Source organism: Melanotaenia boesemani, chromosome 9 (genome assembly GCF_017639745.1).
Source record: "Melanotaenia boesemani isolate fMelBoe1 chromosome 9, fMelBoe1.pri, whole genome shotgun sequence".
In the NCBI taxonomy this organism is placed as follows: Eukaryota; Metazoa; Chordata; class Actinopteri; order Atheriniformes; family Melanotaeniidae; genus Melanotaenia; species Melanotaenia boesemani.
The window spans coordinates 5,336,065-5,548,320 of record NC_055690.1 but is presented as its reverse complement, the minus strand read 5'-3'; the positions used below and the strand labels follow the sequence as shown (position 1 = coordinate 5,548,320).

Genomic DNA, 212,256 nt, shown 5'->3' with positions numbered 1-212,256 from the left:
AAATTCTGTTTTCAGAGGGTCTTTAATCTGTAGAAAACTGAATTGCAGAAACTGAAGGGGGACCAGGGCAAAACACTACTCCTAAACCCCTTCCACTTTTCCTCCTTTCCTGTCTGATGTCACTCACATAACCCCCAAGCCCAGGAAAGACCTCCAGATAAGGGAAGAGGCTTGTCTCCATCACTGTGTGAAGCTGCAGGGGTGAGCTCTGCAGGAAGCAAGCAGAGGACCTCAATGTGCTCGCGAGGAGCAATCTTTCCTTTAAAAACTGAAACTTAGATAAGCATTCACCAGTCTCCAACATGGCTACCAGATCATCTAGGAGACCAGCTTGAGCCATAGCCCGGTGAACATCAACAACCCACATTCCAACTCCTCTAACCTGCCACTTTGTTGTAAGCGATGTGGCAGTTTGAAGACTTTTCTAATGTTTACTTGTCCAACATTTTTGGAAGAAGAGAAGACACATGGCTGGCTGTAGGAATGACCATCTGCATCAGCTTTTATTCCAGATGAATGGTTTACAAGAGGTGGGTTCCCATGACCAGTAGCCCTTTGACCACTAAAAAAGTCTGCCATCACTAAGTAAATCTTCCTCCTCACCTCATGAGCACCTTGATACCTTTTAGTTGCAACTAGCTTAAAACGCCTGCTCACCCAGAACAAAACCTGTGAATCTGCCACTGTTCTTTTGATGAGAAAGTTCTTCAAATCCAAGAGTAGCCGCTCCACCTCGACTTGTGTGGCCTTTATTTTAGAGGCAGGGCTCTTTCTGTTCTCACCCAGATTGTCATCATCACCCGAGAGCAGATTAGCAAGCTCAGCCTCCAAGAGGCCAGTCCTGGAGAGGGTGAGATAGGAGACTGCATGAGTAACGATAGAGGAGCCATGTTTTAGCTCCAGGTTATCCAAGAGAGCAGAAATTGATAAATGGATGCCATCGGGGAGAGACCACCCAGTCACATCTGAATCTGACAACAAGAAAATAGATCATTAATTAGGCTTTGTAACATCATAACAAGAGAAATCTAACAATTTTGAAATCTTCATATCTTGTATGATAATGTAAACAAATTCAAGCAAATTCTGTGCAGCCACACAGGGAAAGAATGGGTTTACTCAATGCTGTGACATTGGAAGATAAAAATAGCCAAACTACCATTGGATTGGTTTTAATCACAACAATGAACATTGTTACCTCCACCAAAGCTGAAGTAATTTATTCTGCGGTGCTGGTTCATCTGTCTGTTAGCAACATAGCTCAGAAAGTTATGGAGCGATTTTCAGGACATTTTCAAGAAATCTCATAAATCAATTAAGGAACAAGTGATTAGATTTTAGGTTTGATTTGGATCACCGCGTGGATCCAGGAAATTTTAAAGAATTCTTTACTATGGGGTGAGAGAGATAATTTTGCCATTAGAGCTTTTAACTAAAAAAAATCCCACAATTATTGGCAAAAAAAAAAAAGAAAACTTAGAAAAAGGGTTTAGTGGAGGTCTGTGTTGTCTGTCTGCTTCTAGTGGGTTCTAAAATCATCCTTTAAGAAGATGTAATTTTAGTATGGTCGTACCAGAGTGCCACAGTGAGGTGTGTGCATGCAGGAGTCGAGCATAGAGAGGCAGACAACAGGAAGTCAATGCCTGCTTCACCAGTGCCTGTTGTCCCGATGTCACCTTCCTCCCTGAACCTCTCAGCAGTGGCGCCAACATCTTCACACACTGTTTCCTTTCCACTGATCCCAGCTGTGCACAGACAGATCCTGTTTTCTGTCCACTGCCTTGTGGATAATGTAGTTTGATGGCTTGCAGGAGACGTGCTCGGTTGGAAGAAATCGTGAGGATGAGTTTGACACCTGGAGGCAGAGAGGAGGGAAGGCTCCTTATTATCTGCTCATTGCAGCTGTTTTCAAGTTGATCCAAGCCATCAAGGATTAGAATGAGAGGCTGTTTGGAGGAAGGGAGGAGGGTAAGGAGTGATGCAAGATGCTCTTCAAGTTCAGACAGACTAGTGTCAGAGTTAGGTCTTCTAAGATCTTGGTATGGTTTGGTACTGAGCTCATTGCTACAGTAAGAGACTTGCTCTTTGGTGCTGCCTTCATGATGACAATCCAGAATAGATGTTGGGCTGCAGTTGGATATAAGCTCACTGTGGCTGGTAATGCAACTGGGACTGTCTGGGTCACTGCTAATGATGAAGCTGGGATTCTGCTTCATGGAAGACTGATAGTCGTATCTGCAAGCAATCTGAGAACACAGACTGGACAGCAGGTGCTTTGGAGATTTGTTGATTGACAGATTGCAAAAATAACTGATCAGGACAGGATGGCTGTCTGTTACCCAGGACTTTATCTGTGGAGAGGGACAGAGGATGTGTGTGTTACTGACAACACATGTTACAGATACCTGCAGCTTTGTCCTATATGGCCCTTCTAATGGTTAAATAGCAGCTTGCAAAAATATTTACCTTGGTGTTTTTACTAATCATTTCAATTACAGCCTGTAATTTAAATAGACATATTTGGATTTTATATAAAAAGAGACAATAAAATTATAAAAAAAAAACATAAAAAATTAGATAAATGTGTCCCCTGCATATGCATTTAACCCTTTTGCATTTATATATATATATATATATATATATATATATATATATATATATATATATATAATGGACGAATGTTGTTAAAAGCCACCTTGATATTTTTGCTCATTCTAAAATCATCATGTTAAAAATATTAAAATGGGTCATTTTTTTAACTAGTATAACCGTTGTTCATAGAAAAAATAATCACTTTAAGTAGATTTGCAACTACAACTTCTGCAGTAATCAATTAATCTCAAACTGCACAGATTAATTGGTTAGAATGTATAAAATGAGAAATTATTGGAAATTAAATTGCTGCTGTTACATCATTTCCATTTGTCCATAAACGTGTCCTTCAGTTTTTTAAAAAACCTTTATTATTTATAACTGCTTAAATGAACACTGAAGATTTTAGTCATTTTTAAGTGGACTGCAGTTATTTTATTTGAAAGACAAAGTAAAACTGAGAAGTAATGTGTGTGATTAGTTGTAGTTTTACAAAAAACATGAAAAAGACTGTTTCACATTAAGTCCATCCACCTGCTGAATACAGTGTGCTATCAACACGGTCTTCCCTGTGCATGGCCCCCCTGTCACCACTAGGGGGTACTGTTGGTCTCTCTGCTCCACGTAGGCTCTGATCTACAACCAGAGAGTAAAAATTAGTCTCCACTACAGCAGAAATTCTTGGTTTCAAGTGTCATCAAAGCTTTACAATACAGACATAATAAATAAGAAAATATTAATGGCTTTGAACTGGTAGGAAAAAAAGGCAATGATGAAGATAAATCTGTAAAATATCACCTGTTGAGCGGCCACAAGCTGTGCTTTATCAGTGCATTACAGAAACATCCTTAAATAGATCCTAAGCACTTAAAAATCAGACATTCTCATGCTGTTTATTGGAGAAGAAATAACTATCCTGACCTTTTCTTCCTCAGGCTGAATGATCTGGTAAAACTGAGAAAAGGTGTCGCACAGCTGCTTCTGCTCAGCCCATTCCCGGGATAAAGCATCACCGATGAGGCTGTCTCCTCTGGGCTCTGAGATATTCCCACTGTTAGTCAACATCACCAGGTCTGAAAGCACCTGCTGGCACAGAGAGTCAGCATAGCCCCGCCTTCTGATTGCAGTGTAACCATGACGAGGATCGCACTCAGTCGTCGTGGTGTAGAGCAGAAGTTGGCAGGAAGTGACAGGACCAGGGAGGAAGCTGGAACACAGCTCTGATAATAAATCTCCATGGGTGGGTGCATTTCTCAGACTGATATGATCTGATGTTTCGACCTGAAAATGCACAAATAAGGAAAACAAATGTTAAAAATATAAATTTAAAAGTTCATAATCATCTTTCATTGACTCACATCTACCTTTTTTAAATAACATGACCATCTAAAGTAGTTTAAAGAGGTGCTTTGTGTGATTTTAAACTAATCTGATTCAGATTCTGCTTTTGCTTTCGTAGATGTAAACTAAGACAGAACGGCTCATATTGCTTTTACCTCTGACTGAGGCTGCAGTTGTAAATACACCCATCTTTTTTCTTTATCTTTGTTTGCATTAAGGACCTTATGGACATAGACCACGCAGCGACCTTCAATGTCCTGAATGGGACAGTTGCCCAGTGCAAATCGTAGATCTGCATCCAGGGCTGGAGACAAAAAGCAAAGAATGGGTTAAATTACACTTCAGCCAAAGGGTTTCCAGCATCTGACCAGGAGAGCGTCTGGACACCTTAGGAGGTTCTCCAGGTGTCCAACTGTAAGAACACTACAGTGAATACCCAAACTAAAACAGAAGGGTCATAAATCCTTTCTGCCTATGGGAACAAGACACCAATTACCAATGACACAACAGAGTAAACAAAAACATCTAGACCAAACGTTTGACTCCGTTTTACAATAAAGGCATTCCCAGTGTTACTACCAGTGAACTGGAAATCTACAGTTCTCTAGGTTTCTCTTGAAAATGAGGCAGTTTATGGTGTTAAAAGAACAGAGAGGGTCCAAAACAGAGTTACCTGTCCAGCTGCAACACTTACACTCATTCACAGCACAAGCAAAATGTTTTCAGTGCAGACAGCATTGTTTACAGTGGTTAAGTCTGGACTCACCCTGACCTCCAGGCCCAGCAAGTGTCTGCAGTGCTCTCTAAACTTGGGGAACACACTCTCTCTGAGAGCTCTACGCTCGATCGCACTGTCTATACAGAACATAAACACAAACAGAATACACCTCCAGAAAATAACTCCTAGGGCATGTTCAATGACATAGACTAACAAGCAAAACACTAGTGGATACTTCAGCATCCTGAATGGCTAACATACTGTACCTTCTGGGTTGGAGCACAGATAGATTTCCACACAGGATGAGCTGCAGTTGGAACGTGGAGGCAAACAGTCTCCTCCTTCAGGGTGCATGACTAATCAACAGCTATTGTCAAATTAAAAAGAAATATAGAATGAAAACTTTTAGCAGGAACATATTTAGTGACCCAGATAGTTAACAACCTCTCGTCTTGTGCTGCTTTTCTAATCCGTCCACTCAGGAAACTCTGGCTCCAGGTGTTTATACAGTATGTTATGATTATGCCCACTTCCAGTTACGGGAACATCTATACAACACACATGCATGCACACGTTTATCAATCGCATACATTTTCAGCTGCATATATAATATTCTAACAAGACAGACGCATTAAAAATGCACAACATCAACACAAAAAATGTCAGACAGAGCTTTTTCATATTTTTTTTATTATTCTCATTATTGTCACCATGGCAACAGTCTGTGAAGAGAGGCCAGATTTTCCATCATTAACAACATTAGCTGTGCTGTTCCAAACTCACGCATGAAAAAATACGGAATTATATAAAACATAAAAACCAAAATACCAAATAATTAAACGTGTAGCCGATCAAAGAGACTGCTGAAAAAGGGGAAACAGTCATGTTCAGAGTGACAATTAAAAAAATAAATAACTAAAAAAAAGTCAGAAATGTTATAATTAATGGACTGATGCATCATGGAGGGAAGTTCAGTGAATGCTGCTCCAAAACAATAAACTTCAAGAACAAGTTTGAAAACCATTATAAATAAGATCTCAGAGAGATCAAGAAGAGGCTACTGTTCGACTCGCCTTCATCACACTGTTAAAAGTCAATGCTGGATTCGGCACTAAAAGAGCAGAGGTGAGCGTCTACGACTGTGACTAGTTCCTGCATGCTTAACTTTGTTCAACGTGGACGCGACACAAAATGTTAAGATTTTGCTTCTCTTTTTTTCTCTGCTGTGCATAAAGGAAACCAATTAATCTGAACCCAGATTAGGACTCCTCTTCTAAAAAGAAGCCTAAAGCTGTGCCCCAATTCTTTAGCACATACTAATACAATACAGTCACTACTTTGTTTTCTCTTTTATACTTGGGGTTGTTTCTGCAGTCAGAATACAGATGTACTAACAGGATGCTGATATATTTAAGGCACTGTTTGAAACACACATTTCTGGAGCTACTGAAAACAGTCACTTTGAAATGTTGTGAGCTGTGATTAGTTTCTCGGCTGCACTGTCCAACTTTTGAGTCCAACACCTCAACACTCAAAAACAAAGCAGAATGACTATTTATACTCGCAGTTAGAAGCGTGTTGAATTTTTTTATTTACTCAGTAAGAACGGCCTGAAATCAAAACATGTAAGAGTGAAGAATTGGGACATCTTTAAAAATGAAGACAGATTAAATTAAAGGTCCTCTCGTAAATGATGCATGTCTTCATTCAAAGCATCCTTCTTTGTATTTTTCTTAAAGTCTTTTATAAATTAAGGAAAAAACCAAAATGATGCTGTCCAGCTTTTTGAAAGAGTGAACATTTTTTCTTAAGTATCAGTCACACTGAAAATAAGACCATCCATAGAGTTAAAATGAAAAACGATGAGTCATTGAAGCTACAATGACTCATCAGTCTTCTCCAACCAAGCTGATACCAGGTGAGGGTAGTGCTACTTTCCAGGGAAGATATAAATAAATAAAAGTGCTACGCTGCCCTTTAGGCAAGGAGATGTAAAGGCTTGAAGTGTACATGAGGGGGAAATTTATTTACTTAAAGTAGAAAACAACAGATTTGTTCAGTTTGCATGTCATATTTAGTTTCATCCACTGAGCTTGACTTAAATGTTTTGTTTGCTGAATTGTAAGACACGGAAAAGAAAAGGAAAGGTTAACTTGTGTTGTCTTTCTCTCTCTCTCTCTCTCTCTCTCTCACACACACACACACACACACACACGTAGTGATGTGGTGCTTTGCAGAAAACAGAAAAGTAACAGCTGCAAATGTGATGCATGTCAAGTAAACATGAATGAACGTTATAGTTGAACTAAGCATTGTTATGATTGAACAAAATTAACAAAAGAGGAGAAACAATCTTTCAGGAGCAACTCTTCATTTTGTGCTTCTGGCCCCAAATTATTAATGTCTACAACATTTCAAATGAAAGCTTGCTTTATCACTCACTTCTTCAGATGGCGATCCAAACACAAATTGCACAGAATGAGAAAAGATGAACCACTGTGTGTGTAATATATTGTAACTATATGTGTGGATAATATAGCCACTGATTCACACCGACTGCCCATGGACAGAACAAACAATAAAGACAGAGAGACATAAAGGAGGGATGGGAGAAAGGTGAAAACAAGAGCAGAGGGAAGGATCCAGCCTCCTTTGGCTCTAGCTTTTCTTCCATCCTTCCATCCCCTTCTCTCCTTTCATCTCTCCTTCCTGCTGTATATCAGTTTAGTTCTTGTTCCCTGTTAGCTCTATTCAAGGACTCCAATTCCCCACAGCAAAGCAAGTCATTTCCAAACAGTTTCCCCACTCCAGTCTGGCGTACAGCCATAATAGACCCACAACCTGATTGCAACATGCTTCTACTCTGTTTTGTTTGTGTTTATTTTTGCTACTATTATTTGTCCACTCACAATAGCATCACAACATTTTGTGAAGGGAGATTTTCTCTGGTTAAAATGCCCAAAGCTTGCCTGGTAAATGTGAACCACAGTCGGTGTTTGCAAGCTGAGGAGCCCACATGTGAGCTTGCATTTTTGACTTATCTGAGAAGCCTTTCACTGTATTTTGTCAGTTTGGGGATCCACTTTCCTTCTGCCTACTGAATAACTGTTGAAAAGTGGGAGACTAAAGTGAGACGTAGCAGTAGAGATGAGCTGTCTTATGTTGTATTAAGCTTAACAAGACAAAAGAAAACTTGCCAAATCCATCACTAAATGTTCTTCACAGTCCCCCTCTCAAAACATTCTTCCTCATCTTCACCATGCTCTGGTTTGCTGCCAATGAGGTGAAGTTTTAAGGCCAGAGTGGAAGGGCAGGGTGAAGAGGGAGGTGGGGACGGCTATTGCTGCACTTCATTAGGAAGCTAATACAGAGATTAATTAATTAGATGTTCCACCATTATCCCATCTCTCTGCTCTGATATTGTAATGAAGGCACTGGCTTCCGTAGAGACTCGTGGATTTGTGGCTGGCAGTATTACCTTCTGTACTAATAATGATGAGTGGAATAAAGAAAGGGCTAAAGGAAGTACCGCTTCCTTGTACTTATTGCTTTTCCATGCCCTCCTTGGCTCATTATTATTCACAATTCATCTGTCTTTTTCATCTTGCTTTTGCTGTGTTCATTTTCACCTCTTCTTAACCAGCAGATAGATGTTTGAAGTGTCCCCTATAATAATAATAATAATAATAATAATAATAATAATAATAATAATAATAATAATAATCTCTCCGTCTCTGCAGGAGACGTTCTCCTGTGGATTTAGGACTGCTAAACTGCCACCACAAAACTGTCGAGAGCTCTATGGACAGAAGTTTCCCACCCAGACAGATCTGACAGTTACTAGACAAATATTCTACTTCTTGGTCCTGCTCTATAATCTGCTCACTAGCATTGTAACAACACAAACTACAATATATCCCATTGTTTTGGAATCTGACCTTGGGGTGATACCTTGTATGTCTCTTTTTATGTTTCCCTGGTCCAGCACATCTGATTTAAATGACTGAGTCATTCAAAAGACTTCAGACGAGTACGATGACAAGTTGAAAAACAGAGTCTTGCGTTTGAATCAGGTGTGTCGTAACACAGAAACATGCAGAGTAGGACGCTCCCAGGGCCAAGACAGAAAAACCCTGGTATAGTGTTTACATGTTGCAGTGCTCATGAGCTTCAACAAGTTACTATTAGTATCCTGCCATGAGTTCAACTAGAATCTGTTTATTTGACGTAGATTACAATAGGCTATGAGATGCAAATTATTTCCCATCTTGATTATATACAAAAACTGTTGCCACTTTCCTGCCTCATTTGGATGAAAAGCAACTGTGCAACTACCATTAGTCCAAAGTCAATAAAATCAATAACAAATTCACAAAGGTTTAAAATAATTGTTTTTAAGCTACATTTAGCTCACTGGCTTTGGTATTCTATTTTCCTGTTCAATCCTAACTGTGTTTTCTTATTAGTGGCTTCTTTCTTCTGATTGCTTTAAACTATTTACCACATACTCCCATCAACTATGTCAGATGTGAACCTTTTCTATCAAGATTTTTTAAAGAAAAGACAGAAAAAATATTTTATTTACCCTCTTTAGATTTTTTGTTGGTACAAATTATTACAACTCAACTCTTTGGGATGACGTTATTGAATTAAACATGATTGTTGTGAGTGTTTATGCTGTGACTATCTGTCTCCCTTCACAAAAGGGCTTAATGATGACAGCCCTGGTTTGCCAAATTCATCCAATATTTTTACATTTTATAAATAACCCTTCTGTTTTTGTGAGAACAGGTGACGTTGTGCTGACTTGGCAAAAGAAAAAAGGCAGCAGTACAGGCACAGTGAGGAGAAGTGTCTCACCGACAGTGAGGGATCGTGGGAAGTGTAAGTGGCCCAACGTTCATTCTCCAGCTCCTCCATCACCTACAGCATGCAGAGGGAAAGTGGGTGTTTTATACTCATATTCCAAAAAGAAACACACACAGAATATAAATCATGTGCAAGAGGATTTCTACTCACCAAGCACTTCACACCTGTCTGAATAAAATAAGTCTGTGACAGTATGTGTTTTTTCCATCTCTCACAGACATCACAGACCTGGTTCATGGCGCTCTTAAGTCAGGTATCCACAGCAACCCCCACTTGCTGCAGAAGGTCCAAGCGAGCTTCAGCTTTCAACTTCATTGTCTTTGGAGAGAGAGAAGGGGTCGGGATTGGTAAAGGACCCATCACTGACCAACAATCTTTTTTTCATATCAGTCTTTCTGCTTGTTTATTTAACAGTTTGGATCTTATTTTTTACACAGACAGGATACGTCTCAGATAACAGAATGGGTTCATGCATGAAGGAAAACCTGATTTAAATGGACCGGTCAACCAAAGCAAACATGAGCATAATATGCATCTAAATATAATTTATTTTAGGAATTTCACCTACAGAGGCACCCCTAATTGAATGCTATAAGTTGAATTTATATCCCAAAATGTGATAAATCTATGTCATATAGTTTCCTTTATAAAAAATCATTCAGACTGATCTCTGGATTGTACTGTGATTTCTTAATGAGGCGATGTAATGAAGCAATAACTACCAGTCCGGTGAAAGAGGCTCTGTCCAGAAACCGAACCTACACAATGTCTCTCACTTTCACTTCCTTTATGAGCAGGAGATAAGAGCTCTGTAAACATCAGACCTCATGACTTCACTTAGTACAAATGAGGTCATACAAAGAAAAACCTCCCTAATTATTCTTTATGTCAAATCACAGATTACATTTTTTAATGATTACACATTGACAAACACTAAGCAAAAACATTGTATATAAGAATTGTTTTTCAATAAATCTAACAGCAGAGGGTGCAAAACATCCCAAGCCTGATAAGAAGAACAGTGAAGCGGCAACAAAGGCTGAAAATAAGCTCAGTGAGGCAGAAAAGCAGAGTACATGTGGTGAGACTTGAATGAAAAATAAAAAAAAAGAAGAATAACAGACGATGTGCTGGCCTCAGTCAGTGTGTAATGAGTTGCATCTGTCAGTTTCAAAGCATAAATGATAGACAAGCTGGCAAAAGAAAACGCTAAGTGATGTGGAAGGAAGAAAAGCGTGAAATAACAGAAAGATAGCTTAGAATCTGAATCATATGTTGTAATGTACCTGAATGCTAAACTCAGAGATCATTACACTGCTATAATGTATGCATCCTGTCATATTAAGGCATATAAACAAATGTTAATCTGTAAACACGTTTAAACCTCTGCAAAATAAACAAAACAAAATGTATATTGTTGACTTGCTCCTGATCCTTGTGAGTTTTACATTTGTTGCAACAATGCTGCTGCCTTGTGTGTATCCATATGTTTTAAGGCTGAGCAGACTTTATATCACTTAAACAGAGGACTAATTTCCAAGGCTACAGATACACTGATGTTACAGTCAGAAAACTAGTTGACATTTCTACAATGTCAAACAAATGATGTCCAAAAACCTGGATACACATCTTCAGTGACAGGCCATTTTATGTTAACAGCTCACATACATAAAACTATATTTACAAACTCGTTGACTAAAATTTTGTTGAAACAGAATAATTTATCTGTCCGTTCTATAGGTCGTCACATGCGTAATAGCACTGCAGCCTATTTCTGTGTTTTCAATTCACTCAACTTTGTATGTTTTTACCCAGAGAAAAAAAACAAAGAGGGAGCCCATCTGAACACATAACAGCATGAAAGCTTCACACAGAAGAGTTTAAATGCAGATGAAACAACAGTAAATGTTGACAATGTGAGTCACAGACTCACAGATCATTTCTTTGGTGTCTTCTATCTTCAGTTCCAGATCTAGTCTGCCCTGCTCAGTGGGGGGTAAGCCATGACTTTCACACTCTTCCAATGACTGAAAGCAACACACAGACACACATACAGCTTGATTAGAAATGGAGAGTGTCTGAGTATTGAACTAAATTTGACTTGTTTATTCTTACTCTCTTGCAGTGGCTCTCTGGCCACTCTGGTTGCCCATTTCCTGGCCTCCTTATTCAGACTGTGCTCCTCCGTCGTCCCTGACTCTGATTCCAGCTGACGACTCTAATACAAACAACCATACGCAAGCACACGCACACAAAAACAGGCAGGCATTGGTAAGAACACACAAGCCTCCACACAGCCAAACACACATAAGTACAAATGTCAGTGTTAACAGCTCAAGGTGTGTGATATGCTGAAGCTGTTAATTAAGCTCAAGAAAGTGTGAAAGTGATTGTTTTCTTCTCACATGATGAATACAGCATGTGTTGCAAGGCTCAGTTATCTTCTCAGAACAAAATAACTGCTATTAAAGACACATGTGCAAGAGCATGAGTGTGTGAGAGTGTGTGTATATCTGTGTCTGCTACAAAGAGGGAGAGCAGAATGCACAGGTTTTTATATGCACTTTTTTAACACAAAATACGCAAGCCTGTTAACAAATCCACATGGCCTTCTAATAAAACATTCATAATTAATTATATCCATGTGGTAATTTTTCTTTAGAGATGGTTGTAATCTGCCTCTAAGCTTAAACACTTTCAGACAAAATCACCAACATGACTTTTCAAACTCCTACAGAACTTGCATTCCACTAGACTCCACAAGTTAAAACAGCTCAGCATATTTCAGTACGTATATTTTACCCCTTTGCACTTTTTTCTGTAGTTAGAGTTGGCCAGGTTTTTACTGGGCAAAGATGATGTTGTATAATTCTGTATGTGAACTAAAAGATTAATTAAACTACAGACAGCTGGGACCTTGTTTGCCCACTGTTAATCGTGCTGTCTCAAAGAATAGTAATTAGGTTTTTCAGAAAGAAATATACGGTATTATATCTTATATTCATGTGATCCATAATGTTGGAACTTTATCCACATGGAATTGCTTCTTCACACAGTTTGTTACTAGATTGTTATCTATTATTAAATTTGCTAACTTTAGTGAGAGAAATCAAGGTTAAACGCTCAAGGCTGAGATTCAAACTTCTTTCAGCCTCAAAAAATATAACCACTGACAAGTAACACTGTTCATTATGGTTAGGATACAATACTACATTGAAAACCTGTATCCTGGCACTTCAACTACTTTCATACATGTATTGAAGTTCTAGAGATATTCTGGAGTGAGAGCATAAATGTAAGCTAAGAAAATACAACAATTTTCACATCCTTATCATTTTCTAACTTCTGTTTACTGTAGATTATCTTGCACGTGCTCCCTAACACTTCCAGCTAGGAGTAATTGTATCAACAACTGTGCAAAAGGTTGGACCAAATCATGCAGACTATTTTAGAAATCTCCTGTTCCCATATGTATTGTTATTTAGCTAAACATTTCTGCAGACCAGTCCCACTCTGTTCATAATAAAACCTTGTCACTGCAGTAGCATCCTTCCCCAGTAGGACACCAATGGGACCCAGAGAACTGCTAAGGAAGTAGTCAAAAGCCCCAACAAAGGATCTGATGTGTTAACCCAGCCTCCAAACTCTCCTGATATCGATTTTAGGGCATCTATTGGAAGCAAGCCCAATCCACAAGGACTCCATCCCACGACCCACATGGCCCAAAGGATCAAGACGTCCTGTACCAGACACCCCAGGACACCCTGAAATGTTTGCACCCTAATTGGTCAGAGCTTTTTTAGAAGTATGAGAAGGACTTTCTCCATATTAGGCATACTGTCATAATGTTATGGCTAATCTGTATACTATACTGCCATCTGTATATGTTGTATACCAAATACCAATCTGCAGGGGACAAGAGCTGAGCAAATGAATACCCTCATGCAAGTTTAAATGAGCCCTAAGATGTCTGCTGCACAATTTTAAGACGTCTGCGTGTGGATTTCACTTGGGCTCATTTTTCTGACTGCCAGAAAGTATATGCACAAAACAAAGAGCTTACTTCTTGTTCTGCAGAAGCTCCCTGAAAAGAGTTCTTTCTAGTCTTAAATCCAATTTTTCTTTTCTTTTGTTTTTTTGTCCAGATACTTTGATCAAATTAAGGACATAAGGTAACCTACAAGCATTTGAATGTAATGAAAATTAATGCTGGCACAAAAAATACACAAGTCTTCTCTTTGAATGTCATGCAGCTGATTTAAAGTCCTCATTCTCACATCAGCTCCCTCCTAAAACATGGTGGTAAGTCTCTAAGAGCCTGTTAAATGACTTGGATTATAAATATGTTTATGTCAAATATCCAGTGTAATTCTTTTTTAAATGGTCACAAAAGTTAATGAGAAACTAACTTCAGTAGCAGGCAAAATTCTAGGTACCGGTAGTCATCCTATGGTGCAATGTAAAAGACGCCACAGTGAACTCTAAATGATGGATCATGCTGTACTATAATTACAACATCAAAAGTCATAATAACTGCCATTTGAGTATATAGGAGAACAAAGTACCCACACAACCTGCATTACAGCATAAAGCAGAGCAATTTAACTAAACATGGTTATTAAACTTTGAAAGTGTACAAACAGAAAAAGTGATCCACTTTATTAACCAATGAAATGCAAGGCTGACCCTGACATGTCATTTTTCTTCATTATTTCCAAGAACTTGGGTAGTTTTTGTTCAGCTTAGCTGATGGTTTAGTGGCTGGATCAAAACATCTTCTAAATACATGGATCTAACTATACATTTAGTCATCTCTCTTGTCTCCTCTTTTGGACTCAGCAAGTACTCCTTGTGCATTTAAGTCTGCACAAGAGCCCTGCACATGATATTATGACACGTACTGTGACATAATGCACATAGCTCTCTGATAACTGAAGTTCTTTGTAATAACTTGGACTATAATTAACTAGATAAGGAGAATCTATACAGAAACTAAAACTTACATGGGTACGATCCTGACCACCATTTGTTATGATGAACAACATCTTCCTTAAGTCAGACTGGAAAACCATGTTTAAAAGTAAAGATTTTTAGAGCACAAGGATGTGTCAAAAGTTGTTAGTAAGCTAAAACATAATTTGTCCTGTAATAATAAAATAACCCAGGGTGTTATCAGAGAGAGCAAAAAGTTGTTTGCATATGTCATGTGCTCAATCTGCCTTAACTTGTTGTGATAGCTAGTCCACTGTCTGTTTAAGAAGAGGGATGGACCCACACTTCTAGATAACACAAATGGGACGTAAATATTTTTATTTTAGTTGAGTCTAGTTACTGTCTGACTGTTAATTAGAATTTAATCTAGGAAAAGAAAACACTGCCTTGTACATCAATGTATGCTTAGGCAGGGGACATCATTTACTGTATGCTCTAACACTGTTCTGTGCTATCAGTAACCAGCAATTTCAGCAATTAATAAGCTTCTCCTTTCAGGAAAATCTATCAAGGTGTCATGATCACAGATAGTGAGTTTTAAGGCAACATTGCTTTTATCAACAGAGCAACCCTAAAGACTATGTACTCATCTTAGTTTGATTCACTCTGATCATGCAGCAAAAACAAACAAGAAAGCTAAATTTGTAGATGAAAACCTGAAGGAAAATTTTAAGTTGAGGTTCCTTTACAGTTCACTTTCAAGTAAATGTTATCAGGCCAGACAAAGTATCAGGACATGGATGGAGTAAATGAGCTATGGTTTGTGTCGGAAATGAAGATGGGATGCTAACAACAGTTAAAACTACCTGTGCCAGGGTCATTCTCATGGCACTGACGGGCGATGGTTCAATGTCCACCAGCTGCTGCACCGAACTCAGAGTCTGCCGTGCACACATACAGACGGGTAGGAGGCATCCACACACCCAAGAGCAGCAGTGCAAACACATACACATACAGGGATGGGTTAATGGGGGAAAAGTGTTAGCATAAGATTGAACAGGAACAAGAAGACACAAGAAAAGGTGTAGAACATTTATATACAGAAAAATGTTGAGTAGCAGCAAAGGGAAAAAGACCAGAGAGGGAAGAGAAGCTGAGAAGAGAGACGTAGATAGAAAGTAGAAGAAAGAACAATATGACTCAGACACAGGAGAAAAGGAAAGCTTTCATACGGAGGAATTAGGAACTGTGTCCTCTAAGAGACATTGCTTTCTAAGTCTGAAATGGTCTCCTGAGGAGTGAGACGGCACACATCCAACTGTTCTACTGTGATCACACACACTCTCATCATTTGACAATAATCTTAAATATTTCTAGCATCCAGCAGCTAGTTGAATTTAAAAGATTTTAGTTGAGCTTTTGTGAAAGATAAAAGATTCAAACACTAGAAAGATAAGTTCCCAGTGGACACACATTGCTTGGCACTGGCAATCAAAATTAGAGCACAGGGCTGATTCATGCCTCTGTTATGTGGTCTCCAGACACTAGTTAAGTGGACTATTCCATCTTGAATTTCTAACATGAAGAAATCTCCAAAAGCAGGATATAAAAGACCCAAAGATTTCTCTAGAGAGTAAGAATGATCAAAGCTTTGGCTCAGTTTGGAAAACCTCTCAGCCCCCAATGTTTTCATGTGTTTTTTTAAATTCATTAAGAATAAAGTGAGAATTCTTTTTCAGGAATTCAGCACACTGATATTTGCTAAGGACGTTGTCCACACATGTAAACTACAATATGGGAGAGAAAGAATATAAGGAGGGAACATCCAACATGTAGTAGAGTAGGAATGCTGGTTCATACCTACATGTGTCTCAGTGTGTGAGTGTCTGTCTGTCATAAGGACAGAAACAGCGTCTGGCACTGAGCAGGTTCATATGCAAACAATCTGTGGACCTTTAACAAAGTAAAACACTGCTGCATGGGTATAGATGTTAATACGGCATAGCTGTGTGGAGCTATCCGAGTCTTACCGTGTCACATTCGCTGGGCTGGAACTGGAAGTCGTGTGCTTTGTGAAACACAGGATTCTCCTGCAAAAACAACTGCTGATTGAACTCTTGTATTATCTGAGAGATAAAACAGAACGTAGATAGTTAATCCTGTTCATTTGATTAGAAATTTGCTGCTTTAAAAACTCTATTTTAACCTCTGTGAATCCATGCTGACTGCATCAGCCACTAACCATGAAGGAACAAACTGCATCATTTTTTACAAACACATTTCAGATCTACAAAGGGTGAGTGTTGAATGTTTTTTTTATTCATACACCGATTTTGGATTTGATTGTGACATGCGAATTTAGGTAAAAGAACTTGTTAAGTTAAGTGAGGAGGATGGTCGAGGCAAAAATGAAAACTAAAATGAGTAGGACTTCTGCACTGTAGCCCTTGAATATTTTAAAGGATTGCATTGGAGAATGCAAATATCTGTCAAAATCACTTTGTACTAATTATTATTGTTGTTACTTTTCTTTTTCTGTCTGTACATAAATTGTTTTCCACTGATTACTGATATTGCAAATACTTAAAAATACAATTAGTATTGATACCAAAACAACAGTCATCCCTGCAGACAGGTAAAGAGCCGCCTCCTGGAAGACGTCTTTCAATAAGTCAGATTTCAGCATATTAAAATTGTTTGTGAGGGGATGAAGTCAAAATTTGGGGCAAAATCTATGTTTTAGAAAATGCATGTGAGCAAAAGACTTGCAGGCAAGCATAAGAAAGCAGTCCCACAGAGCACAGTACACTGAGACCTATGCAAGCTTGTTTATACATTTAAACGGAAGTAGTCTGGTGATGCACATAGAAATACAACAAATATATACCGTATTTAGAAAAATGTTAAAATATAGTTCCCTTAGACATAATGACTCAAAGACCTCAAATGAGCAGTTGGCAGTCCTACACCACATTCGACTCACCCTGGTGGATTTGTCCAAGAGGAACTGGTAGGTGTTGTGCGTCGCTTGGGAGGCCTCTAGCTCAGTGCGACACAGCTCTACCAGATAGTCTTTCACATGCTCATAGATTCTCCCATCTGAGGCCTGAGGACAGACAACGAGAAGAAACATGGGTTCCCAGTGAGAAAAGATCAACTCAGTCAACTTCCATGGCCATTTGTGGTAACATTCATTTATTTAGGGCCATAACAGCACTTATTTCTTCCCTGTTTCCTCCCTGTCCGTTTTATGAGGCTCTAGGAGCATGTCACCTTCATCAGGTTATAAAATAGAACTCATTCAATTTTTTGAATGAATGTTCTAAACATACTTTCAAGTGTCCAAGTTAAAAACAGTATTTTTTTTATTCTGCTAATACAATGATAAGACTCCCAGAAAAATCAGTAAAATGTATACAACAGTATCCCTGTGTCACCGAGAGACTATAGCTGGTAAGCAGAGTATTTATCAAACAGATACTGTACATCCAGCTGCATTCATTGCTGCGGGCTGTTGAGTTGTTCACCCTTGTTTTCAGGGTCTAATGCAGGACATATACAGCTTCATGTTTTGTGTTGACATTGTTTACTGAAAATTTATATTACTTCGGTTCTGCTGGTGTTTTCTATGACAAAAACAGTGCACGCTCCCAACAACTACTCCTGCCAGTTGACCAACCAGAAGCAGCATGCAGAGTTTCTAGCAGAGGCTGATCTGAGAGGATCAATATAAATAAATAAAGGGGTATGTGAAAAATGCTGGACTGAATCCTGGACTTGTGGACTCATATTAAATTACCCTGAAATGAGCATATTAGAACCCCTTTAAGAAAAATGTGCAAACAAGAGCACCGTTTATATGACACTGCCTGCTTTTACCTCCACTTTGGAAAACGTAATCCATAGAGTGACGTCCGCATGTGGTTCCACAGTAGTACTGACTTCTTCTACATAGAAGGTGCTCAGCGGGACTTTGTAGGAGTTTCCAGCTTTGTTTGCCTAAAAAAATGATAAAATCAAAAATATTTTCATTTAAAAATGTCTAAAGAAATATAGATTTTTGTGACTTTCCAAGCATAACTGTCCAATGAAGCACAACTCGTTATGCTGTACAATAGATTTTATAGCAAAACACATGCAAGACATCACCGTTGGGACCTGTTAACTTTGTACTGATCAACATTTTTTACATTGTTGCATATCTAGCAGGTGGTAGCTCAAAATTTCACCCCATGTTTAAAAAAGAAAAGAAAAGAAAAGAAAAGAAAGAAACTAACTATATCTATTAATGCACTGCTGGTTGGAAGGAAGCATTTAGTACTGACTTTGTAGAGCAGCTTCAGGGCTTCCAGCAGGTATTTAACTCCAGGGTTGTGAGTTGATAAAAGGCCGTTCTTCAGCATGAAGGCCAGGGCACTTTTGAAGACCATGATGTGTTTAATAAGAATGGAAGCTGACAGAGACGACCACCATTATCCTTAAAAGAAAAAAGAAGTAATTCATTATCTGGTTGCAATAGCAATCATAAAGACGGAATTTAATTGTAAGATTCGGAAAAAGAAAAATAAATAAAAAAATAAATAAATATATATATATATATATCTATATATAAATATAGATATATATATATACAGAGAGAGAGAGAGAGAGAGAGAGAGAGAGAGAGAGAGAGAGAGAGAGAGAGAGAGAGAGATTTCTAAACAACACATTTGATTTTGGAAGAGTCAATAAACATATTTTTTTTAAAAAGCACAAAAAAAAACAGAAAAAATCGATAGTAAGGTGACGTGGTATAATAAATAATGTGTTGGGAGTGTGTGCGCTTCGGTCCTTTTAGGGGATTTCTGTGTAGCATCATTTCTTCAGTCTATTCTTTGGTTTTCAGTTTAGGCTCTCCTCAAGTTCAGGTTTAGTTTTCTTTATGTTATTACAGCTTACTACTGACATAAATATCAAACAATATCATATCAAATAGATTGTAATATAACATTTAAAACTTGTACAAATAGTTATACAACTAAAAAAACTATTAGTTTTATAAATCAACAGAAATAAATGTGTTTGCCCATGAGAGTGAAAAGAGGCAGAATTACCGGTGAATACAAGCTGCAGTGGTGTAAAAGGAGGCTGCGGAAATAAAAGTTAATGACAGTGTGAGATTACACCTGCTTTTTGTTTATCTGTAGTCTCTGAATTTAAAGGGGTAGTGCACCCAAAAATGGGTGTTTTTGAGCTGTAAACACAGTATTACTTAACTGTGATGAAAACTATAAAATTTGTATTTTTTGTTCATTTAAAAAACGGGATTTTGTGGGTAAAAAATGGCTCATAACGCCCTCTACAGGGTAAAACCAGGTGATGTTTTTCGTGACACAGAGAGGTATGTACTTCACGAGAAACTTTTACGACAGACTGTACAAAAGGTACATTTATTTAAAGTAATTTACTTAATGTTTCCAGGGTCTTCTCGCTGATATCTGCTAAAATAATCGCCAGAGGCAAAACTACACTCATGACATTAGAGTCTTCTTGCAGAAGGGGACAAGTCAGCAGAACCAGGAGGATCTCCGGAGATTTCAATGCAGTTCTTGAGTCAATAAGCAACTCAACCAGGGGATTTATATTCACCTGCATGGACAGAAGTTGTGTAAGATCACACAGCAGTTTTTCTACATGTCTGAAATGTATCAAATAAATGTGGTCAAATCTCAGTCAAATTAAATGTGTATGATTTTAGACATAATGTCTCCTTAACTGATTGTTTGATCCATGGGATTGCCAGCAACTGGTCAAAAGCTTGGCTCGCAGCCTCAAGGTCCACCATTAAGGCTCCAGCTTCCAGTGGAGATCCACTGATTTTAAATTCAAAATGTTTAAACAAAAGGACTGAGTGGCTGTACATTTAATTCTGAAACTTAATTCACAAACACATACACAAGAGAAAAAGAACACTTGACTTACTTGGCTTTTGTGAAACTTGCAACAAGACTTGAACTCGTCAAAAACATTGATTTTATTTCTCTGTCAGACAAAGAGGGAAAATTAATGATTAAGCCTTATAAACATTACGGGCAAGGGGAAATATATTAATCAAACTTAAATAGTAAATAAATGCAATTATAAAAGATAAATAACTCCATAAAAATAAAAAACTCCAGAATTATGGCAATTACCTTTTTGCCTCCACGCTGCTGTGCTTCATTTTTAACCATTTTTGCAGTTTGGGTTCATCAAGACGCCCAGTGATCTGTCCACAAGCCCAGTTCTTAAGAGACAGAGGAAGTTAGGCAGTAGTCAAAAGGTTTTTTCCTCTTCAATATTTGTGGAAACTATTTGTTTTTAATCATTTTTACACTACCTATGAAGGTGAAGAGTAAATGAAGTTTGTATTCCATCCAGCTGATATTTTTAAGTCTGCATAAGCCCAGAATAGTACAATTAGAAATTAAATTTAAATCTCCTGGTATTAAAATGAGCCTATACGGGATCCAGAAATTTATGACATTTAAATTTTCTGAGAAATTGTACAAGAGTAAAACTACCAATTCTAATTCAAGCAAAAGTCCCATCTGATGACACATGGGAGGTCATCAGACATGCATATCAAACAATATCATATCTGGGACTGCTCTCAATGCCAGCTGTCCTAGAGCACAGCAGCTACAGCCCATCCTGTGTAACATAGTGTTCAACACAGCAACACAACCATATGTTTCAATAATATTTGCCTCTGGCATTCCAGAAATTTTTCCACGATCAGGAAAGATGTGGGTTGTGTCCGAATGTCCACCCTACTCCCTACAAAGTGTCCTATATGGGGGTCACGCCATCTTGTAGGGGTGTCCGAATGTCCAGAGAGAAAAAAGTAGTGCACTCAGAATTACCCACAATGCATCTTGAAAAGTAGTGAGCATTGATGGTCACAAGACGGGTCAATATAGACCACAATGCACTGCGGGCAGTAGCTCAACATGGTGCGAAATGACCTTTAAATGTAAGTATTTTATTAATCATATTCAATGTTTGAGTGGTGTTAATGCATTGTTGAAATAGAAAAAAAAACTTGTGTTACCCACAACTTTGGATTGGAATGACATCTTGACGTGTGTTGTAGTTGCTGTAGTGACGGCTGGTAGTCATGTGATCTGCAGCGAGGAAAAAATAGGCTGTTTTCGTATCAAATCACCAACACTATGTAGTGTGCTATATAGTGCAGTCCTACGTAGTCAACGAGGGGTTAGGGAGTAGGGTGGACATTTGGACACAGCCTTGGTCTCTCTGTCCACTTCATGCTTTATCTAGAATAGTTCCTAGAATAAACATCACTGAGGCAGAACAGCAGATTAAAGACTCCATATAAATTTTTTAGCCAAGCATCCCCAGGACCATCACATACATACCACTATCAGAGGTCCATGGGAGCTGAACCAGGGTGGGGGACAGACTGCCGTGTGGTTGTCCAGTTCCTATTTGACCTTTGTCCCCACTGCTAAAAGCCCACAGGAAGCAGGATTAATACTATATCTAATAAGACAAAATGGCTTTATCTTAACAGAGGTTCACCAAGTTACTAAAATATTATTTTTAATAAATAAACCTAAAATTAAACAAATTGTAGTTTTTACCTGCCACATGCAATCTGGGATGCAGACCCATCCAGACCGCCAACCAGTCTGGGTCTCACTTCATTGGTGGAGGACTTGTGACCGAGCTGACCAAGGCTTCCATCTCCAAAAGTGAAAACTTTCTCATCCTAGAAATCACAGAATCCAATAATGGATGATCTCTTTGATTAATTATCTTTACATTCAGAATTTTGGTGTCAGAAGATTGTCATCACCTTTGTTAACACAGCAGTGTGTGACTCTCCACAGCTTATACAGGAGACACCCAGAGGTCTGAGAGCAGGTACCATACAGATGTTGAACCTGCCTGATATAAAACCAAAAGATGGACAACAGGATTGTTTTTCTAAATAAGGATACTTACAGTGAGTAAAAGTGGCTGATGTGAAGAATAAGTCACTGCCAGTATGTTCCACCTTTAGGTTGGAAAGACTAAGGGCCTGATTTACTAAAACCCCTGATGAAGTGCACAAAATTGTCTGCTCACACAAATAGACTGCACATGTTGTTTGTTTATGATTGACTGAGATTGTTGGCGCAGTTGATTACAGGCACAAACAGCAGTATTCAAATGAGGATTTAGCGTGCATTATGCTTTTGCCACAGAAAGCTTAGAAGCAGAGCAGGAAGGTCACAATCCTAAAAGGAAATTCGACCTGATGGAGACATATATTAGAGGACGAGGCAAATGAGAATATTGCTGAACTCCAGCAGAGAAATCAATAGTCTGCCTATAGCATTCCAAAAATTTTTACACAATCAGAAAAGATGTGGTCTCTCTATCGCCTTTAAGGCATCTATGCCTCCTCCTTGCAACAATAACTGCAGCCATTTCTGTGTAAAGTTGTGCCAGTTAATACCTGTCTTTAATACGTGATAAATAAAGACACAAAATCAGCCAATGCAATCAGTTTCATGTTTGGGAAATCACATTGCGTGTGCTACGTTGATCTATTTGCATCTGTTCCTCCAAATATTTTGCTCTTTCTGGCAGAGATGCCCAAATTACATATTCATCAAGTGTGAAAGCGGTAAATGGATTGTTGTTGCGTACCTCTCATACCCCTAAAGTGGGTCGTAACAGTTGTGCACATTATTTTGTCCATTTGTCAAGCTTGGTTTGTCCAGTTAGTACATCAACTCCAACATGTTTTAGCATGTGCTAATATGCTATCAAGTTTGAACATACTTTTACACACACAAATCTTTAGTAAATCAGGCCCTTAAGAGTATATTTAAAAAAAAATAACGCTACCTCTTTCATCCACCCTGTTGAGCCCCAGTTGGCCTGACTTATTGGCTCCACAGCAATACACCAGGCTGGAGAGTGTGAGGAACAGAGTATGGCTCCCTCCAGCTGATATCTGGGTCACTGCTACTCCAGACAGGGCACACACCAGGACAGGCTTGTGTTGCTTTGACACCTCCTTGCCTAGACCCAGCTGACCATGAGTGTTTGAACCCCATGAGAAGACATCTCCTCCTGGAAAGTGGTAAGACACAAAGAAAATAAATGAAAAGGGATAAAAGTTGTTATTGAGACATTTACAGAAATCATTCACAACTATAATATAGGTGATTTCACTAGAACATGGTTAGTCAAGCAGCCTTGAAACATTTCAAGTCATGAGAATGAACTTGCCTCCTTTCCATATACACACAAAACTGTCATCAGTGTGCTTGTTGTCTTTACCATTAGTCAACGCCAGGGAATGGAAGTTTCCACAAGCTACCTGAATTATTTGTATGGACAATGGTATAGGGACCCGGCTGTATGTTGGAGAGACAATGATTTATTATAAATACTTTAAAAATAGTTTGTTTGTATGTTGGTATACTCCATAGACTGAAGTCTTGCCTTGGTCTGTAACTGTTATGCTGTGGTCTCGGGTATGCTCCCAGTTGTCCATCATCTCCTGCACCCCAGGAAAACACGTGTCCAGATGCAGACATCTCTCTCTCATTGAGGCTTAATATTTCCTAAATGATGGAATAACTTTCAAAAGGACTACCGGTACGCTGATCACACATATGGATGATATTATATACTAATCAGATATAACAAAAACGGCAGTAGCTATATTTATTTTTATGACAGTAAAGTGAAATATTATACACAGCATTACTATTGTGTTTACTTAATATTTGTACGTTTAACTAGGTTTCTGTAATTTAAAACGAAATTAAAACGGACCACTTATTCGCCCGAAATCGCGGATCGCCCAATTTTTCCACCTGCACTTGAACTCATCACAAGTCCAAGCCTATTTCTGCTTAACTTTCGTTGCCTGAACTATTGACTATGAAATATTTTGCCTATCTAAAGTAAATAAATATTTTATAAACACAACTCACCAAAGATTTTTGCATCACTGTTTTTTCGTCCAATTTGTCCCTGTGAGTTATGTCCAGATGATAAAACGCCCCCCTCTCCATTCAGGAATAAAGTGTGCTGCTCTCCACAGCAGATGTTGGAAATAATTCCAGGGACTGTCCAGCTTACTGGACTAAGGGCTGCCTGTGGACCAAACTGCCCACTGGAGCTGTCTCCCCAACAGTACAGCTGCATGTCTTCTAGACTGAATGACCGTCTCTGACTCGGCAGTGTTGTTTTCAGCGGATGGTGCCTTCAAGGACTGCCGGATATATCACATTCATTTTGTGTCGGAACTGCTGTGAATACCTTGCTATTCAATTAAGTTTGTTAGACTGTTATAAATTGATATTTGTCATGTCTTTGGTTTAAACAAACTAACGTATAGCTAAATCGACATTTTAAATATAGCTAAAACCAGTGCCAGTCTTTACAATAGGCGACTTGGGCAGTCATTCTATGAAACGGGTGCCATTTTCACTTAGTAATTAAAAAAAATTAATCAAGAGCAAAAATTATTTTAAGAAATCCACAATGTAAAAGATAGGTTAAACCTCCAAAAAGACCAATTTTCCCACCTCAGATATAAAATATTTTAATATTACCTGTAATATTAATATCACCTATATTTAATCAGACTAGGGAGTCATTCTTTTACCACCCCGTCACGGACAATATGCACATAATGACCACTAATATATTAAATAATTTCTAAAAATCTTGTGTTTTCCTACTAGTAAAGTGTCCTTTATTAGATACTAATATTTTAGAACACATTTCAAGTTTAAAACAACTTCACAGGTGTATGCTTCTAAAATACCACCCCCTCACAATGAAAAATTTGACAGGGTTGTAAATTTCAACATAAAATGGCTGCCAGTTCACTGCATGGTAAGCTAGCTGACTCAGTATATCTGATTTCAATCTGAAATATCATTTTATTTCCATTAACAGTGTTTTTTTTTCTTTAAATAAATAAATAAATATTTCCTGATCTATTTTGCATGTCGGGGTGGTAACATTAAGCTTGACGGACTCCATCCAACCTATAAAAACATCAACTGAACAATATAAAATAGCTTGCTTTTGAACCAAGCAATAAGCTTCACTTGTAAAATGTGAAGCCTATGCAGAAGCGCAAAAAAATTGCAGTTCACCCCTCACCTGGTAGGGTCTGGCTCCAAAACAGAGCAAATCCCCAAGACTCCCATGTAAAAAAGGCCAACTTCACAGCAGAAAAAAACATGTTTAAAGCCTGGTACAAAAATCCATTTTAGGATTAATTAAGTTTACCTTCATGACAACTGTGAGGGGGGTGATTTTTTTCTTTGGATGTTATTTAATCTTGAAATTCGGCATAATTAGGGGCATGTCATTTTAATTGACAGGTATCGTATATCCGCGGAAAGAAGGTAGAGTGCAGCACAACTGCAGTTTTTAGCTGGCTACAGCGTGTCTTAGCTTTAGCCCGCCTACCTCTGTTAGCTGGTTAGCTACTGTTGCTCAGGGTTAGCTCGGTTAGCTCTTAGATACAGGCAGTTCAAAGTTTGATGGTTGTCAATCATCCACCCCCACCTTCACAGTCCCCCTCCCAGCTGAATCTCTTTGCCCATTTTTTGGTTTTTCCGGGACTAACGCATGCGTGATGCTACCAAAATGGCGACGGTGGGAACGCCCAACGAGCTTCACTTTTACTCTTCAGAAACCTACAAGTGACTCCGTCCATTCCGTGACTCCCCCCTTCACTACATAGGGCTGCACTATAAAGCACACTACATAGTGCACTCATTCTTTCGGTGATTCAGACATGAAGCTTCCTGAAGCATGAAGCTGGTGACTACCAGCCGTCACCACGGCAACAGCAAACGTGCGTCCTTGCGCCATGTTGAGCCTCTGTCCGCAATGCATTGTGGTCTATACTGACCCATCCAGTGACCATTGATGCTCACTACTTTTCAAGGTGCATTGTGGGTAATTTTGAGTGCACTACTTTTTTCTCTCAGAACATTCGAACATCCCTGCAAAATGGCGTGACCCCTATTGAGGGCACTATGTAGTAGTGTGCCTCTAGAGAGAGAGTGGCGCCATCTCCGTTCACTGCAATGGTTCAGTTTTTTCACAGCAATGGCGGCGTATGGAGCCCCTCAAAAGTTCCCGGAAGTTAGCAAAAGCTAAGCGACGGTCAACGTATTTCAATGGAGCAGATTGTCGGAGGGTTTAGATTTTCTTCTTTTTTGTAATTACAAAGCTGAAAAATTACCTGCGAAACTTGCCTACTTTCACAAACAGATGCTTCTTTCATGGTCAATGATTTACAAACATAATTTTTCCCCACATAGATACTACATATGGAACAACAAAGACATCTTGTTTAGAAACAAATGTTTATTCTATCCTTCCTGGTTTTCCCACAACATTCTCTTAGTCCATCAACTGTTTAACTCTGATGGATCTTTAATGACTTATGAAGAATTCACCCAAAAATATAGCATCTTACTTCCTATTAAAGAGTTTAATATTATCAGAAATGCAATCCCCAATGGAGTAATCATGCTATTTAATTCTATAGCGGGTCAAAGTCAAACCTTGTTACCGATTGATCTGAACAGACTTGAAATTGGACCAATATGTTTTTCTTCTACTCGTGACAGCAATCGCCGCATACGCTCATTGTTTCAGAGGGATGTTGTATCAGTTCCATATGTGGTAGCTTATTGGAACTCCTTTGTTGACAACCTTGATTGGGAAAAAATCTGGAACCTACCTGCCAAATACTTAATCAACAATAAAACTAAGGAAGTATCTTACAAAATAATTCACAGGTTTTACCCCTCAAAAGTTTATTTACAACGATTCAAAAAAGACATTGATGTTATGTGTTCACTCTGTGAAATTTACCCTGAGGATGTATTTCATTTGTTTTGGTCATGCCCCTTATCTACTAAATTCTGGGAAGATGTCTGTACCTTTATATCTACTCATATCGAGCCTCTCTTTTCACTTTGTTTTGAGCATATATTGTTTGGCTTCACTGACTTTCCAGCCGAAAAAAGTCAACACTTCTATATCATTAATCTTATTATCTATTTAGCCAAATGGCATATCCATAAATGTCGTTACACTAATCAGAAACCATTATTTCTCGTGTTTAATAATGAAGCCAAGCAATATATTATAACTATTAAAAATTCAACAAATATGAAAGCCATTAAGACCCTTAACATATGTGCTCTCTTTAATGTATTTCTGTAACTGTGTGACTCTAAATTAAAGCCTCTGAATGTATGTAACCCCCTGGCGGCTGTCGTTACTACAGTGTTCCTTGTACACTTTTATATGCTTCAATACTTCAATAAAAATTAAAAAAAAAAAAAAAGAGCAGATTGTCGGAGCTACACTTCTTCAAGGTAAGATGTTTTAATAGTCATATTTCCATATCAGTTGTGCATCGAAATCAACTTGACAGGAGTAAATAAATATGTTGACGGATTGTCACCGTCTAGATTAATATATTTAGAGATTATAAACCGATAAAAGTTTATGCTAGCACACTGATAGCAAAAGATTTTTTTTTTTTTTTTTTAATTTATTTATTTATTTTTTTTTCAAAGTTTTTATTGACAAAGTTCAAAGGAACAATACAAAAATAACGAATATGTCAATAAAAAATGACAGATGTACATCTCGAATATTACCAAAGATACAAATACAAGACATGAAAATAAATTAAAATAAAGTAAACAAAGAACACTTAGAGATCTGCTAATGTTTCAGATTAAAATGGTTAACTAATTGAATAGTTTTAGTTAGTTTATTGTTTTTCTTTTTTAAGTTTTCAATGTTATTCCAATATGCATTAAGGTCTGTTATCTTGAAATTGGAGAAGGAGGGTATGTTTTTCTGCCAAATCATTTTGTGCAAGTAATATTTTGCTAAAATAATTATTAAATTAATAATGTATTTTTCATTAGCTAAAAAATTAGAGTTAGTTACTATTAGAAGTTTTTCGAGTTTGCTCAGAGATATGTCTTTTCTAATCTTTTGGGAAATGTATCTTTGTAAGTGGAACCAGAAAAAAGTTACATGAAAACAATCAACAAATACATGTTCAATGGTTTCTCCCTCACACCCACAGAATGAACAAGTGTTGCTTACAGTAGGAACAAAAGAAGAAATATTTGCTTTTGAAGGGTAGTACCTGTGCACAATTTTGAATAGTACATCTTTGATTTTGTTTGTAATCACATATTGATGAGGTAACTGGAAGATTAAGTTCCATAATCTTTTGTCCAGGCCAGTCTGATAGCAACAGATGCCACAGGCTGATGAATGTAAATTCTGTTCGTCAATATAAATTGATCCAACGCCGTTGATAGCGAGGTTAATGTGTAGGGAGAGCAATTGTAGTTACATTTTTATTTCATTTTAATGTATTTATAAGGCTGTGGAATAATGGACAAAGATATGAAAATGAATACACAGTATTAGATAGCACAATACTCTTAGTATATATGTTTACAATCTTTGCAACTATAAAACCTAACCTGTTAAATGTAACAAACATGTTAACCTTAAGAACTTAACAAAATATACAAATACAAAATAAGTGGCTGATTGTACTTGAATGCATTTGCTGCACTAGACAGCACTCAGTGTGCAGGATGAGAGCAGAGAAGCAGAGAGATGCTTAAGGGAAGTATATCACTCTTCCCTCGTGCAGCATTGTCCTGAAGAACTTTCAGCTGTTCTGGGGTTGCCTGACGTTAACTGGGATACTGTTCTTCTTCACCTTCCTGGTTTGGCCACTTTTAAGTGTTGTTTCCTGTCTTTTTTTTCTACATTCTGCAACCTCAACCATATAAATCTCTCTGTGATGTGTTCTCGGTGTTTAATTTAAAAATATTAAACTTCCCAATGATATGGTCTTTGAAAATGTGTAAATGCATTGTTTTAATATGATTACCTCACATATTTTTTTGTTTTTACAGTCCCTGATGGTGGTCAAATGTATCCTGCTGACTTTGGCCATCCATATTTTCCTTCTGTCCCTGTCTTTGGGGAAGCCATACATACGCACGCCTTTCTCTGAGCGATTGGAGCATCCCCATGCAGCACAGCATACCATGGTGAAGACTGTATTCAAGGATAGCAGAGAAAAGAAATGGCTAGACATGCTGATCTAGTCGAGTTTTATGCTATTGTAAAGGAATTCTTTTAGGTATTAAATGCATTTGGAAAACAAAGGGTGTTTGTCTGATTTATTATGTATATGTAGGGAGTAAGTCTTGGGATAGTTAACAAATAGTGATAGAAAGCCATGTATTTTCCATGAATTGAATTCAAAATTTTATTTATTTGCCATGGATTTTCTGTAAGAACACATTATATTGTGAGTCCAGACTTGTGTAGTTATCAGTCTGCCTCAGTCAAAATAAGTCTTAAGACTTAAAAGCAATTCACACAAGTAGATACTAATAAGTAAGAATAGATAACCCATTTATTTGAAATGAATTGGGATCTAAATTTTATTTATTGGATATAGATTTCCTGTAAGAACCGTTATCATTATGCTGTGAGCCTAGATTTATTGTGTAGTCACTTGGTAAATCATTGTCGTCACCTGTTGGCATGCCTCAGTCAAGTCTGAAAGATAAAGTTAAAAAAACAGAAAATATTACGATTTACATTGCTGTTGATGTCATACAGGTTTAGTAAACTTAACATGATTCATATCAATGAACACAACTATAAAAATATTGCAAAGCCTTCATTGATCATTATTTACCGATTATCGTAGTTTTCTTATTATTTTGTATTGGCCGCCAAGCACTTCCTGGAACTTTTGGAGGCTACATGGACCACGTGATCGGCAAGCGTTTTGAGCTTCCGGTGGCGCCACTCTCTCTCTAGAGGCACACTAACGGCACCTAAAGCACAGAAACAAACCACGCCCCAGTTTGCTGCTGGCTACCACCGAATCACTTTCACCTGGGAGTTGCGTTTAGGTACAGGCGGAAATGTCGGAGTTAATGTGTATTTACTACAATATCCATCCATCCGTTTATTATTTATTTACTTAGTAAACATAATTCTAGATAGAACGTAGTTACACAGGATAAAGAATGTAATTTATTTTCTCATGTTGAAAAATAGAGGTAAGTAATTACTAAAACCAGAACAAAACAAATTAAATTGGTTGGATTGTGAAATCTCTAATTATTAAACAGAAGCGGGTATACTTCACCTCATCATAGGATGAAGAGGATCCTCTTATTTCCCCTTCTTAATCAAGAACATTCAAAGTCTTCTTATCTTCTTCACTTATCATGGCCGTGGCCCTGACCGCGACCGTGTCCATGTCCAAGTCCAGGTCTGTGTCCATGTCCAGGTCCATGTCCATCCTTGGACTCTTCTTTGCCTTCAGACTTGTGCTTGCCGTGCCCCTAAAATGGTCAAAATAAAACACTGGATGAATCATGTTGTGATAATGTTGTGTTTACGTCAACTCACTGATCAGATGTGAATTTAGGAACTAGCTTTAAGCCGTTGTGCCACAGATGAAAATAGATGAAAAGTTCATTTGTCAGATTTTGCTGCAATTAATCAAAAAAATTTTGGCATCAGTTTTCCAGATGAAAACCAGCTGTTTTTCAGTGACTCCAAAGCACCTACCTTCTCATTATCTTTCTTCTTCTGTGCATCCTCCGTCTCATTTGTACTCAAAGCTGGAAATGAAAGAAAAGAGATAAAAAGCCTGAAACATCTGAATGGATTATGCTCCTTTAGACTAGAGTGCAAGTTGAGCAAACTACTGTTTGTTTACACATTTGTGTTTTTGGTTTTCCTGACGTACGACAAATCAACAACAAAAATAATTTTCTAATTTGCAGAAAACCAACTAAGAGACAATTAAAAATTACTTGATGGCTGATTCGAATCCATTATGATCCCAACCGTGCTGGATTTGATTGTTTGCTTCTCTACCTGTCAAAAACAGTTTGACTGCACCTAAAGTACAGGAACAGACCACACCCCAGTTTGCTGCTGGCTAGAACTGAATCACTTTCACCTGGGAGTGGTGTTTAATTACAGGCAGAAATGTCAGAGTTAATGTGTGTTTACCATGTGATCCATCCACCCATTTATTTTTTAACATAATTCTAGATAGATTGAAGTAATATACAGGATAGAGAGGATGTCTTTATTTTCTCATGTTAAATGATAGAGGTGCTTATAGAATCTCCTGTTCCACCACATCCCAAAGATGCTCTATTGGATTGAGATATGGAGACTGTGGAATCCATTGGAGTCCAGTTAACTCATTGTCATGTTCAAGAAAGCAGGTGGAGATGAACTGAGCTTTGTGACATGGAGCATTATCCTGCTGGAAGTAGCATCAGAAGATGCTACACTGTGGTCATAAAGGGATGGACATGGTCAGCAACAATACTCAGACTGTGGTGTTTAAGTGATGCTCAGCTGGTACAGAAGGGGCCCATAATGTGCCAAGAAAATATTCCCCACACCATTACACCACCAGCAGCAGCCTTAACCAGTAATACAAAGCAGGAACGGTCAATGAATTCTTTTTGTTGTCAAATTCTAGATTTACCATCTAAATCTTGCAGCTGAAATTGAGACTCACACACCACGTGAATCTTCTATTGTCCAATTTTGGTGACTGTGTGAATTGTAGCTTCAGTTTCCTGTTCTCAGCTCTCAGGAGTGTCTCTTGGTGTGGTCTCCGGCTGATGTAGCCCATCTGCTTCAAGGTTCATTGTGTTGTGTGTTTAGAGAGGGTATTCTACTGTAAGATTGGATCGGCTGAAAGTCGGACACAAGCGCAGGCTGGTTGAGAGAAGGATTTTAATGGAGCTCTAACAGACCAAAGGTGTGACAAGACCATACAAAGTTCTGCAGTGTGCTGCGGGTTTAAGTAGGCCGGAGGACAGGTGTGACTTGTTAGGTTGATGAGGATAGAGGCAGGTGAAGTCCGATGAGCTGGAACAGATGAGTCCTGGGAGATGAAGTCCTAGAACCGGTGATCAGAATTCTGGTGAAGCAGAGCGTACTGGTGCAGGAGGAGCAGGCATGACATCTACATACCTTGTTGCAATGCTTATATGAGTTACTGCTGCCTTACTATCATCTCCAGCCAGGTTGCTTATTCTCTTCTGACCTCTGACATCCACAAGGCATTTTGGTCCATACAAGAGCTGCTTACTGGATATTTTCTTTTGCAGACCATTCTCTATAAACCCTAGAGATGGTTGTGTGTGGAAATCCCAGTAGATCAGCAGTTTCTGAAATACTTGGACCGGCCTGTCTTGTGCCAAAAACCATGGCACATTCAAAGTCACTTAAATTCTCTTTTTTTTCCCCCCATTGTGACTAACTGTTTTATGTTAACAAGGAATTGTACAGGTGGGCTTAATATGTGGTGTAGTACCTGGAAAACTGCACATATGCACTTAAAGTACTCATCTTGATAATTTAACTTAGCTTAGCTAAAATGTCTAAAAATTGTTTTCATTTGTGTATGTATGTGTGTGTGTGTGTGCGTGCGTGCGTGTGTGTGTATGTGTGTGTGTAGTTACTCTACAAGACTTTCAGTGCCATAGCCAGGGATTTCTATTTCAATCAGAACTAACATTACAGTGTAAGTAGTCACATCTGGGTCTTTAGTCTGTGAAAACAAAAGGTTGCTAAAGCGTAACACCTTTGGATTTTCAGCATCATTTGTCATGGTCTGCACTTGCCAGTGCGGCTTTCGCCTTTCTCCTTATTTGGAGGAAAGGTGGCTTCTCCAATCAGGACCACACAGCTGAGGTGCATCAGGCTTGTTAGAAGCTGGTATAAAGACTCCAGGATCTTAAAGTGGTAACTGGCTCTAAGCAGATCTAAGTCTTCTGGTGTTTTCTTGTGCTCTAACCGACCTTTATTCTCTTCCAAGCCCCCGGTTCTGGATAAATCCTTGGATTCATGAATCCTGTCTGCCCGCTCTCCGCTCTTCCTACCAGCCTGCTCCTTGCCTCGCTTGTCACCGGATTACACCTGGCACCAATATCACTTTGTAAATAAAGACTCACAGAACACCAACCTTGTCTTCTCCTTCTTGGGTCCAGCTCCAGACCTTGACATCATTCCTCATAGACTTTTTTTTTTATTATTGTAGAGTTTCTATTAAACATTTCACAAAGCTGTGCTGTTGTTATAAGATGTGATAAGTGGCTAGCAGCTATCAAGCAGAGATGTCACAAGTCCTTATTTTGCAAGTCCAAGTCAAGTCTCAAGTCTTATGGCTCAAGTCCAAGTCAAATCACAAGTCACTTTTAGTTGTATTGAGTAATCTGCTATGCGACGCTTGCAGTCTTGTCTGCTTAGAAGACTGCATTATATCTAAGATATCAAGCTGTACTGACCTTTTATCTGCCAGCATTTAGGGACGGCACTGATTTCTAGCTTAAACTGACAAATGCTGACAAGCGTTGAATGTCAACCAAACACCAACTGGACCAATAGAGAAATTTGAAATACTAATACTGCAGTTCATAGCAGTTTCTCCTGAACGTAGAGAGGAGGACCAATATGCTGCACTTCAGTTCAGGATCACCAACTATCCTGCAGGTTTTAGATGATTCCCTGCAGCAAAACACCTGAAGTATGTTCCAGAAAGCAAGCTATATCAGCACTCTTGAGTATGCTAACCCTGAGTTGAGGGAAGCTCTGGGTTTTCTGTTCCAGAAAGTGAGGTAAGTCTTATCACAAATCTGTTACCATGGTAACTGACTCCATCATATAAACCTCCTTGCTGGCAGGTTCACCAAAAAGAACCATCTTCTACATGTCTTCTCACAGCTGTCAAACATGGGTTGTCCATACCAATGCTATTCCAGAGATTTTAGAAGATGAATAAATACCAGGGCTGTCAAATGATAAAAATATATATATATAATAATAATCAGATTAATCACAGCTTAAAAGTTAATCATGACTGGTCACCATTTGTGACTACTGTACCAACAGAAAGATCATAATTCAGAATTCATGCAGCATCATCTCACCAACCGTCTCCATGGTGATAATTTCTGTAATAAAACCAGCAGATGTGACGGCTGAAGTTAAACAGGCAACATTGATGAAGAAACTCAGATAAAACTGATGACATGGATAAAAACATATTTTTCCTTTTATCATTGAAGTCTAAGTGTTTGTGCTGCAGTGATAGAAGTCCTACAGCAGCATCACCCAAAGTAAACACCTGTTGATAAAATAGATCATTGGCTCATTGTCCTCTTCCTCCTCCTAACCCAGAGTGTCTTTTTAGACCCAGAGCTAGCTGAACCTCCTTTCTGGAACAGGCTTCTGATCCAAATGATTCAAGTTCCGCTCAACCTTCTTATGATCCATTAGGTAAGAGATCCTGGAAAAATGGTTTGAGCAAGCAACATTTTGAAAATACACAATTCAAAAGTCCAAACCCTTTTTTTTTCAGACTTACCCGCAAAGCTACGCCTACAAAGCACACTTCCGGAGGGTTCACGAGCGCTGGGCAGCATCAGCTCGCATCGATTCCTATCAAGTTGAAATAGGGCCACCATAGCATCACTTTGCAGCACTTCCTGTTGCTTCAGTTGGCGCCACCACTCAAATGCCGCACCGATGCACACTCTGCTCTTGTACACTCACAACAATTGTTAATTCACCCTGGAACTTTATTTCTTGCATTTTTTTTCAATTTTCTTTTCTTTTTTTTCTTTATGTTGTGATTTAAGTTATTTTATGTCATTTAATACACTTGTTATTGCTTCTTGCAAGGCTTTTAATGTTTTATATAAAGCACTTTGAATTGTCTTGTACATGAAATGTGCTATACAAATAAACTTGTCTAGTCTTACCTTGCTACTCTCTCCTCTCTTTTTTTCTGTATTTTTTTAAAGACACAAATGCTTTGTTTTTGTGTATGTACCTGCATTTTGTCACTTTCATCCTACTAGTTCTGAATAATTGGATCTTTTGCAACCAAGATTTTCTATTTTCCTTTTAGTATTTTCAATTTGACCCATGAAACATGTTAACATTTCTAAATCAGTTATCTATTTATTGTTTTTCTAAAGAAGTTTGATTTTTATTTTATCTCTTCAACAAAACTGCATCTGCAGGAAACTCCTGTGGATGTTCTATCAGTCTGTGGTGGCTAGTACGCTTTTTTATGCTGTTGTCTACTGGGGGGGTAACATGACAAAAAGGTGTGCTACCAGGCTGGAAAAACTCATCAGGCGGGTGGGCTCTGTGGTTGGCATGAAGCTGGACTCCCTGGTGACAGTGGCAGAGAGGAGAACACTAAAAAAACTACTGGCTATTGTGAATGATGCCAGTCACCCTCTGCACACTGTCATCAGTGCACAGAGAAGCCTGACCAGTAACAGGCTGCTCCTCCCCAAGAGTAGGACCAACCGGCTCAGAGACTCCTTTGTCCCCCGAGCCATCAAACTGTACAACTCTGCATTAGGCAGGAGGGGGAGAAGGAGGGGGGAGAAGGAGGTGTGCAGTCCGCCTGATACAACACATGCACAATAACCCATACAAACAATTGCAATAACTTATATGTGCAATAAGTGAACTGGTAATCTGTACCACCTCTACTGTGTGTAATGCTTGTTTATATTATTTTATTTAATTTATCTTTTTTTTATTGCATTCTATTTTATACTTTTCTCGCACCTTATTGCCTCTATTTTACTTTATACCTGTACATATTATATCTTAGTGCTTATCCTGCTTTACTGTTGGTGTTGTATTGCTGCTGGTACCCAAATTTTCCTGAGGACTCTCCAAAGGGATTAATAAAGTATTTTCTATCTACCTATCTAAATTATTGCCTATTTATGTTTTCTGTTTTTACATTTATATAACATGTAAAGTATTTCAGGATCAAACTGATATTTTCTGTTAAAATTCTTAAAATAGAATTGAGCTTAAAAATATGAGACACTTCCATCTAGTGGTGAGATCAGACAGGAGCACTCTGACAGAGAAAACCCATTTAGATATTTTTATTGTCACACTTAGTTCCAAAAATCAGGTTTGGGTACAAAGTCTCAGCCTTGTTTCCATGGCACCAGTTAGTAGAAAGGAAGAAAATTAGCTGATTATACGTTCTTTTAAATCGATAGACAAGATTAGAGTGAAAAACAGGGCAGCTGGATCCATCAGTTCTGAAATGACAAAAAAGGACAATAATGTTACTGCAGAAGGATATATAATATATTTAAGAACATCCAAAGTGCCATGGCAGCCATCTTTAATGTATGGCTCATTCTAGCAGTAATATAAGCATGCAAACGTCAGTGTTTTCTTTTTTTTTTTTTTTTTTTTTTTTTTTTAGAAATGTTAAAAAGTTTATCTAGAGACCATGATTAACTAAAATAAAATAAAGTATGAGCAACAGTTCGACTGCAGAGAACTCTGCTAGAAAGAATGTGTTACACATAAATTAGCATGCACATTGTGCTAAATATAATTTGAACATGTACATACTCTGTTTTTTGTTAGGTTGTTTTTTGTTTTTTTCATTTTTAAAAACAATATAAGAAAGTTTAATCAGGGACTGAAGTCAACATGTTCTCTTAAACAGAGGTTTTATAGCTAAACCTCTTTCTATGACTCTACTGTCTGGCCGGTTACACTTTGTTTCCCTCTCTGGGCTGGTTTAGTTGTCGTTACTTGCATGAACAGCCATTCAATTATAGAAATATTTGCAACAGTTTGACTGTAGAGAACTCTGCTGGAGGGTACATGTTACACATGAATCAGCATGCAGATTGTGTTATAAAAAATATGAACCCGCGCATACATACACAGCTGGGTGTGGTGTGTGAATGACAAAGGCATTGCTGGTAACGCCTGTTGTGGAGTCTTTGTACACAAATCAGGAGATAATAAAGCTGTCCACCTTTAAACTGTGAAGGGTCTGGTATGTTACCTGTTTAGCTGCATTTTATTTTGTCTTCTACTGACTACAGAACTGAACATGAAAGCAATCAAAAATGTGGTGATTAAAATTTTACTCTTGATGTTTCCTCTACTGAAACCAGAATGGAACAAATTAAATTGGTTGGATTGTGAAATCTCTAATTATTAAACAGAAGTGGGTATACTTCACCTCATCAGAGGAGGAAGAGGATCCTCTTATTTCCCCTTCCTATTCGTTCAAAGTCTTCTTATCTTCTTCACTTATTATGGCCATGGCCCTGACCGCGACCGTGGCCCTGTCCATGTCCAGGTCCATCCTTGGATTTTTCTTTGCCTTCTGGCTTGTGCTTGCTGTACCCCTAAAATGGTCAAAATAAAACACTGGATGAATCATGTTGTCATAATGTTGTGTTTACGTCAACTCACTGATCAGATGTGAACTGGATTAAGCTTTAAAAAATTGTGTCACAGATGAAAACAGATGAAAAGTTCATTTGTCAGATTTTGCTGCAATTAATCAAAAAAACTGGCATCAGTTTTCCAGATGAAAACCAGCTGTTTTCCAGTGACTCCAAAGCGCCTACCTTCTCATTATCTTTCTTCTTCTGTGCATCCTCCGTCTCATTTTTACTCAAAGCTGGAAATGAAAGAAAAATAAGAAACAAAAAGCCTGAAACATCTGAATGGATTATGCTTCTTTAGAGTGCAAGTTGGACAAACTACTGCTTGTTCACACATTTTTGTTTTTGGTTTTCCTGACGTACGACAAATCAACAAGAAAAAACACTATCCGACATCCGACAAATTCACAGCATAACTGCAGCGCAAAACAGAATTATAGGAAAGGACTCAGATTTCTAAAAGAGTGAGTCCCATGCCTGTTTCCTTTTATAAATCAGAATCAACTCTAATGGCAGTAGGGGTTGTCGCAGCAATAGTGGTCTGGTCCAGACCATGGTCCGGACCACTGTAATGAGTGGTCCCTGCCACTAGGGGGCGATAACATCCATGGTCCGGACCACTGTAATGAGTGGTCCCTGCCAATAGGGGGTACTACATCAGTGGTCCGGACCACTGTGATGAGTGGTCCCTGCCACTAGGGGGTACTACATCAGTGGTCCGGACCACTGTGATGAGTGGTCCCTGCCACTAGGGGGCGATAACATCCATGGTCCGGACCACTGTAATGAGTGGTCCTTGTCACTATGGGGCGACTAGATGAGTGGTCCTTACTGTGGTCCTTAGTCTCATCACCACAGATGTACTCAATAGATTTTGATTCAGTGGAATATTTCCTATGCCTTAACCACACCTGGATTACTCAGCTTTTTAAAAAAGAATGACCATATATTTCTTTTTAGATGGTACCATTTGCATTCTTTAATATACTTATGGAACTAATTGGCTTTAATTTAGGCCTATTATTTATTATGATTTTATTTTGTTTTAGTCATAGCAGTTTAGTCACCTGTTGTTTTTAATGGATAAACTACGTGTTCTTTCTGCCAGTTGTGGGTGATGAAATGAAGGTGTGCAGGCACATTACTCACTGTATGTTATAAATGGACCTAAACTAAATCAATGCTCTCTGCCATGGATCACCACTATGGTGGTATGTTTACAATGCTGTTTATTAGTCACCTGACATTTTTGTGAATAATATTTATTTAAAGAATAACTTAAACATCATTCTATTAATTCCTACAACTGCACAACACTTCAGCATTTCCTCCTGGAGCTATTATTATTGTCATGCTGCTACTTATCTTGTAAATAGAGTTTACTAGTTTGGTTTAACAGTTTATGTCCTCCCTACATGTCACCACCACCCTGACTCCTACCTGCATTATAAAATGTAGTGAATTTTAAAGGTTTCCAACCATTTCCTGGGGGTACTGAAAATTACTCACAGCCCTAACATACACTGATCTGACTCTACACCGAGAATTTGCCCTAAAAAGCAGACACATACACCATAACAGTTTTTACACAAAACGTTCTTTAATATATTTATGCATCCAGCGCTGTTCCGAGGATTTTTTCTGCCTGGTACCTGGTTATCCCCTCAAATGTCATGAGGATGTCGATTGTGACCTGTTTATTTTTGAGAAAAAGATTTTAAAGATTGAGGTACCTTGATAAATACTTAAAGATGCAAACATAAAAATGGTACCAATATATGTTGTGATTAGAGAAAGATTAAATACATTTGTACTAAAAAAAAACTACTAAACCTTACTAAAAAAAGGCCTACCTCTGGAACCATGACATCAATGATGTAATCCATAATCCTCAGATCATTGTAGTCCAACTTTAACGTGGTTTTGATTCTGTCAATTAGCTCTTCCATCTACAAGATAAAGACAAAAGCTCTTTGGTACATACTGCACCAGTTACAGTCTTCACACTGGTCTGGAAAAATTACCACCTACATTATAATTTCATACTTACATGTTTTTCGCTAAAAGCTGATGGCCTGCCATTCAGAATTTGCTTTAGTGCGAGGTTCTGCCCAGGATTCTCCCACAAAAACATTCTCTGAGACTTTCTCTTCCCACTGTCCAACAGGTCTTTCAGAGTCTGTACATTAAGAAAAAGATGTTTGAAACTGCAGCCTAATTTACCATATGTCCAAACTGACCTGCCCTGTCATAGGCTGCTGCAAAATAAAGTGAGGGCTCTAGGGTGCTTCTTAAATCTCTTGACCTCAATATTATTCAGCAATATACAAAGAAGATCTCAAATATTTCAGTTTTTCTAGGGGGAGAAGGGGGAAAAGCTTTTTGTGAATGAGAATATAGTGTCTGATCTTTAACTCCCATCATTCAAACTTATTATTACTGTTAAAGGGGAAATACGCTGTACCAGAAGCAAGGATATGTAAACTTGACCAGGGCCATTTGAGTTGTTTCTGTTTTCACTATATGTAAAAGAGTAAAGATAATAAGATGATAATAAATGGGTTCATCAGACCAATAACCATGCATCATTTTTTTCCTACCATCATTCAGAGTCTCTGTAAATGACCTGCCAGGGTATGTTAACTTATGAGTGCAACTGTAAAAACTAAATGCATAAATGTTACAGACCTTGATTCGCTCCTCTGAGATCAGGCCTTGGACTCCATCTTTGTGCAGGCAGTTCAGAGTACTGCAAAGTGATATATGTAAAAAAAAAAAAAAAAACAGAATATAAGCCCAATGGTAAAAGGTCTGTACTTACATACATATACATATACACATAAAGTACGTCCCATTCACCTATTCACACAAACATTCACGCACTGATGGTGGAAGCTGCCACGCAAGGTGCTCAACCACGACCCATCAGGAGCAATTGAGGGTTCGGTGTCTGGCTCAGGGACACCTCGACATGGACTCTCCGGGCCGAGATCGAGCCGGTGACCCTTGGGTTACAGGACAACCCCTCTCACCACTGAGCCATGCTGCCCCCCTAATATCTGAAGATAGAGTTACAGGTCGACCTTCAAATTGAAAAAATATTTACATGCAAATTATAGATTTGTTCCCACCTTGAACATATGTAAGGCTCATCCAGGTCACAGCCACATGTAAAAATGTCAGCAGGTGCTGATAGGTCACACGTGGCACATTCAACATGAAGCCAGCCATTACGTGACTCACACTTTATCCAGTTTTCTTTGTCTATGTGTGGATACAACCTCCTAAAATATAGACAAAAGTGAATGACACACTAGGATCGCCTTTGTTGTCGTGTCTGGACACTCACAAGGCTGATGTTCAAGTTACAAATGCATTCCTACAAACAAAGTATTATTCATGCTATCAAAGTATTCTTTTTATTTGCAATTAGAATAAACTTTGAACTAATCATGAGCATGTTGTTTTCAAGCTGGGGAAATCCAGCCTCACCAAGATCGCATACTCCCCTTTAATAATAGTGCACTGAGCAATTTTTCAAACAATACTTCTTCTATTTGTTCTGTATATTCCGTAGTGTAACTGTAGTGGAAAACATCACAATAACAAAAAAAGTGACAACTTACATACATTTATAAGCGTGTTGAAACTTATACATTCAAAATGGTTTTTGCAAGACAAATTATAAATGTATGGTAATTTTCTTCCTTTCTATCCTATATTATGTTACCCCAACATGAAATGACAAGTAACGACATATCTAAAACTTTAAAAAAGGTAGAGCTGCTACTGTATAGCTTACTTTTTCTGTCACTTTCCGCTGGAGTCATAGAAAATGCAGCCATGAATGACCTCCGCCATGCAATTTTCACGCACTTTTTGTCCCTGTTTGAAAATGGAAAAATACTTTGTCACAGTTATATAATCCACAACATATTTCTATTAACTGGCCCGCCCTAAATTCAGGTGAATCCTACTTGTAAGCAAAACGTAGTTGCTTTTAATAGGTAAATTAGTAACTGAAGTAAAGTATTTTTTATTTGTTTAACCTTGGGAACCACATCAGCCATCAGGGAGGTTGTGTGATACACTCTGAGCTGGCCCAGTTGTATCTGGTTCAGGGCTTCAGTCTTCATTTGCAGTCCCCTGATGTATAGGTCTGCTGCCTGGCAACAACAATGTTTTTTTTATTTTTTTATTGGAGGACTGTCTATGTCATTCCAAATTAATTTGCAATAACATGTCTATCAAATTAGCAATACTTACTGTGCAGACAAACACGCCACAGTTAACACTGTCCTCCTGCCTCCACTGGTTTGGGAAGGTCACCGTCCATTCTTTGAGTTTCCATATTTTCTCAAATGCTAGACTTGAAATAGAAACAATTGCAAATGATGAAATGATGATATACCATTAGAATCTATCTGTTTGCATTTGCAATCTGTGGCATAAATTGGAATAATAAAAACAACTTTACATTCAAGATTTGTTTTATACATGCAACATACCTGTCACATGTTTCTTGTCCAGCAGAGTGAAACCTGTAAAAAAAAAAAAAAAAAAAAAAAGGAAAACATGCACATAAGTTATTGTAGTGTACATTATACAAGTTTGTGACAGTTTTTATGAAGTTTCTCTGCAGCACATAGCTGACTGTGGGTGTGTTTGGGAATTTGTTTTTTTCATAATGAACATATGGACTTTATGTGTAACAACTTATTTATAGCTATTTAACCATCAATTAGTAATGATAATATGAAATTTTTACCATGAAATCTCAAGTGTGCCAGAAAGTTATGCTTCCGCTGTATCACTGCTGTGCAACTGGGACAGTGCCAGTGGCTGCGATTTTGGAGTTTGAGGCTGCAGTGGCATGGTATGCAAAACTTTTCTATTGGGAAAATTGATACAAATGAAAACACTTAACAGACAAGTTGACAAAGTGGAAAACAACAGATATGAAAACGTATTTTGTATGGGTTGAGATGCTGTTGAATCCATTGCTCTCGCTTAAGAGCCTGACATACATGAATATAAATATGTACCCACAATAAAAATGCAAGTATGCTACAGCACAGAAGAATGGAAGCCATTAGGGATCATTGTTTACAGTCAGGCCACATTAACCTTGGAATGTTGCTGTCTTGAATTTGAATGGGGGCCCTGTTGTGTGTTTAGCACTTTTCATTACCATTACCATTGAAAGTAATCACCAGTACAACGTTTTTCTTTCTATTCAGTCATTCGGTCAATACAAATATCCTAACAAAGATAATGTACAGAGCAATGAGATAAAAAGCAAATTTCCATTTAAAATACATGGATTTCATTTTATCTTTTACAAAAAATTACAACCTATGCACAAAATGATGCTACTTGAATTACTGTTAAATATTGTCTGAATACACAAATACTACTATAAACAGATTTTTGTAAAGACACTAAAACTTGTAAGACTGTGTTACTTTAACTTGTACGTACCCTGTACAAAAGAGGTCAAGAACACATCGGGGTGTCGAGTAAAAAACTAAACCCCTTGTATAAATTTGAAATTTTTTTTTTCATTTATACTAATGGTAAGGCAAATACTACGGAAGCTTGGAGCTGTCACCCAAATAAAAAATAGATCGGACCTTATCACGTTATAACGTGATATGTTTATTGTAAAAACGTAAAACGTATCACGTTATAACGTGATACTTTATTGTAATAACGTGAAACGTATCACGTAATAACGTGATATGTTTATTGTAAAAACGTGAAACGTATCACGTTATTACGTGATAAGATTATTATAAGAACATAGCCTGTACTGTATGCAGATGTTGTTACGACCTATATTGGAGCAAAATACAGTTTATGGAAAATATATTCATCAAGCATAAACTTTTCAATTGAGAGGCTGGTGCAGACCTGGTTTATTTTGTCAATTCAGACTGAATTGCCACAGAGCAGGCATCCCCAACTTGGGACCTCTTGAGCCAGTGTCCTGCAGGCTTTCAGTATGTCCATACTGCAGCACACCTGACTAAAATAATGGGTCGTTAAGAGGCTGGTGCAAACCCGGTTTATTATTTCCAGAGAAATGCCTAATTTACTACATGGGATTAAGTTTTACTTCATTGGAGAGATTTGATGAAGCTTGGAGGACACTTGTTGATGTTGCACCCTTTAAGTAGACAGGACCACGTCTTTGCGTCGGCAACTTATTTCTCCCAGTCCCAGAGGTGCATATAGCCTTTATAATTTTCATTTTTATTGTCAGGAGACAACATATTATTAACTGAAAGCAGCGCACACACTCTATTGCCACTCAGACACATTAACACACCGTCTCACTGCGTGCAGGCAGGTGCCGCACCTTGTTGCTTAGAACGGTCTTGTGTACAATAATAAACCAGGTCTGCACCAGCCTCTTAACGACTCATTATTTTAGTCAGGTGTGCTGCAGTATGGACATACTGAAAACCTGCAGGACACTGGCTCAAGAGGTCCCAAGTTGGGGAAGCCTGCTCTGTGGCAATTCAGACACACAGGCACGCACCGTGTCACTGTGCGCAGGCAGGTGACCTACGTGTTTCTCATAACTGTCCCACATTTCTGTACAACAATAAACCAGAGTAGAACAATTAATCATTGTCAAAAAGAACTGAAAAGTTTCTGCTTGATGAGTATATTTTCCATAAAATGTATTTTGCTCCAATATAGGTCGTAACAACATCTGCATACAGTACAGGCTATGTTCTTATAATAAACTTATCACGTTATAACGTGATACGTTTCACGTTTTTACAATAAAATATCACGTTATAACGTGATACGTTTCACGTTATTACAATAAAGTATCACGTTATAACGTGATAGGTTTCACGTTTTTACAATAAACTTATCACGGTATAACGTGATACGTTTCACGTTATTACACGTTTCACGTTTTTACAATAAACATATCACGTTATAACGTGATAAGGTCCGATTTATTTTTTATTTGGGTGACAGCTCCACGCTTCCGTAAAATACAGACAGCTAATACCAGCAAAACTTTTTAAAAAAAGAAGCTTATTGCCTGACCCGACTTACCAATGCCTTCCACGCTAAAAAATACAGAGTATTTAAAATGAACGAGTTTCATACGATCTCGAGTCGCCATTGTTGTTATTTGGCAGTAGGGGCAGTCCCTGTCCTCGTTGGCGTACAAATCTTCCAACCTTCGGAAAACTGTATCTAGAAAAAAAGCACAGGTGTCAGTCTCCTATCTTAAAAATTTGCCAAAGTACAGAACATGAAAAAAGGGAGTTACTTACCATTAGCCATTGCTTCCTCTACTATGTTGACTCCAAAGTATCACCAAATGCTCGCACCGGAGAATGTCAGCCTACAACTGAACGTAGTACCATTTCCTTGTCCTTTTCATCCCTTGGCACAGAGCACTCAGGGACCACTGATCTAGTCGCCCCCTAGTGGCAGGGACCACTCATCACAGTGGGCCGGACCACTGATGTGGTACCCCCTGGTGGCAGGGACCACTCATTACAGTGGTCCGGACCATCCACTTGTGGCAGGGACCACTCATTACAGTGGCCCAGTGCAGGGACAATTTATTTATAGACCGCTTCTCATGACACTCAAAGACACGTTACGATAAAATACAAGAATGATAGTGTAAAACATCTAAAATCGCCATAATCAAATGTGAAAAGAGTAAATCAATTTAAACGATGAAAGTACAGCAGTGTTTCACAGAAACCACTGATTTAAATTTTTTCTCTTTATTAATACTGCTGATATATATAATCTATCATCTGGGAAGTACACTATACAAATTATGACGTCCCATCTTGTTTGAATTCATGCTTGTGTTGTTCTTCTTCTCAAATGTAAGTCGCTTTGGATAAAAGCGTCTGCTAAATGACTGTAGAATAGAATAGAATAGAACAAATGTATGCACCGGATAAGCCAATCCAACCATAAACTAGGTCAACAAAAGTATTGCGGGGGGGGGGCATACCAAAGGGGTTCAGTAAATAAAGATAAATTATTAGTGGACAATTAAATAAAAAGTATAGCGACATAGCTGTTATCAAACCATAGTAAAAAGCCAACATCAAATCAGGACTTTTCTGGAGGAATTTTTTTTTTTTTTAAAAAAAAGCAACACAAATTTATGTGTATACTTGTTTGACATTTTACTTAGGCATGAATAATATATGATAAACGCATTTTTAAAACAAGCATAGGAAGGTCATGTTTTAACCACAAAATGTATTACGTTTTGTTTTGTAATTAGTTTTTTAAAAACTAATTTAATGTTCTTTTGTACAGTGTCCTTGGGTGTTTTGAAAGGCTCTTTTATATAAAATGTATTATTATTATTATTATTATGTTATAACGTAATAAGTTTCACGTTTTTACAATAAAACTATCAATTATAACGCGATAAGGTCTCATTTTGTTTTATTTGGGTAAGAGCTCCACGTTTCTGTCATTTCTCTAGTTTCCCAATAAAATAATAATATTGACACCAGAGAAATTTAATTTTAGGTTCATAAGTAGACATAATGTCAAAAGCCTAAAGGATTGAATTTCTTTAGTAACCCACAAATTGTTTGACTGTTTGACAGAGGGCAGGACAAAAAAAAAAAAAAAAAAAAAAAAAAAAGCTCTAAGGAGTCTACGGCAACCTTACAGAAAGAGCATGGGTTCACCTTAAATTATTTAAAATGTCTGAAACAGAATAATGTTTTTTTTTTTTTTTTCATCATTTTAAAATGTGTTTCCTTGACTTTGGGTCTTACAGGGCATTCTCTAAAATTAGACTAGGTTTTATCACTGAAAAAAGTTTAGAATCTGCTGTTTGTCTTAGATTTAAACTATGTAGTAATCAATTTCAAAAAATGAAGTCCTCCTACTGCAATTTTTGTTAAACTTGGTTTCAGAAGAGAATATTGAAAAGCATTGTGTAAGACTATAAGCAGGGGTACAGGAATGGTTTGCAAACCTTAATGATGTCTATTTTAGGAAAATAAAAATAAATTTAGTGGAAAAATGTTGAGAAAAATATTTCCATTTATGTCCTGAAAGTCTATTACAAAGACAATGCCTTTTTCATATCAATTCTGTTTAAATATTGGCTTCCTAATAATGGTTATCACTCTATTATTCCATAAAGTGGAAGCATGGGGAGAGAGGTTGTGTGAAAATTTGTAAAAAAAAAAAAAAAAAAAACTTTAATGATCCCTACCAATGACTCAAAATCTAATGCTCTAATACTTCATTTTTCATATTTTACCAAAGGTTTTTTTTTATTTATGATTAATTTAGTTCTTCCATAACAAATGTAAAAAAAAAAGAAAGAAAAATAATAAAACTAGCTCTCTTATATTGGTATCTGAAATGTATAGTATGTAGCTATCACTGATTTAAATGGCTCCCAGTGGCAGGGACCACTCATTGCAGTGGTCCGGACCACTGATGTAGTACCCCCTAGTGGCAGGGACCACTCATGACAGTGGTCCGGACCACTGATGTAGTACCCCCTGGTGGCAGGGACCACTCATTACAGTGGTCCGGACCATGGTCTGGACCAGACCACTATTTTCGCAACAACCCCCTCTCCCATTTTTAAGATTTAATCCAATCCGATAACCAAAATTTGTTCAGATTACTTTTGAACAACTGGTCCCTTACGACAGAATTGAGCTTAAAAATATGAGACACTGCCATCTAGTGGTGAGATCAAACAGGAACACTCTGACAAAAAGCAAAAATTACTACTGGCACACCTATTAGAGGGCTTTCATGCAGAGATTGATACTATAACCACTCACTGAAATTATTTTATTTACAGTATTTCTCAGCTTGAATGGAGGTCAATGACTGCTGTGTCACCACTGGTCCCTTTTTGAACATAGCAAGGTGAGTTTTCCCAGGGTGTCAACAAGCTTACCATCTAGTCAGAATGTTGACGTTATCAACACTGACTCCAATTCAGCTTCGATCCTGTAAAACTCCAGCACAAACATAAGGTCTTTCTGAGTTGCGACGGGACTCATTAAAGCTAATATTTTAAAATAAATTTCTACTGTCTGTGTCATGATTAGATATATTTGGGTGATTATCATAGCCTTATAAATGAAGTTCCAACATGTTTTGTGACATTTAATAAAGGACACCACACCAAGACAAGCTGTTGTTCCTCTGACCAATGCCTGAAGATTACATTAGTGCATTACTTTCATTAAAATGTGTATCGTCCTCTAACAATCTACATCCCTACAAGCTGGTTTGATCACAAGTACAGTTCAGTTATTTTTTAACCATTGATGATGAAACATACTCAAAAGTTATTATTTAAAAAAAAGGATAATCCTGTATTTCATGATGCTGGAGTCAAATTATTTCTAACAGCTCAACCGACAGACAGGTCACAAGCTAGCCTACAGTACATGGTAAATTGTGAATGAACTCTACTTATACAGCGTTTTTCTAGTCATATGTTGACCAGTCAAAGCACTTTTACACTACATGTCACATTCACACACACACACTCATACAGCATTTAAGTTGTTATATACTAAGTATTCAAGCTTTGGCCTATCACATTCCTACATTCATACCCCAACAGACACACCAGGAGGAAATGTTGTTCAGTGTCTTGACAAAGGATGGTTTCTGGTTTCCAGCCTGGTTTTTCCACCGCCACCAGACATTTCCCGGAACTAAACCTATTTCCCTCTGTTGTTAAACTGCTTTCAAATCTTCATCAACATTCTGGTTTCTATGAGGTTCCTGCCATCCTCCCTTTATCCTCAACAGTTACAGTCTCAGTTAAAGTTATCCCTCTTGTCCAACTCATCTTCTCTTCACCTCCGTTTCATTTTACTAGTTATTTCCTGTTGATCTTTACAGGGTTGTTAAATGTAGACACTTTAATATCTTTAGATTAATTGACTGTGCTGAAACTGTTTCATTCATTTTCTGTTTGTCAGAATTTCCATGAACTTTTCAGCTTTTTTTTTAACTCCTTGATGTGGCAAATTTACAACAAATTGCTTTAGAGGCCTGTACTAGGAATCTGGAGCTTCTCTTATCAAAGTAACTTCAGGGTTAACCCTGGGTTTTCTGTCCTACAACGCTGGTTCACTTCTTACTGGGATATATTGCCATGGTAACTTAAGCTGAAAGACCGGCTCCAGAGGAGGTATTGTTCTGGGTAAGAGATCAAGACGTTTAAAAGCCCTCCCCCCCGCGACCAATCAGATCGCTTGGAAAATGGCCTGCTATTTTTTAGAATGACCTGTCCAAGCTGGTGTGCAGATCCTGAAAGGAGTGCATAGGAGAGAGCTTTAGAGATAGATGCATGTTTTAATATCCCAGATGACATCCTATACAAAGGCACAGATTTTCATCGGATGGACTCCACTACATTTGTCAACCGACTGAGCCATATGTTGAAAATGTAACGCATCGCTGTGGGTTTCATCCAATATCAAATACATTCACTTGATTTCATCCATACAACAGACAGTGTAAAGAAATAAAGTCCTGCCACTGACCGCTTTGAAGCATGTTTTTCTACTTGTTCTTGTTCCCAAGTCTGTTTAGCCAGGGCTCAAATTACACCAAAGCTTTTTGGGGAGCCTTGTTTTTGGTTGTGAACCATGACTGCAAGTCACATGCACATGCATATATATTAGGACAGGGGTGGCCAACGTCGGTCCTCAAGAGCCACGATCCTGCAGGTTTTCCGTGCATCCCTGCACCAACACACCTGACTCAAATGAAATGGATCCAACAGCCTATAAGGATTTGCACGATGACTCATTAGTTTAAGTCAGGTATGTCGGTGCAGGGATGCATGGAAAAACTGCAGGATTGTGGCTCTCGAGGACCGACGTTGGCCACCCCTGTATTAGTGCATGGTCAAAAATATGATTAAGGCAAAAAAATAAAAAAAAAAATCTGAAAAGTTTTTTTTAACAACCACAAAAGAAGCATATCCAGTGGTCACTGTATGGACATCACAGCACACAACAAACAATGCTGTTGTCCACGGTGCTGATAGAAAACAGAACGGATCACATCCGTTGTTTGGGAGATTTAATTAATTAAATTTAATAATGAATAAACACACAATGGCTGATAAATTAATATTATTGTTTTAAAGAAACATCAGAAACCTTTGTAGAAAATTAACTGTAACCTGAAAGTTAGGGGAGCTCCTCTGCTCTCCCATAATTCCAACCCTGCATTCAGCTGTGCTAGGGTTCATTCTGAAATAATGATGTTAATAGTCACCATAAAATAATGCTCACATGGCAGAACTGCAGAACCATGAATCTATGGAATGCACAACTACTCGTGTCGTCACGGTGAGGAACTAATATTCCAACACAAAATGCGCTCACACTGGGATGCTGAGCCTCAAAAGAACTGAATGGAAAATAAAAAGGAATATAAAGGAATGAAGGAACTGCAGATGCTCTGCCTGAAACGTCTGCGCCACAGTGCAGCGTGCTGGCCAGATGCAGAGTGGTCAGATGCTACAAACTCCACCCCTTTCACGTGAGCGTGCGCTGATCAACACGGAAAACCTGGGTTGAATTACCGAGTTGATAAGCAGCTTCATCGTGCTGCTTATCAGGACAGGAACGTCTAGGAAAGTCAGCCCGAGAAAGAAATCCCAGATATGTCCACTTCCAAGTAAAGGCCTCTGAACTTTTATTATTATTTTGTTTGTCTATAATTTAATTTTCTTCATTTTTTGTTGTTATTTTATTTATAAATTAATTTTACTTCATTTATTTAATTGATTTATTAAATTTATTTGCTTCTAATTGATTATTGTTATGGGTTCTTGTTATTAATTAATTTTATATTTAATTGTATCTTATTTTATTACAGTCCTCATCTTTTTGTTATTTTTTGTGCTTTTTTAGTTTTTATATATCTGTAAAAAATGAAGGTTTTAAGGGTTTATTTTTATAAGAAAGTTTCCCTTCTTTCCTTTGATATTGAATTTCCATCCCTGTTTTCCTGATGTTTGCAGAAAGTCTGAGACAACAGATGTTTTTCAGGTGTCCATCACATCAGAACTGAGGATGAATGAAAGAAGCTCTGCCAATTAAAAGATGATTTAATCTTTAAAACTCTCATCCATATGGTTGAATGGTCCTTCGTCCCAGAATACCTGTCAGGCTGGAAATTATCGTGTGGAATGATGGTGATTACTACAGTCAAATATAGATAAAAACTATTTGTTTTCTAGATTAGAACCATTACAACATGTGAACATGTTTATTTCAATGTTCACGTAGACCTCTCAAAGCTGCAGTTCAGTGTCTCCCTCTGCTGGTGAGAGCTGAAATTGATCCATCATGTATATACATTACAGGGTGCTTTACAAAAGATATTATGATGATGATGATGATGATGATGATGATGATGATGAAGAAGATAAGGATAATGTTGTGTTTAAATATTTTACTGATGTAATTCAGATTTTTTAATTTTATGTTATGTCAATTTAACAATAGTGATAAAAATTGTTATATTAATTTGTCATCTAATTATTTCTATTTCTATTTTAAAAATATTAATTTTCATTGTATTTTTATTTAATCAACTCATTAAAATATTTTATATGCTTTCCTTTCACATAATGCCTTTATAATAAAGATATTAATGCTGTACAAATATGTCATTCTTCTTTAAGGGGCAAAAATATCAGAATTGATTAAAAAGTGTCTAAACTTGACGTATCATTTAAGATTTAAATATAAGATTAGTGTCAGCTACAACTTTTATACTGAATTTTTACACTTGACACACAGCACTGCAAACAGTCAAACTCCTCCACTTTGGTACCTGGCTTCAGACATGGTCGGTTTCATGGAGGCTAATCCCTGGCTTCGTGTGCATGAAAGGGTGGTTTGCTAAAATACTTTACTGCAATCCAGCGTCATGGGGACGGCCCTTTAATAACACTTGGTTTCTATAAGGTAAAGATAATACACCTAAACCATCGGTACTTTTTTCATGCAAGTGGGTTTTAATCCTTCAAAACAAAATTAAATGTCAGTTGTAAACGTCTTCCAGTGAAGAAACATCTTCCAGAGTCTAATATTCATATCAGGAATATATACCAAATAACGTGCTGGAAAAACTCCTGTAGACTCCAGGAAAGTTCTAAGCGACGTCTGCTACAGACCCTGGTTTTGGCGGTTGTTGGATCGCCCAAGTTTAGTTTCAGGAGAAGATCTAGAGATCTGGAGAGCCTCTCCTCCATCCTGCAGAGACTGTGAGAGAAGAGGAGGGTAAAGGTATGGATACATATGGATTCAGACTTAGAGAAGGATGGTAAAGACTGGGGAGGGTCACAGGGGTGCAGGTATGTGTGGTGTGCTGGAGAGTAGTGCATGGAACAGACCACTGCAGGTTGTGGAGCTGTGGACAAGGTCTCCGTAAGATGGGCTCTTCTCTCCATGACCTCTCCCTGCTCAGCCACATCCCTCTGGATGGTCCCCTCCTGGAAAAATGAACATGTATTTTGTTATTCTGACTGGGGGATGGGCTACTTGAATAGACTTACAGGCTTTCCGTTTCTTTTAATTATGCAAAAAGCAATGAACCACATTGAAGAAAAGGTCAAACGCAAGCAAAGTGGATACTCAACACAATTTTTAAAGATATTTATTTACTATAATTTTAATACTTCTGGTCAACATTTGAATCTTTGAAATATTTTGCACCTGTATGGAAGTTGTTCTTGGTGGCTGGACATTAAATGTGCTGATCATTTAAAAATGTAAAGCAATTTTATTTTGCTGTTCAATACTTTGCTTCTTTGCATCATAACTTCAGTTACTGCTGGTGAGAATGGTAATTCCTACCCCAGGTCTGTTTCAGACAAGTCATGTATGTCTCATTTTGTTTAAAGTTTTAAAATTTACTTTATTCAATATCATTATGATCTCCCAGACGTTTGCTTCAAAAGTTTTTGTTGAACTGACCTCGATTAATTTTAGTTAAATACCCCTGGCCTAAACCGACCTCCAACCCTAACCTCTACTAGAACTGGTTGATGTCTGAACCTAACCTTCTCCTAAACTCAATTTACACCTTTAACCAAACACTTTACAGATTACATTAATTTTGGTTGATGTTAGGTTGATGTTAATACCAGTAGATATCACTCAATATATGGCCGCGGATATATGGAAGAAAATTCCTTGACATTACCATCATTCCAGAGGAATGAAAAGAATGCTTCATATCAAATTAAATATTGATCCTTCTGTGCTCTGCAGATTGATGATTTAAGTATGGCCTGGAAATATTTTGATAGATAGGCAATGTTGTGTTTGTTTGATTCTTCTAGTATGCCACCGCAACAACAAAAAGTAAAAATACATTCGATATGCAGATTTAGTGCTTTGATGAATGGGGTTCAACACAAATATCAAATGAAACTTTTAAACAGTATTTTACAAATGAACAAATAGAAATTTTAACTTTGTCAACATCAGGGTCCAATTTCAGCTGAAAGTTTAAAAACCTTTGCATATTACCAAGCTCTAATTCCTTAATCTTTCTTCTGGTCCTAACCATAGAATAAGCAAAGTAGGGAAGAAGGCAAAGGATAAATGCCAAATAAAGAGTATACAGTACGTGATGTTCATGTTGGCTTGACTTTAACACACAAAAACACTAATACCTTGCTCACACAAAGGAATCTGTTTGTCCCTTTTTCATACCTCAATAATGTCAAGACAATTGTTGATAGTTATCTGAATGTGCTCCAACAGTTTCTGCCTGAGGGAAGCTGGCAGGTCATCGGTTCTTGTGCGACGAGGGGAAAGGTGGGAGTACATCCCCTGGAGGATGGTTGTCACACTGCCAAAAACCACAGCATACATCAGTGCTGCATGTAAAAAGAGGGAGAGGAGAAAAGAGTAAGGGATGATGGTGAAGCAGGAAATGGAGAATGAAAAATAACATCAGTAAAATGTCTGAAAATATTTCAACTGACAATAAATGGTCAAGACAGTTATCTAAATAGTAAACTGTTTTTGATGCTATTGTTTTCCTGGGGGCATTAGAAATATGAGCAGGTGCTTTGTGCTAGTTTTCATTACGTTTCAGCCCGCAAGAGATAGCATGTGTGTGCCAGCATGTGTATGTGAGGTGTGTTTGTGACTGCTATTGCCCTCAGGCAGCTGTGGGCATTTAGCATTTAGCTAAACCAGAGCAGTAGGTATCCACAGGGAGAACCCAGCTACAGGAACCTCTCCCCATCCTCAAAAAACAAGCTAACATACTATAACTATTGAGTTTAAATTGGATCAAGACATTCTGTAAATATTTGCTCATTATATTACATGATAATGAAACTAGGGAAACAAATAAACCTGCCAAGTAAGACGAGATGATTTAGTAGTACTCTATATGTTGATGAGATTTTACAACATGACTACTCATACTAATGTCTCAGTATGAAATGAGCTTCAATGTAAGATACAATAAGCTGGTAATTTCCAAAATGTGTGTGTCATTACATGCATCATATATTATTGTGTATTTGATGTACCTCCTAATACCATGATGCAAATACAGAAGATCTTTTCTGCGTCAGTGTTTGGTGACACATTGCCGAAGCCCACTCTGGTAAGACTGGTGAGGGTGAAGTAGAGTGATGTGATGTAGACGCTGTGGATGGGGGGACCACCGCTGGGCGCATTTACAGCTCCCACTGCATGGTACGGCATATTTATATCATTCCCCAGCCTGCGAAGCCATCCTGTTTATAGGAAGATGTGAATATGAATATAAAGGGATAAAGGCATGTTTAGACAGCAAGTAGCACAGTAAGTAAAACAGAGTAACTAATTTACTTACAGTCTCTACAAATGTATATCACAGTCATAATGTAGATAAAGACTAACTCCGCAGAATTATTTTCTAAGTTTGGAAACCTTGTTTAGCACTCCTATATGCTAGATCTAGAACAACAGATTCAACACAAGAAGGAAAGCAGATGCTTGGAAGTCAGAGCTCATCCCTGGTCAATACAATGTGGAGACATGCAGCTGATCCCATGGGAGTCTCTTGCAGACACTGATAAATGGTAATTGGATGGAAACACCTCAAGGCTGCTTGACTTCAACACTAACTTTAAAATCAGAAACAAATAATTAGGATACAGCACATTAATCCTGTCTCATCTACTGACCCACTCTCTTATGACACTGTAAGACTGTAGTTGGTAAGAGAAATCTGCATTGCTCTCATGACCCATGGCAATGTAGGCCTGCAACCTGTTATGAGTATGCAAGAGTCAATTAATTACAAGCATTGCAGCTCATCAATACTAACCAGGAAATCAGCACAGAGGGCCTCATTACATGACTGACCTAGAGTCTGAGGGTGAAGCCGTGAGAGTCCGTCATTAATTATGAGAAGAGTCAAGCAATTTAAACCTCACTTGTCTCATAATTTCCTTTTAATACTAAAAGGCTCAACAAGGACAATAAAGACATCTCATTAACCTGCTATACACCGGGAAAGATGCACAGCATGTAAATCTCATTTAAGTTTTGCATTAATTGCAGATTCAAAATTTTATATAACAATACTTTAATGTACCATGTTCTGATGTAAATCACCAGATTCATACTGACAGAAACACAAATACTAAGGCAGTTAAAATCATATTAACAATAGTTTCTGCTGATTTGATGTTTTAACATCAAAGAAATGTGTAAACATTTATGGATTTAGGGAAACAACTGGGATAATTTTCTCACCACGCACCAACATCCCAGTTCATCTCCATCTGGCCAATAACATACCAGATGCAAGACATCCAGTGGGCCACAACAAGAAACACGGACATGAGCAGGATCAGGACCCCTGAGGTATACTGAGTGTAGCGGTCCATCTTCTGCCCAAGCTTCAGCAAACGAAGCAGACGCACAGCTTTAATCATCTGGACAAGTTTCACCTGAGGAAATATAAAAGCAAACGGAGGATTTGAATTATTTTACCAATCACAATTAGAACCTACCTAACCCTTTAAGATGCTGCTTATGCATTTGGTAAAGCATTTTTAAGTGATGATTAATTTTATTAAAAAGTTGTTTAAATAAACCTACCTGAGGCATCTTTACTACTTTATTTGTGTATGTGAAACATTTTTCTCCTGCTTTTTTCTAAGAGTGATTCTCACTTAGTGTGTGATCTTTACCAAACTGATTTAATAGACCATGTTGGAAATGGCACTCAGTTCCGTTAAGGCGGTAGGGAGGTTACAACATTCAGCCGGTCGAGTCCACTTTCACATGAACCTTTTAAATTATGTTTACCTGTTCCCAGAGGTGGTGCTACGCGGCTTTTCTATTTTTTATGTCAGTGCGTCTGCTAAAGTTGTCGTGGCAAGTGAGCTTGTTAGATGAACACAAGTGAACATTAATGCATCCATAAGAAGATCTTTTTTTTTTTTAGACAGTTTTTGAAAATATGAACAGTGAAACAACTGCACCTGCTGTGATTACTTTATACTGGTGAAAAAGACCATGCACTCCAAAACAATAAGAATAATCATATGTAATGATATCTTTTGTACAAATTCAAGTGTTACAGCAATACAATATTTACATGGTATACTAGTCAAATTATGACTAAACACAAATGGTACAGAATGTAGATTCACTTGATCTTAATGTAATTCTTTATACTTTTTGTTAGAGCATATGTTCGTTTACTCCTAAAACAATATTATGCCTTCTCCCACATTACAGGCTTTTCACATGCTCTGAAGTTCTGTCATTAGAACTTGAAAAATGCTTGTTAACATTCCTACAGTAAGATCTATGAAAATTTACTGATGAAGGACACTTGAATACGGAAATATCACTTAGAGCAATCAGGCTCTTAATCACACGAGTGTTTGTTTTGTTGAATTTCTAACTTCCAGTCCTCGCCATCAGCATATTTCTCTGCACTCCAGATAAATGGTGAAGTTCCCTCCCCTTTTATTACAGTTGTGAGAAAGACATCTTGTCTGCTCCAGCTTTTCAAGCATTATACAACAACACCACCTGGACAGGGACTTTCAAAGGTTTTTGCCATAGTTTATACAAAATATTTCTTGAAAGTCATTGCATGAATTATAAAAAGCACAGACTGCTTTTGCTACTTACGTCAAGGGTAAACGTAAGCAGGTCGAAAGGCAGTGATGTGATCAGGTCAACTGTGAACCACGTCTTCAGGTAACAGATGCATATCTGTCGACCATCAGCGATCACCTGCCCTGACTTGTCGATGAAAGCTGTGCGAAAACTGAAAATGATGTCTAGCAGCAAACAAACAGGAGAGGCGATGATTTGGTTATTGTAAAAGATGCTAATCATACAGACTCAGTTATTAATATCTATGTCAAAACTGTTTCTAAACAGAACAAACCTGTGATGAACAGTGACTCTACAACAATGCCCCACGCAGATATGCTGTAGGTCATGTTATCAGTGAAGCATATGTCATAGGGCACTCTCACAGTAACATAGAAGATGGCGACCAGAATGCGCCAGTCCAAGCTTGCTCTGATTGTACTGTGGTTAGAAAAGATAAATTTGGACCTCTTGGAATCTGAACCATTGTGCTCTGGTAGAGCAGGTGGGTCCTCAACCACAATCTAAACAAGAAAGCAGAAAACACCAGTCATGCTATTTATTCTTTAACTCAAAAAGCTTTGATAATAATAACACTGTGACTGACAGTGTGATTTTCTTTCTGGTACTATAATTTAGACCATAGACAATCATTCTTTGTAACTTTGTATTTTCTCTCTGTCACTTAAAATCTTAAATAACTAACCTAAATTAACCTTTTATTTTTTGTTTCCCACATCTCCCAGTATTAGAGTGTAGCAGGTAACAGGAAGCCTATATGATGCCTAAACTTCAAATAAAGTGTCCAAAATCACAACATAAAATAATTTGTTCTATTGTTACACCTGTTAGATTATAAAATTATTCATTTTACACACTGTGCTACATTCAATTTTAAATAAAAGATACAGTGTGTGTAATATCTGACTTGCAAAACTAGCAATACATAGTAATTTGAGAATGCACATTTACATTAATCGTGTCATTATCAGATGAATATTAATGGAAACTTGAGCCAACAAAAAGTCACACGTCCACAACATAAAAAAGAATATTACATTTTCATATATCATTTGTAAAGCTTGGGGCATCTGGGATATTGCTTAACTGATCAAAGACAAAACATTGTTATAGTACATTACAAACTGCACGATTGCAACGTGGCTGAGCTAAATGAAATACATTATTGTCACAATGTCACTTTATGAATGAATATGAATACTTTATTTTATTTCGGTTTAAAACAAAAAATAAGTTTATAAAATTACATTTTCTCAAAAGAATTAATCAGACAGCAACCGAAAAAGGAATAGGCTGAAGCCCCAGGGCTTATTTTTGCCTATCCTGTACTATCATAGAAATAATTCACAATAAGACATCAAAAATAAAAAACAACAACAATCTAATTCAATCAATTTCATTGTAACCTTTGATAATTTTTTATTTTAAAGTCTTCTTGAAAACTAACATAGAGTTACACATCTTAATGTCATCGTTTAATCCATTCCATAATTTTGCACCCAAAACTGACACACATCTGTACTTAAGATTAGTTCTAGCTTTATATGTTTCAAACATTAACAACCCCCTTAAGTTATAAATCCCCAGCCTTAGCTTAAACATTTTTTGAATACAGTCAGGAATTGTCTTTTTTACCACTCGAAACATTATTTCTAATGTTTTTAGATATACAATGTCCAAAAATTTTATTGTTTTTGATTTAATAAAAAGCTGATTTGTAGAATGATGGTATCCAACCTCATTTATTATCCTAATAGCCCTTTTCTGCAATTTAATTATTGGATCTAAGTTCGTTTTATATACATTTCCCCAAATTTCAGCACAATACGTCATATAAGGCATCACAAGTGAACAGTATAGCAAATGGAGGCAAGTTTTATTCAATAAATCTCTTGTTTTGTAAAGAATAGCAATAGACTTAGATAATTTCTGCTTTACATATTTTATGTGGGGCTTCCAACAAACTGTATCATCTATTATTATACCCAAAAACTTAGTTTCATATACTCTTTCAATTGCCACATTGTTTAAATTTAGTTTTATTTCAATATTAATCCTTTTACCACCAAACAACATAAATTTGGTTTTACTTTCATTTAATGATAGCTTATTTAAAGCAAACCAGTTATTTAACTTGGTCAATTCTATTTCTACAGTTTTCAACAACTCCTTAATGTTTCCTCCAGAACAAAACAAATTGGTATCATCAGCGAACATAACATATCTTAGTCTATCGCTTACAAATATCATTTACATAGAGTATAAATAATTTTGGTCCCAATACTGATCCTCGTGGTACTCCACAAATTACGTGTTTAAGATGAGATTTAATATCATTAATATTCACATACTGAAGCCTATTACTTAAGTAACTTCTTAACCAAAGTTGTGCTGTACCTCTTATACCACACCGTTCACATTTCTGTAGAAGTAAAGAGTGATCAATTGTATCAAAAGCTTTACGTAAATCAATAAACACACCTACTCCAAACTGCTTATTATCCAAGGCTGTTGCAATATTTTCCACAAATTCCATCACCGCTAATGATGTTGAACGCTGTCTCCTGAACCCATACTGATGGTCATTCAATAAATCATATTTTTCAATAAAGGAATCTAATCTCTTTACAAACAATTTTTCAAGAATTTTAGAAAATTGAGGCAGCAAAGAAACTGGTCTATAATTTGACACCAATTGCTTATCTCCATTTTTATAGATTGGGATCACTTTTGCTATTTTCATCTTATCTGGAAAGATACCTGTTTGAAAAGATCTGTTACAAATATATGTTAATGGCTCAAGGACACAAAAAATAACCTCTTTTATAAGTGACATATTAAGCTCATTACAATCAGTAGATGTTTTACTCTTAAATTCTTTTACTACTTCTAAAATGTCACTTTCACAGACTCCCCCAAGAAACATTGTATTACAACTATTGAAAGTTAATTTAAAGGTTTCATTTATTCCACCAATTTGGGGAATCTCTTTTGCTAAATTAGGACCTACATTAACAAAGTAATTGTTGAACTCATTCACCAAGTTTTCTTTATCACCATTGTCACCTTTTACAATGCTTGTTGGTAAGCACCTATCATTACGATTTTTGATAACCTTATTCAATACACTCCAAGTAGCCTTTATGTTCATTTTATATTTTTGAAGCAATTGTTCAAAATACATCTTCTTTTGACATCGCATTATAGATGTCAATCTATTTTTATATTTTTTATAATTATCCTCCTTTTCCTGTGTTCGATGCTTTAAAAACTCCCTATATAGCTTGTTTTTCTTTTTACAAGCCTTCTCCAATCCCTTTGTTATCCAAGGTTTTCTCCTCTTTTTAGAATTTTGAATAAACTTCTTCACTGGACAGTATCTGTCATAAATTGTCAGAAACGTATCCAAAAATGCATTGTAAGCATCATTAGGATCTTCTACATAAACTTCCTGCCAATCATGATTTGCCAATCCCATTTTAAGAGCTGCAATTGCTTCTGGTGTCTTCACTCTACTTGAATAATAAGTCTGAGTTTTCTCTGGAAAACTAAGCTTATTGCTCCTTTCAAGAACTGCAAAAACAGGCAAATGATCACTTATATCTGTCCCCAACAATCCACTTTTTATCTTCCCTTTAGTTATATTAGCAAAAATATTATCAATCAGAGTAGCACTGTCCTTAGTTATCCTGCTAGGCTTTAAGATCAGTGGATAGAAACCAAAACTGAACATAGTATCAATAAATTCTGCAGTTTTCTTGTGCTCATTTGACTTTAACAGGTCAATGTTAAAGTCACCACAAACAAAAATCACCTTGTCTCTCTGTTTTTCAAGTATTTCCAAAATCTTTGTATTAAAATAATCAATGCAGGATCCTGGTGTGCGATAAATGCAGCTTATTATTATATTTTTGTCTCTCTCCACTTGAATTTCAATGGTCAAACATTCCATCAGATTATCAATTACAGCTGTCATATTATTGATAACTTTGCACTTAAAACCCGAAACTACAAATATAGCAACACCCCCTCCCCTTTTGTTCACTCTATTTTGAGAGTACATCTCATATCCCTCTAGTTCATCCTCCAGCTCTTTATCGTTTCTCAACCATGTTTCTGTAATTGCTACAACAGTAAACCTTTCTTGGAACTGATTAAGATAATCTTTAATTTTAGCAAAATTACTAATAAGACTTCTACTATTGAAGTGGATCAATGAAAAACCCTTCTTTATAGTATTTAATTCTTCCTCAGAATAATATTCACAGGTCAAATTAACCCTCTGATATAAGTGAATGTCAGGATCAATACCATTTTCTAGGTCATAAAATCTGTGATCTTGAAAATCAAAGGATTCTAACTTTGCATGTTCACACATTCTCATGCTCAATTATTATTTCCCACATGTATCACACTTATCATATCCTACTAAGAAACAAAAAAGAAGGACATTTCTCTTCAAATTCCTAGGTTTTTCATTTATATCTATCAAGGTCCTTGATATCTCTGACAGCAATGACTTTGGCCTGTTCTGGCGTACCATTGAGTCGTATGAATACCTTACAGTTCCTTGTCCAGGTGTCTTGAATGTGCTTTTCTTTCTTCAAGAGTCTTGCCTGCCGTGCAATTTCAGTGTTTCTCTTTGTGAGATGCTCATTTACATATACACCTGTTCCCTTCAGTTTCTTTGCAAACTTGAGCACCTCAATCTTTTGTTTTCTGTTCACCAATTTGATTATGATGGTTGGTCTCTTGCTCTGTTTTTGTGGGATAGTGTGACAAGCAACTATATTATTACTATCCAAGGGGATGTCTTTGTCATTGAAGAATTTAACGATTTGCTGTTCAAGTAAAAGTTTTTCACCTCTTGGTGCATCCTCCCCCTCCTTGTCACCTGCTGTGATTCTTGCATAAGAGTAGTGTTTTGTCTCCAGGCCAGATATCACCAGGTCATCCATTCTAGTATACTGTTCCAGATCTTCTACTCTTCTCTCCAGCTCTTCAATCTTCTGGTCTTTTTCTTTTATCACAACCTTCAGTTGTCTGATTTCATCAATTAAATCCAGTAAGCCCACCTGTTGTTTTACCACTTTGCTCAACTCTTCTGACATGAAGTTAAGGGACTTTTTAACTTCTTCCATATCTTCTGCTAACTTCTTAGTTGCCATGTTTCTTTTTTTTTTTTTTATCAATAGAAATTTGTAGCAAAAGTTCAGTTCCTTATACAGGCCTTTAAGGTTCCAAGTAATCCAGAGATGTTGTCTGCAGAGCACGTCATAAAAAAAACGCTCACAACTTCAAAAATATAAAAAAATAACCCTGCAAAATGGATCAAAACTTCTTTGTGTAGTTAGAAAACTTAACTAGTCTCTCGGATGTTAAGTTATTTCCATGATATTCAACAGATTGTTTGGGCTTGTTAGAGCTCAACAGCACAGAGCTTCTAACCAGCAGCCATCTTGAAAAGCTTTTTGAAAACCCTTTATTAAGGGTTATTTGGAGAAGTCTCATATTTAAAAAGTTCCAGGAATAAATCGGTAATTAATTAATCTATACATTTATTGAGGTAAGATGCATTTATATGGCGTAAGTCTTATGAGTAGGTTGCCATGGCAAAAATACATTTAAAATACTATGTGACTTAAACGTAAATTTCGGTCTTCAGCTAGCCGCCTGTAATAAAAATAAATAAATTAAAAATGAAAGTAAATGAGGAAATTAAGTTTTATCTGGCAACAGTCATACTACGCTTTACAGAAATCCCAGCGACTCTGAAATAATAAATGTCACTGAGGTAGCAGGCTGAAAAAAAACGGTATTTAACGGTAAAGTGGGCAGTAGACATACCTCTACCGTTTCCAATGGTCTAGAACAACGACGCCGGGAAACTGACAAAAACCTTCTGTTGTTATTTCCTTCCATCACCTACTGTAAAGTAAATTTACAGCACCTTACTGATTTTACACGTTGTTTGCTGTAGTCTTCCGAAGTCAACTTAACTCTTCTAGGGGAAACGTTGGAACGCAGCAAAACTTCGTATGTCAACGAGAACGCGTTACCAGTCACTCTTATTTAAAAAATAATAATAATAAAAAAAAAGCTCAATGGCATTTTAATACATTAGTATTATTGAATAATTCAGCAGTCCAAAAGTATTCCGGCTATCTCATATTTTTCGCTCATTTGTTGTTTGTGTGAGTTTTATGTACTCCAAGAATCCTATATTTAGGGGTATACATTTTAAGTCCATGGGGTGTATTTTTCAATTTGATCAAATACTGTCTAAAACTATTACCAACTTTATAATGGATGATATTTCTTTTTAATTTAATACAAAAAGGTAACAGCTTTCATAATTTATTTAACAGAAATGCAAATTATAAATTGGATATTGCAGTTTTTCTGCTGTCCGAATTCTTAAATGTAAAGTTTGTTCTTAAAACTTTATGGAATACATATTTTTACATATTATTTCAGCATTAATTGCTAAAAAAAAATTAAAACGCGATAAAGCTATTTTCCAATCTATTTAAAACATTAATATACATTATATTATTCACGCTGTGTGTCCGAGAAATCATTGTCAGCTGTGTTCCCAACTGATATAATCCCTATAAACCAGCAAAGTACAGGAACAGACCACACCCCAGTTTGCTGCTGGCTAGAACTGAATCACTTTCACCTGGGAGTGGTGTTTAATTACAGGCAGAAATGTCGGAGTTAATGTGTGTTTACCATGTGATCAATCCATGCATTTATTTTTTAACATAATTCTAGATAGACTGAAGTAATATACAGGATAGAGAGGATGTCTTTATTTTCTCATGTTAAATGATAGAGGTGCTTATAGAATCTCCTGTTCCACCACATCCCAAAGATGCTCTATTGGATTGAGATATGGAGACTGTGGAATCCATTGGAGTCCAGTGAACTCATTGTCATGTTCAAGAAAGCAGGTGGAGATGAACTGAGCTTTGTGACATGGAGCATTATCCTGCTGGAAGTAGCATCAGAAGATGCTACACTGTGGTCATAAAGGGATGGACATGGTCAGCAACAATACTCAGACTGTGGTGTTTAAGTGATGCTCAGCTGGTACAGAAGGGGCCCATAATGTGCCAAGAAAATATTCCCCACACCATTACACCACCAGCAGCAGCCTTAACCAGTAATACAAAGCAGGAACGGTCCATGAATTCTTTTTGTTGTCAAATTCTAAATTTACCATCTAAATCTTGCAGCTGAAATGGAGACTCACCAGGTAAAGTTGTTTCAGCTTCTATTGCCCTGTTTTGATGAGTCTGTGTGAATTGTAGCTTCAATTCCCTGTTCTCAGCTCATTCTCTTCTGACCTCTGACAACAACAAGGCATTTTGGTCCAGACAAGAGCTGCTTACTGGACATTTTCTTTTTCAGACCATTCCCTATAACCCTAGAGATGGTTGTGTATGGAAATTCTAATAGATCAGCAGTTTCTGAAATACTTGGACCGGCCCGTCTTGTACCAGCAACCATAGCACATTCAAAGTCACTTAAATCCCTTTTCTTTCCCATTCTGATGCTTGCTTTGAACCTCAGTAAGTCATCTTCATCATGCCTAAATGCGTTGAGCTGCAGCCATGTGACTGGCTGATTAGCTATTTTATGTTAAGAAGCAACCGAACAGGTGGACCTAATATGTGAAAAAGTACCTAAAAAGCTGCACAGTTGTATTTAAAATAGTCCTCTGGATAATTTAATCTAGCCTAGCTAAAATATCTAAAAACTGTTTTCATTTGTGTTTTGTGTGTGTGTGTGTGTGGTGTGTGTGTGTGTGTGTGTGTGTGTGTGTGTGTGTGTGTGTGTGTGTGTGTGTGTGTGTGTGTATTTTACATATTATATCATGAACAACACTCGCTTTTAATGCTATAGCAGGGATTTCTATTTGAATCAGCACAGCACCACTTACATTATAGTTTAAGTATGAGGTCGGCCTGTGTAGAATATTGGAGTAATACTGACCGTTTCCTGTGGAATCAGTGGAATGTTTGGCCATACATAATTCAGTTTCTTCTTATTACCTCCACCACATAGCTGCCAAGACAGAGGTTATGTTTACAGTGGTGTTGGTTTGTCTGTCTCTCTGTTAACAACTTAATTCAAAATGTTATGAATGGATTTTGATTCATTTTTTTAAAAATCTCCAAAACAAATTAAAGCCCCTTTTCCACTGACGACTGTGGGTCGGGACGCATTTTTTTTCCATGTTTTCACATGCAAAAACTGGGAAGAGTACCCAAATATCTGACCCATCCTAAATTGTTAGGACCCTTCTGTTGGATGACTTCCATTCTCCTCCTTTGTTTCTAAGTTGTGTTTTGGTTTTACTTTAAAGAAAGCACTGCGAAGGCGTCATGCTATTACGCAGCAGAGGCATCTATCACTACCCGCCTGATACTCCGTCTATCAAGTTAGGCTATGGTTGGCTGTGGAAACGCAACAAGACTACAGTTTACAAACCATATCTGCACCATAACCATCCCAACCCGCATCCATTGTTGGAAACAAGGCTACAAGGGCGGGGTAGAGTTCAAACATCAGGGAGCATCTTTGTCACATCCGAGTCTTTCGTCTGTGAAAGCAAACGGTTGCTAAAGTGTAACACCTTTGGAATTTCAGCATTAAAAATCAGATTTTTCTTTAATTTTTGTAGTTTCCTTTAAATATTCCAAAAAGCTGTGTTGTTGAAAACAGGCTAGCGGCTATCAAGCATGTCAGTGCTCACGGTACACCGTGGAATCCTTTGAAATATTCAACAATTTGTTTAGATCATTTTGTGAGGGGTCAGTAAAACATTAATTATGATAATACTGTTTAAATTTTTTTGTTTTTTTTGTATAGATGCAAAAAATACCATGAAAAGGCTGGTTACAGTAACAGTAACAAAGGTCTGTTGGCGGTTTTTGTGAAGTTGGCAGTGTTTCTTGTTAGCCACTTCTTCACAATAGTGAATCATTGTGTTTATTCTCAAGTCCAGCCATAGAACCACCCTGCTAATCTTTCCCATCATGCATCTCACATCATGCATGTGCAGCGATCATGCTCAGGTTTGTGTGTAAGCATGATGCACAAAAAATTGAAATGGGGGAAATAAATTAAAAGAATTAGCAGACAAACTGCCCCTCTTTGTTATTTGGAAAGTTTTAGAGAAAATGAAAATCTTCCTTTATAGAGAATTTTTTTGGTGATGTTTAAGAATAAAGTCATTGATTGAAGGCTATTCACAGCCACAGGAATTGTAATGGCTGTCCAGCTGTTTGGCATATTATTATAAATGGCTGTAGCTATGGCAACATCCTATTTGTCTGAATCATGGAAAAAGCATAAAGCAGCAGCATTAGGTACATTTTGCCATGCCTTTTTAAAAAACAAATGTTTTGGTTTTTTATCTACATTTCTGTCACTTTTATCCAAGTAGTTCTGAATAACTTTGTGTTTTGCGACCAAAATTTTCCATTTTCTTTTTAGATTTTCTTTTCAATTTAACCTATAAACTTTTTCTCTAAACCAATGCTCCATTCAGTTTTTTACTTAAGATAGATTTTTATTTTAACAAAATTAATGCTTGTTCTTCATGTTTTCAGTCTGTTTTTACATGTATATAACATGTACAGTTGTTCATTATCAAACTAACATTTTCTGTTAAAATTCTTAAGACAGAATTGAGCTTCAAAATATGAGACACTGCCATCTAGTGGTGAGATCAGACAGGAACACTCTGACAGAGAAAACCCATTTAGATAATTTTATTGTCACATTTAGTTCAAGTTTATGTACAAAGTCTCAGCCTTGTTTCCATGGCACCAGTTGATAGACAGAAAGAATCAGTCCTGAAATGACAAAAAAGGACAATAATGTTACTGCAGAAAAGAAAATTAATTTAAGAACATCCAAAGTGCCATGGCAGCCATCTTTAGTGTGTGAATCCCTGCAGTAACATAAGCACTCTAACATCAGTGTTTTTTGTTTGTTTGGAAAGCGGGTAACAACTTTGTTTGAAAGTTTAGTCAAGAACTGAAGTCATTGTGTTCTCTTAAACAGAGCTTTTATGAGGAAACATCTTTCTAAGACTCTCCTGTCTAACAGGTTACACCTTGTTTCCCTCTATTGGATGTGTTTTGTTGTTGTTGTTACTTGCATGAACAGCCATTTAATTATATTAACAGTTTGACTACAGAGAACTCTTTGGGAGAGTACCTGTTTACATAAATCAGCATGCAGATTGTGCTAGAAATAAAATGAACACACACACACTGCTGGGTGTGGTGTGTTAGAGCTGAATGAAAGAGGTAATACTGGTAAGACCTGTTGTGGAGTCTCCGTGCACAAAACAGTGGATAATAAAGCTGTCCACCTTTAAACTGTGAAGGGTCTGGTATGTTACCTGTTCAGCTGCATTTTATTTTGTCTTATGACTACAGAACTGAACATGAAAGCAATCAAAAATGGAGCGGTGGTTAAAATTTTACTCGTGATGTTCCCTCTACTAAAAAATGGACCAAATTAAATTTGTGTGATTGTGAAATTCTCCAATTATTAAACAGAAGTGTGTATACTGCACCTCATCAGAGGAGGAAGAGGAGGATCCTTTTTTCCCCTCTTTCTTTTCACCCTTCTTCTTCTTCTTCTTATCATGGCCATGTCCATCCTTGGACTTGTCTTTGCTGTCCGACTTGTCTTTGCTGTCCGATTTATGCTTGCTGTCAGACTTGTCTTTGTCAGACTTGTCCTTACTGTCTGACTTGTCCTTGCTGTCCGACTTGTGCTTGCTGTCCCCCTAAAAAAAAAAAGGTCAAAATAAAACACTGGGTAAATCACTTAGTGTTGTGTTTATATCTCACTGATCAGATGTGAATTTAGAGATGCATCAGCTTTAATCAGTTGTGAAACAAAGCAAAATAAAAGTTCATTAATCAGATTTAGCTGCAATTAAAAGTTCCACAGGTCCTACCTTGTCCTTATCTTTGCTCTTATCCTTATCTTTGTTCTTGCCCCAAGGCCAGCTTAGCTCATTCTTCTGTGCATCCTCCTTCTTCACGTCTTCGTCTTTATTCACAGCTGAAAATGAAAGAAAAATGAGAAACAAAAAGGCTGAAACATCTGAGTGGATTATGCTGTTTTAGATTAATGGGTACGATGAACAAATTGTAGGCTACTGTTTGTTCACACATTTGTGTTTTTGGTTTTTCTGACATTCGACAAATCCACAACAAAAAGTAACAAAAGATTAGCAGAAAACCAGCTCAGAAAAGATTTAAACTTACCTGATGACAAATCCAAATCCATAGTTGTGCTTTTCCAAACCCTACCTGATCCGACTGTGTCCTTCTTTACCTGTCGAAAACTGTTTGACGGCACCTAAAGCACAGAAACAAACCACGCCCCAGTTTGCTGCTGGCTACCACCGAATCACTTTCACCTGGGAGTTGCGTTTAGGTACAGGCGGAAATGTCGGAGTTAATGTGTGTTTACTACAATATCCATCCATCCGTTTATTATTTATTTACTTAGTTAACATAATTCTAGATAGAACGTAGTTACACAGGATAAAGAATGTAATTTATTTTCTCATGTTGAAAAATAGAGGTAAGTAATTACTAAAACCAGAACAAAACAAATTAAATTGGTTGGATTGTGAAATCTCTAATTATTAAACAGAAGCGGGTATACTTCACCTCATCATAGGATGAAGAGGATCCCCTTATTTCCCCTTCTTAATCAAGAACATTCAAAGTGTTCTTTTCTTCTTCACTTATTATGGCCTTGGCCCTGACCGCGACCGTGTCCATGTCCAGGTCCAGGTCCGTGTCCATGTCCAGGTCCATGTCCATCTTTGGACTTTTCTTTGCCTTCTGGCTTGTGCTTGCCGTGCCCCTAAAATGGTCAAAGTAAAACACTGGATGAATCATGTTGTGATAATGTTGTGTTTACGTCAACTCACTGATCAGATGTGAACTGGATTAAGCTTTAAAAAATTGTGTCACAGATGAAAATAGATGAAAAGTTCATTTGTCAGATTTTGCTGCAATTAATCAAAAAAATTTTGGCATCAGTTTTCCAGATGAAAACCAGCTGTTTTTCAGTGACTCCAAAGCACCTACCTTCTCATTATCTTTCTTCTTCTGTGCATCCTCCGTCTCATTTGTACTCAAAGCTGGAAATGAAAGAAAAATAAGAAACAAAAAGCCTGAAACATCTGAATGGATTATGCTTCTTTAGACTAGAGTGCAAGTTGAGCAAACTACTGTTTGTTCACGCATTTGTGTTTTTGGTTTTCCTGACGTACGACAAATAAACAACAAAAAATAATTTTGTAATTTGCAGAAAACCAACTAAGAGACAATTAAAAATTACTTGATGGCTGATTCGAATCCATTATGATCCCAACCGTGCTGGATTTGATTGTTTGCTTCTCTACCTGTCATAAACAGTTTGACTGCACCTAAAGTACAGGAACAGACCACACCCCAGTTTGCTGCTGGCTAGAACTGAATCACTTTCACCTGGGAGTGGTGTTTAATTACAGGCAGAAATGTCAGAGTTAATGTGTGTTTACCATGTGATCCATCCACCCATTTATTTTTTAACATAATTCTAGATAGATTGAAGTAATATACAGGATAGAGAGGATGTCTTTATTTTCTCATGTTAAATGATAGAAGTGCTTATAGAATCTCCTGTTCCACCACATCCCAAAGATGCTCTATTGGATTGAGATATGGAGACTGTGGAATCCATTGGAGTCCAGTGAACTCATTGTCATGTTCAAGAAAGCAGGTGGAGATGAACTGAGCTTTGTGACATGGAGCATTATCCTGCTGGAAGTAGCATCAGAAGATGCTACACTGTGGTCATAAAGGGATGGACATGGTCAGCAACAATACTCAGACTGTGGTGTTTAAGTGATGCTCAGCTGGTACAGAAGGGGCCCATAATGTGCCAAGAAAATATTCCCCACACCATTACACCACCACCAGCAGCCTTAACCAGTAATACGAAGCAGGAACGGTCAATGAATTCTTTTTGTTGTCAAATTCTAAATTTACCATCTCAATCTTGCAGCTGAAATTGAGACTCACCAGGTAAAGTTGTTTCAGCTTCTATTGCCCTGTTTTGATGAGTCTGTGTGAATTGTAGCTTCAATTCCCTGTTCTCAGCTCATTCTCTTCTGACCTCTGACAACAACAAGGCATTTTGGTCCAGACAAGAGCTGCTTACTGGACATTTTCTTTTTCAGACCATTCCCTATAACCCTAGAGATGGTTGTGTATGGAAATTCTAATAGATCAGCAGTTTTTGAAATACTTGGACCGGCCCGTCTTGTACCAGCAACCATAGCACATTCAAAGTCACTTAAATCCCTTTTCTTTCCCATTCTGATGCTTGCTTTGAACCTCAGTAAGTCATCTTCATCATGCCTAAATGCGTTGAGCTGCAGCCATGTGACTGGCTGATTAGCTATTTTATGTTAAGAAGCAACCGAACAGGTGGACCTAATATGTGGAAAAAGTACCTAAAAAGCTGCACAGTTGTATTTAAAATAGTCCTCTGGATAATTTAATCTAGCCTAGCTAAAATATCTAAAAACTGTTTTCATTTGTGTTTTGTGTGTGTGTGTGTGTGTGTGTGTGTGTGTGTGTGTGTGTGTGTGTGTGTGTGTGTGTGTGTGTGTGTATTTTACATATTATATCATGAACAACACTCGCTTTTAATGCTATAGCAGGGATTTCTATTTGAATCAGCACAGCACCACTTACATTATAGTTTAAGTATGAGGTCGGCCTGTGTAGAATATTGGAGTAATACTGACCGTTTCCTGTGGAATCAGTGGAATGTTTGGCCATACATAATTCAGTTTCTTCTTATTACCTCCACCACATAGCTGCCAAGGCAGAGGTTATGTTTACAGTGGTGTTGGTTTGTCTGTCTCTCTGTTAACAACTTAATTCAAAATGTTATGAATGGATTTTGATTCATTTTTTAAAAAATCTCCAAAACAAAATAAAGCCCCTTTTCCACTGACGACTGTGGGTCGGGACGCATTTTTTTTCCATGTTTTCACATGCAAAAACTGGGAAGAGTACCCAAATATCTGACCCATCCTAAATTGTTAGGACCCTTCTGTTGGATGACTTCCATTCTCCTCCTTTGTTTCTAAGTTGTGTTTTGGTTTTACTTTAAAGAAAGCACTGCGAAGGCGTCATGCTATTACGCAGCAGAGGCATCTATCACTACCCGTCTGATACTCCGTCTATCAAGTTAGGCTATGGTTGGCTGTGGAAACGCAACAAGACTACAGTTTACAAACCATATCTGCACCATAACCATCCCAACCCGCATCCATTGTTGGAAACAAGGCTACAAGGGCGGGGTAGAGTTCAAACATCAGGGAGCATCTTTGTCACATCCGAGTCTTTCGTCTGTGAAAGCAAACGGTTGCTAAAGTGTAACACCTTTGGAATTTCAGCATCAAAAATCAGATTTTTCTTTAATTTTTGTAGTTTCCTTTAAATATTCCAAAAAGCTGTGTTGTTGAAAACAGGCTAGCGGCTATCAAGCATGTCAGTGCTCACGGTACACCGTGGAATCCTTTGAAATATTCAACAATTTGTTTAGATCATTTTGTGAGGGGTCAGTAAAACATTAATTATGATAATACTGTTTAAATTTTTTTGGTTTTTTGTATAGATGCAAAAAATACCATGAAAAGGCTGGTTACAGTAACAGTAACAAAGGTCTGTTGGCGGTTTTTGTGAAGTTGGCAGTGTTTCTTGTTAGCCACTTCTTCACAATAGTGAATCACTGTGTTTATTCTCAAGTCCAGCCATAGAACCACCCTGCTAATCTTTCCCATCATGCATCTCACATCATGCATGTGCAGCGATCATGCTCAGGTTTGTGTGGAAGCATGATGCACAAAAAATTGAAATGGGGGAAATAAATTAAAAGAATTAGCAGACAAACTGCCCCTCTTTGTTATTTGGAAAGTTTTAGAGAAAATGAAAATCTTCCTTTATAGAGAATTTTTTTGGTGATGTTTAAGAATAAAGTCATTGATTGAAGGCTATTCACAGCCACAGGAATTGTAATGGCTGTCCAGCTGTTTGGCATATTATTATAAATGGCTGTAGCTATGGCAACATCCTATTTGTCTGAATCATGGAAAAAGCATAAAGCAGCAGCATTAGGTACATTTTGCCATGCCTTTTTAAAAAACAAATGTTTTGGTTTTTTATCTACATTTCTGTCACTTTTATCCAAGTAGTTCTGAATAACTTTGTGTTTTGCGACCAAAATTTTCCATTTTCTTTTTAGATTTTCTTTTCAATTTAACCTATAAACTTTTTCTCTAAACCAATGCTCCATTCAGTTTTTTACTTAAGATAGATTTTTATTTTAACAAAATTAATGCTTGTTCTTCATGTTTTCAGTCTGTTTTTACATATATATAACATGTACAGTTGTTCATTATCAAACTAACATTTTCTGTTAAAATTCTTAAGACAGAATTGAGCTTCAAAATATGAGACACTGCCATCTAGTGGTGAGATCAGACAGGAACACTCTGACAGAGAAAACCCATTTAGATCTTTTTATTGTCACATTTAGTTCAGGTTTATGTACAAAGTCTCAGCCTTGTTTCCATGGCACCAGTTGATAGACAGAAAGAATCAGTCCTGAAATGACAAAAAAGGACAATAATGTTACTGCAGAAAAGAAAATTAATTTAAGAACATCCAAAGTGCCATGGCAGCCATCTTTAGTGTGTGAATCCCTGCAGTAACATAAGCACTCTAACATCAGTGTTTTTTGTTTGTTTGGAAAGCGGGTAACAACTTTGTTTGAAAGTTTAGTCAAGAACTGAAGTCATTGTGTTCTCTTAAACAGAGCTTTTATGAGGAAACATCTTTCTAAGACTCTCCTGTCTAACAGGTTACACCTTGTTTCCCTCTATTGGATGTGTTTTGTTGTTGTTGTTACTTGCATGAACAGCCATTTAATTATATTAACAGTTTGACTACAGAGAACTCTTTGGGAGAGTACCTGTTTACATAAATCAGCATGCAGATTGTGCTAGAAATAAAATGAACACACACACACTGCTGGGTGTGGTGTGTTAGAGCTGAATGAAAGAGGTAATACTGGTAAGACCTGTTGTGGAGTCTCCGTGCACAAAACAGTGGATAATAAAGCTGTCCACCTTTAAACTGTGAAGGGTCTGGTATGTTACCTGTTCAGCTGCATTTTATTTTGTCTTATGACTACAGAACTGAACATGAAAGCAATCAAAAATGGAGCGGTGGTTAAAATTTTACTCGTGATGTTCCCTCTACTAAAAAATGGACCAAATTAAATTTGTGTGATTGTGAAATTCTCCAATTATTAAACAGAAGTGTGTATACTGCACCTCATCAGAGGAGGAAGAGGAGGATCCTTTTTTCCCCTCTTTCTTTTCACCCTTCTTCTTCTTCTTCTTATCATGGCCATGTCCATCCTTGGACTTGTCTTTGCTGTCCGACTTGTCTTTGCTGTCCGACTTTATGCTTGCTGTCAGACTTGTCTTTGTCAGACTTGTCCTTACTGTCTGACTTGTCCTTGCTGTCCGACTTGTGCTTGCTGTCCCCCTAAAAAAAAAAAGGTCAAAATAAAACACTGGGTAAATCACTTAGTGTTGTGTTTATATCTCACTGATCAGATGTGAATTTAGAGATGCATCAGCTTTAATCAGTTGTGAAACAAAGCAAAATAAAAGTTCATTAATCAGATTTAGCTGCAATTAAAAGTTCCACAGGTCCTACCTTGTCCTTATCTTTGCTCTTATCCTTATCTTTGTTCTTGCCCCAAGGCCAGCTTAGCTCATTCTTCTGTGCATCCTCCTTCTTCACGTCTTCGTCTTTATTCACAGCTGAAAATGAAAGAAAAATGAGAAACAAAAAGGCTGAAACATCTGAGTGGATTATGCTGTTTTAGATTAATGGGTACGATGAACAAATTGTAGGCTACTGTTTGTTCACACATTTGTGTTTTTGGTTTTTCTGACATTCGACAAATCCACAACAAAAAGTAACAAAAGATTAGCAGAAAACCAGCTCAGAAAAGATTTAAACTTACCTGATGACAAATCCAAATCCATAGTTGTGCTTTTCCAAACCCTACCTGATCCGACTGTGTCCTTCTTTACCTGTCGAAAACTGTTTGACGGCACCTAAAGCACAGAAACAAACCACGCCCCAGTTTGCTGCTGGCTACCACCGAATCACTTTCACCTGGGAGTTGCGTTTAGGTACAGGCGGAAATGTCGGAGTTAATGTGTGTTTACTACAATATCCATCCATCCGTTTATTATTTATTTACTTAGTAAACATAATTCTAGATAGAACGTAGTTACACAGGATAAAGAATGTAATTTATTTTCTCATGTTGAAAAATAGAAGTAATAATAAAAAGAAGGAGAGGATATAACAATAAAGCTAGTTAAAGATTTATGTTTTGCAAACATTCCTTAGAGATTTTGCTCCATATTGACATGATAGCGTCAGACAGTTGCTGCAGATTAGTGGATGGGATGTTCGGCTCTTTTCAGAGAGCTGGCTCTTTTGGCTGGACTCCCAAAGAAGAGCCGGCTCTTTTGGCTCCTAAACGGCTCTTAATTTAGCATCTTTTGTAGTCCCATAATTTACCTTAACTACTCAAAAATGAATGAATTGTGTTTTGAAAACCCTTTTGTGTTCAGCATTTTTATGAGAAGCCTTATATTTGCCTTCTTTTGTGTATTAATTGTGATACAAAACCACTTACTTTTGTTTAATATTTCAACAAAAACCTTATATTGCACAAATTAACAAAAAACAGCAAACATATCCACAAAACAGAACGAGAACCAAACTCAAGAAAGTCCCCAATGCAGGTTGGCATTCAGAAAAATAAGATGCCTAATCTTGGATGGATGATCTGGTTTCTCCTCTCTGTGAGTAGGGTTTGATGACACGATGCACTCACTTGTACTGTCCTCACAGATGTCTGCTGTCTCACTTGCAGTGTAGCGTCTGAAACCAACCCCCCCTCCCTCCCTTTGTTTTCACATAATGGTATGATCCTATATCCTCACATGTGATTGGCCGCCTGTCCATGTGGGCCAATCCAAACAAGGCAGTGAGTGGGCAGATCTGGGGCTGAGCGCTAAGAGCTAAGCACTCTCTTCTGATTCCCTACCAAGCATCAGCTCTCAGAGCCGGATCTTTCATGTATGGCACATACTGCAGATTTGTCAGCTGCACATCGTTGATGAGAATCTCCCATTCCACCACATCAAAATCATTGTCAAAAAGAAGAATAAGAAAAGAATTACAATGAGAGGTCTGCGCTGTCTTCTAACTGAGGATTGTGCTCGTTTTAGTTTTAGTTTTTTTTTCTTCCTACTGAACTAAAAACAAGTACAATCGTTAGATGACTGTAAAGGTGACAGAGTGGGACTTTGAAAGCAGTGAATGAGTTATTAGTGATTCAATATGTGGAAGTTCTAATAAGGCTGCTCATAAAAAAGGCAAACACAGCAAACAAATATTAAGATTGAAATCATGCTGTTTTATTCCCCAAAGCAAACAATTAGCTTTCTTTCATGTGACTGTAAATTTCTTGATAAATGAGCTCTTTAATTCCATTTTTTAAAAAAGAAATGCAGAAGAGATTTGCATTTTTTTTTAGCAACCCCGTTAATCTGGTGGAAAACAAAACATAGAAATGAGCTTGAATGTGAATTAATTACATTTCAATCCCCAAAGAACAACAACTGATAGTATATCACACATAACATGTCATGTAAGCCACATTTCTGTTCATTTGCATTTTAATCAGGAACTATTTGGCTCTATGGCACCGCTCATGGTTGGTAAGGTTTGGGGCCTCTCAGCAGGTCAGTTGAGGTGAGGTAAACAGTGGTGCGGGTTGTTCCATCTCCAGTCCTCCTGGGGCTCCCTATCAGGCTCTCCATGGGGCTGGGGGACCTGTGAATCCCAACCCAGTCTCTGTGGGATCCAGAGATGGACGGCTTAGACGCAGCTGAAGAACTCAGAGGATCCAGTTTTACAACAGGTTTGGAGGGAAGTGATGTGAACGGACCGGCCTGAGCGCTGCTTTGCTTGGAGCTGCTGGTTGAAAGGCCGCCACCGCCTAAGCCTGAAGCTTCCATTTTTGGCTTGTCACTTTGTTCACCATAGGGGCTTTCCTGGAATCCAATTAGAACCACCAAGATTACGGAAATGTACTCAAATTAGCTGATTAAAAAAGAATTGGAAAATAAGTTGGAAATGAAAACTTACAAATGGCTTCTCCTTGTCAGTTTTACCTCCAAATGATCCTGAACTCTGTGCAGAAAAACAAGACAAATCAACAACTTTTCCTTTAAAACAAGGGCTATCTGATATTTACATTTTATGACTAAAATACCTCTTCCTTCTTCTCCTTTTTATTCTCTTTGCTGCTATCACTGGAGCTATCAGACAAGCTCGGTGAACTGGAGCTTGAGTTCTGCACACAACGCAAACAACACTCCATCATCTGCTTTTTGTTTAATGAAAAGGTACACAAAAAATTCTTTTAGCACTTAAAATTACCTTTTTTTTGTCTTTCTTTTTTTTCTTCTTCTTGTCTTTCTTCTTCGTTTTCTTCTTCTTGTCATCATCACTGCCAGAATCTGAGTCCTTGGATGTAGTTTTAGATGTAGTGTTATTAAATTTACTGTCTTAAATAGCACTTGCAAATGAAATGTTGCACAGCACTTTACCTTTTTCTTGTCTTTCTTTTTCTTGTCCTTTTTTTTCTTTTTCTTCTTGTCATCATTGCTAGAAGAATCACTTGAGGATGAAGAGGAATCCTGGAGAAACACACATGTAGTTTCTTTTTAAATGTTTGCAGCTTTTTGACATTTTTTCACCACTAAAGAAAATGAAACGTCACCCACCTTCTTCTTCTTCTTCTTCTTCTTATCTTTCTTTTTCTTCTTTTTCTTGTCTTTCTTTTTCTACAATGAGAAGACGTACAAATCATTTGTTTGACAAACCACACTGGTACACAAGAAGGAAGAGGAGCTATCATCTGGAACTCTAAATGGAAATCAGTCAGAGAAGTGCAGCAAAAGAAAAAAACAGTAAAACACCAGACTGTTGTTACATGATCACATTTTACAAATGGTTATTTTTTACCTTCTTTTTCTTCTTCTTGTCATCCTCACTATCAGAAGAGGAGGATGAAGATGAACTTGAATCCTGTTAAGGGAAGACAAAAAGATTTATGTCAGTGCACTTTAAAACAGAAAAAAAGATAAATTTTTCAGGGTAATGTCAAACCTTATCCTTCTTCTTTTTCTTCTTCTTTTTCTTTTCATCCTCACTATCAGAAGAAGAGGAGGAACTTGAATCCTGAAGAAAGTTTTTAAAAAAGAGTTTAATAACGCATTATTAAACAAGCTCATGTCAGAGATAAAACAGACAAACCTTATCCTTCTTCTTTTTTGCCTTCTTCTTCTTCTTCTTCTTCTTCTTTTTCTTCTTCTTCTCCTTTTTCTTATCATCTTCACTATCAGAGGATGAGGAGGAGCTTGAATCCTGCAAAAGAAACCCAGCAAAAATGAAGCAGACCCTCTCCAGAAATCAAAAACTGGAACATTAAAAAAATTAGCCAGGACACCAACCTTATCTTTCTTCTTCTTTGTCTTTTTCTTCTTCTTCTTCTTCTTCTTCTTCTTCTTATCATCTTCACTATCAGAAGATGAGGAGGAGCTTGAATCCTGCAAAAGAAACCCAGCAAAAATGAAGCAGAACCTCTCCAGAGATAAAAAAAAATAAATAAACCGAAACATTAAAGAAAATGAGTCAGGACACTAACCTTTTCCTTCTTCTTCTTTGCCTTCTTCTTCTTCTTCTTCTTCTTCTTCTCTTCCTTATCATCTTCACTATCAGAAGATGAGGAGGAGCTCGAATCCTGCAAAAGGAACCCAGCAAAAATGAAGCAGACCCTCTCCAGAAATCAAAAACTAGCACATAAAAAAATCAGCCAGGACACAAACCTTATCCTTCTTCTTCATTGCCTTCTTCTTCTTTTTCTTCTTCTTCTTCTTCTTCTTTTTCTTCTTCTTCTTCTTCTTTTTTTCGTCTTCACTATCAGAGGAGGATGAAGACGAAGAAAAGCTTGAATCCTAAAAAAGAAGTCAGAGAACAAAAATTATATACAGCAAAATAACTTGAGTCTAAAATGTTTTTAAAAATTAGTCTTACTTTATCTTTCTTCTTCTTTGGTTTCTTTTTCTTCTTCTCATCTTCACTGTCTGAAGAGGAGCTGTCAGATGAAGAGGAGGAGGAGGAGCTGGAGGAATCCTGTCGGATCAAATCAGCAGAAAAATCAACATTTTCAGATGTGGACAAGCAAGTGTTTTTAATTCCATCCTCTTCACAAAAAAAACAAAACAAAACAAATATATATATATATATATATATATATATATATATATATATATATATATATATATATATATATATATATATATATATATTATTGTGCATCATAATCATGTAAGATTACACTTTTCTTCTTCTTCATCTTTTTGTTCTTCTCTTCTCCTTCACACTCATCATCACTCAGGTGACCTTCCTCAATCCCATCAGGGCATGCCTCATCTCCTCCTGCAAGATATAAACGTCATTACAACCAAATCACGGGTATTTCTTTTAACTTCTAACTGCTGTTAAATTGGTTTAAGAGTAGCATGCATACCAGTGAATGTCGAGGAGAGTTTACTCTTATCTGCTGCTTTAAGCTTTTTGGCCTGTAAGACAAAAAAAGAAAGATGATTTCCTGTGTTTGTGCATTTTTAGTATAAATAGAAGCTTTTGTCATGTGACATCTGGGTTGGATTCATTCTAAATAAAGCAACATGTAAAATATATGACTTTATAATCCTGACTGGCTAAGTAAGTAAAGCATGTTTTAGATTGTCACTGGGTGGGTTCCTCTCTCCTCTCACATATGAGCCTCCACTTACTGCCAAGGGTGAAATACATTCTTGTGCTATGTGCACATTTCTTTTTCCATTGTTTTGTTTCACACACACAGAAAATAAAGACATCGTGTTACTACATGAGTGAAGCTGTTTGGTTGTAAATGTTGCCAAACTAACAAAAAAAGGACATAAAATACCTCTCTGCTATTGTGTTTAAAGTTATTTTAAAAGCTGAAATGATTAATAAATTAACTGTGGTGGAAACTAATGAGCTTAAATACACGTTTTAAAAAATAGTAATAAAAGAACAAATTTTATAGTCCTGAATTCAGTTTTACAGCCATGACACTCTAAATGTCTTCTGAAAGATCACTGTTTGTCTTAAACAATATCCTCACCAAGTCACATTATAGTTAATTAATCTCCTTTAAACTGATGTGAACTTTTGTGAACTTGTAGCCATGGATTTGATTTTTATCTAAAATAGTAGAAATATGTCCCCAGATTTAATGAGAGTCTCTTAAATACATCCTACCTTTACATAAAAATAAAATTTAAATCTTAAAAAGTAATGCATGTCAGCTTGTCAAACTTAAAAATGTTCACAGACAATCTGTGCAAGCAGCGCTGTCATGACCAAGCAAGGGGTGTGAAAAGGTGTGTCAATGAGAGAGAAATGAGGAAGTCATGACATGTTATGATACAGGAGTTACAGGGAAGTAGGTTTCTAAAGTCATGCAAAGATGTTCAAAACAGTCCTCATTAATGAACTTGTATGAAATGAATTTATACCTTTTGTTTAATTTACTTTAAGTAAGTACTTAAGTGAGTTTTCATTAAAAATATGTGAAAACTAAAATTTAAGCACACCACAACATTTATCCCTCCTTTAATCAGGTCAGTTTGGATGCTGCTGATAAGAATCTTGTCAGGTAGAACAGGTGGAACATGTTTCACCTTGTCATCATCGCCATCTTTCTTTTCATCTCCGTCAGCACTTGGTCCTTCAATCTCACCCCCTGCAGAAGAAGATAAGAGAACACTGTGTAAGCATCGTGAGCAAGATTAACTGCACACTAATGTTTATATTGTAATGATTTATTCAGATTATTAGGCTTTTTGTACCTGCAGCTGAAAGAGCAGCGGCGCTACCAGGCTTCTTCTGCTCCTCATCCTGTGAAATAAACAATACAATCAAGCTCAGAGTATTTATGAAATCTTAATTAAACTGAAATGAAAGCCAGCAGTGAGGAAAACACAGCTTTGAAGCAATTTTCCTATGTTTGCTCAGATGGCCTCTTATCGCAAACACAGACGTTGGGCAACTTTTCTGCCTTTAGTTGGCAGAGCAGCAGCTCTCGTTTATGTTAGGTGTAGCTTTTTTCCTGCACAGTGTTCTAATCGGTTGCAGGTTGGATGCATGTATAACAATAAAATTCTGGATATTTTCCTAAGTCTTTGATTTAACGCCTTCAGGATCTAATCTGATGTCCCTGAGGTTGTTTGGAATTTGTAAGGATGAAACTGCTGAGTTCATTTATGCTTCATTTAGATGTTTTCTCTTACACTGATAAGAGCGAACAGATCCCACTGTCTTTCAGGCCTACAGCACAGAAGAACTTATTTTCTCATGGGCTGCATGCACTGCTGAGGAATTCAGTTACTTAATTTCTTTTTTCACTTCTTTTTTTTATTACAAAAAGAAATGCCTCACCTTTTTGGTATCCTTCTTCTTCTTCTTCTTTTTCTTCTTCTTCTTTGCCTTTTTCTTCTTATCTTTCTCACTGTCAGAGGATGAAGACGAGGAGCTGGAATCCTGCATCAATTTGAAGGAAAAAAAATATCTACGTGAAAAACATCCCTGAATTCAGGCCAAAAATCTTCAAAGCATTAAGCCTGCCGATCATCAACACAATGACTGATTCCACAAAACCTGCAGGCCTTAAACGTTTTGTTGCAAAAGAACAACAAATCATGCATTAATTTAGTCATACTGGTGACGTGTGTCAGGCTTGGAAAAAAAATGGTGGTGGCTACAGTCAAGATGTGACAAAACAGCCATCTTATTCTACCTTTTTCTTGTCTTTCTTTTTCTTCTTATCTTTCTTCTTCTTCTTCTTCTTCTTCTTCTTGTCATCATCACTGTCAGAAGATGATGATGATGAGGACGAGCTGGAGTCCTATACAGATAAAAAAAGTTAGTAAAACCAGTAGTTTTGACACATAATTAAAACAGAAAGTAATCCAAGTAAAGACTTCCAAATCATACCTTCTTCTTCTTCTTCTTCTTCTTTTTCTTTTTCTTCTTCTTTTTCTTTTTCTTGTCATCATCACTATCAGAGGATGAACTGTCAGATGAGGAAGAGGAATCCTGGGACAGATGAAGAAAACATTTTGTAATAAAGTTAATTCTTTGTATAAATGAACTAGTTAGTGATTTGTTGCAGCTTATTTTTCCTGTAATCTGTTCAAAAACGTCAAGATTAGACTTACTTTCTTCTTCTTCTTCTTCTTCTTCTTGTCCTTCTTTTTTTTCTTCTTCTCTTTCTTCTTGTCATCCTCCTCATCTGATGAGCTGAAACCCTGAAAGAATAAATAGGAATGAAAGATACAGAATTTAATAAACTTTTGGAGAAACATGATGTTTAAAGCTGGTGGTTAATCGAGGCGTCTCTCACCGAGCTCATCCTCAGCTCTTCTAGAGCCACAGGGTCCAGTTGGCCATCAGGACCTAAAAACATCCAACAAAATTATTTGTAACACAAACAAACCTGATTTGTCAGTTGACAGAACCTTCTGGAATAGAATTTAAATGATATTTTACACAATTTGGGTGTTTTTAATGTTGTTTAATGCAGTTCTGTTGACTATACTTACAAAAAAAAAAGATTATGAGCTCTTTAAACATCAGAAAGCATGTGGCCGGTTTTCATTTTACCTCAGTGTAAGGTTAGTACAAAAACTGGTTTCTTCTGGACAGAAGAATAAGTGAAAGGAATCATTAACGTGCATAAGACAGTTTAAGATAGAAGTGATATTCAAGCTAAAGGCTGGACGGCTATAAAATAAGCGTCTGTACATATTTAAGAAGGACAAATAAAACTGACTTCAGGCTGCATTTAAGTCATTTTGCATCTTTGGAGAAGTTAGAAAAAAATTGTTATAAGATAAAATTGAACTCCTGAAAATAACCTTTTATTTTTTAACAGATAGGGAAAACAAAGCAGTTACACATTTTAATGGAATTTTATGAAAATGCAGCAGATATCAATTTATACGAATAAGCAGCTAAGAACTGGAAGAAGGTAAACATAGCAATTCAAATGAATCATAAACAATAACTATGTAAATATAAATAAAACAGATTTGCAATACACATACACAACGCACTTTAAATACCCTCAAAACAAGTGACAAGAAGCAGTTATATATGTAGATAGAATAATTACACTTATTTACAGATATGGTCTGAGATGGTGTCAGATATTGTACACTTACCTGTCTGAGATACAACACTGTCCCAGATATATGCTTTTCCTTTATCCTTTTCCTTCTTCTTCTTCTTTTTCTTGTCATCCTACAAATAAAATTTGAATATAAATTCTTTCATAGCTGCAAATCTGTCCAAAACAGTTTGAGTGATTCTACAAACAAACATAGAAACAAATAATTCTGTTATTGAGTTTATATTGCACACAAGACCAGTTATGAATGAGCTGATGCTGAGCCATTAAATGAGTCCCAAAACAACATCTTCTTCCACCATCTTTCTTCCCTCATTTACAATCAACAGCTGCAGAGGTTGACAAATGTTTTGGGCCTTTTCTCTCCACTTCAGAGTCAGGTCATCTGTGATTGAACTTATGTGTTATATAAATTCAAATACAATCAACTAGATACATTCTTGGCAGATATAAATGAAAACTACCAATAAAGTAAAAAAAAAAGAGTGCTACCTTTTAGTTATTGATGAGTATTTTCCTACCTACGTTGCTACATATCTAAAACTAGCACGTTGTGCACAGACTGCACAGCTTACTGCATATTTACAGGCTGCATATAATCATGCACACAAATAGAAGCACTGGAATATTATGTTGGATTCATTCTAAATTAAGCAACATGTAAAATATATGACTTTATAATCCTGGTTGGCTGAATGAGTAAAGAGTGTTTCAGAGATTGTCACTGGGTGTGTTCCTCTCCTGTCTCACACTCCTCAACTGCTGCCAGGTTTAACCCATGTGAGCCTCCACCTATTGCCCAAGGTGAAATACATTCTTGTGCTCCGTGCACATTTCTTTTTTAATTGTTCTGTTTCCAGTTCAGTTTCTTGATTTTCCAGTCACACAGAAACTAAAGACATCATGTTACTACATGAGTGAAGCTGTTTGGCTGTAAATGTTGCAAAACTGAAAAACAGGACATACAATACCTCTCTGCTCTTAATAAAGTTATTTTAAAAGCTGAAATGATTAATAAATTAACCGTGGTGGAAACTGATAAACTTAATGAGCTGTAGCACATTCCTCCACTGCTATCAGGTTTAAGACATATGAGCCCCCATCCAAAGTGAACCAGGGGCAACAAATTATTTGTTGCATGCACAAGGTGAAACTGAAGGTTATCTTTGATCTTTGTTTTGGTATTTTCTCTTCAAATCATATGACTGCTGATTTGCTAGTTTTTCCTGAGTTTCCCCCTTTAGTGTTACAACATGACTGAAGCTGGTTGGCTGTAGATATTACGAAACTATAAAAAAGAGTAGACTACCATACCTCTCTGCTCTTTTGTTTAGAGTAATTTAAAAGCTAAAACCTTTAATAAATCAGCCCTGCTTACAACTGATGAGCTTACATCCTAATTTGTTATAAGGATGTATTAAAAGAGCAGATTTCATGGTCCTAAAATCAGTTTTACAGCCATAACACACTAAACGTCTTCTGAAAGATTATTGTTTGCCTTAAACATTATCCTCACCTATTCCCATTATAATTTATTACTCCCCTTTGAACTGATGTGAACTTGTGATTGTGGCCATTTTTTTCATTTTTTAGATAGAATAGGTAAAATATTTCCCCATGGTCAACATGATTAGAATGATATTAAAGATATTCTAGCTTTACACAAATAAAAATGATATCTGACAGTGATACACATCACCTTGTTAAACCTAAAAATTTTCACAATCAGTGCAAGCAGTGATGCCATGACTACAAGCCAATTACAAAGGACTGTAGCAGCAATGTGTTCACTGATAGAAATCTGATAACACTGTGTGTGTGTGTGTGTGTGTGTGTATGTTTGATTTAACAAAACACAAACCAAAAAAACTTGTTAATAAATAGTTTGTCACTGCAGTCATGTCCACTGTTTATTTAAAATACTTTAATGCATAGTTTCGAGGTCGGGGGTGCTGGTAAGGTAACTGGTAACTGTATGTGTAACTGGCCTAGGCACCCCAGTTTTCTGGGTTTAACTGTGGAGCAACAACCATTAGCAGCATTTACTATGTACAAATTATACAATAATCCAGGGCTTTCTTGCATCTCATTGCACCACACTTTGCCACCCACTAAAATGTTTGTTAGGTGCCCAAAACTAACAAGCAGTAAGGGAGTATATTGCCATGTTCAGTAGTGGACATATTCTGGTCAACAAATCAATCCCTGCTTGTATGCAGTAAGCTGTAGCTACAGCTTAACTGAGCATGTATGGTGACTGTACAGTGAGATAAGCAACACTAGCTGCTGTAAGTTGATCACAGAGGAGAAAATATATCTTTTTTTTTTTTATTTGATATTGACAGAAAAATCTAAATGCTTTCTGGTGTTATTATGGTACATCACCACGTCTGTTGATATTCATTAAATGAGCATCAGAAAGTTTAATTTGTTAAAAGTGTCAACAGCAATTAAAAAACTTTTTTTCTTTTTTTTTTTTTTTAGCTCATGCCAGTATGAAACATACCTCACTATCACTCTCACTGTCAGAGGAGCAACTGGAGGAAGAGGAAGAAGAGGAGGAAGATGATGATGATGATGAAGATGAACTGGAGTCCTGTTGAGAAAGAGGTGAGGAGGTCATTGCTTAACTTTGTATCGAACTTGAACAGCCAAACAATATTCAAGTCTCGTGAATAATGTAATAAATGAAAATTTAAATGAGTCACTGAACACAGCAGAGTGAAGCTTTCTCATATGACCTGAGATGAGGTGGTGTAGCTGCCTGAAGAAGGGTGGAGCTCCTCAAATGCTTAGCAACACACAAAGAATCTCATACACATCTATGCTATGAGTTCATACTGGAAAAGTGACCGTTGATAAGAATAATATGTAAAAAACTCCATTAACCAAACCAAGCCAACTTTATTTATAATGCGTTTAGAAACAGCAGGTTCCAAAGCGCTGTTTGCAATGCAAAGATTGTAAACATACCTGTCCCTCTTTCACCAGTAGCACCTTACTGAGATTTTTGTAACACTTACTTTCTTTTTCTTCTTTTTCTTCAGCTTCTTCTTCTTGTTTTTATTGCCGATATCCTCATCATCACTGTCGCTGTCTGGAGAGCTATCGAATGAATGCATTTCCTGCTGAAAGCGACACAAACCATTTGTCACATGTTACCATTAGAAGCATTAACTGCATTAGTAACAAATAATGATGAACCAGCTTTTTTTTTTTTTGTATTATTTTGTATATGAGGGGTGAAATTGTGAAGCATTGAAAATAAAGACAAAAATTTCCACTCAGAAGGTGGGGGTGTGTTTTCTGAATGTCACTCCTACTCACCAGTCCTCCTCCAGGTCCTGTAGGGCATCTAGGCTGACCCTTGTGTTCATCCTTCTTTTCTGGATCTGCAGGTTCTGTCACAGAACGAGGCTGCAAACCTCCGGGTGGGACTGCTGCTGCAGGGTCCGCTCCATCAGGAGCTTTTGAGTTCAGGGTGACAACATTAGAGATGCTTACTCTACATAAACCATATATAAGAATGCCAATTTTAAATTTATAGCCAAAAAAAAATCTAATTAGCAGCTAGTTTTTAGAACTATATTCCATAGTGTTCCTTATTCCTATATGGAGGACCAGTTTTTATAAAAACTCCTTTTTCTTATGGTGTTTGCATAAAACCAAATAAGAGCATTGTGTGGTTGCGCCTCATTGTTTAAGCACTTCCTGATTTGGAAAGCCAGGTTAAAACAGAAAGGAATGCAAATCAAACACAAAGTACTAAGATTATTTAATTTTTCTTGTATGTTAATTGTTGTCTTTTGGGCTATGTAATAAATCTGTAAATTATTTATTAGATTTACCAGTCCATGAAAGAACCACATTCCTTATGATGGACAGAAAAAACATATTTGATCCCAGTCGGAATTATATTAAGCATGCTTTTATCAAATTATAACCAAAAGAAAACAAGCATAATGCCAAAAAGAAAATTGCAAAGACTGCAAACCTTTGGAGAGGGTGAACTCCATTTAAGTCCAGACTAGTCCTCTGTGCAGAAGGGCCAGGTCTCCTCTGACAAACCCGCTTGCATGACAAGGTGTATTTGTGTGGAGCTTTTGGGTGGGGAAATGAAGTGGGTGTGAGTTGGATCATAGTCAAACACACTACCCTACATCTGTTTCAAAGTAAAGCCCAATCTGAAAGAACAAATAAGAAGAAATAAAAGTATAAGCTTTTTTTAATAATTATTATTAATGAATAGATTTTCTTTTAGGATTTTCAGGTCTTTTTGATGCACCGACAGTCATCCAGGGGTTAATTTTATAGGTTACTTTAACAGTTTTGGCAGCAGGAAGCTCTTATTTACATGTGACAAACTGGATGTGTTTATCTTGAGGGCTGTGCAGAGCTGTCTGTGTGTTTATGTGCAATGACTGGTGATTTCATACTTAACGAGAACCTTCTTCCGTGCCAGGGCAGGGTCAATTTCACATTATTTGTCCCGACAAAAATGAACCTTTCAGTTTGTCCCAATCATAGACTGTATATAAAAGATTGACGGAGCCTCCGTCATCTGTAGGTTTCTGAAGAGCTGAACTGTAGCTTATTGGGGACGACCAAGATAGCGGCTGACGAGTAGACGCTATTTTCAACTTTCCTCAAACTTTTAACAAAGTATAGCATCTTCGCCGGCTTTTATAGAATGCTGTAATGTCAAACAACTTGCTTTCAAAAAGTAAAAATGTTCCGACTCCTGTTGTTTCATCGAGAAAACCTACATGTGCAAAGAAAGAAAAAACTGAGAAAGAGATGGCAGACAACATCGTGGCGGTGCTAAAGTTGGCTATCGAGGAGCTAGGGTGTACAATCGATAGGCCGATCGATGAACTGAGTGTCTATTAACTTTTTGGTGGCAGAGGTTCAAGACATTAACGGTGTGTTGAAAGTCATTGGTGAGATAGTTAGTAAGGCAGAAAAGAAGATATTGAATTTGGAGAACAAAGTTCAGGAGCTTTCATGACACAAATGTAGATGGAACATGCAGTTGCGAGGGCTTCCAGAGACAGAGGGAGAAGATGTGAGAGTAATAGAAATATGTCAGAACGTGGCTCCTCAGCACAAAGACAAGTTTCTGGATGTGATCAACTCAGTCCACAGGCTTGGCAGGAAAGCTGTAAACCAAATGCACCCTCGCAATGTTATTCTGCAGGTTTCATTGAGGCATTTCCGAGACATTGTCTGGAAACTCTCCAAAAACTCGACGTATCTGAAGCAGAGGAAGAATGGTTTTAAAGGAGACCTTACTCCGGAAGATCAGGAGCTGTGGAAACGACTGTGGCCACAGATCATGAAGGCGCGTGAGTCTTTATTGACAACAAGAGATTCACTGAAAGGCACAGCTCGTATCTTCGACTTGGAGCCTATCCTGTTTTGTCTGATTCCAACAGGTTGATGCGGTCTGGTGTACAGACCAAAAGGGTGAACAGAATTCCAGTTACTTCTTCAAATTAGAAAAACAAAGACAAATAAGGAATAGTATAAACAAACTATGTATGGATGGAAAGATAATCGATAATCCCCCCAAAAAATCGTTACAATTTGTGAAAATTATTTTAACTCTGTATGTGATTCTACACTATCACTAAATGATCCACATCACTTCTTTGGTGCTTTTAGTAACGTTACTGTTATTAGTGAAGAAGACAAATCCATGTGTGATGATTCAATAACTGCGGAAGAAGTGAAACGAGTCATAAACAAACTCAAATCAAATAAATCTCCTAGTACCGATGGCCTGTCCTCTGAATTTCATAAACATTTCTCAGAGGAATTAGCTCCCTTTCTATAAAAGTTCTTTTTTTTTGGTTTTGAAACTGGACGATTGCCCCCTCCCTATACCAGGGTTTAATTACTTTAATTCCAAAACCGCATAAAGATGTTGTTGGATAATTGCCATCCCGTTACCCTGTTAAACAATGACTACAAAATTCTTGCTATATGTTTGAGTTTGGGGAAAAGTTCATGAAATCTATAAAAACTCTTCATGCATCTGGTAATAGCTCAATCAAGCTACCACATGAAACTACCAAAAGGTTTGATTTGAAAAGAGGGATATGTTCAGGGTGTCAAGTTTCTCCATATCTCTTCTTACTACCAATGCAAATTCTGGCCACCTGCATTAAAAATAGTGAGCGTACAGGCATTTCTGTTACGGGAGGGTTATTACTCTAAGCCAGCTAGCAGATGACACCACCCTTTTTCTACATGATAAAACCCAAGTGAATATTGCTATCAAAATTCTTAATGATTTTTCCAAAGCTTCTGGTCTTAAACTCAACATATCCAAATGTGAATGGTTTTCCATAAAACTGTGCAGTGAAATAGAAATTGCAGGTATCCCTTTAAAATCTAAAGTTAAATACCTGGGAGCCAGCTCTGCATTAGATGTCCCCAAAGATGTGTGCTCTACTGTAGAAAAAACCCTATTTAATTTCATTTGGAAAAGAAATGTCCATCAAATCCGCAAGACTGTAATGATTAATAAACTAAATTCTGGTGGTTTTAACGCTTTAGATTTTTTACACATTGCATTCCTCCTTTAAAATAAAATGGGTTAAAAGGTATTTGCTAAATCCAAGCTTATTATGGACATTTATCCCCCATCATATTTTTGAAGCCTTATGAGGTCTTGATCTTTTTTTAAGGTGCAAATACAGCATAAATAAAATACCCATTAAATTGTCCAAGTTTCATAGGCAAATGCTTCTTTCCTGGTCCCTAGTGTACAAGCACAACTTTATACCCCATTCTTATTACATTTGGAATGATCAGGACATCTGTTTTAAGCACAAGTCATTATATTTAAAAACATGGGTGGAAAGTGGCATATTGCTCATCAGTGAATTAATTAACAGAGATGGTCACTTACTTTACATATTGTGAATTTCTAGAAAAAATTAATTTTTCTGTTACTCCCAGAGAATATGCCATTCTTATTGATGCTATTCCCTCAGGCAGTAAACATCTTGTCTCATCTGCACCTAGAACGGCTCCACCTAATGCTCTTCTAGAACTATTTATTGGGAACTCTAAGCCCTTTCTTTAAAAAAAAAAAAACCTAACAAATATTTAAGAGAATTACTTCAAAGAGATCTGAGCTGTAAGACTGCATCTGTTTTGGTTTGGAATAATAAGAATCCTGATATAGACTGGAAGAAGATCTGGTCATTACCCAGACTATTTTTTATTACCAACAAAGTGTGAGAAGTGTCTCTGAAAATTCTCCACAGGTGTTAACCAGTTAATGTTTTTCTAGCAAGATTTAATAACAATTGTGACAACCCCAGAGCAGGCTGTATTTTGTCAGTCTCTGGGGGCTTTAACTTTTTCTTCCAGCCCTGTCTCCTGCTCTGCCTCCTCCTCTCTCCGCCTCTGTCCTCCTCTTCTCAGGTGGCCAGTCTGCTGCTCCAGTCCTCTCGCGCTACCTGGCAGGGGCGTGGCCCGCTTGGGATTAAATAGCAGGCCGTTCACACCTGCTCGGCCCCCTTGCGCACTGGCTTTTGGCTCTCGGCTTGCGCCAGGCTGCACGCCTGCAGCGCTCCGTTTCCTTTGTTTGTGCACTCATTAGTTTGTCCACTTTAGCTTTCACACACAACGCCTTCCCACAACCAACACTCCCATACACTACTGATGCTACAGATTATACACATAGGATACACTGTAAATCTCTGTTTATTTAATTTGGTCACTTTCTTTAAATAAATTATACTTTAATTGGCATCCTTTGTTGTCTCGCTTCCTTCTTGTCAAGCCCTCACGAGCCGGGCTTGACACAATGTGGAGCATGTATACTCTTTCTGTCAGCAAGCAGATGAAACTATATGTCAAATTTTTTGCGATTGCTCTCATTGTCAAATCTTTTAGAATGATGTTATTTGTACCTCAACAGAAAACTGGAGTATCATGTTAAGATGAAGCTTGAATATGTTCTATTTGGCTGCTTTAATGATCACCTTCTTTGCAAAATAAGATTTCAAATCAAATCAAATTTTATTTATATAGCACCTTTCATGCACATGGCAACACAAACTGCTGTACACAATAAAAACAAATCATGCATATTCAATACAAGATTTAAAATTATAACAAAACAAAAGGCGCACCTCATAATTGTACTCACACGCAGTCGGGCACAAACTCACATACATACAATCCAAGCTTCATGCACACTCGCCCCACCCACCCATACCCTATTTTGTACAAGGATGAACTCCCATCGTAATAACTGTCTCTGAACCTAAAATAAGTATAAAAGTAGTAATAAAATGCAAACATCTGGCTTGACGCTGCTGTGAGGAAGCGATATCTTAGGGGATCCAGTCACACTGGAAGCCAGAGCACCCATGACCACAGAGGGTGCCTCCACAGGAACCACCCAGACCAGGGCAGGCTGGGATCCACACCACAGCCACAGGGCTGCAGTGCAGGACCCCCAACCACCCAGACAAGGGCAGTCACCATGGCAACAGCCCCCAGACAGGACAGATAAAGCTACTGGTGTAAAAGTTCCCCAGGAGGAAAACACTGGAGTTAAACAGTAAAAACAAGAATATATAAACCTAAAAACAATAAGAACTGATAAGAGTGGCAAGATAAAAATGCAGATAAAGGAGTTCAGGAAAAATATAAAATAAAATAAGATGGAAAAAAGACATAAAATGAGATAAAATAAAGTAAAAGCGTTTATAAAAACTACTTGGATCAAAAATAAATAAATAAATAAACAATAAAAGAGAAAGCTGTGTAAATAGGTAGTAAAAATATAAGAATATATGATTAAATAAGCATTATTCTTAACAATAGCAAATAAAATGCATCTATAAGCTAGAATAACAAGAAAGGTCTTGAGTCTTTTTTAAAAAACATGAACAGTCTCTGCAGCCTTGAGGTTTTCTGATAGGCTGTTCCACAGTTGAGGCCTATAGTGGTGGAAAGAGGCCTCGCCATAAGTCTTTGTTCTGACTTTGGGAAAAACTAAAAGGCCAGTACCAGAAGACCTCAGTGTCCTCTGGTACCTCAGGGTTCACAATTTAAAAGCAGATCTGATAAATAAGAAGTCCCAAGATCATTAAGACATTTATAAACTACTAAAAGAACCTTAAAATCAACCCTGAAATACAGCGATTTTAAAACCTGTGTGATTTGTTCCCGCCCTCTGGTCCTCGTCAGAACACGTGCTGCTGAGCTCTGGAGTAATTGCAGGTTAGAGAGAGACTTTTTGGGAAGACCAGAGAGCATTACAGTAATCTAATCTACTAGAAATAAAAGCATGCATCAGCACCTCAGTGCTGGCAACAGAGAGAAATGGGCAGACTCTGGCGATGTGTTTTAGATGATAAAATCCTGTCTTTGAGACATTTCTAATGTGTGGAATGAAATCCAGCTCAGAGTCGAAAAGGACACCCAGATTTCTCAAACACTGAGAATGTTTAAAGTTTTGTAATTTTGACAAAATTATCTCTTTCTTTTCTTCAGGACCGATAATTAAAACTTCAGTTTTGTCCTGATTGAGCTAAAAGGAGTTCTCTGCCATCCATGAGTTAATATCTAAAATACAGTTTAAAAGGATGTTAAATGGCTCCAGGAGACACAGCGATGTAAAGCTGCATGTCATCAGCATAGCTGTGAAAATCAGTGCTGTGTCTCCTGATGACTTTCCCAAGAGGCAACATGTCCAAATTATAAAGAAGGGGGCCTAGAATTGATCCTTGGGGAACCCCACATTGGATTTTATGGATCTGTGAGAAGCATGTATCCATAGTTACATAAAACTGCCGATCTGTGAAATAGGAATAAAACCATTTAAGAACAGTACCTGAGAGGCCTAACAGACTCATTCTACTTGCTAATTTCAAATACATTGTAGTAAATTTGCTAAGCTAAAACCAAGTATGACAATTTTCCTATGTTATGTCAACATGTACATAAAGCCCTTAAAATTTTGCACCAATTCAAAAGCTGTGGAAAACAAGAATGTTTTGTGATGATGAGTTATAAGTTGTGTTGTATTGTTATTATTGTATTTGTTTCCGTAATGTAATGTAATGTAAATATACTTCTTTGAATAAAAATGTAAAATTTAAGCTCATTGGGCGGTTCCTATCATCGCCATCTTGGCAGCGTCACGTGTGTAGTCATTCCCGGAAAACCCAAAAATGGGCAAAGCGTGGGTGAAGCTGAGAGGGAAACTGTGAAGGTGGGGGTGGATGATTGACAACCATCAAACTCCGAGATGCCTGTAGCTAAGAGCTAACCGAGCTAACCTGGAGCTAACGGTAGCTAACCAACTAACAGAGGTAGGTAGGCTAAAGCCAAGGCGCGCTGTTAGCTGGCTAAAAACCGTGGTTGTGCTACATTCTCCCTTCTTGGCGCAGATTTTGGATACCTGTCAATCAAAAGGACACACCCGTAATTATGCCAAATTTCAAGATTAAATAATATCTAAACAGATGAGTTATAAAAAAATTCACTCCGCTCACATTTGTCATGAAGGTAAACTTGAGCTATTAATCCTGAAATGTTTTTGTACCAGGCTTTAAACATGTTTATTTCTGCTGTGAAGTTGGTCTTTTTAACATGGGAGTGTATGGGGATTTGCTCTGTTTTGGAGCCAGCTCCTAGTGGATGAGGGGTGAACTGCAATGTGTTGTACTTCTGCATAGGCTTCTCATTTTACCGCCGGAGGTTGCCACATCATCCCAGTTGGTCCCAATTCAGGATCTGTACGCTTGTGCAGACTACGTAGGCTACAGAATGTCCGCCGTGGTCTACCCACTTCGAAGTCCAAAGGCAAAGCTCTCGATTTACCGGTCGATCTGCACTCCCTCACCTATAGTCACACGCTGTGGGTATAGTGACTGAAAAAACGAGATTGCGAATGCAAGCAGCTGAAATGAGATTTCTCCACAGGGTGGCAGGACTCTCCCTCAGAGATAGGGTAAGAAGCTTGGTGATCCAGGAGGGGCTCAAAGTAGAGTTGCTGCTGCTCCACATCAAGAGGAGCCAGATGAGGTGGCTTGGGTTTCTTGTCAAGATGCCTCCTGGACACCTCCCTGGTAAGGTGATTCAGACACGTCCCATTGGGAAGAGATCCCAGGAAAGACCCAGGACACACTGGAGGGACTACATCTCTTGGCTGACCTGGGAACACCTCGGGATCCCCCTGTACGAGTTGACTAATGTCACCAGGAAGAGGGAAGTCTGAGTGTCCCTGCTTAGTCAGCTGCCCCATGACCTGACAGATGAATGGTAGAAAATGGATTGATGGATGGACGTTTTACTTTGCTTCTCCTTTACTTGTTTCACTAAGCACACGGTTTTTAGTGCTACCTGCCACTGAAAATACAATGTTGTTGTGTCTCTTGCAGAGAATAGCCACACAAAAAGAAGAAGAAAAAAAGAAATCTATGACATAACTTAAATACATTTACCATTTAAATATCTTAGAGACGGTCTCCTAATTGCTCAGGAAAATACAAAAAAAAAAAAAAAAAGAAAAAAAAAAGAAACTACAAGAGTACATTTTCTAAAACACAGCAGCATGTTTTATTTTCTTAGCAGTTAACGGAATAGTTTGATGGCAATTATATTATTTTTTCTTTTAATTGTCTTTTGCAGAATTATCTTAATACAGAAAAACGAAAGAAATGTATATTATTTTTAATATATTCATTTGTTTCTTCACGTTATTTCAGAACAACTAAACTTTTTCCCCCAACAGAGTGACATACAGGGTCGCTTTCTTTTCTTTTTTCATTACAGCTACCGGAAGTGCTTTTTATCGCTTCAGTAATTTCATTTATTTATTTGCTTGTTTGTTTAAATGGTACTTTGCACATTGCAATAAAATATCAAATATAATACTTAACAGATTCTTTGGACAGAAATACTGTAGATGAAAAAATAATTATTTGAAATCCAAACGCTTTATTTTTAAATGCGTACGTAAGACGGAAGTTATAATGACGCTCTCTTACCTCCGTTCTCCTGTCGTGCAAAGTAGTTATGAGAATGTCTACTTTGCTTCTCAAGTGACTTTATTCTTAATACCTTTCCTTTCGTTGTTGTTAGTTGATTTGATTACTTAGACAACCACCTAATTAACCGTGGAGAATAAACAGAGTATCGACGCTGTGGGAGGACTGGTTATCTTTAACCCACTTTTACACGTCTCACGTTTGCCTACTGTTATGGTAGCTACTTTGTTTAGGACATGCTAAGTTTGGAATATAACAAAGAGTCAGTTCTCTGTCAGGGGCTGTATCGACAGATGACCAAAAGGTAGCTGTGACCACCAGCTAAATGCGGATTTTTCCTCATTTGAATGTGACTGGATATGTCGCCTGGCTCATCATGCGTAGCCAGGCGTCGTCCCCGCCGCTGGCACTGACCGTGCTGGCTGCGTTGTGTGTCGGTTTGACACGGTGCGTTGCATCCGAGTCTCCTGGACCACAATGTGATAATGGAAAGGTACGGCTAGCGATGTGCGTGTGTCACTATTTTAAAACAAATATGCGCCATATTAAGTCTGCATATGCTTGTGTGTGTGATAGATGTCTTTAGACCGAGATTTGCCTGCAGATGCTGTTAATTGGGACTGTGCAGTACCTACCTGGCCAGAGTCTACTCAGGTAAACATGCACAGTTCAGAGCTCATTATCATCTATGTTATATGTTATCTCCAGTCACTAGCTCAGCTGATTAGGGTGTGTTCAATGCGCACTATGCCAGGAAGCCAAACAATCATAAGGAAGTCATTGTGATAAAACTCTGTAGATCTGGCACTATTCACAACGTAAATCAGTCCTAAAACTGCTTCCAGACAATAAACTCTTTATAGGTCATGCTCTATGTTGTCCAGGCTGTTCTGTCAGTGATTTAATGTTCTCCTAATTCCTGTCTACAGAAACTTCCAAGTATTGACACTGTGTATGATCCTGAGGTGAGTAAACCTTTTTACTATACTATCTTTATTGGATTTTACCCAACCTTTCACCCTCTAAACATAAAGGTTACTAGGCCATACCTTAAAACCAGAGTAAAGCAGGATAACAAGGGTGCATCCAAATTTAAAGCTCACAAACTAGAATATAATGCATGAAGTTTATCTAAAAGCTTTACCTTAGTTGTAGCAGGTGCAGTCTGTAGTTTCATGAAACACTGTTCTTGTTAAGTAGAACAAAATGAGGGTAAAATTAGCAAGTGGTCTGGATTTAACTTGTGTTTATTATTCTTTCTCTTTCTTTTCTTTTTTTTTATTTTAGCCAGTCAGGCAGATATGTATGGATGAGCCTATCTCCTATAATTACAGCATTCCCAACAGGTAAGTAGTGAGATATATGATGCACACATTTGGTGCACACGTCTTCAGCCACCACTCATTACTTTTGTTTTGCTTTCAGTCAGACTTTCCCATAATCTTCCAATCCAATTTTATTTATAAAGCACTTTAAAAACAACTACAGAAGACCAAAGTGCTGCACAGAACACTAAAAGCACAAATAATAAAATCAATCAAAACAATAAATCAAATTTTGTTAAAATACAGAAGCAAAATCCTGACCGTATAAAAAAGTCGAGGAAAAAGTGAGTTTTAATAAGAGATGTAAAATTATGCAAGGAAGAGGCCTGTCTGATATGCAGAGGCAGATGGTTAAATTATTTTAAAATTATTTTAAACTGGACTCTAAATTAAACAGGCAGCCAGTGGAGCGACGCTAAAACCGTAGAAATGTGTTCATGTTTCTGTGTGCCAGTTAAAAGACGCACAGCAGCATTTTGCACCATTTGAAGGCGGAATGAAAGACCCACTAACTCCAAAATACAAATACAATCCATTACAGTAGTCCAGTCAAGTGTTTATAAAGCCATGAATAACGGGCTTAAAATGCTGCTTTGGATTAATTAGCTTCACTTTGGCTAGCTGCCTTTAGCGAAATACGCTTGCCTTTACTTGACTGTCATGCTTAAAATCAGAATCCATTTTAACACCCAGGTTTTTTATGTTTGGCTTGTTATACTGTACTAATCTTTTAAAATCACCTTGAATTTTAGTTCTCAAGGCTTTCTAAAGGTCTTTAAACTCTTTTTTTTTTACACATTAGCTGTTTTTTTTCCACTAAATTTCAACTTAGTCCTTAAGCTGACCATGTTCAGAGGATATTCTTATTTTTCATCTTTGTTGGACTACACAACACTGACCTTTATATCATTTAGGTAAAAAAAAGCACCTGACTAAAAGAACGAACAAGTGTTTTTTTTTCTATTTAAAATTCCGTTTTAGCCGTTTTGTTGCTGGCAGCCTGCACAGTTTAAAAGTGATTCATAAAAGAAATTAAGAAATAGGATAAATCTTGTTTTCTGTTTTTCCAGCAGTATATAAAGAAATAGCACACAGTGTTACAGTGGGTTAAGTAGAATTTTTTTTTTTTTTTTTAGATTTTTAAGCACTATCTCACATATCAAAAATTGTCACTGTATTTTTGTTTGTTTTAAAGTGGAGCGTTCAGACCAGTAAAGGCAGAAAGTGGAGAGTACTTGTATTGTCCTCCTCAGCGGTGGCTGAATAACCTGCATGTAAGTCCAAACATCCTTTAATCATGCTTCTCTCTCTCTTCTGTCGCATATTATTTGTCATGGTGGCAGTTCTTGTAGTCAAACTGGAGCTGAAACATTGTTTTGTTTAATATGGGTTAAAGCTTGAGTAATACTTTAAGCTTGGTTGCCACTGAACACGGCTTCCCTTGGATATCAGGGAATTAATAAACAGTAGAGGGATTTTTACATCCAAGTCCAGCTGACAGGAAGAAGAACGCATCATCTAAGTTGTGGTTCAACACACCCTGGCTGCCTTTTTGTTATCTGACTTAACAGACTTCAACAAATTAACATTAATGAGGTGAGTCATGTTTACAAGATGAACAAAGAAAGGCTTTCCCCATGTCTCATTTTCACTAAACAATCGTTGTGGCCAAAGTTATTCACAGTAGCAAAACCAAAAACACAATACAGTTCATCCAGAAAGTATTCACAGTGCTTCACTTTTTCCACATTTTGTTGTTACGGCCTTATTCCAGAATGAAATTCCTCTTTGCACCACTTCTCAAGCTCCATCAGGTTGGATGGGAAGCGTTGGTGCACAGCCATTTTCAGATCTCTCCAGAGATGTTCAGTCAGATTCAAGTTTTGGCTCTGGCTGGCCCACTGAGGACATTCACAGAGTTGTCCTGAAGCCTCTCCTTTGATATCTTGGCTGTGTGCTTAGGGTCGTTGTCCTGCTGAAAGATGAGCCATCACCCCAGTCTGAGATCAGGAGCGCTCTGTAGCAGGTTTTCATCCAGGATGTCATTGCTGCATTCATCTTTCCCTCTATCCTGACTAGTCTCCCAGTTCCTGCTGCTGAAAAACATCCCCACATTATGATACTGCAACCACCATGCTTCACTGTAGGGATGGTATTGGCCTGGTGATGAGTGGTGCCTGGTTTCCTCCAAACATGATGCCTGGCATTCACGCCAAAGAGTTCAATCTTTGTCTCATCAGACCAGAGAACTTTGTTTCTCATGGTCTGAGAGTCTTCAAAGTGCATTTTGGCAAACTCCAGGTGGGCTGCCATGTGCTTTTTACTAAGGAATGGCTCCTGTCTGGCCACTCTACCATACAGGCCTGATTGGTGGATTGCTGCAGAGATGGTTGTCCTCTCTCCACAGAGGAATGATGTAGTTCTGACAGAGTGACCATTGGGTTATTGGTCATCTCCCTGACTAAGGCCTTTCTCCCCCGATCACTCAGTTTAGGCAGCCGGCCAGCTCTAGCCAGAGTCCTGATGGTTCCGAACGTCTTCTATTTACTGATGATGGAGGCCACTGTGCTCATGGGGACCTTCAAGGCAGCAGATTTTTTTCCTGTAACCGTCCCCAGATTTGTGCCTCAAGACAATCCTGTCTCGGAGGTCTACAGACAATTCCTTTGACTTCATGCCTGATTTGTGATCTACCATGCACTGTTAAGTGTGGGACCTTCTCTATAGACAGGTGTGTGCCTTTCCAAATCATGTCCAGTCAACTGAATTCACCACAGGTGGACTTCAATAAAGTTGTAGGAACATCTCAAGCATGATCGGTTAAAACAGGATGCACCTGAGCTCACTTTTGAACTTCATGGCAAAGGCTGTGAATACTTATGTACATGTGATTTCTTAGTGTTTTTATTTTTTAAAAAGCTAGCAGACTAATTTAACCCTCTTTTTTCCATTTACCATTTCAAATACAGTAACTGGAAAGTGGAAGAATCATACAAGAATGGTCAGAAATCATTTCAGTTATGTTTTGATTTTTAGCAGGTGAGATTACACGATGCTATTGTGTGTATGGTTAACATGATAATGATTCTGTACTGTGATTATCAACAAAGCTGGCACAGTATATTGCAACATGCCTGGAACATGAACTCTTCAAAGAAACCTGAACCTGACCTGAACCTGAATGCAACATTATTGCCCCAGCCAAAAGTCAGGAAGGAAAGCAAATATATGAATAAGTTATTTGAAGATGGCATGAATTAACATATTAATATCACTGCACAAGTAGATTGACTAGATGGCAGATATAGATAGATGACTGAAACTGTTGCAATTTTAGTAAAGATTTTTATGTCCAGTAAATCCTATAAAGACAACAAGTACAAGAGGTCATACTGGTGTCATACAGATGATTGTCAGAGAAAGCCAGAGTTTAGACGAGCTTTAATTGTTGAGATGAGGAAAAGTAAACCCTCTCACCGTCCTGAGCCAAAGCCATCCAGTTGATTTGAGTGTTGCCAAAGTCAAAAAAAAAAAGGCAAACTAAATTCCAACAAGTTACTTTCACAACTACACTATAAAACATGAGAGCAGAAAGAGGTAATGTCACATACCCAGTGTTTGTTAGTTAGAAACAGATAGAAATCTTATTACTGGATGAGGAACGAACTATACGAACTATTGGTTTTAGTTCTTTTGTACCATTTGATGAACACAAGGGACAGTTGGAGAGGATGAGGAGAATAATGGTTACCTGTGATTTCCAGCACGGAGCTGTTGTGTTGCTGCACCATCCTTGTGCACCACTCCGTGAGCGCCATCTCCTGTCTGGATTGGCTCGCTCCTGTCTGCCTGGCTACGTCAGTACGTCGCACCCACAACTCAGCAGACACATGGTAAAAAAAAAAAAAACACAGTTCTTTTTGAACTTGCTGCTTGTAAACATATTCCCACTGATCATGTTTGTGTTGTTAGCTGCAATTTTTATTGCATGATTTAATTCTACCTCTGTGATTAGTTATTTAAAAAATGCTGAGTTAAAAGGCTCTGACTCTGTGGTCACTCTGCTCAGCCTGTAGCGTTGGCATCCTGGGGTCGAACTTTAGAGATGGGCACTGTGGCCTCCTCTGACATCTGTGATTGGCTGCAGACCACACGGACCACAAGAACTGATTCTTATGATGAGGATCAGACCATGAAGTACAACCTCCTGTTGATCAGGTCAGAAGGTCTGGACCGGCTCGAGCGCTCTACAGTGAAGAAGGTTCAGAGGCTTTATTCTCGATTGTTCTGATTTTGATGATTTACATGTTGTTTGTTGCAAACAGGCAAATAAAACGAGGCAAAATGAGTTTTATAAATCTTGAAGATAAGTAACTGTGTTTGGAAATCCTTAGAAGTCTCTGAGGCAATGCTGTGAGGAGACCATCTTATCCCTGCTGAGAGGAACCGGAGAGTCAGCGCTCCACATGAAGAGGAAACACCTGACACACATAAAAAAAGGAAGTAAAAACAGGGAAAAAAGGGCAGCCATTAGAGAAACAGAAGACAAAAACAACAAAAGACACAACACATCAAATATCTTGAATTTTTCAACCAATCAGATGAACAAAACCACCTCCCACAATCACAGTAGCTCACTTGAAGTGGATTCAGTTCCAGAGAAAAGGGCTTTCTCAGATCATCCTTTTCCACGGCAAGCTCTTCAGTCAAAGATCCAGAAACAAGATCAGAACCTATCATCCTGGACCATGATTAATTTGGTCTCCAACGTCTCTAAAAGTACACTCAGTGCTGATTCAGTAGGACTCAGGGCCTCTAAGTTTGAGAAAAACAAGCTGGTGGTGCAGGCAGAAGCCCTTCAGCCCAGTGATAAAGAAACAGATGTCAGACAATCAGTCACCTCTGCAGAGACAGATGTGTTTGCAGATGGTGTGAACAGCAAACAAAACAGTTCTGCCAGGCCTGAAACTGCTGCTTCAAAAGATGAAAGTACAAATGCTGTCAAACAAAAAGATGTGGACTCTGCTAAACACAGCAAGATGCAGAGTGAAGAGGTAGTCGACGTGGAAGAAAGAGAGGTGGAGCACAAACAAAGGCACAGCACCACACACACTCACCACAAAGGTGAAAACACCGGGTTTGATTCCTCTTTTAAATCTCAGCCGGAGTCTCAACCGCAAGAAAACCCCCAGCCAGCCGAGCACAGCCACACCAACAGCCAGGACTGCGACAGCTGCAAAGCAGGAGAACGCTGCGACTGCACCAAGGTCTCGGGAGCGGAGGCCCACGCCACCGCTGTGAATAGAGGCTTGCCGAGGACTCCTAGGTCAGACGAGGCAGTGTGGGCAGCAGCAGCACTGGGCTTCCTGCTGGTTCTCCTCACACTGTCAGTTCTGCACACTCGCCTGTACCGCCACTGGAGGACCATGCCCAGTCTGTACTGGCACGACCCACGGCAGGACTACGACAGCGTCGCAGGTGGGTGGGGGGTGTGTTATCACGCTGAGGTTTTTGCTTGACCTGGGCCCTCATGTGACTGATTTTAAGTAGTTTGAGCTTGATTAGACTTTTGTTTGCATGCTTGTCTTTCAGACGTGATCCGCAGGAGGTTGCGAATTGCAAAGCGAAGGAGGAAAAGGGGCAGAAGGCAGGAATGTGTTCTCCTGCCGAGCTCCTCCAGCTCAGATGAGCATCCATAGAACAACAGCAGAAAGATCCTGGAGGTGGTCAACATGTCAGTTTGGAGGTAGCGGAAACAAGAGTGGACCAAAAGAAACTGTAGACATGTTGCAAAGGTTTTTCATTGTAGCTGAAGTGTTGATACATGATAAGGTTGAAAACACCTAAAGGGTCTGGTACAGTTTTAATTGGACTGCAGAGGAGCTATCTCATGGGTTGCATTTGGATTTTTTAGCTGTGGACCAGCTGAAAGGACTGCTGCTTTTTAATCAGTAGCTCCCAAATAATCATCAAAGAATCAATCCAAAGCACTCCACCCTTTTTATCTTTTATAGTTTTATAACATCATGTTTTTACAAGTAAAGGTTTAGAATATAAAGGTTGCTGTTGTAAGCAGCTTTGTGTGGTATTTTCTGTAACGTGAATTGACATTCAGGCATGTTTTAGACACTTTCTGTATGTCACGGGCAAAGGCGCGCAAAACGACATCAATGCAATATTGATAGAAAACTTGAAAAAGCGATTGCTATGAGGTGTTTCATATATTGTATGATGTATTATACTGTAAATATTACATGGTAGTTCATATATCGTTATGGTAATAGGCTTGGGGTTGAAGACATCTACCTGCTTCAGAGAGCCCACTCTCATCTGGATCAATCAGGCAGCACTTGGAGGATCATGTTCTTTGGTTTCTCAAGTGCTTATAATACAATTCAGCCGGTCTATTATATGGTGGTCAGCGACACTAGAGCACTACAAGGGACTGTACTCTCACCATTTCTCACTGTACACCTCAGACTTCCAGCACAACTCTGAGCTCTGTAATCTACAGAAATACTCGGACTCTGCAGGTGTGGAGGTGGGGGGTGTATCAGTGATGGACAAGAAGCTGAGTACAGAGGACTGGTCGGTCATTTTGTGAGATGGTGCAGTAACGATCTCTTGAATACAAACAAAAGAGATGATCGTTGACTGTAGGAGGAACAAGAGTAAAGAAAACACTGTTTACATCCTGGGAGAAGAGGTGGAGTAAATTATATACACAATCCTACTTCTTTTTAAAACCAATATTAGAAATTTAGCAAATTAAGTCCTAATTACATTCACTTCTGTTTGTTGTACAGAAAATTGAATTTGCTGTAAACTGAATCTGCACCTGTAAAGGTTTGACGTCTCCTTCAAGAGGCTGAAGACAATCTGATTTGTCTTTAGGGTAGAAATCTTAAATTATGTCCACGTAGAACAGACTGAAGTTGAGTGATGTATTTTTTTAACAAAATAAAAAGTTTAAAGATAATCATTGTCTTTGGTGTGGCTTCATGTCGGCATCACAGATTGACTAAAGTTCGGTTTGACTGAATCTAAAAGAGCATCTGCATGTTATTAAGAAACTCAACACAGGCAGTCCCAGGTCAATTAAATTGTTTTATTATTTTATTACAAATGTACAGCTTATGAGTTTCCATTAGGATTGACCTTTTTTGTTTTTTCTACTTTATACAGTTTTTAATGTCTTCTGTTAAAAGATAACTCTCCCATCAACCGTCTCCCAAAGCACAGAGCTGTGAAGAGGGACAGCAACAGTCCAGGCCACAGTTCACTGCTGTGGCTGACAACAGAAGTGTGTGTGTTAGTGTGTGTTTGTAAAACTCTGGCTGCATATGTAATGTCGGTACTTGTGCATGTATTGGTCCAACTGATGAGTTCAGGGTGTGTCTGATGTTGGAAAGTATGTGCTAAATTCTGGACATAATAAGTGTAGAAAGTTTGTCGAGTGACATGAGCTGATGGAAGCATTTAACATTCACACTAGAGGCACCCTATGTAGTGTTCACTAACTCTAGGAAGGACGAGGCCGTGTGCGTTTCTCGGCCCTTTGTCCTGCCATTTTGAGATGACTAGTGCTGAGCCAAAGTGCGGTTTAGACCTTTTCCCAAAAAGCCAATCCCAAATCAAACCTTGCATCTTGCACCTAATGTACTTGAACTACGACCTTTGGGAGAGTGCAGTACATAAAGCAGATCCTACTTGAACCAGCTGGTGTTTGAAAATAGTGCAACTGAGACCACGCTGTTAAATCCCCCAGATCTGTGTTCCTCCTCTTCTCTTCCTGTGGATTTCTAGTAGGATTGTTAATATGTACAGTATGACTACACAGGAGGGTAATACCACAGCATAACCATACAATACTTGAAAAAGTACATCAGGTGTCAAGATTTAAGAGCTGAATGAAGGTTTGGTGAGCAGATGTCACAGCATGGAGCCCTTTTAGGCCAAAAGATAAACATAAATATCTCACAAACAACCGTAACACATAGCTTAATATAAAATGTAGCATGAAAAATAAATGTTCATATATATGGCTCTAGTCTAAAACATGGGCATTCATGATTAAAGGAGCCGAGCTTCACGACGGACCCCCAGAAAGTGTGTGTGTGTAAGTATTTGTTGTTTCAGCAGTCTAAGATCGCTGGAACTCAGCCAGTCAAACAGGAGATGATGTGCAAAGGCATTCAATAGCAAACAATACATTGCAAAGTCTAATGGACAACAACTTTCAACTTTCCCCTACAGAGGCGTGTTCAGCCATGGTGGCTAACGGAGGGAAGAGGACCGTCGGTGATCCCAAGTGACAATCAGGAAGAAAGGGGGCGGGGGAGTGAGTCAGGGGGACAGAGCAGAGCTGAAGCCGGTCTGGTGTCGGCTCAAAGCGTGTGCAGTTTATTACTGGAACTGCATGGAGCTGTTTCAGCTCGTCCTTTAGTGTTTCTTAAACATGCAGAAGCCCTCTTAGTGCGATTTCTGAGCAGGCTGAAGCAAGGAGAGCCAAGTTAAAAAACCACAACACTGGAAGGAAAAAAAAAAAAAAAAAAGGGACCAGATCAGTGGGGAACGGGCTGAATCTAAACTAGATAATCTGTACTTACAGAAATGACCATATTTGTCCAGCACAGTAGAAGCTTAAATCACTCAGTAGGGTAAGTGCACTGTATTTTTTACCAGGTAAGGAAAAGAAAAAAAAATTGTTCCCAATGCCGTCTCTCGTTACCTCAGAGACAAAGAGCTCAAAGTGACATCTGGCCCAGATCAGGCCGTCAGAGACGGACAGCTCGTGGGCTTGATTGTGCTAGTCTTAAACAATATATGAAAAATTTAAATGAAGCACAAGATATTTTTCTACATAAAATATATAAATGAGAGGGTTTCACTTTTGATGATGCCAGATTTGGTACTTTCTACAGGTCTGCTCAAAGCGTAACAGCCACATACAGAATTTTGTCATTAACAGGGTCTCCCCATTTGCTAGCATGCATGCAAAAGATGGCTGCTGTGTAACAGAAGCACCTGTCAAGTCTATTCCTCAAAAACAAACTGAACTTAGTGTCTTTTTTTATTATTATTATCCTGCTTGGCACCACAAATGATTCTGACCCAGATTTTGAGATGATTCCACTGGCTCCGATAAATGAGGCAAGACATTTTAAGAGAAATCAAGCTCGATAAGACAGCTGAGGATACACAAAATGAGTGTTTTGATCCAGGTTCTGTCATGATGCATCACAGAGAAAATCAAAGGTCTGGATATCCACTCTCCTTTGGCAACTGTTTAAACCTCCGGGCCACAAAAAAAAAAAAAAAAAAAAAAAAAAAACTCACACTGAAAAGAAGCGCTTGAGAAATGTTGAGGACAATTTCAGCTTTTTTTTCTTAGTGTGCATGTCGTCTTATATCCCAGTAAGAGGCTGACACATTCGCCCACCTGTCTCCCTGTTCCACTAAATGAGAATCATATTTGATACAATGAAATCAACACAAACAGTTAAATCAAAATGACAGTAAAATTATCAATACAAAAAAAAGACAATAGGCATGATAAACAATAATAAATCACAATTATTCCAGTGTTAAGTGTTTTTTAAAGTCAGTAAAAAAGTATCTGTCCTCAGACGTGCAAATCAGGCTGATCTGCAAATTTGACAGGAAAATAAAAGAGAGGAAAGAGATGAAAACATGCCAGATCATGCTGTGTACCACCAACGACGAGGAGGAGGAGGGGAGGGGGTGACGGGTTGGAAGGAACCTGGAGCCCCTCTGTGAAATCTCCACCTAATAAAAGCCCATCCTGCCAGGGATGGAGAAGGCGTGGAGAAGGCATGGCCCGTCTATCCAATTCCCTCTCTTGCAGCACACACTGCCTCCCTCCCCCAGCTGGATTTGGCGCGAGGAGGAGGGGGGAGGGACGATGAGTGACAGATGACAATAAATAAAGCGTTAACATTTCAGGATCCAGTTCACTGTACATCGCCACTGTTGTAGTTCACGTATGCTGGTCACAGTTTCAGCGGTTAATTTCACACGTCTGATTCCAACAGTTTATGCGGTCGCTGCAGGATCCTTCTTTCTTCCGCTCCCACATGTGGACTTTCTCCTTTTATTGTAGTGTTTCTTTAAAACAATCAATACTTGCTTTCATTTGCGTTCTTCCCATGCATCTTCCAAGTATTTCTTTTCTTCCACCCTGTTGCTCCACCTTCCCCATCCCCCCCCCCCTCTACAGTGTGGTCATACTGTCCCTCTTTCTCCCTTTCCTGAAAACCCCTCCCATGCATCGATCCTGTCTCTCCGTATACGCGTCTGTAGGGTCACTGTTTCTTCTCACGAGTGGTGATAGTGACTAGTTGCTTAGCAGCCTTGGCAATGTCATACGCACACTGGATGACTTGCTGTGTGAGGAGCTGATAGTCCACCGGAGGGGCCCCGGGCTCCAGAGGCGCTGCCTTACGACACTCCACCTGCAGCCGAGAGGCACTGGAAGCCAACAGTCGTAGAGAGCAGTGGACTGCATCCAAAGCTGGCCTCTGCGGACAGATACAAGCAATCAAAGGTCAGCTCATGGGTTGGATGGCCAGAGAATGTGAACTGATGGAGAAAGAAAGACAGCAACCATAAAAAAACATGGGGTGAAATTAAACATTAGCAGAGCCAACTTACTTTGGGAAAGAGGGAAGCCATCTCAGTGACAGCTGAGTGGATCTTCTCAGAACAGGGAACAAAGCTGAGGAGGGAAATGATTGTAAAGGTGAAAACAATGACTGAGACAACAAGACTTTTTCCTGCAAGTATCAACAGAAACACTAAGCCTTATAAACGCAAAACTCCACAAGGAGACGATGCAGAAAGGAGTTAGACGCACGCTGGTGTTGTTTACACACACACATATATATATATATAAATTAAAGTAATATATCCACATTAAATGGATCCAACAGCTTATCAAGTTCTGCACAGTAACTCATTATTTGGAAACAGGTGTGTTGAAACTAGGAAGCATCTAAAACATGCAGGACAGCAGCCCTCAATGACGAGGGTTCCTTTCCTCTGCTTTACTGGCAGATGATGAACATTGTGTCGATTACTGCAAAAGATTAATGTGATATCAACAGAACCACAAGCATTTACTGGCACTTTTAGAAGTCGGCACCCAAAGCAGGTGGTGTAGCACAAGAGAAACCTCCAAGCTATGTTTTACTTTAAACAGTGTTTGATGTTTATTTAACATCTGCAGTGATGCAGTGATTACACCCTCTTGGGTTTTGATGCGGTAAACAGATGCATGTAGAATCTGGGGCTTTTGTCCTGCAAGTTTTGGATGTTTTTCTTCTGCAACACACCTGATTCACATTAATGGATCATAAACAGGCTTGTACAGAACTTGACAACAAACTGTTGCAGCAGAAAAACATCTCAAACTTGCAGGACCATGGCCCTGGAGGACCAGAGTTGGTGATTGCAGATGTAGAAGGAATGCATGTGATGTCATGTGAAATATTGTGGTTGACTGGGAATAAAAAACACCACCTATGTCAAAGGCTGCTAGCAATTTAACTGGCATGAAACATCTTTTTCAGTTTCCCTCTGGGATTAATAAACTGTTAAACTGTTTTCCTTGACAAAGAGTTGGAATTTTCCTTTTTAAAAACTTTTGTAAATTAAATGGAGTAAAAAGGATTGCTGCAGCTCATTGAGGCAACTGGATTCCAGGCTTTGAAGCTGGATTTGCAGTGAACATTTTACATGGGAAAACACATTTGTGACCAGGTAACTTACCACTAAGAATTAGGGTTAGATGTTAGCTTGTCAGAGAAATGTTAATGGGTGTATTCTGTCTAGGAAATATGCAACGAGGTGACAACTTTAAAAAAATTGGTCCAACTATGATCACTTTAAATTTATTACTGACATGTTGATCATTATAAGTTTACCAAACTGACAAATCAAGGAGGTAAACTGGAAAAAGTTTATAAGAAAACAAAAGAAAGAGGCAGAGTACCTCCAAAACATTTTTAACTGTTGCACAAATGTGCTCAACAAGCGGCTGAACAATAGATTCTATACTGCAGCCAAAATTTTCCTGGCATTGAAAAGAGGTGCCATTTAAATTTCATTAGAGCTGATTAGAGCTAGAAGTCCGTGGTAGGTGACAAGAATCCTTCGACGCAGATGCCGACGAGCAGCCATGATGAGGGGCATCCAGATGGAATGGTGATGTAGGTGCATTCCCTCGAAAAAGAGAAAGCTGCAAACACACACCCCTTCCTCCAGACCTTTTAATTTTCAGATGCACCATTCACACAGCACATGACATCTTGCAAAAATAATGAGACTGGGCCGTAAAAGTGTTCCAGATGTTACACACTATAAACTTATTTTTAGGGTCATCAGGGAGGAGCTGTGGAGAAGAACATCTGGACTGTTGTTCTGAAGCCTGTAACACTGATAGCGGAGTGTTAAGTGTTTGAGAACAGATTGGGAGACGGGTCTAGACAGTTCAACTCTAAGCAACAGTGGTGAGTGCAGCCATTTAGTCAGGTATAAATGAAAGTAAATCTAATGGTTTTAATTTTAAATGCTTCTGTGCTGTATTGTAAAGAATCAGGTTTCCACAGATAGAAAAACATCTGTAGTTTTGACCATTTTCATTATCTGGGGAGTCTTTGGCTTACCTTTCATGTTTGAACTCCTGAGCAGCCCTGAGCAGCTCCTGGATGTTCTTAGTCACCTGCTCAGTCTTCAGTATGACATCCTCTGTGCAGGGCAGGGTGGGATCTGGCTCTCCTGCATCTCCGCCTCCCCCTTCCTCAGAGTCACCACGACCTTCTTCTTCACTGCTGCGAGCAGTACTAAAGAAAAACACTTGGTACTATTAATAAATAAACTTTAAAAAAAACTTTCAATGTTCAGTGAAACAGCACATTTAGTCAATCTAACCTTAATGAATGGTCATATGTTTGCGTGTTGTCATAGTCGCTGTCTGTGCCGCTGCCGTGCTTCTCTGGTTTCGGGACCTAGAGAGATTAAACAGCAACAACTCAGAAAACTCTAAACCCACCTCAACATCCTACGTGACTCATGCCTGGAGAGTTTAAGTATTTAGTTAAATTTGAGTTTTCAGAAAAGGGGGAATACTTTAAGAGTTCTTGATGATCGCTCACCATATATCTGCCCATCTCTGTCGATCCAGACAGATGTTGGCTTCCATACGGTGCTGGACCCCCTGTGCCCCCCTTCCTTACCTGAGAAGACAAATGAACACAGACAGAGGGGGGGAAAAAAGGGAAAGGGAAGGAGTAGAGATGAGACCGGAGGGATATGAGGGGGGAAAGATCAGATAAAAGAAATTAAAAAAATGGGCCGAGGGAATGAAAGAACAGCATGTAGACAAAGTGAAGAAATATAAACAGCAGAGAAACGAGATGAACAAGAGCCAGATCAAAACAACAGCTCACACATCATCCCATCGTGACTACATGCCTTTCTACTTTCCTAATAATTCAGTTCTATGAAAATGATTTCATACATCACTTTGCATCTATTTAAAAAAATGTAAAAATCTCACTACCAGCATGTTTACTACTGATGATTTGCAAAACTAGAATGCACAATAAGCGTGTGAGAAAAATCCTACGCTGAGGGTGAAATGGCAAACAATGCAAAGACAGACAGGATGCTTACATCCAGAGGATGCACGGCTGCACTGCAGTGAGCGACGGACAGACAGGTGAAGAGACAGACAGAAAACAGAAAAACAGGTAAAACGTTGTGAAGAGAGATGGTGAAGTGGATACTGATCTATCATCCATGGGCGTTCCCATGATGCTGAGCGAGGCCGAGTGCAGCTGAGTTTCTGTTTGCTTGCTGTAGCTATTCGAATGTTGCTGAAGCCTAAAAAGGGTTTCCAAGCTCTCTGCAACATCGGAAACTTCATGAAAACCACTTGATTAATATTGTTCCTTATGTGGTTGGACAACAAATGTGTGCTTTCATTTTTAAATGCAACTGTGAACATGCACTTGTGAGTGTGTGTAGGTTTTCCGGATTATTAAGATGCAGAAGAGCTACCTGGGACGTGGATAAGTGTGCAGGCAACAGAGCAGATCATCAGAGGCATTGCCAGGCAGAAGATAAGGTGAAATACTTTTCTTTTTTTTATCCATCTTTCTCCTTAAGGTCACACTTGTGCACTGTATCAAGTACAGCAGTTTTGATGTCAAATCTTTTTTTTTTTGGACACGTGAGAATTTAAATGAGGATCATGCACAACTCGACCTTTGAAAGAGAAGGATTGGTTAATGAGATGCAAGAGATAAATGGGGGAGGGAAAATACAGAGATCTGGACTGGACTACCACCCATTAATTAGGTCAAAGACAGCCAATCAGGGCCCCCGACAGGAAAGTGGGAAGTGGAAAAGGGCGGGGGGGATTCTAACTTACGGTGGGTGTGCTGAAGGGCTGCAGGCGGGCGTCCAGGGCTGGGGGACCATGGGCCGTGGGGCCGGGGGCTGCCCCCGGTTCGTACATTGAGTAAGCCTGGCGTTCCCTCCGGTGGGGGTGAGAGTGAGGAGTGGTAGAGGTGGGCACGGAGAGCCCCGTTGGGTCCGCTCCTGGCCCAAACCCACCTAATCCCCCTCCACTCATTCCTCCGTGCACCATGCCCCCTGGCCAGTGGCATCCCCCTCCTCCACCAGGGCCCCCTACCCCATGGCCTGCTGACCCCCCAGCCTGCTGGCCCCCCCGTAGCGCACTGTTCTCTGTCTGCATCCGGGTGATCTATGGGAAAGCAGGAAGGGAGCAGGGAGGGATGAAAGGATGGAGGGAGGGATGAGGGGATGGAGGGAGGAAGGAACATGGGAAGGTTGTAGGGTAGGGGGGGGGGGGTATAAACTGAAAGGTCAAAGACAAGCATTCATAATCACAGGCTGAATAAAAGCCCAAACAGGGCTTCACACAGTAACTGACATCAGAACTGGTGGGGGGGTAAATACACTTCAGTAAGCAGGTATTAGGTTTTACCAAGCAGTACAGGGCTGCACTACATACCTGTATGCACACAGTAATGTGGAAAAGTCCTGAGCCACCATCATCTCATAACTGCCCTGCAAATCTAATGAAATATGTACTTTAGGTGTTTTGCTGACCCATGTCAGCATTTTCCAGCCCATTACTGCATTTCGGAGTATGAAGTGATGCAACTTCCTGTTATTTTTCAAAACCTCCAGTCTTTGTTGAACATGGCTTCTCGACAGCAAACCTTCCATGGAGACCATTTCTGATGAGGCTTTAATGAACATTAGACGAAGGTGCATCTTTTAGAACAACATACCTGAACAGTGTTGTCTACACATAAAACAGGCTCTTTTCTCAGTTGTTTCATGTGTAGACTCAACACTGGTTCATCCTTTGGGGATGGTGTCTTATTTGTTGCTTGAATGACTCACAGGTCAGTGTTAAGGGCTTAAACATGAAAATAAATTCCTCTGAAAATGCTCAGGTACCAGAACCTGACTGAAAATGACCTGGAGAACTACTTCTTAATGCAATTAACAGGAACAGGAAGCAAATGGCGGCTCAACACTTTTGCACAGTACAGGATCAATGAGGGGAAATAAAGTCTGTCTGCACTGTTACTGTTTATTACCGCCTACTTTGAACTTATTATATACTGTGTGTGTAGTGTTTGCTTGTGAAAGTGAACATTTGCTTCACCAAATCTTCTGTGCAGTGATGACAACAACGCGTGAATCATGGGTCATGAAGGTTAACAGCGTCAGCGACTGATAGAAACACTGAACTAATGAGGACGATTCAAAGGAAACCAAAAGAAGCAACAATGAACAACAAATGAGCTTTATCACAACTAAAGTAAAAACTGCTGAAATGAAAATGAGTGTTTGTAGCACTGATGCATCACATGAGAGTGGCAGGTGATTCAGCTTCCAACCGTCACCCAAATAAATCTTTCAGAGAAGCCCGGGTGGGGAAAATGACACCCTGTCGGAATTTTTTAAAAAAACAATCAACTTGCAAAAAAAATATTTATATATTCAGCTGTCGCTCCATCATGCTGCCCTTGTTCTGTCAAAGTCAACCGTTCCTTCTCTTTTAACTTCTCGCTGTCATTTTATCTTGTGTGCTATCTAATCCACCGTATTCCACTTTCTAAAAGAAAACAACTCTACTCTTCTTGCATTATTTCATCTCTTTCTCTTCTCCATACACGTCCAGCTTCTTAAAGCTGCTCATCCTCTCGCTCCTTCCCTGCTCCATCCTCCTTACCTCCTTCTGAAGCCGCCGCAGCTCCTCACTCAGGTTGTTGTTGACCTTCATCAGCTGCTGCACCTTGGCTTCTGAGGAGGCCAAGGCCTTCTTCACCTCCAGATACTCCTGCAGGGTGATGGGACCGTCTGACAAGTCTGATGAGTCCATACTCTGAGTCCGTGGGACGAAAAAGACAAGATAGGAAGTCAGAAAGAAAGAAGCGGAGACGAAGACAAGCGTGGCCAGCGTGAGGATATGGAAACTCAGACTAGAATTAATTCCTTCAGTGTTATCTATTAACCCTTAAAACCCCAAGACTTTTTTTTAGCAATATTTTATGTAAAACCCTTTCAATCACAGTCAACATACAGACACTATTTTTTTCACGACAGCCTCACTTATCAGATTATGAAGCCAAAATTATTTAAAATTAATCGATGGATGTATCGATGTATAAAGCATCATAAAGGCCAACCAAAGATACAAAACAGAAGTTATTATTAATGTTATTTTGGAGAAATAACACACAGATCAGTGATGACCAAACCTTTTCTAATCTGCGTATCATTCTCTCAAGTCCTGGAATTCAGAGAAAAAAATTTGGACATTAAGAGAAAAAAAATAAAATGAAACACAACAGAAATTATATATTTAGATGTTTCCTCTAGGCACTCTTTGCTATTTAGTTATTTATGCTACTACTATCCTTACAAACTAAGTCCAAGTCAGCTCGTTTTTGGTGCCACAGTGCTTCATAATTTGACAATAAATGTCTTCTTTGTTTTATTCCAGCCATCATTTTTGTTCTTTTCAGACAGACATAGATCTTGTTGATCTTTGGGTGCTTCTGATTGGACATTACCATCACTAAAAGCTATCTAAATAATAGAGAGTTTGATGAGAAGTGGCTTCATCCTAATTTCTGGGTCAAAATAGAGGTCTCTTGCAAACATAGTTGTGATAGCAACTTTTTTATTGTGAAAATGTGTTAATGGTGTTATCATTGTTCACTTATTGTGGTTTTATTGTATAGTCTCTGAATAAACACTTTTTTTTGCAGCCGGATTGTAAAACCCCTGGATGGGACATAAATGCCTGGAAAACTTCTGTTCATCACCTAAAGGGTGGCTATCGATCACAATTTACCCCACAGAGTCACACACTACTGTTCCTGAAAAACCGTTGACAATATTAGCGATAGAGCTCAAGTGTGTCGTCGATCTAGCAGAGTTTTAAGGGTTAAATGTGTTCACTATAAAGTATACAATGAGGATTATTTGTGCATTTTATGGGGTAAAGTGGGGATACACAGTCTGAATCACGTCCTTTTGAGCTGTGTGTAAACAAAGCTTACAGCTGTGTGAGAGAGGAGCGTTGGCTTACAGTCAGGATCACACACAAGTGGACAGTAGAGCCTTAGTTCTTAGCTCTCAGCACGCCCTCCTCCCCCACTTCCTGTGACCCTGAAGCACACACACTGCCTTTTTACCGCTCCCTACAACTTTTTTAAATCTCCCCATTTATCATTTATCCATCCCTGTAAACTTCACCTACATTCTGCACCACTCTTATTTTCTAAGCTTACAGTAATATCATATGGAAATATGGGTTTTTGAAGATTGTTGATCTCTTTTTCTGTCTCTCCTTCTCTTTTCCCTTCAATTACACAAACTCTTTGGCTGTATGAACAATGCTGCTCTGACAAAAACCCAGAATAGCTGATGATGTCACTCGGGAGCTATGTGGCAGCCCTGGCTGTGGCCGATTCCTGCAAAGCATGCTGGGAGCGGCAGTCATTTTTGGGGACATCATGGAAAAGCTGTACAAGCTGTTATAGCCACTGTTCTCATACACTCCGAAGCAAAGTGAGCTACGGAAATTTCTAATGTAGCTACATGTGTAAAGCTGTGTAGTGATATATTTAACAACATAAAAAAAGCTTTTTTTTTTTATTTAGAAGTTGCCTGCAGTAAAAGGCTGCATGTAAAGTGTGTGTTGAGCCATTTTAAATATATATATATATATACCTTTGCACGATTGCTGCGTTGTGTGTTGTTGTTGTTCTGGGTGGTCAGCTCGCTGTCTGTGTCTTCATCAGAGGCTACGCTGTCATAGTCATGCTGATCATCATCGATGCCCAGGTCCAACGGGTCTGGCGGAAGGAAACTGTGCTTAAGTCTTTACAGCAACACACCCGATTAAAATAAAATGGATCTTCAACAGCTTGTTGTCAAGTTCTGCACAAGTTCCATTCATTTGGATCAGCTGTGTTGCAGGGGCACATCAGAGTTGCTGATCCCTGCTTTACAGTTTTATTACCACTTCTCTTGGAGATTTTTAATAAAACCTTCTGTACTAAATTAACTCCTTCTTCCTTTTTACCATCTATCTGAAATATCCAATTACATATTTTTTAAAACTTTGAAATCTGTAAAAAAAAAACATGCATTCGTAATCAGCGACACTCCCTTCCTCCCTGTCTCACCAGTAGGGCTGCTGAGACCTTTTCCTTGCTGTCTCCTCTTGGCGTCGCTCAGGATGTCGATGATGAGCGTGGCAAACTCCCGGGCGTTGAAACGCGCCAGCTTCTGGCGACCCTGAGAGAAGAATGAGCAGGGACTGGTAAATATTTGAAATGCATTCACTCACCGGCCCAGCTGTCTCAAATCCAGCTCTAGGTTCTTATAGTGAGCGGAGCACAAACAGAATGCAGTCCACAGTGCCTGTGGTCGATGACCATGTGCTGCGGAAAAACACAGTCATACTCACAGCGCACGTATGCTCCAAGACTGTGCTCATGGAGACACAATCGTGTGCAAAGAAACATAAACCGTGCAATTAGACAAGCAAGCTGGAATCTGCCTGAGACAATAAAAGGACAGTTTCCAGCAGTGTTCCTCAGAATAATTACAAAGTGGTGCACAATCAGTATTATACAGCTTTGCAGGACAAAATAAAGTACAAGGCTCGATTCAGTTTGGTCAGTTTACTCTGTTCTCCACCATAAATAAATGCTGCTGTAAACTATCCAATCAGAGTGCAGGAAGCATAGAAATGTGGGTGTTGTTTGTACATTTGAGCCACACAGATTTAGAAAAAAGAAAGAAAAAGAAAGAAAGAAGCTATGAGTGGACATCTTGTATTTATCTCTCATGGGGGAAAGGGGCAGGGCTACAGAAAGATTACAGCTGAAGAACATCTCTTGCTGATTTTACGCTCATTCTCAACACCCCCTCAAACATACAGTGCCTGTTGTTTTAGATATTGCTTAACTTTTCTGCTTGTAGGTTCTCACTTCATTTTCTTACAGTTGCTACTGTCTAAAGTTCAAAATTCCACAGATGGTCTCATTACGTTTGCACAGAATTCCTCAGTTGTTTACAGGAATGTGCAGTGTGTTTACCTGGTTGCGTGTGGCTGAATATTCAGGATTGACTGGCAGGAAAGGGACCGCGCTCCGTTCTGTTACCAGAGTGCTGTGATTCTGCGTCGTCAACCACACTAGAAGCAAAAACATCAAGAAAAAAGGGACTGTAAGTGTGTGTGTTTAAGTAAGAAGGTCATCTTGGTCAGAGCATGCGCAGCCACCCACATCCAACCCAGTCCATCTACCCACACATGCATGAAAACATAAACAAAGTTCAGGAAAGGCTGTACAATAGATCCAAACCTAATGTCCAGTCCATTCAGTACAGTTTTGTGCTGTTAAACTGTGTGCAGTTGCAGTGTGTCTACATTTGTGTGTGTGGGTGTATCCTTGCTACCTACCTGTGGTGCTTCTGTCAAAAAAGCACAATGTGACTGCTACTGAACGAAAGGGAGAGAAAAAAAGGAAAGAAGCAAACGAGTTGAGGAGGAGGAGAGAGACTCAAGAATTTGAGAGGCACTTCCTCACGTCAACTCTCCTCCTCCTGCCCTCACTCCATTTGGCCTTCCTCTTCAACACTAACTTACTGTCTTCCTCAATCCCTCCTGCACGCTCTCTTTCTCTGTTGTATCACTGCTTATTTTCTTTTTCTTTGCCCTGGCTTCCAAAGTTCATGTCAATAATGTTGGGTGGAGATGTTTTATACTGTAAACGTCGCCTTCCCCTGCACACTTCCATGCAGCTATCCCAACATCACAGAGGCTCACCTGCATCGTTTTCTCTGCGATCCACCTCGTCATAGACATCCATCGCTAGCTCCTCAAACAACCGGTTGTTTAGCTGCAATCCATAAAAAAATAACACATCAAAAATCCATTTGTACTTGTTTGCATACATACACGTCATTAAGTAAATGATTTGTGTGCAAACTAAGGGAGGAAAGAAGACAGAAATGATCGAGACAGAATTTAAGATTTTACTGGGCATGATCTTTAAGTTTTGGGCTATTTAATGTATTTATTTTATAAACACTGATATGAACTGAGCACCAGATCGGAATTACAAGCATTTCATGGCCCATTATACGTGTGAGTGCATGAGTTTTTCCCCTGTTAGCATTAGCTGACAGAAATTAAATAAATCAGAGAAGACACAGAGAGAGCACAGCCCTGGGTCTTCATGAAGCTGTCTTTGCTCCTTCTGTTATCTTAGAAAGCTGCAACGACTTCATTTGTTGCATTTCAAATACACACTAATACCAAAAGCAGCACCATGTGGCCCTGAAACAATACTTTTCTTGCTGTAGAGAATATACTGTGCACATAAAGAAAAACCCCATGCAAAGTGCATCACCGTTGATCAGAAGTGTTTTGGACTGAACCCTTTATTGATGTAAGAACTGAAGTAAACACAGTTAAATCACAAACATGTAGCTCACCGCTTGGAGCTTCTTCTTGGCAGCCTTGGCCAGTTCTGAGAGGTCCAGACTTAATAAATAAAAATGAAAAAAAATAAAAAATAAAGAAGTAAAAAACAGAACATGACAGTCAAAGAAGCATTATAAACATGAGGAAAGCGACAGAGCAGGAGGGAGGGAGGTAAACATGGAAATGGCTACATGAGCAAGAGTTGAGGAAGAAGAAAGGGTGTTTTTGTCTACAAAGAGGGGAGAGGGCAGGTACATTCTGGATAAGAGGCACTGGGTGTCAGACTGAGACAGCTTGAGCTAATGATGACTGCTGGTGGGAGCTAAAAAAACACAGAAAATAACAGATTTTTGGAAGCTAAATCTCAACTCTCTCCATCTGCTCCAAACAAAGTTTGAATGCGTTGATACAAGCTATTCATCAAAACCTTGACAGACTTATCTGAAATTCAAAGTTCATTTAAATTTAGTAAAGAACACATATAAATGTAAAATTTTACAGCAGTGACTCTCCTAAGTACATACATACATTGTTCTCACCTTTTCTATGTTTTATCCAACTGGATAGCTCTATTTTTTTTCAGTAATAACAGTTCAGATAAACTGAGATATGCTGGTGCACGGGGAGGGGGATACAAGGGACTGGGCAGCAGACAGAAGGGACTCAAAGGGAGAAATGGACTTTTGGAAAAATAAAAACAGAACAAGGAAAGTAAAGATACCTCTGTGTTGGGCACTTAGGACGAGCTCTGGCTCCACCAAGCGCAGCGAAATGGAGAGAACAGAAAATGAGTGAGAAAAAGGAAGAAAGAGACAGAAAGAAGGGGAAGAAAAGCCACATCAAAACAGCTTCAATCTTAATTATCAAGAGAAACCATTCACCAGAACAGAACAGATGCCAAGTAGAGTTAGACAGCAGCTCAGAAGCAAGGTGTCGGAGTTCAGCTGCTATTTCATTAAATGTACTATTGGGATTTTCTTTCTTTTTCTAAAACTCCAACTGAGATTGGACAGCCCTAATAAAGATGTCTTTCTTATCTAGCATCTTTGTGGGAGGAGGTAGAAATGCTAGGATGACACCTTGTGGTAAGAAAACTAAACTACATCAACACAAATCCATGTTTGTGTGAGGCAGCAAAAAGAAGCAGCAGCCACAGAAGTATGGTAAGTTAGGCAGCTCTGAGTTATAGATAACAACCAAACCACACCATCCAAGCGATGACGCCACTGATCTGACACACAAAAAGAAAAAGATAACATGATCCATACCTGTCTGCCATTTGAGGAATGATATAATGACCATTTTTGTGATCTGAAGAGAAAGAACAGGGCAGAACGTTACTAAATCGCTTTGCACCTAATTTGCAATCCAACCATTACAACGGGTTACCTGGACGCCGGCCACACAGGTAGAAGGCTAGCCTGTCTGTTAGCTCATACTGACACTCAACCAGACGCTCTGCCAGCTCTATATGACCCGCTTGCCTGCAACAGACCAACACACACAATTACTCTATAGGGGTTAAAGCTAAAAAAAAAAAAAAAAAAAGGAAAATCCTGAGTCTGAACTTGTTTGTTCAGGCTTGACCGGGGGGAGGGGGGGGGGGGGGGGGGGGGGGGGGGGGGGTTTCTTCCAAGAGGCTGCATTGATCATTTTTATTCTATACTGACATAAAAAAAAATTAATTGAAAAGAAAAAGAAACCTGGATTTTTTTTCCCATCTCAACACAAAACACATTATTCAAAATCATTTCCAAGAAAGGTCTGTAGGTGGCTATGGTACCATTAATTAACTGTAAAGTTCCCTTATCATCATTTTCCAGAAAAGATTGTGTCTGAACTTTATCGTCAGTTATTCTGTTGTCGCTCTGTGAGCTGCAGAAGAAGCATGCAGAGTAGAAAAGTATGACAAAGGAAGAGTTATTACCTCCAAACATATTAAAAAGAAATTTTTTAACTTATCTTGCTTTTAATCATTTTAATGTAATTTATTATTTTATTGTGATTATGTGTTGATGCCTTTTACTATTTCTAAATATCTGTAATGCCTTTGTTTTATGTAAAGCACTTTGAATTGAAAAAATTGACCAAGGTGTCATTGCAAAGGACAGCCCACCAGTCTGTAAAGCATTGGCACTAAAATGTAGCGTAAAAGAAGGAAACGCATGGAACGTGTTTCACCACCTGCTTCATAAGCTAAAGTAAAGGTAGATGTTGGGTTAACGACGTTAATATTTAACTAATGGAACGCTTTAAATTACAAGTTACAGTGTCATTTACGATTTTGTAATCGTGTATGACTCAGATTGGGCTTACAGCCATCGTGTCGAGTTAAGGAGCATTCACTTAACGTTACGAGTCGTAAGCACGATGCCTTTTTTAGTCATCTGTGTCCAATCCCATTACTATCAGTATTATCATTATCCAGTATTATTTATGTTTCAAACAGCAGTTAAACTGCTACGCCCTTTAGCAGCAGTATGGAAGTCTAAAGCCGGATGTTTTTTCTGTGTTTCTTAATTCTCTACTTGGGTTTAAAAGACATTGTGAAAAATCTGTTTTAATGTAGTTTACAGAAAGAAGCATCCCAAGTCCAGGTAGAGGTCCTGCAGCCTTTTCAATCAGTTTTCTCTGAGAGAATTAATAAGTAGTATTTATTAATTGTTTCCAAAGCAGAAGATATTTAGTTGGAATGTGACTTCTTGGTTGCTTTACTTTTTTGTTGCTGGCATCAAAAGATAGAAAAAAAAATAATAAAACTTGACATCTGTACTTTGGATGGTAAAAAGAAAAAAAAAATTACTCTTTTTTGTATTTTCACAAACAGAACAAAAGTTGAACCAATCAGAAAAAAAGTGTTAATCAATTTACAAGCTCTGTAGAATAATTCAGTCCAGGTCAGCACATCCTAAATCTTGTGGTTTTTCAGCAGGACCCAACTTCAACAACATAAGGCTGTTGTCTCCAGCCAGTTTTTCCATCCACAGTGAGATGTATTCACAATCATACCTGGCATAGTCCATAGGTGTGCGTCCATTTATATCTGGCGCTCCAGGGTCTGCGCCATACACCACCAGAAGCTCAGCCTGCAAGATCTGGCCTGCCTTGGCTGCCACATGGAGTGGGGTGGTGCCTTTCTCCTGGACAGTCAGGAGGACAGACACACACACACACACGCGCAAATACATTCAGAACAGAAAATAAGAAGTAAACAGCATTGCTTATTGCTAGATGAAGTGAGTCAGCGAATAGATTTTTACTGACCGGGTGGAAGAAGTTGGCCTGAGCGCCGAGGGACAAGAGTCGAAGGCATGTCTCTAAACTCCCCGTCCGCACGCTTGAATGAAGTTGCTGGCAGGAAAAAAAACAAAAAAGAGAAAAAGGACAGGAAGTTAGGAGATCTAGAAAGTCGAGCAGCTCCTACGGATGCTGGAGTCCCACAGCATCAGAGATCGTTACATATCCTGCTGTGTCATCCGGAAACACTTCCTGCCAGGGGGGGTGGGGGTGGTGTGTTACAAGTAAGAGTGGACGCGTGTGTTTGTGTTGGTGCACATGCATGTGTTTATATGCATGGTGTCATGAAATAATCTTTGTGCTTGGTCATGCTGTTCATGCATAATTAGCCTAGAATCTTCAGTGTTAATAAATATCTTACTCCTCAGTGGGGTATGAAGTTATGCAATTTGGCCCGGAGGTATTTAAATATAGAACTATTATTTTCATTTTAACTGTCCCAAAATATATTCATGTTGCATGATGAAAATGGGCTTAAAGTGCAGATTCTTGGTTCTGATTTGAGTGTATTTAAGGTCGTTTTCAAATGCAGAACCTGTTTGAAGACATCAAATAACCCAAAAGTTGCTTAATGGGCAGGTATCGGTCATTAATTTATTTTCTCTATGTCAAAAAGTAAGAAAAAAAAGTCTAAAAGTTCAATCAAAGGATAACATCTGCATTTGGAAGCGGCTGCAGTGTGCAGTCGATGTATCTCTCTGCAAACGAAACAGACTGCAGTTACACTGCAATAAACCAGACAATCAACAGAGGGGATGTTAGAAGTGGTTAAAACCAATACAGTGGGAAAGGCTGGAAATGTACTAAAGAAAAAAAAGTGGTAGATGATCACAGGATTCATTGCCTGGTTAAAAAATAGAACACTTAAAAATTTCCAGCCAAGGAAAAAATACAATATTTAAAACCTGATTATTATATCACTGAAACATGTTGGAGGTTGCAGACAAACGGCCCAGATTCAGGCTAAACTGGAGTTTGATTGGCGGTCATCAATCTCTATATGTGAACGCTTAAAAGAGGTCTTTTGGAAGGCTTGCGGACACATCCCAGACTCCAGTCATATGTCTGGTATGTCTAATATTCTGGGGTGAGAAAGGATTTGGGAGGTGAGAAGCTACAGCCAATGAGAACACAAGAGACACAATCAGGAAGCAAAGAAGTAAAAAAAAACCTGCAGAAAGAAAATAAACATTTAAACAAATTTGACAGGTGAGTGTGGTAAATAAACTATTGCTTGGGTAAGGTGTAGGTGACATCACCTGTCATAGATCACATCTGCAGTGTGAACACACTCTTACTATGGATCAGAAGAAAGGTGTGTGATGCCTTGTGAACAATTTAATGATCTGATGACACTGAACCCAGTCTGAACTTTGCTTTAAGAACATTTTCCAGGAGTCAGGCATGTCATTATCCAAGTAACTTACAGAAAAGGCTTCCCTGGGCGAATTCTGAGCATTAATCACCACATGCCAGAAACCCTTCACAAGACTCAAGAATTCAAAGGCCGGATTTGACTTTTGTCAAAAACCATCTTACACAACCAGACCAGTTCTGAATTGTTCTTGGCAGATGAAACCAATATCAACTTGTAAGAAAAGGAAAAACATTACATGACTAATGATCTGAGCCACGGATATGCTGGACTTCCAAAACCTCCACATCACTAGTGAACATTAACCTAAAATGTACAGTGAATGCACCCCAGGAAAAAACGGGTAAAAGTCAAATTCTTTACAACAAATGGGACAATTACTTGATCACATTTACCGAGGAACATTTCACCTGCTGCAGACAAAAGCCAAAAATATCCTACAGAAAAAAAGAAGATAGCTGCAGTAAAGGCAGAGCAGAAAAACCCTGCTGATGCCAGCGGGCTCCAGATTTCTGACAGTCACTGCAGGATGCTCAACGAGCTACTGTGGTTGTGTGGTTACATTCCATCCCTTAGAAATCTGTACATATCAGTGAGCTCTAATTCCTGAACCTTTCCTTCAAAATGAATAAAACATACTTTTTTAGTCTCAGAGGGAAATTGCAATAATGTAAATGCCATTAAATTAAAGATGAGTTTCTGCAATTTAAACCCACTTTCATGATTACAGGCATTTCCATATCTACTGGTGAACTGTAAAAGAAACAAAAGAAAATGTGTCAGGGTCCAAATATTTCCACACCCAACTGCATTTGTGCAGAGATATCAGAATTCCAGAAGCATTCATCCTCCAGTTTTCCTGTACTGTGTCACACTGTCTAGCAGCTTATGAAAAACAGTGAGCATGCAAGCAAACCAGAAAGGCTGCTTTTCTCATTCCAGCTCTATCTGGTAATAACTCCTCTCCAAAATGAAAAGGTTTTCTGTTGTGTTCTAAAAGTGCAACTGCATTTCCATAAATGATGCACACATTTAACTCCACTGCAGTGAAATACTGAGCCCTCACCTTACTGAGATCCTTGGTAGTGACGCCATCATCATCGCGGCAGGGAAGCTTGTGCACAAATGCCAGCATCTGGTATTTGGCTCTGATGAACTCTGACTTAGTGGGACTGAACAGGAGGGAGGGAATAAGATGATTAGTAAAAATCCAGATCTCAAAATGCAAACAAAAATAACAAAAGGTTGGACAGTTTGTCATTTTAATGTCAAGAACTGTGTGCATTTGATCCTACCTGCAAGGTGAAAATCACAAAAAGCCTTCGTTCAGCCTCAAATAAAGGTTTGTAGTGAAAGGACTTATGTCATTTTTTTTACTTTATAACCACAGACCTTGCTGAATAAAGAAAATCCCTCTGGAGACAAGTGAATACCACAATGAACCAGAACTGATGACATACAACCCATTTCCTGCTTCTTTTAAAGAGGCATAATGCAAAGAACCTTTACTGCATAATGCAAATATTTATTTCAGATTTGTAGAATTTAAAAGAGCAAATATTTTTCCTGCACATTACTGTTTTCATGACCTTCTATGGAGAGCTAAGGGCTCTATGAGAGCAGAACAAGTCATTCAGAAGGTGATCAAAGACTGATAAGATAAATTCTCTTAAAGAGGAGGGAATGTGTGTATGCGTTTGTGATATTCTATGCATAGTAAGCTGGTAGGTAATATACTTACTGGACCTTGTCCTGAGGGTTTGGTTTCCTCCGACCGCTCTGCACCTGTGCAGGATCCAGGAGACTGTGTTCCCATATGGAGTTGGCCCCATTACCGGCCAAGGTCTGAACCATCTGAATCAGATCAGAGAGTTAATTTAGTGATGGATCACCATTACGAATAATAAAAAAAAAGGGGTAAATCTTATTTGCAAACCAAAATTACAGAAATAAAATGTAGAAAATATGAGCACAAACTGTGGAAATGTTGCATCCTTTATCCAAGAGCTCAGTCTTTGCTTTGTTTTCGCCCGTTTCTTCATTTCTTAACCTTACCTGCAGTAGTGTGGGAGGCCATCCACTGTGCCTCAGGTGCTTTACTATGGAGATATGGCGACCTAAGCTGCGGTGGACCGAACAGCATTCATCACAGATCAGGACCCCTCGGTTAATACTGGTCCACCCTGGGTCTGAGACAAAAGGATGGAAGTGCTTCATCACAACAGCAACAACAAAACCCCCCCAAAAAACCTGACTCTGTCATGCAAAACATTTTACTGCCTGTTAATTATAAGGCGCTATTATAAGCCTAATTAAAAAATATGCCTTTTTATTGTAAACATACAGAAATTTTTCATTCCTGCAGATTTTTTTCATAAAACTACAAAAGGGCCGCTGTGACATAAACAATAGATTGGAAGTACGGCTATAGCTGTCATTCCCAGTATGGGGAAATTAGGTGGATCCAGTTTTGGCCACCATCACTCTGCAGCATATCCAACAAACTGCTTCTTTAAATGTTTCTTTTGCAACTGGATTAAAATCAAAAAAGTACAAACCATCAGTGACGCCAATTGCAACAAGATGACCACTATGGCAGCAACAGTCAACCCTCAAATGGTTAAAAAATGAGGCAAATGTGATGGAAACATTTGTTAGTTTCATATAGCATTTATACAAGAAAATAAAGACAATTCAAAATGGTTATGGTCATCAGGTGATGACATAACAACAGGTCTACTGGACTGTGACAATTATCCTTGTGCTTTACCTGCATGACCAGAATTCATATTAAAATTAAAACATGTTTGGTTTTTTTTCTGCTTCAAATCGCAGTAGGAAATGTTAAATGACTTGTGTAAAGGTACAAGCTCGACATAAAGGCGGCTTAAATCAGCTCTGACCTTTCAGAGAGTGCTGCCTCACCAACTTCAACAAATGTCACCTGGCTTTGACTGTAGTTTGAGTTTCCTGCATCAACATTTGGCATTTGTTTTTGTTTTTCTAATTGGTGCAATACTGACAGGATTCTAGGGTGAACAATGTCTTCTTGTTTTCCCTCTCTCTCAACTTTTTCTAACTGTGACAAGCACCCAAAACTTCCTTCTAAATAGGAACAAATGAGTGTGCAAGGACAGGAAGGGAAACAACAAAGGCACGATGTCACCCAGCTGACATCGAAAGACTAGTCATAAAGTTATGTTGACCCCTTCAGGGTCCTGATGATGTGATGAGTAGTTCCCGACTAACCAGCACACTCTGCGACATCACAACAAACACTGATATGATTTATGCACAAACATACAAATATCCACTATCTGCATTAGTCACTCTCAGGCTGGGATAAAAGTGTCTCGGCTTAGGGTATTAATGGAGCTAAAATAGTCCCTCATTTGATGAAATGACAAGCTTTGATTCTTTTTTGCCTACAGAAAAATTAACAGCAAATCCAAAGTGGCTTTGGTGGGTGGTATTGCCTAGTTTAGAACAGTAGCCCGCAGGCTTTAAAGGCCAGGCTACAGCAATTTAAATCCTTAATCTGTGTAATAAATATCAAAACTCCTACAGTCTAGGCCATCTGCATGGCCTCCTGAATTAAGATGATGGCTAAACCATTAAGCTATCAGACCTGAATAAACTATTAGCATTGCTTTATTGGCCAAACTTGCAGCAACGGTTTATAAGCCTACATAAACGCAATAATGAGTATTAATGATGTATAACAAAAAAGCTCTAAAAAGCTATTAACATACATACATTTTCAGCAATATGAAAGTGCCCCCTCTTTCAATTCTACGGATTTGATTATCAAGATAGCAGAAGCTCATTTGGTCATTGCCAGGACTTAAAATTAGATAAATATACTTTAGGTGAACTACATTAACATTATTTATTTCACAAAGTCTAAGCCAAAATGCAGAAATAGCTTGTGAAAAAACAAATTCTGCTTCCACAGAATTGAGAGGGTCCAAGTGCAGTGAGTCCAAGGTAAATAATTTGCTGGTCTTGACCATTCAGGTGGATCTTAATACAATGTCAAGAATTGCAAAGATGCTGCCCATCAACCTTGGAAGGGCTATAAGGATATTGTCAAACAATGTGGAGTACATTATTTTACAGAGAAAGAAAGATTATTCACATTTAGAAAACATTGAAAACAGTTTATCTTCCCAGTAGTGGACATCCTACCAAGTTCAATCCAAGGTCGGACAATATAATGCTCAAAAAAACTGTAAAAAAAACAAAACTGAGCTATAGCTCAGGCTCTACAGGCCTTAGTTTGCTTGACAAATGTTTAAGTTCTGGAAAGTACAGTTAGAAAAAGATCCAATCCTTAACCTGTTTAGAAGAAGTCAGTAAAAAGTACCCTCCCTCTTAAACAAACATAGCAACACAGCTTATCAGCACACACCTCATAACAAATGTAAAGCACGGTGGTGGATATGTAATGATTTGGGCTTTTTTTGCAGCCACATAACCTGCCCTCCTTGCAGTGTTTTAATGGTGCATTTACACCATGATAGCCTGGAGGTATTTGGTTCGATTGGACAGGAAATGCAAAGAGTAGATGCACCTTCATTTGGTTTGGTTCACTTTCATGCTGCATTTTACTCAAGCGGACCAAATTGTAATGTCATCAGGTTACAACAACAGCTTGCTAAGTCTTTGGTGTTCAGACTTAATATGGTCTTTCACAGAAATCTACCTAGTATGAGCAGCAGGAGAGGCAGCAATTCAAGTCCAGAATTTGCTTTTTTTTTTGTTCGGACCAAAGTTTACATGCACCAAACAAACCATACTCTCTGTGCACCAGAGGTTATTTAAAGCACAACTAAGTGTGAATGTGCCCTTAGACGACTCTTCTACCAGGATAATTATACCAAACACACCAAAAAGAATAACACAATCTATGACAGAATGGCTGAAGATGAAAATAATCAAGGAGTTGCGATACCCCATTTAAAGTTCTGGTCTCAACCTGATTGAAATGCTATAGTGGGATCTACAGCGAGCGCTACATAAAAAAAAAACAAAAAAAACAAACAAGTTCCATGAACTGAAGCAACTTTGTATTAAAGAGTTTCTGCATTTGCCTTAGTTTTAACTGAACAAACAACGGCACAGTATAATATATCCTGTGTTGTTGCTGCTCATCTAACGTTATTCTAATGTAATTTTAAGACCTGGTAAGGACCAGATGGTCTATCATCTCCTGATATATTGAACCTTACAGAAGGAAACAGATTCTAAGGTTCAGCATATTCATAGTTAACTATCACACAAAAATATATCACAGATTGATTCTAATTTCACTGGAGAAATAAGGTGTCATATAATCGTTCAAATAAAGAGCATAACAGTGATATTTGAATGTCTCTCTTAGCCTAATTCACTATGCACATACAGATTTCACAAACAGAGCCTAATATTAACAGCAAGGCATTGCAATCACCACCAAACAGTTCAAAGAGCTTCCACAAGTCTCAGTTCTTTAAGCTGTATCACTGCTCAATGATAAAGGGTTTACTATCACCACGACGTGACTCATTGTTGCTATAAACTATCCACATTGCCACGGGACAACATGAAAGCCTTCCGAGACTTGGCTAAGAACTGGAGTGTTAGTCGTGCTTAGCAGCCATGCCTTCGAGTTATCCCCTTGTATGACACAAAGCTGGGTAGTAGGGAGGTGGCCTGTCACTAAAGGCTGGGTCAGCACTTTGCAGGTCGCACTGCGTGTGCATGTAGCTGTAAGGAGGGGCTACATACATACAGAACGTGACATGAGAAATGTACAGCTGGTAACAGGTACACTGACACAAACAAGACACCCACCATTATGAACAACAACTTTTTGTCTGAGGAAAACCATGTAATCACTAGTGCTAACCCAAATGCATAAGCTAATGCTTTTTTTTAATGGAACAGGATTAATTTGTACGAGATAGAGAACATTGATTATTCTGTAAGCTGTTAAGGTATTTAAGGAAAGGGGGTCAAGCTTGGGCTGGGTAATGCTTGTCAGATTATGATGAGGGAAAAGAAGTTTGAGGGGAAACAAGGCAAGACATATCAATGAGCTATGTCAGTAATCCAATAAAAATCGACTGAGAAAACAAAAGAGAGACAGAGAGATCCTAACCGCTACTAATGTTCATAATTATCTGGTGAAGGCGTTGCTAGCAAGGTTTGGAACAAAAAGTAGGGCCTTTAAGTTCACACACACACACACACACACACACACACACACACACACACACACACACACACACACACACACACAAGTATAAGAGGGAGCTGTTGTGAGGAGAGCAGCTGCTGAAAAAGATGTGCACATGAACGAAAAATGTAATTTAAACATGAAAGACATGAGGGTTTAACTCAAAATTAGAAGAGGTGTGGTATAAAAGTTATGGTATTACTTCTACCAGTCTTTCCATCAAACACAGATGTAGCTATTCTAGGTAAAACTAACCTACATATACGAGGGGTCACTGAAGTAGACAAAACCAAAAACTCTTACAAGACAGGTCAAGACAGCAGTTATTTCTTCTTAGCCTCGTGCTAATTTGGATGAATAACTTCATTTTTGAGTTCTTTAAAGTAAACTAGCGTCTATCAACTCCCATAGCTTAAGTGGCAAACATGTTTCCTGGCCGTTTTTGTTTTTTAACAAATTATGTCAGCAACAATTCATTGAAATTACAGAAGACGACTGCCAAGTGCAGTAAAAACTACTGGCCGGTAGCTGACGCGTTAGCTGAATCAGCTTGGCAATAACTTGCCGTTTACCAAAAGTTAGCTAGAGTAGCTAGCGTCATCAGCTAAGCTAGCTATGTTGGATACACAAACCCCCCAAAATCAACAGGGAAGCGCCAGCATTAACACGTTGGTTTTATAGCATAATCAAGATATTATATGTTAGTATATTCATCCCGAGTTGAAATAAGACAACTGAACACTGAGCAAAATCGCCAGCTTGCAACCAAGCTAAGCTAATGGGTAAAGAAGTCTGTCCCGGTCAAGAAAATCAAAACAAACGCCTCTCCGAGCAAAAAGGCTACATAAATCTGACACTCCTATCTTCCGCTTCACTGATTAAACGGGTCGTCTCGTCATAGTGGCTCTATCAAATACATACTCGTATCAAGCTGTTCTGTGAGTTACATTAACGTTGAGCAGCTGTTAGCTAAAGATATTTTACCGTTGTGACAACACGCCTATTTTCACTGTTTATGTTGGGCCTAACCTATGCTCTGGAGCCCTGGTCGTTTTCCTGCTCTGTGGAACCCCTGACAGGGACAGCAACTTGGGCCCTGTTAGCCCAACAAGTCGCCCTCCCGATGTATTGTTCCAGCACAATGGTCTATTTTTATTTATTCCCCCCTCCCTACCTGGCGCACTGCAGTCGGCGCAGACTTCTGTCCTTTGTAGCTTTCTTGACATCTCGAAAGTGGCTGGAATCGAGAGGTGGATGTCTGCGCCTATGTAAATATTCCGTCTTCCCCCCAAGCAACCAACCGACGTCTGCCGTCAACCGCTGCGGCCCCTGAATCCCCGGAAGCCGGGTCGTGTGGTCGGCTTTCCCGGTCAGCTGAAAGCTAAATTTCCCGTTGGTTCCAGCGGTGTCTTCGCCTACGTTCACTTGAAAACTCCGAATCTTGAGCTAAGTTATGTGAACACTGATAATCTGTGTGTATGAATCGCATATCCCAGCATTGCTACATTAAATCTGGCCCCTGCACTGCCTGCGACTCGCCGAGAGACGGCAGCTCTCTACCTGCTAGTTTGTACAGACACACACACACAAAACACACACAGCATCCTTGCAACCCACTTATTGGGGGGTATAGGGGTGTATTAAGCAGCTATACGATACTCACTGATAAAAGTTATATAATTTTTTAAACAATTTGTGCATTAATATCAGCATTTTGGTTTATATCCCATGTAATGAATATCAGTTATTGGTTTTAAGACAATATATTTGAAGTTATGTTGCAGTTGTAGTTAGTTTAATTTGTTATTTGTCTTTGGGGGGTCTGATTCACATTTTATTTCTCATATTGTAGTTATGGGTTTACAAGGCTAAATGTAATGTCGTTTTGTATTTATTTATTTTATTTTATTTTAATATTATCTTTTTTTTTTTTTTTTTTTTTTTGTAGCCATAGGTTTTGCTTAAGTGATTTCGACTAATTTATTTGTTTATTAATAATTATTTTATCTTTTTTTTTTTCTTCTTAATCACATCATTCCCGACAGCGGATTGGCTGAGTGTGCGCACATTTTATTGCGGCTTGTCAGCGCATCTTTCTCAGTCATCAACACCGGATGGGAGGAGAGGAGGAGGATAGATGTGTTCGAGTAGGAAGGAGAGAAAGAAAGAGAAAGACAAGGGGTGGGGGAACGTGGAGAAATGAAGAAATAAAGGTGCAGCTTAATCTACCGAGACAATCAAGCGAGGGGGGGTTTCTTTCTCTAACACCACAGGGTTTTGCACTTTATTCCAAGCAGAGCGACTATTAAGGGATCTTACACCGCTCCTGCACAGGTTACACGCCTTTGGGCATCATCGCCGATGAAGGATGGTAGGCACGATTATTATAGGATAAATTCACCACAAAAGTGTTCTTAGAATCCACAGTGAAGGAAGAGGGGGAGGCAAACTATGATCCGAGGATGATTTCTGCCAAGAAAACTCCGGAGAAGAGTCGTTATCCTCTCCACTATCTCGTGTGGCACAACAAACACCGTCAGCTGGAGAAGGAGCTGGCAACGAACGAGCAGGTGAGGAAAAGAGGAGCGATCAAAGATATTTCTTGTACAGATACGGGCCCGCTTCATTATGAGCGATTATGGGTGTGTGGGTCCACGCTGCTATGAATAGTGCTGGGGTGCCATCTGGAGAGGGTCTCATTCAAGAACCTTGGCAGTAATAGCTCAGTAAATTCTTATCTGTAGTCTTCGGGAGACACTTGTAGACCACATACTATTTATTTATTTATTTATATTTTGCTATCATTCATTCATTCATTACGTGTTATAAGAGGCAATCTTAGGATTGTGTGTCATCTATTACAAAAGTGTCCATATATAACCTCCACCTGCTTGTAAATGTAATATGCATAAGGAATTCTATCAGGAGTTCATTTTTATTATTATTATTATTATTTGTCACCTGGGAATTCAAAGAGGTAGCTGTATGTGTGTGTTTGTGTCAGAGTCTGTGGCTTTTTTAACGCCTGTCCATAAGCAGCATCTACTCACAACTAGGCTCTCCACCTTCACCACTAGCACCCAAACCTATTGTGAGTGGGTGAGACAATGCAGATGCTGTATCATGTGGGCGAACAGTTACCAACCACCACCATAAACACAGTAAGAGAACGAAAAGGATATTGTATTACCATTGTGCTTTCCAGAGAAAATATATGTAGTAAGCAAAAGCGTAGATTGTAAAATGAAGAGTCCATCAGCTCCTCAGGTAACCATGAGGGACTAGTTCATTTGATAAGAATTACACTATTATATGCAGGAGACAGAAGCAGGGTAAGACTGTTCAAAAACATTGAATTACTTGTTAATTCAGGCATTTTTTCTTGGTAAATCTACTGAAGCACTTTGGAAATTATATAAGAGATGTGCTGCCAGTTAGCTGCCAAGCAGACTTTAGAGCCTAGCATCATTCAGACAGGACATCACACTTCAACACATGTGAACATAAATTTACCCATTATATTTCCCAGTGATTATAAAATCCACACAGTAAAGTAAAATATTTTCTCTACCCTCAAAACATCTGCAAGTACACCAAAGGGTGTTATTGTTTTACTTTGGCTAATGGCAACCCTTGCACCTACAGTGAAGGAGTGTGACATTTACAAAGTTATTTTGTAAATGCATGACACACCTCGCTGTAAGCCTCTCAGAACAGACCAAAACCACTGATATTCAGTCAATAAAGAAAATAATATAGGTTCATAGATGGAAATTGGTCATTTTGCTTTTAGATAAGGAGGAGAAAACGCTTCATCTTTCAACCCTTGCTGGCCCAACACCTTCAGTGAAGAGATCACTCCTGAATGGTTGTTAGATTTTTCTCAAGTTTTTCCTTTTGGTGCATACGCTTGATGTTTATACAGACTAATATTTCTTCAGTCTGATTTCAATTATCCTGATATGTAAACATGCAGATCAGGTGCAGCATGTTTACATGGGCCAAATAATTAGAATGAGACTCTTTGATATGTGAAATGTGGTTTATCTTCTTAATCTGCAGAAAATATACTAAAAGATGACAAAAACAATGAAGTTTTCTCAAGTTTACTGATACAATTATGCACCTTTAATGAAAGAAGAGTGGATTGCTTCCTTTTATAAGCAGCAAGCTTCATGACACACATCCTTTTGATTTGAGTTTGGTTCACTCTGTCCTGCTTTTAGGAGCAGGATTAAACTGTGGATGAAAGTCACGTTGGTGTTAGACATTTGTCCGGAAAACTTACCAATCAGGAACTGAGAACTTTGAAAAACCTTCTTGGTTAATCCTTTTGTTTTTTTCTAAAGTCTCCAGCAAAAGAGTCGTGTTGTTTTGGAAAATCATCTTGCCATCTGAACCCCTACATGTTTAAAGCAAACTTCTTCCATGTAGAGTGAAGCCGTCGGGCCATATGTATGCATAGTTATATTTTCCTGTTTCCAACCCTCTTGAGCTGATCAATAATATTGTCTGACTGAGCCAGTTCTGACCAGTCTGATCAGCTGTTTACATCACAAACTGGTCAGTGCTGGTCAGTGTTACATTTGCCAGTTTTCTTGCTAATGTCAGGAAGCCTCTTAAACTAGAGACCATTATCCCAAATGGCTTCCATTCCACTGTGGGACACTAATGCGATAGTGTGTTTTGCTCAACCTTTTTTTTTTTTTTTTTTTCATTTGCTCTACCAGAGAAGTTTGATGGTATTGCACTAATTTCTAGGAGCAAATGTCAACAACAAGTCTAACAAACTTTCCAGTTGCATGCGATGCAAAGCTGGATGTTGCTAGGTTGCAGTTGGATGCTAAGTTTGTTGATCACACCCTTTTATTGGCTTTTTTATTCTCCTTTTAGGTGTTGATGACTACTTTCTTGATGTTAGGAAAATAATCCCCTCCATTATAAGAGAAACCTTTATTTAAATATGTGCAGTGTGTGTCAAAACAAATGCTCTGTTGCTCTGACATGGACTACAGTAAAATAGTTGGAAAAAATTCAACTCATGTTGTCTTTTCCCAAGCTCCTTTTCCTTGACCCTAATGGAAAATGTCACAGGGGGAATGGAAGATAGGAGATTTTTGCAAAGAACTGAGAAAAGATGAACACATCAACACTAAACTGGGATAGGATTTGTAGCAATAAAACTACAAATTTCAGTAAATATTCTATAAAATGTGCCTCAGTTAGGAGACAAAAAGGACTATGTGACTGGACCCAGGCTGCAGCGTAAGGGCAGCTAAGAAGTATGAGCTGATACCTGCTGGTCAGCAGCAGTTTTCTGTCTGAGAAGTTTTTGTTTAGCTAATTTTTTAGCTGATTTATGTTTGTTTTATTTTGTTTGCAGTTGAGTTGCATGGGTTATGTTTCAATTACCTTTCATAGGACAAGTTAGATTTACCTTCGTGTAAATTAGCCAAGCTGGGGTAGCATAAGTTCAGTGGGTTGATGGATCTATCAGATTTTGTCTTTGCACAAATGGGCAAGTGACAGAACTATGTTCCTCAGAAAATCTGATCTGGAGCAACAGATGTGAACCTGCTGAAAATATGTGATTCAGGGGAAACTTGCACAGTTTTTTGCTAAGATGGCAGAGTGGGGTCTGCTTGATGGATTGAGATTGATGCAACTCCAGTTCACTGAGTTTAAGGGGAGTTAGTAAATGATGAACAACAGCCACTGTTTACTGAGAAGTACAACAACACAGAAACTAGGGAGATGCTAGAAGAGTTGCAGCACACAGCCGTAGAAACGTCTTTATATATCTGAGAAAACAGCTGCAGAAAGAATACTGGCTTTTCTGTTAGCATTATGAGCAAACCTGATCCAAATTAAAAGTCAAAAGTTCTTTATTGACTTTCTTCATATTAACATTCCATTAACATAAAGAACTAAATTTGTTCCTGTAAAACCCTGGGAGAACACAGTTGATAAAAGCAAGATAAATTCAAGAAATAAAAGATACTAAAAATCCATGTGGTGATTTCCATGACATCACATCTGTTTTTAATGCAGTGCTGCCTGAACAACTGAAGGTCACATGAGTTCATTGTCTTGTGTATTTCTTCAGATTTTCTGCTTCATTTAATGGGGATCATGATATATTCAAAATCGGAACATGTACTCGGGAGCATCATTCTGATATAACACCACAATTTGTAGACATAGTTTCTAAGCAGATTGTTGAATCTCTGCCCTTTTTTTTTTATCTGAGACTCTGCCTCTCTAATGTGCTCTTTAATATAGTTCAAAATGCTTCTTTTTTTTAATAACATTTATTTTTCCAACTTTTGCTGGACCCCATCCTACCTTTTTTTATACATGTTGCTTCCACTACATTCAAGATGAGCTGATACTTTTAATAAAATAGTAAAATGTATCACTTTCAACACAATGTTTTTTATGTTCTTTTTTATGTCGGTTTAGAGGATTTTGAAAATAATCATTTGTTTTTATTTTAATATTATATAACATACCAACCTTTTTGGACTTGGTGTTGTGAATGAAAATTAAAACTGAGGTGTTTTACTGGAATAGGACCTAAAAATTGTTTACTGATTATAGAGTTCCAACAAAAAAAGCAAACGTGAAGACAGAGAATATGGCTTTTTTTCAACTTTCAGGAGTCCAGCTTCTCATTCTCTTCACATCAGCTCCAGGGTATTCTCCAGACCGTAAAACCTCGATTACCTGTTTGATGACAGAACAGACAAGCTGTGAGGACACTGGTCCAGGGAATGAAAGCCTCACTTCTTTTGCCTTTTACTGTTACACTCTCCTTGGTATTGAATGTGTGGGTATGTGCATATTTGCATAGTAGCTTACACAGTTAGTAAAACAAGCGTTGTTTTCTGTTTTTCTTTTTATTTGTTTACATATAGCTTTTGAACACTTTATTAGCTAATATCAGATTCTGAACTGATAAAATTGTCATTTAACAAACATAAGTTTCAAGACATCAAACAGTTAAGTAAACTAAGCTATGTGTTGTACTGATTAAACTGGGACAAGACTAAAAACATGATTCAGGAGCTTTTGTCAGTTTCAAACCTGTGAAACACACACACACAACTTGTGTTATGATCATGACGGTGTCAAAAAGTGTTGTGGGTCATTGTTACCTTTCATTTTTCTGCTCAGTTCAGTACACTTTCACAGAAACCAGCTTCAGGAATGATCCACAAAATTAACTACAATACAGAAAAACAAGGAAATAACAGTAAAAATATAAACTGTTCAATTTTTTTTTGTGGACCTAAAATACCTGCTTGAGTAAATCAGGTCAGCAAAATGAACTTGCTCCATCTGTCCAAGGCCTAGTTGGCCTCCCTGTTGCACATAACCAGGACGCTGTATGACATGTATTGACCCAGACTTGGATTTCCATGTTTAGATTTGAAAAAAAAAAGAAACCATAAAAATGAAGGCCACCAACCCACATTTCTAGCTGACCTACTGTGATGACATCCAGCTAGGTCGATCAAATGAGAGACAACATACAGGGCTAGTGGGGATTTTGTCAGAACAAAAAAATTGTGATGTGGTGAACTCAGTAGTTTTAATAAAAGTAAGCTGAAAGCAGTCAACACCAGCATAACGTTCTGTTTATCACCTCAACATAGTATGAAATAGTTTGTAAAAATGACTCTAAACACTGAACATTATTTAGCCATTTTCTTATGTTCTTGCTTTGCACCTGAGGACCACAACAAAACAGGAGACTGGGCAGCACAACAGAAAATACTTCAGTCTTTCATGTCACACAAGATTATTACAACAAAACTTCTATTTTATGTGAAATCTTTCTTGATTTTTTTTTAATTTTGTAGGAAAATTCCTCTTATGCCATCAAATATCACTAAGACGTGGTCACAGATTACTGTTACATGGAAATAAAATGATAAGATAATTAATTTAAAAAAATAAGTATTGAAAAGACATGGGGGTAAGTTGCATGCATCCACCTGTAACCATTCAGTCTCCCAGGTCCTTCCGACTTCTCCTTGATGAAGTCGTCGGCTTGCTCATTTTCCCTGCTGTTTGGGTTTCAAACCATGCTTGAAATGGCCAGATGAAGTTTCTCTTGCTAATTAGAAACTCTGTGCTTAATATAGAAATTGCATGGTATAATTATAATTCATCTCAAAATTAAATTAAAATGAGATTACATCAAAATGTAGCTGTGCCTCGTGGGTTCTTGCCCAACATTGTGACTTTCACAAAGCAGAATACAGAATTCCTACCTTGTGGCTTTAGTTGAGTTATCATGTTCCCGTGTAATACTAACACGAGGCTACAACTCAATTATTTCATTCCAATGCGAGAGTGATCTGTGGCCAGATTTTTGTAATACAAGGCCATGCAATAATAATTTTCCCACTGATATCACCAGAAGGGTTCAATAGAAATCTTTTTACTTCTGTTTTCTCTCTGGGTTTTTAGTTAAGCTGTATTCAGCATTGTCATGTTGTTTTTTTTTGTTTTTTGTCTGTTATCCAGAGTTGTGTTTTAAACCTCAGGGTAATGTTAGAGCCAGGGGAATGTGTAATGTCCAGGTTGAGTTCATTGGGTATTATTGGGATTGTGAGCTTATGTTATATATGATCCAATGGGTAACAGAAGGAACATTCCCTAACTTGGCATACTTAAACTAAAGTGAGATTGTAACCCACTTCTAGAGGGGCTGACAACAGAGAAAGATTTCTGCTGGGAACAGCCCTGACACAAAAACAGAGGGGGAATATAGCTGCAGAAGAGAGACACATTAGTTTCATCAATATATTATTGCAGCGTATTGTCCTTTGATAAGGCTGTGACATTACAAGAAATAATGAGATTCCTTTTCAGTTTTATTTCACTATTTGGATGCCGCAAATATCCAGTAGTGTTTCTGATTGTGTTTCATTGCAACGGTGTAAAAACTGGCTGTTGTGTCAGTTTTTAATGCATGTTGTACAAAAATTTTCTATGAAATTATATGGATTTTTCCATGATATTCCATGACAGGAAGATGCTTGTGTGTTGACATAGAAATGACCAAATAGAAAGAAGAAAAGCAAGCCGTAGTGGGATAACAGAGGGAATTACAGATCCTGAGATTAATTTTTTAGCAGGGTGCAAGTAAATACAAGAAAAGGTTTCTACTTTTGTGAAACATAAAGCTAAAATTGATTACCGTAAATGAAACAAGGAGTGGAGGCCAAACCACAGAACTGATGGGAGTGAAGATAGAATGTGGAAAAAAGAAAAGGAGGGAGGAAATAGTGGTAGACTTAGACCATAAACAGAGTCTGTCTGGTTGCACACAGACATGACAGGACAGTGTAATTGATAAAAAACAGGACCGTGTGGGGAGTGATGGTCTCTCTCTGGACAAAGGCAGGAAATGACAAAAACTTTTCTCCAGCACTGTTTCTTGTCTTTGTCTGTGTCTGACCTCAGCTCTCTCTCTCCTCCCCTCCACTCAGGGCATGGCTTGAATATGATGCCTTCAGCAAGGAGCTAATGTTAGATCAGCATTATAAAATCGTATGCTGGGCCGCTGGCTTGAGGGAACGGAGCCATAAATTTAGGCTCGTGGGTTCATTGCCTTCACCAGGCTTGAATGTGTGCACCCACCATCTGCTATCCACCTGCAGCTGCCTTCAAGCAGCTTCCTCTTTCTTCTCTTTTCACCATCCCCAGCTCACATACACCTACTGTATTAGGTTTTCCTTATCTTCCTTTTCAAGTGCCTGCCATCAGTCATTAACTCAAGCATCCATCACACTTTCCTTGTTGTAAAAAAGTCCAAACTGCAGATTTCCAAGAATATAAGCCGCCATTATTATTCAGCCATTCAGGCAGGGCTTCGTTTATTCATTTCTCTCCTCAAATATTTCTAGTTTTGGTGCAAGGTGTTGTCATTGAGTAGCCGATGATGTACTCCTGAACTTTTCAACCTCAGTATTTGGCTTTATTGTGCTGTTGTTCCAATCTTTCATCATCAACTGCTGCTCAGCGTGGATGCACATGTCCTCACATAAGCTGGGAGCAACTTTAAGCAGCACCTAAGCCCGGTAATCATCTTTTTCCACATGTGCCACAATCTGCTACATTACATGCTTATCGATGTGTTTGAGCAACATCAACATCCATTAAAATCTCATTAAGGTGGAATAATTCAAATATCTCACAATGGCAGGTTGCTTCAGCTGCAACAATATTTTTTCTGTACGGAACCATAGTGAGAAAAAGATTTAAGCCTCAAGGCGCGGTCGTTAGTCAGTCGATGTCCTCGCTCACTTGTCAATGAAAAAGCTCCCAGGAGGACATCTTGAGACCTCTGTTGCAGCTGTCTGGGAAGGTTGTCGATATGTCGTCCCAACCCTGAATTAGATGAATTGATGTGTGGTTGCCTTATTGGAGACATTTTAAACACATTTTCAAACTTTGGGGCGTCTCCAAAGTGGTAGTTTCCTTCAGAGTCTACTACATCTGTTGTGTACAGTTACATCTGTCTTTTCCTACACACACCAGTGTTTTATTAGGGATGCCTATATGCCTCATATAATCACCCTTATTTTATCTTTTTATCTGTGACAATGCATGTTGATGACTTTTGTTGTCTTGTCCTGCAAATAATTGTATTTTGTTCTACTCATTCATCTTAAAGACGGGTGTGGGGACACGGGCTTGAGTCCCTGAAACCTCATTTGCCTCAGGAAGTGTATTTCCAACAACTCTTTAATGCAGCCGTTTTGGAAAGCAGCATGATTGAACTCAGAAGTTAGAATATCCAAGTACCCAGTAGGATAAGAGAACTGTCAGAGGTTGGATTTTCCCCTGGAAAGTTGAGCAACTTCACCAACTCTACCCTCAAAATAAACATAAATTCCCTAAACATAAAAAGTGATGCACTCAATTTTAATGTTCCAGTGTAAGGAGTGGGGTAAAACACAATCCTCCTGCATCACTGATTTCTAATTTTCAACCGAACTTAAAAATCATGACTAGAAAACTGATAACCTTTTGTGTTATACTGTTTATGGTGCAAATATCAACTTAGCTGCAGCCTTTTAAATACTTGTCGCATTGTTTGCTAACTTTCAATCATCCAGATACAGCTCTTGTATTTGACATTGGCGTATATGTGCTTAAGCAATCAAGCAGCTTTCAGACTTGGTGAAAATGAAAAATGAAACCAAATCAATACTCTGACATTTCTAAATGTATGGATTTGCTGAGCTGCTTCCCCCTTGTTTTCAAGGTGAAATGCTAATTGTGTTGTTAACATCCATTTAAGCATAAGGAAGCACTGGGACTTGACAAGAAAATGCCGAATGTCCTACACAAAGATACCCCTTTGATTTCATTATTTCATTATCAGCCCAAACTTACTGCAGATGTCTGGATTTACTAGAGGTTTTTACATAATATTCATGCATTCACACACACACACACATACACACACACACACACACACACACACACACACGCACACACACACACACACACACACACACACACACACACACACAAAAGTGGGCGACAGCTGTGGTGTTTCATTCCAGTTAGCTTTATTATGTGATTAACTTTATTTATAGTAGATGTACCACCTCCCTTGTTCTAAACAACATATTCTTTGAGTCGGCTCTCTCTGGTGCTCAATCTCCTGTCAGTTTTCTGTTGTTTGATGAGGTGTATCAGCTCAGTGCTTTAAACAGGTGTCAGCACCTTTGCAGAGGCGTCAGCTTTCGCCTTTTGCTACTGTTTTGACAGGTCAATCTGCAGCCTACCCCATCTGTTTTTTATGATTCCTTTTTCATCATTCTATCTGCAGAAAAATCTGTTGAAATTGGCTCTGACAGTAAACAAAGTGCAGAGAGGAAAAAAAGATTAAATATGCTGGAATGTAGGACACTATTTTCACTAGATGATTCTGTCTTTTTTCCACTGTTTGAATTAACTGGCCTTGAACGCTTCTCTACAAGTTAAAAAGCACTGCGGCTTGTGTTAAGACGAATATCAGTTTCAGACTTTTTAAGAGGTTTTTCCTCTTCCGCGAGGTTATCATCGCCATTTGTTCTGCTAACTCTGTCATCTGTGTCGCAGGTTTTGTGTTGTCCTTATATTTTGGAAATGTTGTCACAGTGAAAATGGATCAGGATTTCATGGCACCTCAGCTTCTGTCAAAGTCTCTTCTGAAAGAGAATTGCAGAGGCAAGAATGAAGGCATGGGGAGGAAAAGTTATTTTTACAACCCAGCCTCTTATGGCCTCCCTCTCCTCTCATGCACCCCATGCACAAATGTTTTGCAGAAGCTGCCATGTGTGTATGAGCACAATTGTGTGTATGTGTGTCTGTAGTGTTTGTATAAAAGATTGATGTTGGCCTAAGTACCTGCCAAGCTGCATCAGGCCAAGCACATGCTGAGCGAGGGAGAGGAGGGATGGAACGAAGAAAAGAAGGGGAGTGAGAGAAGGAGCAGATGCCACAGATAGAGATGCCTATCAATAATGCAGCCTCCACCAGGGAGGGACGACAGGAACAAATTAAAGAGAGAGGAGTAAAGATGGAATTTAAATATAAAGGGTTGCTTTTGATTTTCATGAAAAGAATAAAGTAGAAAAGCAACAAAAGGGTTGAAAAAAAGGTTGAATAATTAAATAAATGAAATTGTTAGGATGAAAAGAAAGAAAAAAAGAGCTAAGGCAAAGTTCACACAGAAGTCTTTCAAAAGGTGCTAATATTTTATATACACACACACACACACACACACACACACACACACACACACACACACACACACACACACACACACACACACACACACACATATATATATATATATATATGAATAGTCCATGTAGTGCATCACTGTCAGACCAATCTCAGTTTGGAGAATCAAATAAGCCATGCTAACAGCTACTCTGACGGGGACAACGTTTTTAGTGTATAAAATAAGACACTTTAAGCAGTATGAGCAAACACTACACTTTGGATTTTTACATTGTGTCACTTCTGTAAATGACTTAACATAGTCCATGTCAGTACAAGGTGTTGTGACCCAGACCATATTGCAACTGCTTCTGTTATTACACAGACTTTTTGTGGCTGAGAATATTTAATAAACAGCCCAAACCCAATTTTCTCCTATTGGCCATGTAACTTGGTCCTACCCCTCCATTTTGCAGAGGTAATATGCCTCTTTTCTTTTATGGATCAAAGAGTAAAGCCATCTGCTCCTTATACTGGGGCATTTTTAATGCTAGATGACCACGACTCCTTGATCTCTAAATGAGAAGGTTCACCATACCACTGCAAACTGAAGAAAAAGAGCCAAGTTTCAGAGTTGTGGAGGATTAAGATTGGGCCAAACTAAACAAATATCTGACAGAGAAGATCACTTTTTAAAAGAAAATTATTGGGCTTATTTGTTAGATTATATATATTTTGCCACAACATACTAATTTATTTAGTGAATTTGAGGCTTTTACTTTTGCAAGAAAACCAGTCTTACTGATGGGAAACAAAAAATTCTGTATTCAGCTGAGCTAGTAACTAGGGTGCTTGCTATGCATTCTGCCTCAGCTTTCAGGAAAAAAAAAATTAAATCAGTTTCACCTGCTATAGCAAGTTGATATACTTGTAGTGAGAGGTCTGCAGCGCAAGCTGCCTCCCTGCAATAACTCATTGAGGCAGAACTCTGAGTTAATATTATTTGCAATGTCTTATCTTTATGTAGCAACTTATAATGTGCCCTGTGATCGGCCTAAGTGTTTGATTTACTTTTCATACACTAGATATAATAAACACTTCCCTTTCAGTCTAGGGTAGAGTTCATAACTCAGTTGTTTTCCAGTTTTGCGTTTATCTTGTGAAGCCACTAATTTCCCTTTTAATATAGAAGCAGAAACACTCTCCAATACACATTGCAGGCAGCTGATGCACACCCTTCATGACAAACTAAACTGACCACAAAAATACTTTTACTTTTTGCTTCCAGTCATGAGCAATAACTGGAAGCAAAAAGATGAGCAGGAATGACATAATGTCCCCACTGTTACTACAGACCCACACAAGCTAGTGTGACTGCCCTGCATGTGTTTGTCTATATGAGAGAATCATAAAAGCAGAGTGCACGGCCCATTTGTTGTAAACGACATTATTTTCTCCTGAGAGTTTATATTTTGTTAATGGGGGAGGGGAAGAGTTCTTCATTATGGTTTTACTCAAAGTGTGTGTGTGTGTGTGTGTGTGTGTGTGTGTGTGTGTGTGTGTGTGTGTGTGTGTGTGTGTCTTTTTTCAGCCAAACATTGTTCACATCTGAATGAGTAAGTATGTCAATATGTCAGCAGGTCACCCTGCAGTGCTGGGAGGATATGAGTTCTTGGTTAACTTAAGTGACTTAAGTAAATCCAGTTTACAGCAGAAACAGTACATATGCTGGATTTGTAAAGTTAACTTTGTCTATTCGATTTTTTTTTAAATGTCTCACTCACATTCCAGCAGTTCTTGTTATTTTCTATAATTGTTATCATCAACACCTTTTTTCTTTATTCACTGAATAGGGATGTAAGTATGTAGCTTTAGCACAGCAGCATACCAGCGGAAGCTAGCGGGGCCACTTAGCTCAGCTAGCTAACTTCTCCTCATAGCTTGTGCTAGCTTCTAAGTGCCCCCCAGTGCTTCTGTACTGCTGATGGACACATTTTATAACTTCATCAGAATCAGAATCAGAAATACTTTATTAATCCCTTGCAGGGAAATTCATGTTTTCAGTACAACCCATCCAAGACTAGACAAAACAACATATAACACAACAGGAACAGGCAGACTGACGGAGCAGCCGTTTCTACAGCGCTCCTTGTCTTAGATATAGGTGAAAGGTAACATTAGGGGAGTAAGATGTAGCTGGAGAGGATAAAAAAAAAAAGGCATCTCCACACTGGGCCTAAGGGCCCATTATTGAGATACAAAAAACACTCCTCAGTACATAAAGAACATAACTCAGACAATCACAACATCAGAAACACGTGGCGGGGGAGGAGAGGGGTCTCCCATCACAGCAAGTGCAGACGCAGCTGCATTCTCTGAGCGCGTCCAATCAACCCACTGGCCGGGAGTGGAGGGAGGTGGGAAGGACAGCCCAGGCAGTGAATAACGGGGAGGTGTATCTGTAGTGGTGTACTTGAGTGTGGAGCGTGTGTGTGCGTAGAAGTGAGCATATGAACTCTGTCCCAGTTCTCCCTCACAGTCTCTGCCGCCTGATGATAGTGGGCATCCTTGGGAGCTGATCCAGGTTAAAGTCCATCGTCCGTGAGGAGGGTGGGGGTAGGATGGGGGGACTGAGCATCCGTCAACAAAACATTCCAGGGAACTTTAAACCAGCCATCCAAGGCCAGTACAGGGAGCCGAATTTGATAACAGCATTTGTTTTGGTTCAGGCCAGAGCTGTTTCGTCTGCCTTGAGTCTCTCAGTGGTCCCACTGGCGACTCCAATCATCCGAATTTGTGGGTCAATTTCCATCCAGCCGAGCCGACAACTTCTCCAAGTTGGTGACCATCTTACGTACAAGCTCAGAAATCGCAACCAGTTTGCCATCCAGAACTTGCATAGCCTCCAGTTTACGATTCAGATCCTGTACCGCCACAGCCTGATTGTTCATAGCTCGACACACACCAGCACAGAAATCCGGCAGCTTGCCAGTGACTGCCGACAGTGTCCGAATTTTGCGATATGCCAGGAAACCGCCCGCTCCAAACAGCAGAAACCCAGTTATCATGAATCCGAATGTATAGATGTCTTCAGCATCCTCAACAGAAAGGATCGACAGACACATGACTTTCCACACTCCCCAGGAATCCATCACATATCCAGCCGAAAACGTTCCGCCAGGGCAAGCAGGCTCCCCTACGCCTGTTTTCCGGTTCGAATAAATTTGGTCGATTGCATTTAGGGACCAGCTGATCAAATCCATATAACTTCTGTTCTTTGTTCTTTTTACTATTATGATGTTCTTATGATGTTCTAGTCTTTTTCACCCACAAACTTGAAACTTCAAAGGAACTTCCTAATAGCCTGTTTATTTCCAAGTTAAATGAAATTAGCTAAAATTATATCAATTTATAAATCAGGTGACAAACATGCATTTTCAAATTATAGACCTATTTGATTACTATCAGTTATAAAAAAAATTGGAAGATATATTTCTTTCAAAATTAGAGGATTTTATTACAAAACATAGCCTGCTGCACAACCAGCAATATGATTTCTGAAGATACAGGGCAACGGCTCAGGCGCTAATAGATTTAGCTAAAACGATAACAACAGCAACATAAAAGATGGCATAGGCAATAGAGCATTTTAAACAAAAAAAAAAAAAAAGAAAATAAAAAAGAACTTTTGATACTGTAAACCATGAACTGCTGATAATAAAATTAGTAGGTAAGGCGAGGCGGACCAGCACACAGCTGGACAAGCAGTTATTTAAAAGGCAGAAAACAATGTGTGCAATGACAAGATCCAAAAAATCTAATATTCTCAATTTTATTTATGGGGTCCCCCAGGGGTCAGTGTTGGTGCTATTTCTGTCTGTTTTATACATAAATAATTTATGTGAATTAACAAAAATCTGAAAACCATGTTGATGACAGTCATTAATTTTGTTGTAGGGAGAACTTGCAGCTCATGGAAAGGGAACTGACGATGCTGAAAAGATGTTTTGATGAAAATGAATTGACAGAATGAAAGCAAAACAAAATTCATTGTTTTTGGTAATCATCAATCTGACTTTAACAAAAACTGATATATATATATATATCTGATATAAATAATATTGAAACAGAAATAGTAACTGAAATAAAATTTCTTGTTTTTTCTGCTTTTTTCTTCCATTTTCAGCTTTGTTTTGTTTCATTAAGTTTGAAAAATAAACTTAATAAACTAAAAAAACTAAAACTTCCACGACATAAACACAGCCCTACGGCTAGCTGAGTTAGCTGCACATTGCATCAATAGCAATAACAAATACTGAAAAGTAATGAGTGACATTTTGTAGTTACATTAAAAAGAAATATGAATACTCCAACATGTTACTTTTTAAATGTAAAGTTAACCCAAAAACCCAAGACAATAATATCTAGATAACTCAAAGGTAGCCAATATAGGTAGCCCACTAATCTTTTATGTGTGTGGTTAACCCTGATGAAATTCTTTGTAAATATCAGTTGCACAAGTAAATTTGATCTCATTTACCTATTAATCAAGTTTGTAGAGTCATAAACTTTAATTAACTTCATCAGAACCCCCATAAAATCAAAGCGTATTTCTCTGATCACTCTCCGTCCGGCCAGCATCTCATGCCACCGAACCAATGAACCACAGCAAATCACTGAGTCTACAGTTTGAGACTGATGCTGTTTGCTGATAAATCTCCCCAAAAAATTCCTCACAAACAACAAATTCCTCACAAGCTGACTCATGTTGCTCCGAAGATTTGACAGGTGTTAGGAGGTTAACGCCAGCATTGGTAACAAATCATAATAAAGTGGAGCCGAGAACGGAGAGATGGGCTGAAGGATCAATCTATACTGTCACTTTATCTTTGACATCAGCTAGTCTAAGACTAACTGTGATTGGGCCAAGAAACTCCGTAGGGAGCTGTTTATGATTTTCTAACATTGTTCAAAAAAGACTAAGGTTAGTTTCTACTCAATGAATTCAATCTGCATCCATTCCTACTAATTGCAGGTAAGTTAATTCTTTGAATAATACCCCATTCTTATTGCTATACTGCATTGTAGAGAGGTAGTACAGGTAAAAATGTGCCAAGAAGATACTCTAAATATTCTTGCTTGTTTAATCATGCTTTTTAACAAGACACTTTAGACTTTATTTACATGATTATTAACGATAAATCATGTCTAGTTAAGGAGAGGAAGCAGCAACTTAAAGCAGCTGCTGAGTGAATTGCTCTGTTGTTTTCCTGTCATCTTCAGCTGGATGTTTTCTAAACTGATTTCTGGAAGCATCCTGTGCTCTCTGACCTATCTCCTTAAAACCTTCCATTTCTCTGTAGCCTCCCAGCTGTCTTGACTTTCCTGCCTGTTTCTGTCTCCTTCCACCTAACCGTTATTGTTAGTCCTCTGTCTTATTTGCGCCTCTCTTTCACGCCATCTCTTTGGCACATTTCACTCACTCGCTCTCAGTGCTTCCACCCAGACTTAATGAAACTGAGCACAAAAAAAAGCTTATAATAACATGATGATGAAAGGTTTTACATGCATCTTAGTTTGTCTTGTTCTTTAGAACCGTAGACTCTTCCTTTTTGTGACTGAAGCTGTTGTTTACATTTATCCTGGATAAGCACAGGTGATGTGTATCCTCCTTTGAGGGAAAATTCATGTAAAACATGCACACAGCGCTAAAAGTGCCTGCATTTGCATGTTACACCTGGACTATGAACACAAACAAGCTGACTGCTGGATTATGTTGCTGGTATTGCCACAACGCTCCACCCTTCAATCCTTCCATTAATTCCCCAACCAGCACAGCTCCTGAGGGATGTCCTCATGTTGTTGTCTCCTTCTTCTAATTCTCATCCTTCTGTTCTTTCCCACTGCTATTCCCTTTGCAGTTTCTTAACCATCCATTGCAGGATTCCTTTCTGTTTGTTTTATTTTAGTTTTCACTCCACCTTTCGTAGTCTTTAATCTTGTTAGTGTTGCTGACAGTCAACAGAAATTTCTCAGCCCTTGAGACTTGTGTCAGTCTCTTCCTATTCTCTTCTGCTTGGCTTGGTTAGAAACTGAATAGAGCAAAAAGAAAAAAAAAAACTGAATAGAGAACAGTTTACCAGTGATTTGGAGATAGACATCCATGAACACACAATGACGTCATGGTATCATGTTCTCATTATTGAGTTATGCTGTACATAACTCAATCCAGAACATCTTAAAACATTTTAAGAGCATGTGAGTATCTTTTCCATGTGAACATTTGTGCCTCTGTTTTTACCCATGCGTGCTTGTGTGTATCCCATGTGGTTTTCCTCATTTCCCTTTCAAATGACAGAAACAGAAGGCTGCAGTAACTGATTGATAACTGCCGGGTCTCTGTGTTTCCAGTCAGTGTGAGGCACAGATAATATTCAGCTTCCTCTTTCTATTTTTGGTCTGTTTTTTCAAGACCCCCCCCCCCCCCCCCCCCCCCCCCCACCGACACACACACACACACACACAAACACACACTTTACTTTTATGGACCTGTTATATTAGTTCTGCATGCTTTAAATATTATCAACACCTCATAAGAAAACATATTGAAAACAGTATGTTTCCAAATGGGCTCATTTCTTCCTAGAGAGAATTAAAGTGCTGATTCTGACATATTAAACACTCACCTCAGAGTAAATCCTTAATTAGAATCCAAGCCCCCAAGTGAATGACAGGACTGGCCTTGGATCAGCTTAGGTCTGGGATAATGGTGGCCGTTAGCAGGTCTGCCTAATTGGATGGTAGATCTAAGATCAGTGTGGAAGGAAAAGCTGTTTTTGGAGGTGCACACTGCAGAGACATGAAATGAAAATAGAAAGCACCCTGATGAGTGGACACAGACGGGGGTCCTGTGCACGCAAAAGTGGCGTTAATTAACCCCTCTCCTCTGGTGTACCCTAAGGCTCAGTTCTTGGGCCTTCCCTATTCATTATATACCTCCTCAGATGACATCCAGTTCTACCTGTCCACAAAGGTGTCTGGGTGTCGTCCAGGCAGTCTCATATAAATAACTTCACCTGCTCAGCTTACTCCACCTATGCCACATCTCACATCAGCATCCATCTTTTACACCTGCTATTCTGGTCCACACCCTGGTTACATCCCACCTTTACCACTGCAACTGTCTGCTTTTTGGTTTATACGACAAGTCCCTCCATAAACTGAACTGCAACTGCTTCAAAATTCCAATTCTGAGGCCGGATTGTTTCCAGACCCCCCCTGTCCACCATTCTCCTCCTTTGTTTCTGTGTCGCGTTCTTCATTATAATTAAAGGAAGGCATCATGTTGCTATGACATCACGCTATTGTCAATCAATAAATCAGTCAATCAATAAATCAGCTGTAAACATGCTACTTTCCATGGGGTGTAATATACTCATAAAATGAATATGTATCATGGCCGTGCTTATTTTTTTAAACACTTCTGGGATGTTCTTTACGATCAATGACGTGTTGTGATGATAAATGATATTTTACGGTCTTTGCGGAGGGTGCAAATAACCATCCACTGACTCATCTGTTTTGCATGCTCGACATTGATTTGCACAACTGTAAATGAATGAATGAATCATAACAACTACAATTCATCAACTCCTCACAACAATTTTCATATTTTCATGTTATTTTACCATAGAGCCATTTCCTTTGCTACATTTACCTGGAGTGGAAATAGATCAGTTAGACTCTCATAGCCTCTCCCTCCATCTGCAGCACCATCCTTGGTCATTTGGGTCTTTTTTCTGCATTTGTGAGAACAATAATCTCAAATTCCTCCCTTCCTATTTCAGTTATCTCTATCATCCCATGTCCACAGCTTTTTGGCTCAGATTTTCTTCCATCTCTCTCTTCTTCAATCCAGACGGATTTAGAATCTCTGGACCCCCGTGGTCGGACTCCTCTCCACCTGGCTGTCACTCTGGGTCACCTTGACTGTGCCAGGGTTCTGCTGCAGCATGGCGCTGATGTTAGCAAGGAGAACCACAATGGATGGACCGGTGAGTGTGTGGGTTTTTTGTGTGGAAGAAACTTAGAATGTGGTAATCTAGAGCAGTGATTCCCAACCTGAGAATCCCAAGGGGGTCCCTCAAAGAGTACAGGAGGTCCTCAAGGCTTTGCCTGCTCAGAGACAGTGTGATTAAAATTAAGGCCATGTCCACACAGAGACAAGTACAGGCTTAAGTTTTTAATCATTTGGACATTTCGTTCACATGGAGCTGGCGTTGTGGGAGACTGAAAACACAAACTTCTGAAACCAGGTCCAAAAGTTAATAAATGAGGGTAATAAAAAATTACTTTACAAAAATATATATATAAAAAAAAACTTCTTGTGCATCCAAGTAATTCTCATCCGTGACATAGTTTAACGAGATCAGTGAGCTAGCGAGCTATGGTAGCGGAGTAATTCACGTCCATGCTGGAAACCTTCATTTTTCCTGCCTTATTTCAATAATGAAACATGTCTGTGAAATGGTTTTGATCAGGTTGGTGGGGTGGGGTCGGGGTCCATGGCTTCTTGGTAGTTGCACAAAGGTGGTCCTCAAGGAAAATAGGTTGTGAACCACTGATCTAGAGTATGCACAAGCAATGCAGACTTTGGTTGCTTGTGAGCTGGACTATCTTTTGTAATTACTTTGCTAATTATTATAAGTAATTACAATAGTGGGGCATAATTACAGTATAATTGTGGAGACAACTGGCAGTTTGTCATAACAGGGGTTAGAAATGATAACTGCATCACCTGTTAACTTTTTTTTTTTGAAGGATGAAAATGTAAGTGATATTTGTCTTTCATAGTAAAATCTATGCTGTAACTTCATAGGTAGTCCAGATTGTAGCCAGAACTTTCAATGCCATGCTGCTAAATATTTCAATATAATCAACAATATAGGCTAGATAACAACATTATATGACTAACAAATGTCCAAAGTAGAATAAATAAACAACAACAACACATTACTATTAAAAGTAATTCCTGCTGATCATGTTCCAGGCGTCTTTCTTCAGTTCAGTCCTATTGAAAGGTGATAACTTTCCAGAACCAATATGGTGGCGCTGTTGATGTATAAACTGGGGACCAATGTGGTGTCTGTATGTATGTGGCAGGAATGACTTTGTCTTGAAGCTACTTGAAGAAGCCTCTGACTGAACACACTCTGTTGTTTCCTCACTTTGTTGTGTAGAGGATATGAGGAATTGTTTATTATGATCAGCAGCTTTCATTCTTCTCTGAAAATCAGCTCCATACATCCTTTTGTCCATCAACAACATCACATTTACCATTACAGTGGTTAGAGAAATGGTTTTAATTTCCTCAGCTTTCCTCTCTGACTTGCTCCCGCCCGCCATCCTCTTCATTTCTTCTTCATCTGGAGTGGAATTTGGTGTGTTATTTTTATCCTTAATTTGATTTTGTAGAGTTCAATCAGTGTATCTTGTGTAACTCAACTCAAGAGAAGAGCTGAAACAAAGATCTAAACACAAAGCATAATTTTGTTGCTGATAAGTAATGTCTTTGTTGCCATGGATACCAAGGTTATAATAGTTTTGGATTTTTTATTAGTTTTAGTTTTTATTTTGTTTTGATTTTTTATTTTCAAATTCAGTTAGTTTTAATTCGTTTTTAGAGCAAATTTTCTAGTTTTTATTAGTTTTCATTTTTTAAAAATGCTTAGTTTTAGTTTAGGTTTTATTAGTTTTAGTGTTTTAGTTTTTGTTAGTTTTTTATAAATTAGGGTATGTAGCGACTATCTGGTCCTATCATTTTAGTAGCTCTGGGTGCAGGGCATCCTGGTCATAGCGCCCTTCATTAAAACAATATCCAGACAGAAAGGTAAGTTTGGGGTGCGTTCCCATTTATTGAACGAATGAATGACTATCTGAAGTCCAGGATGGTGGTCTACAGCGACAGAATGAATGGCCCAGAGGTTATGACAGGTATGGAGGTATAGTAGAGGCCGCGTGGAAAAGCATTGAGAAGTGGAAAAACGTTAAGGAGTAGAGAAGTGATGGAAGCGGTAAAAACCGTGTGACCTCCCGTCATCCGAGCACCCCACGCATCATCATGGTCATCTCCATGCCTATGCACTTTCCTCAACACCTGTGCCATCCCAAACATAAACAAACACCACCACAATAAACCTGAAGCAAACAATAAACAGAAATAATGGCCTTTTTGTCAGGTGCAAAATTCAAAATAATCAGAATAAGCACTGTATAATAAAAACTTAAGATTCAATTTTTAAAAAACTGTATCAGGAGAAGACAAGAATCAAACACAACAGCCCAAAAGATAGCAGCCTTAAGTAAAAAAAAATGTGTGCAATGCTGCTTCTGAGATAGTGTGCTAGGTTAAAAATCAACATAACCAACATACTAAAGACATGCATCAACATAACATGAATCCATTCAAGAAACAATTCACAGTCCTTGGCAGCCAGAAGTCTAAAGGAACTAATTTTGAACAACCTCAACAACCCAACAAACTCTAGACCAGAGGTTTAATTCATTCATTGAAACAATTAATAATTAACTACATAAAGAATTGAACTAAAGGTGCAGCAGCTTTAGTACAAATCACTGCAGCTGATTAACAGTACAGGACCTCACATGTTATACTGGACATGATAAAGCAGTGAATATTTTACACACTGAAAGTGAACGTGTTTGGTAGAACACAGAACCAGCAGCTGGTTAAGATACTGGTGTATCTCAGCTGGATGCTGATGTGCTTTTCTTTTAATTTCAGAATTAAAAGTTTAGTTTTCCAGAAAGACCAAGAGAAACTCATCCATGCATTCATCTCCAGGAGGCTGGATTACTGTAATGGTCTTTAACAGGACTTCCTAAAAAGAGCAAACAAGTGGAACAAACTGCCAGTGGAGATTAAACTTTCACCAAATGTAGACATTTTTAAATCCAGGTTAAAAACATTTCTTTTCTCATGCACCTATGCACGAAATCTGCATGTTAACTTTTTAACTCATCTTGCTTTTAATCATTTTAATGTAATTTATGATTTTATTGTGATTATGTGCTGCTGCCTTTTACTATTTCTAAATATCTGTAATGCTTTTGTTTTACGTAAAGCACTTTGAATTGTCCTGTACATGAAATGTGCTGTACAAATAAACTGCCTTCTATGCTAAATGTACATAAGCTGCTGTCCAACATTGTAAACAAAAACAAATTTAAGCCTCTCAAATTAAGTTTTTCAAGATTTTGTGTGATACTGTGTGTAGGTCTGTTTGCGTGTGCGTGTGTGTGTGTGTGTGTGTGTGTGTGTGTGTGTGTGTGTGTGACTGTGTGTGTGTGTGTGTGTGTGTGTGGGTGTGTGTGTGTGTGTGTGTGTAAAACTGACAGTGTGTCTGTGACTAACATTCCTCCCCATGCTGCTGGGCCTGGCTGAAGCTTTTCTTTCCGGGGAGGAGGGCAGAGAGGCTACCTGGTCCAGGTGCTCCTGGTCAGCCTTCTCGTGCAGCTTTTCAAATTAACTTTCAGATTCGTGGTTTTTCTCTTCCACATATTGTACCACTTGCTTCTTCTACAAGAAGAATTTAATATCAACCCCGAGGCCTTGTGTATAAAATAAATTTACAAAAAACGAAAACGAAGGACATTTTTGCTTTCATTGTAGTTCGTTTTGTAAACACACAATACAGTTTCAGTTAGTTTTCATTTTTTAAAAAACTCGTTCTTATTTTTATTTCAGTTAACGAGAATGTTTTTTTAATTTTTATTTTCGTTTTTTCATCAGATTTCATTAACTTTAATGACCTTGATGGATACTTATTGCAGCTATCCAGCCTCTGAACCAGCAGAAAAAAATTATTTGATAATAGATTGTCTAAAAAAATCTTTTATCCTTTAATAGACACAATATTTCCTACTTTTCAGCTTTTTATTTTCCTCTGAATTTATCCAAGTAAATCATTTCTTTCCTCTAAACAACGATGTTTCCTGTGTGGCTGGCTGCAACAGAAGAAGTATGATCGATCCACCCCCACACCTTCACTCACTCAAAAAGTCAAAACATTTTAAATGTTCATTTGCAAACATTTGACGCTGAATCATGCAGTGAGGATGCAGGAAGTTTTTTGTTTTTTTTTCCCCCTAATGGTTTCCTATAAAAGTCATAGTTGTGCACTACACACTGACAACTGCAGCATGACTACATTTTCCTGGGGTATTTTACATTTTCAGGGGCTTTTTAACTGGGAAAAATGAAAGGATGTCACTACAAGTCATATTTCCTACTGGTAGAATTTTGTTATCAGATTTCCTTTTTAGTTAAGTATATAACTGTTAATGTGAATTTGGTGTTGGCCTTGTAACAAAGTAAAAAGGCAAAGTTTCAACTTCCCAAATCTGAGGTTCAGTGAATGCAGCATGATTTGAACTTCACTACGATGATGAAAACGATAGAGAAACTGAACCAGGCTTGGAGTGTGATGTAACATTCGCCTGCTAATTTTAATGGCTCACTGAATGAAATTAACAATTTAATGAAGAATACTTAATTAATTAATATGGTATATGGCTATATGAATTAGATATTGTCAGAGTTAAAAGGCTTTAAATGAAGTTAAAAGTTTTTTTTTCTTTTTTTAAATGAAATTTCATTTCATTTTGTATGTTTTAAGGACACGCAGGTCTTTTAGTGCATTCACACTTTTTTCTTTTATGACTCTTGAGTTATACAAACCAAAGAAATACATCAGTGCTGCTTAAATTTCAAATCTATGCTCAATTTTTAATTTACCGGCTTGCGGAGGTCAGTTTACCTCCTATTCACTTACCTTTTCAGTGGTAAAGAAATTTTGAAGCCTTTGTATGCTATTACATAGCACAGTAAAAACCCAAGTTCCCCCAGTTGGGGGACACTGAGTTCCAAAATACCAAACTGGGCCTGACTGGCAATTTCGAAACACTTTTATCATTTGTGCTTTTTATATTTATTCTTTACAACCACATAAACTGTTATTCATACATCTTAATAAATATCACAAGTCTTACCTTTGCAATGACTATAAAAGGATTCAAAAAGCCCTTCATTTCAATATAGATATAATCTTTGAGGCATAAAAAATAAGCCCAGGGTTAAAAGGGTTAAACCTAAAGTTTTGTACTTTTTTTTCCTTTTTTTAACTTCTGTTCAGGTTTAAAATCGTAATTAATTTAATTAATCTTTCTAAGTGGTTTCACGATATAAAAATGCACTTTTGATTCCATTTAGCATGTTTAAGGTACCTTGTTAGTAGGTCTATCAGAATTATTATCAGAATTATTCTTATGTTTTTCTCTATTGTTTCATGCATATATGTGGTTACAGTTGACTCACATATTACAAAAGAGGGAAAGTTGGTCTTTAAGTGTTACGGTGTAGAACGTCTTGGAAGATTAAAAGCAAAGTGGCATTTAGATGGATGATGGGCGAGCTGCTGTAATTGGTCCATCCAGCTTTTCCTTTGGCCTGCTTCAGTTTCAGTAGTTCTCACTGTCCCTCAAATTGCTCTCTCCTATAAATTTTAGATGATCCCTGAGCATTTGTCTCTGTTTTACTGTCCATCACTCCCTCATTCTCTCTCAGTTCTTCAGGAGGCAGTGAGTACTAGAGACCCGGAGCTGGTGCGTCTCGTGCTTCGTTACCGTGACTACCAGAGGACTGCCAAGAGGCTGGCGGGCATTCCTGTCCTTCTGGAGCGACTACGCCAAGTGGGATTTCACACACACACTCACACATATACACATAAACACCCCAAAGACCACAAACAGACACAAACAAGTTCTTAAATGACATTCAGGCAAAAACTACAAATGAAAATTAAGAAGGGTTGTGCACAGCTTTCATTTGAAACATAGATGTTTGTTTGTTTTGGGATAAAATATCCCTTTTGATGGTATTTCTAACTTTGTTTACTAGTCAACAAGGGAGACGCAGTACAAGGATGTGCAGGAGATTGATGGTTAGAATCTTGCAGCAGCAGATCGTATTTAAAGCAGTGGAAAAGATGCAGGGAACTGCCTTCACACAGTCTGTCTCGCTGTTTTTCTGTTCCAGCTGGCTCTATAATATGCACACACATACACACATAATGATACACTCACATGGTAGACACAACACTCACACTTTTAAAAGCACACATGTAAGCATAACACACCACAGCATCCTTCATCAGCTGCTGCTCTCACCCACATCATTGCCCTCTCCATCTCTCTGTCCATTAATTATAATATTATACACTCATTCAAACACACACACACAAACTCTCTGCGCCAGTTCCTCCATTTTTGGATATAAACTGGAGCAGCCTGATTGCTTTCCCCCTGCTTCTTCATTTTTCTCCTAATAATCTCCACTCTCTGTCTATTCATCTTTAAGTCCATCACTTCCTATCTCCTCCTCTCTGCATCCCCCTCTTCATCAATCTTCTCTCTGTTCAGGCCCAAGACTTCTACGTGGAGATGAAATGGGAGTTTACAAGCTGGGGTGAGTCCAGCCTTTGCATCCTTAGAGTCAGTAAAGCTGCCCGGTACCAACCAGTCACAATGAGTCATGTTAACTTCTTCCTAACTGCTGCGATCAAAGACAAATCAAATGTTTCTGTGTGCACGCTGCATTAGTGTTACTTCTTACAGACACTGAACTGTACGAGTACCAAGTCAAACTGTGTCTGTGTTTATCTTTAGTTCCCCTGGTGTCTCGTATCTGCCCCAGTGACACCTACAGAGTTTGGAAGAGTGGTCAGTGTCTCCGTGTGGACACCACCCTGACGGGCTTTGAACAGATGACCTGGCAGAGAGGCAACAGGAGCTTCATATTCAGAGGACAAGGTAAAAAGTTGAGCTCTAGCCTCCCCCTTGTGTGCAGAATGTGTGCTGTGTCAATGTAACTCTACCAGTTTTAAGGTGTTTTTTTTTTCTCATGAATGACAGAAACAAAGTTATTCATGCTTAAAGCATTCATTTTTTATTCCAAAAACAGCAACAAGTATCCCTTTTGAGCACAATTGGAGCATTTCTCTGATTTTAAAGGCTTCTAATGGCAACCTCTCAGTTTTATAAGAGATTTTAAGGTTTTGTTTATTTTAAAACTCTTAATGGCTTCAGTGTTATCTATTTAATCATATCTGATTTAATCCTACCCTCGAGATCTCTTAGGTCTTCTAGAAGAGATTTTTAATTACAACATTTTTTCAACTATCTGAGCCTTATGATTGTTCGAATATTGTTAAGAGCAGTGGTTCCCAACCTAGAGGGCCTGACACCCCCAAAAGGGTCCCCAAAGAGCAGAAGGTCCACTTGGTTTTGACTTAACAGAACCTGTGTAACATCCACAGATGTAGCTACATTAAGGGAGTCCTCAGGGAAAATAGGCTGGGACCCACTGGTTTAGAGGAATCCTTTTAATATTTTAGAGTTGGAGTGGGGCCGAGCGGGATTTCTTGTTTTCATATACTTGTTTTTAAAATTTTTTCCCTCTGGATTTGTAAAGCACTTTGTATTACATTCAGTTTTGTAGAAAAATTGCTTTTAAAAAAAAGTCTGATTGATTTCTCGAACAAAGTGGGTATTTCTCAGCTGTTGGGGCTGGAGTTTACAAGTTCAATCTAACCATGACTAACAACTGGGCTGAAGAACGTATTTGACTGAAGAAGCCCCCTTACGTTTAGAAGAGACGCTTTCTTCTTTAGCTGCTGAGAATTCTGGATGAGAATGTGTAGAATTAATAACTGCATCTTACTAAACAATCCACACCTTCCGACTTTTAAACATTCAACAAGTAATGAGTTTAGACCCTAATTTTAACCTGTTAGCTGTTAGCATCTTATCTCCCTCTTTTTGCTCATTTAAGCTAACCAGCTGCTGATTGTGACAATGTGACCCCCCCAGTCAACATTAAATGGAGTGTATAAAACCCTAACATCAACTTAGGATTTAACAGCTTGTTGAACAATCTTTAGCATCATTAATTTGATGTAATCGATTTCTGCATGATGTCATCAGTCACTCACATCATTGTGGAGGAGTATTGGCCCACTCTTTACAATGCTGTTTCACTTTATTGACATAGGTTTGAGATGGAGCCAGCATTTAGCTTCTGCACCTTTCTAAAAGGAACTCCTCCTTTCTTTCTTGATTGCACAGGTCGTTGTGCCTGCTTAATAATTTCTAATATCCAACCTTTATTTTGTTTTAAACCTTTTTTCCTTCATTCTTTGACCTTTTCACATCAGTTTTTGAGTTTCTGCACCATGTCGTCCCTCTCAGTGTTTCTTTGTTCTATTGGCTGGATCTGTAATTGGTTCTTTCTCTTTGCATCAATCCTCATCTCATTAGTTTTTGTGACATTATGCATGTGTGCAGTCACAGTTTCTCCCTTACATCTCTTCTACTGTTTTTAATCATGTTTATCTCTTTCTGTCCCTCAGACTCCAGTGCAGAAGTGATGGAGGTCGACCACGACAGGCAGCTGGTGTTCTGCGAGACCTTGTGCGTCTCCTCTCTCACGGCGCTCTCACCTGGCAGAGGAAAAGGCGACGCTTGCAGCAGCTCTGCAGCAGCGTTGGGTCTTCTGGGACCGATGCAGCCCAGCGACGAGCAGGTTGCAGCCAGACTGTCTGCCCCAGTTGTGACCACTCAGCTGGACACTCGCAACATTGCCTTTGAAAGGTCAGAAGCAGAACTTATAGAGATTAGAACAAAAAAAATGTTTAATTATAGTCTCTTAAGGTTTGCTATAGGAAGTGAAAAGTATAAAGCTTCTACAATCTATGGTACATCTGCAACCCCACATCGCCTCCAACAATAACAGCCTCAGTCACACAATGGAATTCAGCCAAAGAACACGCTCTGCCTTTGTGCTCTGTTTTTTTTATTATCAGACAAAGAGATAAATGCTCTTTTGATGCTACAGTTGGATTTTTGTCAGTGTTTCACTGTTGCTTTCTCCTACACTCCAGCCCACAGCTGAGGGGAACAAGTTCAAGCATGTTCTCTGGTGGCTGTCAAAATGCATTTGACAAACAGAAGAAAAACACAAACAGAAGCAGCAGCCATTGGGAGGAAGTTGAGACAGTAAAACTCACGCAGAGCTATAAATAAATAAATTGTTTAAAAAGTAGAAAGTATAAGTCCTCCTTGCCCACTTTAGAGCAGTCATGGGTTTTGTTGTTGTCGTGTCAGTCTAACCAAAAAGAGTTGATATTTAGTGGTGCATGTGATCTTAAAGGGTAAACCTAAGCTTTATGTAAAGGATCAATTTTATCAGACTTTGACTCTTCAAAAAAGCTCAAAACTCTTGCTAGAGATGGAGAGGCACAGAGATGGTAGAGGTAAGCTGTGTGTTAGAGACTTAAGGTTACAGAAGTGGAAAAATGGAAGAGAAAAATAGGAATCATGGGCACAGGATGAGACTAATCTATGTTTTACCATCATGCTGCTCTGGCTGAAAGATCAGAAGAGGGATGACTGAGCATGGAAAAAAACTGGCCATTCAGGGGTGGAGCGGAGAAAATAGTGACTGTAAGAATGAGGATGGAAGAAGACATTTTAAAAGAATGGGAGTGGAGATAAGACACAAGGGGGGGGGGGAGAAAAAATAAATGAGACACAAGACTATAGATGTAGCCAAAATACAGCAGGGTAGTCCAAAGAGAGGAATGTTGACATTTTTGGAGTCAGGAAAAGAGGAAAAAAAAAAGAAAAATAAGCATGAGTGAATCATGGAAAGAGATCCAGAGACAGGAAGTGAATGTGAAAAGATAAAAAGAGCAAAAAAGAAGATGGAGAGGAAAACTCAGCAAAGTGGGCAGAGAGAGGTGATGGCTAGGAGGGTAATCATCTTCTTGTCAAACTTCCACCTCAGTGTCACCTCTGTGCATTTACCCTGGTCAGCACTTCTGTCCACATGCCAATAATCCATTTATGATGCTTTAGAGCCAACACTTTGTCAAGCCCCCCTGATCAGCCTCTGGAGTTAATACATCTTTATGCAGTCCAGAACAAAATCAAACAAAAAAACCTACAGTGCTGCACTTTTGTAGGTTTATGTTTAGACTGATGAGTACAAAATGAACTGAACTCTTCTTTAGTTTAAACGTTCAAGAGCAAAATGGAGGCATTTTCGACATCTGTTTGCACATAAATTACAAAGCAGCTTCTTGTGAAATTTGTTGGAGAGCTGGAGCACAAGCAAAGGAGGAATTCATTAAATTTTGGGATTACTTTCATTAAATTTTTAAGATTGGTTTGAGCAGAGGATGCACTTCTTGCATGTTCTTGTTGTGCACATGCAGCATCTTTAAAGTGACAAAGCTCAAATTTACTGCCAAAGGGAAATTATTCTCTTAGATGCCATTTGGATTATTCTGAATAAGTCTGAACAACAGGGAATGGCTGACCTACATGTTGACATTCCCATCCTCAGGACAGAATAGACAAAAATGAGACAGTATGATATAAGTAAGTAAGCAGACAGATAGTGCAGACAATGTCATTTTAATTTTTTTTATTTATTTATTTTTTGCCAATATTTCTGGGCATCATTTTTAGTTAGAAGTTCTGATGGCCAAATGATCCCTATCTCCTCTAGTAAAGAATCCCTAAAAATATACCTTCACTGGTAGCAGCCAGGACTATGGTGTACTTTTTGTGTGATTTTGAAGTGTACGTATGTCAGGAGGATTACTTGGGATTATCAGATTATGTAATGACAGTGAGATCTAATCTGAGATGTGTCAAATGTGCTGTTGCAGGAATAAAACCGGCATCCTGGGCTGGAGGAGCGAGAAGACGGAGATGGTGAATGGATATGAAGCCAAGGTAGAGCATCAGCTGCTCACGGAGCTCATTAATCTCTCACAGTGTTCAGAGAAGCCACCGCTGCCATGTCATGTCAAAATGAATGTGTCTCCAAAAGGAATCACAGCAAAAGTTATTTGAAGGTTGTTTTTGTTTTATCTTTCAAATTTAACGCTCAAGCATGGATTCATCACCCTCAGATGAGGATGATTTATGAGCAAGTAAAAGACCAGATGGCCCCCAACAAGAAAAAGACACAGGCATTACCTTGAACTTTTTTGTTTTCTTGACCTAAAAAGACTGATGCCCCAAACCATCTGCCACTAGTGGTTTAAATAAACACTTCAGTTGTACAGTAAAATACTGGTGCTGAAAAGCATGTGTTTTCTGCATCATTGAGTTCAAACAAAAACATCACGTTGTGTTGTACTTTTCTTTTGTCTTTTAGTTAAAGTCTGCAGTCTACCATAAGATCAGTATCTTCAGCCTTCAGAGTTTTTAATCAGACTGGGCTGGCTGTTCAAAAAATTTAATCCGGATAAAAGCTATCCGGATTTGGGAATCCCATTTTTCAGGACGGCGGATCATGTAATCCAGCTTACTTTCATCCCGGTTGTTTAAAGCAACATAGGATTGGATCACCCTGATCCAGAATCCTGTTTTTCAGGATCACCAAACCTGGATTTCCAGCATTTAAATCAATGTGGGCTTCTGGCTATGTGAAGAACAACAGGTAGAAGAGTCGGTGTGGGGTTACTTTAAGTACTTTTCATTTTGTGACAACACACAGGAAATCATGAACATCCACTTTTATGTATAATTTTATGACTTCTCATCAGAGCCACAACAAATATAAACCTAATCCGCTAAACTACATTGTGGATTTCTTGAGAACATCTTAAATTTTAAATAAAGCGCACTGTCCCTTTCTGTGACAACAATGTGTTAATTACGCACCAGAGTCGCATGGTGAGGAACCGGACCAACCTTAGACATTATTCTTGACTGGTTCTTTCCAGCGATGAATGACAGGAACATGGATTATTATATTTGGTTTTGTTATTGACATTTGCTTCGGCTTTTTTTTTCATGGAGATTAATATTATGTTTTATTGTTGCTGTACTATGCTGACAGGCTTAATAGGCAGCCTAATGTACTTTATCTACTTTAAAGGTTAAACAAGTCAGGTGCCACATACAAATACAAGCATATGCACTGACTAAATATACTATTATTTGTTCAAATCTGAAATTTTACCTCAGTTTCCTCCTGAAATCCTACCCTCTGTCGCAATCAGGGTAATCCTGTTTTCTTGGATCAAAGTTATCCTGATCCTACTTAGACGTTTTATCCGGATAACAACCAGAATTGAGTTACGTAATCCAATCTGATTTCGGAATCCGGCTTTCCTTTTTGAACAACCCATTTTCAAGATTTGATCCTATCTAATAACCGAAATGCGATTGGACTACATTTGAACAACCGGCCCACTGTGTTTAAAAAACTTGGAAAAAATATTTATAGTTAAAATGTGAATCTTTTAAATGTCTCCTCTCAGGTGTATGCAGCGTCTAATGTTGAGCTGATCACCAGGACCAGAACTGACCATCTGACAGATCAGAACAAGAATAAGACAAAAGGTAATTCACAAAAAATCTACATGACTGCTAAGCTGTTCCTTACATACAGCTGCATCTGCTGAATTTCTCCATCATCACTGTTGTGCCATTGCATCCTCCCCCCACCCCAGCCTCAGCATTGTACCATATCTGATGGAAGACTAACTGACAAGTAATCCCCCTCACCTGAGATCACCCCGAGGCTCCAGCTTACTGGCCGTAACGTTCACTCAATGACTCTGTCTTGTTTTCCGGTTCAGATCATAAATCAAACATGATTAGCAGGCTTCCTGCTTGGGTCATGGCCTTCAGCCAGAATCAGCCATTACACATTCCTCTGAGAGATCCACTCACTCAGGTCACAATCCTCATGTGACTTAGAAGTTTCCAGATGTTTATGCATTCTGTACTTTATAGTTTTATAGTTTGGCTGGTCCTGCAACTTATAGGTATGACTTATTTATATAATTTAACATGATTTTAAATGTTAATTGATACCGACTGACATGAACCAATGAGTAAACATTACCATCTACAGCTGTGAGAGGGCGCTCTCTGCTAGTGATAACTATGATATTTGCTGGTCCTATACCACTGAAAAAATGAGCTAAAATATTGACTTAAATACAACTGACAAAATACCGCCAAACAGAGAGTCCTATTTTTCAGATTACAAACTGCAGGTAGTAAAATACGTAGCTGAAAATGGTAATTGAGTAGCAGTTGTTCAGAAATGACACAGAGGATGAAGAATTCAATGGCTTCAGTGATGTGGAATAAGATTGGGAGCTTGGTAAACTTGCTTATTGGTAACTTGTTTGTTGGAGTTGCTGACTTGTTATGTTAACTTATAGCTTATTCAGACTCCCAGGTATGTTCTTGTTCTTTGTGTCTTTATGTGCAAAGAACAATTGACCAGGTTTTTCCCGTATTTAATGGGAACTTTGTCGGTGGCAGGGCGGGGTTGTATAAGTGGCGGTGTCTGTGTCTGTAAATGCCAAATGTGATGTGTACATTTTCAGACTTTCTCAGCACCTCAATCAGCTGTTCATTAAGGAGACTAGTCTCCTAGAAATCCTACTAGAAATCCTGCAGGAAACCCTGGTGCTACGTTAACATACCAAACACATATTCAGCCTGTTGTTCTATGTTGTTCTCATGTCCTTTTGTGCAGCTGAATAACTTGCCTTTCCAAACTAAATGTTTGTTCCTGGGCATGGATTTTGTGAAATAAATTTCTAAATAGATGCGACTTATAGTCCAGTGCGACTTATATATGTTTTTTCCCTTCATGATTCATTTTATGACTGATGTGACTTATACTCCGGAGTGACTTATAATCTGGAAAATACAGTACACACATATCCTTAGCGATGCAAACAAATAGCCAAACCAGAAACATCAAATGCGAAGACTCTTTTAAAAACCACATAACTTTGCTCAGCTCTTAGAGCTCACCCAGTCCCATCTGAACATCCAATCTGCATGCTAACAACCAGCACGTACACTTTATCCTACTTTTAATATGAATGGGCAGGAGCTGGTGGTACTCACATGCTCTTCAGAAACTCAGTGGTCCTTCTGTTGATCCTTAACATACGTCAGTATGTCATTTTGTGGTTGGAGTCAGGCTATGGTTAGAGCTCAACTGGACTTTTTCATGAGACTGATCTACATGTTACTGTATCCAAGCACATAAGGAAAAAACTACAGTATTTATTGATTGAAGTATATTTGATTCAATTACAATAGGCTATACCACTACTATTCTTCCTTTCAGCTTGTTAGTCTTGTTAGTATTCTCTACCACACAAACCCACACAACTGACAAGTTGTTGCAAATTGTTAGCATGTTGAACGGTAAGTTTAGCTTTACAGCTGTTTAAGGGATGTTGTGATTATCTTATGGTGTTTCCAACAACTAAGTCCATATCTATTGCTTTCAGTTAATTTTCAGTTTCTGGTTTTATTTCTTAAGTAACTGCAATGACTTCTCCTTTACAGTTATACCTGGTTTATATGTCATTGATGGAAAATACTGCAATAAACGATACCTTATATCCGTTTTTATGAGTTTTAGAAAATCTAATCAAGTTAATGTAGCCTGACATGTCCCTAAACATGTTATAGTGTCACAAATTTAAAGATGTGTGATAAAGAATTATGTGTTCATACAAGAAAATGGGAACATGATCACTGATGCAGTTTCTCAAGTTGTATTACTGGGAAAGATCAGTTCAAGACTGTAACTTATGAAAGGTAAAATTCTCCAGTCCATAATACATCATGTGTCAACATCAGCTGAAAGATGTATTATTACTGACTATTTTGAAATATATCTGCTCTTATTTTAAAGCATACTTTATATCTGTACTGTTGCATTTATTCTGTCTGTTAGATGATTTAAGTGGTTCACAAAAAAATTCAAATATGATTTTGAAGCGAGCCATTTTAAACTGAAATAAGACCACCAACAGTGATGAAGATAAATGAGCCTGTGCCTCTGTACATTGTGATGGATAAGCACTGACTTCAGCTGGATTTTGAGGCATGTACCAAACCTCAACAATTCAAACAAAATGGTTTGACTTTATTTGTACCTGTATGACTGTTCTAACTCATAACTGTTGTTGCTTTCTAAACAGGTGGGAAGACCCCACTGCAGAACTTTTTTGGGATTGCTGAGCAGCACATGGGGCCGAACAATGGGGTGAGGAGACAATATACAGTATGTATTCAGTTATTAATGACAACAAAACAAAACACACACCCTATTATTGGTTTTGTCTCAGTGTGTTGTCATGCATTATAACCAGACCTTTCCACTTTGGCCTTGTATCTCTGAAGGACATTGTTCCAGAATTTTGTGCAAGTTCAGGTGCAGTTTTGCACACCTAAGTTGTGTTACTTGTTTAGTCATGAACTTTAACATTTAACATGCTAACTGGGGACTGCAGCATCTGGGCTGTAGCTCTTGATTTTTGCAGTTTCTTTGGATGTTACATGATCTCACTATTTGATGACCTAGTTGAGATGCCCACTCGGGAAGACTGACAGATGTGTTGAATGTTTTCCACTTGTATATAATCCTTCTTACTTTGGAGTGATGGACTTTAAATTTCTGCCAATGTGATTGAACTTGATAGCCAGCTGCCATGGAAGGGCATAGTGCTCACCACCACACCCTCATCAGCATCATCATTTTCAGTATCACCATCCTCCCCATCATCCTCTCTTTGAAGGAACAGTCTGTGAATCCTGCTGGCTGAGTCCACCATGCCATCAGGAGAGCATCGCTGTGCTGTCACTCCAAGGCTCCAATCTCCAATCAAATTTTATGATTTTAAGTTTCTTTCACCTGGAGAGCATCTGTGACTCACAACTCTTTCCTTATCAGCTCTATGTAATCTATCTTTTTAGTTAATCCCACTTTTTCTTAACTCATTTTCCCTCTGTGTATTTCTTTTATCCCCTTTAACACCAGTCAGAAAACTTTTTTATTTCCAGCTTGATCTTCACTCTACAAATATTTGATGCAACTCCAAAGCTCTTAAATAGCTTTGTTTCACTTTGCTAACCTTAAAATTTACAATAAATAAATAAATTAAGAAAGTTATTATATGCTTAAGTAATTCTTAAACAATAAAAGCTAATTTATGGTAATGATGACTGCTGACCTAAGTTCTTCACTGAGCTGTTAAAAATGTCAGATCAATGTCGTGTAAAAAGTTTGCTCAATATGATTGTTTAGAATGATGAGGACAAAATGAGCTGATTTAGGACACAAAACAAGAGGATATATATCTTTTTTCTTTTTTTCCTTTTCACAATAATAATATAAATCCATGTTTGTGATTAGTAGTTAATATTATATCACTGGTAAAACAGTAGAAATTTGAAATAGTCATTAAAAAACAAATACGTACTTTTGGAATTATGTACCCAAACCTTACAGTAGAAATGGTTCAGGTAGGATTATTTATACCAATCTTTAATAAAATTCATTATAGTCACTCAAACGTTTGCTCTGTTAAACAGTAGAGAAGGCTCTTTTTAACATTTTAAAGTAGGCTATTGTATTATTTTGATCAGTTTTGAAGTTAAAAGGAGAAACAACAATAATCAGCAAAGACATTTCAAATTTTTTTATCTTAGAAAATCAAAGATTTGAACCAGAATTGTTGTTTAAATTTTAAACCTGATATTATTAAATATAATAGATGATAATATATTAAATATTAGACATGTAGTATGTAAGTTTCTGTAAACCAAATTAGCTACTAATGTAAGTTTCCCAAGTTTTGGCTTAAAACACCCTACATGTATAAAAATTAGCTCAAATTTGACTATTTGTGATTTTTAGTGGCTCAAACTCTTGTAAACCACTGTGGATAAATAGATTTTTCATCACTCTGCAGAAAATAGCCAGGAAATTAAGTTTAAAGAACCTCAATTCTGCCCTTTGAAGTACTGACTAAACTTTGAGGCGCTGATATTGATTAGCAGTCCTTTGGTCTTCTGCAGATATTCATTATTCATTCATTATTTACTTTCTCCAGGCTCTGGTGACCCAGATGTCGTCTCCTGCGGTGACGAACCCTGCAGCGCTGACGGCTGAAGAGTACTTCAACCCCACCTCGGCTCCGACTCTGAGAGACATCGGCCACCCTTGCCAGCTCACCACCAAGACCCAAAGGTGACACAGACCGACAGAAGCCCTGACAAGCAGCCATGTGTACAGGGAAAGAGGCGACTAAGCTCGCTGCAAAGTGTCAAAGCTGACAAAGGGTGTAGAATAATCAGAGTAAAATCGGCTCTCCGTGGCAGCCGCCTGCCACCATCCTGAGGTGAAAGACGCAGCAGTAGGGGCCAAACACACTTATTTATATACATCATAATATATGATGTTGGCTTTTATAAAGCCAGTGCAGAGTCAAGTAATTATATTCAGTGGTCTGTTTCTGCAGTCTGTCACACACCTCCAGCTACAGTAGATGACTCATTGCACATCGTCTGATGAAATCCTGCAGTGGTTCTCAGGGGTAAAAACACAAGCAAACTGTGAAAATAAGAACTCAAAGAGGACTTAGAAAAGCCTGAGATGGCTTCTGAAAATCAGACAAGATAAAAAGCCGATGCATTTAGCGAGTTTATGAGCTGAGTCTCTGTCACCCGCCTACCAAATGGTCATTAATCCAGTTTTCCTCTGACTGTTTGCTCTTTCATTTTCAGCTGTCAGTTCCATTCACCACTAAATGAAAAGTGATGGGACATGATGAGGAGAAATTCTTTGAGGCCGTAGAACTGTCTCTTAATTCTGTGTTCATTATCACACAAATTAGGATATAAGAATTGATTGGGCTGGGTTTGAACACGACTCAGCAGCTCATGGACAGGCCCTGTTAGCTGATGTAATCAATGTCTTTTTGTAGTTCTGGCCAAAACCTGTCTGATGGAGGACATAAATTTGCTTTAATCCTACTTAAGTCAGAATTGGTTGATGCTAATTAGCACACTCATAACCAAAATCTTCAGAGCATGTGTGTTTTTGTTTCCAGGTTTAAAGCCAAGTTGTGGCTGTGTGAGTCCCATCCTCTATCCCTGGCAGAACAAGTGGTGCCTATCATCGATCTCATGGCCATCTCGAACGCTCTGTTCGCTAAGCTGCGTGACTTCATCACTCTGCGGTTGCCGCCTGGCTTCCCCGTCAAGATCGGTGAGCACAGGGAGAGTAAGATGGATGGATAATAAGAGGGAGGGAGGGTAAAATGTTGTGCGGGGATGACACGGGAATAAAAATGTTAATAAACATGAGATGGAGGGAACAGAATGACTTGAGAGATGGTGTTAAAGGACAGAATAGATCAATCATTAAAATAGGAGCTGATGAAAAGTAATGCATGCTTAAGTAGCAGATGAATGACATCAAAACACAGACAGCTGACAGATGAATTCCTCTGATCCTTTATTCTCCCTCCACTTCCTGCAGAAATCCCCTTGTACCACATCCTGAACGCTAGGATTACCTTCAGCAACCTGAACGGCTGTGAGGAGGGAACCGTCCTCCGCGCTGACAACGAAATCGGGGTGGAAGGGGACGGACAGAGAGACACCCCGAGGACAGACACCCCGTCTCCAGGCAGCGACTCCTCCAGCGTCTCCAGCTCTAGCTCCACCAGTAAGCCCACACCCATAAAAGCTTCACCTTGGGTCATCTTTCTTCCATCCTCCTCAGATGATGACATTACAGATGAGAGTCAGCTGTACAACTTCACCCTCCATCCACTTTTTTTTTCTTTTGGGCAAACAGTCATTAATCTTGTGAAAATTTGCTGCAGGACTCTTCTCGTCACAAGAAGTGATGCGTGATGGAGTCATGAGCAGTTTTTATTGCTGGTTTTTATTGCTCAGATTTGTCCTCTATGTTTAAAGCTAAATCTCTATAGAGCAGAGGTATAATTCATCATGTGGCTGCTCTGAAGAGACATCTTTGGAAAAGCCCTTGATGTTAATGAATGAATGAATGAAATGAATGAAAAATACTTTATTAATCCCAAAGGGAAATTCAATAATACGCTCCACCTTGAGCTGCAGTGCTATAAATGCACTCATACTTGAGTTGTAATTATTTTGCTACAGTAAAGAGAAAATAACAACTCTTTTCTTAACCTTTTGCTCAGAAGTTCCTCCTTTATTTTTCCTTTTCCACTCTTTTCCTTTAGTCTCCTTTACTGTCAGATAACACTCCCTCCCATCTCTTGCCCTTTGCCTCCCCCCTGTGTGAAACAGTGTCATGTCGAGCTGGAGAGATTCCCCCGTGTGTGTTCGAGCCCCCGCCTGGATACACTATGCTAGGAGGCAAACAAAGAGACAGCATGAGGGAGGAGGAGGAAGACCTGCTGCAGTTCGCCATACAACAGAGTCTGCTGGAGGCCGGATCTGAATATGATCAGGTGACCTGAATGTGAAAATCATGTGAGAACGCCTTTTCAGAAATGTAATAAACAAACTGCGTTCGCTTCTTGCAGCTCTATGCTAATCGTACCCAGTGACAATAAAAGATGTACACAGTTATCATGTTTCCTCCCATTCCAGTCAAAGCAGGAGCCATAAATACCTGTGACTTCTTGCAAGTCATCTGACTGGGATTGTGTGCATATTAAACAACTTTCTAACTGAAAATAAAAGCCAGATGTTAGTGGGTGTTAGCAATTTTTCTGTTGTCTAATTGGTAAAGATCTTTAGCTGATGTTGCTACTTCAACAGAGAATCGGATTAACCAATGTTACTTCATGTCCTCCAGATTTTTATGCTACACAAGGGTAACATGAATGTATTTTTAAAGCTCCTCTGCAATTTTATATATATATCTATATATATATGTCTCAGAATCTGAGAACGTGTTTCTCAACGTGTTTACATTTCACATGACAGTTTTGTACAGAAGCCGAATGGCTGTGATTGAAAATTTCTTTAACATCATGAGATAACAACATATTAAGAAGAGTGTTCTCTTATTAACACAATAGTGTATGTTGTTGTCTAAAAGAAACAAAGCAGTTTACTCAAGAGCATTATTTTTAAAAACTATGACCAAAGAAATTAACAGAATAAAACATGGATGCCTTAACTTACAGTTAAATATTCAGGCAAATGAAGACAACTAAAAAGTAAATTATGTGCCAAGCACTTATTTTCAAGCTCACCTTGATTATCTTGTGTTCTCAAGAAAGCAAAACTCATTATCTTGTGATCACCAGATCTCTCAAGATAAGCATAAAAATGAACTTATCACATAAAACGAGCTTTGTGGTCTTGAGATAACAGAATAAATACTGCATGATTGTGAGATAACAGCATCAAAAATAAATAATTGCAGACATGGCCACTCTTGGCTTCCATAGTTTAGTTATAATGTGAAAACTATTAGCTATTTATGCAGCACATAGAAAATATTTTTGAAGAGAATGAAGAGCTCTGAGTTTTAAGCTAACGCTAGGCTAGTGGTAACTTGATTAGCTATGTCCACAGTTCATGTTAGCTAACTTTCTCCTCCACCACATCTAAACATTTAATTAAAAACAACAACTGTGTTGGTACATTGTATGTATAGTTAAAACTAAAATTTCCTATAGAACTCTAACAAAAACCAGAAGAGGGGAAAAATGACTATACTCGATGTGCCCCCCCAAAAAACACAGAACATATAATTACAGCGAACAAGATCAACTGTTTTAGATACATTAATGCTGCAAAACTGTAGAGAAATTTTTTGCCTGTTTTACTAGCTGCAATAAAATAACAGTCATGAATCTAAACAATTAGCATGCAACACAGATTCAGTGGAGAATGGGTCTCCTGGCCTGTCTCATCTGCTTGTCAAGCTCCAGAACACAGGTCTCTTTTATTTACAGTCTGCGTTCACATTCTGTGGTTCTAGCCAGGAGCAGCTTCAGTGCTCTGAGGGAAAGCTACAGACACAAAGTGCTTCTCACTGAGGTGACTTTTGACTTTTAATTACAACTGAAGCCAGCAAACGTTATAATGTTGATCACTAATAAATGCGATTGGATGAGGCTTATTTGGAAAGTTAGCAGTTAGCTTTAGTGCAGATAAGTAAATTGCATATTCTGTACATCAGTGCATATAAGTCCCTGATAATTAGTGTGGTGAGAGCGATCAGATTTACTTAATTTGAATAAGCTACATTATTTGACTAAAAAGCCCATCATAAAAAGATGAGAAGGACCAGACTCTACCATGCTCTGTGATGAGGAAATCTAAGAGCTGATTAAAGGTCTCCATTAGGTTTAACCTTTGGTTTTGGACCAATTTGTCCCAGCCTGAGAATCTATTATGTCATCCTGTGGTTTTCAGATATTGTGTATTACATGACTAAGCTAGCATGAAACCATAAAAGTGGCTGTCAACTTAGAGCAAAATCAAGCCATTAAATGAATAAAAAATGCTTTAATGTGTATTTCCTTTGTCAAGAAAAAAGACTAGGTGAAGAAAATAGTAGCAGCCTTTGAGATATTTTGTTAAACCATAAACAGAGGGACAGCAAAAGATTTAGTTTACAATATTTTAAAAAGAATTGCGTATTTTTGATAATGTTGTATAGTGTTGGCTTGTACAAATTACAGTGATACATTCAACAATAAGTCAGACAGAACCAGACATCTGCATGCGCCAAAGTACTGAAAACACATCCAGTTTCGAAATAAAAACAATCAACTGTGAAGTAAAATCAATGAGTAGAGTAAATTGCTCCTGATGTTTGCAGCTCAGCTCCATTATATTTAACACTGCCTCAGGAGAAGGGCTGTTCTCTGCTCCCAGAGAGCCTGGTCATGATAGTCCTTGGCTTTCTTCAAGACGTACAGAGATTGAGATATAAATAGGATTGTTGAGACAGGACAGAGAACATCTTCAGAGGTTTTTTATAATGTTTGTTTTTAGCTGAGGTTTATTAAGGGAAGAAAATGAAAGGAGACAGGGCAAGGATGCAGCTGAGGATGTATGCTGTACAGTCATCTTCAGCAGCTTGCTTTCACAGTGGCTTCACACTCCGCTGACAGAGGTGATGAGGATTTTAATTGCATCTGTAATATTAAAGCGGGGCAGGTGTTAAATGGTTACACTGCTGACATGACACTTATTACAGCTTCAACTGATGCACAACTCAAATTTTAACTTTTCAACTTCTAAAAAGTCATTTTGGTACTTAGCGGCTTTCACCTGGAGGTACACCCAGGATTCATATTGTTCACTTTCATAGGTCCTAATCAGGCTAACTTTCAATGTGTGTGAGTGTGTGTTGCTTTAACATAGATTAATAGGATAATGCCAACAGGGAGGGAGGATGTTGCCATTTTATAAACTCTTACTTCACGCTTTCTGACTTCATTTGCTATGTCCTCGTTTTCTCTAGGTGACCATCTGGGAGGCGCTGACCAATAGCAAGCCAGGAGCACACCCCCTGTCCTGTGACCCCAGCCGACTGGATAGGTTAGAAGCAAACTTTGTTCTTTTGTGAAATCTGGGTGTCTTGTGAATTTCAGATGAAGTTGGAAAAACTTCAGTGAGTAAAAAGGAAATTCAGTCTCTGAGCTCAAATCCTCCAACAAAGCAACATAAACCTACACGATCGCCAGCATGAAGGAGAAATATCCTGCTATACCCCCGACTCTGACTTCCTCTCAGTTCTGTTAAGTATTGTTATTCTGTCTTGCGATCCTCCATTGTATTTCCCCCCTTCTGCAGCTCTTTCCTTCCATCTTTGACTCACATCCTGTATTCCTGTCATGTCCTCCTCCACTCTATTATCTTATCCATCCTGCTATTCTTCTCTCATCTTCTAGCTACTCATGACTGCGTGTGTGTGAGTGTGTTAGTTTGTAGAATGAGTTCAGTAGAGAGTTCAGTAGAGGACGAGAGTTTCCTGCTGTCACAGTAGGTGGCTCTGCTGTTAATTTCAGCATGTTATCTTCATCTGTTTGTTGATTAGTAGCTCGATGCACAGACCATGTTCCCCTCTTTTAAACTTCTTGATTTAAACAAGGTTTTTCACTTTTTGCACTCTATTTTACACCAAAGTTATCAGATTATAGTCTTACACTTTTTTTGTCATTGTCATGCCAGCTACTAAGAAGCCATAAGCTAACGGCTATGAGGTCATTTGCAGTCAATGAGTTTAACTACAATGATGGACTGGGTTACTTGGTCAATGCGACATCCTGAGTCTTTTCTTTCTCAGCCATTTTATTTCATATTTGGGGCGGCGTGGCTCAGTGGGTAGAGTGGTCGTCTTGTTGCCTAAGGGTTGCTGGTTTGATCCTTGGCCTGTTGAGCTCATGTTGAGGTGTCCCTGAGCAAAACACGGAACCCCAAATTGCTCCTGATGGGTCGTGGTTAGTGCCTTGCATGGCAGCTTCCGCCATCAGTGTGTGAATGGGTGAATGTGATGTATAACGCAAAGCTCTTTGGGTAAAAGTGCTACATAAATACAGACCATTTACCATTCAAATTTGCTGCTGTGTTTGGGATAACTGGGCCTCAGTCACAAATATCTTCTTACGAATCTGCTTAAATTTGTTAAGTTTTTTACAAAAACCCTCTGTCAGAGGCACTGAGAAATTGTTCGTAGCTTTCCTCTATGATTGGTGAATCATTCCATAAGTTGAAAGGAGGAGTCTCGGGTAACTTGGGCATTTCTGGAGGAATATTTCTTGTGGTGGAGGGAACTGACCTGCGGTGACGCTTTAATGTACATGTGTGCAGTACAACCTGTCTTGACAGTGATTTGTTTTGATGAACTGACTAACAGAAGAAATCATAAATGCTGATTTTGTTAATACATGTGAGCACTCACATGTTGGTAGGAGTACTTCTGAGAGGCCGAAGGTTCTTAACTAAGACCAAATCCAAGATACAAACATTTTCACAAATAACACATTATTTTGTAAGTAGTACTTAAGAGCAAATTGGTTGGTAAGAACAGTAAGTGAATGAGGCCCAATGTCCTTTTGCATGACCTGTTTGCAGACAGATGGTCTCACATTTGACTCTAGAATACTTTTGTTTACGGAGGAATTCATTGTGAACTCAATGAATACAAGGTCTTCAGTCCTGTGGCTGTGAAACAAGCCAGAATTATCACCCCTTTACTGTTTGACAACTGGTATGAGGTGTTTGCTGCTAAAAACTCTGTTTAGGTTTAACCAAACATGTTGCTCTGCATTATAGTCAAACATGGTCTCATATGTCCAAAGGGTATTGTTCCTGAAGTCTTGTGATTTGTTTTGATGCAACTAAGCTGTTCTGCTATATTTTTGTTAGAACAAAAAAAGGAAAATCTCTCTCTTTAGCCCAACAGGTCATCTTCTGTCTTTGTTCTTATTGGCTTGCCATGAACTATAACACGTGACATAATAACTAAGGCGTGAGCTGTAGTTCCTGGGTTTTTCACAATCTGACAAACTTGCTGAGACACCCTCTCCTGGGTAGATTGAAAACAGCCTTGAACGTTTTCTACTTTCTCCTGCCAGTAATTTGCCATTACATGCAGTTAATATTACAGATTCATTAATATGTATGTAGAATTCTGAACTCCAATAATTACTTTCTACACTATTCTGTTGTTAAACCCACTTCTTCTTTCTCTCCCTACGCCACAGGACTCCCCAGCACAAGCCCCACCCCCCCTCCAGCCTCTGCTCCACTCCCTCCAAGAAGCAGCCGCCAGCCTGCAGCTACGACGAGCAGCTCCGCATCGCCATGGAGATCTCAGCGCGGGAGCAGGAGGAGGCGGACCGGCGGCGGCGGCGGGAGGAGGAGGAGCTGCAGTGCATCATCCAGCTGTCGCTCATGGAGAAATGAGAGCAAGCGTCCCAGCAGGCAGGGCTGCAGGAGGGAACGGGTCTGGATAGAGGTCACATGGGAGAAAAGAACAAAGCTGGCTTCTTTAAAATTTTAAGCACAATCTTTAAGTGGCTGGAATGAAAACCCAAATCATCTTAGTGTTTTGTTTTTTTTAACTATAATTGCCTCTTTCTCTCTTCTCTCACCACCCTTGCCAGACCTTTCCCATGAAGCCATATGATAACAAGGCTATCCGACCTTTATACAGCCAGGAGTTTCCTGTCTGTGGTGCCACACGGTACTCCCTCAACCAGTGCCAGTTTACAACCAACAGTACACACCTAATACAAGTTTAGTGGTTTGCCTCTGTGGATGAGTGATTTCTGACTGTTTGCAGGTGTGTGTGAGTGTTTCAAAACCAGCTCTTTGCACCAGGTCAACGGGTCTGTCCAGAAAGTGCGTTAGGCCAACTTCCTGCTTCAGCACTATAATCACACTCACTGAGCCCCTCTGCCACCCTCATGTGTGAAAGGAGCCAGCGGAGCTGAGAGCTCTCTTCATTAAAGTTGAGATGAATGTTGACAAACCATCAGACTTCCTCATTTTTTAAATGAAAGATTTTAAATAACAGACAGCTACTTTTATTTTTTATTTATTTTCTTTCTTTTAATTTGCACAAAAAAATCCAGATGTACTGTACTTAGCTTGTGGGTGGATCACATATATGACTGTTAATGGATGTTGTTGATGAGCTTGAGCACAAAGTGAAGTCAGGCTAGTTCTAGTTTTAGTGATTTATGAAGAGATTGCTGAGTGAACATGAACTGTACTGTTTGCAAGTGAGATGTTATGTTATGAAACTATTAAAGGGAAAATGCTTGTGCTCTTTAGGTAGATTGTGGAATAGAGATGTTACTGAAAGTGATTTGCATCTACTCACCTTACATGAAGGGATTCTGTGTTTTTCTGCTCAGTCACATTACATTATGTAAAAAATATTTCAGCATGGTGTGCACCTGTGTGGGGTTCATTTTTACCTGACTCAACTCCTTCCTGGTGTTTCCGAGCGCGCTCCCTGAGGGGTCGTAAACAAGTAATAGCACCTTTGTTTTGCAGCACAACTGCAGATTAAAATTGCCCCGTAAACATAATTGTAAGTAACTTAATGTTACAGCCAAACCAGGAGAATGTGAAGAATGTTTTTTTTTTTTTATTTATTTCTTTAAAAGACATGTTGAACTTTCACACTTCAATATCAGCACAAACCAAGGAGATCCACTTATATCTCTGATGTAATTCGTTGTGAAGCTTGACTGGTTGATTTAATTTGTCTTTTTACTTTTTAAAAAATGTACCAAAAAGAATAAATGCATCCAGATGTTTTCATGATAAATGCTGGAAAATGTATTCCAATGATTCAAATAAAGAAACATCTTTTGGAACAGCACTGTATTATTTATTTATTTATTTTATTCATAAGTTATTTAAAAAAAAATAATAGTTGGATCATAATGAAAGACTGGAAAAGTGAGTTGTGTTAAAAACAAGTAGCTGGAGGAACTAGTGCAGCTAATTAGGTTAAATGGCAGCAGGTCAACAATATCACTGGAAACACAAAGAGTACCCAAGAGAGGTAGAGTCTCTCATGGTGCTTTTACAGACAGTCCTTGTTTTGGTTTTGGCTCCAGCGGTTCTGGACTCTCAGAACCTGCTTTCTGGCAAACTGACCCATGTTCACACCAGTGCAAGTACAATTTCTGTTAGGTAAGGTCATTAACCTAAAGTTAGCATGAAGCTACATAGCAGTGCTAATCTAGCTACATGATAGCATTAGAGTATTTTTAAGACAATGTGGAAAAAACCATGTCAAATTTGGTTTTCAGAAACTACTTGTAAACTTAGTTAATGAAGATTTTCACATCTTGAGTAGAAAATAAACTAAAAAGATGCTGTTGCTCAATACTGACTAAACTAGACCAACACGATCCAGTTTAATCTAAACAGGAGGCTAGCAAGGCTGCTAATTGATTTAAAGTAGCCTAAGCTACGGCATGGAAATTTAATACATAATAAGTAATAATAATTTTGTGTAGGATGATATAAGAATGAAATGTGAATGAATGTGTCTAAAAAGGAAGGACACAGGTCAGGTTGAGACAGACCCTAGTCCAGGAGTCTGCAACCTTTATAGTCCAAAGAGCCATTTTGCCTTCAGCCCAGCTAAATAAAACTTGTTTAGACTTGCAAATGTTACGAGATTATTACATTTTTGAAGAACCACATTTTATTTCTATCTTTAAGTTTAAAAAAAAAAATAAAAACATAAAACTTTAGCAAAAAAGTATAGACAGACTTTCTTCTATGGGATGCAGATATTTGTGATGTAAATGTAATGATGTAAAAAAAATGTCAATAGTTTCCAACTTAATGACAAGAAAAGTAGATAAAAAAATTACTAAAAATATATTAATGTAAATATTAATAGAAAAAAATTACTGGTACTTTTAATGTCATCATGTTGTGGAAATTCAGTGCAACTATTCCATGAAAAAAATGAAAAATTGTTTTTTAAAAAATGCATTTGTTATTAGTTTTTTTTAATCCATGTATTAAGAGCCATTGTGGAAGCTCCAGAGAGCCACTTGCGGCTTCGGAGCCATAGGTTGCAGACCCCTGCCCAGCCCAGTATCAGCAGCCTTGACAGCCACCAACATGGAGGTCTTCTGGTCAGACACAAGAAGTCCAGTCACCCCCACCACCAGACAGTAAACCAGAACTGCTAGAGGGAGAAGCCATTGTACCCCCTACTACCACATCAAGCTCCACATACTGCACCCCAGTACAACCAGCTTACCTTCTATGGATCTTTTTGAACTTGTTGAAATTTTTTCCACTTGGTGATCCAGATTATTAATGTGAAGATGTTTTATTTCTCATGTTTATCTAATGTGACCAGTTATCACAGCATCATATATGAGTGAAAGTCTTAGAGAGAAGGAAACATTTCCTGAGTAAATGGGGACCCTGATAAAGTTTTGCCCATCCTCTGGCTTCCCCACGTATAAAAGTCTAGCTCTGCTTTGCCTTTGCCTGCTGATGACGTCATGAGAATAAGTACCTCTACGTTTTTGGTTCCAGTTGAGAATCGACTTTTCAGGTTGCCTTTTTCTCATGTAAATGTGCAGGCTGAGATGTCTCTGACATGACCAAAATCTATACTGACTGCCAGTGGTAAGGGTAAAAAAGAGGCATGAGTCTGTCAATGACAAAGCAAAACCACATACTGCATCTATCACAACTGCATGGCTTCAGAGTCCAGGTGCTGAACTGACCTGCCTGTGGTCCTGCACCAAATGAAAAAGCATCCCAACCATTTCTTCATTCGGGGTTGTAAATCACAGGCAGCTCTTACATAATATAAATCCCTTCACCCCACTTTAGTTTTCTTGGCCTCTCCAGTGAAGGACAAGGACAAAAGCACTTAATTTCTCATGAGACAGATGATACTGTAGTCAGTCAGCACCATAAGAGAGAGCTGAACTGTTTTTAGCAGCTACCACCTCCATCATCTTTCCCGTGACATGGATTCTAGGCGCCTCAGCCAGATCCGAGGGGGTTTTGACTGTAGTTATTTTAAGGCTTGACAAGAAAGAAATGGAGAGCTTAGAGACTTTAAACCCTTCAAACACCACCACTCAGGGTAGAAAGAGTGGGAAATGTGCAAAGAGATGTGAATCAGCAGTGTGCAGCAACCATGTTTCCCTTGCTCCACACTGAGAAGGACATCAGGATTGTGCACATGCCTAGGTGCTGGAGCATGAAGAGAATGTGTAAAAGGTCACTAACATACAATACGAAGTGTGTCTACTAAAAAGAGAAAGAAGAAAAGGAGAGGAGGAAGCAGCGTTGTTGGACGCTTATGTCGCTTCAAACTGAGTCATGGTGCATTCTGCTTTTTACAGTGGTTATACAAACAAGCCTGTTTGTATGAGATCTTACGGTTATGAAGCATATAAACCTGCAAAACAAGACATTTTATCTGTTTCATTAAAGTTACCAACAAGTTACCATCAATATCAAAAACATCTGACTGCCAAAACAAGCAGGGTAATCAGAGAAGGGTCTTGGTCAAAAAGATAATGGGCATTAGAGCAGATCCTTACAGCAAAACACCCTTTGTGGGCTCACCAAATCAGGCGAAATAAAACACCTGACCTGATGTGACAACTGTACAATCACATCATGTCACTTCAGCCAATAATGCTGAAGAAACACTGACAATAAAAACAATTACAGATAACAAAGACGTCAAATTTTGCTTCACTTTTTACATTAAATGACCACTTTAGTTGTAATAATCTGTTCATTATTTCCTAAAAAAATTAAATTTAAAAAAAAAAAAAAAAAAAAAAAAAAAAAAGATCTCATATACATGTCCACCTTTTTTTTTTTTTTTTTTTTTTACATGTCCTATTCAGCATCATGACATCAAAATGATGGTCTGGCTGTGCCCTCCTTTAAAAGATGGTCTAGATCTGCACCTGCCGTTTATCATCCCAATAGTTAAACATGTTGCCAACAGCATCATGCTGTTTTTTTGTTTTTTTTCTTACAGGAATTAGGAAACCAGTCATGGTAGAAGGAAAGATGGATGCAGAAAGATACAGAGCAATCCTGGGTGAAAACCATCTCCATCATCTCAGGAGAGGCCTGAAAATTGTTGTGCTGTTAAACCTCAAAATGAAGATGTGCACACTCTGTATTCTCTTGAAAATTCTTGTTTTGTGGGACATTTATAGTAGCAATGATTAAAAACACAATTAACCTTGATTGCCCTCAAAGATCTTGAATGTTTTAAGGTGAGGTCTCCTTGAGCTGGCAAATATCTTTCCTTTCATTTAAGCGATGTGCCTTAAATAAACTGCTAAGGCAGGGGTGCCCAAGTTTGGTCCTCGAGATCTACCATCCTGCAACTTTTAGATGCAGCCCTTCTCCAACACACCTGAATCAGATGTCATCTGCATGTCATTCAGCTCTGCAGAGGCCTGGTAACAAGCCAGTCATTTGATTCAGGTGTGTTGGAGAAGGGTTGCATCTAAAAGTTGCAGGATGGTAGATCTCGAGGACTGGACTTGGGCACCCCTGGTCTAAACACTTTTTTTGTGGTTTGGGTGGTGATGAGGAAAAATATTAATTAAATTTTGAATTATTTTTAACATTGATGTAAAAAGCAGAAGAAAATATGGATGTGCATAAAACCCTTTCCCACAATACTATTTGGGACTTAATAAAAGAAGAAACCCCTCCTGTCTACCACTGAGGTAGATTTAACTGATTAAATAATCCAGACATCACGGTCTTTAATTTATTTTTTTTTTCCACAAGGAGCTTGTGAGATTTGATGAGTTAGTGACTCTACCTGCAGCATTTTTAATTTAAAAAAAAAAAAAAAATAGTCTGGTCGAGTCTTTTAATGTCACTTTGCTTGATTGGTGTGTGAGCATGTCTCAGCAGGGGCCCCGGTGGCCTATATTTCCAGTGTTTAATTACCCACATGAAACAGTAGGTAAAATGTCAGCCTGAAATAAGCTGCGCTGAACACCGATGGAGATCTATCCCCCACGGAGCCGGGTATAACAATTTCAAAGAAATTATTGCTTCTAGTTTAAAATTACAAGCAAAAAGTATTTCTATCAAATAGGATTAGATGAGATTAAAGAGCAAGTCAGCCCAGCCAGCAGAGGGCAGTAAACTCAGGTGCACTCATCTAAAGACTTTACCTCCAGTGGAAAAGTGAGATGAAAATTTAGTATTTAGTCAGAACAAGCTTACCAAATTTATTTACTGCTGAAGCATTTAATAAAAACAAACAACAATGTCTCAGCTTTGTCCTGGTTTAATTAAAAATCTGAATAAAGACAATGTCTTTGCACTTTGAAAACACAACCACGGACACATGTCTACTGAGAACAGTGCAAAACAATTCTCCCCAGGGTAAGAAAGAGATTTCAAATAAAACAAAAACAAAAAAAACAATCATCTTAACAGTAAAGTGCATGTTCTGAGAAAAAGCCCCTCTGGTTGTAGTTTTATAAGCTCTGAACAGGCAGTGAGGGTCACACACTGAACATAGACGCTTCTTTAAAAAAGAGAAAGAGGACAAAAAAAGACAAAACGATGTGCAGAATCTGCACAGCTTCAGTCTTATTTTGCACATTCATATTATATTGATGTACAGACAAACTTGAACACATCCAGTGGTTTACATGCAAACATATTTTCACCATTCACGTCTCACACACAATACACACATTAGAGGTTTTGCAGGGGCTACAGCTGACCTGCTACACTCATACACATCATGCAGCCGCTTTCACACAGCTCCAGTCATGTCCGCTCCAGTCTATTGCACTGAGGTTACATGGTGTTGTATAGCAGAGCGACAGTTCGTTGTTTTTTCTCAGCGGAAGCTTTGCGGGCACGTCTTGACGAGTGTCCCCTGCCCTGCTGACGTGATGTGGAAACCACGCTGCTGCCATCTGGCTCATCCCTCTCACCTTTGTCTTCTTTTGGGTAACAGTGGGTGGAAGGGGAGAGGTGAGAGGAGGATGCGTCATCGCGGGGCGACCTCGTGTGCCGAGACAGCACTTTCTGCTTCTTCCAGGTGTCATCTGGGTGACACTGGGACAAAGAGAAAGATTCCTGGGAGTGTGATGATGTCCTGGTGTGTGGCCTCAGGTCCAAGTCGCTGAGGTCGCTGGCTGACAGCTCCAGACAGTCCAGTTTAGCTAATGAGGCTGATCTCTTCATGAGAGAAGGGGGCGTGAGGCCTGCCTGGCGGATACGAGCCTCCAGCTCCATGGCTCTGTGCCACCCTGTTAGCTCCATGACACTCCTCCTCTCTTGTTTTTCTGTGAGCTGCTGTCCTGCTGCCAGGCCCGAAGGGGTTTGTTCAGAACTCGGCCCTATATAAAGTCGTGGCTCTGTATCCATAGTGTCTCTTGGCCTCTGAGGCTGCCCCAGTTCTTGTGCTTGACCGTCTGTGGCCTCCAGGCTGACAGCCTCGTGAAGGAAAGCCTGCAGCTCTCGGAGCGTTTGCTGTATCCGCTCCAGCTCCTGGCTGCTGCGAGCCAGCCTGATCTGAGCTTCACAGCTGGGGCCACAGCCCTGTCTCCTGCCCTGAGGACCGGAGTCCAGCCTTTCATCTGTGTCTGACTCCTGCAATGTCACACCGTCCAGAGATATTTGATTTGAAGCAACCTGGGAGTGGGTCTGACAATCCAAGCTTTGGCTGTGTAGCTGGCCCTGTCTTTGAGATGGGGCTGAGGTATCTAGAGATGATCCTACTAAGAGACTATCTGACTCCAGTGATGATGTCACCATATGGCTATCAACAGATGTGTGCATAATGATAGGTATAGCACCAGAGACTTGGCTGGTCTGCGAGTCAGGGAAGCATGAGGGATTGAGGAGGTTGTCAGTGCCTGAGGAATCGAGTCTGTGAAGCTCCTTCTCAGTCCCTGCATGCTTTTCCTCGTCTTTGGTTTTAGCAGAAACAGCCAGGTTCTCTCCCTGAGTGATCCTTTGTTCTGCAGGGTGCAGGGGCGAACGGACAGGAGGATGTTCGGTGCTGGGGGAGTGCAACGGGGACCGCTGAGACGCCGCCATCTCCAGCTCCTGCTTCAGCCTCTCCTCGAGCTGCTGGGTGACCCTCCGCACCGAGCCCGCCGGCCAGTCGCACGGCAGCATGGAGGGAGACGGCGGATGTGAGGGTGGATTTACAGCGCCATGTGGAACTTCAGGAGACTCCGCCTCCTCCTGATGCTCCGCTTGGATGAGCTGAGGACTGTGAGGGGACAGAGGAAGTGATGAAGAGGAGGATGAGGAGGGAGTAGGAGAAGTGGCAGAGTGGGATATGGCTTCGATCTCTGTGACGATATGGCGGACTGATATTCCGTTGTCATGGTGAGCGGGATGGGCTCGGTCGGGGCTGGATTTGTCAAAGCTGTCCTCAGACTGCAGAGAAGACAAGAAGACGGATTTTATTAGTCTTATTATGATGAACTAAAATAACTTTTTAATCATTTTAGGATGAACTGATTTATTAGATTTTAAAACTAAACAGATTTATTGTTCAAGTAACTTCACAGATATGAAATGATTTTGACTTTTCTCTCGACCAGCAGGTGTCACTCATACTGCAACTCTATGTGAAAGGAAAACCTGCCACAAACTGATGTGATAATAAATACAATTGAGCCTAAACAAGAAAACGTTAACATGAAAATGAAAAAATTAAACAGGAGCTGCATCCCCCAAACATAACTTGGAGGGCAGTGGAAATGCATCATTGGTCGACTCCTGAAGTTAGATGCTTGTGGCTCCTCCAATCAGATCATTCTTAGGTTTGAAATTTGTTGCTTCTTTTAGAAAGTAAACAAAAAATAACGAAGACAGAGAGTCTTCCACAGAGTCGTGTTTTTGTAGAACACTGAGAGGTGTCTTTACCTGACTCATTTCATTCTCGTTCTCCTGTTCTTCTTCTACGTCTGCTCCTCCCCCGGCTGACTGAAGTGTCCGTTGTTGCGACTGCTCTGAAAGTGTCTGTGTTCGGCCATCTTGCGCCAGGCCCAGGAACTTTTCCCTGGCGGTGAAGAAGTCGATGCTGTCGCCGCTGTGGTTGGACGACCCGTCGGCTTCGCCGCGGCTGTCGAAGGCAGAGTCCGTCTGAGGCTCATTGGGGTTGTTGTTGTCATCGCTGGGAGCGAGGGAAGGAACCAGAGGCTGGGGGGTGACTGTCGCAGGGCTATCGCTCGCTGAATCTGAAATTGATCGATTCAGTAAGTCTGAGTCACTGGATCCCAGAGTGAGAGGCGAGACGTCCTCGGAGCCGCTTCTCTCGGGCAGATTGAGGCACAGCTCGAGTTTGCTTCTGGGCACTGAAATAGACAGATGCGTGGGAGGACCCCGGTGTGCACGCTGCAGTTCAGGTGTGGGGGGTAAAATGTGGAGGGAGGGCGGAGGGTGTGGCACGGCAACGGGCACGGTGATGGCCACGCTCGCTGAATTGTCCAGTCTTTCCTCTGGGATGACGGTAGCTGCTCGCGGTCTGGGGAGAGGAAGCAGGATGGGGTCTTCAAAGTCTGATCTGACCTCCTCCTGAACTGGTGACTCACACACACCGTTGGAGAGTGTGAGTGAGTCAGAGGTGTGTGTGTTTGATTTGGCAGAGTCTTCGGGTTCAGCACCGAGCGCCTGCAGCACAGCCACGCCCAGGAAATGATGTATAAAGGGGGAGGAGGTGGTGTTGTTGTTGTGGGAGTTAGCTCGACCCAAAGTAGGAGATGAAGATTTGCACATGGAGCCCGGGCGATCCGACAGGTCGCTGTCAGAGTGGGAGCGCCATAGCTTATTATGCCTTTGTTTGCTGCAGAGGAAAAGGAAAAAACAGGAGTGTGTTGGCCACAAAACACTTCTGAACAATATGCACATTGTACAGATGTTGGAGTGTGAGAACACACCTTGCCAGCAGAATTCCCTGATACTCCTCCAGCTGCTTCATGAAGGACGGGTTCGGCTTGGTGACGGTACGTCTTTCTTTCACGTAGTCAAAGGCCGTATCCAGATCCCAGCCGTACTCCTTCATAGCATAGGCGATCACAGTGGAAGCGGAGCGGCTCACGCCCATCTTACAGTGAACCAGACACTTAGCGCCAGCTTTCCTGAGGACAAAGAAAGATGCTGCTCCAGAAAAAAGACTTAAAGAAAGCAGAGCAGGACTTCAGGTTTTGGAGTGTGCAGACACATACTTGGCTTTGGTGATGAACTTGTAAGTGTCATTCCAGTACTCCAGCAGGTTGGTGGCCTCCTCATCATAAACTCTGATGTTGTGGTACTCGAACATTCCAGGGAAAAAGTTGTCTATTTCCCTCGTCACATTCAGGATGTAGCGCACCCTGTTTTACAGACACAGAGAGGAAGGTTGATTTAGTGGAGAGCTGCTCTGTGGACTCTGTTAAATGATGATGATTCTCTCGTTTAAACAAAGTGTTGTCTCTCTATTCATTAAAATTCAGCCACTGACTGTGTGTGTACTGAAACTGATGTCTTACCCGCTGTTCTGCAGCTCCTCTAAGTTGGAGGCGTTCCATTCAGAACCCTACAAACACAAAGTCAGTCAGTCAGTATCATTGATGTGACTATTTAACACAGTTTTCAGTGTCATATACTAAACTCTGGAAGGAAAAATCGGGTTATCTGGTTTAACTAATCCTATTTCTGTGTTTACATTGATGATTGTTTTTCTTTTAAATGTTGAATCTCTTGTTAAATAACTGGTTCAAACTTGCGTTTCTCTTTTAATGCAAGAATGAGACTTGTTGCTGCTACACTACTGTCTGCTTAGAACTAGAGATATTTTATGCATACCCCTTTCAAGGTTTTGAAGATGCATGACTCAGTTTACCACACCTGCCTTCGTTTTATAACAAACTGCAAACCTCGGACTCCCCACTGAACTTTATTTTCAGGTTGAATGGCCTTATCTGGCAACCCATTGGAATACACACTGGTACAGATTAATTTATAAAAGCTTTCATGGTCTGCTCCCTCCTTAGCTGTGTATGTCCAACAGAAGTCTGGTGGTCCTTGTGCTTTGCATTCTCAGGATATATACACATATATTAAGACCTTGTCTCCTTTAATCATTGTAAATCTATTCTAAAAGACCTGGGGATCCTGACATCGACCTGACACTGCTTTTAGGTCCTTTTTGTATTAGTTTGTTTTATTTAGTCTGGTTTTATTATAACTATAATTTTATGTGATTATCTTGTGTTTGTGGTTGTGATGCTGTTCTTGGCCAGGACTCCATCCTGGTTAAACCTGGCTAACACTGGAGACCTTCTGAGCCGTATCACAATGCTGCTTGTCGGCTCGGTCAGTTTTCCAGCTTTTCTGACTCTGAATGTGTGTGTTCGAGTACAACAGGTGGAAACACTTGACAAAAGGCTAAAATATATTTGTTAGTTTGAAAGCAACAGTAAGGAAGAATGAAGTGTGAATGTATGAATTAATAAGCTGAATATCTTCACTGTCACATCATTAAAGCACCACTAGATGCGATTGTGATGATTCATTTTAGATAAATGAACTGTAGGTGTATCAATAAGACTGATGAGAAAGTTTACATCTTATTCAGTCGGATAAAACACTGGATGTTTTAAAAAGCTCTGCTCATCTAATAATGAACAAATACATAATTATTCACGACCTGCTCTAGAGCAAGTTAAGTTTCCAATACAAGTTGCCATGGCGATTAACCTCTGAAAGAAGTGAACCAACTTCATGATACTGAAAACCAGAGTTCAACCTGAAGTTACCCGAGGATCTAATCATGCTCTGTAGTACAGGCCCCAGGCTCCCTGAATTCTTACCAGGAAGACGTGTTCAAAGATTTCCGTGGGGCTGTCCATCTGTCCCAGGATGACAATCATCTCGTTGTCTATGAACTCTTTAAACTCCCGCAGGTTACACACCATCTGCATCTCCAGCTCTGTTCGGATCTGAAAAAAGGACGAGAGCAGTTAAAGTAAAGAGAATCTGATGATGATCATGATGATGCTCTTTGTGTGTCTCACCTCCTTGCAGGTGACGTTCTCCAAGTCTTTCTGCATCATGATTTCTCTGAGACGCATCTTGATCAGCCTCTCTGTTCGTTCCCGCTCTGTGGGCCTGCATACAAAGACAACTTTAATAAAAACAAACAAACAAAACAACACCTTTAATGCTTTTTCTTTCCCTGCAAATAAAAAAAAAAAACCAGCTCGGACACAGCGAGCCATCTTCAGAGTCTCAGTAACGACCCTTGCCTTCTGTTCATTCATTCATTTTCATACTCTCAATGAGATTACTTGTTCCTCCAGAGAATTGCTACTTTGTCTGATTCTCAGAAACTGGAGAGGGAACAGAAAATCTGAGCACGGCCCGTCGGCGATCCACAACAAAGTCCTCTTGTAGAAAGTGCCTGTTGTTGTGCCTGGCTTGGTTTCTAACAACTCTGCTGGGGGACGTATTTAGCCTTTGGACGTCACACTGATGATACCAACAAGTAGCTTAATTACATCTCTGGAGAGAGGGGCTCAGATTGTCTCCAAGCTTCTCCTTTTTGTCTAAATGTTCTTGTTTAACTTCCAGTTTACTCAGCAGTCCTATGTTACATATCACTGTGGGTCAAAAGTCAGAAAAAAAGGAGAAAATATGATGACCTCAGTTGTGTAAATGCAAACTTAAAGGCACCAGCTAGAAGTGGACAAATTTAGCTTGTTTATCTCGCTGATCTCAAGAGGAAAGGTCCACAGGGTCAAGCTATAGAAAGGTTTTCCATCCTTATCAACAAATACAGGTTGTTACCAGTTACAGTACTTTAACCTCACAACAAGCTCCGACTCGCCTGTAGATGACCTTAGAGTGGGATGGCTACTTATGGAAACAGAAAGACAACAAGGACTTATGGTAAGTCACAACACAAGGGACAGAGCTAATGTGTACATGAAGAAATTTTATGTCACTTCCTGAAATTGCTGATAAAGGGCCTGAGGGAATGCCCAGTACAGGTCGTAAATCAAACATAAAAAACAAGTCAGAATGGTTTTACAGGGAAACAAGCTGACATGTCAACAAACCCTTACAGCTTTGGCAGCCACTAGGTAAAACAGTGTAAGTGCGTGTGTGCGTAATCTTGATAAGCAGGAATGAAAACGCCTCAAGCAAAGGGTTAATGAGTGATCTATTTCTGCATCTTGGCAGGCACTGAATCCAGCCAATTCTTAATCGTCAAGTTTAAAGCTGCTTTATTTCTGCCCTCTCTCTCCTCCATTCTTTCCATTCAGGGCAATCAGGTGCATAACTCTCCCCATGCCCCCATCCGCCACCTGCTTCTGTCCATTCCCGTCTTAGTCTACCTTCATAGTGTCCGTCTGGATTTCATCTTTCCAAAAGTAAATCAAGCCAGTTAAAGCCTCGGCTATTTTGGACACTGGAGGATCTCTGAAGTCTGTGTGTGCGCTCCAAATAGGTAGCGCGGCATGTGACACAAGCAGCAGGGAGGGGAATTTCCCTTGTATTCGTAAAGACATAAATCCAGAAGCCTGTGTCATTCCCTTTACTGTCTAATGCTTCCTTAGAGCTCCGCTGACAACTCATTACAAAAGCTGAGTATGTGTAAATCTAAATGTCCAGATATGTGAGTGTGCTCTTTTTAAAGTTAACCTGGAAAGTTGAGAGACAGCCCTTGACCCCAGCTCCAACCCACTGGCCTGCGATACCTTTGCTGCAGAGATAGCAACACTGCTGCACGTGAGGAAAGGTTTTGCAATGTCGTTGTGCAGACGCAGCTCATCATTTTTGACCTTGTGTGCATGCAGCTCCTGTGAAACATATTTGGCTTTCTTTGAATCCGGGATAAAAGCATTGACTCCGTTTAACGTGTCTCCGAAGTGCACATGTCAGGCGAGACGCTCATGTCGCTGCAGAAACGTAAAACTGCCTGACCTGCTGAAGGATCTCTATTAACAGGGACTGGAGCTCTGGTTAAAAGGAGCAAATTTGAGAAAGGAAATGACTAAGAATTACAGATGTCAGGATTACTTGTTTCCAGTTTATCGCGATATTAAATGCCCTGATTAATTAAATCATACCGATCCCTCAATGTCTTTACTTTCTATAAAAGATTATGTCTGAACCACATTTCAGCAGATCCGCTGAAGTTAATGTTCACCTGAAACACAATTACAATTAAATGTTATGTCATTTGTAATCTTGTCTGACTCAGACTGAGCTTACAATGGATTTTTTTTCAGCAACGTTCACTGAGCATTACATTATATGGATGGAAAAAAAAACAACAAAGAAACCAAAAAAGTCTTTTGATGGATAGTCTGGCTGTTCAAACATGACTGTGTGAGGTCAAAACCTTTTAGTTGTCAGTGTGCACTGGAAGAAACTGTATTTAAAGTCAGATATTTAGTCTTGTTTATGTATTTTTTTCACTGTTCCAGTATTATTTATGTTTCAAACAGCAGCTATTCTGCTAAATCTGGAAGTCAAAGCTAGCTAGATGTTTTTCATGCGTTTCAAAATTTTGTACTCATGTTCAGAAGAAAGGCTCAAAATCCTTTTTATAATGTAGTTTAAATAAAGAAGCCTCCCAAGTCCAGGCAGATCCTGTAGCTTTTCTATTTGTTTGCTCTGAGAGAAATCCAAAGGTAGAGTATTTATTTGAGTATTTATTTACTATCTACAGATTTAGCCGGAATGAGAGTCTTGGTTTCTTCACTGTCTTTCTATGTCATTTTGTTATGTTTGCATCAAAAGACAGAAACAACTTAACGTATAATTGTGATCATTTCTATAATAATTGTAGCAAAAGACATAACTGTGACATTCATACAAGGAATAAATGTGAAATTCATAGTTGTGTTTTTTTATCCAACACATCTGCTGATTTAAAAGCTTTTCAGAGCAGCATTTTCACTCCACAGGAATTTTACACCATACTACCGGTACAAACAGAGCTTGTGTAAATGGCTGCCTGTGTGGAGTTCAAACTGCTTTAATATTGCAGTGTGAGTGTGCGTTCTTGCGGTCATCCCTCTCCTCAACTCACAGGTCTGTGAAGAGGACGGGTGAGTTGGCACGGTGCGACTCCACATCCTGCATGGCGTTCCATTCATTAATGCAGAACTGGTTGGAGGAGACCCTGCTCTGGTAGTAGCTGACCCAGGTCAGAAACAGGCTGCCTGGGTAGTAGTTATGGCAGCGAGCCACCTCGCAGGCTTTGTGGAGCGACTGTAAGGCTGACCTGAGGAAAACACACGGTTAAATAATGAGTTAACACTAGAAGGGAGAAGGACCGAATGAGACAATACTGCAGTTAAGTGCAGATGAATAAGAGGATGTTGAGGAACAAAGGAGAACAAAATGAGGAAATGAGGAGGCAGCAGCAGCATGTGAGAGAGATTAAGAAGAGAGTGGAAAGAAGAAAGATAATGCAAAAAGAAAGCAGGGAAGATAAGAAAAACTGACAGGAGGTCAAAGTCAAAAGGGGCACTGCAATGCATACAACTTCTAACTTGATGCTTACTTCACCCAGAAGCGATTTACTGAAAGAATAAGAGGTTGCTTACCACATGGCCTGGACAGAAACCGGCTTAAAGACATGAACTCTGTTCGTGGTCGATACACTAAACCCGCTGTGGAGAGAAGAGTGACAGTTTAGAAATGTGATGCCCAGTAAACAATGCAGCTTTAAGAAAAAAAAACAAACTAGAAGTCATCGGAGCAGTCAGCATGTTGCTCTGCAGGGAGCTCTAAGAGGAAGTAGAACATAGGAGTGTCTTACCCATCTCCATCCAAGTGGATCAGAGTGTCACTCCACAGAGGTAGAACCAGCCCCACAGTACAGCAGCTACATGGAAAGATCAATAAACAAACAAACATGATGCACTGCTCTGACATAACACAGAAAAGAGATGCTCATAATCTGTGTTTACTTAAAGAAACTTTTCCCACAAAGGCCACGCTGACCCAACATTTCTGATTTCTAACTCCATGTTAGTTAATTAAAAAACAAACAAACAAAGCAGCACATTATCTCTGCGGAGTTGTTGTCATAACAGTAAAACACATGGTGGTCTACTGTTGCTGTGGCACTGACCTATCAGAAGAGACAAAGTCCATGCCGAGCACAATGCTCTCCTCCGTGTCCTGTCTGCCATTGGTGGAGACCACCACCATGTAGCGGGTTACCTGAGGGTAGGCACTCTCCAGACACACAGCCTGGGAGAAAGAAAAGAGGAAGACCATGAAATGACTCAGTAAAGCCTTCACTGGCTCTTCGAAGGAGCATCAGAACAAAACCAATCTCTATTTCAGGGTTAAGTTAGATTTTATGAGAGAAACCATATTTTTAAACACAAAACTGCCATTTGAAAACAAATGTGTCCTCATAGTTAAATCTGAATACTTACTACTCCCAATTTTTTAATATTATATGTTATTTGTGAGGGTATTACTGGAACAAGCGATGCTTTCAAACCTAAGCCAAGTTTCAGTTCTTTATACGTGTTAACAAAGAACTGAAACCAGACACTGTGGAGTATACACTCCATTGTCATTTTGTCACTCTGACCTTTGCTATTGTGTTCATACGAGCATAATTTAGGAGAATTTAGATATTCAAGTAGCACGCTACCAACCAGTCTGATGGTATCCTCAGGCCGCAGCACAGTGAACATGGTCTGAAGGTGTTTCTGAAGGTCACCTGGATGAAAAAGATTCAGACATTCAGCTTTAATTTCAGATTCTTTTGGACAATAATCTCAGTTTTAGTCAAAGGCTGACACAAAACCCATGATGAAGTATCATTTCCCCTGAGGTAAGAATTCACAATGCAGTAGAGTTGTCACAATACTAAAACCTGATACTGCTACTAAACACTATTTTTGGTTCTATAGAGGGGGATTTATTTTTAATTAAAGTCCGAACAAATCACCCAAACAATAACATAAACGTATTAATTAAAATTAAAAAGACATTAACATTGTGTTGTTTGCTCACTGTAGTGCAAAAAATACACAACTAGAAAACCTTCAACTACAAGTTAGTGTACTTATATACTTATACAGTGGTCTTTTCTTCACAACACCTGAAAACAGATCAACGACAGAACATGCTAGTTAAGATAAAGTAGATTTTATCTGGATTAAAAAAAATTTAGCTATATGTTTTTTGTCTACATTAATAGGCATTAACATCAGACTGTAAGCCAGGGCAGGGTCAGCCAGTAGCAGCTTTATATTGACTGTGGTCATGCAGCAGGAGAACATCTGCTCTGCTGCTGCAGGAAGACCGAGCCTCTTCTGAGTGCTTCTGGACGGGGGAGGGGCCTCAGTGACACGAGTAAACGTCAGTCTCCAAAAGTCTCCAATAACAGAAGAAGTCACTTGATTTTATTTTTAGTCACTCTTTTAAAAAGTTGCTGGAGAAATCTGAAAACTTGCTAATTATAGCAACAAGGTCGCTTAGCTGGCAACACTGTAAACAATGGGTCTTTCAAGTAGCTGCTGTAGGGGGAGAGGCTGCCCGCCGCAGTGCCTGTTTTAAATGGTTGAGGCAGCTGGTCCTTTTCATGAAACGGGAGACACAGTCCAGTATCGATACCTGGTCTTATTGATATTTAACTAGATACTAATTTTTTTTTTATCAACTAGTGTCTGAGAATAATTTTTTTTTAAAACACTACAATGTAGTTTCCTTCAGTTTAGCCTATAAGCTAAACTCTCAATACATCCTAGTAAAAATACTTCTTTGAAAGACAAACAAGCATCACTGAGCTTATTTGTATTGTTATGAAACAGTTTCCCTGTTTCTCATGACGTGGCCATTAAAAAGTGTGCTGTTTAGTCTTATTAAGAGGTGGAAGAGAAGTGTTTTTGCCAGCTGTGTGGGAACTGAATGTGCAAGTCTTTACCTGTGTGCTTGTTCCTGCGCTGGCTGATACGAGGTGCAGAGTTTGGTGTGGGACTGCTACCCCTCGGGAGGAAGAGGGCTGCACCTTTTACCGTGAGGAAGCTCTCGCTGATGCTGGAGGGGAAGAGAAGGGAATGTGAGACTTGAATGGAAAATTGAAGCATATGGAGCTTCTGCCAAGTTTGAACTTGGTGTAATTTCAGTAACTATTTGAGTGTACCACATTTATAATCACTTCCTTGAACATGCTGACCCCAACTTCTCAAAACAAGTGTGAGATGGTTGCCAGAATGTGGCGAGTTTTGTCACGGGGTTATGTCACAGTGTGACAATGCTCCATTTAGCCGGTCTGTGGTTTGCACGCTCCCAAAACCAGAGCTGACAGATCCATGCAGGCAAAACAAGATCCAAGCCCTGATGTGAACTCAGAACACAATGTTCTCTGCTCCTCCACACAGCTGGATTGCACTCAGACTTACTCACACTAACAGCTGCCAGTAGGGTGGGATGGGGGAGGACTGGGACACCAGGGGTCCATGAAGGAAGAGAGAGCGAGTGCCCTCCTCCACAGTGTTTGAGCAAAGATAAGAGCTGGCCGGCTCACAGCAGCCTGCATTAAGCTGGTTGTATTAAATGGGGTTCTGTGCCTTTCTGAGACACTTAATCTCATTAATTGTAACTGAGCTCACAGCATTGAGGAGAACATATAATAAACTGAGGTCAGAGGTTTCACTGGATACCAAAACAGTGTGATGTGAATGTGTGGATCACAGAACACACTGATGAAACAGGTTGGAGGACCTATACTTGTGTGGCTGCTTAATACCGCTACCATTCATAATGATGAACAAGAGGTTCCCACTTGGGACGGTGGTGGGTACATTCACGGCCTCCTGGCCTTTTTCCTCAGTAGATGCAATGATCACATCTGTGTCAGAAAACAAATGTTTTTAAAACTTTAGCAAAGCTTTTTTTTTTCATTATTATTCTCAAAATTCCATCACCCCCTTTATTGTGACGTGTATAGAATAGGAGATATGCATACACTTTTACCGATTCGGTCCCACTGACTCCCATTACAACCAGACAATCTGGATTTACTATAATCTTGATATAATCCTGACACTTTTATGAACTATGTTTTGTATGAACTCTCCAAATATCTTCTTATCAACTACTGACCTGTTAAAGACTATAATAACTTTATACCAAATATGCCACTTTACATGGCCTTTTTGGGAAAACATTGCATTTTTTGTCCTTTTCTCAATAAAAGACAGTGAGTCTAATGATATAAAGGGTATAAAAGCATTTTTTTAAAACCAAAGACAATAAATAAAGTATTTATGCCTAGGTCTGAAGTTGTTGAAAAGATGTGATGTGATAAAAATGAAAACAATACGTCTTTTTGCACCTTTATGAGAAGGACCATTTCAGGTCATATGGTGTATAAAAGTGTCCTTTTGTATTTATAGACAAAATCAGGGTTCTTATCAAATCGTAACCTTGTCAAAGTTGCAATAACCTCATGCCAAATATTTCACTTTGTGCCTCATTTTTGGAAAACAATACTTTTCTTGTGTGTGTTTTTCTAACTGAAAAAACTCTTGCATTCTTATGACAAAAGGGGCATAAAACCTTAAAATTATCTACAAATTATCCATCATAGCAATAAAAAAACCTACTGGTTTACCAACTTTGCAGGCTGGACCAAAACATAATCAAATTTATGACTATGGAGTCTTAAAGGTACAAAGATCTAGAGAAACTCCTTTTGCAACTTTAAATCATTAACAGTGGCTTTTTTTTTTGTGAATGTCTTTTAGAAGTCACATCCAGCAGTATTAGTCAAGGTTTAACCTCTCTGCAGTTTGTTTAAAGCACATGGATCAAATACATCTACTATTACATGAGAGTAGGCTGACCTGTTCTGCTAAAATAAGGTTGGTTTCATAGCCTCTGGGGTCAGAAACTAAGACCAGGAATTGACAAACATAAGGAGAAGCACACTAGGATTAATAAATGGTAAGTGATGACATCAAAGCCACACAGACTAGTTGGAGTTAGGCAAACATTTGGCTTATTCTATATACTTACTTTAAAGGTAAAAAAACTGTTTCGGATAATCTAATCTTTCATACAAATCTAAACTCAATGAACCAAACTTTAGTTCATAAAACCTTCCAAGTTCACACTGAAAGAGGTCTGGTATTGTCTGTCATTCAGGCTTCCCGTCATCCTCTTTTCTGTCTGCAACTTCATCCCTCTGCCATCTGACTGACCTTCCTGAGTTCTGCTGAGACCATAGATGCAGAGAATCAGGAGGCAACAGAGACATGGGAGCATAAACAAAACCCCGGCTTTGTGCTGAGCTCATTTCCCATAACCCACCCACCCCTGACCCAGCTGTTTCCTCTCACTCTCCCCTCCACCGTTTCCCTTTCCCCCCCCCTACATTTCTCCCAAATTCATCCTACTTTTAATTTCCGTCATTCTTTTCAATTCCTGCTGTATCATCTCCCGCTGCGCTCGCCGTACTGACTCATGTAGTGTACTTGGCACTGACCATGTATAGCTGTGTATGCCATTTGAAACAAAACCCACTGCAGTACTCCCCGGGAATCCTGCTTGGAAGGCCATGCACACACATGCATGTAAACATACATTTTTACGCCTGCACACAGATGCACCAAAAAAAGAAATATAAGCCTGACAGTTGAGGAGGTGGGAGGCTGTAAAGGACTCAAATACAGTTGCTAAATATACAGTAGTCCTTTAAAAGTCTCAGCTATTGATAGACTGTATTCATAAGAGCACAGTCAACTTACTGTATGAAGAATTTTCTCTGACAGAGCAGTGGAAGCACACTGCAAGCTTGTTAGAGAGCTACATGTGGGTATGATTATGTACAGTAAAACACGAGATGACACAGCATGATAACCCCAGAGAACCACAACAAAGCTGCAGTGATTAACCAGCTAAGTCCATCTATGGGAAACTGTTTGACCTTTGATTATTAATATTTGCTGGAGCAACTTCTGGCAAAAATATATCTGAGCTTCTGGTACACAGATTATATCTGTTGTCATAAATGGGTCAGCACCATAGGCATAACTGGAATACATGTTTAGATTGTGGGGCATTAAATCAGACATTTTCCTTTAATACTTTGTCTGATATTTCATAGAAAAAAATATCATTAAACAGAGTAATTAAAATATAAATTTTATTTTTCCGTGTTCATGCTATTTGAACTGATGCATTTGTAATACGACACCATCAGAAACTGATAACAGATTCAGCCGTTAGTAAAATGCACCCAGACGAACATCATTAGTGTGTTTAGCTTAATGCAAGGTTTGGAAAAAAGAAAGAAGATATCAAGACAGCTAATAATCTTCCCTTTAAAAACTGATTTGAGGGCAAAATCAAAACAGAAAGAAGGTGACATTTACATTTTTTATGTTTAATTAGAACCAACTCCACATGGAGTATGAGTGAGAGTTTGTGGCAGAGTGGGGGATGGGTCATCTTTTGGCTTCAAACCAACCACGACTTTGGACTGGGGGGGGGGCAGGTACTTGTTAGGGCAACAGTCACAGACACAATCATCGCTATGTAAGGACCACTCCACATAGTGGGCAGATAACTGGGTGACCCCCTCCTCCAGCATGTGTCCATATTAGTCACTCTTGGGAGGAGAGTGGGATAAATATAGGGCCTGAGTCTTCACAGGGCAGGCCCTGGTAGGGCCTTATGAGTTTTCACCCTAGAAAGATACAACCCATGGGAAGAGGGAAAGAAGACGGGGATTTAGCTGGTGTGTGTGTGTGTGTGTGTGTGTGTGTGTGCGCATGTCCAGAAGTGCACATGAGGCCCTGCTGTGTAGAAAATGTGCTGCAAGTAGAAAGCATGGAGGGAAGTCTTGTAACAACATCTCACTCGCTTTTTGGACTTGACAATGAATGAAGGCGACAAATTACAACAAAACAACACAAATTAGAAAGCAGACACCTGATGAAGCCAAACGATGAGGGCTGCTGTAGCACAAGAGGCCAGGAGTGATAAAGACAGAGGGGGCAATCTAGGTCAAACTAAACATAGACCTCCATTAACTCTCCCTGAGTCCAGTTAACCTACTGTCCAGACCCAGTCTTCTGTATGTGTGTGAGGAAGAACCACGATGACCATGATACATCAGGCATCTCCACCAGGTCACGTTTCTGCTGATTTAGAGAAGAAAATTTGGAAAATCTAAACAAAGGTTTGGGGATTATACAACCGTTGCAGCATCATGTGCACATCAGGAAAAGACTGAAGCACAAGCAGTGACCTACATCCAGCTGCCGTCACCCAGTTTTCTCAAACTTCTGTTTCATTTCTTGGTCTTCTCCGTTTTCTTTGGAAAACTTGTTAGCAACGCCAACACACACAAAGCGGAAAAGGGGATTTACCTGCATTTCCAAAATTGGTGGGATAACAATACTGCTCCAGATGCCATGTAGCCAAAGGTAACACTTAACTCCAGCAACGACCACAAGGCTTGTAATTACCCTTAGATGTACTGGTTGAACATTAAACCTTTCTGCCACATGCAGGAGTTATAAGGCTGTATGAGCATACGTATTAAATATGATCAAAACATCTCAGGATTCTCAAATCTGTTTTGTAGAAATGTGGCTGCCAGAAGAGACCATGTCATGCACTTGCAGCTTCCCATAAACCACATTTACAAATACCCCATTTCTTTAAAAAAAAAAAAAAAAAAAGGTTTACTCAATAATTGCACCACAATATCATGTGTGAAACAGCTGAACAACAGAACAATCAAGATGCTGCCCTGGATTCTCGTGAAAGCCACAGCAGAAGCCCAGCTCACATGCAAAAACCAGCTGAAGACAAAAATGCAACATAAACACTTTAAATAAGATGGGTTTCAAAGGGTAAAAAAGACAAATGCTGATTTCATCAGCTTTTAATCCAGTTGCAGTAACATCTTTATTGATTTATTTTTCTTCTTCCAACTTTGCAAAGCTTATCAGAGTCAGCTTCACATGAGTGTAGCTGGAACAGACTAGCCTTTGATCTGTCCTGAAGGGAAGACCACATGTACAAGTCAACTAAATCCCTTTTAGCATCTCACAAACAAACATGAGCACTCTGTCTTCAAGCCCGTAGACATGAATTATGGGTAAGATTCCAGTCAATGACTTCTATCAATAACCATCTCTGCATGAGTTTAATTCTGTTGTTCTGCCACAACATACAGAATATAAATATTTGCATACATAATATTTACAGGTCTAACCACTTATAATCACAAGATTTCATCAAAGGTGTCATATTTCCTTTTCACCAGTGTCATAAGCTAAATGAATAAAAATCCCCCCCAAAAAAAGAACAAATAAAAAACTACATCTTATGAAAACCAACTTAATGTCCACTTGATAGGAGCATGACGTGTAATTCTAGTCACTTGGCAGCCCTTTATCAAATATGTGCATGAACCTGTTGAACAGGTATGATGATTCACAGGAAATGTGGAGCTTTATGTCCTAATAACTAGATCAAAGGAAGCTCCAAGATGAGTAAATCCCTGCTGCATCATCAGGAAAAACATTTACCAATCACACTGCAAAAGTGCACCGGAATTAAGAGATTACTCACAATGTGGAAACGTTAAAGGTCTGTCATAAATTACATCACATTTAGAGCGTAATATGGGAAACAGACCAGCTGTGTTGACCCTGACTTTCTGTAAAACAACTCAGCTTCAGAGTGGTCTCATACCTGAATTAACCATTGGAGATGAAGGTGTTATCATGTGTCATTAGACTGTTTTGCCCCAGCCATGCTGTAACATAGTCTGACCCCGAAATCCAACTCTAACTTTCTGTAAAATGTGTTTACTTTCGCCACTTTCCATGTAACTTACAGCTGGTTGATCTGATTTCTGGACACCGCGGCGTCGTCGCTGAAGTAAGGCACCATTTTCGCCCCGCAGCAGGAGCAGAAGCTGAGCGCCGACGAGCTGTCGGAGCCGGACACCGTACCGAGGGTCATGCCGGTGGGAGGCAGGAGGAGAACCGCACAAGGAGAAGGCCGTCAGGTGCTCTCAGTCGGACGGACTACTTTGCCGTCTCCTACACGTTCATCCGGTAACACACTGAGAAAAAGGACCGTCTTCCGTAGAGTGTAGGAGTTGTGAAATATTCCGCGAAATTAGCCCACAAAACTCCTGATGTTTCCAAATCGTAACTTTGAGGAATTAAATTAAACAGCGCAGTTAAATCTTTGGCTTTACGTTCCTGCTTCCTGAATCTGGAAGTCCAAGATTTCCCCAAAAAGCGACAGAGATTCCCATGTTAGATTAATTTCAGTACCGTTTCCTCGACATTATTCATCGCTACAGCAGATAAAACTGCTTCTCCGTGTACAGTACTGACACATATGACTTCAGTCAACTCTTGCCGGAGTGAGTCGGAGGAAGGAGGAGGTGGAGACACGTGCTTTTGGGAAATGAGGAGAAGGAGGGAAGGACGACACAGACCGTAGCTCTGCAACGACGCCTGATGAAGCAAAACAGCTCGCTACAAAACCCTGGAAAGGCTGGGATGGTGTTTACTCCAGCATTTTTTGGGCTGTCTAGTTCCTCTTCTCTAGCTGAGTGTGTGCTTTTCAGCATCAGTCTGACCAGGAAATACACTGCCTGCAGTGTCCCAATACTTACAGGTTACTTCAAGGCACATGGTTGCCATCTATACAGCATTAACCTTTAAAGTAATGCCTTTAGAAATCCTAATATGTTTATGTTGCCAACAGCTGATCCAGTGTCCTGGTACAACAGACTCACTAGGGGATGTGATTATTAAGCTAACTTAATAGAGTCAATTAAACCCACATGTTTTTTTTTTTAGTTTTTTAGCCTTCAATTGTCTCCCCACCCATTTCTCTCAACACACAAACCTTGTGGTTGAGTTACATAAGATGCAAGATTAAATGAGAAACCGGATGAAATGATCCAGACTGAGCCACTGCAGCAGAGAGCCACTGCACTATCTAGCTGGAGATACACTGGAGCCAGAGAAAGTCTGGGGCAGGGGGAGCAGAGACCCTTCACTGGTTTGAAGATAGTGTGTATAAACTGAGTTTCTCCCGCTGTGGGACGGCTGCAATGTTTGGACTCATTTTTTATAGCCTATAAAACATTTTATTTCACGCAGGCGTGCCAGCATGCTCGGTCCTATGTAAGCTGACAACAATTTGAAAACACAGTAAAACTAAAACCCTCCTCATTATATTCACACCAGTGCAAGCCAAGTGTCCTACATTGTACACTAAAATGTGTAGCAGATGACCCGTGACTCTAAGCTCTGTTATGTTTAGGGAGGCTTGCTTGATGATTTCTAAGTTCTCTAGTAGAAGTCTGATGGAGAAATGGGGCGCTATGAAGAATGCTGTTATACAACACAACTTTGGCTCAGTGAGCAGGAACTTTCCAGTCCATTGTTACACATTGTTTTCTATGAGGTCGAGGTCTACGAACAAACTATGCGGCACACACTTTGAAAGGCCTCCTTAACCGCCTCTTGTTTACTGTGTTCTTCTCTGAGATGAAAACAATATGAGGTATTTCTACTTGGTCTATCTGATCTTTTGTCTTATTGCATTTTTATGATTTCCTCATGACTGTAAAACACAAAAACAGCTCAAATGTGAACTTTGCCATGTCAGTGGAGTTTAAGATTGGCCTAAGTTCATATGAGTGATTGGAAATACAACTTCTAACAATGTTCATTCAGCTTATTTTTAGATACATAAAAAGCATATGTCCAAAAACAGATTAATAGCTGAACATTATGTGTTTTAGAAACAACAAGGGTTAAAATAATAGTAATTTTGTGCATATCTTTTTCCAGATCAAGAACTGAGCGGGCAAAAAAAATGATGGAAATTAAAGAATAATCTTTTAATTTGCATTTCTTTAACAAATACCTGCAGAAGTCTAAATGAGCACATGAATCTGCATTTAAAAGAGTGTCTGCAGAGCCTAAATGGAGCTGTTGTTCCCACCTGATTGACAGGAAACATAACCCCAACCAAAGGGCTAACACTGAAAGCAAGTATAATGATGAAAATCTTTAAAAAAATGGTAATTTAATCCTCGGTGTTGTAAAAGATGTTGGTTGTTCCCAGTTAGCTCTATCTAAAATCTGGAGCAGATACAAACAAAGTGGCAGGGTTGTAAAAGTGAAACACTCGAAGCAATATGTCATGCAAATAGAAAATACACATGAAAAGAAGTCCATGTTTGACTTAAATGTAATAAATCAGCTAACAGACATGGATTTTACACCCAGAAAAGCCAAACATCCACCAAAACAACAAATGTCCAGACGGAGCCAAGATATGGGGTTGCATGCCAGGTAAACAACTTTTAATCTCTTTCAGGAAAGACATGTGAGCTCAAAGCCAGCAAACGGTGTGAGACTCAATCTTACAAAAACCTATGGAGGAAATTGAAAAAATGCTCCATGACAAAGCTCCATACTTCAAAGCTGAAATGTCAACAGCTTTATGAGTGAGTGAGAACCTGAAAGAGAGTACTGTTTTTCAATCCAGAAGCCAAAGAAAGTACAACATAGTTTGTTTGTTTTTTTTGGTTGATTCCAATTATTTTTTCCTTTTAAACTGAGCATCAGTATGGGGAAGACAGAGGATTTAAGTGACTTTGAATGTAACATGGTTGTTGATGCCAGATGGGCTGGTCTGAGTATTTTAGAAACTACTGATCCTAACCCTAAAAAGAATGGTGTAAAAAAGAGAAAATATCCAGTGAGCAGCATCTGTCTGGATGAAAATACCTTGCTGATGTCAGAGGAAAAGGGGCAGACTGGTTAGAGACGATAGAAAGGCAACAGTAAGTCAACCACATGCAACACGTCCAACCTTAAAGCAGATGGGCTACAGCAGCAGGAGACAACAGATGCCTCTTCTGCCAGCTCTGAACAGGAAACTGAGGCTACCGTTTGCACAGGTTCATCCATAGTTTGAATTTCAGGGAGCTCGTCTGACGAGCTCCCCTGTAAACACATGAGATACTAAGTGAAGTCATAAAAATAAAAAATAAAAAGGCCACTCTCAGGTGGTTCCTAATGTTCCTTAAATGAAAATAATAGCATTAATTTGTCATGTGTTTATTCATTTATAGCATTAAATTTCAGAACGAGGCAGGTGGGCCATTCTGTGGACAGCAGCACTATTTGTTTGCTGTGTGCCGTGAGCCAAAGCGACAACCTCTTAATTTGCTTACTGTGGTTGTTAAAAGAACTTTCCGTTCTTATGCGAGATGTTTCTGATTGTATCAGCTGCAAACAGTAGTAGGGTCAGAGTTTGGCGTATATAACATGAAAGCATGGGTCCATCCAGCCTTGTATCAGCAGCTCAGGCTGCTAGTGGTGTAATAGTGTGGGGGTTTATTTTCTGGCACGTTTTGGGCCCCTTAGTAAAAACTGAGCATAGTTTTAACACCACAGCCAGCCTGAGTATTGTTACTGACCATGTCCAACCCTCTATAAACACAGCGTACCATCTTCTAAAAGTGGTCCAACCTTGCTCAAGCAAAGTGTACCTAATAAACCGACCAGCGAGTGTGTATATGTATTTTGCTTAGGCATATTTTTCATAGCCACAATTTTCAGCTACTGAATAAAATTGTTCTTTTCTCATATCTGTGTTTTCCTAATTTTATTATTAAATTGTAGTCTGAATAAACAGCGTGGTGATTATATCATTTTGCTGAAGACTGAAGTTCCCAAAACATTAACCCATTCCAGGAAGTTTTCATTTTTCTTCTTCACTGGAAATTTTCAAGAAGACAAGTATGCAACAGCTGACAGTGTGTTAATGAGTTTTTTTTCTCAGCTGTACGTGCGTTGTGTTGGGTGTGTAACTGATGACATCATATATGAAACAAACACACCAACACCTGTGCTCTGAAACTCTGCTTCATGCGTCACGCAGCGGGTTGTTCAGTGAGCTCTGAGACAAACTTTAAGCTCCGACTTCGACTCACAAACAGAGAAGCTGTAGTGCTCTTGTCATGTGGTTCTGTTTAGTGTCATCAAATTTACCAGCACTCAGTGGAAACTTATTTGTCTGTGGGCTCGTAACATGAGTACATGGTTGTGGTGTTTGGCTGAGCCATGGACGAGTTGCACAATCGTCTTCCGCAACATGCCTTCCTTTTAACTTGAAGGGAATGGGAAGAAACACAAGGGTCAAGGATGCTGTGTGTGTACACTGCCTGATAAGTTGGGGAATGATGCCAGCTTTTAAACATACCCTGAGGAGAAGACGGACTATTGTTAACATACTGTTATACCATAAAAAAGCACAGCACACCTTTTACTGAGTGATCTGTAATCTGAAATTCAGTAAAACTGACTGTACTTTGGGAATAAAAAATGCATTATCCAGCTTAAAATGCAAACTATTTCTATCAGCTTCTAAATGTAATAATGAATGCACCCACTTTAATAGCTAAAAATAACAACCCAAACAAATAACAGCCATGATAATAACACCTTCGGTTCAAATTTTTGCCAGCGACGCAGTACATTCAGCTGTGATAGGAGCACTTATCCTCAAAAAAACAGGGAGGCTCTCTACAGCCAGATAAAGAAGACAAAGACGGGCCTGTTTGCTGAAGCCTCCTGCATAAAACAATAGCCGTGCTTCTGTACTTTATATAAAAATACTAAGTGACACATGATGCACTTTTAGCATGCAATGCATTCTGTTACGTGTATTTGATACACTTTGAGCTGCATTAGAGCTACTTCCTCCAATATTAGTTATCATTTTGACAGAATTAATTGCTTAATAAATTAAATTTCACTAAATTTTATACCAGTCTTCTAACAGAGAGCTTTAGTTGGTAGCTGTACATTTCTCTGATGTCAAGTCTGATTATTTAATTTGTAGTGGTACGTAATCTGCAACGAAATGAAATCCACAGAAAATCTGATGTCACATTATGTGCACACAACACCTTTCAGACAACATACTGTAACACAGTTTTTATACATGAGATATGTGATGAGATTTATATGTATGTAGGCCGATATTTTTGTTAGTGTAACCACTAACACTGTGAGGAGGGAGTGCTCCGTTTTTAAACAGCAGGTGTACTATGGGAAGACAAAGAGCTGAACAGCTAAGAGGCATGTGTCCACGAGGTGTTGGTGTTCTAAGAGCTTTCCCTTGATTTGGTGTCAGTTACCGCAACTAGCTCTTCCTGTTTCAACAGCAGACTCATTAAATTTGTGGCCTGATGAACCTGCTCTGCTTGTGTGCGCCTGTGTTGGAGCTGATGGGCGAGTCCACAACATGGATACTAAAGAGCAGAATACTTAGTAAGTCTCACTTGGAGACTGTCAGAAATTAGTTGAATGGTTAGTTGGGTGCAGTTTTATAATACAGGATATTAATTAAGATCCGATACCTCAAATAACCTGGTATTACTGAAGGCAAAGCATGGCCAACACTGTAAACAGAAACCAGCTCTAATCAAACAATGCAATGACCTGTACTGCATTCTGTAACAGGAAGTGCGGTGCAGCATGAACACAATGGCCACACAAGGTCAGAGGGAGGGTTGATAAAAAAAGGCCTTTTTCTTATAACACATACATACACACACACACACACACACACACACACACACACACACACACACACACACACACACACACACACACACACACACACACACACACACACACACACTCCTTAAACTTATGGTAGCACTATTGTTGGTACATCTGTCACTTTATGAACTGCAAACCAAACAAGTGAGACGTTAGTGGTGTAACTTACCACTGCTGACGTGGTTTAACAGTATGAATTTACCCTCCGCACCCACATGCTATGGATGACAGGTGTGAGATTAAGCAGCCTCAAAGCAAATAAACCAAGTAAGTGACCCAATGAGCGGGCTGAATTTAACTGCAAAATGTGCACCATGCTTTGCTCCAATTACAGATGTAAAATCAATCTCTTTTCTTTTGCTTGTAAGGGCAACCTTATCCATCGCCTAAAAGATGATAAATGAGTTTTAATCTGCTCTGCTTCTGACAGCTGTTAAGCGTGGGAAGAACTGCTTTTTCTGCAGCAGCTTTAACAATATCCCAAATTTGTAGGCTAGTTTCAAGATTTCAACTTACAAATGAGGATTTTGTTACTCTGTATGGAAAACAAAGTTTCTGTAACTCTGTCCTTGACGGTTAGTGTCAGCCCTGAGGCAGCAGCGTGTGGCAGAGATTCATTATTGCACTGCAGCAATGTTATACTTCAGCGGTGTGGTGCAGGGGGTAGAGGCAGCTGTTTGCGTGGTTCTGTCTGAAAGACACACACAGAGGATAAGGGAGAGAGATGCAGTGTGTGAGTCAGTGAATAGCTCACTGAATAAGTGAAAGACCAAAAAAAAAAAAAAAGAAGCTGGGACGAGACCTCTGCACTGCAGCGAAAGCTCCTCTCGATCTCAGTGGTCCTTACATGATACTGCACGCGCCATATGTGGGTGGGGCCTGCAAACTTAATTTGACCTGGGTTCTTATGTAATATGCATCAGAGGTCAGTCAGTGAGCCCCTTGGCTGCACCCTGCATGTCAGTACAGCAAATCTGACATGCTCAGCGTGGTAGCCGAGCCAAAAGTTAAAGCACTTTGGAGTATGGTGTGTAAGCTGTGTGTGTGTGTGTGTGTGTGTGTGTGTGTGTAAATGCATACACACTTATCCATGGGTATGACTTCAACAGATAATTGGGACCACATGGCCTTCTAATCACTATCGGGGTGTGTTACAGGCAGGAGTGACTTCACCCTGGTTCAATAATCAAATATGTGGCATAGCCCAAAATCCTTCCTGGCCTGCTCCACTTCAAACAGTAAACATCATGCAAAAAAGATTAAATTAAAATAATAAATAAGAAAAAAGAAATCTTGTCCTTGCTAGGTACTAAAATCTGGCAAAGACAACCTCAGAGAAACAACACGTATATTACACAACGCTGTTGTTTATAAAACATTAAGCCACAATGCAGAAACTGTAAATAAAGAAATAAATCCTCCTTTACTGATTCCAAGGGGATAAAAAGAGGTAAGTAGCAGAAAGGTGCTGCTAATCAAATGCAATTGATTAACTGATCACTAGCAGGTGGGAGTACTTCTATGAAAGCAGACATTTTGGCAGTTTGTTGCTCTAGAAACATTTGAAGTGTGTATTGACATAATGCGGGGAGGGAGGGAAATACATCAGCAGTGATTGCGGCTTGTCAAACTGGGAAGGCTTAGAAGGCCATTTTCAAACAATTTGTAGTCCATCATTTTACAATGAGAGAAGGATTACTCACAGGCAGAGATCACTGAAGACACAGGTCTGTCTTCCTAAGCAATTTCACCCCAAGGTTAGACTACAATGCTCAGAGAAACTAGGAGGAAAAAGACAACTACATCTCAGCTTACTAATGACAGTACAATTAGATGAAGACTGAACAAGTAAGGCTTGTTTAAAGGGGATCCAGGCCTGTTTTACCCAATGAGAACATGACCAACACAGCTTAGGTTTGCAAAACTGTTTCTGAGTAAAGTCAAAAACTTCTGGAACTTTTTTTTTTTTTTTTTAATTTTATTTTTTTACAAACAAGATCAAAGTGGAGCTGTTCGGCCATAATGCAAAACAACACATCTGGGAAATTTCAGGACAAACACCTCATACGAACTCTTAATCAGGGTGGTGTAAAAGATGATGATTTTGGCTCATTGGACCAGTACACCTTGCAGACATTGGGTCGATCATTAACTCCCCTGTATACCAAAGTATTCCAGAGTCAAATATTAGGCCATCTCTCTGACTGCTGAAACCTGACTGAAAATGGATCACACAACAGGAAAATAATCCCAAGAACAGAAAATATATAAAAGCAGAAGGACTGAAAAAGAAAAGAACCAAAGTGTTGCAGTGGCCTTAACAGAGCTATAAATAAATACGTGCCTGCAAAGGTGGGTCCACAAGCTATTAAATAAGGTGCACTAAGGCTTCTCACGCGGTTTCTGCCTTTTAGCATAGTTTGGTCAAAGATATAATGGCAGGATGAGATATGTAATGTGTTGTTGTTTACCTAGGGTAGTATTTATCTTATTATAATACCTGGCAAGGATCAGTTCATGTGTCGTTATTTCCTTATATGTAAAACCTTATAGCTGAACAGAGGGAGTACCTTCCTTGTCAAAAGACTATAAGTGCTGAGATCGTATACTGTACACGCCTTGGACTACTAGCTATCACATGCTTTAAGTATTTTTTTAAATAGAGACCAATGATGTCAGATTTTTTTAAAAGTATTTTTTCTATATTTTGGTTAGAACATTTTTTCCTGATAAACTTACAAACCCAGCTGAAGGTTGACACAGATGTGATGCTTTTCTGATAGGAATCTTTATCAAACTATGTTGCAGGAGGTTTATTAAAACTATTTTAAATGCATGCAGACTGTCCTGCTCCATGAATGAGTATTTGCAGAGCAGATGGAGCCCAAGCAGCTATTTTCAAATGCACTTGATTTTTCTGGGCAAGGTCTCACTGGTGTCATGCAGAGTGAAGGAGTCCAAAACATGCATGAATGTAAACTGAGAGGGATACTGGGCAACAGGTGATGATGAAAAGAAAAACATGTACAGATGAAACTCAAAAAATAAGAAGATTGCACAAAACTTAACTTATTCAACCTAAGAAGGTAAACTAATATTTTATATAGACTCATTACATGCAAAGTGAGATATTCTAAGCATTTATTTGTTATAATTTTGATGATCATGGCTTACAGTTTATGAAAACCCAAAAAATCAAAATCTCAGATAATTAGAATATTACATGAAATCAATAAATAAAAAAAGATATTGAATACAGAAAGTCTGACCAACTGATGAGTATAGTCATGCCTATGAACTCTACTTGGTGTCATGGAAGACCAGGAAGCTTCAACAGCGGCCTCCAGCTCTTCTGCACTGCTCAGTCTCATGTGTCTCAGATTTTCTATGGGGTTCAGGTCAGGTGAGTTTGCTGGCCAATCAAGTACACTAATCCCTTGGTCACTGAACCAGGTTTTTGGTTCTTTTGGCAGTGTGAACAGGTGCCAAGTCCTGCTGGAAAATAAAGTCAGCATCTCCAAAAAGCTTTTCTGCTGAAGGAAGCATGAAGTGCTCTAAAACCTCCTGGTAGATGCTGTGTTGATTCTGATCTTAATGAAGCACAGTGGACCAACAGCAGCAGATGGCATGGCTCCTCAAACCAACATAGACTGTGGAAACTTCACGCTGTACCAGTGTCCTGGATTGTTGCCTCTCCATTCTTCCTCCAGACTCTGGGACCTTGATTTAAATATGAGATGCAAAATTTGCTCTCATCAGAAAAGGGAACTTGGACCAGTGCTCACCAGACCAGTTATTTTTTTCTTTAGCTCAGGTAAGACGCTTCTGACGTGTTGTGTTCAGGAGCGGCGTGACAAGAGGAACACCACATTTTGAAGCCCATGTTTAGGAGCTGTCTGTGTGCGGTGGCTCTGGAAGCACTAACTCCAGCCTCAGTCCACTCCTTGTGAAGCTCCCACATTTTTGAATGGCCTGATGATCCTCTCCAGGCTGCTGGTTGTTCACCTTTTTCTTCCACACTTTCCCCTTCCATTCAACTTTTTATTGATGTGCTTTGATGTAGCTCTTTGAGAGCATCCAGCTTCTTTTGCAATTACTTTTTGAGGCTTTCCCTCCTTGTGGAGGGTATCAATGTTGGTTTTCTGCACAACTGTCAGGTCTGCAACCTTCCCCATGATTGTGAATTCTACTGAAAAATACTGAGAGACCATTTAAATGCTCAGGAGTCCTTTGCAGGTGTTTTGGATTAATTAGCTGATTAGAGTGTGGCACCTTTTCACACTATTCTATTACATTCTATTAAACTGAATCACACTATTTTCTGAGATTCTGATTTTTGGGTTTTCAAAAACTGTAAGCCATAATCATCATGATTATAACAAATAAATGCTTGAAATATCTCACTTTGCATATAATGAGTTTATATAATATTTTAGTTCACTTTAAGTTGAATTACTGAAATAAATTAAGTTTTGTAGAATTTACTAGTTTTTTTTAGTTTCACTGGTACAACATACAGAAACTTGCATATCTGGCTCTTTTAGAGTCTGGACCAAATGTGTTACATTTCAATGTCAAGTATCATCACAGGTGGCTCTCCTCATCAAACCAGTCCTTCAATCTCACACCTGCTGTGTAGATATCGACAGTAATGACAGAAAATTTCATGACAGAGTATGTAGATTACACATTAAAGTTTGACTTAGGCTAAAAACCCCTTTACAAAGTTCATTAAAGTTGTACAGGCTTTCATGTTCCACGCCCTCTCTAACGACAATGAGCAGACTGCAGTGATATACCATTTAGAGTGAAAGGTACAACATTTCTGTATTCAACAATAGTTGGTTTTAAAGTAAAAACAACTATTCATAAAGTTTATACTCTGAGAAGTGTGTGACTTTCTGAAGACAGCTTTTGCCCAGGAATGTCAGAGCTACCAAAGTCATCAAAACAAAAGGAAAATAAACACTAATGACGTCTGTGTCTTTCATGTAGATCCAAATACGCACGCCAAAAGCAAATCAACTCCACCACAAGCATCAGGCTGTACCATGCAAATCAACCACAGAGTATGACAACAGAGGACTGACCAAATATTTACAAAAAGTCAGCACAAAGACACTATTCGGTTCCTGCGTGAGAATTCAAAAACCCTGTTCTGAGTTTCTCGAAGTTGTTTTGGTCCAATCTTCCAATGTGAAACTTTTTATTATTGAAACACCCTGTGAAATTTGCTATATTTCAGGTTACACACAGTGTAAATTTTCTAATGAATTTCTGGTGTTTTAATAGGTTCATATTCATTTTTAACTACAAGGTGAACTGGACTTTGGAATTGGCATGACTACAAGTTTCCTTCAGAAATTAACTAGAAAAACAAAATATCAGCTGACTGACACAAGTCATCTGGTCTAATTAAGTCTGTACATACAGGAAGCTAAGGGTTGTTTTTTTCTTTTCTTTTCCTGGTCTAGACCTGGTCTAGACATAGACCGGTTACGTGTATTCATGTTGGCTCCCCTTAACAAATCAAAGTGTCGTGTTGCAGAGTAAGAAAAAGTGACAAATGCACATTAATTAATAGCAAATAAAGAACTTATAAGAAATGGTGATTAAGAGCTCTAGGGAAAGAAAAATAAAGAGCAAATGCTGATGTACAGTCTCCACCTAGTGGACGTAGTCTCTATTTACAGTTTCCAAAGACCCTGTTGAAGGGCAGCATGTAATGAAAGAGTTATTCCAGGAAACTGGAGACATAAAATGACAAAGCAGTTAGTGGTCTCACCTCCTGGACTGAGAGCGACGGTCATCCTCACCACTGCCTGACTCCTGCAGAGGAAGACATATAAATATTTATTCAGTTCTTCACATCAGCCTGGTCCCTGCAGCTAGCATTTCAGAAGAACTTGGCCATATTGACCAAAGAGATTGGAATGACTATTTCCATCACATGCTGTGTGAGACTCAATTAATCTTAAATGAAAGGATTGCTTAACTGGCTGGCAGCTACAGTAGGGTGTTAACATGAAGCTTTTCATCTGTGACTTCAGTCACAAATCAGTGAGGCTCAGAGCAGAGACCAGGAATAAGGCCAAAACAGACTGAGCGTCCCCACCACCCTGCACCCCACACCACCCTCCATCTCTCGTTCTCCAATATGCAATCATCCTCCCCCACCACTGCAACCAACACATTTTGACACACACACATACACGCATGCATGCATGCCCAGTTTTAATCCCAGCCTGTCTCTGTAATCCTTCCAAAACTCAGAACTTTCTCTTTGGCATCAATCTGTCAATCCTGACGGCCAGACAGACCAAAGTAGGCGTGCAAAACAGACACATTCACTGGGAATGGGCACGCCCAAATTCAGGATAATAACGATACCAACGGTAGTGGTGATGCATAATAATAAAGATGATAATGGGAGCTAGATGTGGTAGGTCAGATCAGGGGGAGCATCTGAGTTTTCATCTGTTCCAGTGCCTGCTGCTACCGATGAAATTAGGGCCTGGAGAGACGGCTGGCTGAATGATGCACTCTTTGCACATTAACAACCTGAATTCAAGACAGAATACTGTGACATGGGAGAAATTGGAGTCCATGCAGAGAGGCTTTCTGCACAAACACACACACCTAAGAAAATGCTTCATGTTGCAGATTTCAAAGGCATTTGTAACACCAGTATACAACGACACCTCTACAGAGCACTCATAAATAGCCGATGGGGTAGGAGATATATACTTTTTATAAGTGTTTATAAAAATATGCCATTATATTGCTGGTCACAGCTAGGTACACGGTGCTCTCCATGGGTAACATGCTGCACATGGATGTGTTGGGTGTGGTCATATAGCTAGTCAGATCAAGAGATTCAAACTGCTGCTAGGCAGATGATTACACTATACATTATCACTGTAGGAAGACTGTGCATCACAATGCAAAGTGATAATTATGTTAGATGGATTAGTGTTGGGTTAGTTGTTTAGAACTTAAAAAATGATTAAAAAGCAGCAGACAACCAAAGAAAAGGTTATCATATAAACTGAAGTGCCTGATACGTTCCACCTCAGGATCTCATGAGTGTTCATCTTTGTTCCACCAATACACTGCTTTGCTATGTTGTGTCCCTTTCCCCAGGTTTCTGCCCCGTCTTCCTTCTCAGCAGCAGACATCTCATAAGAGTACTCACATGGCTGCTTCAAATCAGAAATGGGTCTCATGACAAGCAGCTGGTAACCTCAGCATGGAATCCGTTCACTGCCTCATAGCCACAATTTTGCTGTTATTTGAGTCACAGAATTCCCTTTAAATAAAAATGCATCAGTGTATTGTTTCATTCATTTGTAACAGACTGGGCAAGGTTTTATTGGATATCCCTAAATGCAATAAAGACATGTGCTGCAGGTTTAACAATGGCCATAATGATGTAAATAATTCACTTTTGAGACTTTTGTCTGTTTTCCATACCACCAGATTCATTATGCAACCCTTCCCTGCTATACATGCCTTAGTTAGAAATGTTCTTATTCGATTTACAAAAGCTACTTGACAGCTCATGTGATTTTACATCAGACTGCCTCAGATACCTGCAGAACACTGCTGTGTATTGAACTGCATGTGGCTTAACTCTGCATGTTGCATTGATTAGAAGTCAGGATCTTCAACCATAAGATAACGTGCTTCAGATGAAAAGTCTGCCAGGCTAGCCAGCATTAGTTCCTTTAATTGTCACTTAACACTTAACATCAGAGTCAGGGGTGAAGGCATGGAGGTCTTATCTATGGCAGCCACACCACCAGCCCTGCTTCCAACTGTGTCAGGAGCTTGGGGCTAGATTGTCAAAGTGGATAACTGGACAGTCCTACAGACTCCCATAGGGTCTGACAAGCCTGCCACACTAACCTGCTTTCCAGACAGCCACTTTCCCTCACTAACCAAGCCAACTTGAAGTGGTGGTGTTATCATGAATGTAAATATGGAAGGTAGTGGTTCTTATCCCATGTTTATAATCACATAACAAATATGAACAGCAGCGTCGATACGTATATTAGGTTGAAGCTATTATTATGAACATTTATTTCTATATGCTATTTATTAAACATTCGTTTTGTTGCATATAATGCTGGAGCTAACCGGTCTGCTCTAAGACGACTTCTAGATAAGGAAGCGAGTTAGCAAACATAAGCTGTAAATGCTAACATTATATAGCTAAATAACCTAACCAAAACTTTATCATAAAAATAAATGTTTTATCTTTTTAAAAAAAGTAAGTTCTCTGCTCAAACCTGATAAAGTTGAAAGGCAAACCTCTTTCCGTCAACGAGACTGTGAGAGGTTACTTTTTGGTTACAGTATAATGCTAACAGCTAGTCAAGTTAGCCACCCATGTACATGTACCCTGAGCACTAGGAACCAGGGCTAACGGGTGGGTTTTCCTGTGATAAACTGAGCCAAAATGTCAAACGAGTTCAGATATACTTACAGACACACAGGGACTGGAGGTGGTACTCGGTGTCGGCGACCGTTGAACGGTGACCAGCGCCATGCCGGCTGCTGCTGCTCAGTCTCCGGTCACCTCGGAGAATGAAACACCGGGATACCGGACATTCTTTTAGGCAGTATGAGGAGCACCCGAGGTTATTTCTCTGGAGGCTGCTTAAGTTCCTGGCTGGTGTCAATTACTGTAGAATACCCATCCATATCCGGTCTTTAGTCTTTCAACAAAAGAAATTATAATCAGGAAAACGTTGTTTTTAACTAACAAATGAAAACTTTAGTTAAGAACTACCGTGACACTAAAATTGCTATTAATTTGAGGTTTAAACAATTAGGTTATATTCTATCATATCGAAGACTATTTAAAACTTCAGTTTATATCGTCTTCTTTAGAAGAAATAATTTTGATCTTTTATTGTATGGTAAATCTAAAGATTTCCGGTTTTTTATTGCCTAACTACAGCTAGCTTAATAAATTACAAGTCCTCGCCTGTATTACGCGCCTGCGCAATCGTAGCCAGCTGTCAAACGTGGTACTATGTTTTAAATGCTCGCACTCCATTCATTCTGGCGCCACGATCCATTGATCTATTAAAGTGAAATTAACAAAGGATCAATACTGAAAGGTGAAAAGCGACTCTGTAGCTAGAGTGCGTTTGTGTTAACATGTGTGTGTGTCTGTGTGTGTGTGTGTGTATGTGTGTATGTGTGTGTGTGTAGTCAGGTTTTAGACACGGACACAAACTAGCATAAATAATGCATGCGCTCATCTCTGTTCCTACACAGGACATGGCCAGCTGCACAAGAAGACCTGACCTCAGATCATTCCAGTCAGTCTGCTCACCTCTTCTGGGAGATGGTGGAGGAGCAGGGGTGTGAATGCAGAGGGGGAGGTGTGGATAAAGGATGATAGTGAAAGGAGAGTCACAAGAGGGTCAGGGAGAGAAAAGGAGGTGAAAGATGCATGGAGATAACAAGGCCTCATATCTTCAAGAGCGTTGAAAACCTTGTCATGAAGTGTCAAATCAAAAGAACTGCAAATACCACCCCCATCCCATTTTATGGTCACTGCCTTTTATTAAGAGAGCATAAATATTCCAGAGTTGGCTGCAGA

The 212,256-nt window shown here is 39.0% G+C and overlaps 10 protein-coding genes and 1 long non-coding RNA gene across 23 annotated transcripts; 2 read left to right on the top strand and 9 right to left on the bottom strand.

Annotated features, from left to right (window-relative positions):
• Window positions 1–43: 43 nt before the first annotated feature.
• Window positions 44–4,244, bottom strand: LOC121645466 (NACHT and WD repeat domain-containing protein 2-like). Its single transcript, XM_041993946.1, has 5 exons — window positions 4,089–4,244; window positions 3,676–3,873; window positions 3,127–3,228; window positions 1,574–2,351; window positions 44–971 (listed from the first exon to the last, which is right to left on the bottom strand). The coding sequence occupies exons 4-5, from the start codon at window positions 2,214–2,216 to the stop codon at window positions 319–321; spliced, it is 1,296 nt and encodes a 431-aa protein (XP_041849880.1). The 5' UTR covers window positions 2,217–2,351; window positions 3,127–3,228; window positions 3,676–3,873; window positions 4,089–4,244; the 3' UTR covers window positions 44–318.
• Window positions 4,245–11,455: 7,211 nt separating this feature from the next.
• On the bottom strand, window positions 11,456–22,157 carry LOC121645469 (F-BAR and double SH3 domains protein 2-like). Of its 3 annotated transcripts, none has more exons than XM_041993951.1 (11): window positions 22,078–22,157; window positions 20,626–20,717; window positions 20,414–20,473; window positions 20,208–20,304; window positions 19,946–20,080; window positions 18,778–18,929; window positions 18,332–18,451; window positions 17,436–17,558; window positions 16,483–16,578; window positions 11,636–11,738; window positions 11,456–11,547 (listed from the first exon to the last, which is right to left on the bottom strand). In XM_041993951.1, the coding sequence occupies exons 6-11, from the start codon at window positions 18,880–18,882 to the stop codon at window positions 11,531–11,533; spliced, it is 564 nt and encodes a 187-aa protein (XP_041849885.1). In that variant the 5' UTR covers window positions 18,883–18,929; window positions 19,946–20,080; window positions 20,208–20,304; window positions 20,414–20,473; window positions 20,626–20,717; window positions 22,078–22,157; the 3' UTR covers window positions 11,456–11,530. The 3 variants fall into 3 exon arrangements, with proteins under 3 accessions (XP_041849885.1, XP_041849884.1, XP_041849886.1); XM_041993950.1 differs by lacking the exon at window positions 22,078–22,157 and adding an exon at window positions 20,811–20,907 and having other exon boundaries at window positions 20,414–20,471; XM_041993952.1 differs by lacking the exons at window positions 19,946–20,080; window positions 22,078–22,157 and adding an exon at window positions 20,811–20,907 and having other exon boundaries at window positions 20,414–20,471.
• Window positions 22,158–36,491: 14,334 nt separating this feature from the next.
• On the bottom strand, window positions 36,492–37,742 carry LOC121645476. The gene is made up of 2 exons (XR_006011435.1): window positions 37,617–37,742; window positions 36,492–36,669 (listed from the first exon to the last, which is right to left on the bottom strand). It is a non-coding gene; the product is annotated as an uncharacterized LOC121645476 (long non-coding RNA).
• Window positions 37,743–53,410: 15,668 nt separating this feature from the next.
• Window positions 53,411–57,343, bottom strand: LOC121646084 (potassium voltage-gated channel subfamily H member 8-like). The gene is made up of 6 exons (XM_041994964.1): window positions 57,289–57,343; window positions 57,027–57,178; window positions 55,639–55,828; window positions 54,416–54,625; window positions 53,583–53,749; window positions 53,411–53,428 (listed from the first exon to the last, which is right to left on the bottom strand). The coding sequence occupies exons 1-6, from the start codon at window positions 57,341–57,343 to the stop codon at window positions 53,411–53,413; spliced, it is 792 nt and encodes a 263-aa protein (XP_041850898.1).
• A 9,440-nt stretch (window positions 57,344–66,783) lies between these two features.
• On the bottom strand, window positions 66,784–68,477 carry LOC121645472 (probable H/ACA ribonucleoprotein complex subunit 4). Its single transcript, XM_041993957.1, has 4 exons — window positions 68,318–68,477; window positions 68,005–68,111; window positions 67,615–67,830; window positions 66,784–66,883 (listed from the first exon to the last, which is right to left on the bottom strand). Exons 1-4 carry the CDS (start codon window positions 68,337–68,339, stop codon window positions 66,878–66,880), a joined length of 351 nt encoding a protein of 116 aa, XP_041849891.1. The 5' UTR covers window positions 68,340–68,477; the 3' UTR covers window positions 66,784–66,877.
• Window positions 68,478–72,631: 4,154 nt separating this feature from the next.
• On the bottom strand, window positions 72,632–77,147 carry LOC121646083 (cylicin-1-like). The gene is made up of 10 exons (XM_041994963.1): window positions 77,124–77,147; window positions 77,014–77,073; window positions 76,837–76,926; window positions 76,667–76,753; window positions 76,500–76,580; window positions 76,373–76,417; window positions 74,166–76,278; window positions 73,853–73,959; window positions 73,462–73,678; window positions 72,632–72,730 (listed from the first exon to the last, which is right to left on the bottom strand). The coding sequence occupies exons 1-7, from the start codon at window positions 77,145–77,147 to the stop codon at window positions 75,934–75,936; spliced, it is 732 nt and encodes a 243-aa protein (XP_041850897.1). The 3' UTR covers window positions 72,632–72,730; window positions 73,462–73,678; window positions 73,853–73,959; window positions 74,166–75,933.
• A 107-nt stretch (window positions 77,148–77,254) lies between these two features.
• On the bottom strand, window positions 77,255–86,606 carry LOC121645463 (uncharacterized G-patch domain protein DDB_G0278987). 2 transcript variants are annotated; one of them, XM_041993941.1, is made up of 17 exons: window positions 86,506–86,606; window positions 85,839–85,978; window positions 85,535–85,639; window positions 85,018–85,107; window positions 82,546–82,624; window positions 81,726–81,778; window positions 81,541–81,630; window positions 81,317–81,418; window positions 81,120–81,227; window positions 80,762–80,863; window positions 80,173–80,221; window positions 80,005–80,066; window positions 78,822–78,873; window positions 78,630–78,730; window positions 78,326–78,424; window positions 78,118–78,246; window positions 77,255–77,470 (listed from the first exon to the last, which is right to left on the bottom strand). In XM_041993941.1, the coding sequence occupies exons 1-17, from the start codon at window positions 86,525–86,527 to the stop codon at window positions 77,393–77,395; spliced, it is 1,461 nt and encodes a 486-aa protein (XP_041849875.1). In that variant the 5' UTR covers window positions 86,528–86,606; the 3' UTR covers window positions 77,255–77,392. The 2 variants fall into 2 exon arrangements, with proteins under 2 accessions (XP_041849875.1, XP_041849876.1); XM_041993942.1 differs by having other exon boundaries at window positions 85,535–85,636.
• A 7,933-nt stretch (window positions 86,607–94,539) lies between these two features.
• Window positions 94,540–102,832, top strand: tp53i13 (tumor protein p53 inducible protein 13). 2 transcript variants are annotated; one of them, XM_041993940.1, is made up of 10 exons: window positions 94,540–95,027; window positions 95,111–95,188; window positions 95,464–95,499; window positions 95,822–95,880; window positions 97,055–97,133; window positions 99,624–99,752; window positions 99,929–100,120; window positions 100,254–100,529; window positions 100,779–101,337; window positions 101,452–102,832. In XM_041993940.1, exons 1-10 carry the CDS (start codon window positions 94,860–94,862, stop codon window positions 101,556–101,558), a joined length of 1,683 nt encoding a protein of 560 aa, XP_041849874.1. In that variant the 5' UTR covers window positions 94,540–94,859; the 3' UTR covers window positions 101,559–102,832. The 2 variants fall into 2 exon arrangements, with proteins under 2 accessions (XP_041849874.1, XP_041849873.1); XM_041993939.1 differs by having other exon boundaries at window positions 100,254–101,337.
• A 121-nt stretch (window positions 102,833–102,953) lies between these two features.
• git1 (G protein-coupled receptor kinase interacting ArfGAP 1) lies at window positions 102,954–129,319 on the bottom strand. 6 transcript variants are annotated; one of them, XM_041993918.1, is made up of 21 exons: window positions 128,999–129,319; window positions 123,660–123,793; window positions 123,346–123,458; window positions 122,671–122,776; window positions 120,197–120,283; window positions 119,942–120,072; window positions 118,322–118,416; window positions 118,201–118,243; window positions 117,654–117,680; window positions 116,944–116,992; window positions 116,273–116,345; window positions 115,542–115,639; window positions 114,624–114,735; window positions 114,166–114,290; window positions 112,157–112,315; window positions 110,315–110,650; window positions 109,035–109,115; window positions 108,811–108,887; window positions 108,546–108,722; window positions 106,534–106,597; window positions 102,954–106,400 (listed from the first exon to the last, which is right to left on the bottom strand). In XM_041993918.1, exons 1-21 carry the CDS (start codon window positions 129,048–129,050, stop codon window positions 106,185–106,187), a joined length of 2,355 nt encoding a protein of 784 aa, XP_041849852.1. In that variant the 5' UTR covers window positions 129,051–129,319; the 3' UTR covers window positions 102,954–106,184. The 6 variants fall into 6 exon arrangements, with proteins under 6 accessions (XP_041849852.1, XP_041849853.1, XP_041849856.1 ...); XM_041993919.1 differs by having other exon boundaries at window positions 112,157–112,309; window positions 128,999–129,317; XM_041993922.1 differs by lacking the exon at window positions 128,999–129,319 and adding an exon at window positions 128,746–128,945.
• Window positions 129,309–174,842, top strand: ankrd13b (ankyrin repeat domain 13B). 3 transcript variants are annotated; one of them, XM_041993937.1, is made up of 16 exons: window positions 129,309–129,390; window positions 129,870–130,394; window positions 148,478–148,613; window positions 154,205–154,329; window positions 155,059–155,104; window positions 155,305–155,448; window positions 157,047–157,287; window positions 159,372–159,438; window positions 160,977–161,058; window positions 163,683–163,765; window positions 165,597–165,733; window positions 166,596–166,753; window positions 167,027–167,215; window positions 167,827–167,990; window positions 170,972–171,048; window positions 173,217–174,842. In XM_041993937.1, the coding sequence occupies exons 2-16, from the start codon at window positions 130,287–130,289 to the stop codon at window positions 173,416–173,418; spliced, it is 1,959 nt and encodes a 652-aa protein (XP_041849871.1). In that variant the 5' UTR covers window positions 129,309–129,390; window positions 129,870–130,286; the 3' UTR covers window positions 173,419–174,842. The 3 variants fall into 3 exon arrangements, with proteins under 3 accessions (XP_041849871.1, XP_041849872.1, XP_041849870.1); XM_041993938.1 differs by lacking the exon at window positions 129,309–129,390 and having other exon boundaries at window positions 129,801–130,394; window positions 163,683–163,747; XM_041993936.1 differs by lacking the exon at window positions 129,309–129,390 and having other exon boundaries at window positions 129,801–130,394.
• Window positions 174,843–179,280: 4,438 nt separating this feature from the next.
• Window positions 179,281–211,303, bottom strand: ssh2a (slingshot protein phosphatase 2a). 2 transcript variants are annotated; one of them, XM_041993914.1, is made up of 15 exons: window positions 211,129–211,303; window positions 208,426–208,469; window positions 190,931–191,043; window positions 189,657–189,721; window positions 189,116–189,237; window positions 188,801–188,866; window positions 188,586–188,651; window positions 188,066–188,260; window positions 185,040–185,133; window positions 184,836–184,964; window positions 183,513–183,559; window positions 183,210–183,356; window positions 182,922–183,122; window positions 181,909–182,827; window positions 179,281–181,416 (listed from the first exon to the last, which is right to left on the bottom strand). In XM_041993914.1, exons 1-15 carry the CDS (start codon window positions 211,189–211,191, stop codon window positions 179,818–179,820), a joined length of 3,870 nt encoding a protein of 1,289 aa, XP_041849848.1. In that variant the 5' UTR covers window positions 211,192–211,303; the 3' UTR covers window positions 179,281–179,817. The 2 variants fall into 2 exon arrangements, with proteins under 2 accessions (XP_041849848.1, XP_041849847.1); XM_041993913.1 differs by lacking the exons at window positions 208,426–208,469; window positions 211,129–211,303 and adding an exon at window positions 196,865–197,455.
• Between the last annotated feature and the right edge of the window lie 953 nt (window positions 211,304–212,256).

Excerpts from the sequence above, each read along its gene's own strand:
- LOC121645466 (XM_041993946.1), bottom strand. The coding sequence starts at position 2,216 with ATGAAGCAGAATCCCAGCTTCATCATTAGCAGTGACCCAGACAGTCCC. Across the intron at positions 972-1,573 it reads CACCTCACTGTGGCACTCTG|ATTCAGATGTGACTGGGTGG; the intron begins GTACGACCATAC and ends TCTTGTTGTCAG.
- LOC121645469 (XM_041993951.1), bottom strand. The coding sequence starts at position 18,882 with ATGGTCTTCAAAAGTGCCCTGGCCTTCATGCTGAAGAACGGCCTTTTA. Across the intron at positions 17,559-18,331 it reads TTACGTTTTCCAAAGTGGAG|GCCTCAGATGGGAGAATCTA; the intron begins GTAAAAGCAGGC and ends GTCTGTCCTCAG. Across the intron at positions 16,579-17,435 it reads TCTTGGACAAATCCACCAGG|ATAATACAAGAGTTCAATCA; the intron begins GTGAGTCGAATG and ends TTTATCTCTCAG.
- LOC121646084 (XM_041994964.1), bottom strand. The coding sequence starts at position 57,343 with ATGACCTACAGCATATCTGCGTGGGGCATTGTTGTAGAGTCACTGTTC. Across the intron at positions 57,179-57,288 it reads AGAGTCACTGTTCATCACAG|ACATCATTTTCAGTTTTCGC; the intron begins GTTTGTTCTGTT and ends GTTTGCTGCTAG. Across the intron at positions 55,829-57,026 it reads TGCTTACGTTTACCCTTGAC|GTGAAACTTGTCCAGATGAT; the intron begins GTAAGTAGCAAA and ends ATATTTCCTCAG.
- LOC121645472 (XM_041993957.1), bottom strand. The coding sequence starts at position 68,339 with ATGGATTTGGATTTGTCATCAG. Across the intron at positions 68,112-68,317 it reads GGATTTGGATTTGTCATCAG|CTGTGAATAAAGACGAAGAC; the intron begins GTAAGTTTAAAT and ends TTTCATTTTCAG. Across the intron at positions 67,831-68,004 it reads AGAGCAAAGATAAGGACAAG|GGGGACAGCAAGCACAAGTC; the intron begins GTAGGACCTGTG and ends TTTTTTTTTTAG.
- LOC121646083 (XM_041994963.1), bottom strand. The coding sequence starts at position 77,147 with ATGATAGCTCCTCTTCCTTCTTGT. Across the intron at positions 76,927-77,013 it reads AGAAGAAGAAGAAGAAGAAG|GATTCCTCTTCATCCTCAAG; the intron begins GTGGGTGACGTT and ends GTGTTTCTCCAG. Across the intron at positions 76,754-76,836 it reads AAAAGAAAGACAAGAAAAAG|GACTCAGATTCTGGCAGTGA; the intron begins GTAAAGTGCTGT and ends ACTACATCCAAG.
- LOC121645463 (XM_041993941.1), bottom strand. The coding sequence starts at position 86,527 with ATGGAGTTCACCCTCTCCAAAG. Across the intron at positions 81,631-81,725 it reads AAGAGCTGAGGATGAGCTCG|GGTTTCAGCTCATCAGATGA; the intron begins GTGAGAGACGCC and ends TTATTCTTTCAG. Across the intron at positions 80,222-80,761 it reads AGAAGAAGGATACCAAAAAG|GATGAGGAGCAGAAGAAGCC; the intron begins GTGAGGCATTTC and ends TTTATTTCACAG.
- tp53i13 (XM_041993939.1), top strand. The coding sequence starts at position 94,860 with ATGCGGATTTTTCCTCATTTGAATGTGACTGGATATGTCGCCTGGCTC. Across the intron at positions 100,121-100,253 it reads AGCGCTCTACAGTGAAGAAG|AAGTCTCTGAGGCAATGCTG; the intron begins GTTCAGAGGCTT and ends GGAAATCCTTAG. Across the intron at positions 101,338-101,451 it reads GGACTACGACAGCGTCGCAG|ACGTGATCCGCAGGAGGTTG; the intron begins GTGGGTGGGGGG and ends CTTGTCTTTCAG.
- git1 (XM_041993918.1), bottom strand. The coding sequence starts at position 129,050 with ATGTCAAGAAAGCTACAAAGGACAGAAGTCTGCGCCGACTGCAGTGCG. Across the intron at positions 123,794-128,998 it reads CGCCGACTGCAGTGCGCCAG|ACCCAGGGTGGACCAGTATT; the intron begins GTAGGGAGGGGG and ends CTTTTGTCTCAG. Across the intron at positions 114,291-114,623 it reads AGGTCTCAGCAGCCCTACTG|ACCCGTTGGACCTGGGCATC; the intron begins GTGAGACAGGGA and ends TCCTTCCGCCAG.
- ankrd13b (XM_041993937.1), top strand. The coding sequence starts at position 130,287 with ATGATTTCTGCCAAGAAAACTCCGGAGAAGAGTCGTTATCCTCTCCAC. Across the intron at positions 148,614-154,204 it reads GAACCACAATGGATGGACCG|TTCTTCAGGAGGCAGTGAGT; the intron begins GTGAGTGTGTGG and ends ATTCTCTCTCAG. Across the intron at positions 171,049-173,216 it reads GACCCCAGCCGACTGGATAG|GACTCCCCAGCACAAGCCCC; the intron begins GTTAGAAGCAAA and ends CCTACGCCACAG.
- ssh2a (XM_041993913.1), bottom strand. The coding sequence starts at position 196,992 with ATGACCCTCGGTACGGTGTCCGGCTCCGACAGCTCGTCGGCGCTCAGC. Across the intron at positions 188,261-188,585 it reads GTTTCTGTCCAGGCCATGTG|GTCAGCCTTACAGTCGCTCC; the intron begins GTAAGCAACCTC and ends TGTTTTCCTCAG. Across the intron at positions 183,123-183,209 it reads AAGTTCATCACCAAAGCCAA|GAAAGCTGGCGCTAAGTGTC; the intron begins GTATGTGTCTGC and ends CTTTGTCCTCAG.